Source organism: Alternaria metachromatica (assembly GCF_023757995.1).
Source record: "Alternaria metachromatica strain BMP 0045 chromosome Unknown scaffold_13, whole genome shotgun sequence".
In the NCBI taxonomy this organism is placed as follows: domain Eukaryota; kingdom Fungi; phylum Ascomycota; class Dothideomycetes; order Pleosporales; family Pleosporaceae; genus Alternaria; species Alternaria metachromatica.
Window position 1 is genome coordinate 1 of NW_026055504.1, and position 267,993 is coordinate 267,993.

The following is a 267,993-nucleotide window of genomic DNA, read 5'->3' on the forward strand; positions in this document are numbered from 1 at the left end:
TTATTATATACTAATTTAATAAAATATAATAAGTATATTTAGTAGAACCTTAATAGATAGAATAGCTAGTAAGATATTAGTATATATTAACTTTAAAAAATCTAGAGATTAGTTAGCTCTAGAGTTTGCTAGAGTGCTAGAAGGCTAGAGTGCTAGAGCGCTAGGGCGCTAGGGCGCTAGGGCGTCTGTGCGCGGCCTGTGCGCGCGCTAGGTTAGTGCCTTAGCAGATTAGTTAAGAATTGTTCCTAGAACAATTCTTTTAAAACAACAACAACACTACTCTACTACACTACCTACACTACTAACTAAGCTACTAAATCTTACGCCACCTACTACGCTAAATTATAGCCTACTAAGTTATAGATATGCTTCGCGGCAATGTATAAAACGTTCTAGAATTATTTATTAATTAATTCTAATAAATTTTAGCCCGCGTTTAAGTAATTCCTGCAGCTTAACTAGCTGCTGTTTAGTTACCTAGCCTTTACTATAAATACGCAAGGTTAGCCTATTGTCTATATAGATTAGCTGTACTATATAATTAACATTAGTAGTAGCCTTTGCGGGGTACAAATTGTTCCTTAATTGTTTTCTAAACAATTCTAACTATTCTTTTAGAGGAAGTTTACTAGCCGCGCCTCCCTTAGAAACTACCTACTCGCTACCTATAGATTAATTATAGCTATAGCTAGACAGGTTAGTATACTCTCTAACTAGCTAATTTAGCTTGAATTAGGTAAGTTTAAATTATTTTTTAATCGTTTCTAAATTAATTCCGCTTAGTTTTCTATACTTAGATTATAGCTAACTACAACACAATTGCTAACCTCTCTCCCTCTATCGCTAAAGAGGATTTAGATTAATTCTTAAACGATTTAGACAAAGAAGAAGAAGAAGAAGAAGAAGATAAGAAAGAAGAAGAAGAGCAGAAACAAGAAGATAAGAGCGCTATCCTTAGCTAAGAGGAAGAAGAGAAGAAGGATAATAGCCCTTCTTAGAATGCTATTTAGCTTAATAAAGATTAAACTTAGGTAAATTATTTCTTAAACGTTTCTAGATCGTTTCTAACTAATATAGCTTAATTACGACCTTATAATAGATTGCATCTAGAACTATTTCTCTAACCTAGATAATAAATTCAACCTCTCTTACTAAGAGTACAACGTAGAAGGCCTTAACGCTAAAAACCTAGAGGGTAAGCTTTATTTAAATTATTTCTTAAACGTTTCTTAATTAATTCTAATAAAATTTAGACTGTACTTTCTTCTACAATAAGTTCGCTGTATATACTTCTTAGCGGTTCTTCCGCAACCTTTCTAGAGAGACCTCTAAGCCTAAGAGCCTAGCTACTTCTTCTAAGTCTAATAGTAATAAGAATTAAAACTGTAGTGGGATTGTTTATAGAACAATTAAGAAACAATTCAAGAATAAATAGATGTACAAAATAAATTTAATAAAACTATAACTTTAATTATATTCTCTACAAGTTTTAAAAAGTAGGGGTATTGTAACACTATTAATAAAGGCAATAAGCTATATTTTAGTAAGTAAAATATATATTAATTAAAGTTTAAATAGCAAAAAGAGGCTTACATTTAAATCTTCTGCTTTAGCAGAATTTACATAGCGAAGGCTTGTTATTTTTAAGTAGTAGGCGGTAAACTAATTAGAAATTAATTTTACTCTTTTTCTATTTTTTTTGCTTGTTTAAAGATGCAAAGCGTAGCACCTCTAACAAGAGTTTAGTAGAGGGGGTAGCTAGTTAGGCAGCAGGTTAAATTAGCTCTAGATTAATTAGAGAATAATTCTGAAGTTTATTTTAAATCTACTCCTTAGCAATAGTATCCTCTTCTACTACTCTAGAGTTGTTGTAGCGCTTTATTACCTCTTAAAAGAAGTAATAGGTAGCGTAGTGCGTCTATAGAGGCATTGCGCTAGCAGGATTTAGCATAATAGAGTACTAGAGGTAGGTTTTGCAAATGTATTTAACAAGGTTTAATCTTCTCTTATAGCGCTACTAGGATTAGTTTAGAATTAATCTACAAAGAGTTCTAGGCGACTATTAGACTTACACTACAGAGACTTAAGAAGCTTTTATTATACTTCGCGTAATAGAAGAGTTCTCTATAGAAGACAATATATCTTCTCTCTAAGTTCTTAAGGTTAAACTCTGTAAAGCTACGTAGGAGTATAGTAAGAGCAGCATATTAGGCATACGCAGGCTAGAACAGTTAGCGATTAATTTAGAATTAGTTAGGCAGAGACAAACCTTATTAGAAAGAACTCTGCTCGCTATGTTTAATGTAGGAAAGATAGAATTAGAGAGTAAGGCAGGTTTTAGTAGATTTTATCTAGCGCTAAAAACTCTTTAATTATGCTAACTATTCTAAGACTAGTCTAGTTTCCTCTTAACTAGTTCTAGATTAATTTACGCTAGAGGCGAACCTACAGCTCTCTTTCTTAGAGCTCTAACTTAGCCTTCTTAGTTTAGATTTAAAGCAACCTCCTTTCTTATTAAAGTTTTGCTCTTTTACGCTCTCTTTTAAGCTCGCGCTCCTCTTCTTCTAAGTCTACATCTAGGTTAGAGCGTTCTCTGCGTAGATTAGTTCTAAATTAATCTAGGAACAGTTACACTTACAGAGCTAGCGATAAATTAGCCCTAAAAGAGGATAAAGCTAAAGGTAATAACTAGAATATCTGTGTACGCGAGCGCCGCGCTACTAGCTAGAAGCTTAGGCGCTAGCGAGGTCGCTATCTTAATAGCCTAGGTAATTTAAGTAATTTAAGAATATTATCTTTCTCTTTATTCTCTTTCTCTTGTTTCTTGCGCTCTAAATAGTTTAGAATTAATCTATACATAGATAACTAAACACTTACTCTTTTCTCGCCTTGTGTTATTATAAAAGCAGCTACTTAGGCTTAAATTTTGCCTTAATTTGTGCCTAACACTATGCTTTTCGCAGATCTTGTATTTCTACATGTCTTATAGGTCTATCTATATAGCGCTGTGTAAAATTAGTTATAAAACAATTTAGGACTAATTTAATATATAGTCTAATGCTAACTAGAAGCTTGTGTCTTAGGCTAGTGCGATAGCTCTTTACATATGCTTGTTCTGCAGCATTTATGTAGAATTCTAGTATATTCTAGGTAGCTCTAGACATACTGCTATAGTGTATATTTAATCCTATAGTAATAACAGAGTTCTTCTTGTTTTTCGCCTATTCTTTAGCTGCAGGTGTTAGAGCATTTTCTTAGAACAGTTTAGAAACGTTCTAGAATTAATTCGGACTACTTACTAATAAGCAGATTACACAACTTAAAATACTTAGTCTAGCTTACTACAGTAAGTAGCGCCTTTATTCTACTCTACAAAGAATCTTTAATATATAGTATACTAGAACAAGCCTTGTTAATAGTGCGAAGAAAGTAAATAATGCAGAATCTCACACAGTAGCTAAGGTAGTACTTCTAGTCTCTATTAAGCTAGTTAAGACTAGCAAGGTACCTTCTAAATCCTAAGCTAAAATAAGCGTAGATTAATCGTAAATTAATTTAACTTACTAGCTATCTACTTAGTGTCTATATTAATAGTGATACTATAGAAACTACGTGCGTAGAGATGCTGCTATCGTACTAGCTAACCTAAACGCTTCTTAATAGTCTAGAAGAAGGCAGTAAATACCTTTTAGTATATCTTAGAGGACTTAGCGTTAGTAGTAAGGCGCCTAAATGTAATAACTGCGTAGATTAGTTGTAGATCAATTTAGAAGCGATTCGCATACTCTTTTTGTAGCCCTTTAGCATAGTAGTAAAAAGAATTTCTCTCTAACTATCGCGGTAGCGCTTAAAAGACATGTCTACCTAGAAGGTCTCTTGTTTTATAAGCAGTTTAGCTTACTTATCCTACACTTAGATAATAATATAGCCTCTACTAGCTAGTAAGATTTAGCGGATGTATACCTGCGTAGATTAATTTAGAAACGTTTAGGAAACATTTTAGATAGCGCTTATAGTAGTAGAGTTAGAATAGTTTACTCTTCTCTTAAAAAGAACCCCCTCTAGGCTAGCGCCTAGAGAAAATGTAATTAACCTTTAGGTAGTAGCTATTCTTGCAAGGCGGTCTTTGTTTGCCTAAGCAGTATAGAGTTTCTTAATTAATAAAACTCTACGCTGCCTTAAGTAGAAGGCGAACTAGTTAGACTATAAAAAGGTAGCTAGAACAGTTTAGAAACGATTTAGGATTAATATCTACGAAATAGCTTATATCTTATAGTGTTTAGCATTAATATTAATTAGAATATACAAACTATATTCTTAACTAATTCTATGTCTAGCTACTAAGGTAGAGGGGGTATATGCTAGTGTATACTAGTTAAAACTACTACAAAGTATAGAACCCGCTCAAAATATAGGGGGATAATAATATTAATTACTATATTATAGTCTTGTAGAACAAGTTTGCCTTAACTCTAGGCATAGTTAGTACCTAAAACAGTTTAGAATTAATCTAGAAACATTCTTTAAGAACTTACTACAGTCTTTTAGGCGCGAGATTTAGAGCTTAACTACATTATAGTTCTTATAAGAGCTCTCTGCCCTACTATCTAGAAGAGCTTATAGGTAGGCAATATTAATTCTTAGCGGTACTCTCTAGATATAGTGCTCTATATTACCTAGAGCGCGATTGCTATAGGTAATAAACTAAGAGGCAGGCCCTGTTACTTGCTAGAATTAGTTAGGAATTGTTCTAGAAACAGTTTAACTATACATACTATTAATTCTACCTAAAACAACTCTAGACTACAGGAACTCTCTCTATTAGTACAAATACTATCTCTAAACTAACGCTAAAGCTTATTAAAGCAGCTTCTAGCCTTTCTTCTCTCTTTATTCTGCTTAATTTAGCCTATAGACGTCTTTATCTGCCTAAGTATCTTATATAGGCCTTTATCTACCTGTAAGTAGGTAAAATTCTGTAATTAATTCTAAATGTATTTGTACGTCTTAACACTAGAGTACTTAAAAACCTATCTTAAGGTAGTTAAATTTAAAAAGAGGCTAAAAGTCTTCTTCTTCTCTACCTTGCTAGCTCTGCAGTATTAAAACTACTTATACTAGATTAGTTCTAAATTAATCTAGAAACGGTCCGCGCAGGCTACTTACACTTTTAGCATCTTATAATACTCTCTTAACTAAAGGATATTGCCTATTTACTTTTAAAACTTAAATAATATAGGCATAGCCTCTAGAGTCTGTACTAGAGTATTAGAGTAGATGTATAGTATACTTAACAACTCTAGCCTCTAAGAGAGGCGCGCTGCTATTCCTAGAAGTAAGTTAAACTGTGCTCTAGTTTAAATAAGTCTAGAATTGTTCTAGAATCGATTTAACTACACACCTTAACCTAGTCTTTAACACTGCTATTATTACCCTTACTAAGGCTAGATAAATACAGGTTAAATCTCTTATAGATATCTAGGTCTAATGCGTTAAGGTTAAGAAATTTAGGCTTAGCGTTAAATATAGGCGAAGAAGGCTCTATATTACAATATAGGTGCAATCTAGTCTAAATTAATTTAGAATAAATCTAAGAATTGTTTAAATTAAAAATTTTATTACTAAGTGCGCTAATTCTCTTAGGTAGCATAACGCTAGTATACTATGTTTCGAAAATTACCTGTTTGCGTTAGCGCATGCTATGTCTTGGCGCGCTCTTGGTCAGATAGACTGTATGCACCCAAAAAGGGGCGTCGAAACGGATGACGAAACGCTTAAAGCGGAGCCCGTTGCGTCGGCTTCGTTGCCAAGCATCCCGCGCAAGACACAACCAAACAAGGGGCCACCGTTTCGCAGCCCGATGCAGCCACAGCCGCATACTAGAACGCAAATAAGGTTGAGGGAAGTTTGACACTGGCGGCTCTGATTGCTTGCGTGTGTGCGAAGCTTGTCGGGCCAAGATCATCGGGTGGAAGCTCGAAGCTGTCTCAACAATGCCAGAACCCTCGCCCAAGCTCCACTCTGGTGTTTGACTCTGCTTCGGCCAAGGCTAAGCCTTAGGCAAAAAGCCTATCTCGACTTATCGTCATTCCTCAAAAAGCGCCGAGTCCCCACGTGCGTTCCAGAAGCCTGCCCGTATAGTTGATGCCGCCGCAAGGTGAGCGCGTACAAGCCTGGAGGTTGCTTGTAGAGGGTGGGAACTGATTGAGGGCCTGCGAACTTTGACTCCGGCTTGTCTTCGTTGTGAGTGGATTACACGCACTGCGTCGCGTCCGGTGGGTCTGTAATGATGAGTTGCTCTCTGGGCGTGGGCGGTGCACTCAACGTCTTTTCAAATCCGACCTGAGTCGACCAATCGGGCCGTGATCCAGTGTTCATGGCAGTGCTGAGTATGTCGGTGCGTCGATGATACGCAGAGCCCAAAGGCGATGCAAATTGTGAATGATCGGAGACAAGGAAGGAACAAGGGCATGTGAAGATGGCCAACGGGGCAAGAGCTGCCGGATGATGATGATCTACACCTGGGCCTGAGGCTGAACGCTAAAAAGCGGGCTGCGCCGTGCACTGCCAAGGACCATCGTTGGGCTTTTCACATGTCAACATCGCTTTGATCACAAAATGCACTCCGTCGCTCGCTCGCGGGCGGACAGGACGGCGCGTCGCGGAGCACTGCGGAAGAGACAAGAGTTCGCCAAGCAGATGCATGTGTGTCGTCACTGGTTGTAGAGAAATTACGCCAGCCCCTTATCTGGCAGCGTTTAAAGGCGTTGTATACTGATTGCTTTTCAGGCACTTATGCTGTAGAGGCACGGTTTCATGCAGAGAGGTGCTTCTTGGTGTGGTTGGCCTTCGCATGTGCTGCAGAATCCTCTCATTGAAGTAACGCCGCTGAGGTCTCGGGTTGAAAAGAAAACGCCCGAGATCACCCGAATCGCCGTGGTAATACGATGTCATCGCCTTCCCGACGATGCCCATGTGTAAAAAATCTTATCGTGTCAAGATGGATCGTGCAGCAGTATCCTTCCCTGTGCCCAACGAGCCTTGTCGCCTCGTATCTTTGGAAGCCGCTGGGCGAGGTCCACATGGCGACCTTGGCTTCGAAAGACAAAACAGGCATAAATGAAGAATGTGGATACTTCATGTTAGTATTAAAGTGTAGCGGTTACCTATACCATGCCTCCCCCGTTGTCTGTGATATGTCGTGGCGTATAATGGTACGATTGTCTGGCTGACTTCGCCTTCTCTAATCTTCTAGATTTTACTGGCTTCTTTCAGTACCTCGCGCGTAAGTACCTCACCTTTCTTCCTCACTTCACTGAGCCTGCCCATCTTCAATAACCTCCCTATCATCTCCTCGTCTCCGTGGTGGCTGTTGTGCTCGAATTCAGGCTCTTCGCCATATGCTACTCGGGCCGCATCGACTAGTATTCTTGCTGTCATGCCAAATACTCTGAACGTGGTGAGGCTGTCGATTGCGCTAGGCTCTGGGCGAGGGTCATCTCCATCAGGTAAAGTTTGATGCGAAGAAGGTTCTGGTGTGGATGGCGGAGAGGACCGCGCGGAATTACGTAGGAGTGTCGGAGATGGAGGGGGTCGTGGCATGTAGAAATTGTGCATTCGCCAGCGTGACTCGTGCCAGTCTGTCCAAGAGCCTCGATACCATTTCTCGGGTCTACCGTCTTTCTGCACCGGTGGCGGGCCTTCACCCTCCCACCCTTTGCGCAGGAAGTTGTGAAACGGCGCCGTGAAGACCGCTGCTACTTCCCTAGGGTCGAGTCGCGGCATGAGCCTTTCTTCTACGGAGAGACTGTTCGTGTCCGAGGAAGCGGGCACGTCGGAGGATGTCTCTGCCGGACGCAGAAAGGCTACGCAGGGACGCACTCCGAGTTCGGTCTTTGCGAGATTCGCAGGGAGTTCGCAAAGGTGCTCCACGGTAAATCCTCGCAGCTTCTCCTCATTCATGGGCAGCCCAATCTCTTCGTCCGCTTCGCGTCGTGCGACGTCCCACGGCGACTCGTCGAGTGTATCTGCTTTGCCTGAACCGTGTCAGCATGCACGTCCAATCCAACTCCCATGTGTGATGCAGTACCTCCGGGCAGCGCAGCCTGTCCAGCATAGTTGCGTAACTGCGCGCTGCGCATCGTGAGGACCACCTTGAGCTCGCCATGCCGGTCCGGAAAGAGCAATATTAAGACAGCCGCGCGTCTCGTAAGGGGGCAGTTATACCATTGCGTTGGCGGAGGGGAATACGTTCGGAGGCGGTCCAAGGCGCGCTGTTGGGCGTATTAGCAAGATGAAGGCCTGCTGCGGAGCGCAATCGTATAGAGTACTTACAACAGATCTTTGGGAAAGCGCCATTGTCGCAATAGCTTTGCTTTGGGCGAGCCATGCTGTCGGTCTCATGGGATGCGCGTGCGTCGGGAGCGTGAAGCTCAGTGGGGTCGTGGACCGAGGTTATCGATAGGCGGCATGCAGGAGCCTCGTGGCAGCCCCAGAATCTCCCGCGCCTTAAATAGATGCCGTGTGGAGATCGTCACGTCAGCCATTAGTCGACGTGGACAGTAGTCACATCACTCGGTTGTATGGCGAAGAGCAAGTTAAGTAACTTTCATGCAATTGAATAGCATCTCTATATGAAAGGAAACTCCCGATCGTTATCATCGACATGCGTGGCCATGGTGAAGTGCTACATATCCCACCGCGTGAGCATGCGTTGACGACGTGCAGCAGATCCCCGAGGACATAGGAAAGTAGCATGAAATTGCAAAACAGGACCCATCCGTCAACTACGCACCGTAAGTCTATCATATGCAGACATTCTTTTAGGGAAATCATTTCGCACATGAGAGACCAACGCCAAGATGCCGCGATGTATAGACGATTACTCGTCCAACCTCGAACCACTTTTGAACCGGACCAAACAGAGAGCACCCCTGGCCGTGCAGGCGTACTCGTATTAGAAGACCACCGCCTCTATCCAATGCACCACCGAAGCGTTAGTGGGCAGAGTGAGGCGGCGATGAGAAGATAGCAGAGCACCACTTCTTAGATGAGGTCTGTCGAGCACGTTAGTAATCAGGCCTGAGGTACGGGGATACAATGAACACTTACCAGCCACGTTCATGGGCATCTCCTCGATCTGTGTGCTGTAGAACTGCTCGATTTCGCGCATCATGCGGACATCGTCGGCGGTGACGAAGTTGATGGCAACACCCTTGCGTCCGAAACGTCCACCACGACCGATGCGGTGGATGTAGTTCTCGCGGTTGGCGGGCAAGTCGTAGTTGATGACCAGGGAGACCTGCTGGACATCGATACCACGGGCCAGAAGGTCAGTGGCGATGAGGACACGGGAAGATCCGGAACGGAACTCTTTCATGATAACATCACGCTGGGCCTGGTCCATGTCACCGTGCATGGCCGAGACAGTGAAGTCACGGGCAGTGAGCTTGTCGGTGAGCCAGTCGACCTTCCTGCGGGTGTTGCAGAAGATGACGGCTTGGGTAATGGTGACGGTCTCGTACAAGTCAGACAGAGTGTCGAGCTTCCAGTCCTCCTTCTCGACGGCAATGTAGAACTGCTTGATACCTTCAAGGGTAAGCTCGTCCTTCTTGACAAGGATACGGACGGGGTCGCGCATGAACTTGGTGGTGACCTCGAGGACGTCCTGGGGCATAGTGGCGGAGAGAAGGACGACCTGGGTGGACTGGGGGAGCAGCTGGAAGATGTCGTAGATCTGCTCGGTGAAACCGCGAGACAACATCTCGTCGGCCTCGTCGAGGACGAACATCTTCATGTGGTCGGTCTTCAGGACACGACGCTGGATCATGTCGTGGACACGGCCGGGAGTACCGACAACGACCTGGGGGCCGTCCTGGAGGGCCTTCATGTCGTCACGGACGCTGGTACCACCAATGCAGGCGTGGCACTGGACGTCCATGAAGTCACCGATGGCGACAACGACCTTCTGGATCTGCTGAGCGAGCTCGCGGGTGGGGGCGAGGATGAGCGCCTGGCAGGCCTTGACGTTGGAGTCGATCTTCTGGAGGGTCGAGATGGAGAAGGTAGCCGTCTTACCGGTACCGGACTGGGCCTGGGCGATGACATCGTTGCCTAAAATATGTCAGTCGCTTGTTGGGTTGTGCGGTGGTGGGGGTGGGCAAACGTACCCTTGATGACGGGCATGATGGCGCGCTGCTGGATAGCAGAGGGGCGCTCGAAACCGTAGGCGTAGACTCCACGGAGGAGCTCAGCCTTCAGGTTCATGTTGTCGAAGGAGTCGGTGATCTCATCGTAGTTGGACTCGATCTGGCCTGCGCGTGGGTTAGCCTGGGCTCGCAGAAATGTTTGCAGGTGAGGCTATCGTCGCCGCCGCCCTCGCACTGCGGGGCGCGCAGTTTCGAGGAGCGGCGGGACAGCACTCGGGGCACAACTCACCCTCGGGCACGTCCTCAAGACCTTTGTCAGCCATGATTGCGACTGGAAGGAGCGACTACTGGTGCGGGACCGTAGTCGAAGTGTTGCTCGTGGCGGGGTTAAAGCGGAGGATCCTCTGGATGCCGCCGCGTGTGTAAAAGTTGTGTAGTAAAAGCTAGATACCAGATCCTCTGCAAGAGAATCAAATGGGTATCTAGGGTAGTGTGTGTATTGGTTGTGTGGTGGATTTGGTGATGGAGGGACAGAGAAGGTGGGCGCTTTTTGGCTTAAGAGGTCGGCCACAAAAAATCTCAGCAGTGTGCTAGTGCCAAAAGCACGCTAGTTCAAATGCGCCCACGGCTCCCACCTTAGGTCCGCCTTCACTTCCACTGGCTCGCTCCAGTGTCAGCCTATGACTCTGTTCATTGTCCCTTGGTTTGCCTCCTAGACCACTTGCAGCCGCGAAAACGTCTGCGCTGAGCAAACACCAAGCATCGTGCCCGGTCCATCTTTGACATGGCGCCCGGCATCCTGGACCACCCCGGCATTGCCACTGTCGAATCACGACCTTCGAAAAGAGTCAAGACTTCTGTGGCGACTGAAGTTGAGAGCGACGACGATGATGTGGCGGTGGCGGCAATCGCAGTCCCCTCGCATCCTCTGCGTATCAAGCCGGCCGGCAATGCGTATACTGCGTCCGAGAATATCAAATCGAGATGCGGACTGTTCGCCAGCTTACCCGATGAGCTACTGAGCCACATCTTTGAGTCATTCGAAGCTGACGTTCTGATACGCTTGGGGAGTACATGCCGCGCTTTGTATGCCTTTACGAGGTTGGACGAATTATGGCGGGCTTTGTTCGTAAGGTGAGTACCACGGTTGCTATACACAACATATTGCATTTCCCATCTTTTTCGTATACAGTCATCCCTAAGTTTCCAGTCATCGTCCAGTCATGTAATCGGTCAGGCGGTGTATGTGAAGGAAGGCGTTCCTTGTAAACTCTCTTGGATCGGTATGACTGTGCCTGCACGCCTGACCGCGCCTCGGCAGTGGAGGTGCAGGAGACGAGATCATCTTAGGGCGTTCTAAATTTCCCCGGAACCGAGTGGTAGATTGTTACTCAAGTCGATTATGCGTAAGTTCGTGGTATATACGAAACTGCATTTTCCCAACGGAATAGAGCGTTGCTTCTGCTTTATACCTGGCTCAACATGCATAACTCGTTTGCTTGCGTTGAAAATACCAGACAATCACACTTTTTCCAATCGAATGCTAACAATCAAACAGCTCCCCAGCTGAAGACTTTGAGTGGCGTGGGACCTGGCGAGCAACCTATCTGAAGATCCCAAGAGAGCACGTCACTTCAATATCATGCACCAACCTCTTCTCAGACACTCTTTACCGACCATTTCAGTGCGCCCACACAGAACTAAACTCCTACGCGGTCAAAATCCCGAAACACAATGAGATAGCCCGACTATCAGATCTGACTTACGAAGAGTACGCCGAAACCTGGGTGGACAAGCCCTTTGTGCTCACTACACCTGTCAAGCAATGGCCTGTATACGGTACCTGGACGCCAGAGTACCTCCTTGAGAAATTCCCAGAAACCAAATTCCGCGCGGAAGCAGTAGACTGGCCCATGAAGAAGTACATGTCCTACATGCACGACAACGCCGACGAGTCACCCCTGTACCTCTTCGATCGCGCATTCGCCGAGAAGACCGGTGTAGACATAACAGCGGCACCACATTCCAAAGAAGCCGCATACTGGAGCCCAACATGTTTCGGTGACGATCTCTTCAGTGTCCTAGGTGAACACCGACCGGACTGCCGATGGATGATCATGGGTCCCAAGCGCAGCGGCTCTACGTTCCACAAAGATCCAAACGCAACTTCGGCATGGAACGCAATCTTGACAGGCAGCAAGTACTGGCTCATGTTCCCCGCCGGCCCAGGCATCGAACCTCCACCCGGTGTCATCGTTAGCGACGATCAATCCGAGATCACCTCTCCGCTCAGCATCGCAGAATACATGCTCACTTTCCATGAACTCGCCCGCCAAACGCCCGGCTGCAAAGAAGGCATTTGCTACGCTGGTGAAGTCCTCTACGTACCGTCCGGCTGGTTCCACCTAGTGCTCAATCTTGAAGACAGCCTCGCTTTGACGCAGAACTTTGTACCCCGCAAGAAATTGCCTGATGTACTAGGTTTCCTGCGTGACCAGCGCGGCGAAGTAAGCGGGTTCAAGGAAGATGTCTGTGATCGCGCCTATGAGCTTTTCGTAGAGCGACTCCAGGAACAGCATCCCGAGTTGCTGGAGGAGGGCCTCGCGGAGTTGGAAAGGAAGGGGAAGAAGGGAAAGGGCAAGTGGGAGCAGCTGACGAAGGGAGACGAGGAGGAAGAAGTCGGAGGGTTTAGCTTTGGCTTTGGTGGGGATGACGATGATGCTGACATCCCATGAGCGTTGCCGTGATCGTTGTAACAGCAATTCCGCATTTTGCTCGCATGCACATAGTGTTCAACAGTTTCACAACTAGAAGAATCGGGTTTTAATCATAACATTCATACATTGCTGTGCGCAAGCTATCTCTCGTGGGTATCATCTAATCGTTAAGTCGTATCATACATCGTAACCGCAGTGTCATATCTCAGTCTCCCCGTTCTACACCAGCTCACTTTGCGTGGTTGATGATCTCAGCGTACATGTCCTCAGGTATCTTGCCGGCGAAGCTCATAGCCACGGCGACGATCTTCTGAGCGTTAAGACCAGGCAGGTTACGTAGGATCGTGTTGGGGCTATGAATACGTCAGTCTTGCTTCGGATATGTGTGTAGATTGTACTCACCTTGGGCTATTCAAGATGTCCCCTCGGATCAGAACCAACTGAGCCACAATGCACAGAATGTTCAGATGTGGTCCGTATGCGAAAAGGAAGTCCCAGAGCTGTAGCACCTCCGGTAACGGGGGTGTGCATGCGCACATGGTGAGTACGGATGCGAAAGCGTAGATCTTGGCTTCCATGTGGTGTGCCATGAGATGGCCATACAGCTTAGGGTCGACCACCTCTAGCACCCTATCCACCAACGCGAGACCTTTGTGCACTCCCTCCATCGATCCTCTCACATAGCCCGGACACTCGTATGTAATGAGCCGTTCGAAGCCCGTGAAAGCCTCGACTTCACTCCTCGCCGCGTACAAGAATGGTCCACAGAGCACATTCATGCCCTGCACGTAACCAATCTGCTCCGCATCGTTCGTAGTCGACGCCTCTGTACGCGTACCCGCAGTGAGGGAATGCCGCGACATCATCGAGGTATCTGGGCTGCCGCCGAACTCGGATAGTGTTGGTGGGGACTGCCAGCCATTGACGCGTGCTTCGTGCGCATCGTTCAGCCTCCACGCGACGGCGTTGAGCACACGCGTAATGCTGTTCTGAGTGACGCGTCGTCGGAAGAGGGGATCTCCCTGGAAGGTGCGGAAGGTGTCGTTCTGGATTTTGGCGTGCGCGGGAGAGGCGCCTTGACGGACAAGATCGAGGTATACGTCGGTGCGAAGAGGAGGCGCGTTGAGTAGGATGAGCCAGATGTAGATGCGCAGCTCGGACTGGACCGGTAGAAATTAGTATACGGAATTCATTGAGCGATTCTAGATTGCGCCCATGCGCAGTATGATCGCATGGGGTAGTGTGGAGAACATACCATGCCCTCGCTGTTGGCGGGAATGCCTTCGGTCAAGATTGTGTAGCGCAATTCTTGGAGACCCTCCTCTGGATTACTCGCAGAGGCTCCTTTGAGCAGCAGCATATCCAGATTCGTCATTTTGGTGAATTGGCTATGAAGGGGTTGGATTCGCTCACTATTCGAAACTCTGGTTGGGGTCTCCGCATGGCGGTCTGCACTGACGCCTTGGCGCTGGACCTAGGAATTGTCCCGCGTCATCCGAAGACGTTCACTCCACTATCCTCATCACTTCGTCTACCTTTTGTAGTGATTCCTTAATTCCTAGTTTATTGAGTGTCGGGAACCAATTTTTTGTGGAAGCTACTTGTACTACTTCATCTCACACTTCTCATCCACAGCCTTGGGGAAACGGGTGACGACGATCTGTGAACAACCACAGTAATGTCTAACCAATCCACTGCGCTTCCATCTTACTTATATCGGCAGCGACTGCCAACATGTTGTTGCCACCAGAAGCCGAATACAGCCGCAGCGAATACAAGCGCGACACCAAATACATTGCCGGATACCTTCTGAAGACCTCCAAGAAATGCGGCTTTGTACCAACGTCTTCCAATAACTCTTACACTTATGAGGTTCACGAACGTGACTTTGAGCCAATGGCTCAATGTATCGTGGATAATTCCCAAAAGATATCCATACCATCGTTCATACCCACAATCTTGGTTCGGGCTATCCGATTTCGGCGTGAGGTGACGGCCTGGTATCGACTCAAAAGTTGCGCGGATCAGCAGCATGACGCTTTCATTTCGCGCCTTCAAAGGACACTAAACATCTTGCGGCCTCGTATACACAAGTCTAGAGATGGGGAAGCAAACGGAAAGTCCACTGCATCGAAAATGACAGCACTAGAGCAAGGCTTTACAAAGCTCAAATTGCACCACACGACCGAAGATGCCGAAGATCATGAGGAGGCTGCCGAGGAAAATACCGGACAACCCGTGGTCGTAGAAGACCTACCTTCTGTTCCATCAGTTGAGATCAGCGTGGAGGATGCAAATCTGGAAGAAAACTTCTTCCTAGACATCAAAACTTTCTTGAAAGAGATGCAGTCTATTCGGAAATATGTCTTGGCGCGCTGGTCTGGCAAGTCTGATCTTATGACTAAAGCCTTCGTTACCAACATAGCGATCGACATCGTGCGACAGAAGGAACGCGAGTTCGACGAAAGTCTTTCCCGTCCGCCTCAATACCCAGCGGATAAATTTCCTGTATGGTGTCTGCCTGCTTTACTCCTTTATCAAGAGGTCGACTCGGAGGCACTCGATACAAAGCAGCCACTCGAAGGATTTGTCCGGCCTTCTCGCATGGCGGTCCCTTCTACTGTTATGGGCCCACATTCCTCTCTTTGCTTCTACCCTGTGTACAACGGTCTCAAAATGCTCCTCTACGACGTTCAACGTGCTCCAAAGCGACCAACAGCAGCTGTTTTGGTTCACAATCTCAGAGAGAAGTACAAAGATCTGTGCATGCATCCACATATGATTAATGCGTTGGATATAGCTTCAACGCTTTACGTCCTGGAGGACACGTCGACAGTCTTACGTCGCTTCGCGGAAGATGGATTGACACAGGGTATTCGACACATGTTCAAAGGAGGAGGAATTCCCTTTTGGGTTACCTTTGCTATGCAGATCCAAAACGATATCAACGATTTTCCCCAGCCTCCCATGGTAGACCCGCTCAACGAGTTGCGACGAGAATTAACGAAGACCTCCATCATCATCCAGGAGATCAGGACGCATCCTAGCACGCTTGTCGATCTCCTTAGGGACGAACACTTCGATTACTTTGAAAAGATCGTGAAGCAGCTCAAAGTGCTGTTCTTCCATGACGGAGTTGGCGAACTACTGCTTAAAGCCCTGACAAGTTTGCCGGAACAAGATTTATCTCGCCCGCTCGTTGTTTACGTCACGAGTAGAGACCTGTTCTGGCAAGACCAACACCTGAGATGTGGCGTTATCATACACGTGCTAAGGTCACTCGTGCGCCGATTCGCCATTGGTCATGACGCCGAGTATAGCCATGTACTCAGTGTTGCTCATCTGTATAACATATGTCACAATCTGTTTCCTGATGCCCCGCACTTCCCTGATCTGGAGTTCTTCATTCAGCGACAGGATACGGAACGGTTCTTCTACGGAAAAGCACCGCAGAATATTACAGAGGCTCAAAGACAGCTCAAGCTTACTCTGTACGGTTGCACTGAGGCGATCAAGGGCAAGTCAGACCGTACGATCGGCAAAATTGGCGGACGCCTGATGCTAAGCAGTTGTATCCGTATTCCCTCCCACATTGACTCTTTGCTAGAGAATCGGTTTCATACCCATGATAGTCCGATAAGCGTCGAGGAAGCTGATGAATCGACTCGCCGTCTATTGAATAGTTTTGGCGATAAGAGGCAGGAAAACGAGCGGATACGGCTTTTCAACTGGCCAGTCGATGCAGTCGGCCCTGAAGGCAACACATACCACAGGCTATATTTCCACAAATTTGACAATACGTGGGATCCTGTCGCAGTACTACGGTCGGTGATGCTATGGTTCGAGGCGGATGCTGTCAATCTCAACTTCTGCACGCCAAAGCTGGTCCTTCTCTGCAGCGACATCCTCTCGGAAATTCTCGACATGTTCCGGAACGACCCCGCCTTCAAGAAAGCGTTTTGGAACGACATGGTTGACCCAGCCTCCCTAGCACCATCGGTAGCGCTCCGGATTCTGACCCTTACCGCCGACGAAGCTGGAACACGTAAAAAACGGCCAGATGACCCACCGATGAGGATGGATCAGCTACGCGAAGTCTACAACATTATGCAAAAACACTACTTGCGCCCCGTTAGGACCATACCAGGCGAGAAGACGTGGGCGGGCGATGTCTGTATCGCGAATCTAGTCAACACAGAAAAAGAGGCCAATATCGGCGAATATTGGGGTCCAGTGAACTTTTTCCACGGCAAAGACATTTTCACACATCCTGAACGTGACAGGATTGATCCGGATAGACATCGTCCCGAGGGGCCCGCTGCCGCTTCGAACCTGTACAAGAATTGGGACTTTGGTGGAAACAAAGATGAAAGTAGGATGTTCAACGCTATCTCCAGGTTTCGTGGCAGAGGGCCGGGATGGAGCAGAACTATCGTGAGCAGAGCTATGGAGGGGGCTGCTGATCGCCTTGTATAAGCGCGTTGAACAAGTCCCTTGTTCAAAGGCGGCGGCCAGTGACAAGTCGTAGGACCATCACCAAGCACACATGTTTCGATTATTTCAGTATTGCCTTTCCCACATGGGCTATATGCTCACATCAGCGGAAATGGAGTAGAAGTGTATTCAGAAGAGAGTATTCTCGAAATGATCTCGCTATATAAGGAATGTCGTGTCGTCATGATATGTATCCCACCTGCCTCTAGAACGCCTTGAAAAATTATGTACAAATAGAAAAGCAACGCCTAAAACCTTCAACCCTCTTCTATCTTCTCCTGGTGGACGATGTCGATGTCTTCTTGTCATCCCTCCTCGTACTTGTACTTGTCGCCTTTGGCGCTGAAGTTATCGTCGGAGGGGAAGAAGCAACTCCAGCCGCAGCTATAGACGGTGGTGTAGAACTTGTCTGTAACGTCGTAGAGGAAGCAGCGTCTGTAGCAGACGAGGAAGATGAAGAAGAAGAAGAAGAAGAAGAAGAAGAAGAAGCTGGTCGAGTGCTAGTGACTAGCGTGCTTGGTCCCTTGCCTCCATTGGCCCAGTATTCCACAAGCGCCTGCTCAACCTTCTCAGGTTCAATGTAAGCCTCTAGAGCCTCCAGCTCAGCGCACTTCTCATCGATGTGCTTGTCGTCGTAGTCATTGATGTCTTTGGAGCGGTACTTCTCCTCCATCGGGTCGATGAACTTGGTTGTCTCGGGGTAGCCGAAGTTGGCAAGGCTGGTGACGTTGAAAGCAGCCATCATGTCGTGGTCCTCGTGGATGAGGTTGTGGCAGTGGAACATGTATACACCATCGTATGGGGCGTAGCGGGCGATGACGGTAACCTTCTCGTTTGTGCCAAGCAAGACGACGTCCTTCAAAGCTTCTCGTTCGTAGGGAAGAACGCTTCGTTTGCCTCCGGTGCGGCTCAGGATCTGGAAGTCGACGAGATGGATGTGAACGGGATGGCTCCAGCCGCCGGATGAGTTCTCAAGCTCCCAGACTTCGACAGCACCGCGTTGAGGTTTTGCGAGGATGCGGTTGTTGACGTCGGCGAAAGTGACGCCGTTGACGGTCCATTCTCCGCCGGTGCGTCCAAATTTGAAGCTCCTGTCGATGCCACTCTTCTTGGGTGGGAAAGGTACTGTACGCAGAGAGCCTGGGAGAGCGCCGTTACCGGCGGTGCTGGAGACGGAAGAACCGACGACAAATCGCATAACCTTGTCAGTGCTGTTGTAGTCCTCGTCTGCTTGTACGTCGCGAGCATTCTTCATCGTTACATTCTTTCCGGCATATGCGCTGAAGTCAACGACGATCTCCCAACGTTCAGCCATTGAGATCTCAAGGTTGTCGGTCGGCACAGGCTTGGACATGAGACCAGTGTCTGCGGCGATGACATTGAATGGAACTTTCTTGGCGGAAGGGTCCTCAAGAGTGAGCTTGAAGGCACGGCTGATGGCTGTGTTGAGCACCCTGAAGCGGTACTTGCGTGGCTCCACCTTCATGTAAGGCCATGGTTGGCCGTTGACGTGAATGACATCGCCCCAGAGGGAAACGGTCTCGCTTGCCGGATCAAAGAGCGTGCCGTCACTGTTGTACTGCTTTGAGGCCAGTGCCAGAGGAACATCGTATGAGCCTGAGGGAAGTTTTAATTCATCCTCAGCAGGGTCATGGAGAATGTAGAAGCCCGCTTGTCCAAAGTAGGCGTTCTCCGCAGTGTGATGAATGGCATGGTCGTGGTACCACAAAGTTCGCGCACTCTGCTTGTTGGGGTAGTCTAGAATTATTAGCATTTATGTAGAACATTGCCAGTGACAGCCGGTACTAACAGTAGTCTTTGTATTGTCCGTTCTTGGTAGTGTCCTCGGCCCACCCATCGAAAGGTGCTCGGCTGTAGGAACCATGAAGATGCACCGAAAGGTCCTTGGGGCCGTGGTTCTTGAATCGAACAATGGCTTCACGACCTTTGGTCATGCGGAAAGTAGGACCAGGTGATACTCCATCGTATCCAACAAGGTTGGCAGGCTTAAGCCCAGGGTATACTTGTTGTGTGAATGGTTTCACATCGACCTCATAGAAGTCAATCTCATTCCCTGTCGTCTTGTTTTTGTAGGTGTACGAAACGGCCTTATCCTGGGGGATAGGAAGCGGGTTCTGGAAAATCTGCTTGTAGACTGGGCTGAGCCACTCGTCGTCGCCAGCAAGTGCTTGTGATGCCAAGAGGGCTGTGACTCCAATGGAAAAATAGTTCTTCATGGCGTAGTGAAGGCGGATGAAGATCAGGAGATGAGCAGATATGAGTGAATCGGGCTGATGCTCTGTTGTACACTGGCGTCTTGGAACACTTTATACATCCCCATCTCATGGTATACAGGAGCTAAAAGATCTCGAATACGCCTACTTCATGATATCCGGCCAGACCCCCGTTCTCACCATCCCTCATCGTGGCAAGTGTACTCCCACAAGAATGGGATGTGAAGTCTAGGGCCGGCAGGAGACGCCATTCGGCGTTCTCGCTACTGTTGCCTGAGTGTGTCGATATTTACCATATCGTAGTCTGCTTCAAGCCACTGCCTGGAAAGGCCGAGAATATGGGATCCATGCCTAGACATGGCTTGAGAGGCTTGGTATGAGCAAGAGCTAGGCGATGAGCGAAAGCTGATGAGTCTTGGCGACCAGTAGGATGACTAGCCCATGCTGATGGAACAACATGAGAGACTACTCCATTTACAAGTGCGGGATGAATTCGATCAGTATCTCCGAATGGTGCATATGAGTAGGTGATGCTGAACTCAATCTTGACTCATCTGAATCTTCTCGACCACGATAACCCCAGGTCTTCCCTGCTCTTCTCCACGACCGCGTGACGGATACCAGTAGGCGGAGTGCACAACGAACGAGTTGCAGAGTCTGTTTCGGGAAGACCGACAGTCTCAACTCGGAAAGGTGTAGTCAGGAAAGTCCTCGTTTACGGATGGCGCTCTACATGCCTAGACAACGGCTGGGTACGAGCGGTCAACACGATTCAGGCCCTCCATGAAAACTTTCGTAGCAGTCTCGCCCTGCTAGGGCTGAACATTGTTGCCAGCGTGAGAGCTGTGAAGCGCTAATTGCTAGTGCATCGTGGTACGCGAGAGACCGGTCAACTTGGCCAGGCTTGTTTAGGAGTCCCGTCGATCCAGGAATAGCAGTTCCGCGCCCGGGGGACTGCTTGCCAGTGTGCCGGTGCTGGTGTGTGTGTGTGTTCATCGCAAGCGGAGAAGGTTGAATGGAGGCTGCGGAAAGGGAGGTCTGGACTGTGACCAAGCTGCGATCGGCGCTAAGCTAGCGCCCGTCGGCCTTGGCGTGGAGATCGCTCAGCCTGTCATTCGAAGTCCTCCAAGCCACCACGCCTCTCCACAGCTTAACCTCAGCTACCCCGTAATGCAGCATCAGCGCGGAATTCATGCATGCCGAATGCACGGCTCGTGTCTTTCCTGTTCATTACACAGCTTCACCATTGGTCAAGTCGTACCATCACGTGTACGAGCTTCAAATCCCCTCCCGTCACAATCCGCCAAAACGACTGTGTCGCCGAACTGGAGTTGACCCAAGAAACAAAACAAAAGGCATCTCATTCTGTCGATAGCCTTGCGCACAATATCGAGCCTCAACACTGGATGCAGTGTTCTTACTATCACGTCCACGTAGGACCGCGCAGCGATGATTGTATGGAACAGCTGTCGCACCACGCCGGGATCAGAACATGGTGGAACGAGAATACCCCCACTCTGGCCCGATCGCGGACTAACAGTAGCAAGATCATGCAATTGCTATATCAAAGTGGAGTCTGTCCTTCACACCTACTTCGCAATTGATTCCGAGCTGAGCTCGACCATGACACAGCGTCGGAAAATATCTAGCATGGGAAAATTCCCGCTAATTCGACATCCATCCGCTTACCCCTGCGAGACCACCCCGCGACGGCACTTGAACACGCGAGAAGGGTGATACTAAATCGGGGGCCCTGTTCACCAGCAGACCCCTGTCAGCAGTATCGCCTCTGATGTCTCTCCACGCCTTCGTACAAACCGCTGTCAACTTTCCAATAGACTCGTGGCATGCAAATGTTGACACTGCATGGGAAAATTCCACGTCGTCTCTGCTACCATCGTGTTGCTTCGCTGTCTTCACAATGGCGCCGCCATTTTCTCAAGTCCGATAAGCTGAGGCTGTCAGTGTGCAGTAGCGAAGGACTAGATGGGACTTCTGCGGCACTTTTCCATTCTGGTCTCACCGATGCTGTTCGAGAATATCGCCTCGTTCAATAATGGCTTGCAGATTGCCAAGTCCGCTCAGCAAGACGCGAAAGCTTGGCCTCTGCTAGACCCATGGAAATACGACGAGCCTCAGCTGTGGCTCCCGCTGCTACTGCAATGTCGTGTCCGGTGACCTGGTAAGCCGTCGTTTCTACCGCGTTGCTCTACCTCGGCCCTGTGGCAGGCAACAGTCGGAGTCCGTTTTCGTATACTTCGCCTACTTGCGGACGAACGATATCATGACAATGAGTTTACTGTCTGTTCACATGTCAGACCTTTGCTCTCGAGAACTTGAGAGGAACGCCGTCGCGAGACTAGAATACCTTTCCAGGCCTGCCCGCACATACGTTATTTGCAAACTTTTCAGCGCTCAGCCGTGTCTTCGCTCATCCAGAACCGAAAGCTTGTTTCTATCGCACGACTAACGTAAAGAATCACCCAGCGGAAGCCTCGGTTGGAGCTTAAGAAGGTCATTGATGCGTACCAAGTACCCTAGCGATAGCTTGTCATGGTTTGTTGAGGTGAGATCTCACGATGTACTCATCATTGCTATGCATGTCGACTACGTGCTATCAATCACTACGAATGCCTATGATGCGTTCCAGATCTTTCGAGAAGACCCCCAATTAGGCTTTCTGACAACTCTGTCGAGGTCGGCGAGACTGTGTCTGGGTAGCTCTGCAATCGAACATGACCAATCGCCACCACATTCCTGATAGCGCGCACCCAAGACCTTTCCCGCGGTCATGAACACGACGCCACGATGTGCGGGAGGAAGCGGATTCCGCCATTGCTTTTGCGATGCCTCGCTAGTCTTGCCCGTTTCCATTCCGCCAAGGAGCCGACATAAGAGAAAACACTCTATGCGATGAGTCAAGATTCCAAAGCCGTTTGTTGTTCTCACCGACCAGAGGACGTCCGCAGAATCAACTCCTTGGGATCTTGCGTTGTCCAGAACCTTTTCATTGCCGAGCTGTCATCGAAGTCCTTGTACGTTACACGCACACTAGGAAGCTTCCGTTCCATAGTTTTGGTGAAGTTGACTCTGGATTCCTCGATATATTCGCTCTCATACCGGGTTGGCTCAACCTCTTCAGCTTCCTCGTCGTCTTCGTTATCAGAATCCGCAAAGAACCCCGTAGCGGACAATAGTAGATCCACATGCGTTAGATTCTCGAAAGCACGGAGCGTGGGACGGTATTCACCCGTTTCGTCATCCACATCATCGTCAGTCCCCGGATCTACTATCTGGGCTAGCATGTATAGATCCGAAGGATCGACGCCAATCTGTATGGAGTGTACGAGGCGAATCTTGTGCTTTGGTCCTTCACTATATATTATGTCCCAAAAGAAGGATTCGTAGTCTCGCAGGCAGATGAAAGACCAGGTAAGGAATGGACCCGCCAGACTGATAGCTTCGGTATAGATTTGTCGGCATACGGTAAGGACGCTGAATGGCGAGTATCGGGAAACCTTGCAAGCGGGTTTTGCAGTTCCCGTAAAGGTAAAGGTCCATATGAGATCGCGCAGTTCGCGGGGTAGACGCAGTAGAGACGATTGAAGCGCATTGCGCTCAACGCTACTTGGTGTCAGTATGTGATACCTTGACGCTGGGCATAACGAGACTAACGCGGACTTTTGCCAATGAGTCTTTGGCGTGACATCAAAGACTCCATTCTCTGTCTTTGACAAGGCTGTATGAGATTCTGATATCGGCGACATGTTGCAGGACCCTGGGCAGACTTCAGTGTTGGGTGTGGAAAGGGAGATTGATGGAGGCATCGGGATTGTGCTCACGGCGGTGTGTAGCTCCGTTGATGCGGGGTGATATCACCCCTCATGACCGACGCTCAGGAATCCACGGGCTCACAACACAACTAAATTTCACGTCCTACCTCCTGCGCGCCTTGTATATCGACCGTCTGTGGTATCTACGACACTAAATGAAGACAGCCGGTAGCTATGTTGCAAAGCGTCATTATCTGGCATAACGTAACATCAAAGCTATCGCAATGATACCGTATACCAAAGTACCATCTCAATGATCTGCTCGAAGGGCCAGACCGCAGTCTGAGTCAAAGGCGCACTCTACATATTCATTTGGCATAACGCACACATTGGAAATTTGTGAAGCATACCTACCTAGGTACATCCTCCATCAGCATCTCAGCCCACCTGGGCACCCAATGTGACCCAGACAACAAAGGCCTTCTCAATCAACCCATAAAGACCTCCCCCTCCCAAACCCCAAAATCAATCCTCCCAGTCCCCACCTTGCCCCTCTCCTGCTCAACCCACCCTTCCACCAACATAACAGCATGCCCCCTAACCAACGTCTCCCCCTCCTCATCAACCAACAAAAGCAGCACCATCCACTCCCCCCTCCCATCCTTCCCAATCAACGGATGAGCCTCCGGCTGCGCCTCCACCCCCGCCCATTTATACAACGACGAGTACGGCTTCAGAGCCGGCGGAACAACAGCCTTGAAGCGAGCAAGGAGAGAGTCGTGAAGAGCCCGCGGCACAAATGGAACAACCAAATTCACAGCAACAAGCACAGATTTCGGCGCTGCGCCCATTCGCGAAGTGAGATGCTTTGGTAGACGTTGAAACGGCATCTCATCTTCCCTTCCCAACCCCCCTACTTCTTCGTACACAGCAAATTCCGCGTCCACGATATCAAACACCATCTTCTCCTCCCCTTCCTCTTCTTCTTCCAGAAACCCCACGCCCACCTCTCCCTCCTCCAACTTCCTGCTCTTTTCCAGGTTCAGTCTTCGACTGACACCCATGTATGGTTCCGTCTTTAGAAACGTAATATCATCCATCAGGCACGTGTAGAAGTATTTAGGCATCGCGCCCTTGCTGTCTTCTCCTTCTTCTTCTTTCTTGTCGTGCGCATGCGTATACCCATCATCGCCCTCCGGCGCAACGAACCGCAAGTCTTGTGTGACGTGACCGGAACCCGTGTCGGGTATATTGAGCATATCTCTGAAATGGAGTTTGGTCCAGCGGAGGAAAGTGGTGGCATTGGCTGGGATGGGGTCGTGGAGGCGGGGGTGTACGAGGAGGAGGCCTGGTTTGGGGCGAGCTTGGGGAGCTGGTGAGGGGTTTCGGGATGGGAGGGTCATGATTGTGAGTCTTTGGATGCTTGCGATCTGAGATTGCGGGAGAAAAAAGACGCTGTTAGTCGGGTCTTTATATGTATGTCGAGTTCCTGTTCCTTTTATGTTGCGCCCGCCGTTCGTGTATCCTCGGACGGTAAGCGCGGAGTTCCGAAGCTGCAGCTGCATGAATATCCTGACTGCATACCGAACCTTGACTTCTTCCCGAAGGAGTAACCTGAGCTGCTGCTTGGCTCCCGAGATGTGCAGCTCGGCTAGGAACGAGGTCTGAAGGTGCATGTCACCAGCGGGGTCAATGTAGGTTGCGAGACGACGCACTGCACGCACAACCATCCAACCCATGCGCAGAGACTATACAATTCAAATATTTGATTCGTTTCAAAGAAACTAAGTAGATAGATGTGCACGTCTCGATCGACAAGGCCCTATTCTTACAACGCGGAATTTGACATCGCGCTTCCTCCCCCATAGTCTCAATCCTCTGTTGTCCCGTTCCCATTCTCCCAGCTTGACAACACGCTCCAATCTCAGGTATACCGCCAGAAATAAAAGCAAGCAAGCAAGCAAGCACCGTAACTCCTGTCATCCTGATGCTGATGCCCACCGCAATGGTAAACGCCAATACCCCAGGCGTTCAAGAAACAATATGAGCGTCCAACCATGACGCGAGCGAGTCCAACCATTTGTATCCAGGATCTGCCCTGTCCAAGTCGTCGGATGCCTAATGCGTCGGTTGCCGAGGTAAATGTAGGAAGATTGTACACTTTTCAATCTCGACATCCTCTTTCTTTGCAGTGCCACTCTCGGGCTGAACCTTGCGCTCCTTCTCCGCGACGATCTCAACCTCGATACGATTGACGCCAGCTACGAGTTTCGCTTCGAACAGTGGCTCGCCCTTCTTCTTGCCACCCTCGTAGCTGGGACTTGGGCTTGTGCCGTTGATGCCTGCTGTGACAGGAACACGATTTGCTTCGAGTGTCTTATTGCCATTCACGGTGACGAAGAGGCGGTACATCCGGCTTGTAAGCGCGATAGGGACCTTGGGTACAACTTGGATGTAAGAGTTGGATGGTGCGACCACCATCGTGGCACTGTACATGGTTTTTTGTTTGTTCGCCAGGATGCTCGTAGACCATGGCTTCGACGGGTTAAGCGCTGGGTGGGTGTTGAGTGTAATTTTGGGTATTAGTGCCTCGTCGACGCCTGCGTTTGTTAATGGAAGATCTCTTGAATCAGGATTGCTTCACTTACTCTTGAGTGGCACCTTTCTGAAACTGTCTACGCGGGCTATTGGTGGAGGCGCGTAGTAAGTTGGCGTTTGGAATGAGGGAACGTGATTTCCATTCTGCAGCCCAATACCGTTCGGATGTGGACTGCCGCTTGCCTGGCGAGACACACTCTGTGGAGGGGCCATGCTTGGATGTGGAGTCTGCGCTGGGACGCTGAGTCGGGCAGCCTGGCTGTCCGGTGCGGTGCTGGCTGGCCTGATGGCACTCAGGGCAGGGGATTGGACGTCTTGCTTGACACCGTTGACGGCGGGCGGGGATCCTGCAGTTTTGTTCTGGGCGGCAGAGAGTGGCGCAATCGACGAAGCACCACCTCTCGGTCCAGTGAACGGATTGGCAGGTGCTGTTGGCGTCGCGGCTTTCCCAGGTGGGGCTTGAGATAATCGGTTGCCCACGCTATCGAGAACATGTCGTTGTTGTCGCTGAAGGGCGTCGTTGTCAACAATGACGCCAGGCGTCGCAGAATCGCGAGCACTTGGAGTGTTACGGTCTGATCCCGGGCTCGGCTTCAACTTCAGCTTGAGCTGCTGTTTTGGAGCCGCCGCGGCGCTGGACATGTTAAGCTTCAGCTTCGGTTGCGTTGGCTCGCTAACTTTGGATCTGGCTTCTTCGAGTTTCTTGTTGAAGATTTCCTACGCCGGTCAGTACTCAGGTATGAGAGCGTGCAGACAGTATACGTACTTCAAGCTCGAGCGAGAGGTTGTAGATGTCGCTACCATCTTCGTTGTAGATACGGGCATTCTTCCAAATCAGACTGAAGGCTTCTTCGAAAGCGTCCCAGCTCTTGAACAATGTATGGCCTGTCGGAGCCTCGCGTCCCACTACTCCGCGAACCTTCTTCTGTATGGCGGCCAGCGACATGGGGTCTTTGATCAGCTGGTAGTAGTCCTTCAAGCTGCGCGACGGGAGGTTCTGGAAGGGCAGGAATATCTGCAGTCCTTGGCTGAAGGGCGTTAGCTGGCTGGTATTAGAGCACGGAGCACGCAACTTACTCTTCATAATCAAGGATCTCCCTCACAATCTGCTCCTGTGCCTGCTGGAATGTCTTGCCTGCATAATCAGCACTATCATCGTCCTCTTCCAGCGCAGCAGACGCCGACTGTCGCAACTTTGACGGTGCTGGTGTAGCCGACGCCGCGATGGCGGCCGCGCGTCGAGGGCGGTCGGCTGTATCTTGCGTGGCAGGTGTATGTGCGTGGGCGGTTCTTGGGGTCGAGGTAACGCGGGGGGAAGGTTTCGACGGGGTGGAGTTGTCTTCGCCTGGGATCGGGGTGGCTGTTGCGACATAGTTGCCGTCACGGTAGGCGGGATTGTGCTTGACCATCCAGTTGGAAGCGGTCTTGCGTAGACGCTCGGCATCTTGGTATATGACGGAGTTCTTGTCGTTGAAGGCCTTTGCGTTGTTGACCAGTCGTTTGCAGTCGCTCTCGACTTGAGCTAGGGACGTGTACTCGCCGTTGTTGAGTTTGTTCTCGATGGTATCAATAGCAACGGGCAGTTTCGTGAATTCGTAGTAGTCGGGCACCTCGGCCTGCATGCAATTGTCAGTGGACCTGGTGTATAGAGGGAGCGCAACGGGGACATACCTTGTCGGGGAGAGTGAGGAAGTGGACGGCGATGGGGCGTCCGCTGCAAGTTGTCAGTGGGGGTTCCTACGTCGGCACACTGGGGAGTATGGAAGCTGCCAGTGCGACAGGCGTAAGGAGGGCGTCACGTACGTCTTGTCCTTGGCCTGCTTCAAGCTGTCGAGGAACTTCAAGCCTGCCGTCGTGGTCGACTCGACCGTCTCTGATCGCGAATTGGGCGTCTCGGCCTGCACGGAAGCGGTCTCCTGTCAGCATTGATCTCATTGTTATCTGATCCAATTCCTGCCATGGCTGAGTGCATCGCCGGCGCGCGCGTGGTGTTGAGAGATTGATGAGGGGCCGACGGGGTGATGGCCTGGTCCTCGAACCCCCCAGGTGTCGCGCTGCTGGACTAAGGAGCATCCCGCAACGCGCCCATCACGCCTCGTCCATCTCCAGGACACGCCCGACGATGCATCGCCCACCACCACAGCCTGCACGTACCGTCCCTTTTTGTCGCTTCGCAGGGCGCCCGTCGTGGTCGCCTGCTGCAGCACTCGCGGCTTTGCGCTTGGCCGCGCTCTCCATTTCCGGTTGATTCGTGATCGCGTAGTCGGACTGAGTGGTTTGCCGAGCGAGTCGAGGCTTGTAGGGATCGTGGCGGCGGTGCAGTGAAATGCGCGTTCCGTCGTCAACCCGGTGGACGCGCCGCAGTGTTCAATCTAGGCTTCCCAGTTTTGCCAAGCCCCCGCGCACGGTCCGCTTGCATCACCAGATGCGTCCTCCACCACACCATGGCCACGGCAAATAGTAAACACTTGGACTTGCAGCATCACGCTTCAAACAATGTAATTCAGCCAATCAACTGTTTCTAGGTAGTGGGGCCTGGTCGCTATCTTCCAGGGGTATACTTGGGAAACGAGACCTCCGCTAATACTGCAGCAAACTCAACATGTTTGTAGGATCACGCCAGAAACAAGGAAAGTCGTCCAGAACTTCTCTCACTTCTGCACCGGCTCCGACGCCTTCTTCTCGAACTCTGCTCGCGCCTCCGCTTCCTTCATCTCGCGCACCTTGGCTAGCACAACTTCCCGGAAGATTGCGCCCTTTGCGATTCTGCTTAGGCGTCCAGGTCCCTTGCCTGTGTCTGCATTCTCCTTGGTTGCCAGACTCTTGTCCTCGGAATGCGATGCAATGGCCTCGCCGGCAGCCTCGCGCGCGTTGGCGGGCACGTCTGCCTCGCCTGGTACATCCTCTTCCTCGTCTTCTTGCATCTTGAGCGCTTCGATGCGGTTGGCAAGCTTGACGAGCTCGATGCCGCGCTTGAGACGGGCCTTTGCCGCGTACGCCTTGATCTCTGGCACCAAGTTGTGGTCGGTAGCAGTGCTTCCGCTGAGCCACACGTGTTTGAGGGCAGCCTAGTATTGTTAGTGCATTCCAACAGACCCTGACTGCTTCATCGTACTTCACTGGTTGGTCGCTTGTCTGGGTTGGGCTCTAGCAGCTTCTTGATGAACTCCTTGGCCTCCGGGCTCACTTCCTTCCAGTAGCGCTCGTGGAAGATGACGCGACCGTTCTTGCATTCCTCAATCAGGTCCGCAAGGTTCTCTGACCGGAACGGCGAGTATCCGCACAGCAGTGTGTATGTGATGACGCCCATGGACCACATGTCAACGGGCTTTCCGTGACCCTTCTTGAGCATGACCTCAGGAGCAGCGTATCCGAATGAGCCAGCCATGGTGGTCAGGACTTCGCTCTTCGAGTCGAGCATCTTGGCGATACCGAAATCCGCAAGTACGAGGGAGGAGTTCGCGTCGCGTGTGAGGTACAACAGGTTCTCTGGCTTGAGATCTATTCGGAATTAGCTGCTGTAGTCGCATCCGATCCGAGGCGGAGAATATACCTCTGTGAACGACATTGTTCTTGTGGAGGTAGTTGACTGCATCGAGTACTTGTCGGATTGTCTCAGCGGCGTCCTTTTCTGTGAACTTGCCCTTCTCGCAAATGCGATCGAAGAGCTCTCCACCCGTCGCCAATTGGGTTACAATGTAGTACTTGTCCTGGCAGGTGTCAGCTCCACAGTCCCACAGAAGGGACCCGTATCGCGCGTACCCTTGACTCGAACCAATCGTGGAACTTGACAATGTGAGGGTGCTTCATGCGCTGCAGCATCTCCAACTCATCGTACACCATCTGCTCGTTGCCGCGCACATTCTTCTTCAAGATGATCTTGACAGCGACCTTGCCCTCGGGGCAGTCAGCTTCTCTGACGATACCGTAGGTTCCGGCGCCGAGTGTCTTTCCGAAGCGGTATCGTGATCTGTGAATGGCATGTTCAGTACACGTCGGGGCGCAGGGCAGCAGGGTACAGACTTGCGATCATAGCTGTCGGGCTGGCCGTGCAGCTTGTTGAGCATGTTTGTCACTAGACCAGCAGTCAGTCCTGGATATGGCAATGCGCACCGCAGGGAGGGAAGTACAACTCATGATGGGCGAGCTGGTAAGCAGTTATACGACTGCCGCGAGCGTCGTCTCAGGCTGAGGGTGAGATTTGGGGTGCCTATCAGGCGCGTTCAGCTGGTGGTGGGGTGGGTGAGGGGTAAGAAACAACAGTTAGGTAGCAATGCTGTCTTAGGAGCAAAGGGCAAGGCTGCAAAGGAAAGTCGTGAAAAGGAGGCACGGAATTGGACCGGGTCAGCAACAAAGGTCGAGCGTCTTGGAAGGCTTGCTGGAGTAGTACCTAGCCTGGCTGTGGGGCAGGCGCATTCGATGTTCGTGTCCGCCTCGCGGCCTCCAGGGTTTGAGCCTTTGAGGCGCAGCGCCAGCGGATGGCTCAAAACCTAGCAGCAGCCCTCAACGCTTTCTCCATGCCATATTTGTCAGGCTCAATTGAACAGGTCGATGCTACCACGTACTATCAGATGAGTGGGCGGACATTGCGTACACGTTCTGTTGCAGTATACACGCGTCGGGCAGGCTCAACAGGGACTGTCATCTTGACTCGCGAAGCATAGACATCTCTCTGCTCGCAGCTTCTTAATCATATCCTTAAGAGCCGAACAGTTAATCTCTCTTCTGGTACGAAAGAGGCCGTACTTTTCGTATATTCCCTAATGGTCTGCTCTAGTATGCCGACACCAACGGCCGCTAGACAATGCACAGTTGCATTCGCAGTATGACTCTACTATAGCTTGGAGACGCGACCATTTCAATGCTCTCAGAATGCACGCGCCACAGCAGGTAGGGCCCAGTTCATGCCAAGAAGGAACCGCTCGTTTGGTCCCGCAGTCGCAACGCGCGCAGGTTTGCATGTGGAATTCCTACGTCATGCCCTCCCGTCTACATAATCTGGGCCTTGATCGACAAACACCCACCATACCACGCACATCACTTCTTTATTCTGCCAAATCTCCTCTGTAGCAGCACTACACACCAATTTCCTCACAAACTCTCACACACAAACGAGCAACCGCACAGTCTCCACTATGGCTATCGGCATCTTCACCATCCTCGCTGGCTTGATCGCCTTGGCCGCCGGCTACTTCTACTTCTTCGGTATCTCCCCGGAGATGAAGCGCAAGATGGAGAAGCAAGCCCTCCAGACCATGGGCGAGAACAAGATGTCCTACATGGCCAAGGGTGAGTCTTTCCATACTCACAAACACCATGCCGCAAACACTAACACCTCGCAGACCAAATCAACAAAATCCCCACCTCCGACCAAGAAGACGTCAAGAACCTCAAGCAGGGAATCAGCAACCTCGCGGGCGGCGCCATGCAGAATCCCATTGGAGAGCAAGCTGGTGAAAGCGCTGATAGACTCACATCTCCGCTCACCGGTCGCTAATGCCTCTTCTTTTGTACAGTCCGAGCGGCGACCCAAGTCTGGGATCAGACCAAGGACGTATCGAAGAAGATCTCGGACCGGTTCCACTAGGAGGTGGTGAAGGCGTGTCTGAGGGCATTGCTCGAATGCCTTCGGGGATGGGTTATCGTATCCAAGGAGACGATTCAGAGAGACGTCCGGAAGAAAGCGGAGTAGCGACACGACAGCAGAAGGCGAATGTTGGACATACCCTCGGTAGGCGTTTGGTGGTTCCTTTGTGGCTCCTCTCACGGTAGCCTTCTCCTTGTGTACCGTCCCGGCAGGTTTGCGCCGTACTCTCACGACCGTCATGGCTCTCATAACGGCCTCCCATATCCCTAATGAAATCTTTTCCCCGTCGTCTTGAAAGACTTGTTCCAATTCCTCATCATCCAAGTTGTACCCCACCACTCCACACCAGCCACGCGACCCCCTCCCAGCCCAGAACAATCCCCCAGAACACAGCCTGAAACCTCACCTTCCTCGTCTTATGCTGGAAATAGTGCATGCCCGCCAATGCTCCCGGCCACCCTCCGACTATCGCCAGTGTATGCAACGTCACTTCTTTGACCCTCCACTCCAGATTCCGCGCCTGCATCTTATCGTAGCCATAGAAGAGGAACGTCACTCCGCTGATGAAGCCGGCGTAGATGAGCGAGTGTACGGGTAGCGCCGCGATGGTGTAGAGGCGGATGAGCGTGACGGTGGGTAGGATGAGCGACGCGGTACCGCAGATGGTCGCGATGGTCAAGGGTCGGTGACGGGGACGCGCGCGTGGTGGCATTTTCACGATGGTCGGTGGTGGCGTGAGAGAACCCGGGGACTCGGGCGCATCGTGAGCGGGGAAATAGCAATATTGGCGACGTGCTGGGTGAGTGATGGGCGAACGCGAGCGAAGCTTTGCCGATGCTCTGTCGATCTCCCGGGCCGTTGGCAGTTTGGTGCTTGGACGGAAGAGGTATAGTTCTACCGGAGGGCTAGCGTGAGGTGGTCAATTCGGCTGCGGCTCTTCATCAGCAGCCTCCAAGGTTTGCCGTTGGTATACACAGCCTCACATGCATGGGGGTACATTGCACGATCCAGGAGGAGATGTAGGTTCAGCTATCGTTGCTCTGGACAGTATCACCACCCCCGAGGTACTACAAATGATCTGGAGAAGCCGCTCTACCCTACTTCATCCCTCCATCAACGCGAGATGAACCACAAGAAGGCTCTTTGGCATTTTACGCGTAGAGCTGGCGACGGGCCGGCGCCTGAAGTCCAGACTCTGCTTCAACTTTGATGTCGTACGGCCCGTATTTCCGACCGTCATACGTATGCACCCAATATCGCTTGGAACCCTCTGATGAGACACCCGTCTCTGCCGGGACTTCCACCACGTACCTCCTAGTATCCCACAAGGCACTGATCGACTTGGCATGTTCCCAATTGCTGCTCAGAAATTCCGCCTATTCCGCATCCTCGTCCTCGTCCTCGTCCGCAGACGGCGAATCACTGTCCCTATCAAGGATATCTCCGTACGATGGAGCGTCAGTGCCTTCGTTTGCTGGCAGGGACTCAAACGGTCCATCACCCAGCGCGGCCGTTCGCTTGACATCTTCTTCGGAGTTCCCCTTTCTTCCCAGTCCTTCTGCCTCATCTGTCGTACAAAGAGTGAACTGCCTGTTCAGGTTCTCGATATCTTCCAATACGTGTCTGTATTGGTTGTTTGAGTCTGACTCATCGAACCAGGCCGTCTTCTCGAGCTTTTCCTCAAACGCCAAAAGACTGTCCGCATCAAGGAATTCTCGGTGCTGTCATCCGGTCAGTACATCTCTTCCAGCACCGGCATAAACGCAATCCTTGCTGCGAACTTACCAGCTCGAATCCCTGGCCATCTTTGCCATAAGCCTCTCTGCCATAGGAGTTGGGTGTCTGAGTTGAATAAGTAAGTTTTCCAGGGACGCATTCTGGCAAGAGTAAGATTTGGAACTTACTGCACTCAACGGCGTAGCAAGTTTCCTGAGCATATCATCATATCCGAGGTATACCGCTGCTTCTTTATCGAGTTCGCATCTTTCCAAGCAAAACATCGCGATATTCCACTCGGCCTCGGTTTCTTGGGAGAGAGGGCTAACGCATTTCTTCGCACACTACGTGTCGTCAGACTTCATATGCTGCTGAGATCTACTCTCAAATCATACATCGGTACCGGCTTTGCTTTCGGATACGGGGCCACTGGGCTGGGCTTTCGTAATTTCAATGTCGGAAGTTTGCTGTGGGTCGGGTGCCTGTGCAGTGACTGCAATAGCAGTGCACGAGACAACACCCAGGATATTGGTGAGGAGCTTCATGTTGAGGGAGATGAATTTTAAAAGTTCGCGGCTGGCTGGCTAGTTAAATAGATTTGGACCCTTTTGAAGTGCCAGTGTGAGATCGCTTCATTGCGGAGACCGTTGAGGGGGTATAGTCCCTGAACCCTTGAGTGATGCCTTGATCCATTGAACTCCAAACCCTATCCAATGAGCCATCATCAAAACGCTCAACATCTCGAAGACGCGCGTCTTAAATCAGCGATCAGACAATGACCATGTGCCAGAGAAGAAAAATGTATGGAGTAGAGTGAGTGTTCTGGGCTTAGACACCTCTGTGGTTGGTTGTACGCTCGTCATCGTCCTTGCACTCTGGTGGGTGGGTGAACGTATTCGATTATTAAAGCCGCTGAACGCCTCGTTAGAAGACTACAGTATGCATGCACCTCAGTACACCAAACCATTCGATCGCAACGCAAACCACGCCCCTCTCAACACCCCAAACGCTTCAAATGCTCCGGCAGATCCATAACATCCCGCGGACGCTCCTTCATAAACTCATCCGCCACGCGCTCACAGTCCTTCGCCTGCAGCACAAACATCGCCCGCCACGTCTCAGTAGGCTGCTCAGCATACTACACCATCGTCAGCACACCCAAGTCCACAACCCCACCGACGGAATCGCTCAGACGTTTATCCTAGTCCCACTCACGTTCGGATCTTCTTTGCATGCCTTCAAGCAGCGGATGTAATTCCAATCCCCTTTTCCACCTCGGCGAGCCTTGTACTTGAGCGTGTCCATGCAGTAGTTGTAGCACTAGGTTTTGTTAGGCGATTTTTTCATGCAGGGGGGGGGATTTAGTGTTCTTGACTTACTTGTTTGAGGGGTGTTGTGGGTTCGAGATCTGCGAGAGGGATTGTGTCGGGGTTTTGACGCAGCTGGGATTCGGATAGGTGGACGGAGGCGGTGGCGGCGGCGGCGGCGCATAGGGCTAGGCGGAGGATGTTGATGCTGAGCTTCATGGTGGCGTGGATGGTATGTTGAATGTAGGAGCTGAGGAGTCTTAAGTTGGGTGTTGGAAGTATTTTATACGATTGTGTGAGGTATGCGGAATGGTTTTGCGGTTTGCGAACCCACGGTTGATAATTCGGTACTACCAGAATCACACACATCTAATACCCTGTCCACGTATTGCTGCAATATGACCACTTATTTTGGGGTACGGGAAGGTAAAATCAAGAGGATACATTGCTGCCATGTACGAAGCTCGTCATGGCAACGCTCTAACAAAGCTGCAACCTCCCTTCATCCTCACGCATGACCGGCACGCCCGACACCCTTCGAAGCCCTCATGGCCTACTAATAGGACCTTGATAAAACTTCCTTAGCACCTTCTCCTCCTCATCCATAATCCTCCTCTGGATCTTATTCCTCAAGATCTCAATCTGACGATCATACTCCCACCGCGGCGTATCTGCACCCCTCATACCAATGAACCTCGCAAACATCCTCATCTTGATCTTTAACCGTTCCAGCTCACCTAGTTTACAATTTTCGGGTAAGGTATCGCTGGCGTCTAAGAAGGGTTGTTGCCAGTTCATTGTCTGGGGATATTGGTTTGTGAGGTCTGTTGAATGTGTTTGGGAATAGTAGGCGGCTAGCGCGTCGAGTTGCGCTTCGGTGAGGAGGAAAAGATCGAGCATTGTAGAGGGGAACTCAGGTGCTGGTATCCCTGTCTCCACGTGCACTATGGGAGCGATGGTGAGGCGCATTTCGGCGATTTTATTTGCGAGGGCTAGGTTGCGGTTCCATGGTGACATCTTTCTTGCTATTCGCCTTTGCACAATGCTCGATGTAGGACTTATTGCTTTGTTGATTCCGTTTGTATCGCTCATGCGTCGGTTAGGCATATGTTCGTTTGCTAAAGAGATTCTGGTCGGGCAAGGGCTTGCTGAATGAAGAAAGTTTGCTGCGGGAGGACGTGTGCGACGATATTTGGTATGAACCAGCCGGGAGTGTGTAGCATGCAGGGTTGAGGGGTCGCCGTAGTATATAAAGGCGACACGAACGGGCGTGGCGGCTGTCGGAAGAATGGGTTTTGTTGGAGCTTTGCTCTTTGTTAAGACACCGCCGCTCAAGACTTGCTCTTCTGACTCCCAGTATCTCGTGAAGAGTAGAACCTTTGTCTTTCTTCTGTCACGTGTCCATTGTCTCCGTGTGGATGATGGAAGGCTGCTACTGCACAATGTTGCGCATCCATGGTAGTGATGGTAGTGCTTGATGAAGGCGGGGGCTGATCACCCTTGTTAAGGATGCGGTGGCGTGTTGGCTGACATTGTGATGCGTTGGCAAATCTTTCACGATCTGAACGCCGCTGTACAGCTCCGTTTCAGACACGACCAGCGGTGAATTTGTCAACCTCTTCGTTTTCGAAAACTGTGGGTGGGGTTAGATAATGGAAATGAAGGCCTTGGATGCGTCAGGTATCTGAAGGCAGATAGCGTTAATGGAAGGAGGCCTCAAGCGTCGAGAATGGCTTGGAGAGACACATCGTTCTCAGCGCCACCAACTGGCTCGGTATTTTTCCAGAACTTGCTCAAGTGCCTTGCTCCACTGTGAAGGAGTCAGTACATCCTCGGAGTCTTGAGACATTGTCTTACCTGTCGCATAAAATGGTGACGATGCGATGCCCAGGGCCAAGTGTCTTTGCAAGTTTCGTGGCAGCGACGCCTTCAATAAGTCAGTGCCGTCTGCTGTTGAACGCTTCACAACTTACAGTTTACAGCACTAGAGCTTCCAACAAAGATTCCATCGTGCTCAACCAACCAGCGCGCCATGGAAATTGCTTGGTCGTCGTTAACCCTGATGGCATCGTCGATCAGCTCCCTACCAACGTCGAAGTTGTGAGTCACTCTATTGATGCCGATCCCTTCAACGATCGTGTCCACTTGGTGTCGCCGCCGCGTTCCTTCTCTTTCCTTGGGATCGAACATAACACCGTACTTGACGCGGTTGAACAAGCCGCTGCCAGGGGGATCCGCAAGGACGACCCTGATGTCGGGTAATTTGGACTTCAGGAACAACGCTACTCCAGAGATAGTTCCTCCGGTGCCAGCGCCGCTAACGAAAGCATCCACACGACGCCCAGTTTGCTCATAGATCTCAGGTCCCGTGCCAGTGTAGTGTGCGCGCCAGTTGGCTTCCGTTTCGAACTGATCGGCGAACAGTCCTCTCCCCGGCTTTTCGAAACTTGCAGTGTGCTCTTCTGCTCGCGATCGTGCGAGGTTGACAAATTGTTTCTGATCCACGATAGGCGCCGGGCGCACTCTTTCTACTTCAGCACCAAGCTTCAGCAGGAGATCTGACTTCTCGATTGCCATGTCGTTTGGCATGCAGCTTCGCTTGTCAGCCAACACACCTCTGAGTCAGATGACGACGTACATGTGTGCTTTGTAGCCTCTTGCTCTGCAGATAGCGGCTAATGATATGCCAGTGCTCCCCACAGTGCCTTCGTAGATGGTGTCACCAGAATGTGGGATCAAAAGACCCTTCTCTTCAGCCTGGTATGAGAATCAGCAAACATAAATGATATAAACGGGAGGCGGAGTAGAGTCTTCTCTTACCATCTCGATGATGCTTAGAGCGACTCTGTCTTTTGGACTGTTGCCGGCTCCGTTGAGAAACTGTTGCTCACGTTAGCTAACGTTGAGCCAAATTCATGTACGTTCTCTACCTCAGCTTTCGCAAGTATGTCACATCCCGTGAATTCCGAAAGTGACTTGATTTTGATGAGGGGCGTGTCGCCTATGCATCCTTCGATGCCTTCCTTGATGCTGACTGCGCCGTGTCCACCACCGAATTCTAGTAAGCTCTTTTTCAACGTTTCCAGATCATTAATTTTTGCGAGTTGCGATAGCCATTTTTGCTGCTGTGTGAGAAGCTGATTTGCGTCATCAGTCCCTTCTATCAACCTTTTCTTATTGTATGCAGTCGTCAGAGCAATCCCCAACAGGAAAGCGCCCAAGAAATAATACTTGGAGCGATCCGACATTTTGGAAAGTACAGGAGTTGTGGCGTGCAGTTTGCAGAGTTGACGCGATCGGAGTTGGTGGTATCCCCGTCTTGGCGCGGCTGCCCGCAAAGCTCACCACGTGCATTCGCGCGGAAGACCACAGCCACCACTGCTGTCGCAACGCATTCGTGACAGTTGTCCCTGGCGCCAATGGACTCGCCGCTCGCCACGCAACTCTTCCGCCAGCTGTTCTCGCATCGAGCGTCGCAATGTCTTGCCCGCGGAGCTCGACCAGCGCTCGCAGGCGCCCGCATACCACACCACCAAAGACGAGGCAAGGCCACACGGTTGGGTGAGGGAGAAACGAAGCGCGAGAGCAGATGGACGCCGAGGAAGAATGCATTTCCGCACGAGAGGACGGAAGAGTTTGAGAGATACCCAATGGTCACAGCGGACATGCTGCGGAGTAGGAGAGAAAGACCGCGCAGAGTCAAGATGTTGTTGCGCGACTTTATAGAAGGTTGGGAATCTTGCCTGTGGTGTAGTACTATACTGATGGATTCAAAGACAGCTTGTACAACCCCAATTACGGCTACTTCTCCAAGCAAGTCGTCATCTTCTCTCCGGGCGATCCATTCGACTTCAACTCCATGGGCTCTGAGCACGAGTTCTTCCAGCAGCTGCGGCACCGCTATACTGCCTTCGAAGACGATCTCGATTACCAAGAACCGAATGACCTACGCCAGCTCTGGCATACGCCGACCGAACTCTTCTCGCCCTACTACGGAGAAGCAATCGCGCGCTATCTCGTCGAGGACTACAAGTACAATTTCTACCCATACCATGATTTGAACATATACGAAATGGGCGCGGGTAACGGTACAATGATGTTGAACATTCTCGACTTCATACGGGATGTGCACCCAGACGTGTACGAGCGCACCAAGTTCAAGATCATCGAAATTTCCAGTCAACTGGCCGACCTGCAACAGAAGGGTCTAGGACACTCAGCATATGCGCGAGGTCACTCTGACAAAGTGGAAATCATAAATCGCAGTGTTTTTGACTGGAACATATACGTCTCCTCACCCTGCTACTTCCTCGCATTGGAAGTCTTCGACAACTTCGCGCACGATGCCCTAAAGTACGACTTCGAAACAGGCCTCCCATATCAATCCCACGTCGTCATAGATCCTCGTGGAGAGCTCTTCGAATACTACTCGCGCACCATAGACCCCCTCGTTACCCAATTCCTCGAGCGCAGACACGCTGCCTGTACCACATACCCACATCCGCTGCAAGGCTCGCGACTCATGAACAACCTGAAGAGCTTGGTACCGTTCCGCTCTAATATGAGCATGCCGGAGTACATCCCTACGCGGCTGATGCAGTTCTTCTACATGCTGTACGAGAAGTTTCCAAACCACAAGTTGATTAGCAGCGACTTCCACAAGCTGGGCGATGCGGTCGAGGGTATCAATGCGCCTGTTGTGCAAACGAGGTATAAGAGGCAGATGATTCCCGTCTCGACACCTCTTGTGAGTTCATTCCTGTTTTGTTACAAGGCAGCCACTAATACATCCCAGGTGCACCAAGGCTACTTTGACATACTCTTCCCCACTGACTTCGAAGTCATGGAACCAATGTACACGTCGATAACCGGACGCTTCGCACGAACATACCTACACGAAGATTTCATGGCCGGCAGAGCAGACATTGCGGAGACAACGACGAAGAATGGTGACAACCCCTTGCTGAGCTGGTACAAGAACGCCAGTGTCATGATTACGGTATAGATCAGAGCCATACGGTCCTCTCACGGTCATCATGTAGGAGAACAATATGAAGATGCCAACATGCATTAGCAGCTACTCAGGCTCCTGTCCCTTCCATGTCTCCTTGACAGCGCTTACATCCATCTCACATATCCCAGCATGTCTCAATATCGCATGCGCCTTCTTCACGACCGGCGCATCGATCATCTTGCCATCCAATGTCCAGGCCCCTCGTCCAGCTTTGCTCGCCTTCTCATCCGCTATGACTACCCTTGTCGCCCACTCGAGTTCCTTCTCCCCAGGGCTGAACGCTTTATGACACACGGCGACTTGACTCGGGTGTATGCATTGCTTGCCGTTAAACCCCAGCCCTTTGCCATTCAAACACTCTTCCTCCAGTGTCTTGAGGCCCTGCTCGCCCTTGTAGCTCGTACATACCAAGTCAATAGTACTAGGAAGTCTGGCAGCCCTCGCCGCCGTCGCAATCGCACTCCTTGCATACAAAAACTCCATGAGCGAGGGTGTACGTGTGAGACTCATATCCTTTGCAAAGTCCTCTGCCGCAAAAACAAGCCCCGAAATATACGGCGAAGCAGCGCAAATCTCACTCAGATTCTGGATCGCCTTTGCGCTCTCTATCAGCGCTATTATGCGCACAGGCTCCCTCTTCCCTTGTGTCCCTGCACTAGGATGGCGGTCGGGCGAGAGATGCCGTATCACGTCCGTGACGAAATGCAGGTCTGCAGCGCTTTCGCACTTGGGCAGCATGATGGCATCGAGGTGCTCGCCTTTGAGCACTTCCGTCAGGTCATCCAGCGCGAGGCCTGTGTCTACGCTGTTTATCCTTACGCACATCTCTTTTATGCCGGCGGGTCGGGGCTTGTTGAGGATGGAGCGGAGGTTGGAGCGCGCTTCGGGCTTCATGTGCGGGGCGACGCTGTCTTCAAGGTCGTAGGTTACGTTGTCGGCGGTCATGGCGAAGGACTTTTCGAGCATGCGCTTGGAGGAGGAGGGTACTGTGGGGGGTGTCAGTATGGTACTGGTGAAACTGCTTGTATGGTAAGTGGATGGAATGGTGATGGTATACCGTACATGCACGCCCTCCGTATAATTGGCGCCACCATGCTGCTTCGGAACGGACTGAATTACTTCCTCCGAGATATCTGCCTCGAGCACAGAAGTATACAAACCTCAATGGCAGAAAGTCATATAGCCGTTACACACCTCGGACACTCTCGCTAGCCTATGACGTGCGGGGAAGTCGCAGCTCCACCAAAGCTCCCCCCAAACGCCGATCGCCGACGCGTCCCTGAGAAAGCCACGTGAAGCTGATCTTCACACGTCTCGGACTGTTTTCCCCAGCACCACGCACACCCCGACGGCACCAGAAACCATGGAGAACGCACAACAAGAGCCGGCGCCTGGTTCGCTGAGCTGGAGACTAAGCAGTCATCCCATCACGCTGCTTACCTTCCTCGCCTTTCGCATCTGTATGTTATCCCAACCTGCAAGCTACCAGCACCACAGGCATACATCCCCAGTATAATACCTTCACAGCTAACCCTCTCCCCCAGCCTCCCTACTAGTCTACCTCCTCGGCCTCCGCCTCCTCACCGCAAACTTCGTCATGATCTTCATCATCACCATCCTGCTCCTCGCAATGGACTTCTACTACCTCAAGAACATTGCTGGCCGTCGCCTCGTCGGCCTCCGCTGGTGGAATGAAGTCGACGCCAACACGGGAGACGGGCGCTGGGTGTTTGAGAGTCTGGATCCGGAAACGGGGCGCCAGATCAATGCGACGGATAAGCGCTTCTTTTGGCTCGCGCTGTATGCGCAGCCTGTTTTGTGGGTGCTGCTGGCGATTGTCGCGCTCGTCAGCTTGGAGTTTATTTGGTTGACGCTGGTTGGTATGTGGTGACCTTCTCTTTCGAGGTGATTCAGAAAGAGACATGTGCTAACGTTTTGGTCTCAGTTATCGCGCTCGTCCTTACCATCACGAATACCCTCGCCTTCTCCCGATGCGACAAGTTCAGCCAAGCGACGGGCTTCGCCTCAAACGCCATGTACGGTTCGGGTCTCGCGAGGAATCTGGCTGGCGGCATGATCTCTGGGCTGTTCAGGCGGTGATACACGGACGTTTTGGTGTTTACGCGGATCTCTCGTTTCTCTTGCCGGGCTGTGTTGTAACAAAAGTAGGAGAGTCTTGTACGACTAGGCATATGGTCTATTACTTGGAGTCTACACAGGGCGTCTATGATACCCTATATCGATTTATCAAATCGAGTTGAATGTTCTACGGAGCTATGATCTAGGAAGTTGTGCTGGCTCAATAGCCTCTCTCGCGGTTCACCTCGTTGATCAATTTGCCATTGCTTCGATTCCGCTTTATGTTCTCGACCAACAACTGGAACGCGCGGTCGGCGTATGCATCTGACGCTCCACTGCAGTGCGGTGTGATCAGCACATTTGGTGCATCCCACAGCGGATCATCCTTAGGCAGTGGTTCAGGGTCAGTAACGTCAAGGGCAGCACCACTGATATGTTCCTTCTCCAGAGCAGTGATGAGAGCCTTCTGGTCGATGATTTGCCCCCGCGCGATGTTCGCGATGTAGGTGCCCTTTGGATTGGACTTGTGCAGGAGCTCGAATTCCTCGGTAGAGAGGAGATGCGTTGTCGCTTTTCTAGTTCATGCGTTAGTGAAAAATGATCGATCCGTCTCTCAGTACATGACGTGGGCAGGTTACTCACGTTAGCGGTACAGCAACCACTAATAGGTCAATTTCCTGCTTCAAGAACTCGTGCACATCTTCTTTGCTAGTTCCGCTGTACCACGCGCTGGGAATACTGCCATCGGGATCACCAGTTCCAGGGACGATGTACCCGTTGTCGTGCTTGGACTCTGGGGTTTTGCGTGGTGAGGCTGTGTAGGCTATCACGTCCATGCCCATGGCCTTTGCTACGTGAGCGACTGCCGTGGATTAGCATAGCTCTCATATGCAGCAAGTATGCTAGCAAAAGTTGCGTCTCTCCGTCTCTTCGAAGTTGATTACACATACCTTGTCGACCAATGCTACCGTACCCCAATATACCCACTCTCTTTCCCACCCGATCACTAACACTTAACCCCACCTTCTGGTCCCAAACCCTGTTCTTTTGGTTGTCATAAAGCTTAGTGTAGCTATGACTGTGCACCAAATTCATCATGATGACCCATTCGGCAATCTGCGGGCCATGAACGCCATTGGCAGAGCATAGCGGGATCTTAGAGTCAGTGTAGATTGGGTGGCTGGAAACGTGGTTTGTGCCTGCAGAGAAGAATTGGATGAGCTTGGTGTTTGGAATGGACGATGCGGATTCCGGGAGCCAGGATAGCGTCGCAATATAGGTTGCGCGCTTGATGTCGTCTGGGATGATATTAGCCACGTTGTGTAACGGGTGTAATCGCGGGAAGCATGGAAGCTCTGCAGCTGCAGATGGGTTGTGCTTGTTGGACGACTGGTAACGCGCGGGCCCGTCATCTCGGTTTCGACGTCTTCTTCAAAACAACCAATACTGTGGAAGTGTGTGTGTGTCTACTGCCAACTAACCTTCAGGTGCGTCCATCTCCGACTTGCCACTGTCCCACTTGACTTGGAAGTACTTCACTTCCACATCGTCAAAAGCTTCTCTGAGAACTTTCAAGCCACGCTCGCATAGCTCTTGAGGCCAGTGCAATGCGCATAGCACAAGCTCCTTCTCTTTCGATGCATTTCGAGACGGTAAATCTGGACCACCTCCCATCGCGACCATGCTAGCTTGCAGACGAGTACCGGGTGTGGACTGTGGGTCTAAGGAAGAGCTGTACAGTACGATGTGCGAATTGATCGTGTTGGCGATGGCGGGAGTCGGAAGTCTTACCTCGTTGCTTGGTAATGACAATGGAAGTGGGGATGGAGTCGGTACGTATACCTAGGTACGCTACATGGTGGGGTATCGCCTTCCTTACCCTTCGCCCTGACCCTTGAAGTCATGACGTTGTTTAGATCCTTAAAATCTAGAACACGCACACTTTTTTTGTGCCATATGTTGCGACTCCGTTACTTAACTTTGCCAATAACGCTTTCTGGGGAAGTATGAGTAAGAGTTAGGCAGGCTCCAAGATCTGTGCCTGGTGTTATGGGAGACATGGCTTATGTGAACAATGTGTTTGTGACATCAGCGCCTGTGTTTAAAGCTCATCTTGTGCGACGTTAAATTTAAGCTGGTTCTAAGAGTTTTAGCCACACTCTGCTATGCAATACTAGGTAATCTCGGTCTGGGATTCAGGATGTAGTGGAGTCGCCAGCCAGCAGTGGAAGCTGTCACACCACCACGCTGATTGCACCGACTGACATCCGCTCTTCTTAGGTATCTATGCACTATCGAATGTTCATCACTGACCTGCGAGAGGGCTTCCTGGATTTAAGAGCGAACAGCGCAGTAGAGATGTGCAACATCGCAGGTCGATTTCGTTGAGTTAGTGCACGTCAGCTGTCAAGGCATACACTACATATTCCAGTGCTCATAGTAGCATGGTCATGTCGAGACATGTATTGTTCCAAGCCTGCGATGATTAGAAAGCATACTTGATGTGGGTGCTATCGGCCTTGTTTGTGTGTAGCAGGCTCGAGGGCGACTGGAAAGAGCCTTCATTACATGAACGTGGAGCTGCACGACTATCACGCCGAACTGTACGAAGGGAGAGCCTGATGCTGTAGGCGACGCGGATAATAACAAATCTTTCCGCCGCGGACCGGTCCACTTCTCTTATTCAGGCGCACATGGAAAACGGCGCATGGTCGCAGAGTCTGTCAGGAGCCCTGCGTACATCTATCGCACGCAAGCTGAAACTGAGTCGACTTTCATGCCTCGTGTGGGGCCTCAACGTCCGACTTCGAAGCCGCTCCCACAATCCATGCCTTCGTCGACAACTCTTCTATCGGACCGTCCACGACGCACCACGTAAGGCTATAAGTGCCGAAATTATTATGTCTGACAAGTCAATACATCCCGCAGATACCGACTTCGCTATCGCGTCCAGCATTTCCCCCCAGGGCACATCAGCCCTCAATCTCGGTTGCTCTTACGGCCTGCTGAGCCGAGCCGTTGGATAAATCCTGCCTCGAGAACGCGCGGGCCACGCAACACCCATGTCACGTCAGGCCAACCGCTCTGCGGCCCAGATACCTGTTCCTGCAGCTCGAGCCGAGCACGCGTTCATGCCTGCTCCTAAAGAGGCGTTTCGCTATACCGATAAAAACAAGGGGCCGCTGTCAAGATGCGCCCGTGTACCCACACGTGGAAGGGGGACCTTCTCTTTCCATAACGTTCCTCCGTCATGTCAGTCGCGTGTCTTCCCGGGGAACGATGTTCTGGAAACTGGGGCCTTTTGTTGAGGAGGATGTGCAAAGGGAAGGAGTAGTGCAGATCCATTCCCACCATGCAATGTGAATGTGACCTGATTCCCTTGCTCCTGCAGCCGCGGAAGTGGAAACAATTCTTTTTGAAAGGTGGAGTCGAAAGACTGCATCGCATTGATGGGTTCTGGTCGCTGCTGCTGGGCGGAGAGAGGTGCGGAGTACGGAGGTGTCAGGAATCCCTCTGAAAATGGTATAGCGACCCAATGGCATGGTGAAGAATGGGGCGTAAGCACGGCATAACGCTCATTCGCTGTTATCGAGTAAAGTTCGCAAAATCCCGCGTGCGCATGTCATTACACGAACGACTAGTCAAAGTCTGTCTTCAACACGACGTCGCTGATGGAACCGAGCAAGGGATCCATTATCAGGGAGGAAAGGATGTGCCTCCCATTACCACGTTTTCTGACCTGTTTCTTTTTGCTCGGCGACGTCTTCCCTGACCCTGCCAAGATCGACATATCATATGCTTCGAATTTACCCATATTACCGGTACAAGCCAGGTCCCGGCCCGTTCAAAAGCGATCGCACAACGGCATTGGACGTTCAGCCGATCCATGCGGCAGCGGACGGGTGGAGGTACGCGAGTAGAAGTAAGGTTTTCAATGCGTTCGGCTCTTAATTTACGTATTTTATTGTAGGATAGCTATACTGGCTATATATGTGAGCTATGGTAGAGCTACTACCAAGAGAAGCGGGTCTTAAGTTCGCGTGGAAGGCAAGCGTGGGAGCCGACGAGCTTGTGGCTTCGTGCGATGCTGAATCCGGTACATGCGAATGATCGACTCAGTACAAGGGCGAGAAGATCGCCTGCAATGATGATACAGGGAATGATGAGTTGCACCGAGTTCCATTCCGTGCAACGAACGAACATGTAAGAATACAGTAAGAAACGACCCGGAGAAAGGAACTTCCACGGCCTTGGCCAGGCGACAAGACTGTTGCTGTTGCAGTGACAGACTGTCATCTGCATACACCCCCATGTATTCTTTCATACAAGGCGACGTGTGTTGGGGCGGGTGTAGTGATGCCCAACCCCTCGTTCGTCTTTGGCGATGGATCAGCGATAGAGTGTGTGAGAGTTTTTGAACTCTATACAAGCAGTACACTTGGTCAGAGATGCCAAGCCAATGGTCTGACATGTAGTTCATAGACCAAAAGGGAATGGCGTCACTCATTGACATGAGAATGGCTGCGTTGAGGCTGATCCGTATCATGGTCTCGCGCAAAGACCGCGTATTCTCTGTCGCGACCCATGGCCATATGCTGGTGCATGGCCAAGTATGCTAGTCTCGCGACTGCAACTCGCTGAACCGGGAATCTCGATCCGGCTCGCGAGTGGTGACGGGTAAATCAGACGGTTGATTCCATGCCCACAGCATGATCATCCCAGATTCAGCACTAATATGATGTGATGGAGTGTAGCGAAGGAAAATTGTTGTATTCATGCTCAGATCTTAGATTCGTAGTCTGGAGGATGCAGTCCGAGTCCTCCTCTTGCCATGGATGATCTAGGATCCCAGTCGACATGGGTAGCCGCCCGTGATTGGGGTCTTGGAGTCGAAAAGCTCAGTGTCGGGCTCTTGTAGTCGCGCTGAGTTTCTTTGTGGAAATGATCCGGGGTGTCCGATCGCTCGTTTCCCATAGCGTAGCTAGCAAGTCCAGGAGTACCATAGTATGCATCTGCTGTCGATTTCGGCTCGAAGTTCTTCATTTCGAAATGGCGTACATCTTCCTGGGGATTCCTGGCGTCCAAGGATACGAATTCGCGGTTCTTGCTGAACTTGCTTCTGATCAAATCTCGCCAGCCGACCACCATGCTCCATCGGCTAAGCAGGAAGAACACTTGAAGACCGGCAATGGACAGCATCATCAAGATTGCTGTCACTGTAGATTGGTCGACAGCGAGAGATTGGCCGAGTGCATAACATGGCTCTGGGCCTTCGTCGGCGTGTGTTACCAGACAAAAGACATACGGAAGGAATTTGTCGAGGTCCTCAGTGGCGTGCGATGTTACGGAGTTCAGCCAGATGAAAACGATAGAGAAGAAGATGACGTCCACGAGGATGAAGACCACGATTGTTATGCCGCGCCACTGCAGGTATAGGACTTTGCGAACACGCCGGTAAACAGCTCGTGCAGATCGGTTCCGTATGCTGGTCGTGTAAGAGGGGAGGCCAGCGCTGCTTTGTGTTTCGGTCTTGTCGTCGCTGAACATGTTCTGAAGATACACCTTGATACAGTATACGAAGCTGATAACGATGTTAGTAATGTCGTCTCATTGTCCACCCGAGTGACTTACGTTGCGACCTGAATAACCATAGCTGCACCTGCAATGGCCAACAAGGGACCCCAAAAGTCCTTCATTGAGTGCTCGGCATTGACGTGGCAGACGTCACCGAATCTGAACGAGACTCCAGTGATCGTGATAGTGATGGTGAAGAAAGTGGCCGCAACTGACCAACCCAGACCTTGCGCCCAGTAGAAGAACTTTTGTCCTGGCGTGACGTCCCAGCAGATTTGAAGATGCATCGAGAGAGCGCGAATGAAGATCCAAACTGCCATCGACATACCTCCCGAGATGAGGAAAGCACCGGAGAAAGCACACGTCAGACTTGAGTACATATCGTTTGGGGTGATCTCATCGTAGCACTGCTCTGGTTGAGCACCAAAGGGTATTACGAAGCCAAGCTAAAGTCGATCAGCAGATACAGGCTGGGTAGGCTGAGTTCAGACTTACTGCCATGAGAATTGCGGCTATGATGAGACAATAGCTGAGATAATGTCGACGAGTCTTTTCGGCCGGCAAGACCAAGTAAGTGATGAGCAGGATGACCAGACAGATGAGACCAGCCACATTGAGCGCTTCAGCTGCGCGATAGGCGGTATTGAAACCTAGAAAAGATTAGGAACGTGAATCTCGATGTGGGCTTTCCAGGTACCTACTTTCTGGGTACAGGAAGTCTGTCAGAGGACAGGGCAAGCAGCAGATAATTTCACTGCCTGGTGTGACTGGCGCACAAAACCTTCCAGCAAGAACTATGAATGTCAGCAACTGTATAAAAGCTGAATTAGAGCACTTACAGCCGTCGAATCCAAATTTCGACACATCATAGAAAGGCGGCGGGCATTGTCCCCGCAGCAGTGTAGTGTTGGCCATGTCGAATATTCTTACTCTTCTCACCAAACGAACCGAAGCGTTCAGTTAATATGCAGCATGAGAGTCCTTCCAGCGGTGATCCCCACTCTTGTCCGAAGTGCGATGTAACAGGGTTATAGGCAGTACGTGGACCCTACCGGCAAGACTGTCTCTGAGCTTCAGTCAAGCGCGGACGTGGGCTGGTATAGGATGGCTTCTTGGAAGACAATGCCGTGTAGATGAAACTGGTGACAGTATAGGCAGTGTCAGGCGGAACGGATGTCGCAGATGAGAAAACGAAACGATTGTGGAGTGAGTTGGTTGCCGTTAGCTCGAACGCGGAGAGTCTAAAGAGTGAATAAGGTTTTGGTCGGATTAAGGGCGCGTAGGGCCGAGCAGATGCAAAAAGAACGACGGGACGTTTTGGCAGAAGTAAGAAAAGCCGTCACGGCATGAGAGCGAAGCCGCAGTGATGCAGGAAGACGGCCTGGTCTTGAATGTGGCTCCTGGTTGGGCGGCCTGGGGGTAGGTCAAGTGGGTGCGGCGATCCAAAAGGGAACGGACCATCTTCACCCCTGCAGGTACACTTCTCCCCTGGTTTAGCGCGGCCTCACCCCCAGAAGCTTAGTGGCCAAGACATGCGAGGACGGCTAGGATTCGTAGCAGAGGGCGGGTCTGCAGACATGGATTACGGTTGGGTTCAGGAACAGGGCTCGCATGCGCAAGGACACTGGCTCGAAGGAGCCGAAGGCAGCACGGTCAGCTCGCATGTCTTTTCCCAGCTCGTGCATCGTGATTCGCGACATTGGACAAAGGGCTTCCCACACCGAAGCGCGACAGCATCCAAGACGGCATCCACGGGCGTCTAGCAAAGATCTTTGCGGCGTAGTAGCTCGCAGAGGTTGAGATTAAAAATCCCCCCTTCCAACAGGATCCTTTTGTGGAGAGGCCCAAATCATCGGTTCTGGTGGTGTTGCGATGGAGTCGAGACTCGACAGGCTGCCTGCAGGATTGGCTTTCCAGCCACCACGGATCTGCGAGATTGCTGCTGACTGAACGCCCAGCACTGATGCTATCGCGAGCCTTCTCGTACAGAACTGTCTGGCGCGTCCAATTGACTATCGGCAACGACCCTCCGAGAACCGTTGAGGAAATCAATAGCTCGCTACAAGTGGTCCCGGGTCATCGTTCACAATCCCTAGCGGTTCATCACTGACGTCCAGTGGCGGGAAGCCCAACTGCTCCTCGATCCACTTGGTCACCATGAAGAGTGGCCATCGATCGAGGTCTCCTGCTGTGGACCTGTGAACTATTCAGCTTGCTTGTGCCTGCTCTGCCGGTTGGAGTAAGCAAAAAACGCGCGGGAAGCACGAACTGTCCCATAAATCTCCGGTCTGACACCTGCGATGAGAGCCTCGATCGTAAGCTGCACCAACCAGGCTCCGGTGAGCACTGGGTGGCGTAGTCAGCTCTGCAACGTCCGGCGGTTTCGAGCACTCTTTCCCGCGTTAGCGCCGCTTGGTGGGGTTCCCCAACAAACGCGTGCCGACGCGTAAAAACTTCTCGTTGTTTTGATCGGGTCACGATACTGACTCGATTAGGACAGGCTTCGTCATTGTGATGCTGCGCCGCTGACTTGCTTGTGGACACGAGTTTGTGTTGTCCGAACGTTGGATGAGGTCTGTCCACGGGTGGCAGGTCGGCACGTGTCCTGACCCTGTCTACCTAGGTAGGTATGACGCACGAACCGACCAACCCAACTCGTTCCCAAACCATCTATGGATGTCTCAAGTATAGCATTCTCTCGCAGTGACCTGCTCTTGATGCACCCTCATCGCGCGATGATTTCTGGCCTTTTCGACTGGCTTGTGGGAAGGGCGCTATGCCTCAGAAACAGTGTGGTCCGTCTGAGGTAGCGAGACGGAGAACGCGCATTAGCCCTGCACTGTGCCTGCAGAAGCCCCTTCGCCTTCTTAGGCATCGTTCGGGCTGGAGACGCACAAAACTCTGATTGGCGGACATTTCAGCAGACTTCTTCTTGGTACATGTTGGCCCGTACTCACGAACCACCGCTTGAAAGGCAAGATGAACCCGAGCCGCTGTCGTCGTTCGTGCCGTTGGATTCGTGGGGAAGTGAGGAGCTGGAGCAAGTTCAAACGGTTCGGTCGTCTTGGTTCCGCCACTCTATATGTGCCTAGGCTCATGAAACCCGCGTGGGAGTATCTATCCCAACATACTAATCATTAGCCTTCTGCCCTGCAAGGAGACCGTCGTCGCCCGAAGTCACCAACTGCCTGGTTCAGACTACTCTGTCTCGTATAACCCAAAGACCTGGCTTGCCACGTCTGATCTACCGCGAGCTACTCATCCCATGGTTCTGCAGTACGCTAAAAGACGCTACAATCACTTCACACCATCCGCAGCCTGCACGAGCGACTACCTGCGACCCAAATAGAACCCGAAGAACGCCTCGTTTGTGGGTCAGTATGCGTAGAGGCGGTAAACCGTCGCGATTGGGGAGCTGGTCCGAACTAGAACGTCACAATCCTTCGAAGCATCTGAGAGTAGTCGGCCCGTAGTTAGATCAGTACATGTGTCTCGGCCCTGGACATATTGTGACTACACGTCTACACTTCGGTAGGTTACATAACAAGACGCCCTTGAACTGCGTACTCTGATACTCGTATCACGGCCTGCCAGGCCTGCGGCTGATGTCTCAGAATCACTCGGCAGGCGGAGTAATCGTTCTCCGCATGAATCAAGGAACGTACCCTGAGAGCGGCAGCCTTACCAGCCGTGTTTCCAAGCACTCGATGCCAGCATGCAAAGGATAAAATATGATTGGCATCCGTTAGGCGTTATCGATGTCCGCACACAACTGTGATAACCTTCCCACCTCATACAAGGGAAAACCTGAACACCCTAGAGCCTACGTTGACGTACCGCTACCTACTTTGCATGTTTTTATCCTGATGTAGGCTCCAGGGTGTTCAGCTTTTCTCTTGTATGAGGTGTTCCGGAAAAGGCATATCAACAGGCGACTACTATGACCCAGGAACAAGACGGCATTGAGCCGTCGATATCTCATCTCGATAATACGATCAGCTCGCCATAAGTACGCCATACCTCCAAGCGACGCACGAACCCATGTTTACTATGCATTACCTCCAGCCCTATAAGCTCGCGTCGATGAACCCGTCAAGCCTTATCGCCATATGCGATCCTTTATACCTAGGTAGACAGCAATCCATCGACATACTAGCTAAATCTATGAGTGAGATGTAGGTCATCCCGCTTCTCCCTCCACATTACGACCCTTCGAACTTGGACCCCAAGAAGCCGTCTTGCAATGCAACCCTCGATGTGGTGGCGGGTATGGCGTTTATCAACGGGCGTGGCTGTCGTTTTGGGATCGATGTCCGGCCGGGGATGTTGGGACTTCGAGCCACGAGCCGCATTGCCGTCGCTTATGCTTACGATGTAGTTATAATGAACGTATGCTATTGCTTGACAACTACATGATGGCTTTGGGAACGTAATCATCTGGCATTCAGCTATCAGTAACTGGGATAGGTCCAGCAGTGGCGAGTGGCAGAGGTTTACTCGACATTTTAGTACGTAAAATGCTGCTGGCGTCAGATCCTTCGTACCATCCACCTACGCTACCAATTCCTTGGGTGAGCGCATCCACGGGAAGTTCACTAGGATGAGAAGCCAATCGATAGAAAAGTATCAGGGTGTGGAAATATCGGTGTGCTGAAGTGACCTCCCGTGCTGCCGAAAAAGCAAGTCTTGGCCCACTGTAAGGGTCTCGACGTTCCGGGACGGCACGCCTCGTTGATGCTATTGGTAATTTTGACGCTGCCGGATGTCATTGGGTCCCTCGGAGCATTTTCGAGAGGAAAAGCAAGAGTGCCCTGTGATCTAGCTCGTGTGAGAACGTCGACCTTTTATCGAGTACGACGACCTTTGGTAATGCCAATCGTGTGGTTATTGTCACTGGCATTCTGCAATGGCAAACTTCGCAAGATTTTGCAAAAAAGGTTACATCTACATTCATCAACAGATATGAAAAGTAGGTAACATTGTGTACATTGCGTTCCCTCTGACACCTACAAACCCCCAAGAAGCAAACGACGCTTTAGAGCTTTTTGATCTGCTTTACATCGACTACAGTGCGAAATCTACCACCTCGTTTATCAAGTACATCCAAATATACAAAGAGAACGGTTTTCAGACTCATACATAGCCCAACGTTTCTCCAGTTCCCCAGATTCTTGTCACATTGACTCGGACATGCGTGGGCAGCTTGCCACTTGTGAGAAGGCATACATTGCAGTCGCTTCCAGGAAATTCCAGCATACCAATCGATGGCCGTAAAGCAAAGCCTTAAATATTTGCCAAAACGAGCCACGGAGAGATTCCAAAAGTGTGGTGATACAAGATGAAGCCAGAAGAGTCGTTACTCGCAAACAGATCGGATGCGAACACGCTGCATTTCTAGCGTCGAACAGAACCAGAAGTCGGAAGTAAAGGAGGAGAATGGGTCGTGGAGACGTCGATGGTCGTTAGATAGAGCGGGCAGGGTTCTTCAGTAGCCCTTTCCAGTCCCACCCATGATACGGTCCTTGGTAGACTTCTGCTTGGACTCCTTGGGCTTGTATACGGCATTGGATTCATTCGCAGCGATCTCAGCTTCGAGCTTCTGCTGAGCCTCGTGGAGTTTGCGTTGGCGACTAGCCTCCCACTGCTCAATATCCGCCTGGGTGAGTGTGATGGTGGTGGGTGTGCGTCGGAGCATAGCGATGATGTTGGGTCGTGGGTTGAGAATGTGGGAAAATATGCGGATGCGCTGGAAGTAGCACGGAACAGATCCGTATAAAAGACTGTGTTTGAAGGACAGGCTGACGGAAGTGGTGATGTGTGTTTGTTGTTGATGTTACCCTGGTGTTGAGTGATGCGCCGTTGGGGCAGACTGCAGTTGAGGTGGGATGTAACAGTGTGATTTAAAAGAATGACTACAGTTTGTGTATAGAAGTTCAAAGGAGTGGCGACCGAAGAATCGGGTTGCAGGTGGTGTAGATGAGTTGCGATGAAAGGGTTGAGGATGTGGCGGAACTCGAGTAAATGATACGCGAACGCGACGGAAAACACGTGTTTCTCAAAACAAAGAGCGCTTTGACTAAGACCGGATGACTTGAGTCCAGTGAAAGCGACGAGGAACTGTCAAGGCGTAGTCTGTTGGCGGAGTGAAGAGCGGAGCACGTGGTGCGGAGGACCAGCGGGCAAGATCCCTGTCTGCCAAGACATCGCGATCTTGAACTTTTGGAGTTTGGAGTGACGGTGCCGAATGCAGCCATCCACACAGCATGGCCCAGCGACACATGTGCCCTTCAATGGGCGCCTTGAGGCGCTCATTAGCAGCAGACGTATCAACACTGCCCAAGTACTCAGCGAGGGCACTCCACAGCACCGCGAAGAGACTGGAAGAGCAACCCAGCGACGCAGCATCTCCAGCCCACCGTACGCCTTGAAGACGCTCAATGGCCCTGTCAAGTCAATGCTGATACATTTTCAGCGCCAAATACCCGCAAAGCCCGGCAAGCGACGGCTCTCAAGCAAATCACGTCGCTCCAAAACCGCCGCATCCAGCCCGGCGCACTCGCACGAGGCTCTTTCCCCAGCGGCCAAACGGCACGACGAAGTCCGGGCTCGCCTTCTCCTCAAGCCAACAAGGAAGGCTTCATCCCCGAAAACAAAGCCCCCGCCGATGCGCAGCCAGACGCGAACCCCCGCTTCGCCCGCAACACAGCGCGCCCAACGACGACCCGCGGCTCCACCCCACCCCAGGGCCAGATGGTCCGCGCCCCCTCTACCCTGCGTATAACCCGCGAAAAGGTTGATGGCCCTGCTCGCGGGCCTGGTGGTCCACGAGGACCCAACCTCCGTGGGCCCAATCTACGTGGCCGCGAAGGCGGTAGACCAGGACCAGGTGGAAAAGGCCGTGCTGGTGCGGCAGGTAACAAGGGCGCCGGAGGAGGCCCTAAGAAGCGCGAGAGGAAAGCCGGCGGCGACGAAAGGATGGGCACTAAGCTCGCCGACATCAGGCTTGGCGATACTGTCTCGGATAGCATGAAGCAGCAGCTCCTGCGCCTGCAAAGGAAGGAGTGGGATCGCGTGGCTTATGAGCCCAAGTACGCCAAGGGCAGTTTTGCGGCCAACGAGCTGATATACGCTGGACGGGAGCTGTTCAAGGGCGAGGCGCCACCAGTCAAGATTTGGGGACCTTTGGAGAGGAGGATTGGCGTTGTAGGCATGTTTGGAGCCGAGGCAACGCTGAAGGTCCGCAGGGTGCTTGATGGAGATGCGGAGCCGTTTGGGCAGGAGACACTTGAGGAGGAAGGACCAATCGAGGTCAGTGGTGCAGAGAAGAAGCAGGCTGTTGTACAATAAAGGGCCATGGATATCTGTATTGTAGCTGTACATCTACGGACACCAAAAATACATGATAGCATACCATGCGATTGTCATTTTCGTGGCATGGCATCGATTTACATGTTGTGCAGCATATTTACGTTGCTCTGACGGGCGTGATGTGTCTCGCAGGATCATTCCGCCGGCTTCCCCCTATCAGGTAACTCAATGCGACTGGGTCCCGATACCTACTTGGATGCCCATACGACCTTGTACTTGAACTGGGTGGGGAAGCTCCTGTCCGTGATGAGCAGCTCCTCTCCCTCTTCCACCAGGTCGACCATCTTCTTCTCTAAATTGGGTCGGGTCTGTTCTTCGAGACCTGCGAGCTGCATGTAGAGTGACTTCTCGCCTGTACGAATGGAAGGCTTCTTGAGTTGACTGGGTAGGTCAGTATACTGTAGACAGAGTTGGGAATATGAGATCAGGACTGGGGTACATACGCTTCTGGTCGCTCTGCCAGTCCCTCAATGAACTCCTGCAGCGTGATACCGGGAAGAATTTGGAGAGGACGAGCAATGTTACCAGCGCCACAGACGGGACAGTCATCTTTCTTCTGGTGCTCAAATGTATATGTGTAGACGGAGTCATCGCCAGTATACATCATGTAGTTGTCTGTACCGGGGAAACCCATGAAAGGAGCCGTGTTTGTCGCCACCTTAAACGCTTCGTTGCAGCAACTGGCTGCTACAATAGCGTTCGTACTCGCGATGGCCGGAATAATGTTCTTAACAACACCTTGCGTCATGCTGTAAGTAACACCTTCGATGTTGAACTCTCTGGCACGAGCGGAAGCCTTGTTGAAAAGCCAGGTGATGTGCTCCGGGTCGTCGGTGTCGAGAGTTATATCTTTGCGCTCCTCGTCCCAGGCAATGATATGCGCCCATTCGATACAATGTTGCGGTTGACGTGGAATAGTAGCAAGTGTGCAAAGAGGGACTGCCGCGCGAGGAGCGTGCATATCCAGTTGGCACTCGATGCATGAGGTCATGGTTGGGAAGATGACACGTGCTTGGCCCTTGAAACCCTCTGTTCCTCCGTCGATTAACGGCTTCATCGAGTCCGGGTCATTCTCATCCACCATTCCTACGAGAGTTGCGTTGATCCATCGTCTCGCTTCGATAGAATCCAGGCCGCATACGATTAGTCCGAATTGCATGTAGTAGCTCTCGTCCTTGTCCTGGATTTTGCCACAGTAGGGAGTGATTTTGACGCCTTTGACACGCTTCTCGACGAAAGCGGCAGCTGTTTCGGCCTTATATTTTCCTACATCCGAGGCGCGGAATAGGAATTGTCGGTTCAGGTTACTGACGTCAATGGTATCCATATCGATAACGTGAATGTCTTTGAATCCTGACAGGGCAAGATTCTTGAGGATTTCGCAACCTAGACCACCAGCTCCGCTAAAAATGAGTTAGTAAAGGTGCGACATGAGAGGCGGTCGTGCATTGCCATCGTATTGATGCAAACGTACATCACACTGCATATGGTTAGCTATGACTTCTTGCGCTGCGGAAACGTGATTTTCCTACAGAACTTTGAGATTACTCAGATACTCGATAACTTGTTCGCCGGCCATGAAAGCTTCATCATCTGTGAATGGGCCCTTGCGAGTAAGGAAGTTGTCCAGGTACTTCCTATTGCATGCTATCAGTCAAGAGCTATGACCTTTCTCATTATCCAGCTTACCATCTCGGTCGCGGGCTGCTTGTCGATGCCGCACTCATGTTGTCGATGCTGACAGCCATCCTGTAGAAATGTGTGGAGAATAATTGTTGGCAGAGTCAAGGGCAGCAAACGGTGGTTGTAGGCATCAGAGCGTAGACGGTCTGCCAAGGCGCTAGTATGTGGGCCCTCGCATGGGGAAGGAAACACCGATTGGGTAAGGTCCACTGAGCGTCTGCCTTTCGCATTGATCACGAACAGAGCAGGAACAACGACTCGCATTTCCGTTGGATTGGTGTGGGTATACACGCCTGAATACCTGTTCTAAACGCCATGGCCGACTTTCTCACGGCCGTATCCACCAGGAAAGTCAAAAAGGAAGAACCTCTCATTCAGCAAGTCAAGAGCTTGAGCATACAAGAAGATGTAGTTTCCATCAACTCCACAGAATCAGCCCTCCAGGCACTCAAGAACCAACCCAGCCGCAACACCCTCAATGCCGTTTTGAGCTATCTTACTACAGAAGGGTTCAGCCTCCTACTACCAGAACCACTCAACGCAAGCATCGCGCATCAACTCATCAACGACACCATTCCGAACTACTGGAGAACGATCAAGAACGCCGATGAAGTTTCGAAGCTCCAAAAGATACTCCGAAACCCAACATGTCTTGGACATCTTAACACGAGGCTTCGTTCGCTTGTTCAGGACAGTCACCAAAAGAAGGCACCCGGTGAAGCGAGAAACACATCTGAGCACATTGCGGATGCACTCCAAGTCTTAAGTCTGGTATTAAGCCGCGATGAAACATCCCATCTCGTGTTGCAAGACGTTTTAGCGTTTGGGAAAACCCCAACACAAAGAAAACTCATCTGGAGAGAGTACATCACGCAGGTCGCCTCCGGTCGACTACTATCAATGGCAGCGGAGGCTGAAGATGTGCTCAAGAAGAGTGATGAGGCCCATCAAGACGCAAACTGGGTCGCGGATGGCAAGCAGTATGCAGCGTGGCTGGGACGCAACATCGCCGTCTCGCTGGAGCGCAACTCAAATAACGAGGAGTATCTTGCCGCCATTGTTGAGTTATGTTCGAAATCGCTAGGATTGGGTTACACCGGTACGTTAAAACTCTGTCGAGGTCTGTTGCTACATTCTGACAATACAGATCATATCGTGAGCGCCCTTGTTTTGACATTGATTGGTAGCGGGGCCATTGAGCGCCTGACCAATCTTTTGTCCCAAATGAAAACGTTCGAGCAACGGAAGTATCTCAACGCTGTAGTCGCATTCGTGGCCAAGAACTATTTTCCTACGGAAACTATTAGTAAAGACGACGCCCCTGTTGCAACCTCTGTCACCATATCATCTGCCGCCGCTCTCTTTCACATGCTCATCAAGGACAATGAAGTCCTAACAGAGCAGCTCGTGACATCACTTACGCGGTCAACGGTTCCTGCGCTTAATGACTCGCTATCAGCCAGGCGGAGTGTTCTGGCTGCTTTGGCCAAAGACGAGGGTCCGTGATCATCATACGCTCATTGATAGTCAAGACTGACAATGTTTAGAGAAGCTATATACTCTCCTCGAGGGTCTTATAAAGATGTTTGGCGATTCAGTATACATCAGGCACACGCCTGTGCTACAGCAAGAAGGTATTCCGTATTTACACTCTATCGCTATACCTCACTAATCTACTCTAGCTCTTTCACAGACCTTAGCCATATGCAGTGGCTATGTAAAGCGTTCCCAGCCCATGTTTCTCACCATGATGGCAAAGTCAACCCATTACGTCAATGGCATGTCAAATCGCATAGGAGCGGCATCTACCAGGGCTCGCTTTCTAGGCATCGCAGTTGGTGTTGCTATCTCGAAGATGGTGGACAAACCAGAACTTCAGCTTAAATTCGAGTTGGAGGGTAGTGAGGCAGAAGAAGCAAGCTGGTATCAACGCCTTACTGAAGTCGACGATAAGATTGGAGAAGTCACGAATCTTGCGACTAAACAGGATACCGTGGCGAAAACGAAGAGAATCCATTCAAAGCCCAAGCCGCCTCCCAAAGTATCCAAAGCTTCTGGAATTATCGAGATACAAGGCCCAAGGGTTGTGGAAGTCTTGTCCGACTCGGAGGATGAGGATGCAGATCTGATGGTGTACGAAAAGCCAGACTCCGATCCAGAAGACGATACAGACGACGCAACGGCTATAAATCGTAACAAGCCCACCGCGCCGGTCTACATCCGAGACCTGATAGCAGGGCTGCGTGATCAAGAAAACTACGATCGCCACGAACTCGCCTTAGCCACAGCAGCATCATTGATTCGCCGAAAAGCGAACTTTGGTACTGAAGTCATCGATCATCTCGAAGAACTAGCCACCTTACTTACGGGATTGCAAGACAACTCGGAGCTTGAAGGTTTCGCGCAGCAACGGCAACAAGCCTTGATTGCTGTTCTTCTCGCGAAACCGGCGCAGATGGCACAATGGTTCGCTCGATCTTTCTTCTCGGGTGATTACAGTCTACAGCAACGCATCGCCATGCTCACGACTCTCGGCCTCGGGGCGCGTGAGTTGGCGGGCATGAAGGACACGTCGACCGACGATTTGGTGCCTGCAAAGCCGGATTTTCCTAGCAAACAGCTTCCGCCACACCTTCACAAGATGTACGCCGAGGAGAACAAGGCGCCTACAGTAGCTAAGATCTCAAGCAGCATGGTGCGTGAGATGCTATCGCCTATGGCTAGTCAAGCAGCCGATCAGCTCAGTGGCCCCAACATCCTCAAAGTCCGAACATTCTCTTCGCGCATGGAAGTCGAAAACAAGCGACATAAGCCCATACCTAACGCGCTTGCGCAAATTGTGGCAGATAACTTCTTCTTCCCACTCACGGGCCGTTGGTGGCTGCAGATCCGCGCGAATAGCGACTCGATATATGCGTCTACTCACCTTCTCCCACCCTTTCTGCAGACTCTGTCGTTGTTGATCAACGCGTCGGGCCCAAATACGCTCGCGTTGCCGCAGATGACGCGCGAGTATTGGGATCTGCTACTGTCGGTGCGCGGGCTGGCGAGTAAGGACAAGAATATCCTGAACGCGGTTTTATTCGGCTTTCTGATGTTGTTGGAGACGAACGAGAACAAGGAGCGAGTGGCTACGGAGCAAGGCAAGGAGCTTATGGAGACGCAGGCATGGGTGAGGATGGTATTCGAGGGTCTAGGGGCGGGGAGCGAGGAGGACGAGAGGGTGCGCGTGTTGGCTGCTGGCGTGGTGGTTCGTTGCCAGGAGGTGATTGAAAAATATCAGAGGAGGCTGGCGGGCGAACTGATGAATTATTAGCGCGTGGGTAAAGATGGTCAAATGCTAGCTGTGAGCTGCGATTCTGAGCGACCGACGAGGTGAAACCTGAAAATTACAAAATTTCAGCCAGACTGCTACCTGGGCTCAGGATGGTGACCGAACGTTATATACACGTAGGGTAGAAAGATACATCGTCTTGGGAACTTTTGACTTGACGCGATACAATACCGTGTATGCAGTAAAGCGATGCGAAATTCTTCTTCCTCAAGACACTGCGTAAAGCAGTATGATCGATGAAAAAGCAACACAGATGTGTGACCAGCAAAAATTGCCCCGCCGAGATTCCCGAAGGAAGCTCGTGAGAGCCCAGTACCGCGTTGTGCAATGCAGACCAGGCGCTCAGATTAACCCAATCTTTGAGCTGAGTAATCGCAAGAAGGTCTAAGGTTGTTAGCAGGTGTACTTCGTAAACATAGGGGGGTGGTTGGGGAATACGAACAAGTATTCAGAGCTTGGGAGGGACGGGGGCAGCGCAGTATAAGTAGCTAGATGGCCTTGGCACGCTAGAGGTCACGTGAAAGAGCACAGACGCTTCAAAGAGCTTTATGGACGCTTTATCCTCGCTTAACGGTTAGACTCCGGGCGCTGGGTGGGCCGCCGTCCGAGCTGTGAAGTTCTCTCACCTTGATCTTCTTCACTGCTTGTCATTGCATGCCATGACAGGCATGTTCCAGAGAAAAGTAAGTCCAGAGCTCTCATTTCATACACATCCTTTCCTATGATGATCCAAAACAACCTTAGAACCGTTGCGAATGACGCCCTCGGGCGGTTGACTTCACCATACCCTTTACTGAACCACTCTCTATTGCAACATGTTACGAAGCATTGTTAGCGACCTGTAGCTAACAAGACAAAGGAACCATGAGCCGCCCAGTCCTCAGCTTTCTCCGCCCATACCTTCACCAGGCTAGTCGCTCCGTTAAACCGGAACATGCTCGAGCGTACCTCGCTATTCAGCGGCGCTTTGCTCAGAGCCTAGCCGCCGATGCATACACCGGCCCGCATGACGTCGAGAAGCAGAAGCGCCTGGAGCATTTGGGCAAGGTAAAGCCGTTGGGCGATTACCACCCCAGGTTGGTTCACTCTGCGGATGCTCAGAACTTGTCGATACGCGACTTCAACGCCAAGTACGATGGCATCCAGGAGACGAAGGAGGACCTCGTGTCTGTGTTTGGTAGGGTGCACCACCCATGAGCATCAGTCTGGTTCTGACAATGTCAGGAAGGGTGCGCTCAGTGCGGCTGCTCGGCTCCAAGTTGATGTTCCTCGATATCGAACGCGACACCCAGCGATTGCAGGTCATGGTGGAGCTCAAGAAGCTCACGTCGCAAGATGACTTAGATGAGAGCTTCAAGAGTTTCAAGAAGGTCGCCAGAATTGGCGATTGGGTGTGTAAGTAGATAAATCATTTAGCTTCAGATCAGACTCTGATTCCGCATAGCTATCAAAGGCAACCCTACGAAGACATCTACTGGACAACTCTCTGTCCTTGCTCTTGATGTACCTCAAATCCTTGCGCCATGCCTTCACCACCTCCCAGAGAGGATTGACGATGCCGAGACACTTGCCCGACGACCCCACATCCACGCGCTCACGAGCGACGAGCCTGGCGATGTTCTTCGATTGCGAGCGCTGATCTACGACTACGTGCGCACATACTTTATACAAAGTGGGTTTCTGGAAGTGGAGACTCCCATGTTCGACGTCAACGCTGGAGGTGCCATTGCGCGACCCTTCGAGACTGTCGCAAATGAAGTGTCCAACACCCCTGTACGGCTTAGGATAGCACCTGAGCTCAATCTCAAGCGGCTGATTGTTGGAGGACAAGACAAGATCTTCGAGATCGGACGCGCCTTCAGAAACGAGGGTGTCGACAATACGCATAACCCAGAGTTCTCGACTTGCGAGTTCTACGAAGTTGGCGCGACACTACCCACTGTCGTCGCCAGGACAGAGCAACTGGTACATGGACTCCATACTGCGATCGAGTCGCTAAGGCCGACGTACTTCCCTACCCTAGCGGCGCCGGAAGACATCGACTTCGCACAGCCCTTCGCTCGGCTTCCCTTCATATCCACCATCGAGCAAGCCTGCAGTCGCAAGCTGCCTGATCTGTTAGCACCGAACGCTTCCAAGGAGCTGCTTCAGCTGTTTGACGACCTGGAACTCCCCGTTCCGCCCAACCCCACACTTCCACGTCTTCTCGACACTCTTGCTGAGATATACATCGAGCCGCTCTGCAAGAATCCCACTTTCATCACGCAGCATCCTGAAGCGCTCTCTCCACTCTCAAAGTCGTATCTTGACGAGGCTACTGGACAACGCGTTGCATCTCGCGTGGAACTGTTTATCCATGGCCGCGAATACGTCAACGCATACGAAGAGGAAAATTCTCCGTTTGAACAGCGTCGCAAGTTCATGCAGCAGCGTGGTTTCCATCCTGACGGTGAAGGCGCTATTGACGAAAGTTATCTCGAGGCGCTGGAGTGGGGTATGCCTCCCACTGGTGGCTGGGGTTGTGGGTTGGATAGGTTGGTGATGCTGTTCGCCAGTAAGAAGAGGATAGCAGACGTGCTGCCTTTCGGTACATTGCGAAACGTTGTTAGCATTTCCAAGACGAAGTGAAGTGCTTCGCTCTTCAATAGAGGAACCATTCGTGCAGCTCTCTCCCACCACTGAGATGACAGGAACCGTGACGCTTGCCGCCTGCCGCTTACATTCTGCTATGCTCTTCTTGGTACACTGTGCAAAGTGATGTGAATCTGTATCAGTACATTGCAATGTATTTGATATAATGTTGCTCTTTTGATGCAAGACGAATCGTCCAGCTTCGCAGTTTTGGGGCCTGGTACGCTTAGACCCGAACATAGGGCACACGCCCACCCACGCGTACCCACAATCGCACATCGTCCCCCGCTACTCAATGATGCAGTGGATGCAGGAAACACCCAAGGGTCGTGTCGTTTTGCTCCATCGTTACAGTGGATGAGGGACGCCCTCAAGTATAGCCAGCCGCCGTCAGCATGGCTTGAGGCGTTGTTTCAGGCGCCCAGCAGCCCGCGGCTGCAGTCAACAGGCACCCGCTCCTTCACACGCTCGCCCTTTCCGCTTGCATCACAAACATCGCGTAGTCTGCTTCTTACTAAGACATACTCTGTTTCTGTCGATCATTCTCATTGAGATCTTCCCCAAAGGTTCCCGTTTTCTGGGGTAATGCGCGTTGCGCATAGCGCGTACTGTACAACAACGCCCCGTGTTGATTAACATGTTTTGGGATGGGGCGAAATCTTGCAGATCTTCCTATACTTGAAGACGTCAGCCCTACTCCCTACTGCGCTGCTCATCCCAAGACGTCAGCTTAGCAGGAAATACCATGTCGTCGCCGATTCCTAATCCCCAGTGGCAGGGCTGGGAGACACATCGGCGCGAGCAGTCGCCGCCGCAACAGCCAGCGTACCCATACAACCGATACTCGCAGGCCTCTTCGCCCAACCACTCATACTATGGACATTATGCACCTGCCCCAGGATCATATATACAACCACACTACAGCGAAAATGCGCCAGTACCTTTTATCGCAGAGCTACCAGCGCCTTTGCCTCCAGCTCCACCAACTACGACGTCTGAGGAGCAGTTGAAGCAAGATGAGCTGCTCGCGCATAAGATGCAGCATTTGGAGGTGGAAGGGGTTCGAAAGAGATCGCTTAGTGCAGTAAGCCAACATGAACGCCCTGCCAGTATGATGCCGCCCAGCTCCCTGCGTCTGTCACCACTCCTACATCAACAGCGATCGGCGCAAGCTTTGCGGTTACATTCAAAAAGCGTTTCATCCTTCGTCGACCAGAGACCAGTAAGCATGGCGCCAGTGACCACCCAGCTTGCGCCTCTACCTCTGGCTCATCAACGCTCTGCACAATCGCTTCGACCTCATTCGAGAAGTGTCGGAGCGGCCGCCGGACCATGGAGTCCTGGATCGTTCGAACAAGCGCGAGATCCAAATCTATTCAGCACCTTACCAGAAGTGGTAATAGAGCAGCATCCGGATAAAGATCTCGAGTCACCGCTTGAGAATTTACCAATTCCAGTCTTGCTGGATCAACAGCCCACGGAACGGCTACAACAGCCTATTAGACGCCCATCAGTCGCACTAGAATCAATGTCGTTGCCAGGGTATCTCGAGCAGTACCGCCAAGCACCGTATCCGCCTCAGTGGAACCTTCCACCCGTTGTTTCTACACTGCATGCTTACCAGGAAAGCAAACGGTCATCCGGGTCCAGCTGGCTGGACACGCCAGAGTCGTGTGCATGGCGAACAATACGCCCCTCTGAACATGCACGTAATCCTGTCCCACCGGCGTTTACATTCAAATTCAAAAGCACGACTGGCAGCTTCCGTAGTCCCAAATTCTCGTGGACAATGACATGCCCCGAGGAGCCGACAGAGTCAGGAAAGAAGGTACCGAAATCACAGCAGACCGCATGGTCTTACGAATTAAAGCTGGACCCCAGGACGAATCTACGAAAGTCGGAAGTTTTACTCCAAGGTGGCCCAAACGCAAGATCCATTCTGACAACTTACGTGCATGCGCTCAATTACGACTCACTGCGCTTCATCGGTCCGGACGGACGTGCATATATGTGGGTTACAAGCACCAAGGTTTCCTCTATCCACGGTTCACGCTACGACACGCTGAGACATGCGCTCTTCGCCGCGATAGGGAACAATCCTGATCCGCTGTATGGTGGTATCGTGGCAGATCACTGCTTCTGGGATGGCCATGTCGATGCAAGCGGAGGTTATGCCCCTGATGAATCTGTCTACATACGTCAGACGACTGTGGACCCGGCACTTGTCGTAGCAACGTTACAAGTGATGAAAGAATGGGAAAAGCATACACTCAGACAAGAGAAAAGGAAGAACTACAAAGCCTTTTCTGCAGCTGAAGAAGAAGCCCGGAGATGTGAACTTGGAGCCTCCAGCTATTGGCAAACGTGAGAGGTCTTACAACACCAAGCGCGCAAAGTTGAGTCTAACTCATCAACACCTGGCATCAAATTGGTGGAGATTCGCTAAGAAGTTACCGCGACGCGTCAGTGTGGGAAGACTTTGCTAGCCGTATGCTTGGCTCCAGCCATGTTTTGCATTTGATCTGCGCTGGCGTGTAAATACCTCGTGCCGCTTGTTGAGCGTTGTGCGACTATGGCTGCCCCAAACTGGAAGCTGCACCAGGACGTGGAAGGACACACTAGCACTACCGTATCTACTCTACTACATGACAAGATAACCACAAACCCCGCTGGGGACGGTTCGAATGAGCGGCTCGATGCGCTCGTTCGTGTTGTTGTCTTTGCCGAGAGCTTCTATATCAAAATTGGCATTGCGGATGCGGAGCCCTCCGGCCGAAAGGCGACCGTCAAGGCTGGTTTTCGAGCATGAATATCGATTGCGCATCGAAATATGTTTAACTTGCTTGTATCCATACGTCGGTTTGTCGTCCGCACCAAGATAGCTAAGAGTTTCGCAAAACAATGTTGTAGTACTAATAACAACGACCCTGGTATTTCACACTGCACTTTTGAAGACTACACAACGTACATCCTCAACGGAAGTATACGAGATCCTCCTATGTCTACGTCTAGTCCTTTATCACTCTGAGACGCGAGAGTTTGCTCAGCCCCTGGACGCCATCAGCACCCTTGCGCCCAGATTACTATCCTGCAACTGATTCCGGTGATCAGTGAAAGCAGGAGCTCGAATTTAGTTCCGCGTCGATATCCTGTTGTATAAGTCAGATCCCATACTATGAGTTCTTCGGCTACGCCTCAAGATGTACGAGCCTCTGGTAGACGGCTAACTCCTCCTCGGTTCGAAGAATTTGAACTGCCTTCGACCTTTGAGTCACTTACACCTTTGCCTCGATTTTCCTCTGCATCCGTCATAGAGGAAACAGAGAATGGAAACGCCTACCTGGATGTCTTTGCAGAAGTTACCGACGCTGACGAAGTCTTTGCCGAGCAGTGGGAATCTGTAGCAACCGGGCAGTCTACAACGCCTCTGCTGAAGCGCATCGGTTCCTTCGATTTCGTTACAGGAGGAGTCAATGAGTCATCATCGATACCAAAGACCCGGACAATGTCGACTATCACTACATTGGAGCCAGTCGAAGAGGACAAGCAGCCGGCCTGCGCTTCTTTCTGCAGGGCTCCTGCGTATGTGGAGCTGCTCTTCGATGCAGAGACTCCTTATGCCAGCGACGAAGATCTAGCCAACCGCAGTATGTTTACTACTGGCTCTTTACTTGAGATAGCGACGTATCCGCTGATACATCGTCAGGAACGTTTGCTGGCTCCAGATCTGCTCGATACCAGTGATCTAAAACTTCAACCGTCCCTGGCGATGCATGAACTACACGATGATGGATCACTTGCGTTGGACCCCGACGCCGCCCCGGTTTTTCCAGAAGATCGATATACCACTCCTGAGCTCACATGTAGCCGTCCAGGTCGGTCTTTGACACACCCATCCCTGTCGGCCACGGAGGGAGACGTAGCTACTCAGGAGCGCTGGCAACTCGAGCACGACCCCGTCCTCCGATATGCTACTAATGATCTATTTCTTCCGGGACGAGATTCTCTTCGTAACATCACCACCTGCTCTTTAATTGTCGAATACGACCGCGATATCGAAGACCTCTATCGCGCAACTGCTTGCTTCCTTGGCGATTGCCATGATGGCGAGTGTACCTGTTTAGACAACAAGAGAGGTACTCGCTGTGTGCCAGGAGAAAATTTCGTTCTCGCTGACAAGTATGATGACTTCGATCTATCGTTGAGGTATCCCACGGCAAAAGACATTTTTGAGCTCATAGACGAGCTTGTTGATGTGGACATGTTCGACATGGAAGAAGGCTCTGGAAACAGCACGAAAGAATCACAGGTCCTTCTAGACACTTCCTTTACCACTTCACCAGATATGGACGCCTCTGTCGCATGCGGCCCGCTGCTGTACTCACCCACTTTGGACGATGTCTCAGATTTCTGTGACAGCGACGATGTCTCAGAGACATCGGAGACAAACGACAAACCAGGTTTGTCACCACCTCGGTACTCTGAAATAGCATATGTCGATGCTGAAACGCACAAATGCGTCGCGTATACCGCTTTGAACCAATTATTATCGATGCAAGAAGACCGACCGCGTCCGGTGATTCACCGAGACATCCCCAGTGATGAGGATTACGACTCAGCTGAGCTGAAGGAACACAGCTGTCTCAATCTAGAAGATCAAGGCCGCAAGTCCCGGCTATCGCTACGAGATGACCCTTGTCCGAGCAGATTCTGGTCTGACTTCACATCAGGTATTGGCCAACCACCAGCACCGCCACAGCCCAATCTTCAAAGCCAATCAGCTGTGCGCCAACAGTGTCTACCGTTTGGGCTGTACTCCAGCAATGTGTCTCACCGCCAACGTCGCTTTCCACGGCTGACACTTGCTACTCAGCTCGTGCCTGCATCTGAGCCTTTGTCCACGGTCGACGAGGAACAGCTGTCTTGGCCCAGCCCGTCTTCCTCAGAGGACTCTATCGGCTTTGCTGATTACCGGAGGTTTGCGAAACCCCTTGAGGAGCGCCAACAAGGGTTCTCAGATGACGAAGACGAAGAAGGAGGGACCTACGTTGAACATGGCTTAGAGGCGCCAACGATGCCGAGCTTACCTCCACACCTGACATGCGAGGATATGTTCACTGATGTTGTTTGGGACAGCGCACCCGATCTCACACTCACTCAGCCTCATTGCGAACCACATGCAGCAGCTACAATAACGTCGCGTATACCTTCAGCCCCACTTCTCGAAGCGTTCGAGACTGAAGTTCATAATCGTCTCACGTTCATCTTCAGCTGCATGAACGATGGACGCTATGATGAGCTCCCAGTTTTGTGCAATGACCTTCACTGGACCTTGTGCGCTCTCGCGCATGATTATCCAGCTATGGCAGTATTGGACAGCCTAGGAGCAGCTGTAGAGATCCTAGCTGAGCGGATAATAGCCTCGACGCCTGCTTCGTAACTTGACGCCCTAGAGCGTACGTTGACCTTAGATTACTTACTTTGCATATTTTAATCTTAATGTAAGCAGCAGACCTGCTAGGAGTTTCCTTGAACGAGATGGATGCGGACGACAGACAGAATGAAGCTGATGTAGGTGCTAAGAGTAGCTGATCTGAGCGCCGCCCACCTTTAGTGAATCTTATCAAGTCAACCGTTACTGCCTCCTTTGTGATCAATAAGGACTGCAAAGTTGGAGAAGTATCTGTGCCCCGTGTATTCGGCATGCTGCAACGGTAGTGACTGTTCTCCGAAATTAGCGAGTATGCTGTAGCCTCAGGCTGTTGCTTCTGCCTCTTGCGGGGACACCGGACCCGTCGTCATCGCTACCAGCCCAAGTCCTGATAGTGCCAAGCTGCCAAACCAAGCCCTGTACTGAGCCCAACATGCGTTAATCTCACAGCTTCGCTGCACCTGGAGATAATAGTGCAGGTTTTACAATGCCTTTATCGCATTCCTGCTCTAGTGTGGTGACAGTCTGGCTGTAGTTCCCTCGTGGGAGCTGGGTACTAACGGCCTGTTGCTGTGCGCTGGACAGTATCGAGACCTGGATCTAGAGCGATAGCCTAGTGTGGCTGGACCGCCATCCGATGCTAATAATGGCACTCTTCGGTGGAATGACCATGCTGATGCTCGTATCAGCAAAATATCGCATGACAGTGCGCTGAGTTGACAATGATCACGACATTTTACCCACGCCATGACGAAAACTGCGTCAGACCATATTCCTCTTGCGAACTCGGTGAAGGTACGCTGGTATGAACATCCGGTTTGAGCTTGTGATCAGCAGGAAGTTCTCTTCCAACTTCGGTATGGATACAGATGGCTGTCTGGGTGAATCCGCTGTTTCGCCAAAATATTATTGCGAATTTGCATTCGTTGAGATGAAGCTAGTCCTTCAAGCCATAAGACGAAGTCAAACGTAAATGACAGCGGCCGTGTTTGCGAACGGCTTATACGGCATCGCTGAGGCGCCAGACAAGATCCGCCGGTGCATTCGAATGTTCTGGTAACAGAAGTACCGAAATCTTGATCGTGCTCCCAGCTCAATCAAGGGACAACCGAAAACTCTGGGGCCTACATTGACGCCAGATTTTCCGATTCGTTCGTTTTAGCATAGTGTAGTCTGCAGATCTGTGCAGGGTTTTGTTGTCTGAGGTACTCTGCTTGCTATGATCTGTGAGAAGCTTGAGAGAATAAGCTTCCACCAGATTCAACAAAGAGCGGAGGCAAGTCGAGTTGTGGGCACAATCAGCACTACTTCGATGTGTGATGCATGTGGCTGATATGCTATATAGCCGAGCTTTCCTAATAGCCCGGTATATTCCTGGAGGTAGTGATCCTAGTGGCTGTCGTTTGGAAAATACGAGTAGCGTGGTGGAGGGGGGAGGCATTCGCCCAACCCAACGCTTGCATCTCGTGTCAGTGCGCACACGGCTCTACTCGCGCAGAGTACTGCAGGTTCAGTCACATAGCTTCCTGGGACGCGGCATAGAACGTTTTCTGCCGCATTCGCCAGTGGGCATGACGGACGATGCTCATATGCATAGAGACTTGGGTCAGCGGTGCAACGTTCATGCCAGGTCGGACGCCACAGACCATCAGCGCATCCATGGATTGCTTGTTCTTCGCGTAGGTAACCCTGGAGGGTAAAGCCGACATCTCGTAACTGCAAGTCAGCATATGTGGCGTCGCTGGCGATGGAGTAAGGAAGTATTGACTGCGCAATGAGGAAAGGCGATAATACAATACTCATCCGAATCACCGAGGGTCTGTTATCAAAGACCCGATTAGGTATAGCCTCCACGGTGGCTGGTAGTAGACATCTGGAAAATTCAGGCTCCGGCTCGTGGGTCGCCCGAGGCTACGGCCCTGGTGGATCTTCAGGAACGTGGCCGGCTATCTTTGGGAGCGGAACGTGGGTAGTGTAGCAACACCGGCAGTGTCTCCGAATGCGCGAAGGTCGCGAACGGCTGTTGTTGAGGTCTGACGGACGATGGGCTGGACTGAGATGAGGGTGATGCGATACGCGCTCCGGGTGCCGTGAGTGGATGACAACCGCGCGCTAGTCCGGAAACGGCCAAAGCGTGGTGCAAATATAGCCCACAACGGTCGCTCATCCCGGCAGCGCCGGCATCACTGTGCGGTAGGGCTGTGCCTCTACTCGCTCAACCCCTGCGGTTTTTTTCGCTGATGCTACTGTCGGGCTGCTCACGCTATCGACAGCTCGTACGTAGAGCGGAGCCCTTCACATGGCGAGATGTTACTTCGTGTTGACAAAGTGGAGACGGCATCGACGTCAGCCATCATGGAAGCGTATAGACTCTGGGGACTACGGTATATAACTTTCGTGCCATCTCAACTATCATACTCATCCACCAACCATCACCTTCGCTTTCATACAGTTTTCCTACACCAACACTCGCTACGGTGTACTCACAAAAGTCTTCTAATACTTAATACCATCTCGACAACTTCCGGATCAATCACCTAGGATTCAAATCAGCAATACCATCAAGATGCGTTACTCTTACGTTGCTGCTACCCTCGTCGGCTCGGCCTTGGCCATGCCTCAATACGGCTACTCAGCGGTTGTCCCCACTGGATACCAGCCTGCACCAACTTCTTCAAAGCCGTATGAAGCAGCATCCACTCCCAGTGCTTACCACGCCTCGACTCCCTCTTCCAAGCCGTACGAAGCGTCCACACCCAGCAGTGAGGTTCACTACCCAGCCAGCACACCGGTCTACGAGGCATCCACTCCTGCCGCAAGCTCATCGGTATACCATGCTTCGACTCCAGTCTACAGCGCGTCTGTCCCCGCCTACAGCGCCTCCAAGCCCGCTGAGAGTTCGTCGGTCTACCACGCCTCCACCCCTGTCTACAGCGCGTCTACTCCCATTTACAGCGCTTCCAAGCCAGCTGAGAGCTCGTCGGTGTACCACGCCTCCACCCCGGTCTACAGCGCGTCGACTCCTGCAGTGAGCTCGTCCGCATACCACGCCTCCACTCCGGTCTACAGCGCTTCTGTCCCCGTCTACAGTGCTTCCAAGCCTGCCGAGAGCTCCCCGGTCTACCACGCTTCAACTCCCATCTACAGTGCCTCCAAGCCTGTCTACAGCGCATCTCACCCAGCCTACAGTGCTTCCACCCCCGTCTACCACGCTTCTTCCTACGGCACTGGTTACGTCAAGCCTACTCCTAAGCCTTCATCGGCTGTTGAGTACCCCCACGGCGACGTTACGACCACGCTCACCTCCACCCACACAGCTTGGGTGCCATGCAGCACCTCTGTTGGCCACGGAGAGCACTCCAGCGTCATCTACTCAACCTACTTGACCCCAACCTACAACACTGTCACTGTGACATCGACCATCCACGGCTCGAAGCCCACATCTGACATGCCCGTTTACCCTGCTGAGACTCCTTCGGCCCACCAGCCCACTTACCCTGCTGGAACTCCTGAAGCTCCTAAGCCCACGTACCCAGCTGGTACCCCCGAGGCTCCCAAGCCATCCCACCCAGCCGAGACTCACCCCGCTGGAACTCCTGAGGCTCCCAAGCCAACCTACCCAGCAGGCACCCCCGATGCCCCCAAGCCCACATACCCCGCTGAGACTCACCCCGCTGGAACTCCCGAGGCCCCTAAGCCAACCTACGCTGTCGGTGTCCCTCCCGCTCCTCAGTGCCCTGCCCAGGTCACTGTCACCAAGACTGAGCACGTAGTCGAGACCAAGACCGTCACTGTCGGTGGAGCTTACACTCCCGGCCCAGCCCCTTCTGCCTACCCCGAGGGTATGAAGCCATCCACTCCTGCGGAGCACTACTCGGAGGCCCCTAAGCCATCAGAGTCCGGAAAGCCATACCCAGTCGGCCCCAAGCCTTCAGCTTCCACCAAGCCCTACCCTGTTGGTCCCAAGCCTTCTTCTGAGGTAAAGCCTCCCTACCCTTCCTCCGGTAGCTCGATCCACTACAGTGCTTCGTCCGCGCCTTACCCAATCCACACTCCCTCCTCCTCCAAGGCCTACCCCACCGCGTACCCTACCGCTTCGTCATCCACTAAGGAGTACCCGGCTGCCACCCCCTCTTCCTCCAAGGGCTACCCAGTTGCCACTCCCTCTTCTTCCACCAAGGAGTACCCAGCTGCTACCCCCTCCTCGTCCACTAAGGAGTACCCCGCTGCCACCCCTTCAAGCTCGGCGGCTCACTACCCCGTGAACACTCCTTCGTCCTCGAAGGTGACCCCCCAGCCCACCGGCTACGTCGCCTACCCCCACTACTAAGCTACTCAGGTAGCTTGAGCAGTTTCTCTTCACTTATCAAGCAAAGATTTTGGGCGGCATAGGTGTTTTGACGGCAAAACAATTGCTGTAGCTCTTCTGTCTTGGAGCCTTCATTCCCTCGCCTTGTATAGCTCCAGCGTTTTAGTTCTGCTTTATCATGGGTTTCACGCGTTTGGGTTCTCCTCTTCAACTGTTTATATTGAACGAACAACTGGTATAGAATGGTTATGACGGGTACGAGTTTAGTAGTAGTAGACAGAAATTATGACCAACTTTTGTCACTCCTTCAAAAGTACTTGCTCATCTTTCCTCGTGAACACGCAGTGGCTTCGAAGCATGTGCGACACCAACAAACAGCTCTAGCACCCAATGACGTCAGCAAAACTACTCACACAATATTTCTCAGATACCAGCACTGGCTGGCGCAAAAGAGCCAACAACGCGCTTATGCACGTACGATCAATCTATGCAACCCCGTACTCGTGTTACCAGCGACGTTGCCGCATTCGGCAGTCTTCCCGCGCAATCGATAGTCTATCTCGTATCAGTGCACGCGAACATTTCTTTCACATCGTCAACCCACGAACATGCATCGTGAAATTGCGCATGATGGCTTTCATCAAATCCTGCGATAAGACACTGCGGGTGACTCCGTATTTCTGGATATGAGACGAATGACCGACATTTGGCACCGACATGCTCAAAACTTGCTCATCCAAGCAAGCTTTCATGTTGAGAGACTTGTTGGGCTAGTCGATGGAGCGGGATGACTGCATGCGATGGCCTGGATGGGCACTGTTCTTTGTCATCGGCTGTCGCAAAGGCTTGTATGTGCTAGGGTGTAGCGAATACTCGCTGAAGTTTGTCGGCTGGACGGCAAGTCTAGACAGACTCAACAAGTTTACTAGTAAGAAACACACTAGGAGACGGCTTTATTTCATATCTTCTTCAGCGATCAAGATAGGCAGAAGGATCGAGGGTTGTAAGTAGAATACTTTTGTAGAGTAATGGCTTACGGCAGACATCAGAGAAGATGGCGCACTAAACGCCGTCGAGCGCGATAAGCGTTTGAGATGACTGGTAGAAGGGAGATTCAGTTGCTTTGCGGCATTGGACTACACTTCTGGTCAGTCATCCTTTTACTCATCTCCGTTCTTTCCGTCTCTTGCAAACTCTATATCAATGACACTGATGATGCTTACAAGCTCCTACCATATAATAGAGATAAAAGTTTCAGGGGGAGGTCTCCCACAAACTGCAATCAACGGTAACTCGGGTCGATGCCCTTTCGTGTCTTCGGTCCTAGACATGTAAAAGAGCTAGCCGTATCATCGAAATAGTAGTGCGTAAGCCCATCAGGATGCAACCAGTTGTGGTTTCGTTATACCGAGCGTGAGATGCTACGTCCAAGAAACAAACCAGAAAACTCGGCTTGCACAATAATCCTGGGGGGAACAAAGCCTTGACGTCCTGGATCATGGCGCGAAGACAGGTAAAGTTGATGGGCGAAGACTGATTCGATTGAGGAATCATTCCTATGACCGGGTCCATGTCATCATATCGTCGCTCCGAGATGAAGATAACCCAGTGCATTCGTTGACACAGATACAAAAGTAGTTGTGACTTGACTGTCTGAATGTCGCAAGGCTGAGTGAGGTCGTGAGGATGGAATGAGGCAACGAGGGCCTTCCATGTCGCCCGTGCGTCATCGCCACGATTTCCCCAGCCTCCACTAGCGCCCTTTCGTCGCATCTGTATCGACATTCGACGCGCCAGATGTCGCCCTGAAGTGCGCAAATCCGGCGCGTCCATCTAGCGCAACCGCAGAATCAGCGCGAACATATCACGACACACTCCAAACATGGACGATCCGTCTTCACAACTCCACCTCGAGATTCGCGACGCCGTCGTTCGCGCGCTCGCAACGCGCCGGCCCATCCTCCACCACCTGAACGCCGATTCGTCTTGGCTGCTTCAGATACCGCGCCCAGCAAACGCCGTCAAACACGGGAGCCGGGTATACTACAATGTCTTGATAGATCCGTGGTTCGTCGGTGGGCAGAGCGATGTCGCGAAATGGTTCAGTCAGCAATTCCACGCGACGGAGAGCGCCGTGAAGAGCATTGCCGAAGTAGAGGAGTTAGCACGACAAGTGGAAATAATGGCTGGAGGACTGCGACTAGGCAGGGGAAGAAGCAAAAAGAGGAAGGTGGAAGAGGTGGATGAGGAGAGTTATGTGGACTGTGTGGCTGTTAGCCACGACTTCACCGACCATTGCCATAAGGAGACGCTTTTAGAGGTTCATCGTGATGTGCCTGTGCTCGCGACAGAGGTATGTTCTCATACGGCATGATCAAAGGTAATTTGAGCTGACGAGTACCGCAGCAAGCCGCCAACCTCATATCCTCTTGGAACCACTTCCGCACAGTAATAACAACACCCACCTTCGCCGACCACTCCGACTGGCACGACTACAGTCTCTCGCCACTCCCCTCATGGCTCAGCATATCGCGACTCACAGCGTCCGGAGACTCTCTCTACCTCCACTCCGCGCTCCTAATAACCTTCGCCACGCATCCCTTCCTGTCGACAGCGACGCCTAAGAAGCGTCTCTCTACACTCAGTATAAATGGCGACGGAGCGGAAGAACTATCGTCTAACATCAACGGCGAGGAAGCGGAATGTGTAATTTACACACCACATGGCATCCCTCACGAAGCCCTCAGCCCCATCGCCACAGCCGACCCACCACTACATACCCTCGCTTTCCTACACGGCCTCCACGATGTCTCTATATCCTCTGCCCAGCAACTCAACCTTGGCGCAAAGAACGGCATCCTCGCACAACGCATACTTCGAGCAAAGTACTGGGTCGCAACACATGACGAGGTGAAGAAAGGAGGAGGCCTGATAAGTTGGTTCCTCCGCCGAAAGGTGTGGACAGTGGAAGACGCATTGAAAGAGGCCAGAGCACAAGATGGGGATGTCTTTGAGGATGTGCACTTTCAGGGTATGAAGAATGGAGAGAGTAGGGTTTTGGAGTAATAAGCACCGTTTCTTTGGAGGGAAGGCGAAGATTGGCTGTAAGTAATTTGTTTTGGTCCCGAGTATATACCCAATTTCGCGAAGCAGGGCCGAATCAAAGGCATTTTCCAGATCATCGACGTATGCAACACACTCGCAGTACTCTTCCACGTCAACCTAGAGAAAAGCTAAACTGGTCTGCAGCCTACGTTTTTGTGGTTACAGCCTACATCAACATGAAAACATGCAAAGTAGGAGATCTAACGTCGATGTAGGCTCTAGGCCTGTCCGGTTCTCTTCTTGTTTGAGGTGCTTCCACTGGCTGAGGGCGTAATCACTACCGTGGGCTCAGATCAAAGTTGCTTCGCACAAGCCCGCAAGCTGGCCCCGGATCCTCTGCCTCCACTTCCCCTTTCGCTATTTTCTCTTCGAGAATTCTTCGTTCCTCGTTAAATCGATCTTTCTCTGCCACACGCTCGTTCTTAGTGCTTGGAGGTGGTAAAACACCAGGGAGTGGATTGAACCATTGTCTAGAGAAGTCATCAGCTTATTGCCACGTCATACCGCCAACACTTACTCCTTTGGCGTATTCCTGCCATCCACGCCACGGAAGCGGTCTTCGGTCGCCTGACTCCAGTCGTGTCGATCAAGGTACGCCTTTAATAGGAACGGTGACATGGGCTGTGCATCATAGACCTCTATACCAGTTGGCTCGTCATCCGGTCCTGGCATCCAACGAAGGGTCCTGCAGATGCCGTCACAGCCTATTTGGCGGAAGCACTTGAGATCTGCTGGGCGCTTCATCGTTGCGGAGAACTCGGCGAGCGCAGCTCTGGCCTTGGACGGGTTGGTAGAGCCCGCTTCGTGGACGCCGGTCTTCTATGGATGGGGTTAGCTCTGCCTGTGGTGAGAATCTGCTTGATTGGCGTACGCTCTCTTCAGGTGACGATGAACCTTGTACCTGCGGGGGTGAATGAGGTTGTGGTGCAGACATGCTGGTATGTAAGATTATCGATGCTGTTGAACGCAGAGATGAGGGGCGTTGCTGTGCATGTATGTATTATAGCCTGCGTGAACAACGGTAATCAGGCTAATGCCAGTGTAATACTGAGCTTAGAAGAAGTTCTAGGCTGCGAGTTGAAGCTATTGCGGCACAGGCGCACAAATGAGGGGAATGTATTGGCTTTATGTGGGCAGTGCTTACTTTCTTGCTGAGTATGACGTATATGGCAGTACGGGTAAACTACCTTGTGCATGTTTGCATCAAGTAGCTACCTGATCGCGATGAGACAAAGCCATACAAGTATTTGCAAGTTTGCTGGCACACAGACACGAAGATACACTACCTGCACCATACTACTTAGCCATCCTTCCTTGCTCATCTCGCCTCTTCACTCCCGCAATGAAGCTCTCAGTTGTGATGTACACCAGCGCGACTTTCCTCTTCTCAACAGCCACGCAAGAACAAGTGAGTGCATCTAGAAACACCCACTCATCATGCGTATACTCTTGTACTGAAGCAAACGCTGTAGTCTCTCCGCGAAGTACTCCGATCTCTCAATACCGAAACAAACGGTATGACCATGCTAGGACAAGACGGAGTCCTTCGAAGGCTCAACCCTGCTCATGACACTGTCATGGACTACGTTCAACTCTCGCCACGACACCTAGCCGAGTACGTCGCAAAGTACCCACCCGAGGCACGTGAAATGTGGGCGGGCATCGATGGACGCGCAGTTACGTCTGACGCACAGCTGTGGGCTGTCCCGAGCGACGTCATGCCCCGAGACCCAAGCGCCTTGGTTACTGTACCGCATGCCAGTTCGCTGTTGAAGAAGCAGGAGAACAACTGCCGAATGTGGACCTGTACAGAGGACGATGAGTGCAAGGCTGAACACCCCGGATGCAATTCATGCGATGAATACTATGAGTGTGTTGGGGGATCAGGAAGTTGTTCCAGGCTCGTCAGGTGCGATGATACTTTGCCGCCTAGCATCGAGTGAGCAGCTGAATCTGTTACTCAAAACGATGGTATTGACCTGTTTAAAAAAAAATCATACACCTGTCAGAGGATGCACGTGAACGTTTAAATATACCCAGGTACCTAGGTAGTGTTTGGAAGATAGCGCGACTAATGCGCAAATGCATATTAAGGAAGAAGGCTCATAGTATACTACATGAAGATCAAGATCCCATTTTTCCATCCATCGTCGCTTCGCATAAAAGAAAACAAATCAAGAGGGGCTCCTTGCCACCAACGCCATTACTATGCAATGCTCATCTCTCTGTGATGATGTTCCAACAAGCCCGAAGTAAAGGGGGAATGAAGAAGGTAGTCGCTGGGGGAAAAACAAACAATGTCGCCAATCTTGTGGGAATATATAGGTACACGTGTATGGAGGTGTCAACGGAAACAGGGGTAAGGTGAACAAACAAATGCAAACAAAGTGATCGAATCCGTGGATGCAGGTGATGAGCTAGACGCTCAACCCCACGGTTCGTAGAATGGGTATGAATGTCGACATGGACAAGGTCGCTTACTGCGATTTAGGTACACACTCTGTGTACTTCGCTGCGAGTTCCTGTGCGATCTCAGGCGTCTTGACTGCGTAAAGAACAGACTGGAGTCCGCCTTCCTTGGCAGGCTTGGTCGCCATGACCATCTTCTTGCTACCGCCAGTGACGGTGGCAGGCAGCGCAGGTAGGATCTGGTAGTTGACTGGGGTGGCACCGCTGGGGATGCGCACTCGCACAGAGCATTTGCCCGTCTGTTTGTCCTTGAGGATCCAGAGCGGGCCCTTTGCTATGTTCGTCCAGCCCTTCTCTCCCTCCTGGTGTTTGGCGAGTACGACTTCAGTGTGGAAGACAATGTCGTAAGTGTTGAGCTCATCCTCAGTCAACTTGGTCAAGTCAATCTGTTCTTGCTTGCCGCCCTCTTCGTCATCTTCTGCTGCAGACGCGGCACTGGTATCGCCAGCTTCAGAGAGAGGCGTGTTTGCGCGCGAAGAGAATACAGACGAGGTCACAGAGTTACCACCGGATGGAGCGAAAAGCGAAGATCCACCTGTGGACGGGGCGAAATTGAAGATCGAGCTGGGTGGTGGTTTCGCCGGCGTTGTGGAGAACTCGCCAGCACCAGGCGTAGCAGGCTGGAAGTTAAATTTAGGTGCAGTGTCCTTCTTCTCAGTAGCAGGAGCTCCGCCAAACTTGATCGGAGTACCCGCCTTGAAAGTCTGATCGCCGGCAAACGTGTCGGTCTTCGGCGGCGCGGTCTTGGATGCAGCACCGAAATCGAAGAACTGGAAAGGTTTGTTGGAAGGAGTTGAAGTACCGTTACTCTGTCCAAACAGAGAAGAGGCGCCACTGTTCTCCTTCTCTGCCTCGGAATCATTATCCCTGGTGATCCTTGAGAACAAGCTGCCCTTGGAACTTGACTCCTGCTGATTGTGCTGTTGGGTATCTTCGGATTCGGTCTCCGATGCATCGACCGAGCGCTTCGGAGGCGAAGGCGGCTCTGCTGACCCAGCATTGTCTTGTTGTTGGTCGTCGTCATCCGACTCTTCCTGGTTGCTGGAAGAAGGACCTGATAGGTGGCCGAAGATATTGGGGGATGATGCTTGCGACGTGGAGGCGTTGAAAACCGATTGACTGCCTGTAGACGGCGCCGGGCTGGGAGCTTTGGGAGTGGAAACTCCGCTCTTAGGCTTCAAAAGTCCAGTGAACGGGTTCTCCTTGGGTGAAGTACTTCCAGAAGTACTACCAGGTAACACGAATTTGGTCGAGGCAGCAATCTCCTTCTCCTTGGCGAGACGGTCAGCCTCAGCCTTGTCGTACCTGGCAGACCACTCCTCCTTGGTCTCATCATCTGAGTCGTAGTCCTCATCCATAGCCTTCCTCTTGCGTTCTGCGGCGAGTTCCTCGTAAGTCTTCGCGGTCTTAGTGAACTGAGCCATAAAGCCGCCTGCCGGAGCACTGCCGAAGTTTGGCTTGAAACCAGCAGAACCTGATGTACTGGTGGAGGAAGCACCGAAGCTTGGCTTGAAGCCAGACGAGGCTGCCGAAGTTTCTGCACCGTTAGTGGTGGGAACTGAGGGCTTGAAACCGAAACCGGGAGTCGATGCAGCTGGCTGCGAGGGCTCGGTGGCGGACTTTTCAGCTGTCTTTGGGGCGAACAGGCTTGTCGATGACGCTGGCGCAGGTGTAGAGGGCTTGTTTCCGATCGCCTTGGCAAACATGTTTGATGTCGCCGTGGCTGGGGCACTGAGCTTCGGTGTAGAAGCCGAGAGCTGCGGAGTCGGACCAGCAGATGCTTCCGTCGCACGAGCTCGCTTGGAAGGGGATGGATCGCGGACTTCGTGGCTGTCATCGTTGACCTTGCGCTTCGTGGACAAGCTTGATTCATTGCCGGTGATACCTCGTCCGGCTGCACGTTGCTTCTTCACGTTGTCGATCTTCTTCTTAATGTCGACCGCATGCTGGTAGTGCCAAAGCGACACGCTTGACCAGTCTGCCGTGGGAGGAAGGTTGCTCAGCTGTTGTCGGTACTTTTCGTTCAACATTTGCAGTTGAGCAGTCAGATCAGATATCTGCTTCAGTAGGCCATCGCTGCTCTGCGCGCGAACGGCACCTGGAACAGCCCAGTCTTTGGGAACGTGCACCTTGGGAACCTTGGGCATCTCAGATGCCTGCGATTCTCCCCTCGACTCGGAGGTAGTACTGTTGAAGATCGATGTGGCCGGCGCAGGGGAGGGTTGCGAGGGTTCCTTCGAAGCGCTGAACAAGTTGGGACGATCTGTCGAAGGTTTGGGCAAAGAGGCAAAGGGGTTGGAAGCCTCAGGTGCAGCCTTGGGTGTTTCTGATGCCGATGTCGATGCAGGGGGGAAGCTTGACTGTGGCTTTTTGAACAAATTGTTGGAATTGTTGCTCTCGGGCTGGAACGTTTGGGAGAAGAGGCCAGAGCTGGTTTTGGGTTGAGCAGCAGTGAAAATGCCCCCTTGAGACTTCTCCACGTCGGTTGTCTTCGCTGGCTGTGGTGTGCTGAACGGCTGGAATAGACTTGACTTTGGCGCTTCGGGAGCCTTCACTGTTGCTGCGCCCGCATCCTTGTTGGCACCAAATATGCTGAAACCTGAACTGCTTCCTGTAGTGGTAGGTGTGTCGGCTGGCTTGGGAAGTGCCGCGAACGGGTTGGACTTGGGGGTATCGGCAGAAAGGCTGCTGCCAGACTCTTCAGGCTTCTTGAGGCTGCTGAACAGGTTCGTTGGTGCAGCTGCTCCAGAAGACGTGTTCTCGGCGGTCGGGAGGTTTGCGAACGGATTGCTGGACGGAGCAGAACCAAAGAGGTTTGTTGGAGGGGCGCTTGACGTCGTGCTGTTAGACTTCTGCGCATTCGCGCCGAAGTTGAATAGATTCGACGCAGGAGCGGTGGCCGTAGCATTTGGCGTGCCTTGCGCGCTCGTACCCAAGCCTCCAAAGAAGTTGTTCTGCTTGGGCGTTTCCGAGGTACCCTCCGTCTTCTGTTCGTTGGAACCGAAACCACCAAACATGTTGTTTTGGGGCGCAGCCGCCTGCTTGGAGGCATCTTCCTTCTGCGCATTGGCACCAAAGCCGCCGAACGTGCTTGGTTGTGAAGGCGCCGTAGACTGTGTTGAGTTGCCAAATCCGCTGAAGATACCGCTCGTCGCCGGCGTACTCGCGGTGTTCGAGGCTGTGGTCGTTGCGGCGCCGAACGTGAAGGGTGTGGATGCGGGAGCGGCGGTGCTCGTAGCGTTTGGGGCGCCGCTGGTGGTGCCAAACATGCCACCGGGGGCAGCATTCGATGTGCCAAACATACCACCTGAGGTCGCAGCGCTAGATGTACCAAACATTCCGCCGGAAGAAGCGGCGGTGGATGTACCGAACATACCTCCTGATGATGGTGCAGCGCTCGACGTTCCAAACATGCCTCCAGTAGGCGCAGCGCTGGACGACCCAAACATACCGCCTGTGGGAGCTGAACTGGTAGTACCGAACATACCGCCTGATGAGGCTGCGCTTGTGGTGTTGTTCTGGCCTAGGCCGCCAAACGGATTACTTTGCGCCTGGTCGTTGTTGCCGAACATGGACGATCCCCCAAATGCGGGCGCAGGCGTGCTGCCATTGGTCGCGGGTCCCGAGTTGGCCGTCGCGAATGGGTTTGCACCTCCAGCTGTGAAGTTGAAGCCCGCAGACGAGGGCGGTGTAGGGTTGAAGCCTGTGCCTTGGTTGCTTCCTCCGAACGCTGGAAAAGACGAGGCAGCGAAGTTGTTGCTCGGGGCAGCGGACTGCGCGGGTGGGAAGCTGTTGGTCGCGCCGCCGCCGAAGGCATTGCCGCCACCGAAGCCGTTCGCGCCGTTGCTCGCGGGGGCGGGTGTTGAGGCGCCGAAGCCGAAGGCGTTTTGTTGTGGTGCGCCAAAGTTCGCGCTCTGTGATAGACCCTGGTGAGCGCGTGCGTTAGCAAAGGCCTGCATCCTGCGTTGCAACTCGCGTCGCCCTTTCGGGGTGTGGCGGCTGGTCGACATGCTTGCGCAGCCGTCGAGGGTGCGGTGGGGAGTGTGGTGTTGTGGTTGGGGTACTCACGGAGGTGGCGCCTGCTGGTCGTCGGGCTTTCGCGGTCTTGATTCTGGGGGACAAAGAGTCAGCACGCGACGGACAAAGCGCATCGTGACTAGAGAGGTCTGGGATAGACTCCAACGATGACTGGTGAAGGTGACTTACTTGCGGGCTGCCAGCTGTGCTGCCGTCGCCTTCTGGGGCACATCCGCGACTTCATCGCGATCGTCGTAGGGGTTTTCGGGCCTCCCCTGGTCAAAAATGTTGCCCCGCTTATTGGACGACATGGTCGCGATCACTCGAGGAGTCTGAAAGTGATGGATGCGGTCGGTGGCTGGTTGGGATGGTTATAACTCCATGGGACGCGCGTGGTGGATGAAGATGGTGCTGAGATGTTTTTGATGTTGGTAGGGAAGTTGCGACCCGTGCTCGACGTCAGGGTGGGCCTTGTCCATTGCCCAGCAACGCCGGGACTTTCTCTCACCCTGACAGCAAACTAGCCCTGCCAGAGAATAGCAACACCGCATACAAAGGACTGACTATGCGCTTCTACTTCCATGTGCATATTCGCAAACTTTTACCACTACTACATGTTCTCTCACTCACATCCAACGCCTCTTGTCGGGTAAAGCCACAACCTGCCTTGCAGCACTATCGAATACAAATTTTTCGATGAGCCTAAACCAATTCAGATGCTGACTACTCTCGAGCACATTCGTCATCTTCTCGATGCTCGAAACGCGTCCAATATTGTGGCACCGCGTTGAATGTTAGCGCATCGCGTTGTGACACAACTAAGAAAAGAAGGTTGTCAAGAATGCATTACACGCAGCATTTTGACATGAACTCGTTAGTTCATAAGGCGTCTTTCCTCGTGATCGTATCCTACATGGTGATGTCTTTCCAATGTGATACATCGTTGATGGCGGAACGCGTGCTGGATCCCGATATGCGTAGCGTGAAGATTCCAAGGTTTCAAGGTGCATGCTGTGGTGCAAGACCGGCCAGAGGAATCACAGTTCTTGTCCGTATGGGTGTTGTCATACATACTTGACTCTCAAAATCGAGGAATGGTGCACGAATGGTATCGCTTGAAAGTTTTAGAGAGGAGATGGTTGGGCAAGAGTGAGGGGTAAAAGATGTGTTTCATCCCAGCGTGTTTCAGGCGGGCCGCGGTGAACAGCGCGCACGTGAGGAGGTACTCGAGGGCTTTTGTGGGCCAGGCCTTCTCTCGTCACATGCATACTGCGTTGATAACAGCCTTGAATGTCTGATGTGGCTTGGGCTAGGACAAGGATTGGTACTGCGGGGTAAGAGTATCGTGAGATATCAGCCAATTCCACGATGGGCGGAGCACTTGCATGGCTGAGTCGTGCGGGCTATGAGAATCTAGGTCAGCTTCAGCTTTGCAGCATCTCCGCGCCTCGAATCGACTCGTGGCCTCTAGTGATGAAGTGCTGTGCGTTCTGAGCTGCTGTGCCACTAGATTGCGCGGTGTTGATGCGCGACGGGGCATACGGGGCGGGGCGAAAGAGGAGCGAGATGGAGGTAGCGGTACGGAAAGCGCTGAGGCATATCGTCGGACGGCACGGTAGCACTCTATTCCGTGGCTCACGAGCGGTGAGGCTCTCCCAGCCAGTCATATTGCTATCTCGTTCCAAGCAGGCGGCGATTCCGCTTCAGCCGGTCTCCTCTCCTAGGTGTACCTCCACCATCCTGCATCTACTAGACAAGACGCTCACAGCAGCGAGCGCATATAAGCACCCAGGCCCCTAAACGCCGTGGGCGTCTGCGTCTCGAGGTGATGCTCCTCTTATCACCCCCGGCAACATAAATCTCTCACCTACTCTCCCACCGCCTAGCCGTCTAGGCGCTTAGAGCTGGGGCCGGCTGCCTTGATCTGAGCGTTCGCAGCTAGTCGGACCAGTCCACGGGTTCCAGCAACCAAGGAACCAAGGAACCAAGGAAGCGTCTGTCGGCTAGAGAGGAAACCGCCGTCTTGTCTACGCCATCGCTACCCCGGATCCCGCGCACGAGTTGACACCTTCGTTTCGTCACCATTTTGTGGGCGCTTGACAGCCGCGGAACCATCGGAAGATTGCCGCCAGTCCTGGTCCTGACGTTGGCTTGGTGATATGCTATTGCGTGCAACAACCACCTGCGCCGATCTCTCCTGGTCTACTTACAGCGTACTTTGACATGCGCCGATAACACGCGCGAGCACTCACTCCGCCCACAATGTCCAACCGGCATGCGCGTCTCCATAAACGAGGCTACTCAGCCTCTGCTGTTTCCAGTCCGCGCCCTCTGAGCCCCGTTGCTGACTACGACGTCGTTACCTTTAACCGTTCAGACACGCCCAAGGTCTACGAAGAGTCTTGGATAGAGACACAACGCCCCATGCCGTCTGCGACTTCCTCCCACCAGCTCAAGATCAAGCCTTACCTGCGCAAGCTCTCGTCCAAGGAGACCAGCGGGCTCGATCTATCACGCCCTGCTGCCGAGAACGACCTCACCGGTCTGGGTATATCAGAATATGGCGCCCACTCACGGTCCATATCCGATGTTTCTTTTTCGCCCGTCAACGGCCGCCACAGACACAATCGCTCCACCTCCAACACCTCGCAGTTCTCCTCGTCGTCTGGTCTGCAGCGGCCGACGCCACTGCCTGCCATCCGCCAGACTCCGCAGCCGTACACACCGCCAATAGCCCACTCGTCGCCGCCATCAATTCTCGGGAGCGAGCACGAGGGCGATGATATCATGTCGGACGACGAGTTCCGCTTGAGACAAAACGCGTATGAACCCGCGCGCAGATCCGGTTCCATCTCCTCGGCACAGGGAACATCCCTACGCATCCACACCAACAACTCGTCCACCCGCCTCGCTGGCAGCTACTCCCAGTCGTCCGTCTCGCTCACCTCTCCGATTGCCCAACCCAGGGCGCGTGGTGACACGCTCAAGTCCATCGACACCACCTCGCCCAGTTCGCGTACCTCCTTCGATCAGACCTACCGCTTTATCCGCGGCGGTCGTGACTCCCCCGTAGACCCCGCCTCGAGAGCTGCCTCCATTCGTGCTGCGCGACAGAAGTTCGAGGAGGAGCAGCGAGCCAAGGAGCGAAAGTACGAAAAGGTGGCACACAAGCAGCAGGAACGCGACTACCGCAAGCAGCAGAAGAAGGAGGATCACCAACGTCGCAAGTCAGAGACGCTCGACCGATCAGAGATAAACCGCACGCGTACTGTGTCCACCGACTATGAGAAGACGCCACGACCCTCGATAGCCGGACGCCCTTCAGTGGGTGGACGCCAATATTCAGACCACCGTGAGGCGCACTCCAACTCGCTGCCAAAGCTTGTGGCAACCGTCGACCCCGAGAAAGCAGCCGTCTTTTCCTCTACGCCCAAAGTCACCAAAAGCCGAGCCGCGAAGGGTACGTGGCAGCGTTTCGTAATCTGGCTCAAGACTCGACTGCTGCGCATGTCTGGAAAGTAGGCCGCATGCACCGCCACAGACACGCGCAGCGGATGTAGACAGCCTAGCCGCGTAAGCAGTCGCCTTGGGTGCCACCCCACTACCTCTAACCCCGATGCCCTACACACCCCTCTCACTTGGCCCGACACTTGAGCAGATTGGTTTTGCATCTCATCCTTATACCCCATTCTTTCTTGCATATATTCTTTCGTGTTTTTAGCATGGCGTTTGGTTTGGGATCACGGCCTTTTTCATGATATATGCTCCTCCCATGCTTATGCTATACATCTTGCAAGCATCTTCAGAGACTTAGCATTCTTCCTTTAGGCGCATTGGTAGAGACCTGCTTTGTTTACTTGCTTTTCATCATATCTTACACACTCATCACTTGGACATGCACTGGCGTTGGATACGCTCTGGGTACCTCTCTCAAGGCCGGCACCATGTGTCTGGCGGCGTTGCGAGAATTTGGGTACGGCGACTGGGTTTGCTTTCGGTATAACACGCTCTGGTATCGGCCATCGAGCTTCTCAAATGCATTCTATCCTTATCGAATCTTCGTTGACTACATTTGACCTCGGGATGCTTGCTTTTGTTCGGATGTCGTAATTTGACAGACTTACACGTGATGACGCATCTTTTCTGACAGATCCCGATGTCGTGATATCTGCCAGTAATTGCTCAGTATGAGACTACGCATGAACGCTTCTCCACAACCACATAGAATGCTCATCACTGGTTGCGACATGCATAGAGAACTCTTGGCGGTCTCTTAAGTCCGGGATTTACCCGCGCAGCATCATCGTTCAACTCACATGCAAAGCTTTCCCCGCTTTTGTCGCATCGACGCCTACGACATGAATCACCGTCAATTGTAGTCGCAATGCCGCTACGAAGCCTACCACGAGGCTCATTCGCCGTAAGAGGCGCAACGGGAGGAGCGCTATGGCGGACATGCGGAGCTGGTGCGGGAGTCGGAAGAATAACACAGAGGCGATGGGCGAGCGAAAGAAAACCGATGGGCAGAGAGGACGAAAAGCCATTCTACCTGCAACTCAATGAGAGTATCTACGAGCGTGTACAGAAAGAGAAGGCCGAGCAGATCCAGATCCAGTCATTACAGCAAAGAACGGCAAGAGGACAATTCTTTGCGACAGTATTTGGTACCAACCGTTCATACACCCCAGTTGTCGCGTATACTAATAGTTGAGTAGCATGTCTTATGACCGCAAGCATCGGCTACTACTATGGCCAGATGATGCCTCCAATCGCAGACACGAGTTCGACCGCACCACTCGAGACCTTCAATCCTCCCAAGCACAATATCTCAGAGGCGAACATGGAAGCAGCCTGGACAGATTTCCGCGATATTGTCGGAAAGGAGAATCTCACACTGGATCCCAACGACCTAGAGTCGCACAGCGGATCATCGTGGTCTTCGCATCCCTCCCAGCCAGGCGATGTGCCATTCTGCGTCGTGAAGCCAGGCAGCACACAAGAAGTTAGTGCGATCATGAAGGTCTGCCATGAACGCAAAATACCAGTCACTCCGTACAGCGGAGGTACAAGCTTAGAGGGTCACTTCGCAGCAACAAAGGGTGGCATATGCATCGACTTCAGTCGCATGGATAAGATCATAAAGCTCCACAAGGGCGACATGGATGTTGTCGTTCAACCAGCAGTGGGCTGGGAACTTCTAAACGAAGAGCTGTCAAAAGAAGGTCTCTTCTTCCCTCCCGACCCAGGTCCAGGGGCAATGATCGGCGGCATGGTCGGGACAGGGTGCTCCGGTACCAACGCATACCGTTATGGCACAATGAAGGACTGGGTCGTGTCGCTCACCGTAGTCCTGGCTGATGGAACTGTCATCAAGACGCGACAACGGCCGCGAAAGTCTTCCGCTGGATACGATCTTACGCGCATGTTCATTGGTAGCGAAGGCACGTTAGGTCTCGTCACAGAAGCCACGCTGAAAGTCATTGTAAAGCCACAGCACACCAGTGTAGCCGTATGCGCTTTCCCATCCATCCGCGCAGCAGCAGATTGCGTCTTCAAAGTCGTTGGCGCTGGCGTACCTATTGCTGCCATTGAGATCCTCGATGATGTTCAGATGCAATGTATCAACGACGCGGGACAGACTTCCAAGACCTGGAAGAATGCCCCCACCCTCTTCTTCAAGTTCGCCGGCACACAGAGCTCCGTCAAGGAACAAATTAGCCAGGTGCAAGGTCTTGCCAAGAAGACCGGATCTGTAAGCTTCGAGTTCGCCAAGTCCGAACAAGAGAAGGAGGACCTATGGCAAGCGCGGAAGGAAGCACTCTGGAGCGTTATGGCCAAGGGCGAGGGCAACCCAGACATGGCTGTCTGGACCACCGACGTCGCCGTCCCGATATCCAAGCTGCCACAAATCATCGAAGAGACCAAGGAGAAGATTCGACAGAGTGGACTACTCGCCAGTATCGTAGGACATGTTGGAGACGGAAACTTCCACTGTAAGTTCATGCGTGCATCCTCATCTTAGGACTCTTTCGCTTACATATCATTCCAGCCATCATCCTCTACAACCGTAACCAGGACTTCGACAAAGCCTCCCACCTCGTCCACGAAATGGTCAAGCGCGCTATCGAACTCGAAGGTACAGCCACAGGTGAACATGGCGTCGGCCTCGTCAAGAGAGACTACCTACCACACGAAGTGGGCCAAACTACTGTGGACGCAATGAGGCAGCTCAAGAAGGCATTCGATCCTCTTTGCTTGCTCAACTGCGACAAGGTTGTTCGGGCGACACTACCCAAGCAGGGTGAAGTCGCGGAGTGGTAAGGCACGCAGTCATGTACGGATACTCTGTGGGAACATAGTTCTTGAGAGGTTTGCATACTCCGCTGTGTATGCGATTATGTATTACTACTTCTTCTCCAGCCTCAGTCATGTGCTTTCTCATACTTGCACACTAAACAAACATCCCATACACCCAATACCCAGGGTTCCTCCACGCTCCATTAAGCCACATTTTCCCCTCTTCATGCTTCCAACCCAGTTTCTTGAAGCCAAGTTTCTCCAGTACTTTTACGCTACCAGGATTACCCTCGTCTACTGCTGCTTCGATGTACGTCTTCCCTTTTTGTGGCTCGGTTCCGTCGTTGTCTTCTTGAGCGCCCGAGAATGAGGAAGATGAAGACACGAAAGCAGTATATGCGTGCAGCAACGCGTGACCGGCTTCCGTCGCATATCCCTTTCCCCACGCTGACGGAAACAAGGCGTAACCCAGCACCCTCACATTGGTCGATGTGGATGTCTGTGAGATTGGAAGAGAAGGACCGCTAGGTTGAAGACGTAGGCTTACGCTGCCTATATGCTTCCCCAGCCCAGTGTCATCGTCGCTAGTAGAGGCTGAGTTTGATGTGTCGGCTTTGACAAATACAGCATAAAACATGCTATCAAGTTCAGGCGCCAATTGCTCTTTCATCCACTCGTAGCTTTCGGGCAGGGAATGCGTGGGCCCGTGCAGACTCCATGCTGTGGCGTCGGGATTCGACCAGTTTTCGTGGAAGATACGGACGTGTGTAGAGGAAGGGGACGAGGTGTCTGTTAGGCGGAGAAGCGTTAGGCGGTGGGTGTGGATGAGTGCTTCCATGGCTTGAGAGGCTCGGATTGAGATAGCCCTGGAGGTGTGTTTGATCGAAAATCTTGGGAACAGTGGAAAGGCTTATGGAGGCTGATGTACTTGTAGCGGAATAAATACATGTCAGATGAAAGGAGTAACGTCAAGGATGTATGAGTCAATGGTGCTTAGTCTTGATGATGAAGCTTTTCGTGTGGATATGGAAGGCACGAATGACGTTGGCTCTAACGACGTCTCGCATAGTCGCCCACCGCGTTCGAGGAAAGACTAAACACCCTGCAGTCTACATTAGTGTTCACATAGAAGTTAGCAAAGTCGAACGCAATGTAGACTTCTAGGCTGTTTACATCCATTATCCCCCATAGGTAGATGTTCATCCTTTTCATTAGATGGCATGCGCCTACATTGGCAGCCTGCCAGTATTTGGAAATTCGTTCGCATGGTTTGCGAGAAGAATGTTGAGCTTGTGAGACGATCCGGTGGCTACCTATCAAACTGTAGTCACGTGAAGACGCGTCGACTAGCGCGCTTTCCCAGCGGCAGCTCACTTCCAAGGTTCCCTTCTTCGCCTCTTCACTTGAACACAGCAGGATCAAATTTCGCGACAAATTCCGTTCAACAAATAGTCATGCCTTGATACGTCCCTTCTAGTTATCTCCTCGCCCTTGCCAAAAAGATGACATCCAAGGATTACGCGACAACCTCGGTCATCAGGCTCTTTGGCCACACTGGCTTATCGACACCATTTCCTCGCGTCCCTACATTATATCCCAACTCCACCTTCCCTTGTGGGTATTGGATAATGGGCTTGACTCCCTTTACGTCTTTGCCGATCGCGCCCGCGTGTCGCATCTCGAAGAAATCGGGTTTGAAGAGCACGGATCCTGAGTTCTCGAATAGCATCTTCATGTAGCGCGGCAACGTATACTGCATGTTGTGGTAATGGCGGAATACTTGGCGGCCATTGCGTGTCCAGACATCTTCCCAGACATCTGTAGGGTAGGTGCCGACGCTGTTTACCAACCATTGGGAGTAGTAGTTCAAGGCAATCTGTAGAAGTTAGTGTCCACAACGCTACCGAACGGTGGAGCTGACTTACATCGACTTTGTAGGAGCCGCCTTCAGTACCCCTTCGAATTATTGCGTTCAAGACGGCGATGACGCCAGAAGTACCAGTGCAGAAGTCGCTGTTGGGGAAAACTGGTGTCACAGGCTCGTCATTGCCCATGGCTCGTCCAAACTCCATCGATACGCCACAGCACGCGTCAGAGATTTGTTGCCACCCGCTGCGATACGACCAGGGACCATACCAGCCATAGCAGTTCTCCCGCACAACAATGAGACCTCGCTCTCGATCTTTCGTCAGGTCGAGTAGGCCCTCAGGAGAGAAACCATATTTTTCCAACACGCCAGGCCGATAGCCTTGTACGACGACGTCGGCTTCTCGGACTAAAGCGCGCAGCTTCTCTCTATCCTCTTCATTCCGGAAATCTAGATGCGAGTTCCACTTTCCCCAGCTGAGATCGACGTGTAGCATGGACATGTCAGTAACGTGCTCAGCTGTTACTCGCATCACCGAAGCACCCAGTTCGGCAAGGCCTCGGGTTAGAGCTGGAGCAGCAATTACGCGGGTCAGGTCGACGACTTTGAGACCTGCGAGTGGCCTCTTTACACCTGTCTCCGAACTATTTGGCCACCAACACGCTGGCTGTTTCTGGTTCTTGACGTCGTGAATCTCGTAGAGGCCTACATGGGCGTTCGCTTTTCCATGTTCGCTATTCTTGAACTCCTCGGTTGTCCAGCAGATGGTACCAGCTTGCTTGTAGACGTCCGATGCCAACCTTTGCATCTCGTCAGATTCAATGCTTGCTAGCTTCTCTTCGTACGGTTTCCATGGATCCTCCGACTCAGCCAAGTCCATATCATGCGGTAACCCAACACTCTCTTGTGTGGGTTCAGGGTTCATGGAGCCATGTAAATGGAAGTACCTTCCATCTTCGCACCGGTAGATGTTCGTAGCCGCCACGCGATACGGAGTCCTACTAGTATCATGCAGATCGCAGTTCTTGAAATATCTGTTGTATGCGTCTGATCCACTCGCGAATGGTTTGGTCAAGAACTCGATGTGTTCGCCATCGGGATCGATGACGTTCAATAGGATCGACATGAAGAAGAGTTGCGCATGGTCGCTTCACCGACACGCGTTAGCTACTCAATGGCTACAACTCGTAACAACAGAAGCACCTTATACAAGAAAAAAACTAAACAGGCCTGCAGCCTACATTAACGCTAGGTCACCTATCTTGTAGGTTTCCATGCTAATGTAGGCTGCAGGCCTGTTCGGTTTTTTCTTGATTAACGTGGAAGCTCGGATATTTCAACTTACGTATCTATGACAGCTTCTTGGGGTTCCAGTCCATATTTCTGCTTCAGAAGGACGTTGATCATGGCGGCTTCCAGCCCCTTGAGTGCCGAGATGCTTTCGGCGAAGCGCCAGTTGATGGGTATACTGGGCTTATCGCTGCCTTTGAACTGGACTGTCTTTGCGCATTCTGCGATGTCGATGGGTAATGTTGGAGCAATGAGGGGATTGCTTAATATGCCCTTTTCGAAGATGTGTTGGGTTTCGCGGGGGACAGAGTAGTCCTTGTGGCTACCATTCGTGCCGTTCGTATGACCGTTCGTCATAGTATTTGACATTTCTAATAGTTGTAGAGCCTTGACTTCGACTTGAGAGAACTGAGAGTGTGGCTTCGAGACGCGGGTAGCATGAGCTTTATCGTTTGTGCTGTCCGAAACACGTCCCACTCGACCCCATTAGCTACTTGGTCGCCTTGTAACATGGTGCCAGCAACGCCAATCGGCGCATCAGCTCCATCGTCCTAGTTGTCACCGGTCTTACTCAAGCACTGCCGATCATGGTAGATGGACGGCAATTCGTTTTCGGCCCTCGGGCGAGTAAGTCGACTAGCTCAATCTACCCGACAAGGTGGGGTATCACCCCGCAATCTGGATACACGTTACGCAAGAAGAGGATCAGGTCTGTTGAAATAGCAGTCTGATGTGGAGGTGTTCGTGATTGGAAGTTTGGTGGGATGATTTAAGTTGCGGCTGTATCGCGATAATGCAACTCTGCTTTACGCGCATGCGCATGCGTTAGCGATCTAATCCCAGAATACACATAATATCTCACCACAAGCCCTTTGTCGACTGTCATCTTTGAAGCAGTAGCTATGGCATCGTCAGACTACAGCACGAGATGGACAGCGCAGCGCGGAAGCCGTCCAGTGAGGATAGCAAACTGCTCAGGCTACAAAGGTGATACCAGCCTTACCTATGTCATACCAGTCTGACGAATGCAAGGGGATCCCGGATATCACATGCTCTACCAAGCAGAGCTAGGAGATGTAGACTTTATTACAGGAGACTATCTTGCCGAAGTCAACATCGCGGAAAATGCCCAGGCACATGCAGCGGGCAAGCATCCTGGATGGGAGAAAACAGCTTGGGATGGCATCGAGCAGACGATCGACCTGTTGAATGAGAAGAGGATCAAAGTCGTTATCAATGGTGGTGCGCACAATCCGAAGGGGTTGGCAGAGAAGGTGCATGAACTCGTGAGTCTCGTCTCATCGATGTAGTCGCTACATGGTCTAGTTAATTGACAGACGAGCAGGTCTTAAGCAAAGGATATGATCTGAAGGTTGCGTATGTGTCTGGTGACAACCTAATGGACGAAATGAAGGATATCAAAGAGAAAGGTTTACCGCCGCATCTAGATTCTGACAACAGCGAGGTAACGGTCGCGGATCACACGCTCGACGTCCTGAAAAGCGACAAACCAATCGTCAGTGCGAACGTCTACCTCGGCGCCCGCGAAATCGTCAAAGGTCTCGAAGAAGGCGCAGACATTATCATCGCGGGTCGCGTTGCGGACGCCAGCCCTGTAATCGGTGCTGCATGGTACTGGTACTCGTGGCGTGACACCGACTTCGACGCACTTGCAGGAGCCCTTATTGCGGGTCATCTCATCGAATGCAGTGGCTATGTAACAGGCTCGAATTTCGCGGGTTTCTACGAGTATCCGCTGGATGACCTGTACGACATCACTTTCGGCATCGCAGAGGTCGAAAAGGACGGAACATGTGTGATCACGAAGCACGAAGCTAGGAAGGGTTTTGTCACAGAAGACACTGTCAAATGTCAGTTTCTATATGAGCTTCAGGGCAACGTGTACCTGAATAGCGATGTCAAGGCTATCTTGGATGAGGTTCAGGTCAAATCTGGAGGCAAGAACAGGTACGCTCGAATCTCCTTCACTTAAATGTCATGCTGGTAGGAGCAATCTCGCTAACGATCAGAAAGAGTTCGTCTGTGGGGCGTCAAAGGCAAACCACCCCCACCCACCACGAAGCTCGCAATCTTCTATCATGCAGGTTACCAATCCGAGATTGTCGTCAACGCAACCGGGTATGCCACGGCTGAGAAATTCGATCTCTGGGAACGCATGATCAAGTTTGGCCTGAAGCAGAAAGGCATACTGGACAGATTCGACATCTTGGAATTCCAGCGCATAGGCATGCCGGAGGCCGACCCGAAGAGCCAGCTCAGAAGTACATCGTATTGTCGAATCTTCGCGGAGAGCGGCGATCCAAACGTGAACCTGGGTCTAGCGAGTCTACTGGCAGACTTTGCGATGCAGCACTACTCTGGCTTCCATAGTACGATGGACCATCGTACGGCGATACCGAAACCGTACTTGAGCTTCTATCCAGCGATTTGGCCGCAAAGCAAGCTAAAGACGGCGATCAATCTTCTCGAAGCTGGCGAGACAAGGACGTTGACGACCACGCCGCCAGCGCTGTCGGAAGAGATTGGGAGGCGCGAAAGCTATGAAACTGCGAGTCCCGTGGATCTTCGTTCTTTTGGCCCAATGACGCGTGCGCGGCTGGGAGACATCGTGCTCGCCCGCTCAGGCGACAAAGGTGGAAACGCAAACATTGGCTTCTTTATACCCACAAGCCTACCTTCCTCCTACCCACAGTCATCACCCCTGTATGCCGAAAGCTGGGACTGGCTCCGCAGCTTCCTCACCATGCCCAAACTCAAGGATATGTTCGGGAAGAGCTGGAACGACAGCTTTTTCATGGAAAGGGTGGAGTTCGAAGGTATCATGGCGGTACATTTCGTGGTTTATGGGGTGTTAGGCAGAGGCGTTAGCGGAAGTAGCAGGCTGGATGCGTTCGCGAAAGGTGAGTAATTGCCGATGTACGAACTGCATGTGAGACAAACACTGACTTCGTACACCGATCTTTAGGTATGGGCGATTGGTTGAGAGATGTGGAAGTCGAGGTCCCCGTGAAGTTCATAGAAGGAAGGGTCCGCGGCAAGGCTGTGGCTGGAAGGTATGCGAGGGATGCGTGACTGAACAGTCTGGTTGCCAGACTTCCATCGCGTTGAAATCGCGCGTTTGTTGGAGCGCGACACGGGCATCATTGATTGTGGCCGGGGTTTAGGCTTCAAGGACCCTGCCAAGCCACCAACGATGACGTAGACGGGTAGGTGACAATCAACCCGGGGTTTGTTGCGCGTGCACAGCCACAACCGGCCACCTTCGCTACATCATCATTCAAGTGCGCCCGCTTTCCTAGTATGTGACTCAACAATACTACACACCCCTGATCAGCATTTTCTCGACTACCTTCTACTTATACCACAAATTAGGGTAGGGCATTTTTCGGCATTGCTCTGAGTTTCCAGCCCCACCATGTTCAAGAAGTTCAAGGACAAGATAAAGGGCGACGACAGCTCTTCAAGGCCGTCATATGGGACAGATCAACACAACCTGCATTCAAACAACCCTTACTACAGCTCACCCCAAGACCAACAGCATAATATAGCGCCGACGGAGAAGTATCAAGCACCGCCTGGCCCGCCGCCGAACCAAGCTTCATCCTCGTCTGGGTACTCCGCTCCACCAGGTCCTCCACCGAGCCACGGGTCGTCTTCTTATACTGCTCCTCCAGGGCCTCCACCTAAACAAGAGTTTTCAGGTTACGCACCCCCAGCAGGACCACCTCCTTCGTATCCACAGCAACCCCCTCCTAGCTGGGATCCTCCGCCATACCACGACTGGACAGTCGTACCTGACACTTCGCTTCTACCTCCACCACCGTCGATGGGCTACGATAGTTCTCCCACTGCTAATGCATCTACTGAAGATGGCGATCGTGCCTTGGCTTGGACCAACATGAATCCTTTGTGGCCACCGCAGAACTTGCAGCCTAGCACTCATGCTGCGATCCAGAATGGGCAGCTTGCTCTGCTGAAAGCGCCATCCTACCTGGGAGACTTACTCCCTCAACCTCAAGCAGGCCACTGGCGTTGTCGCACCCACGCGAACTGCAGGGATTCGAGTATCCTTACAAATTTACCCATGTACAGCGTGTTTTGGGACTCACCGCTCAACACACAACGCTCCAAGACTGTCTACTTTGAACTCAAAGTCCTTGGAATTGGTCGCGGTGGCTTCTCCTTCTCGGAAGCAGACGCCGGCATCGCGATAGGCTTCGTTGCGCCGCCTTATCCTACGTTCCGTCTCCCAGGCTGGGAACGTGCCAGTCTTGGAGTGCATGGAGATGATGGAAGAAAGTACGTTAACGATGCATGGGGTGGTATCGACTTCACCTCGGCTTTCAAGCCCGGTGATACTGTGGGTATTGGTATTACCTTCTCGGTTCCGCGCAACCCACCATCATACGAGCAGTCGCAACAGGGAAGGATGTTAGATATCGACGTGTTTTTCACGCGTAATGGAGTAAAGGAAGGTGGCTGGGATGGCAACGAGGAGCTCGACGTACGAAGCGAGGGGGGCAACACTGGTTTGAGGGGCGAGTGCGACCTATTTCCGGCGATTGGCGTGTTTGGCGGTGTGGATTTCGATGTCTTCTTTCATCCATCGCAGTGGCTTTACCGCCCATACTGAAATTACCTGGGTACTTGATCAAGGCTCTCAGGTAAAGGCAGTATGTCATTTGCGGTGAGATAGACGTCATGCGACCTCATTCATATGCCGTACGACTAATGCTAGTATATCTTCTAAGCTCATAGCTCGCTTGCTGAGCTCTCTATTTCCTTCTGGGGGTACATTCTCTAATTATAATCCATTCCTGATATCGCTCCGATACTCTTCAATCTACAGCCGCTCGCCATGTCCTCAACTACACCATACACACCTCAGGACTTTGGCTATCCGTTGATGCTCGAAGACTACATCCCGGTCCCTCCTCTACCCACTGCTGTTGTAGATCATTGCGCTTCCTGTCGTACTCCTGGTGCGAAGAAGATATGTGGCCAGTGCAAGAACATGCTCTACTGCTCGCCAGCCTGTCAAGAACGCGACTGGCTCTCCAGCCACAAGCTCGCCTGCAAGCCCTACGCCAAAGCCATCAAACAACCCATTGGCAAAAACATGCGGCGCGTTTTACACTTCCCCGCCAATTCAGCCAAACCTATCTTCTCCGTTCTGGCGTTCGACGAGGAAGGTACGGTAAGCGGCCTTGACTACCATTTCCCCGGTGTGCCGGCCCAGGAGATCAAGAAACTATCATTCCACAACCGCTACTTTCCGTATTTCATCCAGATCAATTACGACATGAATGTGAAGGGAGAGCGTGCACTCTTCGAGAACAAGAGCCTTGGACTGCCGTTTCGCGGTCCAGTCGTCGTCTTGGCGTATGACCTGGACATTGCGCTTAGTGGTCCAGCGTTGAACGCTGATGCCTCGATCATGCGGCCATTGATGGAGTACGTTGAGCTGTTGCGAGAGTACGATGGACCGAAGTTCGTGGAGGTGAGTTGTTGAGGGAGCACGTTAGACCGATGTCGCTAATTGTGCTTTGCAGCAGCCGCAGCAGAGGTATACAGAGGCAGAGTTGGACATTATTATGGGCTCGGCATCTTCGTCTGGTGAAGAAAGGGCATGAGCTAGTGTGGATGGAGACGAACAAGTCAGAACTTAAGTATAGGAGAAAAAGAGCTTTACTGGAAAAGTAACTGCGGACCTTTCATTGGGTTGTCCTCTTGTTCTCTGGCATATTGAAACTTCCAGATTATCACTTATGGAAAAGGTAGCTACAATTCGAAGCTATGCTATGCCGCCACGCCAACCTAGGAAAAAGCGGAACACCCTACAGTCTATGTTAACGGCGTGTCACCTACTTTGCACGCTTTTGACTTGATGTAGTCTGCAGAACTGTTCAGTTTTGCCTTTGAACGAGATGCCGCAATGCCCATTACTATACTGCTCATTCCTCATAGATGCTTCAAGATAAGCTCTACCTCTGCATCTGCCGCCTCCAAGATGTGCTTCGGCTCATGGTCTGGTCTCCAAGCTAAGCTATAGGCCCTCTTCGCTTCAAGTGTGCATCTGTGTCTGGTGTCAATATCTGGTCCATGCTTGTGAGCATACAAGTAGACTCACTTCCCACCCAGCTGAACTGCAACAAGATCTTTAGGGCAAGCCAAGGCCTGTGCCATCTTATCTAGCGCTGCTTCATCCGCTATCTTAACTTCCGGGCTGTCGATGATACCACGGTTCGCAAGCGCTTTCGCCATTGCGGCATATATGTCGTACCAGGCCACACTTCCGGAGGAAGCAAGATAGTACCCATTCTCGCCATATTCTGGATTCTCGTCGCGTAGAATACTCTTCAGCAATTCCACGTACAGTTTCGAGTTGTCGTCGATATGACATACGGGCCAAGTCTGAGTATATCGTCAGTATGCGAGTGGTTGGCTTGATGACGATTCAATAACACCTACCCAGCCTTCCGGGTTGACATCGTACACGGCGCCGGCCCCCTTCGCGGCTTTGACCACAGCTGTGGTTTGGATCGAGATTTTGTTACCAAAACCTTTGCCTTCACCGTATACGATACATGGGATGAAGATATAGCTGCGAACCCCATGTTCCTCCGCTGTTTCGATGATGACATTGTTCGTGTTCGTCGCCTGAGGTCATTTGAGTAAGAGAGATTGACCTTGAGCCGCGTGCATGTAGTTGCCTCATACCTGCGTTAAGAGTTGATGAGGAGCCTTGGAGCTCTTTTGTAATTTGTACAGACCAGCATCTGTATCGGGAAGTGGTCGATCGATAGGCATCCCCGCATGTTCGCTGAAGATCTTTGCGCCACTGGTGTGCAAATAGTGGACTTCGCGTCCAGTTTGCTTCTTGACTTCTGCGAGGGCTTTTATCATGGGAACCTGCATATCGGAGTTCATAGCGTCAACGAGGAAGAATATGACGGATATCTGCGCATCGACGATGCTCTTGATCACACTCTCTTCATCTTGTAAATTGAGAGTGAGAGGGCGCGCGCCATACTTCTTCACCGCTTCCGCTTGGTCTGGAGATCTGACGAGAGCATATATGTCTTTGTGCTCTGGAAGTTCGTCGTTGTGCAGTGCCGCAAGCAGCGAGCCACCGAGATACCCAGAGGCTCCCGTGATAAGGACAGACATTGTGGAAAGTGAGGCTCAGTATGAATGTGTAACCGATAGAGTTTTGTTCTTACATGAAAATGTGTTTTGTATCTCAGGCCTATATCAAGTGGTGCTAGAGATCAATCGTGACATGCTTTGTAATGTCTGGTTGGGCGATTGAGCGAGTAACCACTCAACGGCTATCTCGACGAAATGACGTAACGCTTACAAACCGCCAGTGGAGCAGAACTAACCCTGGAAACACCAAACGTCGACAGTTGTAATATTCGAAAAGAGGAGAAATTCTTGTTGGCCGACAGCAGTAGGCTCTCATCAATCTTACAGTTTGATTCGTAACACGGTAGCAGAGCAATGCAGTACACAGGTATCCCTGCATATACAACCAGCGATTGGCATCTCTGTTGCATCCGGTGAAGAGTGCGGCGAGGTGAGTCAGACACGCTTGGTTCGGACAGACATGATACGAGCGAGTGGGTTGCAGTACTGGAGTAGTATCGGGCGTGAATGCGATGGGCAGCGACGAGCATCTAGCTGCATCCGGCGAGGCTGCAAACACGGCGGATACAGCGCCCCCTGTTCTGCCATGTTGAAAAGACGGTGATCGGTCGATGAAGAAAAAGGATCACCCGCTTGTGGCGTCGTAATGCCTGTGGAGGAGAAGGTTTGCTCCGCCAAACAGCGGCTGTCTTGCTGCTGCGCGAGGTCTGAATCTCGTTTGCTCCCATACAGCGTGTCTCGGGGGACGTAGATGTACAGGGTTGGTACGAGGGCATGCAGATGGGTTCAAAGGGCATGTGGCCCGGGGCGAGGCGATGGGAATCTCGGCAGATCGGCATGTGCGAGGGGAGGTATGAGATGCATCTTCGATTGTGCCCCGTGCCCACATGCAATCGACGCCAGTACTGGCCGAAGAAGCACCGCCGCAGCCAAAACCGAAGCATCGCATGGGAATAAGATAACCGGGGCCTGACCGCGTCAGTCTGCGCAAACGTCGATTCCTTTTGAGGATGCTGCAGCCACTTTGTATCTCCCTCGCGACTGCCACTTCTGCGCCGGCAGCTACATGCAGATGCTCACCCCTCCCCCAGACGAAGACGGCTTCGGCGCTCCTCCCATGAACCCCGACGATGAATGCGCATACGATGATTGGACCGCGGCGCTACCTCAGACCGACCATATCGCCTTCTTCCGCACCACGGACTGGTCGCGCAGCCGCCTGGGGCCACTGAGCACGTGGAGCCCGACGCTGCGCATGTTCGCAAGTTATGTACTGGCCGATTCGCGCGGAGCCTGCCTCTGGTGGGGAGAGGACATCTCCAACCTCACTGCCATATACAACGAGGCCTATGCTCCCTTGGCCGGGGGCGCTCACCCCAACCTCATGGGCTCCCTCTTCCAGGATGGCTTTCCCGATCTCTGGCCGTCCATCAGCCAGTACTTCATACAGGCCAAGCGGACAGGCACTGGGGTCAATTATAGCTCGGCCATGCCCACGGTTGTCGAGCGCAAAGGCTACCAAGAGGAGGCCTTCTTCTCTGGCGGTTTTGTTCCAGTAGGCATGCCAGGCGCTATCGAGGGCTTCATGAATACAACGTGAGTTACGTGTAGTAACCAAGCTAGAAAACGCGTTTCCCAGTGACCTATTTCCAATACACAGCTGACCCAACTAGCTACGAGGTAACAAGCCAGAAGCTCGCAGACCGCCGTACCACCTGCCTGAATACGCTCGCCTCCGTGCCCTCACAATGTGTCGACGCAGTCTGCTCTCACATTCTCACCACGCTCGAAGCCAACGCCAACGATGTGCCCATGTCCATGCTCTATCGAATGGACTCAACCCCAGGCTCGAACCAGTTGATACTCCATGGCCAATTTGGTTTCCCCGAGGGGCACGACCTTCTTGTCCAGACAGCCACTATAGACAGTGAGCAAGGACTAATACCAGATCTGCGACGGGCTGGCACAGACACTATGGTTATCGAGCATGACGAACGATTTCTCGCTACCTCGTGGAGAGGTTGGAGCGCGCCTTCCAAGAAGATTGTCGTAATGCCCATCATGAGTGGAACACGCCTTTTCGGCTACCTCGTCTTCGGCACCAATCCATTTCGCCCCCACGACGATATATGCACGCAATTTATCCGGGACCTAGGTCGCATGGTGTCAAGTATCATATCTTCTGCCGTTGACAATGAATCCACCAAGAAGCGTCAAGAGCAGCTCGAGACTGATCTGGCTTTCAGTGATCTCAAGCTACGCCATCTGATTGATCACGCGTCTGTTGGCATGTGCCATGTATCTCTTGACGGTAATATGCTCTGGGCCAACGATCACTACTATGAGCTAGCTGGGAAATCTCCTTCGGAACATGCCATCGGTCTTGCCTTTCTTGACGCATATCACGAGGATGATCGGTTAAAAGCTGATGATGTTTGGGAGCGTCTGATTAGAGGCGCCGACCACGTCACAGCCGACTTGCGCATGAAGCGCATGTACACGCCTCCTACTGGGGATCCCGAGCCCGCCCAGATCCAGGTTCTGGCCTTCCCGTACCGCGACGAGCATGGAAGCGTGAGAAGCGTAATGGCTTGTACGACTGACATTAGCAGGCTGTGCTGGGCGCAGACCTTCCAGGCTCGATTAGCCGCCGAAGCAAGAGAAGCAAAAAGACAGCAGGAAGCCTTCATTGACGTAGTTTCACACGAGATGCGGAACCCATTGAGCGCCATTGTACATTGCGCAGATGCGATTGCCAACGCGGTTGTCGAGTGCCAGACGCAGCTCGCCGATATACCTGTACCGTGTCTCGATACTCTCAATGACAACATACAAAGCGCAAACGTCATCATGCAATGTGCAAATCATCAGAAGCGTATTATCGACGATGTACTTACTTTGAGTAAGCTCGACTCCATGCTCTTGTCCATCACGCCCGTCGCAGTCAAACCCGCAAAGCTCGTGGAATCCATCGTCAACATCTTCCAAGCTGAGATGAAGACGCACAACATCTCTTACAGTGTCACACCTGACACGTCGTTCTTGAGTCTAGGCATTGACCACCTTCATCTGGATCCGTCCCGCGTGACACAAGTCTTCATCAATCTACTGACGAATGCCATCAAGTTCGTCAAACCATCGAAAGAGCCAGCCCTCTCCATCCGCTATGGCGCCAGCACCTCAGATCCCCGCGAACTCTTTCCGGAAGACATGTTCTGGGCTACTGAGGGCAAGCAAGACGGGGATGTTACAAGCAATCCAGATTGGGGTACTGGTGAAGAAATCTATCTTGCGTTCACCGTCAAGGACTCGGGAATTGGCTTGCAAGAGAAGGAAATTCACAAAATATTCGAGCGCTTCCGCCAAGCGAACGTGAAGACGCATGTCAAATACGGCGGCAGTGGGCTGGGTCTATTCATCTCAAAGGAGCTTACTGAGAAGCAAGGCGGCGAAATAGGCGTCTCATCCGTTCAGGGCCAAGGTTCGACTTTTGGATTCTACGTCAAGACGCGAAGAGTAGAATGGAAGCCCAGGACCCTCAAAGAGATGTTTCAACAAACCGGCAATGAGGAAGCGGCAATGCGCCAACTCCACGTACTGTTGGTGGAAGACAACATTATAAACCAGCAAGTGCTCGGCAAACAACTTAAGAAAGCAGGATGCCACGTCTCCGTCGCAAACCATGGCCTGGAGGCGCTCGAGATACTGGAGAGAGAAACGTTTGACATCGTGTTGATGGATCTGGAGATGCCGGTACTTGACGGGCTTGGCGCGATGCGCGAGATACGGAAAAGGGAGGAAGAGCAGGGGGTGCTTTCTTCTGCACGGTTGCCTGTGATTGCTGTCACGGCGAACGTTCGGAAAGAGCAGATTGATACTGCTATTGCTGCTGGAGCAGTAAGTATATGATGACCGTCGAAAGCGTTTCTAGGCTAACAGGCTGTCCAGGATCGCATCATGCAGAAGCCATTCAAAGCGGCCGACTTGGTGTTGATGATGAAGTCCTTGATGCCACAACTGGCACCTTTATCCATCGACCCGCCGACACCGGGCCTCGGCCTTCGATCTAATGCATTGGTGCCTTGAAATGAACTTCTTTGGCACTTTGCTTAATTCATTGGACATCTCAATCGTCGAGTCTAGAAGTCTCTACATTGTCTCGTGTCCCACCTCGAAGCGGTCCCTGGAGTACCTGATTTGAAGCTGCGGGAAGGACGAGAATCATGTGTTCTTGTTGTGTAGTCCGAAGCTGTGCACCAACTTCTGTGCATATCACATTGCTGTCGGGATAGGCACTCGGCGTCTGGTAGCACGCATGCGGAATGATGGAGTTCTAAACCAGTCACAAAAGTTTTCTACGAAACATCACCAGCCAGTCTAAGTCTAGCTGCATTGCGTATCACAAGATGGTGCTTGACGCCGGAAGACTACGTCTCATCGGCAACCGAGCAGTGCGGTGTGCAAGGACAGGCGAAGGAAGATGGGTTTATTGGAGAGCGGTAGGGTTGATGCACGAAGCACGAAAATAGTGAACCCTGTTAGGGATATGGTCTTTTGAACCCTTTATTCTCTCGAGGAAAATGAATATCTTGCAACATGCTTCCATCTTGATCCAATTTCAAAGACTCATCGCCGTGCCGTGGACGCAGATGGAGACGTGCCGGCTCAGATCATGACATACTCAACCACCCAAAGTGCAACTCAAAGTGGTGGCAATCGGATCGTTACAAGACGAGCGCGAGCACAAGAAGATCTTGACGATGAGGCCGGGTTCGGCGGTGATTATCCAGAAAGTCTTGCTTCTAGCTGTCGTATACCATCTAGAATTGATACTAACAGGCATAGACTAACCCCGTCATAGACTCATGACGCCAGCGTCGCCAATACCCGTCGTGTAAGAATTAGATCGAAAGTCTTGGCCACTACATTTGTTTCTGGCCGAGCCGTGAGAACGGCCCTTTTCACATGCTGTCTTTGGAACATAGATATGCCAAGACACGAGATCGACCGACGATCCAAAGTTGAGATGTGCGGGACGGGACCTGCAGTAAATAGCGGAGAATAACAAGGCCGAGATTGATGTTTTGATGCGCCGGCCCGGCTTCTTGTTTGTGGTGATGCCTGGTGATAACAAACATTAATTGTAATTGTGAGTATGCCGATCGCTGAGTGGCTGACGCACTTTGGTAAACCACCAGGAGAATACACTGGCCAGGCTATCGCTAAAGGAAAATGACAAAGCTCAGGAGGAACGAGCAAGGGTGCAGAGTTCATGCTGCTGTATGAACCCCCACAGATCTTTGGGCAACAACCTAAATCCTCAACGCGGCGATTTGACGAGGACGCTGCTGCAGATTCCGGAGGTTGAGACGTATATTGTGGCGATAGAGGCTATAGAACCGGTGGATAGGAGCTATCCGGAAAGATCTCGGTAGTGTTTGTATACATTGCATGGTGTTGTTGTTTGAGGATGGCGTAGCGGCTGGCCTTAGTTGGATTCCTAAAGAACCGGTGTCCCGTATGCGTCAGGCTACGCCATCCCTCCCAGCATGAAGCCCGTAGCAGGTGCCACACGTGGCTGTTATTTGCGAGAAGCACAGGCACGCGTCTGAGCCCATTCACCGCTCGCTCCGCTCCGGCAACTACGTATGGGTCGGGAGATGCCGCATGTCCGAGTGCTTCATGCGTCTGTCTGTGCGATGAGGGGGAGATGCTAGAGTGGCTTGGCGCAAGGACGCGTACAACTCTGCTTTGTACACTGAAGCTCTTTCTCTTGGTGCATGAAAGCGATAAGGTGGTGGTCGTGTGTCGGCGGGCGCGTCGCTTTGTTGGAGAGGAAGGCGTTGGCCCGAGCGCCAGAGATCGTCCGGAACGGAGTGTGGGGACTCATCCCATGTTCAAAGACTTTGCGACCCGCGGGTAACCCACGCAATGCATGATAGCCAGTTCGGAGGGTGCCAATTGCGCGCTCGTTATCCGCGCTTCAGTCGGCTCGAGAAGCTTGTCGCGGTAGCTGCATTACATCTGCAAACCTGAAACACCGTCTTTTGCTGTCTGCACACCGGGTTAGCCTAAGCCCCGGACTCTCAGCCTTCAAAACCACACTTACGCACTCCTGAGCAGCAAACAAGCTCGCGCTGACGTCCGTCAATTCTTGTCTTTCATCGCTCAAAGACTATGCCGTGCGCCTGTGCAGGGGCAGAAAGGTTGTTATCTGCAGAGAGGCCATAAATGGCGAACAGCAAGTGAGTAATCAATAGCTTTTCGAAGCGGGTGGGGAAGCTGCCGCCAACGTCCAGAGCTGGCCGCCTGCACAAGCTCACCGGACCTCAACTAACGGACTCCAGATTCGAATACGTGCGCGGGTTCGAGCAGCCCGACAATCTAATTCCCAACACCTGGATTGTAGTACGGATAGACGGACGTGGCTTTTCCAAGTACGCTCACCAATTCTCTCTCCCTCACTTGCGCCGTGGCAAACTTTCTTGGTCCGGGATATGCAGGTACCCGTCACCATGTTGCATGAACGGAATTGCTGCCCCAGGCCAACATCTCGGCTATTGTACACCAACAAGGGCCATTGTTAACAACGCGCGAACAGGTTCACGTCCAAATATGAGTTCCTCAAGCCAAACGACAAGAATGGCCTCGATGTCATGAATGCTGCGGCTGTAGCGGTCATGAAGGAACTGCCCGACCTTGTCCTTGCATTTGGCAACAGCGACGAATACAGGTATGTTGCATTCTTTTATTCGAGCACGTTGTGTTTGAGATTGATTATGCCTCCATCGAGCTGCCCAATGTTCCCAGCGCGGTATACACAGGGGTGGGGCAGCATGTTTCGGGGCGGCTTAGCTGACGTGGGTCGCAGTTTCGTCTTTCACAAGGACTGCGCCTTATTCGAACGACGAGCCAGGTACGGGAATCCTCCTATTGGTGCAACTTTATCACCTCCGGTGGTCATTCGTCTAGAACTGATCCCCGTTTAGCAAACTGACTACGACGATTGTCTCGACTTTCACTGCTTACTATGTGTATTCTTGGTCAACATACTTTCCGGATAAGCCACTCACAGCACCCCTACCGACATTCGATGGGCGTGCGGTTTTATACCCAAGCGATATCAACCTTCGACACTATATGAGCTGGCGGCAAGCCGATTGTAAGTATTTTGATGCATCACCTTCTTCCTGCCGTTTCTTGTTAGACAGGATCTTTTGCTTGCTCTTGGTGTCGGTCGTAGAGTGGCTCTGACCATCGTGCAGGTCATATCAACAATCTCTACAACACCACTTTCTGGACCCTTGTTCAGCAGGGTGGCATGGGAGCGCGAGAAGCAGAGCAAAGACTCAAAGGCACAGTGTCATCCGACAAGAACGAGATCTTGTTCAAGGAGTTCGGAATCAACTACAACAACGAACCAGAGTGCTTCAAGAAAGGCACGGTGCTGTACAGAGATGTAAGAGATGCTTCAGCACCATCAGCATTCACGTCCACGTATCTAACCGTGGCAGTTTTTCCCTACACCACCGACCGAGGCATTGTCGTCACCCGTGCTGTCGGACTTCCCAACGCCACCAATCGCTCAGCCAACACCAAAGCGAGCGTCCAATCACCGGGCATCACAGTCTATTGAGAGGTCTATCCCCTATCTGCCGGACAAAAAAGAGATGATGGAGAATCCAGGCCTATGCAGACGTCCAACCTTTCTCTCCACAACATCGACGCCATCACCGCCGCCATCGCCACCTACGATTTCGAGATCAGCATTCCCCAACCCACTCAGGTCCAATCCGATTGGCTCCGATGGTGAGGGTAACATGCCAGGTTCGTCCATGCCGCTCTCCCCGCCAACGACTGCCACCTGGAACAACAATGGCTCCTTGAACGGCAAGCAACATCTACCATCGTTGACGCCTTTGCCGCTGTCCCCACCAATATTGAAGCCAAGCAGCAAGCCTCCGATGTCATTGAGCCAACCGAATCCGACAACACGTACCAACTTCTCCCCAGTGACACCGCAGGGCGATTTTCCCGCAGATTTTCCTATAGCAGGCTACCGCCACCATGCCACTGCAGCGGCCAGCCATGGATTCTCCCACTCAGCTTCTGCTTCTTTGACACATTCATACCCACCTCAAGTGAAGCCTTCGCGTGCCAAACAACGATCGCCGAGCCAGCCTTCTCTGCCTTCATATTTTGCATCATCTAGCACAACTGCAGTGAAGCCCCCGTCTATACCACTGCGAATATCCAGCATTCCTGCCAACAGCAAGCCGCGGAAACTGTCTTTACCGGTCCATCGATCAACGTCAACACTCAAAGCTACGAGAGATACTTTGGATGAGAAGGAGAGCATCGTTAGCCCCCGAGATGCGACATCGACGCCGCCCCGCAAAGTCAGCCCGCCGATTCAAAAGAACAAGGCTCTACCCAGTCCGCCAATGAGCGCAGAAGAGGAGATGCGCACGCGAGAGAAGGTCAAAGGAAACAGCCCACGGCAAGACTGGAGCAAGTACGCCATCGACGGCACTGAGTCACCTCAGCGAAGGCCGAGCGACTCAGACAACAGAGCGGGTCAAGGCTGGGGCACCCAAGACAACATCTCCCACCCAGGTATTGCAGAACTCCACGCCTTTTCCACACCCACACAGTCTGCGCCCACATCAGCAACCTTACCATACCCTCATTCAGGCCCCGATCTCCACACCCTAATCTCCTCAACATCCGCTGCAGGACCAAGTTCCCAAGCCTTTCCCACCAGTCGCCCGTCCACCAGCAGTCGCAACAAAGACAGCAGCACACACAAACCCTCCAAGTCCAACTCTTCAAAGGCCAGGCCGGATAAAGGCAAACAACCACAGTCGGAAACGAATGGTAAGGCTGCAGCTACTGCGCCTCAACAGGCGAATGAAGGATGGCCCGTACCCATGAGTCGTACGCAGAGGGATAAAGATAAGAAAAAGCGGAGTAAGGCGACGGTGCTGATGGAGCACGTGGATATCATCAAGGATGACTTTTGGGAGAAGAGGCCCTGGATTCTGAGTGGGAAGACGGGCTGAGTTAGCGGGGCGAGGTGATTTGTTGACAAACTTCTGCTTTTGGTAGGTTTTTGTCTTGTCGATGGGCTTGGTGGGTTTTCTTTCCCTTCTCCACTGACGATGACGATTTTTACGATGGGGTTGTTTGTGTGTATTGGTGGAACGAAGCAGTGTATAATAGCGGGGATGAGACGATGGTGAAATGTAAGATGTGGATGCTGTTCATGTTGTTTATTTGAGTGATCGAATAATATTCGTCTGTAACAACATCGCGATATTGATATAATACAGTATTCCGCACGTACGTCATGCGCCTAGAAATCCTAACTCCACAACGTTGCGCTTCCCGGTCAATTCTCTGCTCCGGTGCTCTTGTTGTGGCCCTTGTCTTGCATTCAGACCGCGTTCCCTGGGGTAGTCGTCAGCGGCCCCTACAGACTTGGGGATCACTCCTGATGATTATGCCCGGCTCATTGAAGATGGATCGGCAGCATATAGCCCCTCGAGCCAGGATCCTTTTACTTCTGCTCTCCGGACAGCTCCCGCACAGCTCCCACATGCGCTTCACGGGTCGATCGGCCCTGAAAAGGCTGCGAGCATCCTGCGCCGACCCTGAGAGTGGTGTGATCGTCTACTGTTCTCTCCATCTACACCATTGTATCTTCGTGCTTATTGCGCCTTCTTGCTCTTCTTCTCCTTCTTATCTGACTTCGATTTCTTCTCCTTGATCACTTCGACCGGCTTGGGAGCGCGCGTTTCTGTCTTCTTCTGGATGCGACGGAGGACGTACTGCTCCAGTGTCTGGCCCTTTGCTTTCGCGCGTGTCTCGTAGTCGGCCTTTTCTTCGGGTTTCAGCTTCGCAAGCTTCTTCGTTACGGCCTTCAGGTCTTTGCCCGTGACTGCCGCCGGACTTTGTTCATTCTTCAATTCGACCGCGTCGCTCTTCGCCTTTTTGCTAACCGAAGCGTCTCCCTCGTCTCGCTTGCGCTTCTTCTTCTTCTTGTCGGATTTCTCCTTGGTAGGCGCGGGCGTTTCGGTGTCGGATGCGGATGTGGGAGGCGTGCTTGCGCCGGAAGCGGGATTCGATGCGTCTGTTGTAGTCGCTGAGGATTCTCCAATCGTACCTCCAATCATCTCGCCCTTTACGAAGAAGCCATAGAGACCTCCGCGATAGATGCCTTGGGTGCGGATCTGGTCAAGCGTGCTCTGAGCGGGGAATTAGCTTTTTGATCGCGCGCAGTGGTGCGTGACTGCATACATCCTTGCCTGTACCAATGCTCTGCAGACTCTGGTCGAATGCGCGCAACCACCACTGGTCGTCTGTCGTATGCGCCGCCTTCTTCTTGCCGAGTCCTAGCTGGTCGTTCTTGTGCGCGATGAGAAGCGGCTTCTTGATGCCGCGGCCGGTCTGGTCGAGCGAGTGACCTGAGCCCTGCCAGCCTTGCTTGCGCAGATAAGCCTCGGCGTTCATGGCGGCGGAGGTGAAGGACTGATCCCCAACTTCGCGTCTGGAAATTTTGGTGGGGAAGTCTTGGCTAGCGCGACCGTCCAGAGCGGACCCCCGGCCGTTCATTCCCTGCCTACCTTCCTCCTCACTTCAAATAGCCCCAATCTTGGGTGGGCTGGTATTGGGGCCGTTCGTCCTTGTGTTTCTGTCGGAATGGCATTAGATTTTGCGTGATGAGGAGATTGTAGGGAATTGAGACAACACACACGACTGCTGCATCTGAGATAGGCGGCATCGACGTTACAACGTAAAGTATCAACAATACCTGAGTTGAGTTCAATCGGCTCTTTCCCATAATGCCGCTCGCTCTTCACTTTCGACCCCATTGGGTTGTAGGGCCCCACGCCCCTTCCTGACTCTCGCCCTCGCTATCTGCGTGAGCAAGTCTTTCACTCTGGTCTCGCTTCCTTTGCCTGCAATGCACTCTCACTTCGACTGATCTTGCTTCACCTTCGGCTCGACTACCTGCTACCTCTAAGTGCACAACTTACAACATCCTACTTAACCGTTATGGCTACTTTGAAGTCTACCCACTTCCTCTGGCTGCTGGCTTCAACAGTTAGTGCCGCTGTGCTTCACAGCAGGTCCGCGCCCTACTATGCAGGTATCCAGTTCGCTGCGGATAGACAGTTGTCAATTTCCGTCTTCAGTGATCTCCACTTCGGTGAGCGTAAGCCATCACATCTCTCTACGTCGTATGAACCTGGATTCATCATATACTAACCACTTGAAGCTGAGTCTCAGCGCGGCCGGCCATTCGCAGACCTCAAAACAATCGGTGTCATGAACTCAGTCCTCGACAACGAACAGCCCGACTTCGTCGTCCTCAACGGCGATCTCCTCTCCTGTGAGTGGGTGGCCCCTCAAGACGCAAATCCGTTGATCGATCAGGTCGTGGCTCCACTCGTCGCCCGCAACCTGCCTTTCGGCGCAACATTTGGCAATCATGATGCTTCCAAGACTTGCAGCACTAGTGCCATGTCCGAACACATGTGGTCGGACGTCAAGGGCAACAATGGCAAGAAACTCTCTTTCACGACGCAGTCTGTGTCTGGCGATATCAATCAAGTTGGCTGGAGCAACTATTTCGTCCCGGTGTACAGCTCTACGGATGCTTCTGATCTGAAGATGCTGTTGTGGTTTTTTGACAGCAAAGGAGGCATGAAGTATCAACCCACTGGTGATGATGTCGGTGTTCCGAACTGGGTCGACGAGAAGGTATGAGACCCTTGTTACTGATTTCACAACGTACTGATTCTTGCAGGTTGTCGGATGGTTCCGCAATACCAATAACGCCCTTCGCCAGCAATATGGCCGCGCGGTTCCTAGCATGGCTTTCGTGCATATTCCGATACACGCCGCAGATTCTTTTCAACATAACGGGCGTTCCAAAACAGCCAACCCGGGCATCAACGAGGAGAGTGTAGGAAACCAGGGCGACATTTGCGATCATACTGGGAACAACTGCAAGTACAGTGGAGCCGACATTCCCTTCATGAAGGCGCTCGTAGAGACGGAAAACCTCATGGCCGTTTTCTCGGGTCACGACCATGGTGTAGACTGGTGCATGAAATGGGCCAAAGACCTCCCTGGCAACTCTCCTAGCAACGGCAACGGGCTGAACATCTGCTTCAATCGTCACTCAGGCTACGGTGGCTACACTGATTGGACCCGGGGCGCGCGTCAGATCGTCGTCAAGGAGGATATGCTGGATGCGAAGGTGGTCGACACGTGGATCCGTATGGAGAACGGTAAGATTTCGGGACAGGTGTCGCTCAACTCTACTTTCGGTACCGATCAATATCCAGTGGTGGACAGGTCGAAGACCTCATAGCCTGAGCTAAAGCGACCGAGTCTGCAGCACCCATGAGACGTTGGACGCATATGGCCTCTGTCTATCTCGCGTTATGTGCTATATTGCACACTGTGCAACTTTTGGAAAAGTATGATATCTATCATCCTAGTTGATAGCTCAATTCAACATGACTTAAATTGAACGCCAGCAAATTCACGTCATGCTTGATGTGGGCCGAGTGTCTGCGCTCGTCAGGGACGGCGAAGGGGTATCGGCCCCACTTACGCGCTCCACGGGAACCGGCCCATGACATCATCGGCATTCTCACAAAACACCAAACACTACAGCTAGGTCTCCCGGGCGCATCCGCACAGTCTCGCCAGCGGAGCAAGCGTTTCAGGCGGGGCCTCCTAGCGCCTGCTAAGCATGGCGAAGCATTTTCGGCCGTTGCTCTTCGCGATCGCTGTATCGCTTTCATCACCCTGAGGCGTGGTCCTACCGCGTCCGTTTTGTTACGCGCTTTTTCTTCTAAGATACCCTCGATCACCCTTCACACCACCGCTTGCCATCGACCATGTCTTTCCTTGAGCGTCAAAAGACGCGCATCACGGGTGACGAAGATGACGCCCGTCGACACAGCATCCTCAATCCCTCGTCCTCGGGCAAGATACCCAACGCGAAGAAACCACGCACGAGACCGCCGGCATCGATACGCGATCATCTCCCTTACCCGAACTCGACCCTCTCTCCCACTTCAGGACCATACTCTATAGGCAGCATGGAGATAGAAGTTCCCGTCGAACACCCTCGTCCGATCTCCAACATCAAGCGCAAGGGCCGGCACCTTCTGCAGTTGGAGACTGTTTTGTTTACACTATATTACCCAGCCTCGTTTGGGAGTGGTAACGGGAACGCCCCAGGAGGAGAGAAGAAATGGAGTCGCGAGACATGGCTTCCAAGGCCGCGCATGGAGACGGCGAAGGGTTATGCGCGGTTTGCTGGCATACCGAGCCCTATAAGCATCGGCGTCTTTGGCGCGACTACCATGCTCACCAAATTGCGCGGTTTTAGGAACGCCCCTCCTGCGACCCATTGGCCTCCGGAAGGCAACATGAAGAAAGACGGGTATGAGATCAAGAACCAGCAGGGTAGTCCGCCCGAGGGCATGAACGATGAGCCCATGTTCCCACTGTTGATGTTTAGTCATGGTCTTGGTGGCTCTAGAACCGCATACAGCAGCCTATGCTCTGAATTCGCGAGCTACGGCTTCGTCGTGTGCGCGGTGGAGCATAGGGACGGGAGTGGACCGCGGACTTTCATTAATCACAAGAAGCGAGGGAAGCGGAGAAAGGATGCCCAAGGAGGAGGGAAAGCGAACCATACGGATTGCGACGGAGACGCAGAAGACGACAAAGACTTTGCCAAGTTCCAGCATCTGGATCACACTGACGAAGAAATTGCGCAAGGTTATCACTATGTCGTGCGTAGTGTGAGGTTCTGTAATACAGGTACTATTAGGCTGACTATAGCAGGACTACATCTTCCCCAAAGATAACCCGATGGACACCGCACCGAACAATGAGCACGGCGTCGACGGCGAACTGCGCAGCGCACAGATAGAGCTGCGCCTTTGCGAGCTCGAGGAAGCATACCGTGTACTCAAGATGATATCTGACGGCGATGGAGAGGAAATCGCACGACAGAATCTCCGTGGCGAAGGCTACGTTGGAGGCTCTTCCAGAGGTCTGGGCGGAATCGATTGGGCACAATGGAAACATCGTTTTCACGTAGATAAAATGACAGTGGCTGGTCATAGTTTCGGAGCAGCAACAGTGGTAGAAGTGCTCAGGCACACCGAAAGATTTACTAATGTGCAAGCGGGGATAATCTACGATATCTGGGGGTGACTATATCTTTCTCCCCATCGTTACATTGGAACTAACACATTTGTAGCGCGCCTGTAAAGCCACCTGTGGAAGACCCGAAGCACCGAATACACCTCCCCCTGCTGGGAATCGCCAGTGAAGCGTTCATGTATTGGCAGAAAAACTGGGATGCGTCCATGTCCCTGATGAAGGAGGCCAGCGAGCATGGTGCCCCTGCGTATCTTCTTACGGTCCGAGGATCCGTTCACATCAACCAAAGCGACTTCTCGATCTTGTATAAGCATGTCTCATCGTTGTTCATGAAGGCCACCGTCCATCCGCAAAGAGCTATTGATCTCAACGTCAGCACCAGCCTCGAGTTCCTCCGCTTGGTCACGCCCGACTCGGGAGGCGGAAAGTCCATCATTAATCGATGTATGACAGATGAGAAGATTCTGGACACGCCTCTTATGGAAGACATGCCCAACGACCACCGACCGAACGACCAGTGGATAGCTGCCCGACTACGAGTTGACAATGAGTTCAGGAAACGGTTAGCTGCTGGTCTGCAAAGAAAGTTTAAGCGCAACTTTCAAGGCGGTATGGGCACTGGATACACGACTTCTGATGAGATGTGGTGTTTCCATAAACCTTCAGAGGAGGATCTGCAAACATGGATCAAGGCAGAAGACAGAGGAGAAAAGCGCATAGATGAGGATCGTGCTATTTTGTCGGCGGAGGAATCTCGGACTAGTCATCATGCGGCTGCCGATGCGCCTAGATCTGCAAGCCCCTCCCGGAGAGAGGCAGACAGAAGCGAAAGACCGGTACGGGAACATGAGGCGGAGGTAAAGGATGCAAACAGTCAGCAAACAGGGCATGGGGTTCGAGATAGATATGATGATGCGGAGAAGAACACTAGTGGGGAGTCTGGGGGTGGGCACGCAGCGGCCGCTGCAGAGCAGGGCGAAGATGAACAATCGAACAACTGGTTGGGCGTCGTGCCGAAGCTTAGACACGGTCCAGGGCAAGCATCAGCATAGATATACAACGTTAGATTATGTGATCATACACAAGCTCTAAATATCCTTGACCGGGCTAGTGCATTGGTACCTGAGACGCATGGAAGTCGTGATTGTGACATCGTCAACTTGTAAGTTGGACAGTCTCGTTCACTCGTTCATTAAAACATTGACGTCATGATCTGTATATTCTAGGATCTACGTTGTTCCCGGTGCCGCGTCGCCCGTATGCCGTATTGACTTGGCTGAAGCTACCCAAGGAAGCGCCTGCCCAGGTATCGCGCCCTGAAGCGTAAAGGGGGCCGTTTGATTTACCAAGCTAGAGAGGTTTAAACAGCTTATATAATCAAGCGCTGACAAGAAACCAGCTGACAATGAAGCGAGGGAAAAATTTATAACCGCCAGCCCTGCAGACTGCTGACAGGAGTCACCTTGGTTGTCACGTGCAGCTCTTGGCATGCGGCACTTGCCGTTCCGGGAAATTTGTTGTTCAGTAATCATGCTGCCAAAGCCTCCCGAACTGCACCAGAGCTACAAGACGCACAACGAAACAATTGGTCACACCCAGCTACTAAGGTCCGACGACCTCGGTCTCAAACATCTCACCATCAAGAATGTCTAGGATAGGGTTGCGAGTTATAAATTTGCACGCAAATGAACCCACGTAGATGGGACCACAACGCCTGCAAACCTATGGTCATGAACCCACCCGCCCACGCACTCGTCCGCCTCTTCGCCCTACAGACAGCAGGAACTAGCCGCATCCTGTGCGGAGACGCGCATTAGCCCCGTGTAACAGCGGACCCTTGATCGATCTCGAACCTTGTGAGCTGTAGCGGCCGTTCACTGAATCGGCGCCGGAGCATCTTTTGCTTTTCCATACCTACCGTCTGGCTTGCGTCAGGTTGAACTAGTTCTGGATGCAATCTACATGTACACAACGTCTTCCCGCTATTTTTACGCGAACCAAATTACTCCATTAAGAATCTGTACGAAGCGTTTGCGATTTTCCTTACAAGTGAACGATAGCGGTGTTTCAAGAGTCGGAACGGAGTGATTAGTAGTCCGTGGAGACCGACTTCGGTTCAGCATCCTTTCGCCTTTCGTAGTCAGTCTCGCTATTGGTTCCACCGAACTCCTTCGGTGACATACCTCCGGACCTTACTCTGTTCGATCAGCGGTATCAGAAGCGAAAACCAGAATCATGACGAGCTCAGAATCAGAACAGGCGCAGACATCACGGAAGCGCTCACGCAGGAGGGACAGCGGCGATGACGGTGGTGCTGGAGGAAAGAAGGCTAGGGGCCGTCCACGGGTAGACACACAGGACGCCACGGCTGCAGATGTGAGTGGAGACGCAACGTCCTTTTTGTTCTATCTACCCGATTCGTCGTTGTCAACTCTTGGAGCGGGAGGGTAAACGGGACATGCGCACCTGTCCTGATCGAAGAAGCTGTCAAGTCGTTGATGTGTTCTCCAGCTCGACCCACTGTGAGCTCCTCATCGTCATCCCCACCTCCTGTGAACGACGCTGATGAGCCTGCCGTGCTCCAGATGACACTACCCAGCATGAAGCTCCTCGCGATCCGATCTCAGCATTCATGTCGAATGTACTGACAGGTGTACCAGAGACGAAGAACTCAAATCCGGCTTGCGCAGCGTGCATATCGGCAGCGGAAGGAAACCACCATCGCGTCGTTGAAGAGTCAAAGCACACAGCTCCACTCGATTATCGAGCAGATGAACAAGGCCTTTCTAAAGCTAAACGAGTCCACCGTCAAGTCAGGTCTGTTACAGCTGAATCCGAGTTTGGCCCAGGAGTTCAAGCTGGTAACGGAGACGTTCGCGAGCTTGACAAAGACAGCCAACGAGGGCCAGTACGAGGGAGACGAAGATGGTGAACACGGCGAACACGGGATTGAAGGGAATGGTGCACCAAAGCTAGCCGAACCGGAGCCTGAAGTGCAGCACATTGGATGGGGATACTCCGCAGTTCCGAAACCAGCCGCTGAGAAGCGTCCGCAGCCACAATTGTCGACACCGGATAGCTACCTCGCCCACATCAGTGCTGCATATGGCAATGTAGACTCCCGTAGAAGCGATCTGGTGGGTTGCCGTCAGTTTGGAGCTGGTTCGGTCTTCGACCAGTCGCACCGATCTTCGCAGCCTCCAGCAGACCCATCACCATCGCATACTTCATCCCAACCGACGCAGCTGCCTTTCGGGCTTGTAGACCTTCTGAGTCAGCACCAAGCACCGTATGGAACAACAAACCTACACACGTACTCCGTCCGTGTACCGACGCCTGAAGCGACACCGCCATCGAACAGACTGCCCACGCCGCCTCTATCGAAAATATCGTCGAAGACGCTCCCTCCGGTCACAACGTACAGTTTCCAAGAAACAACATTTGCGAGACGATTGTCGAGGGCGGCGCTTGAGGCGGGGTTTCATTTGCTTAGCAACGCCCAAGCTCGCCCTACGGTACGTTTTCAGCTAGTCGATGTAGGAATTGTTTCTGTGGCTTCACTGCCTTTTCTCCTGAGTAGTGATACAAGGCTAATCATGGCAGCTAGGCAATCAACCGTGTCTTCAAGCTTTCTCTACCTCATGAGACCCTCGATCAAATACGAAGCCGCTTCCGAACTATCATGGCCCGTGGCATTGACGAAGACCTGGATTGGTGGGAGTCGCCATTCCTCCATCTCGGTGGTGCAGGAACTCATTATCCGCGACGGGACGCTGCCGGCAACGTAAAGTCTGTCAGAAACGGATGGAACGTACGGCAAATTGGGCCAACAGAGAACAAGGTGCTCATAATAGAGAATACAGAAGACGGTAGGAGTGAAGAGCTACGCGGCGTGGACCTCCGTGGATACGAGGGGGAATGGTTCGATTGTTACGACGTACAGGGCTACTTGGAAGAAAGATACTCGTGCAAGCTCGACCCGAAGAGCTCGTTCGCCGAGTGTGTTATCGACGTTGACGACGAAGAACTGTCCAGAACCCCGAATAGTACACTGCGGCAACGGCCACACAACGCGACGAGTCTGCCTCCTCTTCACCAGAACTCCGCCAACGGATCGGCAGCTCCGTCAACCACCTCGACAAATCCGCCAAACAACTCTTACAACATCGCGGATAGTGGATCTTATGGGCTAGACCTGTCTTTTGGGAACACCGGTGAATACCCTAGGCTTGTCAACTACGAAATCTCATATGATCAGACCCTGGGTTTGGATCTCGCACCTGGGTATGATTATGGGTTTTCGCATACACCCGCCTTTAACATGGACAACATAGATCTGGGCATGAACATGATGAGCGATGTAGCGGCAGCTCTACCAGTGGTGAGGCAGAAACGGAAGAAGACTGCCTGGCTAGACGTTTCGAAGCTGATTGATGGTGAGTGTACACATTTACGAGAGGTCAACAGTTGGCTGACAATCACAACAGAGATCATTATACATGGCGTGTGTCTCGGGCGATCACCGGGGTATAGGCGCAAGGACGTTGATGCAGCGGTACAAAAGGCTTTGGTGCATGACCATTAGCCGGTAGCGATTGCGAGGAGCATGCCGAGATACCCAGGTGCGATTCGAGTGCAGTGGCGGGAGTTTTGCTTCTTATGGGATGCAGTTGGCTGTTTGAGGTACAATTGATGAACTGACGACGCTTGTACCAACATTTGAATCGATTCGTATGTATATTGATCATGAGCACTACTATATTTCGAATCTGCCAGAACGTTGCATCGCGTACTTTGGATGTTGAGCTGTGAGCGTGGTCACGTGTGGCGCTAGAGTAGCGTTAGGCGCTAAGGAACCGGCGCCCTCAATGATTGCCGGGACGCCGCTCACTATCACTCATACACCCACGACCCCGAAAGCTGAGGGCACCCGAACACGTCGTACAAAGCCTTCCGTCTGGGCTAGCGATATCCGTAGAACTTCCTTGACCGCGCAGAAGCTTCCTCAAGCGCGCACCTCTCTGCAGCCTCAAGCGCTGACGTCGCCTGCCTGGCTTGCCTGCCTATTCCTCAATCCTCTGCACGCGAGCAACCATCACAAGCCGTCGCGCAGCTATCACAGAGCTCGCATCGTATACTAGATAGCTCAGACCATATCAAACACTCGCGATCATGTCGAACTCGGTCGTGGTTAGTATCCCCAAGGCGCGCATGCGAGCGGTGGAAGGGTAAAGGCAGGCTTGCTAACAGCAACCACCAGGGCGGCGTGTACCAGCAGATCATCGAGAAGGTGATCCAGACCTCGCAGAATGACTTCGAGGAGTCGGGCGTCGATCATAGCACGCTCGACGAGATGAAGCAGGTATGTTGCAACCTGGCCTCCATCTCTGCCAGCGCGCCTTCCTTTTCTTTGTCGCAGCACATCTGCGACTGCCGTCACACCGCTTTTTACATCTCTCACTTTTCTTGTCAATTCATTTCTCGCATCGGTTTCGCTGGCTGCGGCGATCGCGCGGTGACCGCCTGGCTTGGGTGATGGGCGGCTGGAAGCGGGGCGGAGTTGCCGGTCGGTCTGGCAGCTCCGGGGGCGCCTCAGTATTTGAGATGCCTTCTTATAGCCCCTGCACAGCTCCCCCACCCGCCAAGACCAACGCATCATTTCCCAACAAGGCATAGTCTGTCATGTGACGGCTGTTCTCACATCAAGTTTTGTTGCAGTTGTGCTGAGCATATACTGACTATCGCTAGGGCTGGCAAGAGAGGCTATCCGCTCTCAAGATTGCTCACTTCCCATGGGACCCTGCTCCTGAGCCTGTTCGTCAGCCGCCTACGGTACCGTCCAACGTAAAGGTTGACAATGATATGCCTTCCGTGTCCGGACCTCAGGAGGCTCTCAACTTCCCCAACGTGCCCGTGAAGCAAGAAGGAGGATACCAGCCACCAGTTGCTAACTACCCTCCTGCTCAGACTGCGAACAACGGCTACGGCGGTACTTATGATCAAAACCAGCAGCTCGCGCACCAGCGTGCAGCTGCTCTGGTACAGCAGCGAGTGCAACAGCAAGGACATGTGCAGCAGAACTTTCCCAATCTGGCGCAACAGGGCCATCTGCCTCAAATGCCTATGCAGAACCAGCAACAGCAGCAACAGCAACGCATGATGGCGCAACAGCAGCAGCAACAACAACAGCAGCAGCATCAACGGCCTCCACAACAACAGCAGCAGGGAATGCCACAGCAGCGTCCCCCACCGCAAAATCACATGTACACCTCACAGACTGATGGTTCGGGTGATGCTATGGCTGACTGGGAGGCCTTGAAGGCCGCACGCGCTGCTGATGCAGTAGAGCGCATGGCGGCGGACGACTTCATGCGTTCTCGCGTTGATGCCATGGCTATGCGTCAGGACAGTGGTCTCATGGTACCGCTCGATTCGATGCCAAAGGGCAGAAAGCGCAAGGCGGCTGTGCGTGTCCTGCAGGCCGAAGACGCAGAGGCCTCGTCAAGCGCACCGGTTCCTGCGCGCTTCGACGGTGACGACGACGTGAAGCCAGAAGAAGATCCGGATGACGCCATTAATTCTGATCTAGATGACTCCGAGGACGAACTTGGGGATGGCGATAACAGCGACGATGAAATGGTCGACTATATGCTATGCACCTACGACAAGGTCCAGCGCGTGAAGAACAAGTGGAAGTGCACGCTCAAGGACGGCATCTTGACCACGAACAAGAAGGAGTAAGTTGGGTGTTGAGACTTTGAAGAGATTTCACTAACAGTATGGAAGATACCTGTTCCACAAAGCAAATGGTGAATTCGAATGGTGAACATTCGCCACCCATTGCTAATGCCCGTGGTAGCTGAACTCGAGTTCTAAGTCGCTCCGTGCAGCGCACGAACCCCATTCGATCGAGACGCGAGTCTAGCACGCCTGATACACGACTCACCAAGCTCGATACCCCCTTCGCGACGATAAAGCGGCTCGGTACGAACATCGATAACGGGCATCAGATTGGATACTATGGCCTGGCGCGAGACTCGAGAAAGAAGAAAACAAGAAAGAAGCTGATTCCCATGACGCATTACATAGAACTATGGACAGGACGACTGGGCGTCCGGAGTACTCCTAGTTTACGCTATCCAGATTGATTTTGCACTCAGGTCAGGACTAGACGTTTGGCTGACCTCACGTGTCCAAGCACAGGCGTATGGACTCCATGGCGGGTTTATATTTCATCAGGTGGAGTTTTTCAGCTTGAGTAAAAGAAGGAATTGTCGAGTTCGGGGCCATGATCACAGCAATACGTCAGGACTTCTAAGTAAGAGACTGCCAAACAAAGGTTCTTGGTTGCTTCATCACATAAGACATTGTACGATTGTGGATTTCATTTCCTACTCTGTTCGGGTCTGGACAGACTAGCAAATATAAGAATTGGTAAAATCGGCATACGCTGAGCTCAAGCTCCCTGTTCTCTGCCAGTAGTGATGCCTATCGTACTCTCATAGCATATCATCAGCGCCACTCTCGCCATCGCTTCCTGGGCCATTGTGCATCAGGGTCTCGTCAACGTCTGCGCCCTCGGCCTCCTCGTCATCCTCTTCTACCAGCGGGACGAAGCGAAAGTCGACGAAACTCACTTGTCCGCCTGTTGCCCCTCCAGGCCCAGTTTGAGAAGCCGACCCACTACCTTCGACCTCAATCATGAACTGTAGACTCAACACGCCTTGGGTATCTGCTCGTATACTGACTTTAGTCGCAACGTTCATGGCGCGCGCAGCCTTTTGTATCAAGCTAAACTTGTAGGACGAGCGGAGTACGGCTTGTGGATCGCTGAGCTGAAAGGTCTCGAGCAGGTTGGTAGGTTTCTGATCTGCTGCCTCATTGTTCGTGTTGAGGTTCGTGGATGCAGGAGTGCGGTAGGCAGAGGGCTGGGGTTGATTGTTGAACTCGACGCGCGCTGAGCCTAGAGTGCCTGATGACGATAGAGCGAAGAAGGGTTTGCCGCGCACGGTTTTGGCGTACATGGTCAGCTTCTCTGGGCTTGTAGATGATAGCTCTTGCACTGCGTCATACAACCAGCTGCCTCGCATGATGATTTTCAGGGCGAGGGCTTGTCGATCGAAAGGTATTTCGTCTGTGTACTCTGGCTCGTACGTCGTGAGATCGCATTGCGTGCGTATGCTCGCCTCTGTTAAGGTGACGGCCAGTGGAGCGCCGGGGCCATCGTAGCTTATCCGACAGAGGTTGTTCATGCCGCCTAATATGTTGTTTCCAGTGAAGGCTGTGCTGGTGGGATATGCACCATCGCGCGCCCATGGTGGTTTGGAAGTGGAGGGGTCGGTGAGACCGAAGATCTGGAGGGTCTCAAGGAGAGCGGGAAGAGATATCTGAAACGCGGGAGTGGTAGTAGATGCTGGGTCGAGTTCATCGTCGCTGTCGGAGTGTTGTGAGTTCGGCGGTGGGGCGGGCGCGTTGAAGGTGTAGGTTGTGAAGAGAGACTTGTCGAGGAAGGCCGACGCTGTAGTCGTGTCAGAATTGGAATGTGCAAAGTTTTGTTGCGCATAGACGGTACGTACCCTCCATGACGCTCGCCTCGTCCACAGCAAGCTTCATGCCAATGTCGCTGATCTGGACATGAGCCTTGTTGGAGAAGGCGATGCAGCGGAGGAGGAGGTACAATTGTCGCGCAGAGCTCGACACTGCTGTGAGGATCGGGGGCTCTTCTTCGTCCATGGTGCTGTGTTGTGAGTGTGAGGGTACGGGCTATCGCGCAGGTAGATTCGAGAGTCTTGAACTTTTTATTGGTATTCCATAGATTGTACACAGTATGCCCCTAACGCCGGATGGAGAAGTAGGAAACTAGACGTATACGCCGACTGCACAGATCATGTAGACGGCGCCGAAGCTGTTTGCAGTCAGTGGGCGCATGTTGTAGCTGGGTTTCCGAGGCCACGTACCCGAATGCTAATGACGCGGGAACACCGAGAACGGGGAGGTTGATGAAGGAGCGGTCTGTGTGCGCATGAGTAGGGTTCGCTAGAGGGGCGTGGCTATGTCGCGTACTCAAGCCGAAGATGGTAGTCAAGATGAGAGCTGCGCGCCTTGTTAGCAGAGGTCCACTAAGCAGCAGAGCTTCCAACATACAGATGGCCAGCAGCACGAAGCCGACTGTAAACTGCGTGTTCTTTCCGACAGCAGGGCTGAAGGGCGAGGACGCGGCAGCCTCCCAGACGTCTACAAGTGGGCTCGACATGTGTGCAGGCGTGCAATTGGGTTATGTAAGTGTCTCTCTCTCGTGAAGCTGCTTTGGTGGCCTTTCGTGTTCACTCGCAGGTGATCGGCCGTGATTGGTGTGGGGCGACTAGCGCGGGAGGCGCAACTTCCCCGACATTCAGTCAACACCACGCACAGGGCTGAGAGAAGGCGCGACGGCACACAGAAGGCGCCCTACACTGCAACATGGCGGGCGCGACCGACGACAGTAAGTGCGCATACCCTCCTAAGCTTCATGCGTGTCAACAGACGTGCATCGTACCCACAAGCCTGGCATGTCTCCCCGCAACGACATCCCGCAGTTGCGCGACGTGTTGGGCTATCCCACCTCTCCCCCAACTTCACCACTGCTCGCTCCTCCCCCCATACCTCGCCGACACACCCGGCAGTCTTCTTCCAACACACGACTTCGCGAACTACAAGCTAACTCGTCTCGCGCTGAAGCTAAGCGCAAAGCGACGACCGACCCTCCCAACGGCTCTCCCAAGCGCATAAAGCAGGACCCCTCAACACCTTCTGCCGCCGACGATGCCCCCGCGCCTCCCGTGAAACGTATAGTGCCGTTCCCCGAGAAGCCCGCCGTCATAGAAGAGCGCAATGGGGAGATTGAATTCAGAGTGGTCAACAATGATGGGGAGAGGGAGAGCACCATCATCTTGACAGGCTTGAAGTGTATCTTCCAGAAACAGTTGCCCAAGATGCCAAAGGACTACATTGCGCGCCTCGTCTACGACAGGACCCATCTGAGCATAGCCATCGTGAAACATCCCCTCGAGGTGGTAGGGTATGTAAATGCTCTCGTCCCATGTTTGGCCAGACGCTGACAATGCAACGTTCCAGTGGCATAACATACCGTCCCTTCGATAAAGGCCAGTTCGCCGAAATTGTCTTTTGCGCCATCTCCTCGGATCAACAGGTTAAGGGCTACGGTGCCCATCTCATGTCCCATCTCAAAGACTACGTCAAAGCGACCTCGCAGGTCATGCACTTCTTGACCTACGCCGACAACTATGCCATCGGATACTTCAAAAAACAAGGCTTCACCAAGGAGATTACACTGGAAAAGTCAAGATGGATGGGCTACATCAAGGACTACGAAGGCGGCACCATCATGCAGTGTAGCATGGTGCCCAAGATAAGATACTTGGAAAGCGGCAGAATGCTCTTGAAGCAGAAGGAATGCGCAAACGCCAAGATAAGGGCCGTGAGCAAGAGTTACGAAGTCCACGCGCCGCCAGCGCAATGGGCAAAGGGCGAACTGAAAGCCATCGACCCCCTGACTATTCCTGCCATCAAGAACTCCGGCTGGTCACCTGTCATGGACGAACTCGCTCGCGCGCCCCGCCACGGACCCAACTACAATGCCCTTCTCCATCTCCTCAACGACATGCAGAACAACAGCAACGCCTGGCCGTTCCAACAGCCCGTCAATAAGGATGAGGTGCTTGACTATTACGACGTCATCAAAGAGCCCATGGATCTCGCGACCATGGAGGAGAAACACGAAAAGGATCTTTATCCTACCCCCGAGGACTTTATCAGAGATGCCAAGCTCATCTTCGACAATTGCCGCAAGTACAACAATGAAAGCACGCCGTACGCAAAGGCGGCGAATCGTTTGGAAAGATATATGTGGCAGCGAATACGTGACATTCCAGAGTGGTCGGTAAGTATTCAACACTTTCGTGCCTGACACAGTAACATCATGACTAACAAACTATCAGCACCTGGAAGGCGAGTTGACAGGCAAGTAAGAGGCTTGGGGTTCCATCACTCTGATTTCGCCGTGCATAGGGGGCGTTCGTTATGTGGGTTATGGCAACTTGTATTATCATCATCAACGGTATTGTTGTTTAGCGGCATTGGGTACGGTGTAAGGTGCATGGTATGGTAGTATTGGTTGAGGGTTCGGTCGGGCTGATTATACCCTTTGTCGTTACGTATTCGAATCACTTGTTCGTACTCATCTTATGAGAACATGCAGTGTGATACTGGCTCTGCAGCGAACCTGTGGACATGTGGTTGAGCAATCACATGGGGCGCAAAGTGTGATCAAGTGGCATACCGATGTTGGAATATTGATTTATCCATGTGGCCTATTTGCTATGTGAGCAGGCCTTCCCCATTACGTCGAGCACATTCTCAATTCGTCACTATTCACATTACAAAATACGTGACTACTTGTTTGCTCTCCGCATGAGGTTCACATCACGGGTTAGCACGCGGTAGTACCAAGCACACGTTCGCAAGGCTAGGTACGTGGGACCAGATTCTGTGATCAACCTAAACGAAAGCAGGTAGCCGTACGCCAAACCCGTGGAGATGTATGGTGCAATTGCACTATGCTAACATGTCGTGTCCCGCAACCTTATTGTGGCGTCCGTAGCGTTTGATGTACTCAGTTGATGAGGTTTGAATAAGGCTTCGCGGTTTAGCGACGGCGTATGGTGCTCGTCTACGTGACAGCCACGACAGAGAAGCGAGGGAACAAGCTTTGTGGACGGTAAAGAGGCTTGTGCAGTGCGCGCTAAAAAGTATGAGCTGCAGTGGGGTGGACGAAGAGCATGAGGATGCTAAGCTCGTTGGGATAGATAACGCGAGAGAAGCCTAAAGTCGTTCGGAGGCTGCGCTGATCGTGTTTCGAGGAACCGTGATTTGATCAGTGAAGGCACAACATCTCTAGAAGAAAGATGACTTGCCGAAAAGAAAGTGTGCTAAGCGATTCGATTCACAATCCCAATATGAAGCTGTGCACTGGATCTGGGGGCACACCTCCCTGTGGCTGATGTGTATACCTAGATCGGCTCCGACCGTCCCGGCCTGTGCTTCGCAAACATACGATTATAATCGTGATATCGCTATGATTTGCACCTAACACTAGTCGACAGGCCTTACGCAATAGCGCAGATGTATAGGCTCGTGTTTACTTGACGTGGTGTACACACACATCCATTTCACCCGTGTTTCGTCTCGGAAAGTGGAGACTCTCTCCCAGACACTGATAGGAACTGACCGAGATGACGGACAGCACGGATGCAAAAAGTAAGTGGTTCCGGATTGCGAATAAGGTGCTGCATCGACCATAATCCTTCGAATCGAATATATGTAATCAACGAATGGAGGCTCCGCGGATGGCTGTGCCTCTTAGTTGTTAGCATTCCGTGATTGTGCTCTTAGCAGACGCCACGTAAAGGATGATTAGGTACAGTAAATTGTAACCATTCGGTTGGCCTCGGGTGGGGTGGTAAGCCTGACATGGGAGAAGTGCCGACGACTTGGCCTAGTCGGTGCGTAAGACGTTAAGCTGGAGCAACGCGAAGAAGACATTTCCCTATGTGATGAGCAGCGTGATGTAGGAATTCGGGAGGGCTGGCTTCGCAGTCCAGCTCGAAATGATGCCAGCCCACACGATGTGCTACCGCATGGAGCTGGGCCCGCTGCGGGGAAGGGACAAGGCTAGTTCCAAGGCCACCTGCGGATCTTGAACGGCATCCATTACTATGCGTCTGGCGTCCAAAAGCATGTCTGGATCGCTCGGCCAGCCAAGACAGCGGCTATCCAAAGTGTATACACAGGCGAAGTCCGCGACATGATTCGGCGCATATATCTCGATGCGTGCCCTCGTGATAAGAACCCCAGCTTCCCTCAGCTGCAGGACACCACAAGCGCGCTCGATGGTCCAGCGTCCCTAGCGCAGACCTGGTTATCGGAATGATGGTGATAGCGCTGGTCGAGACCGGTTGGTCAGATAGCATTGAGGGACACCAATCCAACACTCGCTGATGGAGGCGCACGCCGTGTGCTACCATGGCGTTCGCGCGTGTCCCGCTGCAGTGTACTGATAGGAGTGGGTTGGTCTGACTCTCCTTGCGTCAGACGGAGTACCCGGTCTGATCTGCATTCCGGAGGGTCCACAAAGACAAAGTACAAGCGAAATTCAGCGACGGTTCGCAGATGCTGTCTTCGCCCCTGCACCTGTGTAATTGCTGCGAGACCCTGGGAATTGCTTCTGCACATGACCCAGGGCAGCGGAAACGTCGACCTCGGGGAAGACGATGGAGGTCGGGTTGTCAAGGCAGAGGTGTTGCTTCGAGAACGCCACGCGAAGCCCAAAACAGAGCCTCAACCGAGGAGGGGCGCATATTCGCCGCCGCTTATCACGGACTGGGCGGGCGTTCCAGCACGTTCATCTCCGTGATTGGCGCTTGGACAGGCTATCAAGGCTGGGGAAAGATAAGAACCTGGTCCGGGTTGCAGAAGCGCGGTAGGTCGGCCGGTACTGGGTCGGGTTGACACAAGAGACAGGCGTGTGAACAGCGAGTAAGCGAGCACCAACATGAGACGGTAGATATTCCAGAAAGCGGAGACGACCGGGAGCCAATGGAACCCTGTGCTACTGTGCTCTAGCCAGTGCAAAAGAGGAAGTTGCCAAGTGACCGTCTGGAGCCCGTTCAACTGTTTGTCTGGGCCAGCGACGGTGCGATCCCTCCACTTTGGTGGTAGCGCGTGCCACGGTGCGAAAATATAATTCCGCGAGGGCCGACCTCGATATGAGAACCAACAGTTCCTCGTCGTTCAACCTCTGTTCAGGAATTGCCCTTGTGCCTATTCGTCGCCATGGCTGATATTCGCGACCAACACAACGGCTCGCCAATGCCCGGTGTCGCCCGCAATGACGACCCGGCGCTAGACATTGCGCGCGAGCACCACCACGAACACGTGCACCACAGCGCGCGTGCGGCCCACCCTGACAACGTTGTCTACACCACCGGAACCACAGACGAGCCGACCAGCAAGTTGTTCCGGCCCAGTGGTCTTGACAGCGCCAGCCAATTCACGCCCATTGGTGTTGACAGCACCAACCTCCACCAGCGCCACCCTGTCAACGAGAAGCATGACATTGAGAAGGCCGGTGGCTACGACTATGAAGTCGAGAAGGCTACGCGCAGCTCTTCTGATCCCGAAATGGAGGCAGAGAAGAAACCCTGGTACTCTTCCTTTGGTGCTTTCTACCGGGCGTTCAGACTGCCTGTCCACATCTTTATTGGAGCGCTCTTCACCGGGTAAGGCGCATTTCAACGTCCATCGTCTCGAGTGCTTCGGGCTAACAGTACCAGATGGTGGATTGCCAGTGTAGTCGTGCACCGCAACGACAAGAACTGGATCATTCCATTCTTGTTCTGGCTGGCCATTATGATTCGCCTGATCACTCTGCACGTTCCGATCACCATCGTCACCAAGCCCATGCACTGGGTCTGGGCCAACACTGGAACGAGAATTGCCAACCTCATCCCGGAGAAGATGCGCATTCCTGCCGCTGCTTGCCTTGCCATCGCTGTCATCATTGTCGGATCATTCGCCAGCGAAGAGAGCGAGGACAACACCCGCGCAAACCGGGCCGTTTCGCTGTTCGGTCTCGCCGTCTTCATCTTCATGTTCTGGGCGACTTCCCGCAACCGCAGCAAGATTGTATGGCATACCGTCATCGTCGGTATGCTCATGCAGTTCATCATCGCGCTGTTCGTTCTCCGTACCAAGGCTGGATACGACATTTTCAACTTCATCTCCGAACTCGCTCGCCTACTCTTGGGTTTCGCCAGGGATGGTGTCGCTTTCTTGACCACACCCGAGATATCTCAGAACACGTACTTCATGTTCAGCGTCATTCCGGCCATCATCTTCTTCGTCTCCTTCGTCCAGCTCTTGTACTACTGGGGCATTCTCCAGTGGTTCATCGGCAAATTCGCCGTCTTCTTCTTCTGGTCTATGCGAGTATCCGGTGCTGAGGCAGTGGTCGCGTCTGCGTCTCCTTTCATCGGTCAGGGTGAATCTGCTATGTTGATCAAGCCCTTCGTTGCTCATCTCACCATGGCCGAGATGCACCAGGTCATGTGCTCTGGATTCGCTACCATTGCCGGTAGTGTTTTGGTTGCCTACATCGGTATGGGCCTTAACCCGCAAGCCCTGATTTCATCTTGCGTCATGAGTATCCCTGCATCGCTTGCTTTCAGTAAGCTGCGATACCCGGAAACTGAGGAGACTCTTACTGCTGGTCGTGTTGTCGTGCCCGACGACGATGAACACAAGGCCGCCAACGCCCTCCACGCCTTTGCCAACGGTGCCTGGCTCGGTCTCAAGATCGCCGGTATGATCGTCTCTACGCTCTTGTGTATTATCGCTCTTCTCAACCTGGTCGACGGTCTGCTCACCTGGTGGGGACGCTACATCAACCTCGACGGCGACTACGACTTGACACTCGAGTTGATCCTCGGTTACCTTTTGTACCCTGTCGCTTTCCTCCTCGGTGTATCGCGTCAAGGCAACGACCTGATTCTTGTCGCTCGTCTCATCGGTATCAAGGTCATCACCAACGAGTTCGTTGCGTTCCAATCGCTCACCGACGAGGACCCCGCGTCCCCCTACCACGACCTGAGCCCACGCTCCCGCCTTATCGCTACCTACGCTCTCTGCGGTTTCGGCAACATTGGTTCCCTGGGTACACAAATCGGTGTGCTCAGTCAGATTAGTCCTGGCCGCAGCGGTGACGTATCGCGTCTCGCAATGTCCGCTCTCATTACAGGTGTTTTCTCCACTCTGTCCAGTGCGACGGTCGCAGGTCTTGTCGTTCTAGACGGATCCAACTTCAGCTCAGGCTCGTAGGCCTAGAGCTGGAAATGTATGAAATGTTGCATTGCTGAGGAGTCGCTGTTTGGTGGTCCTAAAATATTATGTTTAGCCAGTTTTGGTGTACGAGATACCCACAGTAGTACATGGATTTGATGAAGAATCAATACTCTCACTTCATACCTGTCTTTCAAAAGTCCGACCGTGAGACGTGATGATTAGTTTAAACGTGGACACGAGATGGGTTATACACTCCGCCCTTGGACACGAGCTCTACCTTGGCGTCGCCCTTTTACTCACGACATGTTGCCTCAATCCGGTTAGCGTCTGCAAGAACGGCAGTCTCTCGAACATGAACAACACAGCAATCTCGCTTGCGATACGGGACAGCCTGTGCGGCGTATTGGCGACTAAGAATATCGAGGGGATAATGATATCTTCACAGTTTCCCATGCTCAAGCTTTGGGATGGGTCAAGCTGTGATGTTTCGTGACGAAACCAGGACAGCATTGCAACTATGGGGAGGCTTCGTCCTTGCAAAGTAACAACATTCAAAACATTTCGCTATTGCCTGCTCATCGTTTGGAGTAGGATTGGATTTGTTCCTGGTGTTTACACTGCACTTGGGCAGCTGCTCATTGGCACGTGCTTAGGCCAAAACAGAGTTCGTGTACTCAAAGCAACCACGAGCTCTTAGATCAATGTTCGCGTGAGGCTAATTGATACCATCGATCTCCTTACCTCGACCCGCAAGATGCGACGATGCAAGCTCGAGGTTTACGGTGTTGATGTTTGCCCCTGCTCCGCCAAGCCCGAGCTAGCTGTGTCAATGGAACATTTGAAAGACCGCCTGCGATGCCGTGGCCTGATGTCACGCTGCGGAAGACGTTACGGTGCATGCCTGTAGGCTTATTAATTACTAGTCTGCTTAATCTGCCTATTACTCTTGCCTACTTTAGACTTTAACTAAGATGCGTCTTGCTTACTTCTGTACTCTTCTTTAAGATTTGTCTATAAGCATGTTAATAATTATTTTATTAGTAGTAGTAGTATTATTAGCAAGAACTCTCTTATAGAGTTATTTAAGAGTCTTTAGCTCTACGCATATAAAGAGCTTAATAATATTATTAAGAGCGTTATTAGAAATAGAGATAGCAGCAACCTTGCAATAGGTAATTACTTAAAGTAGAAATATATATTTTTAGTTAATAGCGTCTCTATACTTAGTAACTATTACAACTACTTAGTTGTAGACTACTCTAGATCTCTCTAGACCTCTCTAGACTACGCTAGCCTACGCAAGCGTAGGCTCTACTAGCGTAGAAACCTAGAGAAACCCCTTATAAGTAATAGCTCTACCTAGATTACTTAGTAAAGGTTTGCGTTTATATAATTCTATATTAATCTATTCTACTTTTACAATACAAATCTCTACCTATAACTATTAGTAATACTATAAATATAGTTTTGTTACGATTACGTAGCGTAGTAGAAAACGCAGCTTCTTAGGCCTAGTCTAGGCTAGCTAATACTCTATTAGCTCTAACTGCTACTAAAGAGAAATTATAAGCTCTAACACCTACTACAGAAATACTACTAGTTAAGAAGAGAATATTTATTAACAAACTAACACTATTAACTCTCTAGTAAGAACTTAAATAGAAAGAATAGCTTCTATTAGAAGCTAAATAGCGTGTAAAGATTACTACTCTACGCGCCTAACGCGAGGCTCTTAAGGCTACACTTGCCTAGAGTAACCTCTAGACTCTACTACTACCTATACTAATACTAGCTCTAGCTGCGCCTGCTAAGAGTACTCTACACTAGACTAGACTTTTTAAGATTCTACTTCTAAAATCTAACTCTCTAACGCGTTTTAAAGGCAAGAATAGAGTATAACTTAATAGCTAGGCTAGAGCTTATAAACGCTTCTTTAAGAGTAACTCTACCTTAACTAACCTAACTATGTAAGTTAACTTTGTAATTAGATAGCTTAGAAACTACTAACTTAACTATTAGAAAAGAATAGCTAGAGCTGTCGCAGCTAACCTAGAAGCGCTAGTTCTAACCTAGGCTACTCTAAAGATAGCTATGCTAGAGTCTCTTAGCTCTCTCTTTAAACGTAAGTAGATAGCTAGAGAAAAGATTAAGAACGTAAGATAGCGTTATTATACCTCTACTAAGCTTCTTAACTACCTTAAAACATAATAGAAAAAGCTTAATACCTAAGCTACTCTTAATAATACTAATAAGAATTATATCTATAACTTCTACTCTGCTCTTAACCTAAAGATACGTAAATAACTAGACAACATTAAGTAGAAATAGTATAGCCTTATAGCACTAGAGGCTAAAGCTAACTAGTAGTATAGAGCTCTAGAATCTATACTTTAGGTTAGATAAGCCTAGATAGGTATAGACAACACTAGAAGAGACTAGTTACTCTTTAAGCAAATATAGTATAACGCTAACTAGTATAGCCTACCTAGCTAAGAGGTAAAACTACGCGCACTTCTTAAGAGAGAATCTATAACTACTCTAGCAGCCTAAATAAGTACAAAAGATATTAGTTAAGTTAAATACTATAACTACTACTGTAAAGAGCACTATAAGAGGGAGTGTTCTAACTCTACTAGTACCTAAAAGAGAAAAGCGCACCTTTAGGCTATCTAACTCTATAGCCTAAAGAACTTATTATATACTCTAAGAGTCTTATTACTACTATAAGTAGTAAGCGCAAGACTAAGCTAGAGATAGTAGGCTTATCTCTAATTACTATAGAAGGCACTATTCTAGCTAAATCTAGGCCTATCTATATCTAGGCGCTTCTTAATAGCAGCGCTAAGGCTAACTTTATTAGTTAAGCTATAGCTAGCAAAGCTAGATACGTACTATACTAAGATAGTATAACCTAGTTCTATAGTCTTAATAGCTAAGAACTAGCTGTATTAGGCTAGGTAGACGTTAAGTACACTATAACTAATAGCTATAATACTACCTAAAGAGAGTAGAGAGAGTTCTATCTAAGAGACCTTAAAAGATTTAATATAATTCTAGATATACTATAGCTAGAGTAATAGTAACCTACTCTAAACTTTGTCTTAAAATCTATAAGATTTGTAAAGTAGGCTAGATACTATAAGATTACTCTAGAGACCTCTAAATAATTTATAGCTATACTTCTTAATAAAGATAATAATAGCTTTCTACTAGTAGTAGGCTAGGCTAGCCTAGATAATAGTACTCTACTCTATTAGTACTATAGCTTCTAGGTAAAGGCCTTTTCTAAAGAAGACACTACTATTCTAGCTAAACATAGGCTACACAAGATAGTAATTAACCTAGAGAAGAGAAAGAATCTACCTTATAAACTACTCTATAGCCTATTAGTAATAGAGGCAGAGATACTATGTAAATATATTAACAAGAACCTTACTAAGAGATAGATTAGGCGCTCTACCTCTAAGGTAGAAGCGCTAATTCTATTTATAAAGAAGAAGAATAGCTCTCTCTAGTTATATGTAGACTACTATAGCCTTAACGCGATTACTATAAAAAACTACTATCTACTACTACTTATAGAAGAGTCTCTTAATTAACTTAGATCTATATTAATCTACACTAAACTAGACTTATAGAATACTTACTACTATATCTACATTAAGAAGAGAGATAAGTAGAAGATAGCTTTCTGCACTAGGTATAGCTATTTTAAATACACTATAATACTATTTAGCCTTACTAATACCTCTATAGTATTCTAGAATTATATTAACTTAATTCTATTAGACCTACTAGACATCTGCTACATTATATACCTTAATAATATTCTTATCTACTTCTAGAACAAAGAGAAACACGTTAGCTAGGTCTAGAAGGTATTGTCTAGACTTATCTAGTATAGGCTATACGCTAAACTCTCTAAGTGTAACTTCTACACTTAGAGAGTAAGCTACTTAGGCTTTATAGTTACTCTATAGAGAGTAGAGATAGAGACTAACTACGTTAATACTATTTAATTCTAGCCTATACTAGCCTTAGTTAGAGACGTCTAGATCTTTCTAGGCTTTACTAACTACTACTAGCGCTTTATAGAAGAGTTCTCTAGAATAGCTACTTCTCTCTACTAGATTACCTAAAGGCTACCTAAGGTAAGCAAGAGTAGCTACTAGTAATAATAAGAAGAATTACGCCTAATTAAACTAGATTCTAATACTATTAAAGCTTTTAAGATTCTTAAAGAAAGATTTACTATAAGCCTTATTCTAGTCTATTTTAACTCTAGCCTACTCTATAGAGTAGAAACTAACGCTTTAGGCTTTACAATCTCTAGAATTCTAAACTAGTCTAGACTAGAACCTAATAGTAAGAACTTATAGTACCTAATTACGTACTATTTACGCAAGATAACCTCTACTAAGCGTAATTATAATACGCATAACAGAGAACTTCTTATAGTAGTAGAGGCCTTTAAATACTAGAGGTATTACCTTAAGAGTATAGTCTATAACATTACCCTCTATATAGACTACTATAACCTATAAGAGTTTATGTCTACTAAGGTACTATTACGTAGGTAGGCTAGATAGGTAGAATAGCTAGCTGCCTTCTACTTTACTATAGTCTACTACTCTAGGCAGACTAACTCTACTAATAAACTATCTAGACGCCTAGATTATAAGTTAGATAAGAACGTAGCAGGTTTAGCTAGTAGTAATAAGAGGTTACTAGTAGAGCTTTAGCGTAAGCTATAGTTAACTAACGCAGATAGCTCTAAAGAGCGCGCAGTTACTCTAGAAGAGATAAGAAGACTTTAGATTAGAGTAGTTATAGGTATAACTAGAGCTGTTGCTCTAGGTTAACTAATGTTATCTACTAACTAGACTAGGCTACTACACTCTATACGCAACACTATTAGAGAGAGTATACTTAGCAATAAGTACGCAGACCTTACTAAAGAGGCACTATTAATATTAGATAACACTTAACTATAGTAGGCAAACTAATAGAGTATAGAATTAGATAACATACTTCTTTATAAGAGAAGACTCTATATTCTAGAAGTAGCCTATATTAAGGTTCTGTAAGCTTACTATAACAACTTCTTAGTAAGTTACTTTAGGTTTGCTTAAACTCTAGATCTTATATTAAGAGAATTCTAGTAGCTAGAGGTCTAATAGATAGTTAAGAACTACTATTAGTTCTGTATAACCTACGCAAGAATAAAACCTACTAGGCATACTAGGTATAGAGAACTATAGTTGCTACTTATACTAGCTAATATCTAGAAGAACATTGCTATAGACTTTATTACTAAGTTGCCTCTAAGCACTCTAGAAGAGTAAGAGTATAATAGTATACTTATAGTTATATACTACTTCTCTAAGATAGTATACTTTATACTATCTAAGAGTAACCTAGACGCGCTAGAACTAGCTAAAACCTTCTATTAAGAGATTGTGCGCCTCTATAGCCTACTAAAGTTAGTAGTTACTAATAAGAGGGTGCTGTTTACGTTAGCGTACTAAAGCACCTTTACTTAATACCTAGAGACTAGATAACTACTATTAATAGCCTTTTACCTCTAGACTAATAGCTAGACAAAGCGCATAAATTAGGTTCTAGAGTAATACCTTAGAGCCTATATAAACTATAAGTAGAATAACTAGACAACTCTACTAGCTAACGCTAAGTTTGCGTATAATAACTCTAAATACAACTTAACTAGCGTTACTCTATTTAAGCTAGTATATAGCTGCACAATTCTATCTACACTAGAGTTAACTAGCCTAGATCTAACTAAACTATCTAAGCGCGCGCTCTAAGACTAGAAACTACATAAGAAAGTGCGTAAAATAGTATAATAAAACTTAGCAAGAGCCTAAGAGTACTAATAAAAAGCGTATAACAAAAGCTATAAGCCTAAGAAGTTTAAGGTTAGTAATTAAGTTATACTAGATATACGTAATATTTACATAACTAGGCCTAAAAAGAAACTAGACTATAAGTACTAGAGCCCGCTTAAAGTAACAGAACAGATTAGTAAGTAAGCCTACTAACTAGACTTTCTAGAAGATAGTAGAATCTACCTAGTCTTCTATATTAGCTTACTAGAGAACGCTTCTAACACTAGTCTAGTCTAGAGAGACTAAGATCTACTCTATTATATTACTCTATAAGTAGACAATAACGTATATAAAGTAGATAAAATACTTAAGAAGTAAAAGGTAGAAGATTCTTAGATATACTTAGTTAAATAGATAGGCTACCTAGACTCTAATAATTAATAGCTACCTTTAGAAGAGATCTCTCTTAGCGCTATAAGAGCGTTTAAGAAGTTCTAAGAATACTCTAACTAGAGGTAATTATACTAGAGTAAGCCTAGAAAGAGCTAGATAGGTCTAGATTAACCTAGTCTAACATTCTAATAAAGCAGGCTAGAGAACATATTAGATTAAATAAATTAACAAATTTCCTAAGTGTAATAGACTCTAAAATTACTTAAATCTTAATTATAAGTATAAAGAAATTAATAATTATATTTCTAAAGCTAAAGCTAATCTATACTAATCTAGACCTATCTAGGCTAGATAGTAACTAATTACTATACAAAGAATAATAATAGGTAGATTAGAACTAGAAAGGACTCTAAAGGGCCTAACCTAGACTAATCTACACTAGAGTATCTTAGACGCTAAACTCTATAACTAGAAAACGCTAACTAGAACAAAACTACCTAAATTAACCTAGAGATAGCTCTAGATAGACCTAGGCTACGCTAAGTTAGCCTAGAGCAGAGTAGAGTAATTAGCCTAGAAGCTATCTCTAGTAGCCTTAGACAGCTTACTCTTAATTAAGAATAGTAAGTTAACAAAACTCTTAACTTTAGCCTCTAGAGCTAGAACTTTCTTCTTAAGAGAATCTGCGTTCTTTTTCTTCTAGACTAGGTTAGATAGGTCTAGATTAGAATAGAGAGAGGTATACTTACGCGCTTACTAGAAGTCTTAGAAGCCTTATTAGCGTTACTATAAGACTTAGCCTTCTAGGCAACTCTAAGAACCTTAGTATTAAACTAGACATACTTACTAGAGTGCAGAAGCGTATTCTTATTATTAACGTATTAAATAGTGTTTCTACTTAGATTAGTATAGATTAGTATAAATAACTCTAGATTACTTATATAGTAAAGGTAGTAGCCTAGGCCTTAATATTCTGCTTTAGAGATAACTTATCTACAGTAGAAGCGTTTAAAATATTATAGACTAAGGTATTTAAGAGCGCCTAAGAGTATATTCTATAAATCTTTACTTATATTATAATAATACTAAGAACAGCGTACTTAGGCAGCTAGATTAGTCTAGATTAGCCTAGATTATACTAAAATAGTATTACTTACTTAAAAATAATCTTAACTAGACAAGTTATAGAGAATATAGCAAAGAAGAGTTAGAGCTTTTTTCTTACTAATAGTATAAGACGCTATTATAGTAGTTCTACTCTATAGAGTCTAGGTTAGTATAGATTAGTATAGATAGCTCTAGAAAGAAGCACTAACTTATATCTTATAGTTCTTGTCTAGTAGATAGTAGTAGAGCACTAGATTAGTCTACTAGTTATTCTTAATAGTAGTATATAAGATGTTACTACAGCGTATATAACTATTTAGGTTGTATCTAGTCTTAGTAGTTGCGTCTCTTAGTTGCTAGGCTCTAAGTGCCTACATCGCGACTAGATTAGTATAGACAGAACTAGATTAGAATTAAAGATAGCTAGTTATTACTAAAATGCCTTAGGTAGTAAAAGATAAGAATAGATAGCGTAAGATTGCGCTAGATTATAGTTAATAGTATTAGTTAATAGGCTTCTACACTTATTAGTAAAAGAAGAGAAAAGGCAAGGCTAGACTATACTAGGCTAGCCTAGATCTACTCTAATCTAGAGTAGTCTAGACTAATTCTAATATATAGAGATTTTAGAAATACTTACTAAATAATAAGTAGAAGTAAGAAGTCTAGGTAGGTAGCCTAAAAAGAGATTCTCTAATATTAACGCATAGGCTATATTTTAGCCTAGGCTTAGCGCTTACATAATCTTCTAAATTTTTTTAATTCTCTATCTTATATAGAACATACTTCTAGAGAGAAGAAAGACTTTATTACAACTACTTAGTTGTAGACTACTCTAGATCTCTCTAGACTTCTCTAGACTACGCTAGCCTATATAAGCGTAGGCTCTACTAGCGTAGAAACCTAGAGAAACCTTTTATAAGTAATAGCTCTACTTAGATTACTTAGTAGAGGTTTGCGTTTATATAATCCTATGTTAACCTATTCTACTTTTATAGTAACGTAGCTAGAATACTCTCTATTAGAGAAGTTAATAAGCTTAATTAGCTTATATTTGTTAGAGCTAGGTTCTAATAGCGTTGCGTGCGCGCAAAGGTTATATTAGAGCATCTTTAAGTGCTTAGATAGAGATAGGTGCAGAAGAATTAACGCATAAGTATAGAGATTTTATAATTCTATTTTTTCTAGGCATTAGAGCAGCATATAACTATAATAGTGTACTTTAGTTGTTAAGTTAAGATTTTTTTAAGTTCTTATAGTTAAGAAACACTAAAGCCTAAGGCTTACTTCAGACACGTGATGCGATGCCGTGACGCTCGCTCCTTCTCAAAGTCCAAGTATAGGCTGGTCGCACAACACATGCTGAGCCAGATATACAATGCATTAGCAACACGTCGAAGGGAAGGGTATGTTCCGCATAAGAACGCTAGCAGGTGCCATGCCACCTGGGCACACCGTTGCAAGGCAAAATCGGCCTGCCCACCCGCACAGACCGAATGCATTCGATGATCCCCGCTGACGGCGTGATCCCAACGCGATGTGGCATCTGGGGCTGCCAATCCCGCCAGGAAGATAAGAGATGCTGAACAGCCAATGACGCGTCGCGACTGGCAACTAAGCGAGCCAGCTAAGATTGCCGCTGGAAGCTTGACGGAAGAGACGCTGGACAGATGCTTTTTCCGTATTCCAACGGCTTTCCTGCATCTTGCCATCGAGTTTACAATCCTCCGCCTCGGTAGTTTCGACGTTCATGGCTGGGAGGCTGCGAAACCGGCAGCGTTTACCTCTCGCAATGCTGTGCATTCAACGACGCGATATACAGCCGCGCTTTGACGACCGCGAGCAGCTGCCTGAACCCAACGATCTCGAAGCCGTGCAAGCCTGCGATTGGTCGCGGCTTGGCTGTGAGTAAAAGATGCCACACAAGAGTTCGCATCTTATCTACATTGTTCCGCCGCGTTATCGGACCATACCGGGGTTGGAAGATCGTTTCCGCACATGGTGTGCATCCTCCTATTGCCCAACCCCACGAAAGCCTGCAGAACCATGCAGATGTCGTGATGTGATCGTTGTCACCTTTAATAATAATCCGCGAATATGCACGCTAGCCCTACGGTTGGCTATACCTGCCTTACGCGTCCGGCCGATGAACGGTAATGCTCTTGCTTTATCATGGTTAAAGCCCTTTCCTAGAGGTCGTATGCCGGCAGATCATGACCGAAGCTTTCTGCGAAATCTCCCAAGCGAAGCTAAGCAGTAAGGTTAATTACATTCCAACTTCCGGCATCCCTCTGGCACCGCACTTTCCACTTGCCAACTGCTCGTCACCTGAGGTGTCTTTAACTCACCCAGCATGAGTACACCTCCGCCGCTAAGCCAAGGCTTTGGCTATGGCATTGTGATTGGTTTAGGCTTTGCCTTCTCGTAGGTCTTGCGTCTCCCATACATGGGCATTACTAACTCGGCAAAGCTTCGGTATGATCTTGACGACATTCGTGCTGAAGAGATACAACTATGAACTCCAAACCTCTGAGATGTTCTCGACAGCTGGTCGTACAGTAAAATCGGGACTTGTCGCGTCAGCCGTAGTATCATCTTGGACATGGGCGGCAACACTTCTCCAATCGAGCGCAGTCGCCTACCGATATGGAGTATCTGGTCCCTTCTGGTACGCCTCGGGAGCGACTGTGCAGATCATTCTATTTGCTACGATTGCTATCGAGCTGAAACGAAGAGCACCTAATGCACATACCTTCCTTGAGGTTATTTGAGCCAGATACGGTCCAGTCACGCACGTCGTTTTCATGGTCTTTGGTCTCTTTACCAACATTCTTGTCACTTCGATGTTGTTGACTGGAGGCTCCGCTGTTGTGACTTCGGTACGTCAAACGCGGCAAACGATATATCTGTACTGACCTACTCAAGCTCACTGGCATGCCAACTGCTGCTGCTTGCTTCCTGTTACCTGTTGGTGTAGTTCTTTACACCATGTTTGGAGGCATCAAGGCCACTTTCTTGACTGACTACGGTAAGTTACTCTCTTCTACATTTGCAGCAGAAAGTAGCTAAGATGACCTCTAGCACACACTGTTGTCATTCTGATCATTCTCTTGATGTTTGCCTTCACCGCATATGCGACCAACGAGAATCTAGGAAGCCCTGGGAAAGTCTTCGATCTACTGGTACAAGCCGCAACGGATCACCCGGTTGAAGGAAACGCCGGAGGCTCTTACCTAACCATGCGATCGAAAGAAGGTGCAATCTTCTTCGTGATCAACATCGTAGGCAACTTCGGTACTGTGTTCTGCGACAACGGATACTACAACAAAGCCATTGCTGCCAGTCCCGTCGATGCTCTTCCCGGATACATCATTGGTGGTCTGTCCTGGTTCGCGATTCCATGGCTAGCCGCTACCACAATGGGACTCAGTGCTATCGCACTAGAAAACAACCCTGTTTTCCCCGGCTATCCTAACCGCATGGCTGATGCTGACGTGACGGCTGGGCTTGTGTTGCCCACTGCCGCTGTTGCCCTGATGGGTTCGGGAGGAGCGGCTGCAGTTTTGCTTCTCGTCTTCATGGCCGTGACCAGCGCCATGTCTGCTGAGCTGATTGCTGTTTCTTCCATCTTCACTTATGACTTCTACCAGGTAAGCATGGCTCTACTGGTCACGAAAACGGGTTGTTGAGCTGACGAAATATAGACTTATGTCCACCCTAAAGCTACAGGGAAGCAACTCATCTACATGTCTCACACCATGGTTGTCGGCTTTGCTGTCGCAATGGCAGCCTGGAGTACAGGGCTTTACTACATCGGCATCAGTATGGGCTACCTATATCTCCTCATGGGCGTCATAATCTCGTCCGCTGTTCTGCCTGCCACTCTGACGCTGATGTGGTCGAAGATGAACTGGGTCGCAGCAACCTTCACACCACCTCTCGGCTTCGCCTGCTCCCTCATTGCTTGGCTCGTCACTGCCCAGAAAGAGAGCGGCGAACTCACTGTGCTCACTACCGGCGCCAACAACCCTATGCTAGCAGGAAACGTTGTCGCCCTCCTCTCCCCTATCGTCTTCATTCCCGTATTCACCTACGCTTTTGGACCCCAGAATTACGATTGGCAGAGCATGAAGGCTATCCGCAGAGGCGACGACCACGATCTTGCTCTTGCCGCCAACGTCGATCTAGAACAGATCCCCGGTGAACAACGACGAGCTATCGAAGCTGACGAAGAGGAACAAGCCAAATTACTCAAAGCATCGCGTATTGCGCGCTGGCTCACGCTCTTCATGGCGATATCTTTCCTTGTGCTGTGGCCCATGCCCATGTACGGCTCTTCGTATATTTTCAGCAAGAAGTTCTTTACTGGATGGGTTGTTGTGGGCATTTTGTGGATGTTCTGCTCATGCTTCGCAGTAGGGCTATATCCGCTTTGGGAGGGGAGAAAAACAAGTGTAAGGACATTCAAGTCGATATACATGGACATCACGGGGAGGAAGAAGCCGGGTAAGGGGCCGATGGTTGTGGATGGTGAGGGCACGGATACACCACCGGAGGCTATGGATGAGAAGATGGTGGAGAAATGAGTTTTTGTCGGAAAATAGCAAGATTGTCCATCGTTTGTCTACCTAAAGAACACGATCGTAAAGGGCCGTGTAAAGAGACTGAGCAGCCTAGGCATCAGCCCACAAGGCGGTTCCAAGCCACTAGTGCTACAATCGACGTGTTGCGCGAGATTCCTGATAGAGTATACCAAGATGTTTCAAGGCTATTTCCGTCGGCACAATTCGTATTTGCCGGTGTTGACCGAAGTTTCCTAGGATGGGTCTCTGACCATTGGATCTGGTAGCTATGCCTTCCGTGGTCTAGCGTCGATGAGGCTCGGCTTAGCGACCCACGTGGCAATAGCCATCCCACGCAAAAATCACTACCCCTAGATGTACCGGCTGGCCCATTCGCAGTGCCGCATGTCGTCTTGTACATGTCGAGTGTGACGGGTACTACGATTTTAGCATGCAATGTGCAAATCCGACGAAGCAAGCTCATCCTGTGCACCTGCCTTCTCGATCCAAACATAGGCCCACGATGCCAAATGACAGGCGGTGAAAAGATCTAGAAGTCACGACTTTGCCCGAGCGTGAAGCTAAACTAAGTATCGTCAAATTGTCCCTTGCCTTGGCCGATTGATTTTTCTGACTGAACCCTTGTCTCCACGTCTGCTCCAGTTCTTTCCTTCTTCTCTCCACATTCCTTTTCCCTGTGTGCGTTCTTTGGTCTGTTCGTTTGTTAGCGAGGCGTCAGATGAGTGTCAGTCTTACAGGCAGTTGTCTGCCACCATCAAGCAGTTTACCTCCTATCCGTTCGCTACTATCGGCATCGGAAGATCAGATCTTCGCCGCTCTTAAGAACCTACAGACGCTGTACTGTCCTGTACGCCTTCCAACGACTATCTCACACCCGACATCGAAAAGAGAGCACACATCTATCGTCTCACCCCCTGGACCCGCGGATTCCGGTTACGCGTCTCAAGACGAAGGCGAGGATGATGAAAACCAAGTCACAACCGAAGAGGTGACAGCAGCTCTGCGTGCAGACCCATTCGAGCGCACTTTCGCCACCCAATGGCTAAACTCGCTCCTCGCGCGCTCGGAAGAGATGGAGGTCAATGACGATGTACGGGAAAAACTTGTCGATGATGCCGGCTTCATTCTTTCAAGCCTATTCGAGAATGCCGATGAAGAGGAAGAGGCGCTTACACGAGACTTCTGCTTCCCCACATCATCTGGAGATTCAGTTAAGGTCACGCTTAATGATGCGCCACTGTCGAGCACAGATCATACAGCAGTCGGACTTCAGTCCTGGGGTGCCAGCATCATACTCAGTAGCATGATGTGCGCAGAGCCAGAGCACTTTGGACTGACTGAAGACAGTCTTGCAGGGAAGCGGACAATCATCGAGCTTGGTGCAGGCACTGGTCTCGTCAGCTTGGCAGTCGCGAAATTACTTCCTGTGGTCGGCGCTGGACCCGTCAGCATCACGGCGACCGACTATCACCCTGCGGTTCTGAAGAATTGCAACGCAAACATCGAGACGAATTTCCCTTCGAGCTCATACGACACACCACCTGTAGAGACCGCAATACTGGACTGGGCCCAACCTCCCACACACATGAAATCAGCATCAGATCTTCTCATCGCTTCGGACGTGGTCTACGCTCCTGAACATGCCGCCTGGCTACGTGATTGTGCGGCGCATCTCCTGGCTCAGAACGGTGTGTTCTGGCTTATGGTCACAGTGCGCATGACGGGCAAATTTGAGGGCATTCCCGATACTGTTGAAGCCGCTTTCGAACCAGAGCTCTGTCCGAAGAGCGACGGCGGGTTGACATTCACAATTCTGGAAAGAGAGTTTGTAGAAAAAAGACGGGGTATTGGACGAGGTGACGAGAGCGGATATAATCTTTATAGAATTGGATGGGCATAGACCAGAGCGATTTATAGACTAAACAGCGCAAGCGACCTAGCGGGCTTCATCAGTGCCCGTTACGAATTCAACACCCAGATCTAAGACCTTCGCAACGAACTAAGGTGCTCTTGCTTACGCACCAAACACTTCCTTATCCTCTGACACTCAGTAGTCCCCAAATTTGTATCTTGCTCGCGCAAGTTTGTCCGCTTCTGGGTACTTTTCGACGTTGACAGCCACAGTCGCAACACCGAGGGGGATATCAACCGTCCGCAAGATGCCCAATAACCTTATTGCAAACACCCACATCCTGTCGTTGATCTCTAATGCCTTGACTACGAACGGCCCAAGTGGCAGCGCCAGCTCCTCGATTGGTATGAGCACAGCAAGCTTCTCGAGCGTGTCCTCCATATCGTCAAATCTCGCCTGTATTCCAGGAATGATTTTTAATCCAACATCCCAAGCCTCCCTCATATGCTTGAAGTAGGCGCTATGAATCTTTCTCGCCATGAGGAATCTGGCGTTTTTCATGGGATCGGTCGGGTTGTCGAGCCATTCTGCACCGGCTATTTGTGCTTCCGTTTCTACCTGCTTCAATTTGATCTCTGCCAAGTCGATGAGCTTTCGCAGAAAGTTTTGTGTCATGTTCAGCAGTCTTCCAGTATCCTCCATAGGGCCATTAATCAGGTATACAAGAGCAGGATCCGGACAATTTTCGGCGAAGTCTTTCCATGCCCTGCGCTGCGATTGAAAGACCGAGTTGATGCGAGTGAATAGGTATGTCAGCGGGGTAAGAGAAACTTTCAGGACGAGTTTTTCAGTCAGCGAAGGCATGCTGTGGTTGAATGGCCGGTGTTAGTTCTTGGAGGGTCGTGAAGAAACAGATGATGCGTCGAGTTTGCTTCTTGTTTGCATGATCGTAAAGAAAACGGTGAACAAAGCCTGCGGTGTCGCAAAGCCAGAACTTGATACTGTCAAGCACTCGAAGAGATAGATCGCATGTACTAGATGTCATCTCCCCTCTTCCTCTTCCTCTTCCTCTTCCTTCTCCCATCGCCTGCTATATCTTCCACCTCATGTCTTTCTTGGGTGATGCCCGCGAGACGAAAGACATATTTTCCCATTGACTGACCTTCCGTGTACCAAACTCCATTCACCCACCCAGCGCTATACAGCAAGCAATCCATACCGGACTCTACGCCGACTTCCAAGCTTGCCAGTCGTTCAAAATTATGTGATTGGTCCCAGCTCGTGAAAACCTTTGCAAGGCAAGGTGCTCCGTCAGAGTCCAAGTGGCTTACTTGCTCTGTCCTCCAACCATCTGGCTCCGGCTTGATGAAGATGGCAGTTGGCTCTGTGTTCGAAGGTGCTGAAGCTAGCCGCCCCAAACGAAGCTCTTGATCATTGCGAAGAGCTTGGTAGAGTGCAAACATCATGTCTAGTACGTACAGTGTAGACTGCGGTAAATCTGATCGCGACAGATGTTCATAAAAAAACAGTTGTCTGCGCATGTAGCTGGCGAGCTTGCTACCTGGCCATAGTGCTTCCAACTTCTGAATCAGTGCATCCAATGCCGTATGTGCATCCTCGTCGAGCTTCGTACCCCGAAGCACTGGACCTCGGCCTAGATCAGATAGAGCTTCTCGATCCGAATCGGTGAGACGGAGGCTGAGCTGCTCTGCTCGTATTCTTGATCGCTCACGAGGGAATAGTTCGAAAAGCCAGCCTTCCGTCTGAAGACCACGAGACGTGATAGTTGGGGATTTGAGACGACAGTGGTCGACAAAAGTTTGCTGGAATCGCAGATTAGGGACACTAAACTCGTGTTGACATGCCGCGAGATACGATTGTAACGTGTGCTGCATCAGGTTAGTTTCGCAGGGCAGACGCGCACGGTCAGATGGTTCCCATGTCGTACTCTTCAAAATCTCCCCATTCACCAGTATGAGTGCGAGCAGAGCTACAGAGAGGCTGTATTTGTCTGGCTTATTTATCGGAGATCCTTTCCCGATATCTATGCGCTTAGTAAATCTTAGAGCGTTTGCAAGGATAGCGATTCTGTCCTCCTCGTTCTCCAACGAGCGGCTGCAAATATCGTCGAGCACACAATTCGTAGTCGTTCGGTACGCTGAAATCTCGTAGTTGCTTCCGCGCCGATGGTTCTTGTCATCGCCAGTATTACCGCGAACGCCATTGCTCCCGGAACGCAACAGATGGTCTTCCTGTAGCGGTTTGTAGCTCTTGTTGCAGATGTTGTATTGTTTGAGCTTTTTCAGTATGTCGGTATTAGGCCGCCGTTCCTCAGGACGAGCCAAACAAAACATGGTCGCATTTTGTCGGAGATCCTTAAGTTTGATCTTCAAATCCCCAAGGATATCACCAAAGTCATAGCCCCGATCTTTTCGAATACTTGCACCGCACGGTATGAGCAAGGTCATCCTGTTCGAAGCCAAGTGATCTTCTTGGAAGATCCAGCCACGATCCCAGCGAGGGTCGCTAAGAATGCGCTGAATCAGCCTTTGTACTGCTAGAACATTGACTTCGGGTCTCAACTTTGGATTTTCTCTGTTTCTGGGGTCGACGAAAATGCGGCCCTGCAGGAGTTCAGATAGAAGATCAACTTCGTGTTGACGCGTAAGCTTCACGGTGAGTAAGCCAACCGAGACTTTGCTGTCGCCGTAGACTACGTCCATGATCTGAACGCCCAGTTCCTTGTCTTTTGGCCACTTTCTTTCGTCCCCCGCTCTCTGATATATGCATTCCTTGTCGATCCATACTTTGGACACATTGACGCTCTGTGCGAATTGTATTACCCGATCCATGTAGCCATCCGGAAAGTCACTCTTGTGCGGCTTCGCACCCGGTCTCCTGATTCGATAATCGAATACAGGGGTTTCAGGCTCATGTTTGAGCACAGCCCATCTCCATGAGACAGCAATGTATGCGTCTTCGTCGTCTTCTTCACGCTTCGTGATGGGGACTTCGCATGACGGTATCTTTCGCTCGTGGAAATGATCGCGAGTCTTAGCTGATGCGTAGCGGCGGTCTTGTTTCTGCTTCTCTGCCTGTAGATCTGGAACTCCGGAAATATCCAGAAAGCGCAAATTCGCTACCCATTCTTCAGCCTCGCTTCGATCACTTTCGAAATGTTGGACCTCCAATAACTGCTTGCAGAAAGCGGATGGGTCGCCGTTGAAGATGTCGCCGAACGTCTGATGAAGATCATTCTTCATGGTGTGAGTTAATGCTCAAGTCTTGTGGTTGATGTTGAGCGGGCGGAATGATGAGATGAGAGGAGAGCGAGAACGCGTCTCAGATCCCCGCATGAGACGCGTCCACTGTTCCACGTCATCACGTGTTCAGCTTGGCGGCGACGCAATAACGCGCAAACATCCCGACCCCTTCATGCAACAGCATTACTCGAGTCAGATGCAAAAGTCGATGCACCGCAAGCTGCTTGGTCTCGATATCCGCCGCAACTACCTCGCCAGCGTCCAGAACCATTAGGGTCGTAGCAATGGCACTTCGTGGAAACACAGATTGACTGCAATGGTGCGACGAAATGCAACAGAGTAAGCCGCTGCGAATAAGTTCAATTTACTTCCTAGCAACTTGAAGTTGTTGTCCGCTGCTAGGGATCGTTAAACTTTGAAGTAATTTGAGGAAAGAGATGCGAGCCCTGCCGAAGGACTAGGCCACGTGCTCCATCCAAAAGCGGTTATGCCTCGGCATGATCGTTTCAAGGGTCTCGGCCCACTCACTCATTCACATGCTTCCCCAGATTCGCAGCTGCATACATCATCACTGCTGTCACAAGCCTCCGAAGCTCTTATATACCCCAGACTGTTCTGCACTCGCGACTTCGACTCCACAAACCTCTTCCGCCTAGCTACCATCGCAATCAGTCTCTACCTCTATCGAAGCGCATCACCACTCTAGCAACACATCGCCAACATGTCTCTCAAGAACGGTATGCACATGCCGACCCTACCAACCCTCCTATGGAACCTCAGAATAGTGTAACTAACACATGTCTAGACGAATTCCCCGCCTCCGCCGCCTTCGACGAGATCGCGCAAGCCCTTTCCGCTTCCGACGCCGACCGCAAAGAAGCCATCAAGAACGGCAAGGCTATCTTCGCTTTCACACTTAAGAACAAGGCCGGCGCACAAGAAACATGGTACCTTGATCTCAAGGAGACCGGCACGGTCGGCAAGGGTCCTGCTCCGGCGGGCAAGAAGGCTACCGCCACACTGGTGCTGAGCGACGAGGACTTTGGCAAGCTTGCGGCCGGCAACGCGAATGCTCAGAAGCTGTTTATGAGCGGAAAGTTGAAGGTCAAGGGAAACGTTATGAGCGCGACGAAGCTGGAACCTATCTTTAAGAAGGTGCAGAACAAGGCTAAGCTATAGATGCGAGGCTGAAGGCGAATATGTATACCAATTCAAGCGGGTGTTACGCGATACTCGGATTCTGCTTCAATAACCACATTTCTAATGCATGGGTGACCAACAACTAAAAGAATGCGAATCACCACGTTGTCTGCACGTGCTATATACACTGAGCTTTAGACACGGACATGACCTGTAAACAAATGTGCGGACACCTTGCAGGTACGGCAGAATATGAGCACAGCCCTGTAGTTGGTTCATCTTCACGTAGACATCCAAATCACGCTGAACCGATGCGGTGCGCGCAAACATAAGGTGAGGACCAGAAGGAAATATCATTGAAGGATCGTAAGGTCATACTATTCTACTCATACCATCATAACTATGCGCAAACGTGATTTTCGGAGTAGTCGTAAAGGCCGTGGAGACGTTGAGTCGTAAAGAGCGGGAGGAAGCCAAGACAAAGGAAATCAAAAAGAGAGGACATGAGAGGCCGTTATCCGAAACCCAACAACCAGAACGATAAAGACAGAAAGCAGACGCCATAAACCATGCCCGAGGGGTATCAACCGTGACATACCACAGCAAAACTCCCTAGTACCAGACAAGAACCCAGGAAAACAAGCACAGCCACTTCACCTGACCATGACAGGCGAGCTGCCCTTCCAGCTCGAAAGATGCAGGAACCTCTTGCCTCCACCCCAGAAGCTATCTTTCTTACTCGACTGTCGCGGTCTACCCAACCACCTCGACAGCGCATGTTCTCTCCTCTCCTTTCCACTAACTTCCTCGATCGCCTGCTCAACTTCCTCAAGCAACGGGCCCATGACCCGCGGCTCGGCATCAATAGGCGAGAGCATAATGGGAACATCCATGACCTCTTCCTGGTACTGCTTCCATCGATCGCTCCCTGAGATGGTAGTTAGAGGTTCAAGCGCGAGATCCCAGTCGCCCTCGCGCAGCTTAACGTCTTCGAAGTTGAACTCGCGGAGGGAGCGCTTGTGCTTTGTGATGAAGTCGCTGATTTGCGCGGAGTCCATGAGCGCGTTTTCCAGTTCCATGACGCGGAGGCGAGGGAACTTCAGGGGGCGGGGACCATTGGTTTGGCCGCGGAGAGAGGGGTGAGTGGACTCCTCTCGGCTGGGAAGCATGCAAGGTTCACGGTCGAGTGAGAGGGGTGAAGGGCCTCGCTCGCCTTTCCAGCGGAAGAAGACACGCGTTAGGCCGCGCGAGAGTGTGGCGAGGTAGGCGTGCAGGATGCGGAGGTGTTCTAGAGATTGGGCACGGGTGCGCGATGAGCTTGAGTTGAAGGGTATGCTTTCCATGCAGATTGAGAGGCGACGGATTTGACCCCAGCGCTTGGCTGAGGATGGTGTGCTGCCGAAGCCGTGCATTGGGTGGAGGTATAGGAGGCCACCAGGATGGATGGGGTGGAGGGAAAGAGCAGAGAGGCTGTACAATGGAGCGCGCTCAATGGCGATACGGAGAGAGATGAGCGCATAGTCGACTACACCTCGTCGGTGTCGAAGTGAGCCAGTAGATCCCGGACATGAGACCTTGAGATGCGTGAGGTTGATCAGTTCAGAGAAGGCGGCGCAAAAGGCAGGGACATTAGTCGCGGCATGGAACAGTGGTGGGTATTGTTTGATGAGCAAGTCCTGCATCTCCCAGCTGCCATACTTGGGTGCCTTGTCTTTGGCCGGTCCATGTTGCGGTGTCTGCACCTGGGGCTCGTAGATGAACTGCTTCTCTGTGCCAGTGCACGGGTCGATGATGGGTGGCAAGCAGGTCTCTGGGCCATGTGGCATGTGGAAGGTGAAGGTCTTGACGTGACGGCCTATCCTTGATAGTGCCTCAATGCGCGCTGGCTTGGAGAAGGTGGATGTCTTGAAGGTCACGGTCATCTTCTCAAAGAGTCGTGGCGCGGCTTTCGATGAAAAGTCATGGCACACAAGGCGGAAGTTGGATAGGTCTTCGGTTTCCATGTGATCCAGGACGTTATCGCGGCAGGCGTCGTTTAACCAGAAGCGCAAGAAGACTGAGCTTGTGGAGAGGACCAGGTTGCAGATGGAGCCATTGGAACGGATCGCTTCATGACGTTAGGATGAGTGCGCGCGCATTGCGACGGGGTACTTACATCGTCCATCTACTGTCGTCGCAGGTGTCAATGGGATCTCTCCAAACAGTAACTTGGAGCTTGCGCGCGATACTGTTGTCGCAGCGCTGGCATAGCTGTTTTGGCTCTCACCCGAATGTGAGCGCTTCAGTGGCGGTGGCGACGATCGCTGTGAGTACATGTTGCAATGGTCGAGTTGGTCGCATGCAATAGTGTTGGTTCGTAAAAAGGTCGTTTATTCTTCAAGGTATCAATCTCGTGGTAAATCTCAAGTAAATCGTAAAAGTCGTTTCAAACATCCAGCATTCGAAAGAGTAAGAGCGAAACCTCAGGAAACAGAAAATCCGACGGGACCAGCCACGACCTCGTCCCCAGCTGTATTTACCACAGCGCGGTGCATGGTAGCAAAGCGGGGCCCAACGCTACTACACGTGAGCTGCAGGTGTGAGTCAAAGGTCGTTCCCCTAGATGCCAACGAGCCCGCCACCGGATTCCCAACTCTTAACGCAAAGCAGCCGAAGAATTGATCAGAAAACGCGACCATCTCGCGGTGGGTAGACGTGTATATATGGTGTTAGACGCGACGATTCGACCAAGTGGTCGAGTGGGGCTGCAGCCTGGAGCCGGCTTGAAACGTTTCACGCATCCTGACCAACCGGCTCGAAGCATGCACGGGATAGTGTATGCGGCTCTTGCATTAGTCTTGCATCGTGTCTGCATCCGGGTCTTGGAAGCTGTGGCTAAACAGTCACGACTGGCGGTCAGCGATCCCGTCGCGTGCAGGGCTGTTACTCATCCCGTAAGTCAGGCACGACGCGTCTGTTAGTGCGCACAGTGGGCTCTGGACGTTGCTCTGGAGAGTCGCGATTCGAGGACCACAACAACAACAAATGCCGTGCTTGCATTGGTGCCGGCTATGCGCGTCTGTTTTGAAGGTGAAGGCTGTTTTGGACCAAGCTATCGATAGCTAGCCGGAAGGCGCGTCTGTGGCTAAGGCAGTCACTCAGTGTCAACACCATCAGAGTATCGTGACCGCATTGTGTCGCGTCGAATGCACGATGCAGCCTTGGGAGTAGGCGGTAGGTCTTTGTTTGTGGTTTTGGTACATCCGATACCTACAGCGCGTTCGCAATGTTGCTCCCACAGACGCGTCTGCGCAAAGCTCCCAACCACAACAAAGCTAGCGGTCGCAAACATCTACCAGTGGCACACCATGACCGCGTTAATGCCTCACACGCCTCACTTGATGGCTGGTGACAGGCATGGCTTGCATAGTGCCATTCTGCCGCTCTCCACCGATCTGCCGTGTAGCTTCACCGGTCACACGGTATGCCCCGCACCTGAACACATCTATCCAAGACTGCCGTCTAAACGTACAAACGTTTTGAATGATTACATTGAGCTACATAGTGATTTGGTATTACAGCCAACTGTACCGAGAAAAAGATTGCGACATACACCATACTACAATATATACTGTTTCAGATTGCTCCGCCGACAACTACAGAAAACCTATTAGCAAGGGTGATTACTGGGTAGAAAGAGATCAACCTCCGCCATAGAACTGCTGCATGCCCCCACTTCGGTTGCAGCATGCATGCTTCTTAGGCCGTTCGCTGCGGCCCAAAGGTCCTTCTTGGTCGCATGTCGCCCGCCTAGACTCGCTCATTCCCTACCATATCGCCACTTCTCGACGCGTCCAGGGTGCTGATCCGCGGCATATCCCTGTTCCTTGACGTTTACAGAGGAGTTCGTTTCCTCTCAGGTCGTAACCATTGTTGGTGTCTATGGAAGGTCTTGGCTGTGATCCGCGTTGATGTGCCGACAAACACGTAGTGTAATCCTCAGGGTGCACAGCAGCTAGACTTCAGGCTGTAGAAACGAACACAAGCGTACTATACGTCTTCATCGTCTCTTTTCGTCGGAAAACCTGGGCGCGCCTTCGGGTGCAGGAGGGGGCTGGTAACTACCTCTGTACCCGTTGATCGGGGGAAGATCCTGTCCAATCGCGTCCTCGTAGCTCGGCGGCGCATCGTCATAAGCAGGAGCATGCTGGGGCTGTACTGGCTGCCCAAAAGACGCGTTAGATGCGTTGAAACCTCCTTGTGTTGGCGTTGTTGGTGTGTGAGCAGCTGCTTGGGGCGGTGGGGCAAGTGTGGTGGGTTTGTCTGCAGGGAAACCACCTTCCAGGAGTGCTTTGGGTGGCGCGATGCCCGAGTAGACCTTGACTGGTAGTCTGAGGGGTAAGACAATGAGCTGATCTTCACCGTGCTTGTAGCTCCCATAGCCAACGCCAACACGTATCTCCAACTCGTAGAAACGCGCGAGGTTACAGGACGTGAAGGTGGGTGGCACAGTATTGGGTACCGGTTTCCCAGACCAGTACTCGGCATTGATGGGCACTTCCGTATCGAGAGGGTCAGAGGGACTTCCAATTGGAATGGCCATGTTACTGAAAGAGCACAAAATCCAGCTGTTCGACTCTGTCCGTGACACCTCATGCGCGCGTACCTTGGTATACCCTATCAGCTCAATCTGGAGCATCTGCAGATATATGTTCTTTGTGCGCGCGCTGACGTTCTTCACAAGTAGTCTCAGCGGTAAGTCTTGGTTGCTAGTGAGAATGGCAGGATTAGGCAATCGGGCATCAATGGCTATCCGAGGTGGCACACTGCCTGTCGTCGGTGATGGCGGAGCACTTCCTGTCGAGTTCTTTCTATCAAAGAAGCTCATTCGTTTGCCTGCCGCTACGCTGGGAGCATTCTCAAGGAACTCATGTTGTCGCCTCGCATACGCCTCGCCGTCTGTCTTGTCGGGTCTCGGAGGTTCAATCGGAAGGAAATTGAAGTTCGCAATTGCCCTGGGATTCTCCTTGAAGAACTGCGGTCTGTTTACTGTGACCTTGACAAAGTATCGTATCTCTGCCTCGCCCGGAAATCCACCCAGTGTAGGAGGTAGTGTCGCCTTTACGTGTTGTGTCGGTGTCTTCGCGAATTCGGGTATCGCGTTCGAAAAGGAAACGTTGGAGATGGGGTTATTCGTCTGCTGGCATTGCGTATTGAGAGGAAGCTGAGAGGGTTGTTAGCTATATGCGATATGCTGACGTGTATTGCGCGTTGTACCTTGAACTGGAACGGGTACTCAAAGGACCCGGCGTTGATGGTGAAGGCTGCCTTCGGATTCTGGGCGACATCTTCGGGGCGCACATTTGTCGGCCACACCACCTGTGTCTTGTACAGGAACTTGTGGACTTCAAGCACTGGTCGCTGTTTGTCTGGTCTGTTTGGGTGTATGGGTGCCAGCAGTCGCGTCCTGCTTTCGCCCTCTAGCTTCACGATAATGCTGCTAATGTTGGTCGGATTCGGCACCCGCAGATGGACTCTGCCTTGGATGACGTCGAGATTGGTGTAGTGCTCGTGAGGGTTCTCGAGCACTATGTTGACGATCATCTTGAAGGTTCGCGTTCAGGATTAGTGGCCAGTATTTCAATGTTGCTTCCAGGCACCGGGTGGCTAAGTAAACGGGTAGTCGCGAAGCTTGTAGAAGTGAACCGACATGTCAAGGATAAAGGTTGTAGCTGGGGAGCAGACGATCAATTTAGCGCATGAAGTCAGTTGGTGATGCAGCGGCTAAGCCTGGGGAACGCGTGTCATGTTGTGGGAGTGTTTGCGATGCGGGCTGGGCATCTCCAGAACGGATGCCCGCGGGGTTCCTTCTGCCTGACCAGGGTCCGTCCCCAACGTCATAACCCAACGCGAAGGCTTTTCAACGCAACAATCACCCCAACCACTCTTTTGCACGGCTTCTGCGGCAACGCTCAAGGTTGTACCCTGAAGAGAGTATCTTTTTGCGTATTTACTTAAACTTTGAGTGTACATATTCGGCATGCCATGTGCCCATTTCGGACAATGTGCCGGGCACAGCCACAGCCATAGCCGCACTTCCGGGCTGAAGCTGACCCCTGTCTTACATGAGCATCGCGTCGTGTGACTGGGCGCAACGCTTCCTCAGCTGAGGCTCATTAATCAATAGCCTTCTCTCAAAGGGCGGAGCTGAATTCCACGACGACGCACAAGCTTGCTCAGACGTCAGATACAGGAGGACCAGAACGCATCCACAATTGCGACTTGTTGCTGTGCATCTGGCAGGTTCACAGATCTTCTTTGGCCAGCATATCTGTGATCTGTGTCAGTGATCTGTCACGAAAAGTTTGGACCAGAGCTGCTGACCGCATATGTCAAGATAGAATGCAATGGCATTGAAGCTACATCATGGTCAGCTCAAGTCCAGCAGTCGTTGTGAGCGTTGCTTCCATACTTGCGCTTGCTGCCCGTAAGCTCCCAAAAGAACCACTTCAGCCGGTTCGTCCAGTTGATCAGGTCGAGATGGCTTACACCAATCAAGGTGCCTTTGTAGTCGCCCCACCGACTCGACTCGACGCTATCAACGTGGTTAGTTGTCATTAAGCGTACCAAACGCCAGCCGTCCACGCACCTGACCAGGCCATCGTTGATGCCCTCCTTTGCCTTGACGATACTGTGGGAAGGCGCAAAGACGGACCATCGAGTGGGTTCGAGAGATGCGCCATATGAGTAGTACTTGACATCAGGTATGTCTGGCGTCTTGGGATTAAAGTTATTTTTCATGTACTCTTGCGTGAGTTGGGAGAAGGCGCCAGTCTCAAGACCAAAGTACTCCATAACACTGTAGACGCGTTTGATTCTGCGTGCTAGAAATAGTTCAGTAGAAGCATTCAAGAGGTATCACTGACGTACGACCGATCGTCTCGAACATGTAATCTGCAAAAGCAGAACCCCTGTGTGGAGTGGCTATGGTGGTCAAAGAGAGAATCTTGAAGTCAGTCGGCCGGAGCTGGCTGATCATGTATCGTGAGTCGAGACCCCTACGTGTATTTAGTAACTGCACTGCGTGGGTGTAGGCACTGATTACCCCTAAGTAGAGGTCAGTCACTCATTATTGTATCATGTCAATGTGTCAATACCATGCTATGCCTATGAATTGTTAGTGGTCTGCGATGCAGCATCTCATTGGGTCAATTCAGCTCACGCGATAATGTTGACCTGCTTTCCCTTCGCTTTGAGCGCAATGCTCTCCGCCAGTTTCGCAGAGCGCGCCTCGATACTGCCACTGGCTGGGACCGCAGCCACGATAACCTCGATGCCCTTGTGCGCCAGCGCATCTGTGATGCCACGCCAGTATTGTATGCCAGGTATGAACTGTCCTGCGAGCCGTAGTTCGTCGAAGCCTAGCAAACCGTGTGCAAGAACTATGGTGTGTTTCTGGAAGGGTCAGGGGTGCGATGTGCGAAGGACGAAAGCACATACAGGTGCATCTACTTTTCGTTAGCTATTTCCAGAAGTTGAGTTTGATAGTGGCATGGGCATACCATATTTCTCGCGCATTACGGCAAACTCATCTACAATCTCGCGACCAAAGTCGGAGATGCGCGGGTCTTCTTTGCGACATTGCGAGCTGCTAAATTGGCGTGTCGCATTTATTGGTGAGAGTGTACATGATATGATTCTGTATACAGGCGAGCGAATGGTCGCTCGAGCACAGATTCGTATCATTGGGTGCAGCGCATTGTATTGCAGTTTGGGGACGCGTTGATGCTCGAGCGATAAAGTTCCACAGCAGTGACGTAGGCCCTCGGGAAGCTAGGACGAACGTGGGCCAGGGTCCACAACGAGTAGAGAGGTGCAGCAACAACGGAAGATATAAGCATTTCGTCTGCTATTCATACCTGCGAGGTTCAGAACACAGTACAGATGCATACTTCTAGGACGTCACCAATGCAGTTATATGCGATATACAAGAGTATCGGGTTGGTGACCTTGGAAGACTGGAATGTATTTCACGATAGACATCAACTCGACTATTAAGCCTAGAAGAAAAAGGCATGTTGAACTGTAATACATTCACCAAACTCGCAGCATATCGTCTATTCTTGGTATGTTCGAGGCCGATAGATCGACCTTGACTGTCTTGGGCCCGTCAAAGATCATGTACAAGGAGCGCTCTTCTTCATATGTCTCCTCAACAGTATCGCAGTAGTCTGAATCCACGCTTCGTCCTATCCCCCGTGTTGGTGCTCTAGTCCTGCTTGCCCGGTGGCTTGGGGTGCGCGTTTACGACGGCCTCGATGAGCTGGTCGACGACCTTGCCGCCAGACTTGTTGCCAATCTCGTCAATCTCCTTGACCTTGGCATCTGTATCCTTCTTCGCGTCCTCTTCAGCCTTCTGGTTGCCTGAGCTGTGCTGCGCCCTAGTTAGTCTCCCATCTTCGTTACGCGTATAGTAGGTCGTCTCGGCCAACGCACCTTCTTCTCGAACTCCTGGTATTCGGACTCCTTCTCTTTCCTGTAGTCCTCGATTTCCTTCTGTGCTTCGTTTCGGGCGTCCTTTACTCGCTTCGTACGGTCTGGGTCGGTTAGAGAGTTGATGCGGCTGGGTACGTCGGGCGTTGTTTACATTCTCTTGCTGGTGACCGGTTAGCGACTACCCGAACAGACAAGCTTGTGTGCTGAAATACCTTGCTGGACAATCTTTTGAGCTTCGCGCTCGGCCTAGGTGCAGTGTGAGCTATGCGGAGGTTGTAGTGGGTTGCGCTGCCTTACATCGAGCAGGGTCTGGATTCCCGCGGAGTTTTGGGCGGACTGCAGCTGTCAGTGTTCGCTCCGGTATCCTGCTATTGATGTCCTCACCATCTTGAGTGCTGATTTGCGGGGGTGTTGGTTGTCACAGGGTAGAGTTGCGGAGAGGCACGATACAGCCGTAGACTTGGCGGAAGGAGCTCCAAGGCCCGAGCTCCCACCCGCAGAGAACCCGCTCCAACTTTACACAAGGCCTCGTCCCCAACTTCGCCTCTACTCCACGGTCCCCGCCATGTCTCGAGCGTCGCAGATCACACTGGCGACTACCTGCGTCACCGCAATCGGTACCGTAGCATTTGTGCACTGGTCGCAGAGGAACGACAAAGCCGTGAGTACTGCGGAACGGACATGGTCAAGGAAATATCTAACTTATATCAGGCAATGCATATGGGCGTCATCCGGGACTTCGAACAGCAACGAGTTAAGCGCGAACGACAGGCCGACTTCGAGATGCAGAGAGAACTCGAGCAGGAATACAGGAAATACCAGACAGTGTCGGATGGAGGCCCCGCTGAACCACCACCGCAAGCACGATGATGGCCCGAGTAGACCATGTCTGCTGCGCAAAGCCCGGCGACTGATAGGCATAGCGCCACATCAGCCTTGCTGCCCGCAGATACGGTCACAAAGTACCAGGCCTACCAAGTGCCCTGGCTGCGCCACCGTAGAACCCAGACCAAGGGACCGGCGTATACATAGCCCTACGACTATCGGTGGCTTATCAACGGCTCGAGATGCGGAAACTCCATTCGCATGTGCAGTAACAACATGTAGGGTCACGCGAACAAATCAACATTCATATCGTGGAAACTGTTCACAATGAGGACCAGGTCCTCGACGGACAACAACAGCTTTACTGAAGAAGCAGGCCAATGTAGGAACGGAGTATGTGGTGCGGCCATTATCCAAGTATCACGAAGCATCGTTTACCGTTTAGGCGCCCTGCACCATAGTATGATGATATTCCGTCAGAACTGCCAAGCCTTCTACTCCGGTCCTGTCGTCAATCCTGCTACGATGCTGCCCATTGTCAATATAGGGTTGTGCCAACAAAGCACCATGCGCTTCGAGATCCATACATGCAAGACACAACATTCATTGTTATTGTTCGCGCACATTGATGCGTGCAGTCCCACACACCCAAGATTGCGTTCTTGGCGCTCGTTGTTTCCGCGCCGTACGCCCAGAGCACATTTGCGCACCAATGACGAGGTTCCATGGTAGTGATTCATAGCGATTGCAATGCCTCCCGCTAACAAACCACATCGAGGCGCAATCGGATATTCGGCAGAGCTTGCTCTCTGGTTTGTTGGTCATCCAGTCTGTGATGCGTTTGGCCACACTTCTGGTTCGGGAGGCTCGTTTAGTGCCTCGGCAGATCAGCATCGATGAGGTCATATACCCTGAGTAATTCGATGCACTTGATCGATTTGCACGTCATGAATATTCTACAGTGAAGACTTTCAGGGAGAGACTCAGGTTGTGGTCGAGAGTGAGAAGGTATCCAAATTGTGTCAGGCATTTGTGCAACATTGCGCCCATTCGAGCAGATCAACGGCGCTTTTACGGCGTATACCAACGGGCGCCCAAAGAAATCGCATGCTTCAGCCACAAAAATCCATAGGATTTAGCCTATAGCATGGTCAGATCGGGAACAACTGGTCAGGCACCCAACTGCCTGCTAGATTATGGCGTTGAGCTTGGCTGGTATGGTGGCGGGTCGCAACCGACTAAGCTTTACCCTTTGCCCCAGGCTTTCTTTGATGACGCAGGGCTGTGCAACCCATGTCTCCCGCCAGCACAACATTAAAGACCCACGCTTGCCTCTTCACAAAGCAGTACATTGATCCTACCCTATACCTAGCAAATCCGCTACACAATCACACTGCAAACATCTCACGTTTTGCTTTCTCATACCACACTACTATTACACCCCTGTAACTTTATCGGTATTACCTCGACCCGAGATCTGGTGTCGCAAATTACATCCGCGATTCTCCTGTATCACCGTCACACATCAACATCATCATGAAGTTCTCACAGATCCTCACCGGCCTTGTTGCCGCACAAGCAATCAGCGCCGCCTCGATACCCGAATCCAACGCGCTCAACGTCCTCGAAGAGCGACGAGTTGTTCCTCCCTCCGAGATTGTCTCACCAGACCACACACTAGAGCGTCGCAAGGGAGGCGGTGGCCGTGGAGGTGGTGGCGGGGGCGGTGGCAGTCGCTCGGGTGGAGGAAGCAGCGGTGGCGGCTCTTCAGGACGTACATCACCCTCCTCCAACGCTGGTGGCCTATCCTCCGCTGGATCAGGTCGACCACGCACTTTCGGCGGTGGACAATTCTATGGCGGCGGTGCTCGAACACCCTACACCGCTGGTTCGAGAACGCCCAAGGGACTCGTCGCCGCTCCTCTGATTGGAGTAGCCCTCGTAGTGGCCATCATGCCCGGCCTGTGGCTCCACAGCGCCTACCCTTACTATTACAACAACCCCTACCGATTTTACAACCAGTCCGCGACCAACGACGATGACGACAACGACAATGACCGGCGCGCACTGTGGACACGCCAAACGCAGGGCCGCAATGAGACTCTTCCCGTGGTATGCTTGTGCGAAGAGGAATTTGTCTGTGGATGCGACGAGAACGACGACCAGCAATACCTCAACGATCTTGTCGGTAACGGCAGCTATGCCGCACTCAACAAGACCCTCGTCACAGTTTCTGATGTCAATGGCACCAGGTCTCTTGTTCTAAATGGTACCCTTGAGAAAGGCACCACTGCGCCTGGTGGCACTGACGAAAGCGGAGCTATGAACTTGAGTGCCGGAAAGTACGTCGGATACTACGCCGTTGGCATGATGGTGTTGGCTGGAGTCTTGATGTAAGACCAAGCAACGCTCGACTTCGTGGATGGGAGATGTATAATATGACGACGTTACGACTATTTTAGAAGAACACCGGGGGCGTTTGAAGGAATTTTTCTTTGTTCAGCGGGATTCTTGTCTGTATAGGACATCTGATCCCGCCAGGCTTGGTGGAAGATATGGATATACCCCCAAGTCGATTGTTCTGGCTTTTTCTGCTCTGAGGACCTTTATACGTATCATTCAATAATAGACCCTCTCATTCCCAACTATAACTTTGCATATTGTCGGGATATACTGTAAGAAACAAGTGAATCTCCACCGTGACTTGTCGTAAGCTCTGTAAGCTGCTAGCCCTGTCATGATTTCTTCGTGTCGCCTCGGGCAACGAACGATGTTGGATCGCTCGTCCTGCGTGCAATGATTCCGGTCAAAACAGTGACGCCTTGCTACTGACTCATAGGCCATTGTGACTTCGTGGAACCAGCACGCGGAGGAGCAACCGAAGATTTGGAGATAAAGAAGGCGGTGTATACCATGTATAGAATGATGCAAGTGGGATATCGTATCCAATGCTATCCAAAGAACATACGAACAGCAACCGGATATATCTTCGCCCTGTTTCCGGTGAGTGATAACTAGGCAGTGCCGACATCGTTACAGGTCCCGAGACACTCGCCTGGTACCGTATCTGCGGGAACGATGGGCGAGATGGTGCGTGGGGTATTCGAGCGCGCATGTAAGTCAGCTGACGCGGGGTCTAAGCGGTGAAGTGGCACATTGTACAATTGCTACTTAGGAGCATATGAAGCGATAGTTTGCCTAGACATGCGGTTCTCGCTTGTCGTACGGGCACATCCGTGGAGCGCGATAGGCCTGCGAAGCGCGGGTATATATCGGTGGTAAGGCTGCTCTGTCAGCTTGGTGGCGTTCACAATATAGCATCTTGGTTCTTTGGCTAACCTATTCCATGAATGCTGCTGCATTCCCTACATACCAATCGTGATGCCTCGGCAGGTCATCGTGACTCTACTAGCGTTGCGTTGCTCAAGGAAAGGGATCCGGCGCAGCGCCTCGCACAAAGGTGTCACTCTATTTTGGTTGGTACCTAAAGGTAGATGTCATTACGTGCGCTGGTCGCAGGTACGGTCGGACCTGCGTTTGCTGCCCGCAGTCATTTTACGGTGTCACCTCTTCCCTTCGCTAGCCGAGTTGTGTTCGCAACCTTCATCGGATATCCCAGAGGTGAAGTCAGACAAAGTTGTCTGTACAGTTGCGAGCACACAGTGACTTGAGCGGACCGAATGAAATAAGACAAGCACGATTGCATCATGCTCGTCTCTTGGTGGACCAGTTGTAGGGTTGGGGGCCGAAAGTTCTGATGACTGCTGCGGACCTACATTTTCGTTTACTGAAACAAGTAACTATGGCATGGGGCCGGTGTGGCACGCACACTTTCCAAAGCGCTTGCGGCCATGCAAAGGGTGATGGTCGTCAAGGTTATTGGAGATGCGACCGGTAACCGCAAATGAAAACGAAAGTGGTGCTGCATCCGACATACTGACCGCCACCACGTGTTCCCAGGAAACGGGAGGGTGCATAGGGCTGCATGATTGTCGAACGTTGCAGGTCAGCCTCGAGCCGTGTGACAAGCCAGTGGCAGGGTCTTCAGCCCTAACAGGGGATCCGACGCAATACTGGACCAACCAGAGCATAGTTGTTGGGCAGACGGGAGTGTTTCGATATGATAATGACGCGATGGAAGCTCTTGAAGCTACCCGCATCTGATTGTATCAGCGGTGTACTCAAACACTTGACGTAGGTAAAGGAACTTTGCATGCTCGACAGATGCAGAAAGTTACTCAGTCATGGAATGTGACCAATGAAAGAAGCGGATATGCATCTGTTTTCGAATCGTCGACGTAGCTCTGGCGTCGGCCCATAGGTCGCCAGGCAGCACTCAGCTGGTCAGCCTGAAGCTCCAGGCAGTCCCGCCCATGGACTTCAATGGGAAGTTGGTGAAGACCGTTAGCTTGCGCAGCCATGTAAAGTAATCGGCTTTGCGATTGAGTAAACCTGGTTCATTGGAGTGTGGTGGATGGAAAAGGGCGGAAGCACCAAGAATACTTTGTACTGCTAATTGCCCCGCAACGGAGACTTCCACGTTCATTGGAGCGCAAGGACGCGCACGTGCCTCATCCTACCCCAGCTTCGACATCCGCGTCGTCGGCCAGCCCACGCACTCTTCTTCTCACTTTAAACCTTTTGCTCGGTAGCACCTCCGACCCACGCGACAGGCGCCACTGCCCAAACGATACTTCTCCAGCGAAACCGCCGTGGTCCGCGAAGAGGCCCGAACCTGAGTAATCTACGTCAGAAATGACACTGCCCTCCTTGCCTACCAACAGATCGATCGCTATATCAGGGAACGTGGCTGGGACTAAGCGGGCTGTCAGATACGATTAGAGTCACGCAGCTATCGTGACACCCACCTCGTACACTACGTACCGATTTGAACATGAACTCTTGTGCGGTATCGTGGCACGTTCACATGGTCCGCGCGCTACAGGGGTTTTGCAGCCCCGGTTAGCTTCTACTGCGCTTCCACACCCTGTACAGCTCTGCTTTGCTGCGCGCCCCGTTCAAGCCTCTACTGATGTGCTCAGCGACCCGGCAAGATTAAGTGGTCTTGGCCACTGACCAATTAGAACATGGGACGCACCATGCACAACAGCTGAAGAGCCTCCAAGAAGCGAACTACCAACCCCTGCTGGATGTCAAGACCAAACCTTTTTCCCTACCGTCAACAAGCTAACGGCCACGATGGCTGTGTTAGTTGCCTCTGGGAATCCCATCTTAGCAGCGTCCGGCTGACTGTGCACTCATCCCTACACTTGGTCCCCGTTGCCTGACGGAGCTGCGGGTAGTCAACGATGCCTACCGGGTGACCCACACTGGCCTATGCGTCCGAGTTGACTTCACGCCTATCGCTATATATGCTACCGCTTGCCACGTCGAGTCAGGATTCATCACTACAAGTCTCAGTTCACTCTTGTCAACACATCTTCTTTTGTACCATATCGTTGGCATTCACGCTATCCAGATCTTCAATTTCTCCGGGCTACTTCACATTTGGGCACTGATATACCCAACCACACACTTCTCGACATGTGCTATCAAGTCATTGAGCGCTATTCGGTCTGCCGGTGCCTATACTACAAACACGCAATCGATCCATGCGCCGCCCATGGTCAACGAGGACATGGGATCCAAGAGAAGACAGTTCTCGTAGGCTACGCCTGCAGCTCTCATAGCCACCATCGACCTCAAGCCTACCATGCCGGTGTTCTCCCAGATTCCGGCTATGGTAGCGGCGGTTTTTCTCCGGCATACCTACGATGAATGCATGAGTTTGTATGCCCACAACTCACATTCAGCTGCGAAGACGGGCTATCATTCCATCGCTAGGCCGTTTGCTCACTTCAACACACAACTATCTTCTCGAGCTGGTTACTCAGTGCTGTATCTTCAGCCACTTTACGTTCGCATCATTTCACACTTTCGACGATACACGCATTACCATGGAGTTTAAGAGGGTTTGGATCGACATGATGGGTTACACGCATGGAACACGGAAATGAAGGAGGAATTGGCGTTTTTCCTTTGGGTCCGCACAGTAACATCACGAGGATATGGGAGTCATCATAAGAACTAGCGTGTTGCGCATGCTTTGGACAACACCAACTGCTTCGGTCTTTGTCACATCAGTAGCAGCATCGAATGTTCACCTCGTGTGGTATTCTTACTTGCAGTTTCTACTTCAATCGTAGCGATAACCTTCAATGTCATTGTGCTATTTTTACGAGCACATTTGAGTCTGCCTTGTGCAAGGCATCACCCCAATGAAGCCCACTATTCCTAGACGGAGAAATTCGCCCCGTTCGGCCCCGATACTTGACTTGAGTCAACACGAGGACTCGTTGTATGTAGTCGTAATGATTCAGGTCTACGTGATAAAATGAAGCATCGTAGCGTGTTCGCAAGTGCATACAGAGTTCAGTGAGACGTCATCTTCGCCAAGCAGACCCACCTTTGGCGGCCCATGCACGTGCCACTTCAAGGGTCACCGCCATCTCCATGAGCAGAACGAAGAGTATACACCTAAAGCTCGCCTTATCCGTCGGTGTAGAAACCGTTACTCCCCACCCCACACTTCAGTCGTCGTATCACAAATCTGTAGTCTATCTAGATCGCGACCACGCCCCGGTGGTGCTTGCAGGACGACTCACACCCCGGCCGCTTCCGACGTCGCCGGTGAACGACATTCGGCATTCTCAAGTCTCGGCGAGTCGGATCATTGCGCCACAGTCCATCGGAATCCCTACATACCGTTGGTGCCGTGAAGGCGATGCACCTCGTCATGACCCACGAAGGCCGTTGCTTCCGCTGCAAGCTCACGAATCCACCCTGTAACGGACCACGCGTAGGCTAGGCGCAGGGCGAAGGGGTCACATTGCCATAGCCAACGGTACCGCGACTGCCGCTGGATAGACTCAAGTCTCCCATCCTCGTATCCGTGGGTTGAGGCTTGCGTGGCAACTCTACAGTCATAGCTTGAAAGCTAGGCATCCATTGCTTCTCACCACCGGTTGGCTGGATTTCCTCGACGCCTTCACCTGCTCGCCTTGCTCTCAACATGTCAATGTTATATTCTTGTGCGGCATCCAATATTTCCGGCATGCTAGTGCTGCTAGTTGGGGTCGAGGAAGCCCATTCTCCAGATTCGAGCCAACATGGTATCATATCTCTAAAGCTTCCTAGTGCTCCGCCTATCAGCTTGCCCAGCTTCATAGACCCAGATGTTTCTCATGAGCTAAAATTTCAAGCCAGGTTGCATTACCCCTTAGGCGCGTTTGGCGCAACCCTTCCCCTGTTGGTCATCTCCAACAATCGACCTTGGACCGTTGTACACTGAATCGGGTATAAGATGCGTCCTAGCCGAGAGGCTCCCGAACGGACGCTGCCGAGACATCGATTCAGCCTTGTGGACTGCTCGCGAGAATGCTGGATGGTCGGCTGTTGATCCACTGCGGCAAGACGGGTCGTGGATCCATTGCCATCCCGAATCTACCGTCACCAACACGCTGGTGTCACGAAAGACCCCTGCATTAGCTCAAAGTCTACAGAACCTGTCACAATTGGAAAGTCGATGTTGTACATTTTATTGGAGATGAGCCTAATACCTCAAGTTGCATTGGCACTGCTTGTTTTGCCTTATCTGGTCATGAGGCATCCTAATGTTCTCATTCGTCCAGGTTGGCTCTGATACTCATAGACCTACTCACCATCGCACTGTTCTGGAAGTCCAGACAATTATTACGCCCACTTTCACCGACCAGCAAGTACTCAGCCCCCAGCTCTGCATACTTTAGGGCCTTCCAGCATCAAACAAGTATCATACCCCAGATGATCAAAGGATCAAACGTGCCGACTGGCTTCATCAACCCATTGAAAAGATATTGGTAACCTCGGCATTCACACCGCGCACCAATCACATTCTTCAAACCCAATCGCCTTGGCACCAAATCCCGCCTTACGTGAGCCTGCCCCTACAAGCGCTGCACTAGCGTACACTGGCCCTTATTCGCATACCCACCAACCACTTCATGCCCCACTTTAATCAGTCACTGCCTCCACATGAGCCTCTTCTGGGAAACCCATGATAAGGCTTAGTGGGCGTTTCCATCGTGGCGAGCGGGATCCGGCCAGGGGCAAACGCTCTCGCGTAGTACCGATTCTAAGCCAGCGGCGCAGTCGCATGGAGGCTGATTATGGGGCTGGAGCATCTTGCTAGGAATGCAGGCGGCCTTGCAGCAAGGCGTGGTCATGTGTTATTGAGGGACCAAGCGACGATTCATTCGTTAGGTGGCAATACTCGTAATATATGGACCCAATACCAATTGGTGTATTCTTCTGGGATACCACTCTTCTCAATGGCAGTCAGCATTTTTCCCGCAATCTCTTGTTCTCTCCGTTTAGCTGCGCTCCAGAACTGAGCCAAGGTGCTATAGCAGCGCATCCAATCGAAGCTTGCCCAAAGCAGCGTCTTTCATGACCCATCTACTACATCCGAGTCACCTCATTCCAGGACGATTGTCTCGAACTTCGGCGACGCTTCAACCCATCTCTTCAGATAAACCCTTCCAATGCCCAGTCTCCGGTATATGACGTCGCCGTCTTCTTGAACTGGAACCGGCGCAACTACCATTACATACAACTCGGGTATGTACTTCAAATCGTGAATAGGATTGCCGTCGATGCCAGAATAGCTCAATCCTTCCCAGTGCTTGACAAATGCCCTTGCTTTCTCGGTCTGTTCCTGCCCACGAATAATCATATCATAGGGAGACACTTGTTCTTGGCAAAGGCTGGGTGTATCGAAATTCGCGTGTCTGGGACACTCTACCAGATGCGCTTCCGGTTCTAAATCGATGGCCCCGTTTGATGAGCACATACATCCAAAGAACTCGCTGAGCGACGAGCTGTCAGATGGCGAATCGAAGCACGGCATTACTGGCGGGGAATTATGGCTCTCAGGGTCTACTGAGAGTGCAATCAGGTCTACTTCACAATGGTCTACCTTTCGGTTTTCATTGCTGTCGACAAGACCTTCATCGAGCTCTATGGCACCTGCAACTAGACCATTGCTGCGAATTAGGATCGTGGCGTTTTCTGGATGTACCCAAGACCGAAGTGCGTTCCTTCTCATTCGGCTCCTTCGGTCCAGCGTGAAGGGAGCCTTTTGTGTATGGACTATGATGTGTCTGGTGATGTCTTTGAAATTACCACGAACGCTTTCAAAAAGTTCATCTGCTTTATACTCGCGAAAAGCATCTTCCCAGTATCCAGGGAGATCGTCGTCAGACCACCTCTCCTCGAGCCGTTTCTCGTACTCCGTACTTGAACAGTCGATCTTGAGATAGGATGGTGGTTTTGAGCGCACGCAGCCAGCCAGCCATGCAAGTGCGGCTACAGCGTGATCGTTTCCCTCTCTTCTAACTTGGCATGTTCGCTTTGGTGGTCCAATGACGACTTTCACCACCCTGTCTTCTGCATAGACGAACCTGCCCCAGTAAGCAAGGCTGTACGAATAGCAATACTTCTGGTAGAGCTCTATGGGTCCTCCAACCGATGTCCAAGACCATGTGGGTATGGTATTCTCTTGTTCCTGGGTTCTTGGTTCAATCCTCGACCCTCGTCGTCGCCACAGAATACTGCGATCGAAGTCGTCAATTGGCACTCCGTACGTTGTTCTATTACCATGGGTCGCATAGAGTATTCCCGAGAATCCGCGCAGTCTATCTGATGAGTGCGTGAGCGACTTGGCCGTGTATGTCTCCAATGCATCGAAGGAATTTTGTAGTCGATCATATGTGGATTGGTGTACCGCGGGTGCTTCAGTGTAAACATCAAGCGAGCCGGGTTCCGATCTGTGGCCAACGAAAAGTCCATGCTCGGTGAAGAACATCATGGTCGTTGACGACAGGTACTCCTGAAATGTCCAAGCACGACTATTCCATGTAGTCTTGCGTAAGACTTGTTTGAGATCTGGTGCGGTTTTCACCAGCTGGAGGCGACTGTGGAACTTCAGTTGTTTTTGCTCTAACCTCGCGCGGCTCACCCCCAGCAACCCATGTGCTGCATTGGAACCTGCAGCTGCAACAATTGTCAAGGCTGCTTGGTGGTATAGACTTGCCATCTGATCTAACTGAATTGCTTCCGCGTACAATTCATCTTGTATTATGCAAAGTCGGTCTATCCATAGGAATCGATGCTCCAGCTGTTTGCATACTGTGATAGCATCTGATATTGTCGAGGGTAGGTCAATTCTATCCAGGCTACCGGGGATTTCAAGGTCGCGCAGATTGGTGCGCAAGGTCCGAAAATCGTTCGCAGAGTCTGGTCCCCATACATACGACACGGCAACGAACTCGGCTTCTCGAGGTAGATGTACGATGCACGCATCCACAACATCTACCACGCGAACTTCTTGGAGTGGTTGTCGTAGGAGCAATCCTCCAGGGCTGTCCTCTGATGATCTCAGTAATGGCAGGCTTCCGAACCAAGTTCGGTGTTGGCTCCAGTCAATATAGGGATGAAGACGCGACATTAGTGCTTTGGTGTTCTTCTCTGGGTGAGAAAATGACGATACCCCTGCCTCAAAAAAGGCTCGATCGATAGGTCGGTCTGTTGTGTCAACTATATATTCGTGGTCGCCCGCAAAAGGCTTTTCTTTGCCATCAAAACTGACGCGGAACATGTAGAGATTGCAGCGCATGAGTCCGTCGACACTGTGACTACGAAGTGCGAATTTGACGCTGTCGACATCCTGGAGGTGCAATATCTCTCCGTGTCCTCTACCAAACTCTTCGGCTGCTGAGATGACGGAGTAGCAGAAGTCGCAGTGTCCCAGACTTTTGTAACAATGCTCGAGATTCCCGTTCCATGTTATTTGGCCACGGCATGTGAGCAAATGCCAGATACGGAAGTGACGACAGGCCTCGCACAGGCGTAACGAGGGATCCAGCTCCGTATTGTCACATTTTGGACAGGGCTCATGGAGAAAAATTGAAGCGTCGTCCCATCGAAAACAGCCTTCAATATCCATGCCTTTTGTCTTTAGGCGAATCCCATTCAACTGACATTTTTGACAACTGGCATCGTTATCAGTGGCTTCCATAATGGTGTGCGCAAGGGCGAAGATCAGGTTTCAGACGATGGGTCTTAGAAATGGAAAGACCGATGGGGTAAGTGGATTACAAAGAGGCGGCGTTGTTGTGTTGGTAACAGAGCGGGCCGAGAGAGGTAATGAAGATGATGGTGTCGCGTCAGAGCGGTGGTCTGCCCAGGTGAACCTGTTGAGCTAGGCAGTTACCCCTCAACGAACGTGGGGAAGCTGCGACAACTGGGCCTGACGAGGTCACGGTGCACCCTGCCGCTTGATATGCTTCGAAGTCACTCAGAGTGCATATCTGAAAAGCGATGTATCTTTCCGCGCACGAGCGCATGCGGATCCGTAGATTTAGTAAACTATAGACTACATGAGCGTGCATTGGCACGATGAGAACATCTAGCGTGTTCTCTGGGTGGCTTGTTAAGCCATTGTCGTAAGGTGCAGGCAGTTGCCTCGTTATCCCCCCAGCATAAAACCCATGGGCAGCTCCCATACCAGCAGCAATAATACCCGTCATAATATCCCAAAGAGCGGAAGCCAGCCTCTGAACGCGAGGCCAGTTGTAGTTGATAGAACAAGATAAGAAAGAAGATTCGTAATCATAATATGCACAGAAGAAAGAGGTTGAAAAGGCGCATCGGCACACTGCGATAGAAGATGCAAGGATGCAGGTGTCGATGACGGAACAATGGTATCCAGGAAGGTAGTGAGGCACTTAGGAGCGGATGACGACACCCTGGCGGCGGGTGGTCTTCTCCTCGTACACGTACTCGTCCTCGGAGGAGCAGTCAGATGAGTCATCAGAGTATCCGCAGCGAGCACCACCGCAGTCGAGCTTGACGCGGTCACCAGCGCGGGTGATTCCGTAGCGTTCGCATGTGCAGCATGAGCTACCAGAGCTGACACTGGACGGGCTGGAGCTGTTGGTGGAGCGGCTGGTGAGCGAGGGAACGTCGGAGCCCTCGTCGGAGTCGTAGTCTGAGTCGTCGGACGACTCCTCGATTTGCTGCTTGGCAAAGCGGCGGTTGAGATCCTCAAGAGTGGTCTTGTCGTACTGGGTGTTGATGACCTGGCGGGTCTCGTGTGGGCGCTGGGGCTTAGGCGCGACGATGCGCTCTGGGCTGAGGCCACGGCCCTTGGGGATGGTGGCGGTCGAGACGCGGCGGGACTTGCGGTCTGAGCTGGAGGTGGTTGTCTTGGAGCTCGACTTGGCAGCGGGGATGTCGATGATGTTGAGCTTGCGGCCAGTGGTGGGTTCGGTGGTGTGGTCCTTAGCGGGGTCGTGCGAGACGTGGTAGCCGTCGATGATGTACTGGGCAGATGTTAGCTTCTAGTTCACCATGCAGTGCTAGAGGAGAGACATACGTAGTACCAGTAGCGCTGTCCCTGCTTCAAGGTTTGTCCTTGGAACTTGAAGCATCCGACCCAGCCTCCGGACTTCTTGGGGTCCTTGGAGAGCGGGAGCTGACCCTGGTAGCCGTCCCAGGAGCCGAGCAAGTGCACGGTCTTGCAGTTGGAGGAAGTGCGGAGAGTGAAGTTAAGCTGGATAGCGGCCATTGTGATGTTGTTTCGTTCTTTCTGTTGTAAAGATTGGTATTATGATGTAATCGTTTCTTTCGAATTCGTCCGATGCCAAACTAATGGATAGACGCCAAGATTGCTGAAGAAGCTGTGTGTTGAGAGTTTCGTAAAGGTTTGCGAGTATTGCGTTGTCGTTGTGAGTTTGAAAGTTCGTTTCGAGCAAGTAGAACTGTGTATTACGTGAAAGTGGACCGGCCACAAAGAATTGGATTATTGTAAAAGGGTGGGTATAAAGGTCGACGGTGAGGTAGTGGGAATTAAATGGCACCAGGCCTGGAGAGTAGAGAGGGAGAAGGGGAGGGGTAAAAAGAATAGACAAAAGACGAACACAACAGCTCTGAACTTGACACACTTGCTGAAGAAAAAAAGACGAGATGTGAGCGGCGCCAGGTCTACTTATCTATAGACACAGCATCGCACAGCTGCTGAGCGACCATTGGGCGTTAGCGAGGGGCTGGCAGGCCGGCACATTGCACTACGCCAACTATGGGCCAGGTCTCGCTGCACCCGGTAGCGATTGATTACCTGCGCTGCGTAGACACGCCATGTTCGCAGGGTGTAAGCTGGTAGCGGGTGTGGAGAGCAGTCTATCGAATGTACGGCGAGCGCTTGATGGTGAAGCGGGAGTGGTGGGCGGGCTTGACGTGTGTAGCCGGGCGTCTTGCTTCTGCGCCCTCATTCGCCAACGCGGGCGGGGAATACATAAGTGGGCCGTCACGTAGCGCACGGGCTTGGGGTGAAAACACCACACCAATGAGCAGCAGAGAACAGGTGAGCCATGTGATGCCGGGATGTGCAAGGTGCAGATAATCGCCTGTCACACTGCATAACAGTGCATTTTCGACGGGGGAACTGTGGCTCGAGGGCTGACGACAGATGCAGAGAAATTTGCTTTCCAAGGCTGCTACCTTGATCGCGCTGCAGCTATCCTCCCTGCCGCATAGAGACCTATTTACAGCCATTCTGCATCCGCTTCTCGGCCTCTGCCCAATCACTGGAGCTGTGCTCATATCATCCATCACCTAATGTCCCGAATCAGGACAATGGGCGGCTAATAAACTTAGTGGCTTGCAACGCCGTCCAACCACAACACCACATCACCAACCTCAGGAATGCTGGAGGCGGAGCGAGCGATTTCTACGGCCACACTGCGGTCACAATGTGCGCCATGTGGAGGAAAACCGGTGTCTCTCGTGATGATGTGCAGAGGTGCATGTGAAGACTAGAGATTGAACGAGTGCAGAGTTGTCAGGAGGAATGATGGGCGGGCGGGAGGATTCAGGTACGCGAAGCGACCGCGGACGATAACATTATCGATGCCCGACTATGAGCACTTCCACCAAGGCATGTCACTGCGTCGGATACGCAGCCCCTTGGGCACACAAGAAGCAGGGAAGATGCTGTGTTGCTGCTGTGCCATGGCCCATTCGCACGATGAGGTAGGTCATTTCTCATGGACGTCCTTCAAAATCAAGACCGTTCACAGTCGCGCATTGACCGAACCTGTGCGAGTTCATGAGTGGGCCTGGCGAGATTTGATAGTCCAGCCGAGGAGGGCCTCAGGATACGCGCCGTTACCCAGTGCATGAGGGCCACAAACGCACTGGCATCTATGACCTACCCAATAGAGGAGAGCATGGGTCACGCCCATCATTCACTCCACCGACCGACTCCTCAACATGCAAGCCTCGCATATAACTGGAAGCCAGTTGATGGCATGATCTTGCATGACCAGCCGCCGATGCAGCCTCGAGTCGCTATCAAGTCCTAGTTCACGGTGCCATCGTGAGGATCGCACATGCTCCAACCTAGTCTAGCAGCCTAGAAGATTTGCCAGCTCCTCTGGCGTCAAGGTGCTTTTTCTCCTCTTTGGCCTCCCACTGATTCGTGTCTTGACAGGAGATCTAGGTGCCCGCTTCTTAGGGTTTTCGTCGGACACTTCGGTGCTTTCGTCCGTCTTCTTGGTGGAGATGTCTCCGTCGGTTACAGCGGCTGCTTCCGCGGCCTCTCGTAACTTGTCTTGGACCGACAGCTTCGGCGATCGCTCGTCGGGATGGGCACGTGGGCTCGACAAGCGCTTCTTGGTCTGTCGTAGATTGTCAGATCTGTTGAGGGATGGGTGTGGTGCTGATGGGCTGGAGATTGTGGAGGGAGTAGAGGGAAAGATGTCACAACGTACATGGCGTGGTCTGTCTTGACTCGTTGGTCTTGAGGCTCGTTCTTCAGAACGAGGTGGTTTGGCTGCAGAGGTTGGCCGACTAGCCTTCTCTGCATCGACTAGATCTATCCCAGACGTGTCTGCGTTCTCCCCGTCCACCTGAGATGGCGTGTTCGGGATAGACGCTGAGAAGGCGACTTTGCGGGGCGATCGACTAGGCGACTTGTTGCCGTTGGTCTCCCTCAGCGCTGGCTGGCTGGGTTGCAACTTGATGCTGAAGACATCGGGCCCAGTTGTCTTGTCTGGTCTCGCGTGTGGCTTGGGTGAGGGCAGGTAGACGGCCTCCTCTTGCTCTTCTGTATTGTCCACGTCTTCTTCTAAGGCTGAGCTTGCAGCTTCCTCGGCCTCGCTTTCTTCATCGATCACGGAGAATCCTTCCCTGTCGACTGTCTCGAACCCTTCGCCAAATCCTAGTCCCATCCTCAGCTCCTCGAGATTGATGGTGTCGCCATTGGTCATGCGCTTTCGCCAGGAGTCCATGAGGAGGAACGACTCGCGCAGCCGAGCCTCCATCTTCTCCCAGCCCGCCCGCAGCCTGTGTATCTCCTCCTCGCGCATCTCGACCTCGTCCACTGCTACAAAGTTTGGATTTGTGAGGAGGTTCTTCAGGTTGTCCAAGACCGTGTCCATGTCGTCGGCGAGAGTCTCGTAGTCGGTAGGCAGCGTGTGCAGCATGTCCTGTTGCGTGTCGTCTTGCTCGTCGCCCGCGACCGAGGCGTCGTCTGCGTCTTGTTTGCGATTGACTTCGGGCATGCCTTGTAGCTCTCGCAGTGTCACCAGGGCGCTCCGCACGAGGCCGATGAGGTTGTCGTTCTCGTCGCTCAAGCTCTGACTCAGCTGCGTCAAGAACTCGGTCGTCTCCTGCTTCAGGCTGTATTCGGGGTCGTCGACATTGGGCGATTCGTCGCGCGCATGGCCAGTAGCGGCGCCCAAGCCCGTGCTGCCGGGGTTGATGGTGATGCTTGCGCCGACGAGGCCCGTCTTGTTGCCGCGCTGCTGGCTCGTCAGGTGGCTCTTGAGCCGTGCAATCTCCTTGTCGCGCTTGCGCACGTCGTTGGTGCAGCTGGTGCGCACTTGGTCGACCGTCGTCTTGAGGCGCTGCATCTCGGCGCGCAGCTTCCGCGCCGACGACTCGGCCGTGTGCAGGGCTTTGCGCGCCGACTGCTCTTGCGCCTGGGCGAGCGAGAGCTGTCGCGAGAGGTCGGCATTGCGGTTGTGCTGCTTCTCGAGGGCGGCCGTCTGGCGCGTCGACTCGGCGCGCAGGCTTCGCAGCGTGTCGGCGCTGGATTCGCGGTATTCCTGGTCGCGCTATCTGCTCATTAGGACCCTCTCCACCAGAACGTAAACGTGCATGTGCCTACATCGCGCTTCAATATCAGGTCGTGCACCAGGTTGATGATCTGGGCCATGGTGGCCTCTTTTCCCCCTTCTCCCCTCGACGGATGCGCGAACTCAATGGGCGTGCCATTGCGCAACAACCCCCGCGCAAGCAGCAGGTTGTTGATGTACGTCGACGCCGTCTTGAGATTGTACGAGTCCATGGTGAGTGCAGCCGTCGTAGTCGGCTACCGGCGGCGTCGTCGGATGTGGCGGCGTTGTGAGCTTGTCGGCCACTGTTTGTTTATCCCTGGGTTCCGATGCCCAGGTAGGAGGTAGAAGGAGCAACCGAACAAGCACGGACCTACGCGTTCCGATCCTTCCGCCACGACTCCATGCAATGTCGACGTGATACGACGACGTCCACCTTCAGCTAGCCCGTCACAGCCGTGCATGCAGCCTCTTCGTGTCCTTCTCGCATCATCACCATCGTTGCATCCGCCTGCACCCGGCTTCACCTCCACTCGCGCTTCAGCAATTATCGTGATTACAAGCGACATACATATACTTCTCTAGCGTATCTGTGCGTGCCTCTCGTTTCGCATGGCCCAGAAGTTTAATGCCACAGACGTGTTTTTCCCCTGAGGTCGGACTCGGACTCGGTCCCACCATCAGCGCACCCCACCATGACCGTCGATGACAATTATACGCACTGCTTGTCTGACAAACCTTCGGGTTCCGAGACTGCCAGTCCTGCAATTCGGCACTCAAGTACCGTTTCCAATACTGGGCTCGCCTTATCCTATCCAGGCTAAATACCCATTCCAGCAAACCATATAGTTTTACGACGGTGTGCGTCGATTCCCCTCAAATGTCGGGCCCATTGCCGTAAGCTTCGCAGGGACTCACACATGATCTGCACTCAATTCCTTATTTCATGCGTCGCCATTGGAGGGGGTTTGCCGTATTTTACGATTCTTCCACGCGACCTGCCCTAGCCATGGTTCTCCCCAGCTTGTGTACATGTGCTGCTCTCTGCATGGCTGCCATGGCGTCCGGAACCGAGACCGGGGACAGCTAAACCTAACGTCGAAGAAGCCCACATTGTAGTACTTAAGGCACATCGCTCATCAAGAGGTGGTCTGTAGGCTGCGTTCGTTCTTCTGCGCTTTCGTCCATCTTTCGCTCGTTCCTTACACTCATTCACTTCCAGACATGGACAAGTTCACCTCTCTCGCTCTTGCGACTCTCCTGTTAGGAGCCCAATCCGCCTTTGGTATTCCCACAGAGGCCACTACCAAAGCGTGTAACGAAATCAACAATGCTCTTCCAGGAAAAGTCCTCACTCCGGGGCTTCTCAAGCTCGAATACGCACATGAGACGCAGCAATACTGGGCTACCAATCTCCGCGAAGTCGATCCTGCATGCATCGTTCAACCAGACTCTGCCCAAGATGTGTCCATTGCTATCAAGATATTGAACAAGTACCCGACTGTCAAGCTTGCTACACGGAGCGGAGGTCACGATCCAAACAAGCAACATGCTGCGGTCCAAGACGGTGTTCTCATCGCCATGACCAATCTAGTCGGAGCGACGTACGACGCAGCAGAGGATGTTGCATACGTCCGACCCGGTGGCGAATGGAACGACGTCATTGGCGACCTCGAGAAGAGCGGCGTGGCAATCGCTGGAGGACGACTCGGTCTCGTCGGTGTCGCTGGTCTGCTGCTGGGTGGAGGTCTTTCATTCCTCGGTGCTCAAGAGGGTCTTGCAGCCGATGTCAGTTTTTCGCTATATGCAAAGGGCAGCTATGCTAACAAGCGATAGAACATCATCGAATGGGAGACTGTTATGGCGAACGGGTCTGTCGTCAACGTCAACGCCGCAAAGCATCCCGACCTTGCGCAAGCTATGCGTGGTTCCGGTAGCCAGTTCGGTATTGTCACCCAGTTCAAGACTAAAGTCCATCACATGGGCGACGTCTGGGGTGGCTCGTGTGTCTTCGACGACTCAAAATCCGACGCACTATACGCTGCTTTGCACAACTTCATGGCACACGGTGCCGAAGACCCCAAGGCGGCCATCATTCTTACGGACCTCGTAGTCGCAGCTGGAATCAAGACGAAAATTCTCTTTTCCTTTTACGACAACCCTAAGCCACCTACATCGGGTCCATTTGCCGATTTCTTCAAGATCGTTAACCCTTTGTGTCTACCCAAGACACAAAAGTACTCTGAGCTAGTAAGTCTATAATCTAACTTCAATGTGCCGTACAAGAACTAACAATTCCCAGCTGAAGGCAAACGGCGAGCCAGTCCGACTCTTGAACGCCCGCGCATTCTTCCGTACTTACACTGTCCCATACATTGCATCCCGGCCTCAGATGTACAAGGAGATTCGCGACAAGCTTGCTGAACTCACTGGTATCTTCCTCAACACCCTACCTGTCGTTCGCGCTATCCAGTTCAGCGTTGACTTCCAACCTCTTCCATCCCGCTTTGGAAAGATGTCCGAGTCCAAGGGCGGAAACGCCATGGGACTTTCGTCCTCCGACCCTGACCGCATCATCCTAATTTACCAAGGAGCGTGGAACTTGCCCACAGACGACGCTCTTGCGTTTGGCATCGCCAGGGAATTGACGGCTTGGTTGGACAAGGTCGTGCCTCAATGGATAGCAGAAGCGGGTATGCCAAGCGACATGTACATGCCATTGTTCATCAACGATGCCATGTGGGACCAGCCAGTTTTCCAGAGCTACAAAGATTACAACAAGTTTAAGGCATTGCAGAAGAGTGTTGACCCGAAGGGCTTGTGGAGCACCAGGGCCGGTGGCTTTAAGTATTAGGCCCTTGACGCCAACGTCATTATTATCCAGTACATACAATAATGTGTATTTTAAATATGATCATGTCAATTGCATCTTTCGCACGCTTGCTGCCGTTAGTCAGTCGCATCCTGGGAGCAGAATAGGAAGGTGTTCTTGAAGCAGCGGGGCCACTATACTGAAAGCGGGGTAGTAGTACCCGGGTGTCTGACTCCATCACTACCAGTATGACTGTCTTGCATACACGTCGACTACAAAAGCTCCTTCATCTTCTTGTCTCGCCGCAAATTTCGTATCTACTACCAACGCATGATGGCTCAAACACTCCAGTTCACCAGCTACGAGCATGAAGATGCCTGGGACGTGAATTGGCTGCGGGTGGATGACACCCATGAACTTTACTATCAACAGTTTGGCAAGAAAGACGGAAAGCCTGGTAAAAGTGCCAGCCATGTTGTCCAACTTTCCTGATAGTTAACGCTTTATAGTCATCTACCTCCATGGTGGGCCTGGCGGGAACTGCTCCAAAACCAACACCGTCTTCTTCAACCCCTCTGAATACCGAGTGGTTCTGCTCGACCAGCGAGGCTGTGGTCAATCGCGCCCTAATGCCAGTACAACAGACAACACTACTTGGCATCTCGTCGAAGACATCGAAAAGCTGCGCAAGCATCTGAAGTTTTCCAAATGGCACATGGTCTTTGGTGGCTCCTGGGGATCCACACTCGCTCTAGCATATGCGCAAACACACCCCGATAGTGTAGGTAGTCTAGTCCTGCGCGGCATCTTCACCGTGCGAGACATCGAACTCAAGTGGACCAACCATGCAGGCGGCGCGCAAATGCTGTTTCCCGACCGCTGGGAGGACTTTATCAAGTTTTTACCAGAGGAAGAACGTTCCGATCACATCGGCAACTACCACAAACGCCTCATGTCTTCGGACTCGTCTATCAGTCATCCCGCGGCTGAGGCGTGGAACACGTGGGAGCTATCAATCAGCACCCTGTATCCTGACCCGCACGCGTACAAGAAACTGAAAGAACCAGCCTATCTCCTCGCACATGCTAGGATGGAGATCCACTACTTCATCAACAAAGCATGGATGGAAGACGGGCAGCTGTAAGTCTTGGCTGCACGGAATGCAGATGATTACTGACTTCGTTCTGCAGGCTGAGGAAGGAGAACGTGGACCGGATCCGGAACATTCCGACGACCATCGTGCAGGGCAGGTACGATGTTGTCTGCCCGCCGGTTACAGCGTGGGAGTTGTACAAGCAGTGGCCGGAGAGCAAATTGCACTTCATCGACGACGCTGGGCACAGTGTTATGGAGCCCGGGACGAGAAGGAAGTTGAGTGAAGTGTGCGACGAATACGCGTCTCTGAGCGTCTAGCCCTATGCAGCCGCGGAACCCGTTTTAGGCTAGCGTTATTGTGAGACATCACGATCCGATGAATTTGACGAGAAATTAAGCCGTGCTTGAGCATCGCAGCTTTGGTTTTACGGGCCGTTTATGTGTTGGCTGACTAACGCCAAGACTGCCTGCTAAAGCCCAGAAGACTGCTGGGGCCCGCGCAAACGTCGCACGCAGTACCAGCAGTCTTCATTCTATGTGAGTGACGTAATGGACCATGGCTACGACCGCGCCCATCTCGACCACGACGCCACCCGCAGCTATCGATAACCACGAACGGGTACGCGCATACGAGATCGCCGCGTGAGAATTGCCAGCCGACGTCACATTGCCGATTCCTGTTGCTAATACGGCCCTAGATATCTCTCTGCCGCGTCGTTCCCCTTCCACATCCCAGAAGGACCGCCGTCCGAACCAGTCCCAAGCAGCGACATAACCCTCAACGCCCTCGTCCAGCATGGCGTGCACAAGATGGACTGCGATCGCGCATTCCTTTCGCTCATTGATAATCGAAATCAATTCATATGCGCAGAGATGACGAGGCACCAGTCGCTTTCGAGTGCAGACCCGGCCGAGCCGCTCTTGCTGGGTACTTCCCGAATCGCCCTAGAATGGGGCGTCTGCCCATTCACTATGTGCATCTTCCAGGGCAAACCAGTCCCTATGCCGGAAAGTCCCTATATCATTGCCGACAAGTCGTATTTCTGCATAAAAGACTTTCGCCAGGTTCCCACATTTGCCGAGCGCCCGTTCGTGGCTGGCTACCCGCACATGGTTTCATACCTCGAGATACCGCTGTTTGCAATGTCTGGGCACATATTGGGCAGCTACTGTGTTGTTGACACTAAAGAACGGGACTTTCTGCATCCCAAGTCTCTGAGCACTCTTCGCGAAACTACCTCGGCTATCAGTGCATACCTCGATATGCGACGCGCCGAAGCTTGTAAGTCTCGATCTGCTGAGATGATGCAAGGTCTTCGCCGCTTCGTAGCTTCAGATGACATGGTTCCAAGGTCTGTGGCCCCTGTGCGCCCTGGAGCTCACACAAGCCAATTTGACCTAGATGTTTTTGGCGCCGCCTCGCGAAGAAAACCTGACAAGAAGTTGTCCGACGGTACGAATGCAAGCGTCACCATGTCAGACCATGTCCAGTCATTGCCTGTTTGCGATACATCTGTTATCGTTTCGCCCCAAGATAATGTCTCGAAACGGGTCAAATCTGACTTTGCTACTCAAGTCGACACTCTCTTCATGAGAGCCGCAGATAGTATTGGCGATGCTATGGGTCTGGATGGCCTAGTCTTCTTTGACACTGTTTCAACTGGCGCCCGAAACAAAGGTTGCCAGGTACGAGACATGTCTCCTGACAATACATCTTCGCCAACATGCGATCTCTTTGCGGTACCTCTGTCCTATTACCACAGAGATAACGCCCTCGGAAAGCTGAAATTGCGTCAGTCGCTCATCCAGCGCTTGACTGCCAAGTACCCTCGAGGGCATGTCTTCGCAGTCGATGAACATGGGGTCTTCCAACACGATTGCGATGACGAACTTGACTCTGGTGCGGATGACAGATGGAATGACCTCTTCAGTTTATTGCCAAAGACCCGCTACGTAATATTCCTACCTATGTTTCACTACTCAAGAGAAGCTTGCTACTCTACCTGCCTAGCCTGGGTATCTGACACCGGCAAAACACTTGATACTGGCGATGTCAATTCATTGACAGCTTTCGGTAACTCACTGATGGCTGAGGTCTTTCGCTTAGAAGCATGCGAAAATACACTTTCCAAGTCGGATTTTGTTTCGACCATCAGTCACGAGTTACGAAGTCCCTTGCATGGCATATTGGCCAGCATTGAGCTGATCCAAGAAAACTGCCAGGGATCTGGTTTGATGTCGGAGATCTCCATGATTGAGTCTTGTGCGGTTACTCTTCTCGATACATTTGACCATCTGTTGGAATATTCCAAAGTGAATAGCCGCGCCAGCGTTGGACAAAGAGGCGGAAATGGAGATCCTCGTTCTACCACCCACGTTCATCACGGTGCAGTAGCTGTCGACTTGGCTTCTATGGTCGAAGATGTCATTGGGACTGTTTCCGTAGGTCATGACCATTCTTCGCGCCTCTCTTCTGGACTGAATAAAGAGCGTCAAGATTTGTTGGCTGGATCGCCCGCAACGGCACAAACCGAGCCTGTCGTCGTCACCACACACATTGAAAAGGCCCGTGATTGGACCTTTGTCATTGACAAGGGTGCTTGGAAGCGCATTTTACTTAATGTCGTCAGCAACGCATTGAAGTATACCAAGTCGGGCTACATTCACGTAGGTCTAGCATTTTTGGAGGCTGCCGATGACAGTCAGTCACAAATCAGTCTTTCTGTGACCGACACGGGTGTAGGCATGAGTGAGGATTTCCTCAAGTACCATCTCTTTACACCCTTCACTCAGGAGAATCTACTAAGTCCAGGAACTGGGCTAGGTTTGAGCTTAGTGAAGAGCATCGTGGAGTCACTACACGGAACTATATCAGTCTCCAGTCGTTTGGGCAAGGGAACGAAGATCATCATCAACATTCCGGCTAGTCAAACGACGCAGAGACCAAATGCGCCACGTGGCGAGAACGTCTCATCTCACGAATGCTTACGCGGAAAGGCAATCGGTATGCTCAGTCTCTCTCTACCCGAAGAGCAAGGCAAAGAATTTGCAATCTCTATCGATTCTCCTCCCGAAGCGCTGGAGCGGGCCGTCCAAAATATCTGCGAGGATCGCTTCGGCATGAGGTTCACCCCTGTTTCCACAGACACACTTCAAGTTCTGGATGTACTCCTCATCGATCACCATGCCCTCTCTTCGACACCCACGTACGACTTGAAAACTTTGTTCCCTACGTATACGGGAGGGACTTACCCGGTCATGGTCGACCTGCGCAATATTAAAGGCGCACCTCCCGAATCTGGCACTAGCAAGCCCATGCACACAGTACTAGTCACTGCAAACTCGCTCGGACCTGCACTCATCTCGGCCATGAAGGATGCCACTGCCAAGGAGATGGCAAACCCGGCGCCGTCCATAGAAGTGAGAAGCAGACCTGACATGGAGCCAACAGAGCAATTAGAACATGCCGACACAATCCAAGAGCCAGACCCACAAACCAAAGTACTTCCACACCGCAGCTCATCGTTGCAGCGTGTGACACTAGCCGACGCCGCCACAAGTCCTGCTCTACAAGCACCATTGCCAACACAACCATCTACCCCGCTTACAAGCAGCCCAACATGCCGATTTCGTCGTCTGCTATTGGTAGACGATAACCCCATAAATCTAAAAATGCTTTGCGCCTTTGCAAAACGCCTCGGCGTACCATATTCCAGTGCCACCGACGGCGCAGAAGCGGTGCGTCTCTATCAAACAGCCACTGAGCAAGGGGACGCAAAAGCAAACTATGACTGCATTTTCATGGACATCAGCATGCCAGTCATGGATGGCTTCCAGGCCGTATCAAAGATTCGTGGAATCGAACACGGTTTGATGGAAAAAGGCATACCAAGACAGTCCGATGACGCTGCGAGACATGGTCTAGATGGTACTCTAGAGGATGAGAGAGGTACCCGGGCGTACATCTTCGCATTAACGGGTCTTGGTAGCGAGAAAGCGCGAAAGCAAGCGAAGAATAGCGGTTTTGACGAGTTCCTTCTCAAGCCAGTGAGGTTCAAAGACGTCCTACCGTTGTTGGCACGTCTGCCGACTGCATGAGGGCTATGGGTCATCTGTCGCATTGAATGCAGACTTCGTTATGGGGGCGTTGGTTTCATTTAGTCTATGTAATATGCTGGCGTTCAGATTCTGGGGAAGCTCTACTCAGAGCTTATGGATGTAATAACGATCTTGGGGATGAGGCTTCCGGTAGCACTGCTTGCTCAACATACGAACAATTTCAAAACAGTGACAGCATCCTGAGTGTACGCTACTCACTGACGGTTGTCTTGGTTAGCCTTCATCATGTCTGTCAGTGTTTGCTTCTCCATGTCTTATAGCAAGGCGCTTGTAAGTCGGTTCAACCCCTCCGACGGCAATGAGAGGAGCTACGAAAGCCCGCTCTGTAGTTGCAAAGAACGAAAAAGTAAAGAAACACGGACAGGAGGCTGAAAGTAGAAGGTGCCGTTCTGCTTGGAGGACTAGGAGCTTAGCCTCGACCAAACATCTATAATGGTAGATGCTGTCATGCGGAGGCGCCTCACGACTTCGTGACGCCTGAGGGATAGAGAGCTGGATCGCATTCTTGTTGGCGGAGCTCGATATTGAGGTGACGTTGTGGCGCCGTCACATGGATGAGGACTGTCTCGTCTATGGTCTTTGCTTGACGTTTGTTGGTGCGTTAATGATGGGGTTGGAGTCTGAGCGCCTAGTTGAGGACTACCCAGGCATGTTATATGCACACGCACTTGTAATTGAGGTTCATGGCGAGTCTTCTACTCACTGCTGTACGTAGCCGTAGTCTGTCTGGAGGTCTGTAGAAGTACGGCCGACTTCACAAAAGACTGGCTCGTACATGAAAGAAGCCAGTAAGAATCAAACAGCGTATTGAGCCCGACTCGGTACAACATCAAAGTGAGTGCTGCCCAGTGGCGTCAGGATGTGGAGTTTAGCGTTCTGTGCCAAAGCCTTTCGCCTAGGCACGCGCAAGTTACATGGCAGTGCAGACAGTACGGAACACCCGGCATCGTGCTTTCTACTGGTGTAAATTGCCAACGTGCTTTTTCGTTTTCGTTGCTTTGTTCATGGAGGCTATTTAGGAGTTTGGTAGCTTACAGGGTTGGTCACAACGGTCGCGAGTGAATACCCGCAGCAAATGCGCCTCTGCAATTAGTTGGTGGTTAAGCACAAGCTGGCATCACATCAAGTACGCCGGCAATATACCGGTGGTTTTTGCGGCTAATGGTGTTGGCCTAAGGTACGATCTCACTAAACTTTGAGCTGACGTAGCTATCTGGGAAGGATCGGCCGATTTATACCTATCTGGACATTCACTCTTAATACCATGTCTCTCATTTCCTAATCGACATGTGTTGAGTATTCCGGTCGCTACAAATCAGCAGAAATTGTGCAGCGAAGTCGCCGAAGTTGAGCTACCATGAGAGCACAGGAGCTAGCTCCTCGCCAAAGTATAGGAGCTGTCTGTACGGCTAGTGTCGGCGAGCGTCCGCGACTCAGCGGGCTCGGCATTATTCCGAGCCCTGACTTGGACAAAAGAAACAACAACACATCAGCCGGACCCTTTGTGTTGCTTTTGGCGGACCGCGCCACGCAGCGAACATGTCGCATTTCCCTTTTCCAGGTAGTCACCTGCATGCCGTTGTACATTATGAGACTAGATTGCCATCTACACGAGGGGCAACAAAGGCCTCCACGTGACTTGGCATTGGTTGCGGCCGCTCCGGACACGGAAAAAGCAGATCTGCATAAGGCTCGGCGACCCTACTTCGTTGCTGGGATTTCTGACTGGACGATCGTAGGTGCCTGCTTTTGCATGTTCGGGCGGCTGCATCATCGCACTGATGTTCGACGGCTACGCCCGCAGAAGGATCGCCGACCCGTAGATACCGCTACTACACTACACCCTTTCCAGTGGGGCGCCGCTTGCCAACAAAGAGCTACTAACTGAACAACCTCAGCTGAACTCGGGCACGTCGACAAGAAGCCTTGTTCACAGAAGGTAGCGATCTACTATGCTACTGCAAGGCTAATCTTGGCGCGGTGAAGCGATCGGGGTAGTCTGAGCTCACCCTACAAGTTGGGAAGTGACTTGAGCCCCTTAGCCCTGAGATCGGTTAGTGCTCTCTACCCAATACGGCGTCTCTTGATTCACTGGGAGTAAATTGTTGATCATGTATTAGACGAGAGTAGTGGGAATCGATGATCGCAATGCCATGTGCAGATTCAGCCGCAAAAGCCCCACTCGGCGATGGATTATGGCAGATCTCTCTGCCAGAGACGAGTTTGGTAGACCCTGTCGATAATCACTGTGAGGTAACATCAACCACAATACTGAGAGCAGAGTGGTTACCGACGATAGTTGAAAGCTGCTTCAATATGATGCGATAAAACATGTCAACTCATGCCATACTCCGATCAATGATCTTTTAGGATCAACGTCCAAGAACGTTTTGTCAACTGATTCAGAGGCCTACATGCAAACATCTGCGTGTGTTCGGTCAAGGCAAAGTGGGTTGTAGTGCATAGCCTCACCTGTCATTGAACTTTGTTCTTTCGATAGTAGCGTACGCTACACCACCCACCTTCTGGGTTATGGGCTTGATTGGCATTTCAACGCGGTGTCCAGGAGGATCAGCGAACCTAGTTGTCGTTCAGGACTACGGGAGGCATTTGCTCTGTTGACTCGAGCTTGGCTACATCGCACGTCGGGTATAAAGACACCGCAGTCTCCCATGAAAAGAAGGTATCGCACACCTTCATCTGCAATCATCACTCCTCACTTCTACCATCTACCACCAACAACCGCTTTCACAGCTTCTTCCCACCGCAATCATGGTCTCATTCCGCAACTTCTTCACCGCCGCCTTGGCCTTCTCCGTGCCCATCTCCGCTGCAATCACGCCTGCTGAGGTTGTCACCAACATTAAATCTATTACGACGAAGAGCATGGCGCTTCAGGCGCCGGCCAAAAGCGTCACCATTATCAGTGGACAACTGCTCCTCGTCGGTCAGGGACCATTCCCCGAGATCATTAGGGGCTTCGCAGACATTGTAACTACCGCCACCACCGCCATCGCTCAGATGCAGGGCATGCCCAAAGAGCCCGCAGGCGCTTCTACTGATGCCGTCTTCGAAGCCTTCCGCGAAGTGAGTACCATCTGTTCCACAGATATTCATGTTGCTTACGACGAGAAACAGTTTGTCCGAGTTCATCAAGCGCTGCTCAACATCCTCATTGGCAAGGCCGGTTTGTTCAGTACTGTCCCTTTCGTCGGTGCGCCCGTTGCGGCTGTACTCAGGCAGATCGAGAAGGTCGTTGATGTAAGTCTTTCTTCTCTTGTAGTTTTCACGCCCAGCGCCCGCTCCGATACTATCTGTTGAACTCGAACGTAATTCCTTGAGTCTGCTCGCTAACAGCCTTTCGCAGACGATTGCCTTCATGTTGATTGATACCTTCGAGGCCCGCGCCGCAGACTTCAAGGATGAAGCAGGTGCCCTTTCCGGAACTCTTACTGTTTGCATCAACCAGTACCAAGGCATTGCCACCGGTATCACCAAGAGGAACCTCAGGTTCGCGCGCCGCGAGATGGTTGCTGCTGCTTAGATAGGCTTTCAGCCCAAAGATCACCAGGCGGAAAGCTCTCGGAGCTGAACGATGTCTGTGGATGGAGTGGGGGAGGAGTGTCGAGGACGATGGGCAGTATTTGTAAAACCTTAGAAGGTCTCAGGACAGTCATTACCACATGATTGGCCATGTTTCTGTTTGACAGCTGCGCTTTACGGTCGATTGCATAGTTAATGTAAAGTCACTTTCGTCCAAGAGTCTACCATCACGATATGAGTGTTTTGCATCTATTCCTTGCCTCTGCGCATAAGTCGTAGGAATTAATCACTAGCGCTCTTCTAACACCTCTCATCTCGGGTACATCTCTCTATGTTTATTACTCAGCAAGCGTCAGTGCACTTGCGGGACATCTGGCTGCTGACGTCGATAGAAGCGCCGGGAGACGGGTGGACACATCCTTCGGGCCATGGGTCCTTGAAGAGAAGCCAGCGAAACAAGCACCGATAAACAAACTTTTCATATCTAGTCTCTGTGATGAAGTAGATTATGGGTGGAATGCCTGCTCAAGTGCAACTGAAGAAAGAGCGACACTCTCTTCCGGCCTAGCGCGGTGACATCATCCCTTCCGCTCTCCTTGGCTGCTCCTTCCCTCTTCATTCCTCTGTACATTCACCCAAAGAACACAATGTGTTTCTCTAGGTTCAGTCGTATTCTTTCAATACATGCTCACGTACTACTGTTACTAGTGCGCGGCTAACAGACAGATTTGAGAGCGTAGGCTACATTCTCGTGACCGCAGCTCGTAGAGCGACTCCATAATAGTCGACAATATTCACTGGAGGTCTGACTAAATCGCGGAGTCGTCTTTTGCGCACGGACAGGCTTTATCGCCTACATAGACAGCGGCAGCTTTTGACCTCGGGACCACAACAATTCTGGCTCTCTACGTTCGGTCAACATAAACCCATCCCTCAACCTAGCATCATTTGACTGACCCTCTGGAGACCATATAGGGCAACCGTTCTGATCAGACCACCAGCGAAAAGACAAAATGGACTTGATCGAGCTTCCAGTAGAGCTCCTCAGCCGAGTATGTCGCTTCCTCGGACGAGCGTCGGGTACCAACAACAACAAGTATTCATACAAGAACAGAGACTTTGGATCGCTGCGATCGACATGCAAAGCCATCTACGCTAGGACTGAGTTCGACGCAAGCATTCGGTACGGCCTCCAGGAATGCCGCTTGTATCTCGAGCCGTCGTCGCTTGCTCTCTTCCTACACTTGTCCCGTATCCCCGCCTTCCGCAATCGAATGCTGCGCATAACTGTATGCCCGCTCAAAAAACCCAAGACGATAAGCGACTACGAATGGTATCTGCTACATGAGGACGAGTACAGCTTTGTGAGGTCTAGTGAAGCCGCCCATATGCTCGCCCAATGTTTCCGACAACATCAAGACGCGGAGTCTTTCATGGAGCTAGAGCTACCCTTTGGGACTCATATTGTCAGTGAACAGACAACTGTGTTGCGAGCACTGCAGCTGTCGCAGTTTCCAGAGAAGGTCGCCTATGTCTACCTCTGGCTGGAGAACTCTCAGAAGCCCGGATGGGGGCTGTTTGCAGACTCGTTGTCGGAATTTCGACCTTGGATCAAGAAAGCTGTCTTCTTAACACCAAATGCATACGGCAAAGATGTTGCGAAGAGTCGCGAAGTTGGAGCTCACATCAAGAATGTGCGCCCGGTCCATCCCGATGTATTAGAAGTTGTTGCTGCCACTACTGACGTTGAACGCCTACAACTCCTAGGATGCAACGGAGTTCCAGAGCTTCGGATATGCCATGGCTGCGAAAGTCTATTCTCTACACACATGATGGCCCGCTCGTACGAGCATTTGCAGTCACTAGAGCTTTCCGATCTGTACCTAAGTGGTAGCCGACTCCGAGGATTTCTCAAGCGCGCCGAGAAATTGGTGTGGTTCGAGGCAACGGAAGCGACCTTAACGGACGGATCATGGAAGTCGATATACCAGAGATTGAGGAAGCTACCGCTCTGGCATGTCTACCTTGGTCGAAATTACCAGAAACATGGGCCTCTCACACCAGCCGTGCTTCCCCACGCTTGCCGTGACGGCCACGCAAATAAGGGCAGGAAAGGAGCCTACCATGACAATATCAACGTGCTACTCAATGCTTTGATAACGCACTTTCACGTTTGTCGCGTGCACAGAGAACAGGGGTATCGTGGTCCGACATACTTCGAGGTCTGCTTCTTTGATATTCCGGGGTTGTTCAGAGATGTTTACAAGAGCGACATACAGAAGTATGCTGTAGAGGTAGAAGGGAACTGAAACATCAGAGGCAACATCCATGACAGCTTGTGGTTGGGGTAGCGAGACCACCCTGTTGAGTAAAACGCTCAACACGAGATCTGTGAACTGCAGAGCAAAGTGCCGCCTGGTTTCAGCTGTCCATTATGTCACTGGCATGTGATGACGCGGCAATGTTGATACATTTGATACATTTGATCTCACTGGGGTTGAACCGTTACTTCATAATACATACATGGATCAGTCGTTGAGACCTGATCAGACCACTTTTACACAACACCGTACTCATGCTTTCATCTCAGTACCAGCACCTCAAACTCCCCAACCGAAACAAGGCTCTTCTTACTTGCTAATATCATCGCCCCAGACCTGCTTGGCAATCTCTACACTCAGCTTGACCTTAGCCCATTGCTCCTCCTCCGTCAACTCGTTACCCTCAGCTGTGGAGCTGAATCCACACTGGTGGCTCACGCAAAGCTGATCGAGACCCTTGGGGGCGATCTTAGCCGCCTCATGTAGCCTCTTGATGATCTCCTCCTTGTCATCCAGGGTGTTCTTCTTGCTGCTCATGACACCGAGCACAACGACCTTATGCTCTGGCAGATGGCGTAGCGGGGAGAAGTCACCAGATCGTGCATCGTCGTACTCGAGGAAGTAGGCATCAACATTGAGCTCCTTGAAGAGGACTTCAGAGACGGGCTCGTAGCCGCCAGAGGCGAACCACTTGGAGCGGTAGTTGCCACGGCAGAGGTGGATGCCGATCTTCATGTCTGCAGGTCGCTTCTCGATGGCCTTGTTAATAAGCTCGGCGTATTTGCGGGGGAGGGTGCTGAGGTCTTCGTTGCGTTCTTGCTCGGCGGCCTTGCGCATGTCGGGGTCGCACAGGTAGGCCAGGTTGGTGTCGTCGAGTTGGACGAAGCAGCAGCCAGCCTTGTACAGGCTGTCTAGCTCCTCCTGATATACGCGCGCGAGGTCCTCGAAGAAGACATCGAGGTCGGGGTATGCGGAGATGTCAATCGAGGCGCGTCCACCACGGAAATGCACCATTGTTGGCGATGGGATGGCAACTTTTGTGCTCGCCTTGCCGCCATTTTCTTTGATCGCTTGCTCAAGAAACTGGAAGTCCTTGACCTGAATAGCCTCGGGGTGGGCCAGCTTTCCCTTTACGACCAGCGTTGGTGGCGAGAAGCCATCCTTGTGCCTGATGTTCCCCACTTGACCCTTCTCCTCGATACCTTCGACGTGCTTGAGGAAGTCGAGATGGAAGTATGCGCGGCGGAACTCGCCGTCGGTTATGGATCGGAGACCGCTCTCTATTTGCTTCTTTGCGACGTGTTTGATGTGTTCGTCTTCGACATTGCGGAGCTCGTCGGCGGTGATCTCACCGTTGGCTGCCTTTGTACGCGCTTCGAGGACGGCTTTGGGGCGTAGGAAGGAGCCGACGTGGTCGGCCCGATATACACCAGTGGGAAGAGGCATTGTGTCTAGTTCTGTACGACGGTTAGCATGCTGTGCCACTATCGCGGCATCAACACTTACATGAGATGTTGTGGTTTTTGCTATGCGATAGTTTGTCCGTCAGACACAATGATGCTGTAGTTTGGCTAGAGGCTTAGCAATAAGATGACGAGACGGGACGCATCTGCCGAAAATTCGTACACGGCCTCGTCGGTTCTCCATCGCATAACGACCCGTCCACGTCTAATCATGAAGCTAGTGGGCCACGGCAGTTACAATTTTGGGGCTAAGACCCTGAATTGGGGGCGCCGAGGAATAGCGGGCGCGGGCAACTTGCTCCGAAGGGAAGTCACACCGCCGGCGAAGGCTCGTAGAAAACATCAAACGCAGGCAAAGACCCTGTGTACATGAGACGCTCGCCATGGGAAACTTATCCCGTGGTAATGAGTAGTGCCGGTGGCTGTCAGCTCTGCAGCTTCTGGACCTGGAGGGGTTTGCATGACGTTCGGCGGGGTAACCTCACCAAACTCCAGTTCGCGACACCACACTCGGATTCACGGACCGTGCACATACCCAAGGGTCAAAAGTAGATGAAATTGGGTATATTGAAAGATGTACGATGAAGCAAGATAGAGGGGGTTACATGTGGCCGATAACCATACGAACGGTCGACCAAGCAACGACACATACCTCGTGGTGTCACTTATGCAGCCTTCACAAGCTTCGCTTCAAGTAGCTCGCCAAATGAGCCTTCCCACAAGCCCTCATTCTCGTCATCCTCTTCCATGAGGAGAGCGTCGGCCGCGTTGTAGATGCGATTGCCCTTGCTGTCAAACTTCTTCTCCCTCTTTGGGAGATCGCGCAAAGCAATCTTGAGCTGGATCGTACCCGCGCCAGGACCCGAGTCGCCTTCTTGTTCTACAGTAGCTGTCTTGTATCCGCTAATCTCGGGTGTAACAGTGACGGGATTCACAGTAAAGAATTTGCAGGCGATGACAGCACCAGACTTCATGTCGGACGACGTGAGATCTGGCAGGGTGCTCATGTCTTCTGGAAGTTGTGGCAGATCAGACTGCGCAGCCATTGCAAGATCTTGACGCAGCTGGTCCTCGACGGCTGCGTTGATGGACTCAGAGTCGGGGTTCGTTGTGGGAGCATCGTCGTAGTCTAAGATGATATTCTCTTCCTCCTCCTCCTCTTCTACTGGCGTTGCCTCCTGCTGCACAATACTCCGCCTCTTTTGCTTCTTTTTCTTAGCTTTGTCATGCATAAGCTTGCTGGCGGGGTCCCAGTGCTGCTGAAACGGGAAGGGCGGAGCGCTGAGCTCAAAGTCCTCTTCCCAGCATTCAAACGCCGAGAGGTTGATTCGGGTTTTCCAGAAATCGGGGTTTGACCACTCTTCAGGCTCAGGTGTCGGTGCCTTCGCTTTTGTCTTCCGAACAGGCCCAGCCTGTCGCGCAAGTATCCGACCGATGGCGCGGGTGTCTGGTCGCAGTCTTCTGGAGGTAGGCTCTTTCTTCGCCGGTGGCTCTTCTTCCACTAGGGTAGTAGTGGCTTGCTCAACGACCGGAGCCGTTGGCTGTATGGCCTCGTCCGCTGGTGCCGTCGCTTCTGTGCTTTCTCCGAACCTCGCCATCAGGTCCCGTTTCCTTCGCTCCAGCTCTGTTGTGTCTTCCGCGACCTCCTCTGCCGGCTCATCTTCGTCTAATCGTTTTCTCTTGCCTTGGGATTTGGCAAAAGGTTGTGTGTGTCGAGGTTGTTCCTCATCCAGACCATACCTGCCGTCTTCGTAGGCGGCCAGGTCGCTGAACGTAGCGGTTTCGGGAAGCTTGCCCGACGCCTTGAGACTACGCAGACGATTAGCTCTTGTACGTCGCGAGTTCCTCAGCTTTGTAGCTTTGAGTCCATCTCCGGGGGGTACATGCGTTGTGGCTGCTTTGGTCTTGCGACCGTCTTTGGAAGACAAGACATCGGGCGGGGAGCTTGCGTCGCTATCGTCGGGGTCGGAGTCGGAATCGCTCGAGGTGTCTGTCTCTGAATCTGAATCCGAGGTATCTGAAGCGCTAGACGACGCGTCCGACTTTGCCTTTGCCGTTGCGTCTGCGTCTGCGTCTGCGTCTGAATCTGAGTCTGAGTCTGAGTCTGAGTCGTCTGAAGAGGACGCCTCCTCCTCTGCTTCTTCGGGTGCAAAGTCATCATCATCTTCCTCGCTGTCGTCCGAATCATCAATTTCGGGCTGCTCGAACTGCACCGACTTGACTGCCCGTTGCGCCGTTGATGCTTTATTTCCCGACCCTTTGTGACCGCTCAGCGTCGCAACATCGTCGCGCGCTTCGGATGGTTCTCCATGCTCTGTAAGAAGGCCCACAGCTTCAGTATCGTCGTCCGACTGCCCATCGTCCAGTCGGCGTCGTTTGCGCGGAGGTATGCGAACAGCAGGTCGATTTGGTTGGCGCAGGTAGGGTCGACCGAAGGGAACGCCATCGACGAGATGTTGGCCTCCGTCTGATATTTGATCCCGGCCGGTGAGGGTGCGCGCGCGTACTTCGGCAGTCATGAGTGGGCGGATGCTGGGAGGCTGTTAGCAGATGTTAGTGTAGAGATTTAGGAATCACATACGAAACATGGTCGTCTTCTTTGAGCGCATTCGTGACGGGCATAAAGTGCAGGCACTCGAAGCCGCCCACCTCGACGACATAGTGCTCCAGGCCCCAGTGCTCGGCCTCTAGCGGGATAATGTGGTTGACATCCTCAAGCAGACGCGTAATGGTGTATGCCTGTGTGCTGTTCGTCTCAGGTACGCTCCAGAGTATGTTGGCGGCAGGCAGGCCATTCCGCTGGACCGTCAGTCGAAGCCTCATGATGGCGTGTTGAGGCGCATGTGTTCGCGCGTGAAATGCCATGGTCGCGAACTTTTGGAAGGAGCTAGGGCGATGACGATCCCTGCTTTCGAGGCTAGCCCCATTTGCTTAGTCCCTTCTCCACTTCTCAGATTCACCAGCATGTCACTGCAAACAGCAGGTGTATTACCACCCGCACATGACGCAATCCTCGATTTTGATCTGAGCTATATATCACTAATCTAGGACTACAAGTTCGACATAGTCAATTGCTGTCCGTTCCAGTTCAGAGTTCACAAACTGCAACGATGCCCATGATGCCCATCAGTACGCTCAAAGGTTCCTGGAAGCGTCTTCTCGACGACGAACGTCTGCGCCGATCTTCCCAAGTCCTTTCCGTTATCGACGATCATGTCTGCATCTTCGGTGGTGAAGTGAAGCCAAGGGAGCCGCTGGATGATAAAGTCGATATTGTCTCGCTCAAGTCTGGTAGTACTTCCCCTCATTGTAGTAGGCCATCAAGGTACGGCACTAACGACGCCACAGATGCAAAACGTTTGGAAACGAAGGGTGTCTCTTCGGCGCCCACTCCAAGGGTTGGAAGTGCATCAGCTGTACTGAATGGGAAAATGTACCTTTTCTCTGGTCGGGGTGGCATCGACATGGCTCCAATAGAGGAAGATGGCGCAGTGCGGTGCTTCGACCCCTCAAGCTCAGCCTGGTCCAAGATCATGCCTGCTGATTCATCTGCCCCATATCCGCCAGCTCGCAGTTATCACTGCTCTACTAGCGATGGCAAAGATACCTTCTTCCTCCATGCTGGATGTCCCGCAAGTGGCCGTCTCTCAGATCTGTGGATGTTCAACATCAACGAGCGTGCATGGAAACAAGCCCCCGACGCTCCGGCGCCACATCGAGGAGGAACTTCTATCGCTTACAGTGGTGGCAAGCTTTACAGGATGAATGGTTTTGATGGAACCACGGAGCAGGGTGGTAGTATCGACGTCTTCGACCTTGCCAACAATACTTGGTCAACTGATACATTCAAAGCGGATGGCAACGATGGACCTGAAGCTCGCAGTGTTTGTGTTCTACTGCCAGTCAAGCTGGCTCGAAAAGACAAGCTCCTTACTCTCTTCGGTGAACATGACCCTTCATCGCTCGGTCATGCCGGTGCAGGTAAGATGTTGAAAGACGTCTGGATCTATGACATCAGCGAGAAGTGGTGGACGCAACTACATCCCGATGGCAGCGATGGTACTCCTGACCCCCGTGGTTGGTTTGATGCTGATGTGGTCAAGGCTGAGAGCGGCAACGACAGCATCATTATTCATGGTGGGCTTGGCGAGAATAACGAGCGTCTGACCGACATGTGGCAACTTGCCTTCTAGACATGTACATGATACAGAATGGATACCTCTCACTGCGTTTGCGGTCACAGATTCTTTTACCGCTTTGATTTGGTCATCAGTCGTGAATTGCTCATTGTAGCACCTACGCCCGAGTACCCAAACCGCAGCTCAGCGATCATGCAACTACGTTCAGCTAGAAACATTGTGATACCTGGATTGATTTTCATCCATGGCTCTTGAGTCCAAGGCCCCAGCTGGTGATCGCGTGTCTGCAAGTCTGGGTAGTGCCTTCCGTGCCTATGCTCACACCGGGGAAGGAGCCTTTGTTTGGGAAATACCAAAACATAAGAACGCGGCAATTGCGATAGCATACCAGCTTCACATGAGGTAGAATATGCTACTGGTATAGAAGCCATCTGGATGCATGTTGCTGCTGCTGCTGCTGCCATGAACAAACGCCATCGGGTCAGTACGGGCTCCATGGGTTTCCGAGGAAAAATAGTCGAATGTTTGAATGTATCCAGAAAGCATTGTCGCTGGTTTATTGCTGCGGAACGAAACCTCAGGGTTGTGATGAGGAGACTGAGTTCGGCTCTGTAGATGTGAAGAAGCCACCCGAGCTTTGGAACTGGAAGTTGCGCAGTCGCACCTTCCCGATAGTGCGACCGCCAAAGTAGGCATCTCAACGTATTCGGTTCCAAATAACCCGGTGCTCACAATACATGAGCGATTTCCCCAAGACCTTTGTCTAATCTGGTTTCTAGTCGGGATGTGGAGGAGAGTGCAGAGTACTCCCCGTGGTATCTATTCTGCTCGTCTGGGCTAATACACAAATGCTGTTGCATAAAATGACGCCCTTTACCTAGAATGGAGCTTTGGATACTTGTAGACGCGTGACACGGAAATTTTGTCGATGCAATCACAGTGGGCAGGATGCATCTAGCAATGGCTCAGATGGTTGGTGAGTTCGAGAATCTTGATTCTCCTAGTTGTTCCCCGGCTTTCTGTAGAACAGTCAGATCATCTGACGATAGAAGAACCTGTATACTTTTAGTGTTGACATGGTGGGATGGTGGTGCTTCTTCATCGGATGCAGTTCGTGTCAAGGACGCGTTTACCTCGGCTATACGACTTTGATGTCTGCACATCAATCTCAGTCACCCAACAACGCGGTTGACGGTTTCATTTTCCAACCGCGAAATGGCCAGTATATGCCGAACGCAAACGATGTGAAGTCTCCAGAATCCCTTCAATGTTCGTACGAGCATGCTAGACTCCGCTCCACATCCCGCTCCCGCCATCCGCCCTTCTCCGCGCGTCATCGCTTCCCCGCACAGCGAACCTTCGGACGAGCCTAAACATGTAGCAAATCGCGCGAAATGTGTCGCGGAAGCTATAAGAGCACATCGCGATTAGACTGCTGTTGTATCTGTGACTGAGGTTGTCAAAATGCATTCCGAAGTTCTTGCTTTCGCAGCTGTCGTAGCACTTGTCGCGCGCGTCCTCTTTCCGTTCTTCAAAAATGTATCTTCACCATTACGAAATGTACCTGGACCAGCCTCAACGCGGTTTACAGACCTGTGGTATCTTTGGAGAGTGAGAAGAGGAGGCTTTGAACAGGATAACATTGAGCTGCATCGAAAGCATGGTGAGTTGGACCCTGCCGGCCTGTTCCTGATCTGTCCCGATACCATACTTACACTACTACCACAGGCGAAATAGTCCGCTACGGTCCGAATCGATATTCCCTCTCCTCTCCCGATGCTCAGAAAACTGTCTACGGGCATGGCGCCAAATTTCCAAAGTCTTCGTGGTACGCAACCTGGCAGAACCCGTCACCCTCGCAGTGGTCCCTCTTCGCCGACCAATCTATACCAAGACACAGCGAGAACCGGAGGCAGTATCAAAGCGCATACACCATGTCATCGCTCGTCAGCTACGAGCCGTACGTCGACGAGTGCACAGACCTATTCAGCCAGCGCCTCCAGGAGGTAGCGAGTGCGGGTGCGTATGCCGACATGGGGCATTGGCTGCAATGTTATGCCTTCGATGTTATTGGATTGATCACATACTCGAAGCGACTGGGCTTTTTGGATAGGGGTGAGGACATTCGTGGCGTGATCGCGGCTCTCGAAGATCACCTGTGGTACGCTACCTTTACGGGCATCTTCTCCTGGCTGCACAAATATCTCTTTCCCATACGAAATTGGCTGGCTGGTCCGACAGGCACTGGGAGGGCGTATGTAATGAAGTTCACGCAAGAGCGCATTGCAGAACACGAGAAGGAGGAGACCAAAGCCATTCCTGTCGATGGCATGGAGGAAGGCAAGACGAGCATGGACTTCCTTTCCAAATTCTTCAAGAAGAACGCAGATGACCCCAAGGCGTTTACAATGTACCATCTCAGCATGGGCTGCGTGTCGAACATGGTCGCTGGTTCAGATACTACAGCTATCAGTCTCTCCGCAATCCTGTACTACCTACTCAAGTTCCCGCAAACATTCGAGACTCTGCGTCAAGAGATCGACGAGCGGAAACGCGAAGGCAGGATTGGCCACTACATCACATTCAAGGAAAGCCAGGAAATGCCGTATCTTCAAGCCGTCATGAAGGAGGCGCTGCGAATGCATCCAGCTACTGGCCTACCACTCGAGCGCGTGGTACCCGCTGGAGGAGCGAGTATATGTGATCAGTTCTTTCCCGAGGGCGTAAGTTGCCGTGCATGCCAAATCGCGCTCTCTAGGCTGACTGCTTGTGTAGACTATTGTCGGAATCAACTCCTGGGTGGCTCACCGCAACACATCTGTTTTCGGCACTGACGCAGACGTGTTCAGACCTGAGCGCTGGCTCAGCTCCGATAAGGAAAAGCTTAGTCTCATGGACCGCAACTGGATGCCGGTAAGTCGTAGCACCCGAATGTCACCTTGCTCGGCTTCTGCCGACCGCTGTGTCGTCGTTTCCACAAACATAACGCCACTCGTTCACCATTGCCTCTTTCGCCATCTCAGCCAGCCTCACCAAATCCTTCATCTCTTTTCTCTCACGATGGACAGCGGCTAACAAAAGTGGCAACAGTTTGGTCTAGGCTCACGAACGTGCATCGGAAGACACATTTCGCACTTGGAAATGTCCAAGCTAATCCCCATGCTGGTGCGCGACTTTGATTTTTCGCTCGCCCCCCACCTGCAGGCTGCAGATTGGGAAACGACGAATTACTGGTTCGTCAAGCCGAGGGATTTCCAAGTCAAGGTCATGGCAAGGCGACAGGGTCTCTGATATTGAGGAACGTATCGCAGCAGCGACGGTCCGTCGGGTAGCTGAGTACCCGGTTCTGGGTGCGACTGTGATTGTCGGTTGCTATACTTGGAATGACAGATAGAGTAGTTGAGCAATCGAGGACGAGATTGACATGGTAACGTGCAGTAGCGGAGTGGAACTGCAAGGTATCATAGGCCCGATGTGAGCTGGCAGATAACAGCCCAATCGCAAAGTAAAAAGTACTTACCCTGTTGCTGCAACTGCTAGGGCTAGCGAGCATCGCAATGCATAGACGAAGTATTGTATATTGTGAGAAGCCCTGGTGGCGCTCCGAGTTGCAATCTACACCTTCTGGAATACCGTGGCGCCCAGCCGAAGCCTCCGCGGATTGTGCCGTCCCACGTTGTCCTCAGCCCGCCTCATCATGGGTTCTGGCTTGCAGTATGCAAGGCGATGGAGCAGACAAGTTGCCACCGGTAAATCCCTCGCGTGGCTGCCTAGCAAGGCTGTTGCCGCGGTTGATGAGCGACAAGAAAAAACCTGAAAGTAGGGAGATTGGTGTTGGAGACCAGAGTGGATGATGCCTTGATTGTAAGCACACCATGATGTTGGAATATGCACGAGAGATGAGAGGGTGTTGGCTAGTCGCTGCCCCTCCTCTGCGGTATGTAGTCCAAGTAGGCAACCCCTCTTGCATCATACCTGAGATGAACCATGGGTGAATCTCGGTACCCTAGCCACGCCCCTGATCCCACGCCTGCGGACTTGGAAGTTCGGAAAAGCAAACAAAACCTCCTGCGGTGACTGAAACGGCCAACCCCAGAAGGTCCCAAAAAAGTAAACACCCTCCCAGTTGCCAACTTACCTGGGTACCGGCCTGCCAACTGTGGGACAAGTGGGACGAGACAATCAAAATCGGGATGATGCGGCGCAGTTCGTGCGCTCCCGTGTACAGATAAGCGGAAGCGCCTCCGCCGGTGAGCCCCTGCAGCAACTTAAACAGGTGGGAGTCGTGCTCGCGCCCAAGGTCTCTGATTCGCCGGCATTAGCGTTGCGACTACTGCATTTGGATTAGGAGACTGAGTCGCTGGCTAAGTCGTGTGGAGATTAGTGCGAATGTTCAACAGAAAGTTTATCGCGCTTTGGCATCGACACCGTACGTGATTTTCTCAGGGGTGCGATGCATAGCTGCGCAAAGGCGAGAACGGGCGATGGACATGGAGATGCGCGGGGGTGCATTGTCTGCGTGTTCGCTGGGTCAGGGAAGGAAGGTGAGACACGAGTGCTGACGTGACATGCAAGTGATGGACGCGAAGCTGCGAGTGTCTTCGATGCGAGGCTGGAGTGGATGCTTCGCGAGGCTTGTGGGACCATGATTGCGGATACGAGATGCGTCGTACATACGCCGATTATGCACGACGGTGAATTCAGTTATGTCGTGTCGCTGGAGGCCTGTCGCTAGGCTGTCAACTTCCGCTGCACGTAAGCTGCATGGGAATGGTCTGATTCATAGAAGCGATTGGTGAGAAAAAAATCTATTAGATACTACAGTATTGTTTTGTCCTTATCTGTAAAATGTACGATGCGGACGTTTGATGCCCAAGACGCCTCGGCGCCTCTACCATGCCAGGGAGGAAAAGAAATGGGAAACGTTCATCTAATGTGCCCTTGTGCCCTGACTGACGTTGTGAAAAAGAAATGTGATACGTCCGTGATCGTGAACCCGGGTTATAGTGTGAAGTGGACCCGTGGGGTTATCTGATAGAAAAAGGAAGGAGCGTTCGGCAGTCAGACGCTGGTGGTCTAGCACTTGCCGGCCTGCCACATCTTGACAGACTTGACAGTCATGCCGCGCTCGGTGCCTTCGCCCCAGGTTGGGAGCCAGTCATCCTTAGCTATTGCAGAGTTAGCATAGTGATCATAGTGTTGCGAAGTGAGTGTGAACATACCATTCCAGAAGTCGCGGACGGCAAAGTCACTGCCATCAACCCAGGGCTTGTTACCCTCGCCGTCAAAGAACCATCCGTTTTGCGCACCGACGGCGACGTTGAGAATGAGGTAGAACTTCTCGTCGAAAGGCGCGTTCTTACCGCCTTGCTTCCAGGGGTCTTCGAAGAGAGTGCCGTTGCTGGTGGTCAGACCGTTGAAGCCACCCTTGTTCCACAGCTTGTTCTTCTCATTGAACTTGAAGTACATGACCTGCTTGAGACGGCTGTCGAGGTACAACATCAGGTAGTTCTCTGTCCATTCCATACCGAATGTGTGCCAGCTGGAAGCGAAGTCTGTGCGGCGGAAGAAGGCAGTACCGTGGGTGTTGATGTAGCCATCGTGCTTGTAGTCGGGACCCCAGTGAAGCGTAGAGGAAACGAAGTCACGACCCTCAGGGTACTTGTACGAGTTACCGCGGAACTCAGCAATGTCGATTTCTCCACTGCGAGGCCATTCACCGTACTTGTCCTCTTCGGGCATCATCCAGATGGCGGGCCAGAGCCAGTCACCCTTGGCTGTCTTTGCCACAACCTCGACGCGACCGTACTTGATCGACTTCTTTCCCTTGGTGGTCATGCGTGCGGATCGAACAGGAGGAATGATAGTTCCAGTGGTCGAGTTGGAGCGGATACCGCAAGACTTGTAGTCGCTGGATGTGCAAGAGCCGTCACCGTCTGCCTTGGTGATGTTCAGTGTGTAGCCATTGACGATCTGCTCCTCGGTAATGCTGGTCGATTCGGTGGTGAGGGTTGGGACAATGTGAAGACCTTCTGCGTCGACGAAGCTGTTCTTGGGGTCGTTGGTAGTCCAGTCAAACTCTCCGTTTCCGTAGCCGCCAGTCTGGATCTCGTAGCCCCAGTTGGCGGGGTCAATCTTCTCAAAGTTGTCTTCCATGATAAGACATTGCTCAGGTATTTGGGCCTCTTGCACACCAGTGTACATGATGTATCCACTGACACAGAAGCCGATGATGATGAAGCCAAGGGTGATCCAGTTGCCGACCTTGGTCTTCTTCATCCTTGGGTCGTCGACCCATGGCTGCTCACGCCTAACATGGAAATTAGATACAAGTTGACAGCGGGTGGAATGGGTAGTACATACTCTCCGCGTAGCCTGTAGCTTCTGAAGGGTCGCGGTTGTTTCCGTATTTCGGAAGCGCTGATCTGGCTTCCATATATAGGACCGAATGACAGGTTGGAAGGGTTTCTGGGAATGTATGCTCCCTGGTTAGAGGACTCGGGACGCATCCTTTGTGACATGCCGGCAGGAAGGTCTGGGACATCTTGGGAGTGGGCCTGAGGCGGTGCGTCCTCCTCAGGGCTGGCCTTCTTGTTGCGCTTGAAGAAGGAAGGCATCGTCGTACTGTAGAATGAGAATATCAAAAACGGAATCGAAATGCCAAAGTATTAGCGATGGGCAAGGTAGTTTATTGCCGTATGCGACCTCGTCTAAGGAGATTAGAAGAGTACACAAAACGACGCAGGGGACGTTGTTGGGAGCTGAAGTATCGATACCACAAGCCGAGCGAGCGCCGCGCTGAGTATGCGGCACCGATAAATCGATAGTAGCCTCAAGCGGCGTCGGAAAGAGCGAGGTTCACGGATTCCAAAAGCCTAGATTTAGAACATTCAACAGGCTCTAGGCGTATCTGCCGTTCTCGACGTGATGGCTTCTGCAAGTGCAAGGGGCGGGCAGTGCCCATGGCAGTTTCATCCCAGTCGCTTGTTACGGTCTTGGAAATAGTGCACAGTAGCGTGGCTGTTTCTAGCGTTCGTTTAGACGCAGGTACGTCAGGAAAGATGAGATAGGCGCAGAACTAGTGTGACAGCCTTGCAGTCAACGTGCCAGGGGGTAAAGCCACACACCGCTAAGGATACGGAAGGATTTGACCGGCCGGTGCTAGGCTTGTGCTTGAGGCTTGACGTTGGAGAGTTGACTTGGATCTCGGGCGCCACGGCACATCAATCCATGGTTCATGTTTTGTCTAGCGCCCGGTCGATCGCTTTTCAAAACCCGCGCGATCTACACTTGGGTTTTCCACGCTTGTACCCAGAAAAGTGTGGACCTGTAGATACGCCTCCGTAGCCCTTGATGCAGCCGTCTATGCATTGGCGGGTCAGCCTAGACGCGGCTTGCCAGTATGCAAGCTTCTGATGTTGTATTCTCCCCTCCGTATCTGCACGTTGGTGGCTAAATCCTGCACCTCGGCTTGCTGACCAGAAGCTGTTGATTGACTTATCGGCGAGCCGGCTAAACACACTAACCACGACGGGTGTCGCATATCTAGTAGCTCCGCTGCTGCAATGGAACTCTGTTGACTAGCAACTGTGCTGACTCGGATTAACCCAGCTGAGCATCGCGTCATGCAAAGTTAAAGAGTTGAGGCAGAAAATCTGTGACGTGTGGCTGATGGTGGCGAGCTGCTTTGTGTGTTGTTCGACATGTAGACGGGGGTACAGGATCAATAGAGGCGGAACAAAGTCCTAATCTTAACCACGGGAGAGTCAGCAAGGGTGCTTATCAAGGGCAACATGCAGTAAGCTGCGCATTGATCATTGGCTTGTTTGCGACGTGGGATTCATCCGCTCCCGGAACGTGGGCATCCTGTAAAAGCAATTTGCAGGGTCTTGTCCCCCTTCTGAGGATGTGTACCGCTCGCCCAGAGGTTGTCGGGATGGCGCACGCGTGGGCCAGGACCTCATCTTGGCTTGCAGGACGTCACTGTATTTGCGGCGTAGGGTGCCGGCAAGACTGAGCGGTCCAGCGCTCCAGATGCCCGGTTCGGCGCTGAGCTAGGCGGCCAGCTGTCTCCACTTCCGACCTGACTCTTAATCGCAACGTAGGAGGCTGGCTGGACAGGTCCGCTACGTGACGCCGAGGAGCTGACCGAACGTCGAGAAAAGTAAATTCTCCTCCGGCGGAACGTCAAAAAGTGGTGGCGCACGCCCAGGATAGCAGCGGCCAGGCTAAACCGTTCCACTTAGCTCAGGCACAAGCGTGGGCGTGCAAGGTACCCGAATGCGACAAACAATTGCACATCCCCTTTTGCTTCAGATCTCGATGATGACCCATAGCTTGATGGCGTTGCACCGGCGAAACATATGTTCGTCGATGCTAGTAAGGGAGCCACTGTCCCAACATTGAGGACCACCATGGCCCAGCGGACGGGAGAGCGACCGGGGCGTGCGCTGGCGAAATAATCGATAGATGGAAGGATTGCTAGGTGCAGCTGGCGGTCTGCGCTGCCGCCGATTCTGGATGGTGGTGAATGCGAGATAGCGTTTGTGACAGACGCAGTGACCTTAATCGGGACATTCGCGTAGCAGGTCTTGTTGAGACTCGAACGTGCTAGACAAGGGGTCTGCCGAACATTCGATAGTGTGTAGCATGAGTGTATCTTTGACCTGGTCGCTAAGGATTGTGGCGGGGCCCTGTTTCGCGTAGTCGGAGAGAATTGTGTAGACACTACCAACTGTGCCGCGTTGATAACCTCTGCTCTTCGACCGCTTCCGTTCTCTTTCCAGTCTCTACACACTCGCGCTTTACTGATCTTCGCAGGGCTCCTTGCCCATTCCCTCGTTTCTTGGCTCCGACCACAGCACCTGTCTTTAACAGACTCGTCTGCTCCTTACAATCGCTTACTATCCCTACCGCTCCTCTTAATTCTTTTGACATCCCCTCGGCATGTCTTCCGCCACACCTTCCCATGATGGGGACAGGCCCTTCATCCCCTCCAGCAGGCAATCGTTCAGTGGCAGTGTCAATGACTCCTCCCGCTACTCCGTACCCCAGACACCGACGAGTCGTCCGGCCCTGTCGCGGCCGTTGACCATGAAGATTGACGAAGACTCAAGATACCGTGCCGTGAGTACAAACAACTTCAGGCTTGCACAACAATGTCTAACACCACATAGATCATCAAGCACCTTTACGCTAAGGCATGCTCCATGCGATGGATGACATCCAGTGCCCTGACACCTGGCTCCTGCGAAGGTGTCTTGATCCGAAAGGGTCAAGGAGAATATGTCACAGAACCCGTCGCGGCCAACAAGGACCTTCTCTCGGCAGTAAAGAGGATCAACCCTGGTGTCGCCCTCACCATGAGCACCGATGGTACCCAGGCCATCTTTGATGTCCTCGAGCCCTTCGAGACGGAGTTGATGTTCCAGAACGGCTCCCAGATCCAGATCTTCGAGTCAATGGCAGAGGTCGCTACCTCGAGTACCATCCGCAAGTTCCAATACGCAGCTCTTATCCGCCAGGAGAGGCTCCTCCTTGTATGGCACGATGATCTCGGTGCGATCCTTTCCCAGGCGATGGAGATCGAATCAAGGATCCTGGCCTTGGTTTGGGGTACATCAAAGAACCCCTTCAGTGGTTTCGACAGCGCCATCCAGTCCAGTGCCAACTCCACCCTTGGAGGATCAACCGTCGACTTCGCTATCGACAGCAAGAAGGACGATGTTGAGGTCAATGCTGAGGAGGTTGATGGTGACCTCGAGAAGGCCGAAGGTCCTAAGGAGTCGCTCGCACGTCCTCTCATCTTCACAAGTTCCATCTTCGTCGGTCTTGCCATGGTTTTGATCATCGTCCTCGTCATCGGTCTCGGAAACAAGGCCATCATTCTCCAGACTATGACCGATCACTTCTACCCCCGTATCCTTCTCGTCCTAACCGAGCCACTGTGGATCGCCCTTGGTCTCTTCTTCGTCGTTGTCGTCCTGGGTAACATCTTCGAGGTGTTCGGACCCGTCACTGGTGTCAAGTCTAACAGCCGCTTCCACTCCGCCGTCAAGCCCAACCTTGCCCAGGCACGCGCCATGGGATTCACGCCGTCGACCATCACCATCCAGATGCCCATCTACACCGAGTCCCTTGAGGGTGTCGTCAAGCCCACCGTCGCCAGTTTGCAAGCCGCCATCTCCTACTACGAGTCCCGTGGTGGAACTGCACGCATCTTCATCAACGATGATGGTATGGCCGTCCGATCGGCTGAGGATAACGAGAAGTTCCTGCGATTCTACGAGAACAACAACATTGGATGGGTCTCGCGCCCCAAGCACAACCACGAAGGCTTCGTTCGCCGCGGAAAGTTCAAGAAGGCCTCCAACATGAACTTCGCTCTCAACACCTCCAACAAGGTCGAGGATGTACTTCAAAGCATGGTCGACAACCGTTTCGACAAGGCTGATGGTGATGCTTCGATCTCCGAGGAGGAGGAGCTCGCTCTCTATCACGAGGCTCTCGAACAGGTTCTCACCGCGGACCCCCGCGCGAAGGCTGGCGGTAACATCCGTATGGGTGAAATCATTCTCATTGTCGACTCTGATACCATCGTTCCTGAAGACTGCCTCATGTACGGTGCCGCCGAAATGTACCTGTCGCCCGAAGTCGCCATTGTTCAGCACGCTACTGGTGTCATGCAAGTCTCTTGGGATTACTTCGAGAACGGTATCACCTATTTCACTAACCTTGTCTACACCGCCATTCGCTTCTCAGTCGGTAGCGGTGAAGTCGCACCCTTCGTCGGTCACAACGCTTTCTTGCGATGGCAAGCTGTCCAGTCCGTCGGCAACCCTCCGGAAGATGACGGCTACGTCTGCTTCTGGTCCGAGAGCCACGTGTCCGAGGATTTCGATATCGCGCTTCGTCTCCAGATCAAGGGTAACATTGTCCGCTTGGCTAGTTACCACGGTCGTGGTTTCAAGGAGGGTGTGTCTCTTTCTATCTTCGACGAGTTGGACCGATGGGAGAAGTACGCGTACGGTTGCAACGAACTGGTCTTCAACCCTGTGCACACCTGGTTGTGGAAGTCCCCCTTCACCAAGCTCTTCCGCACCTTCATCTTCTCCAACATCCAGCTGTCGTCCAAGATCTCCATCTGCGGTTACATCTTCTCCTACTACGCTCTCGGATCGGCCGTTCCCCTCGGTTGCCTCAACTACTTCCTGGTCGGATGGCTCAACGGTGATCTCGACAAGTACTATGTCGAATCGTGGAAGATCTTCATCGTTCTGCTCATCGTGTTCAACGGAATGTCCAACGTCTGCTTCGCCATCATGCGCTACCGTATCGGTGAGGCCAGTCTACTGGGTGCCTTCTTCGAGAACCTCAAGTGGATGCCCTTCTTCATGATCTTCTTCGGTGGTGTCTCGTTCCACATCCTCCTCGCCATTTGCTCGCACATGTTCTGTATCGACATGAGCTGGGGTGCCACAGCCAAGGAAAAGGACAACTCCAACTTCTTCGCCGAGCTGCCCAAGATCTGGAAGCGCTTCAAGTGGATGTACATGATCATGATCCTCATGATCGGAGGTATGATCTACCTCGGATGCTTCGCTCCCCACGGCTGGGAGATTACCGGTCTGACTGCCGTTCTGCCGTAAGTACCCTCCTACTCTGATATCATTGACATCTCGCTAACAATACCTAGTTGGGCCGTAACGGTCATCATGCACTGCCTGTTGCCCATCGTACTGAACCCGTCATTGACGGTCTTCAACTACTAGTTGGGTCATGACTGGATGTATTTTCTTTTGTTCGATTCACCTGTCGCGGCGTTGGGAATTGGAAGCCAGTTGGCACCATGGATCGGGATACATAGAGCGGGTCATCGCATCATGGAGGGCACCATTCCCTTGTCGGCGTTGGTTCTAGAGTTGTATGACCTACTTTACAGGTTAATTTCTAATCTCGTTACAAAAATGACAGTTCTTCCACGTACACATGCTCACCGCTTGATGACTATATTCCCAGTGACATGCATGGCGGTGCCGCATCGGTTCCGTATGCCTTCCCGGCGTTAGGGTCGTGTGAGAGGCGATGGCGATGAGATGGAAGGAGTTGCGGAGGTGTGGTGTTACCTGGGGGCGTGATGGCAGCTGTGTGCTCTTCATACGGCAGTCGCGGGCGGGCTGGCGGTGGAAAGCGTAACACGGCGCAACTTGGACCGCGCACCAGGCCATCAAGCCACAACTCACTACCGTCACCACATGGTCATTCCTAGCCATTCACAACACCACATAACCGAACAGATTTCAGCCCATCGCGAAACCCCAATCAGCATGAAGTCGATCGCCTCGACACAGCTGCTCTCTGACCGGGGTTCCCGTCGCGGCTTGCGCTTTCCTACCTGGCCAGTTGAGGCAGCACCATTCAGATGATAGCACACCACACCTCGCCATGGATCTAGATGCCACGGTCGGTGTGCAAATCGACGATATGTGCAGTCTCTTCAGCGACGGCGTTTTCTGCCGCGCCCGTCTCAGCGCACTTGGGTCAGAATGAGAGTACTACAGCAATGCCAACGACATCTGAAGGGATATCCGCATGATGCGACTATGGTAATGAACAGATAGTAAATAAGCCGATGCATCATACATCGGTACGGGTTATACATTATGAGTTGTGGAGACGGCGGTTTTGTAGAGATCTACCTGATGCGACACAGATTCTGTCATGGCCCGGTGCGTTTACAAGGTAGCCGCCTGGGGCTACATGCCAGCTGAGGATGCACGGCAATTTCCTGCAGTAGGAAGCGGACATCCAATGACACGCGTGACTTTGGTATCGCGCACGTTAGGGCAAGGGCGAGGTTTGCGCGAAACGAGGGATACGCGTGTTTGACGGGTGTAAGAGGTAGTTTGGTCGAACAGCGCTCACCGGCGATCTGTTGGGCGTGTGGGTAGGCTGTGGCCCCTCTACGTCAGCTGTGGTGGGGTAAGCTCAAGCAAGACCAGCCACTGAAACATGCCACTAGCAACATTCACATAGACACCGGTGTACACAACGCACCCCTCTCTCCTCGACCTACAATCTCTCCCTAGACTCTTCCGTGCATATCAACAAGAGTATACGAAATCACGAGCACGATGCCGCAAATCAGCGACATCTGGCTGCCATGCCTCATCGTAATGGTGTTGTGGGCGCGCCCCACGGCAGCTTTCGGTGCGGGCAACATTGCAAGCCTGAGCGCCATTGAGGGACAGAACTGGCGCCATGGAGATATCGAGGATACCCTACTCACCCTGCTTATCAGCGGCCAGACGGGCAAGAAGTTCAGCAAGATGGATGTCAAGCGTGTCTACTTTGGCAACTGGCTACGCGACTACTCCCAGGCCGTCGATGTCGGCACTGTCAAGATGGTCTCTGCAGAGGCTATCCGCATCCTCCTCTGGGTGCTCGGCTTCATGAGCTTCGGCTACGGAACCAAGGAGTTCGAGGTCACCCGCGACCGCCTTGGTTGCTACAGACCTGAAGAGCACATTGACAACCCCAAGGTCAGTACACCGCTTTATTGCTCAAGTCCTGATACTGACTACCCAGGACTACGCCGACAACCTCGATGCCCGCGACTACGACCGCCGCCTGCGAGGCCCCGTTGACGAGAGACGCGAGCTCAGCGTCGACGAGCGAACCGGCCTGAAGAACTACATCGCTTCCGAAGACTTGGGTATCACAACATCGGCTGGTATGGTCCGCGACCTGCTTCGGCGTTGCATCGACCTGGGACGCCGCTCGCGAGGAAAGGGACCCGACTTCTACGAAGCACTGAGACTTCTCGGTACAGCGACACACTGTCTGGAAGACTACTCTGCCCACTCCAACTATGTCGAGCTTGCCCTGATTGAACTCGAAGAAGAAAACCGGGACATCTTCCCCCACGTAGGCAGGAACGCCCTGTTCGATGTCCGCGCCGCTGGAAAGCAGGTATACCCCATCATCACAGGCACATTCGGTGGCGTCGACTTTTTGCACTCGGTCTGCGGTGAGATTACCGACAAGGCTACACAGTCCGAGCTGCAGGAACTTGAAGGCGCAATTGCCAATGCCGACAGGAATGAGAACAAGAGCAAGATCCAAGAGCTCCTTGCTAAGCTCCCAGACGGCATCTTTGGTGGCAAAGACGAAGCTGGTAAGGCCGAGGAGCTTGCCGACAACTCCAACGCTGCTGCGATGGGCAACATCCAGATCACCCCTAAGGAGCCTGAGGCATTTACTGAGCAGATTGGAGAGCTAGTCAAGCAGATCTACCCCATCATGGAGTTCCACGATGAAATCATGCAGTCCATCACCGAATTCATTGAGAAGATCCCAATTCTGCCAGATCTGATCGAGGAGGTCCAGAGCCAGGTCACTATCTTCGTCTTCAGTCTTCTTGCTCCCTACGTTCTGCCCATTCTTAGCCAAGTCAAGTCTGAGCTTGAGACGGGATCCAGCGAAGTCATTGCAAGCTCTCGTGAGAAGCAACACATCGTCTTCAATGACGATGACTGTACCGACCCGACCCACAGCATGCTTTCCAAGGATCATTTCTCCAACGTGCTCAACGAGCCTGCTGGTCGCGTAGCATCTGCCGTGCTGAGCTGGGCTGTTCCGCAAGTCGTCCAGTGCTGGGACGGTGATGCCGACCCTGAGGAAACCATTGACCGCATCATCAAGGGCGTGTTCCACCACCCTGCGGTTGCTGCGGCAGAGAGAAACCATGGAGGACGGGGTGATCGCGGGGTCCAGGAATGCCACCAAATCATGTTTGACACGGTTGGAAAGTGGTGGAGCTCCAAGGACAGGCGCGCACAGGAGGAGTTCCGTGATCAGCTCAGTCGGGACGGCGTACAGAACCTCCGCAACCACAAGGAGAACGTGCACGACAAGGGCCATGGTTGTGGCAAACCTCTGGGTATGGCCAACAACTTCGGCTCTTCCGGCGGACAAGGTGGTGTCAACCCACAGATCCAGCAGGCCTCTGACCATGTTGGCAAGCTCGCAGGCGAAGCCGTTGGTGGTGGCGCCCTAGGCGGCCTTGTCGGTGGTCTTGTTGGCGGCATCGGCGGCTCTCTGCTTGGTGACGCTTTTGGTGGAAAGGAAAAGAAGAGCCACAAGGAGGAGAGCTACGGTCAAGACGGCTCTTACACTCAATCCTACTCGGAGACTGGTCATCACCAGGCATCTTCGTATGGCGACAACGATCGCTATGGCCGCGCCGAGTACGAGCAGACACAATACCCGAGTGGTGGGCGTCGCGAGGAGTACTCTCGTCAGGAACGGGACGACCGTGGCGGATCCTACAGCTACGAACAGCGTGTCGAGACTTCGAGCTACAGCAACACCGGTGGATATGAGCGTCGCGAGGAGCGTCGCGTCCAGCATGGCGATCAATGGCGCTCTGAAGAGACACGCGAAGGGATCGATCGGTCTGGAGAATACTACTCCGAGGAGAGAGAGTAAGCGAAATCCTCAATTCATGACGATGATAGGCTAACGATTGTGCAGACGACGTGGTAAGTCCAAGAAACACTCCGATGACGACGATTCGAACGATTCGGGCGGCGAAGATTCATACGAGAAGCGGATGAAGAAGGAGCGCAAGAAGCGTGAGAAGGAGGAGAAGAAGCGCCATAAGCACAAGAAACATGGCAGCGGCGATGAGGATTCGGATGATGCTGACAAGCGTCGATCAGGATCTGGTGAACACAGGCGTCGCTCTCGCTCCCGTGAGCATGAACACCGTCGCAAGAAGAGCGGCAGTCGTTCTCCCCAGCGCCAGTCCGGAGGATACTCGCAAGGCTACGGCCAAGAGCAGCGCTACGGCGAGCAGTCAGGCTACGGTCGTGAAGAGCCATCCAGGTACGGACGCCAGGAGTACGGCGGAGATGCTGGAGGCTACGGCCGTCAGCAACCGCAGTATGGTGCTGACTCTTATAGCACTGGCGGATACGGTCGTCAAGAGGAGTCTGGATATGGCCGTCGCCAGGAAGAGTCGAGCTACGGTCGTCAAGAGTACGTTGGCGAATCTTCTTACCGGGGCTACGGTACTAATCCTTACAGATCCAGCGGATACGGTCGTTCGGAGGGCCTCGAATACGGTGGTGAGCGTCCTGATCAATCTTACGGCGCCTCTGGTGTCCCCGGTGGTTTCGGTGAAGAGACTCAAGGCTATGGCCGCCGCCGTGACGATGAAGATGAATACGGCCAGCGAAGGCAGGAATATGGCTCCGGTGGTTATGGTGAGGAGGGGTATGGAAGGCGTTACTAGACATGACGTCTTTTCCGCGGGGTCTTAACGTGGCTTGGGGTTGCTGGGCCGTGTCCGGAGCACCATGATGACTATGCTGTAGTACCTGCATGAACCGCTCAACTCAGCCGATAGACTCACCAACATGAACATCATCGTGGCTGACATCACCAATACGCTTAGTTATACAGTGGCATCTACAGTGAACCGTTTGATTATGCGCATGAACTATGCTATCCTCGTATAGAGTGAACGGGCCTCCTTATGGATGGGAACTGGAATGCAGATGGTGATATGTGCAAATGGGCTTTGCACCCTGCAAGAGTACATGCGTTATAACTTTCAAGAGTATCAAGCAGTCCAGATATCGGGGTCGGGAAGGGGAAAGCAGCATTCCACTTCATCCCTATCAGTGACACTCTCATGATGTGCCATAGCAACGCTTGAGTAAAGAAGGAGACCGTGCGAAAGGAAAGATATGTTTGGTCGGAAACAAGACGTAAAGTTGATTCGTGGGTATCTACCACTGTTTCCGGATGAGTAAGGAAACACGTGCGTGCAGATGATGTACTGCGAATGGAGAGGGTGCGGATGAGAAGTGGATCCGACACAGGTGAGCGTTGCGGCGGAGAAAACGCGCTAGTGCCGAGCTGGGACCAGCCGGATTCCCAATGTTCAGCGACTCGTAAAGACGCGACAAGTCGACCAATTTCGCTTCGCTGTACTCGCCTTTCTTCTGCTTCTGCTTGCGTCGCATCGCGCATCATGACGAGCATCGACGACCTCTTCAAAAGCGCAAACGGTTCGGCAAAGCGCAAGTTCGAGAACCCAAACGAAGCCGACCCGACCCAATCGTACAAATCTGCAAAGCTGGACGCAGATGGCGATGTCAAAGCCCCAGCGCAAGCCTCGGTAGCCGACGAAGATGACGACGACGAGGCTGGCCCCTCGTTACCGCCCGACTTCGAGGACGGGCCCGGCGACGACGACGAAGGACGCTTCTTTGGCGATGGCCTGGATGAGAATGCGCGGGACGCCATGGAGTACATCGATGCGCAAGACGGCGATGGAGCTATAGGCGAAGAGAAATACGACGTGCCGTGGGTGCGCAAGCTGGCGCTCAACTTTGAGAAGAAGGTCAACAAGAACGCATCGCTGCGCGCAAAGTACGAGGACGACCCCACCAAGTTTATGGAGTCGGAAGGCGATCTGGACGAAGGCATAAAGGCGCTCAGCATACTGTCCGAGCACCCGGAGCTATACGAAGAGTTTGCGAAAAGCACAGCGGCGTCCAAGCTGGTGGAACTACTGGCGCATGAGAACACAGACATCGCAATCGCAGCGATCGAGATGGTCTCGGAGCTCACAGACGAGGACGTTGGAGGGGAGCAAGAACAATGGGATGCGCTCGTCACCGCCTTCATGGAGGCCGACCTGCTCAGCCTGCTCGTATCCAACTTCTCCCGCTTCGATGAGACCGACGAAGCCGACGCATCGGGCGTCTACAACTCCCTCAGCGTCATCGAGAACCTCCTATCACAACCCACATACACAGACATAATAGGGAGGGAGACGGCTCTGCTAAAGTGGCTGCTGGACAGGATACAGAAGCCCGAGAAACCCACAACACAGAATAAACAATACGCCTCCGAGATCCTCTCCATCCTCACACAATCCTCGCGACCGAACCGAAACCACGTAGCCGACGCGAACGGCGTCGAAATCTTCCTCACAAACCTCGCGCCGTACCGAAGAGACGACCCAGAAAAGGACAGCAACGAGGAGGAATACATGGAGAACCTGTTCAACTGCCTCTCGTCAGTGACAGAAGAGGCTCTCGGAAAAGCCAAATTCCTAGAAGCAGAAGGTGTAGAGCTCTGTCTCCTCTTCGTTCGAGACGGCAAGACCAGCAAGAGCCGCGCCCTGAAAGTACTAGACCACGCCTGCGGCTACGCAGAAGAAACAACAACACCACAAACCAACGGCAACACAAGCGCAAAAGGCAAAGAAGCCGCAGCAGAAGTCCCCGAAGCCACAAACAGCGCCACAGCCGTTTGCACCAAACTCGTCGACAGCCGCGGCCTGAAACCTCTCTTTAGCACCTTTTCCAAAACGAAAAAGTCCCACGACCCCCAGCAAACCGAACATATACTCGGCATCTTCGCCTCTCTCCTACGCTCCTTACCGGGTAACTCCGATACCCGTTTCCGCCTCCTAGCCAAGTTCCTCGAGAAGGACTACGACAAGATACACAAACTGGTTGAATTGCGCAGAGGCTACGTTACCCGGTTATCTGCTTTCGATAGCAAGTTGGCAGAGAAGAAGAGGGCGTTGCGGATAAGCGGGAAGGATGAGCTCGAGGCTTTTGAGCTGGAAAATATTCCAGACCGGTTGAGTGAGGGGCTGTATTGTCTGGAGAGGATCGATGCTGTGTTGGCCTGGTTGGTTGCTGAGGACGGGGGTGCCAAGGTGGCTATTGAGAAGGCGCTGGCAGAGAGGGATGAAGGATTGGGAGACGTCAAGAGGACGTTGCAGGCGCAGCTTGATGGCGTGATGGCTGTTGAGCCAGCTGAGAGGGAAATGTTGGAGACGCTTGTGGGGTTTTTGGTGTAGATATATTACGGAAGCAAATGCCATGAGCAAACGCACGGGATGAATAATATGTGGTATTCAAATATGACGTTTCCATGCGAAGCCCTAGGGAGGCACCTACCGAGACCTGAAGACTTGAAAGATATCCATGCAAATGCATCACTGTCGCCACGCTTTTCTGCTTCTCAACCAATGCATATACGCGGAAGCTCCCCATAACAATATATATCTTTCATTTCACCCGTGCTCTAACCCTCCGCCTCAATCTCATAAGCATTGGACTTGTGTTTAGGCTCAAATTTGAAGTTAGGGTGAGCAGGGCCCAAGAACATCTCACTGCAAACACGTTAGCCAAAATACCTTCCCACGTCGTAAGTAGAACATACCTGAGCTTGATCCAGTCCGTGTAGTGCTCGCTAGCCATCAACGTCTCCAGGTCATTCCTACCCCTGAACCTCGGCGGGCGATCCTGGATGTTCGGGGGCAAGTGTTCCAATAGACCAACTGGCACATAGCGATGCGCAAAGCTCAGCCATTCGAGGAGGAAACGACGAGTCGTGCCGATGCCCATCTCATCAGAACCCCAAGTCTGCAGACCGTACTTGGTAAACTTCTCAATGTAGGAAAGGCGCTCTGACGCGGACTTGTCGAGGTACTGGCCCTTTTCAATCTCTTCGAAGAGCCAGGGTTTGATAAGGGCACCACGACCGACCATGACGGTATCAACCTTGGCGTTTTCAAGATGGTTGTAGTAGTCCTCGTGCGAGTAGCAGTCGCCGTTGCCGACAAAGTAGACATGGCCGCCGTTTGCGAGGTCACGGGGATCAGCTTCGGCGGCGGTGTCCGTTTTGGCCGCCTGTTCTTTACGGAGTCGGTTGATGAGGGCGGAGCATTCGGCGATGTAGGACCAGTCTGCGCTTCGAGAGTATCGCTGTTGCTTACTCCTGCCGTGGAGGGTAATGGCTGCGATACCCGAGAGGCCCTTTCCAGACTCTACGGCTTCGTGGCCGCCAAGTACGAGGCGCTTAATGAGCTTTTGCGCGGTCGGGTGGTTGTCCTTAGTACCCATGCGGATCTTGACGGTGATGGGGACCTCCTTGGATACATAGGTCATTCCACGGAGGATACTCTCCAGTTTTGCCTCGCTATCGAGTAGTGCGGAACCACTTCCCTTCTCACAGACGAGGTTGATGGGGCATCCGCAGTTGAGATCGATAGCGCGCAGCTTCGGGCAGTATTCAGTCAGTACTTCAACCGTCTTGGTGGCCAGCCATGGCTTGTTCGCCGCGATTTGTGCGCCGAACTTGAGATCAGTCGAGTTGTCGTAGCCCTGGACAACAGTGTTCTTGCCCAAGAACTTTGGAGGGGTTACCTCAGATTCGTGGGCTTTGAGAAGTGGCCATTCGCCCTTGTCACCTTGGATCAATGGCATACCCATGGCCATCTCACTCCAAGTCACTTGGCAGCCAAAATCCACGCAGAGCCGGCGGTACGGCATGTTGCCTTGAGTGGTGAGGGGTGCGAGCATTGGTGTCTCGGGTCCGTAGTAGAGCCTGCGCTTCTCTGACGGCCTGAAGGGCGCCTCGACAAACTCCGCTCTGCGCGCCTCCTTCTCCTCCTTGAGAACGTCCATGTCCATCTGAGCTGCATCGAACATTTCTCTTTCGTTGCGAGCATTGGTCTCGATCCATTGCAGGTACTGGTCAGAGCGCGGGGTTCCAATCTTCCGTCTCGATAAACCAATCTTGATATCCTTTGGCACGATGTTGACCACTTCAGCCTCTGCTTCGTCGTCGAAGCTGGAGAACTTGGATTTCCGGTCGGCATCTTCTTTCAGGACTAATTCTTTCCGGCCGTCTTCTAGTGTGCGCTCTTCGGAATGGCTACCGACGAATCGACACTTCCAGCCGAAGTGGCAGAATCCCTTGACGGCATAGACTGGACATTGGCCATCGAAGGTAGTAAGATCTTCTCGTCGGCCGTCCTTCAGGTACTTGCGGATATCGTGTTCGAACTTGCACTTCTCGCCAAACGGACACTCCTTGGGTGAGAATTCATTGTAGGCTGCGCGAGTACCACAGAGCGGTATCTTGTCGCGCGAGCTGCCGAAAGTGCGGCTGGTGTTTTGGCCCTTTTGCTTTTTGTCTTTCTTGTTGTTCTTGCCCTTTCTGGGGCCATCGCGAGCATCAGTCTTTGGTAGGCCTTCAGATTTGTGCTCAGCATCGGCGCCCTCAGCTGCATCGTCGTCAATGACTCTGTCCTTGGTGGCGGCCTTGTTGTTATCCAGTCGTATCAGGAATCTGATGTTCTTAGCATGCGAATTACTTCAAGCGGGTGGCGCATGTACTCTGCCTTGATGGGTGCGACACCCTTGACTCGCTTCACAGAAGTATCCGCATCCTCAATGTCTTGACTGCTAGTCCTGTTCCTCTTCTTGGGGCTCGCAGGTGGTTCGGACTGCACATCGACTGTACCATTGCCGCCATTGATGCCATTGGAGACAGCACCGTCTGGGGCCGAATGGTCGGGCTCGAGCTTGGTTCCTTCACCTGTCGTCATCGTATGCAAGAAAGGTGGCCAGGCTGAGAATAGGCGTGCGTGGTTGGCGTTGCTGCTCAAAAGAGAAAAGCACTCGCTCAAATTGTGAGGGCGAATGCGGCTAGAAGAGGCTAGACCGGCGGCCCATGCGCTAGTGAGCAAGTTGGGAAAGCTGCGATCATACGTCACAGCCAGGCACTTGCGGCTCCCCTACATCACATCGCGTTTCCCGTTCCCACTTTCACATCAACCCTCCTGCAATCCTTTCCGGCCCTCCGCACGATTCTCATCTTCCTGCTGGTCCTTTGCACGCACACGCAAGCCAGCTCCTCCCAGATCCATTGTTGATCCAGCTCAACCCCGCTCCCACACAAACACACACACACCAGACAATAATACCACGTAGCCATCATGACGCTCTACTACAGTCTGGTAAGCAGCCCCTCTCCTTGCAGGAAAGCAGCGATCGAGAGAGATGCCAATGGTGTCGTCTCGTCACTGCTCGCGTGCTCGCCTACGCGCCTTACGTTACAACCGCGTATGTGGCCTTTGTGCTAACTCTTCATCTTCTAGGTCTTCCTCCTCCTGGTGACGGAGATGCTCATCTTCTGCGCCCTCATCGTCCCTCTGCCCTTCACATGGCGCCGCAAGCTCTTCACCTTCATTTCGGAGAGCCCTATAATAGCAAAGCTGCAATATGGCATGAAGGTATGGGAGTCACTGTATCCACGTGGAGGACCCGTCTGACATGCGTAGATTACGTTCATCTTCATCCTGATCCTGTTCATTGACAGTGTCAACCGCGTATACCGCGTGCAGATTGAGCTCTCTGGCTCAGACGACCAGGGCCGTGGATCGTAAGTTAAAGCATCCCACCTACAAAGTGCTGTACTAACGACACAAGAAGCGTTGCTGCTGGAGGCATCGAGCGCATGGAGGTCCAGGCCCGCAAGTTCTACTCGCAGCGCAACATGTACCTTTGCGGTTTCACCCTCTTCCTGTCACTCATCCTCAACCGTACCTACGTCATGATCCTCGATGTTCTCCGTCTCGAGGAGGAGGTCAAGACCCTCAAGGGCGACCCCAGCACCAAGAAGGGCTCTTCGCTGAAGAACGTTGGTGGTGCTGGCGAGGTTGGAGCTCTCAAGGAGGAGCTTGCTGCCAAGGACCGCGACATGGCCAACCTGAAGAAGCAGGTTGAGAACATGCAGAAGGAGTACAACCGCATGGGCGACCAGGTCTCTGGCAAGCAGTAGACGCGTACGAATGGCTTCGAACGGACACGGAATGCAGGCTACGGCTATCCTGTAGGACGGCAGGCGCACGCCCGGGAGAGGTCGTCACTACAATTATACTTTCAAAGTTGAAGTTCCAAGGGCTCCATGCTGGTGGATGCCACGCATATGACTATTTTATCTTTGTCCTCTGGGTGTTGCGGTGTGGTAACTAGTTTTGAGGGGGAAGGAGAGCTACAGTGCTGACGTAACTTTCGCATATGGCTCAGCAGCAATAGACAGTAAACACGATTGAAGTCATATGCTCTTTGATCAGTATCGGACCTTGTTCGGAAAGCTTCTTCTGTTGTTGCTTACGTTGGGACCTTCGGACGTCTTGGACCTCGGGAGCTTGCGCGATGACAAAACACCCCAACTAGTAGCATGTGAAAGCTAGCGCAGTGCTTCAGGTATCCCGAGCACTTGAGGCTTATCAAGATTCCGCATAAAGGCAGTGGAGGAGCATACAAGCGTTTACCAGTGTTACCAAAGGCCCAATTGCATATCGCTTCAGCTTCACTTGCCATTGGTTCCGTGCAGCCACAGCCAAGATGTCGGGAAGCAGCCAGACATCCCCGCGCTTCTTCAATTATCCGCGCCCCAAACCTCACGACGCGCCATACAAGGCCCCGCCGCCCGGAAAGAACCCCGTAGTCAAGGGCGCCTTGCTGCACTATCTTTCCAACCTGTTAGTCAATCCACCATTCTTTTGTCACCAAGCTAACAGCTCCAGAGTCGCGACTGTACCGCTAGTCCCTGGCATCCTGTGGAGCAATGCTGGCTTCAGCTCCTTGCGAGAATGCAGGCAACTCGACGGCATCGACCCGCGCTATGATCCCACCGTAATCCCGCTGCCTGAATCCGACGATGCTCCCCTCAACTACACCGACAAATCCAACTTTCGCGCATCGTACCCGCACACGTCCTCCAATCGATTCTACTCGATCAAAGACTTCCACGATGCCTACTCGAGCGGCACACTCACACCGACCGACGTAGTAGAATACCTGCTGCCCCTCATACGCAGAGATGTTGCACAGCGCTCGCCCTATTCGACAGCCTTCATGGACAGCAAAGTAGACATGGTTAGACAAGCTGCTGAAGCCTCCACGCAACGGTACAAGCAGGGGCAGCCATTGGGTATACTGGATGGCGTGCCGTTCGGAGTCAAGGACGACCTTAAGGTCACGGGATACAAGCATTATGTCGGCACCACTTACGACTACAGCCATGGAGGAAATAAGGAAACGAGCTGGTGTGCGAAGATGCTTGAGAAGGAAGGCGCGGTCTTGGTCGGCACGCTGACTATGCATGAGATGGGAATGGGTGAGTGGAAGCGTCGGTTCTGTGTTTTCATGGAAGATACTGACTGGTCTAGATACCACAAACAACAACCCTAACTGGGGCACACCGCGGAACCCATACAACAGTTCATACTACCCAGGAGGCTCATCGGGAGGCGCTGCGTCTGCAGTAGGGCATGGCCTCATACCCTTTGCTATTGGATCAGATGGAGGCGGCTCAGTCCGAATTCCTAGCAACTACTGTGGTCTATATGGTCTGAAGCCATCGCACTCCCGTGTCTCCGTCGCGCCCATGCCAGACGCCGGGAAATCCGTCACCGTTCGCGGGCCCCTCGCGAGCAACATGTCAGATCTCGAGATCGCATACCGCGTCCTTGCACAGCCCGACCCATCAACATACCCCTCATCAGAATTCAACCCACCCAAGAAGCACACTGGGCCTCGAAACAAAGTACTAGGTGTATACAAAGCCTGGATCGACCGCGCAGACCCTTCAGTACAGGAGGCCTGTCAATCAGCCCTGTGGTACTTTGAGTCGGAACTGGGATACCAAATTGTCGATATCAGCATCCCGCTGCTGACAGAGGGTCAAGTGGCCCACGCAATGACTATCATGGCCGAAGGCGCAGCAGGACACAGGACGTCCATCTACGACCTCACGCCCGCCAACAGGATTCTCATGAGTGTGGCGAAACAGACCCCAGCAACTGACTTTCTGCTTGCCCAGCGTCTGCGCAACGTTCTCATGGAACATCTTGCCGACCTTTTCCGCAAACATCCTGGCCTCATCATCGTCACGCCCACGACGCCAAACGCGGGCTGGCCTATTGATGAAGCTGAACTTTCACATGGGGTGACGAACGGCAACATGCAAATCAGGAACATGGAGTATGTGTGGTTAGCGAACTTCACAGGAATCCCCTGCATACAATTCCCTATTGCATATATGGATGGCGTAAAGGGCACTGGCAAGGTCCCGATCGGGCTGAGTGGGAACGGAGAGTGGGGAAGTGAAGATGCGCTGATTGAGTTTGGGTTTGATGGAGAGCAGTGGCTGCTTAATGGATATAAGGGTGGGAAGGTCATGCCAGAAGGATGGGTGGATGTCATGAAAGCTTAGGAGAGTGTGAATAAACACCGGTTCTGACGGTACTCTATCTCACTGATCCAAGGAATTGTTGTGATTATCTCACTGCCCCCAGTAGCCGGTGTTGATGCTTGGTATACTAGAATATGGGCGTGAATTCACACTACCCTGATGCCTAGCAGTCAAGAAGTCTGGTGGACGAAAGGATCAAGAAGATTTTCAAGTTCGCGATATGGTCAACCGATATCTTGCCGCAGCCTATGTGTGAAAATTCCGGCTTCGGTGCGGGTGTAGCATCCAAGGCATCGACGATGTGGCATACTCCATTACCACTTTTTACATCAGTCAAAGGTAGGTACAAGTCTCCAATGCCCGGATCGGAGGGAAATGACTCGGACCATGCATATACAGCATCGTGGATCAGACGATGACCAGACAAGCTCATGTGCGGACACGTACACCTAGTAACCACACTTCATCTGCAACAACCCGTTGGCGACTGCAGGAGACTGTGTCAACTGCGGGTCAGTAGCGCCTTCCTCAGATCTACAGAAGAGGAAGTCGACGAGACCAAAGTAGAAAGTTTCGAGAGCTCCATGGAAGCATACGTGTTCAGCTCCGCAAGCACAGTACCGAGATTGACATGAATGCCGGCGCATGTGAGCGGTTGTTATCGTGGTATTTGCGTGTCGTCGGAGTACCAGGGCAAGAAGGGGAAGTCGTGATGCAAGGCTGATAAAGATCGTCGGCGAGTTCCCCTCACCGCACCGATACCGAAGATGAACAACAACAACAATACAACGTGCCCACCGAGCGCGATGGCCTGCCCTTGGCTTGAGCTCATGAGCTTGTCAATCCCAATATTATCGATAGCAACTAGCACTCCCACCCATCTCGCTTGCTAAGTTGATGCCGCGGAACCCTCTCCCCAAGCGCAGGGCGGCCAATTTCGCCCCCACGAATCATAATATCCGCACCTTAATCTCCCATTTCCCTCAGAGGGTTCCGCACCAATCATGGCATGCAAGACGCTGCGGACCAACACCCGAGTCGAGCATGGTAGAGAGTTTCAAGATTTATTCCCATAACCTTCCTCCACCTTGCACTTGCCTTGCGTCCTTCCTTCCGGTAACAACTCGGCAAGTGCGATGGATGCACATGTGAGCCTTCCCACGGCAGAGCAGAGTGGAGTGCACCTGCATTACCGCAGCGTGGGCTTAGCGCACAAGTCAGACACATGAGATCTGTGACACGACGTTGCAACGGCGAATCGCACACTAGAGGCTTGTGTATGATTGATGATTGCATCGCGTGGGCGCCCACGCGCTAAAGCGGAACGTAGGCAAGCAAGCGAGAGGCGCAAGAGAAGAAAAAAACAGCATGAGTCGTTAGATTTGCGCGTGATGGAATAGAGTTCTTTGGTGCTTTAGTTCATCGTGGGCATTCCGATCGCTTTCGCTTGGATGCAAGCGGAGAGAAACAAGAAAGCGTCAAAGTAGGAACAACGGAGAGCGGAGACGGGCGTGCGCTACCAGCGAGGTGGGTGTTGTCTGCGTGGTTTTCTTAGTTCAGTCAAGCTTAGTGTGGCGGCTGTCAGTTTTCCTTGTCTTGCGTGCTTTGGGTTGGAGCATGGTCCGACAAAGAGAGGGGCAGCGGTGCGGGTCTGCTCGAACAGTTTTTCTTGCGTTGCGGCAGCCTTGTCATGTTCCTTCGTGGAGCCTTGGACGGGTCATCTGCTACGCAACTCACCGTATCTGGCATGGGCATGCAGGGTCCTGCCTGTTTCGATGCTAGATTGGGCATACATGCACTGGCACACATGCAGTCATGGAGTTGTCATCTACATTGGAAGATGATGATGGCAATGTTGGGCGGCAGGAACAAAACGGTTGTGCGACGGTTCTGTGCATGAATAACCATTGTGCTTATTCGCTCGTGCAAACCATGTTACTTCTAATTTTCTCTCAAATAAGATGAAGCCTTACATAGCGCCGAGTATCAGACAAAGCACCGATACTTCAGCTATAGGCTGGAAGAGGTTGATTCAACTCTTCCATTGGTAGCAAAAACAAAGGGGGCTTGGGTACCGTACAGAATCCTGCCATGGTATAGAATGGAAACAAACAGGAACTCCTATAACACCGTAGTCGCCATGGCCCCGTAAAGTGGTCGGGTGAAAGTGTAAAGTTATTGTAATGTAAAACCCAATGGTCAAGGGCGCAATGTGCCGTGGTATAATCGCAAAATCGAGTGCGACAACACTGAGCCAGCGGTGCCGAGTTCAAATGGTTGTCGGAAGGGTGGTAAGACAGAAGCTGTATGCTGAATCGAAGTGTAATGACGAACGCCGGTTCCCCAATCCTGTGCCGCTATGCAGATGCTCATAAACGCGGTATCAACGTGCGTGTTTCGTGTATTGGAAGGAGGTGGTGATGATCAGTATGTGAGACAGTAGACCATCATGATTGCGTGGTAGTAGGGGTTCGAGAGCCGAGTGGCGTCCATGATGAGTCGGGGCCTGGGAGGAATGCCGACGTAGTGGAGGCTCACAGCGCCTGTGGGTACGAGTACGAGGACTGATTGTTATTTGATAACCCTGCCCTTGCCCTTGACTTTGGACGCTTTGCCAGCGCCCGTGGAGGTGAGCTTGCTGGTCTGCATCAGCTCGCCAATATATCTGCGAGCCGTTAGCCACTCGTCACAATGGAGATGCGGGAGGTACGTACGATTGGAGAAACTTGTTGCCGCCCTCGAGCTTCTCGTGTTCGTTCTTGACGACTTCGACGCGGTCGACAATCTGCATGAGGCTGGCTTGGAGGGCTTTTGCTTGTCTAGCGAAACGGTTAGTCTGGTAAGGGCTGGGACGAAAGTCAAAAACGCGCACACAAACGAGAGAGGTAGCACAGTGGGCGACAGCGACACCGAGGGGGGTCGCAGCGTTGCATGCCACGGGCGTGGAGATGCAGGGTTGAGTTACTTACTCTATCAGAGCTTGGCGAGCATCCTGGCCCATCTTCTCAATCTCTTCGCTACTCCGGCGAGGGCTCATGGTGCGCGCATCGCCGTCGTCGTACTCCTCCTCTTCCTCCTTCATCTCGACGTTGGGGCTGTCGCGGGGTATTATGATGGTGCCGCTCGACTTTCTGCTCCCTAGCCTGGGCCGGGCCTGTAGTGTGGGGTCGTTCTTCATCTCCTGGTCGCTGATGGAAGAGTTGGAGGAGGAAGTCGACATGTCGTCGGGGTAGGAGGGGCGGCGGTCGTCTTGCGTTGAAGTAGACGGGTAGGAGGTGATGGAAATGTGCGGGTTCATGGCACGAGACAGTATAGTGCGGCTCTCAGAGTGTAGGTTAGGGATGGAGCCAGGTGGGCGAGCGTCGGCAAGAGTATGCCGTGGGTGGATTCAGGCCAAGATAAAGCCACACGGTTGATGTGGAAGGATGTTAGAGTGGGTGGGCCCCTGTCCGCGCTAAGCCAGATAATGCTTCAGGGTCTCCCGAGACGAGGATCCCTGCGCGCGGGCGTCGAATGTGCACGCAGCGAGCGCTCCTAGCAGAGCTCGGGGTGGCGGCGGCGGCAGCAGGCAATAGCGCTCTCGTATGGCTACCAGCGGCGTGTACTCACGAGACGACTGTGACTGTGTTTTGTTGTCGACACGCAGGCAAGGTTTGCGTTGCTGATCGGCAAGGGCAAAAGCACCCACCAGAGGCGCGGATGATTAGAAGCGGTCAATTAGCGCTGCGATGGCCGAACAGCTATTGCCAGGCCTGCGAGAGGGCAACTGGGGCGTGTTGGCGAATGTGGTGCGGGCAGTGGATGAGCGCAGCGTGGACCGTGTTGTCGGCGTGATTCAGGGCGTGCGCGCGGGCGAGGGGGTTGAAGACGTCGCTGCGGCGCTGCGACTGCAGAGGTCATGATGAAGGCCGAAAGCGGTGCATGACGTCGCCGGCCGCTGTGAGACATGGGAGAGCTGATCACTTGCCCCATTCCGCCACGTCCCACCGCACACTGAGCACGGCTGCGCGTTGCGGGCGGCTGACATCACTGAACACTGCCGTGGGTTCCGTCAACCGCCAATGGCGTCGTCGCTGACGTCTCTGCGCGTGTGCTGGGCGCGGCGACGACGGTGCCTGCGTCCAACGTTGAAAGTCACGATGCGAGCGGGCAGCCTCATCGCTGCGTGCACCCAGACAGCAGTGCATCACCACCACGCTGTCTCCGCCCACACTACCTAGGTATTGTACCCACAGCGCACAGCGACGCGTTACAGACCGACTGACTGCGGGTCATGCTGTCCATGCGCACATCACCAGCCGCTCGTGTTGGGCGTGGTTGCTGATCCCTCTTTGTGAGCCATCCGTTTCGTCGAGCTTGCGCACCAGAAATATATAAGATCGGCTAAGGGGACCCTGCGGCGGCGGCGTTGGCCTGCCATTTTGGCTTGCATGGTATTTTGTAGATTGCCGTTGCCACCAATCCTCGCCCGTTGGCACCACCAGCACGCACACAGCCAGCGCCCGGCACACACAAAAGCCCTTTTCGAGCCTCGTCTCCAGCCCCTCACACTCCCTCGCGAGCGCCAGAGACCCCTAGATCTCGTGTGCGTTGACTCCGCACTATGCCACGACCAATGACGAAATTCTCGTTTGATCAGCACGTCACCCTGGCCGCTGAGCAACCGCTCACGGTGCTTCTATTCGACCTTTGCGCGCCGGGCCAAGAGCTTCTTTTCGTGCAATATGACAGCCGTGATTCTGTCATAAGTGCATGGAACATTTCCCGCCTCCGCCGCGACTCTGTCGCACTTTGTCCAATCCGTACTTCTCCTGCATTGGACAACGGCGATCTCCAGGATCATGACGTTGGACGTTCCAACGTGAGAAAACATATTCGTCTGAGTGGCCTACCGCTTCCCCATTATCAATAAGTTGTTTCAGCGCGCATAGCTCCACCTCGCCGGTACGATCCGCATCTCGCTAGGTTGCGACTTGCGCTGGGTGAGCTTTCTGAAGCATCCAAAGGTCACCGCTGTTCTGCCTCGCGACGATCCTTCGGGAACACGGCTGCTTGGGGCAAGACTGAGGAACGAGTGTCATTTTCCCGCGGGTATTCGAGTAGGACCGGCTGATGCCGGCCTTGCAACTACTATCTTTGCTTTATTCGGTCCGGCCTTGCGCAGCATGCTTCACCACGCGTCTACATACCTTGCCAGCGTGCCACTGCTGTTTTCAGTCGGCGACGATCCGCACGGGGTTTCAAGGCGACACACATGCTCTGTAACGTGAGAGCGACAGGCCGACGCGCCTGCAAGACATCATGACAATTAACATTTCTGCGCGACTCGCATGGGAGTGTGACTGCATCACACTGTCCTTCCACTGGGATACCGTTTGCTTTGCTTTGCTTTGACTTCCTTCTGCAAAACTTTCTACTCCAACGTCTCCAACATCTCCGACATCTCCAACTCAACAAAACGGTCACCACAGCTCGCTTATTTCACTCAATCAATCGGTTTGCATGCTACTAGCACTCTTCCCGTTGTCTCTGCATCATCGCTGGTCCGGCAATTCGCTGTAGGGTGTCCACTTTTCGTTCTTCGGTGGTTCTCCAGCAGATGGTACCTGAGTCATGCTCATGATGTCCAGGGTCCACCTGGTACACGCAACCAATACACTTGTATCGGTCCGACACCTCACTTGATATTTCAGAACAAGGCGACATCAATCACGACACTTCGATCATGGAAGGCTGCCGAACCCAGTAATCAATCGCTGCCGAACCAAGTCACAACATGCCGCTGTTGCGCCGGCGTGCGAGCAATTGTGGAGCTGCGGTTTATATGTCCGGTAGGGCTGCATTCGGAGACAGTGCGGCGATTTGTGTTGCAGAGTGACGCCGCTGGGATGTGGTGATGTAACTCGCAAAGGACGCCTGGTATGCATCACGGGGCATGAAGAGCTGGACGCGAGACACCGATAAATTCGCCGATGGTGGATTCCGACAACCACGCGTCCCTATAACATACGATATATACCTATTAGACCTGGCCTCTGGAAGAAACAGTATCCAGATGCCTCTGTGCACTGGACGAAAACTGCCTTCAACTCCGGTGTGCGAGGTCTATATATATCTACTTTGGAAACGCCAATTTCCCTTCACTGGATATAAAAGGTGACCGTCATTCGAAGAGACAGTCATCAGACACGGTGTAGGTAGATCATTGAACACACCGACACCAGAGATATGTATGCAGCGCTGCCATATCGATTAGCAGTCTTTCCCCACTTGATTCGGATGTGGCAGTTCCAGACCAGACAGTTGGGGATTCCCCGGATCCCCTGCGGCCACAAACATAGTTTTCTGAAGATCATCGTTGCCCATCTCCGTGGCCGAGGAGTCAAGACCATATCAGAACTTAATGAGGCAACTAAAGCGCGGACGCGAGGTCCCGACAAACTCTTTAGATTCTCTTATTGATCGCCATTTATCAACGATCTTCGGAGAACATTGGTCTGAGAAATCGGCGATCGATCTGCAGTTGCGTGAATGTAGTTGACCGCAATCTCCAGATAAGGGTTCGTGGAGACAATCCGGTGTCGAGGCATTTAGCCTCACCCTCATCTAGCCTTCCCGCCTCATATCAAGCCCTGAAGGTGCATCAACCATATAAATGCGATTTAAGGTCAGGAACAATCAGTTGCCATGCGTCCCAGCTGTTCGCAGCTATGCTGTTGTACACGACGGCGCATGCATTCATCTTTTTTGTATCCTATGCGTGATGAGTCAAAACATGACCATGATGCACGAAGAACAGTTCGTCCGCAGTACACATTTCTCAACTCTCGAGCGTGAGCGGAATGCGAAACACCCATGTGGGCGATATGGTCCAGGATACCGTGTTGGACAGCCCTCGGCATTGCGTCACTGCCAACTCCAACTCCTGGCCCAAGCTCAAGCTGTCTCTTAACAATCTGGACGCGAAAACTCCAGTGTAGCGACAGCGACGTGTAGTGAAGCGGTGATTTGTTTGCAGAACGTCCATCGCACCTACCTCATTAGACCTGGACTTTGCACGTTGCTGAGTAAGAGCTCGCAGCTACCCCACCATGCACGGCATCCTCGAGCTCTCGCTGCAGCTCCTCAACTCGTTTAGCCCGGCCAATCTCGGTGCGTACGCCTCACCCACTAGCCACCGACTGTTGCTGTGGCTTAAATTAACAGTCACTAATTATGAACAGGTCGATCTGGGGCTCAAGTACCTCTTCAAGGCGAACAGGATGTGAAGTGTCGGTACTCCCTAATCTTACTGGTTAGGCCAGCAGATTGAAGCAGCAACTAACACTCGCACAGCAATACCAACAAAGTCATCTGTTCCAGACTACTTTGTCACGGACGATGGACACTTCCAAGGTCCTACCAAGACGGGCGCTGCACCGTTCATGGCGCAGACAAACCTAGCACCTTTTGCCGGCGTGTCATACATTCCAAACACGCCTCTGGAAACACAAATCCCCATTGCTGGCAATGCGGAAAACAAGAACATATTCCAAAGTATGGCAAACATCAGCCCTTACTTTCCTAATCCTCGAGGCTTCGGAGTAAACGAGTACTCTATACCGCCTGGCACCAACGTAACATGGCTCAACATGGTCCATCGCCATGGAAGTCGGTACCCCGAAGTCAGTGGTGAAGCTGCAGAGCGGACTTTAGGGAAGAAGCTCACGGACGCGGCTGGCAAGTTCACAGGTCACGGATCCCTTTCGTTCCTCAATGATTGGCAGTTCCTACTGGGTGCTGAGATCCTCGTTCCCAATGGCAAGCAAGAGCTGTTCACTTCTGGTACTCTGCACTACTACCAGTATGGCCACTTGTATCCCAACAATGGAAGCAAGGTTATCGTCCGGAGTACAACCCAACGACGCATGACTGAATCGGCGGAGTATTTCCTTGCGGGCTTTTTCGGTCTAGGCTGGGCGCAAAACGCGACGCTTGAGCTGGCTATTGAGGCGCCTGGCTTCAACAATACGCTTGCTGGCTACAAGCAGTGCAACCATTCGAGTTGGACGACGGCGCGACAAGGGCTCATGGAATGGATCGGCGTGTATCTTCACGATGCCCATCAGAGGTTCAGAAGCAACATCACCGGTGACCTTGACTGGACAATCACCGATACGTACAACGCTCAAGCTTTGTGTTCGTACGAGACAATTTCGCTTGGCTTCTCTCACTGGTGCGGCCTGTTTACCTACGAGGAGTGGGAAGGCTACGAGTACGCCCTGGATCTCTCATTCCAGGCAGGCACAGGATTTGGCTCTTCAGTCGGTCGTGCTATTGGAATCGGTAAGGATTGACGATGCCTCTTCTACCTCACTATACTAATACTGCACAGGCTACGTGGAGGAAGTCCTCGCCCGCATGCAGCACCACGTTATCACCTCCCCTTCTGCCCAAATCAACGTAACCCTTGACAATAACACGGTCACCTTTCCCATCGATCAGAACCTCAACCTGGACTTTAGCCACGATGCCGGCATCATCAGTATTCTCGTCGCATTCGGCATCACGCAGTTCAGCGAGGTACTTCCCACAACCCACATCAAGACGCCCCGCGAATTCATCCTCTCGCATCTCCAACCGTTCGCTGGTCGTCTCGACATCGAAGTCATCAAAGCACCTGCGCCCGTCAACCCTAACCGGACGGACGAGAAGATATATCTTGACGGGCCGCCGACGAGCTACGTTCATTTCATTCTCAACCAGAGGACTATTCCACTGGGTCGTAGTCACAAGGAATGTGGTGATAGAGACGACGGATGGTGCGAGATGGAGACATTCCTGAAGGTCCAGCAAAAGCAGATTGAGCTTGCGGATTACGACTTCGCTTGCTTTGGAGAGTACGACGATCCGACGTACGGAGAGGTCACAGACGGAAGGCCACTGAGATAGGCGCTGGGATGCCATTGAGAATGGGAGCGGGATAATGATTTGGATACGTCGCGATGACAAGATCTTTGTTGCTAATGAATTTACGTCAATGAAGGTTCATCGTTGAGGTATTCTATTCGCGACTTCGCTATGCTGGTAACCATATGTTTCGGCAAGGTCTTGTTCGCTCTTGCAGTTGCCGATAGCACAGCAACAAGTCCCCGACTTATTATCATTCTTGCTCAGTATCCAAAAGGTCCCGAATCATAATCAAGATCGTCATCCGAGTCGTCCATCGCATCCCAGACACCAACGTAACGCACATAGTTGGGCAATCCTTTGCACCTCAATTTGTTGCCTGGAAATCAGAGCTCCAAAACACCCTCACCCAAGAACATGAGTTGACAATCAAAGGCAGCCTCTTCAACAGTGCCATAGGCAAACGTGCCAGCTGGGTCTTGTGACGCGAACTGCGGAGGGCTCCTGATGTCCATCCAAAACCCGTCTTCCGGTTCGTCCATGAGATCGAGCTTGACTCCAATTTCTTTATCACCTTTAGGCAACAGTGGCTCTAAGTATTGCCTACCGATTTTCAGGCTTCCGGCTTCCCAGTCTTCGATGTTATTTCTCCTTTCCCACCACTGGTCTGGATTCTGAGCATATATGTCCAAATGTTGAGAAGAGTAAAGCGTATAGTTGCCGCTGATATCTCCCAGAGGTATCTTCTCGCCATTTTGTAGTCTTTCCTTGAGAGCTTGTGCTTGATCTTCGAAACGAGTTGCTTTGGTCTTGTGTTCTGCAGCAACTTCTTGATGATATACGTAGTCATCCTCTTCGTCGTCCATTTCTGTTTCTCCGTCTTCGCACTCTTCTTCATTGTTTACAACCGGCACCTCTTTGAGAGTATGTAAGCTTTCATTTCAACAAAAGTCGTGGCATCATACCAGTATGTAGGCCAAACCCTCTCGCACCGTCGTGACTATGCCACGTCGCCATACCGAAACGGAACAAAGCTCTTCTGGTTTGAACACTCCAGGGAGAGGATTACGGTTCGATTCTTCGCCTATGCAGGTCTATGCGCAGATGGAAGAAGGAGATTCGTTGGTGGAGAAAGATAATCTGTGATGCTCAAGGTCGGGTTGAGGGTCGCGCCGAGACGCGTTGCATTGTTTTTGGTCTACCAAGAGTAGTGCATTGGGTTCGGCCCGACGCCACGTCGTCATCACACGTCGAATTCACTATCAGAGATCCTCGCACTGCAAAACCAGAAGGATATATTACAAAGTCGTAGATGGCAAGGTTGAAGTGTATACAGATTCAGAGATCGCATGCTTTCTCATTCTCCATCTTCGTTATCGTCCTCATCGTCGCTCTCGTCAAAGCTCCCAGAATCAGAGTCTTCCAAGTCAACGGGCATTCCAAACGCCGCCAGCATATTCGACGGGTGCGTATGCCTGGTATACTTGCAATTCCGCCACTCGTCATCAAATTCCTCGGCTGCGCGCTTCACAGCTTTCCGATCTTGGACCAGAATCCCAGCAAAGTAGATACCATCCATGTGCAACTCCAAGTAGCCATCTCCGAGAAACCTGATTTCGACGTAGATCTGGTCTTCTTCACCCTCATCGAAGAGCTGGACGCTTTCGGGAAGCGTGGATGTATATTTCGGTTTGTTGAACGTGGTCGCATGGGCGTCTACAGGCCCACCCCAGATCTCGAGTTGCATGCCCATATCACCAGCGTAGGGACCGAAATCTTCGACGATAAGGTGCTTTCCAAACTCGATGCTTCCGACACCGTCGGTCCAGTCGTTATCTTCGAGGTCTTGGCCCTCCTTGCCTGCATATTCTTCCACCCATTGCGCGGAGTAGAGATGCCACTTTCCGCGTATGTCACCTACTTTGCGCTCTGTGTCCCCAAGCTTTTCGGCGGCGGCCTTGACCTTTTCTTCTTCTTTAGCTTGATCTGCTTTCACTTCTTCGAGCAGCGCTTCGGGGTCTTCTTCGTCGGTGTCCTCTGCGCCTGAGCTCTCAGCTTCCGATTCTGTTCCCAGTTCCACTTCGCTGTTCTCCTCTTTTCGGCTCTGTTCCTGCGCTAGTGGAATCGGTTAGAGCGTCACAATAAGCTAGCTGGAGGCGTCCATGAACTCACCTGTATTCGCGCTGGGTTGTGTAGCAGGCATATTGATATTGATTCGTGACGTGGCCTCCGCTACAATAGAGATGCATGTGTTATGGAGAGGAAGTGTTTACATTTAAGGTTTCTAGAAAAGCCATTGTGACGTAGCTGCGGAGATCTTCCCGACTGGGGTGTTCGCGCTACGGCAGGAACGCCTGACGCGACGACGCGTTGCCCCATCTCCTCGCCCCAGCTTTGCGTCCAACACGGCGCTATGGCGCCCCCTCGCTCATGCTTGGAATCAAATGTCGCTTCCATCACCAGCGATCCTTCGACAGCTTTATGAGCTTTCGCATGTGAAACGAATGCCAGGCGGCTTCGCTCCCCAGGTCATCTAAACGAAAAGAAAGCAGACCTTGGAAGGCGCACCGGATCCCCAGAAACCGGTCAATACCGCGCGCCCGTACTCATCATGTCTAGGGGTATACAAGCGTCTCAAGCAGTTCCCAGAATGCTCACCCGACCCAAGTAGTCTCAAACCCTAGTGTTTTCCTGAAGGTCGAATCCTTAGTTTCGTAGCGGCAATCACGACCTTGAGCTTCGCACACCCTCGCACACCACAGCCAAGTGCAGTGGTCTACCTCACTTTGGTCTCTCCACTTCGCGCCAACATTTCCATCTTCAGCTTCTCCAGGTCCAAGTGCGGAGCAACCTTGTTCGCCCACCAAAGCGCCACCCAGCCTCTGCTCGTCTCCTTCAGCTTATCCGCCAACATCTGCTCCTGCTCTTGTTCTGCTGAATCCTCATCGTACTGCTTCTCCATATCCTCGCGCGACATGCTAAGGAAGCTAGTATTCACTTTTTCGCTGAAAGCCTCCGATGCCCATGCGCCAGGTGTGTAGGCTGGAGTTGTACGATGGAACTTAGGTCGCGGGCGATGGTTTTCGGCAAGTGTGTGGTCGGCGTGGGGTAGCACGACTGCAGTGCGAGAGAGCGGCTGGAAGGGCGAAGGGTTGACGACATAATGGTGCTCGGGTGATATAGTCACCGAATCTGTTGTGCGGACCCGTTTAGGCGATGGTGAGGCGGATTGGCTGCCTGGGATGGTGCGAGTGCGTAGGCGCTTGAGGATCGATTTTGGGACCGCGGAGTTATGCTCGGATGCCAGCGGGGTCGCAGTTATTGCTGTAGCTGCGGGATGTGCGTCTAAACTTTCTTTCGATTCCGGTTCTGGTGCTGAGATCCACTGAGACTCCGGTGGCTGACTGCGCAAAGCTTCCACTAACGGATCCAATCCAGTTGATTCCGGCATCGTGAGCACCTGCTGGGGTTCGTTCAATCCTGTTGCGGACACGGATGATGTTGACTCGTCTCTCCACTCTTCTTCCATCTCTTTCTCGATCACCTTCCTCAACCATACCATCAATAAACGCGCACCCTCCTTCTCCAACTCGGTCGGCTCTCCCTCTTCTGCACCGTCAACGTATCTTAGACCCGGCACTCTACCCAGCAAGACCTTCTTGTAGTTCCAAATATTGAGCGCTTCTCTCAGCTTGGTCAGGTCCTGGACTGGCACACTTGTGTCGTTGAGTAAGTCTTCGAACAACTCCACAGTATTGGTTAGTGCAATTTTTGCCCTGCGCCAGTTCCTTCTGACGGCCTTGTGGCCAGGGCTCGCATGGTCGCCTTTCCCGCCTTCTTTGGACTGGAAAAGACCACCGCGCATGTCAAACTGTTGCTGTACAGCCTCGATCTCTCGGGTTTGTGAAATTATCATGCATGATGGGCAGAGCTGCGGCGATGGGAGCCTGGAAGTAAGAGTGGTCGGTACGGGATGTGCGCATGTGCTTAGAACAGGCGTGGCAGGGTTGAATCGTACCATCTTGGAGGAGCCGTGGGTGTTGAGCGTCGGGGTTTAGTGGACGAGTTGCTGTATGCGACAGTTTGCTGCGGCTCTGCGTGAGCAAGGGTCACCTGTGTCTGTGCGTTAATGTCCTTCTCGTCTCAGATAGGAGAAGCGAGTTGAGGTCCAGGCTGCCACAATATGACGTAATAGTGGAGTTTCAAGTGAATAACCACGGTACTGCGATGACCTGTAAACGACGAGTCACTCACAACCCCTATAATGCCAATGAGATAACGATGGTAAGCCCCCTTCTAACGAAGGGCCCCAAAGAAAGAGGTGTGAAGTAGAGTAGCAGAGCTATCGCATGGCTTGTTAAGATGGATAGAAGCTGGGTCCATCAGCATGGTAACCAAATTCGGCCGGCCTTCACGGAGACGCACCTCATATGAGCGTAAACTGAACATACGCGCTGAAGTCGACGTTATTATCAAAGCGCAAGTCTGCAAGTTCTTACGACAATGTAGTCTTACCAGTCATTCGTTTTCGTACTTCGTTGACGGGGATGGGCATTTGATCCTCAAGCGTACATGATATCGGGTGGTAATGCCAGGTACTGATGGAACCGGCAGAAAGTGAAGTCGGTAGTTACCACACGAAACCGCCCGACTTCAGAGCGCCGCTTTCCATATTTCTTTCTGGAAACGTCCGATGTGTATGAGACAACTAAGGAAAGAATAGGAGTGCTTGACCAGCCAATCCGAGAGGTAGCCAGCTTATGACGCAATGCATCCTTTCAGTCACCGTAATGGCATTCTGTCTAATTATACCCCCTACTTGAAGTTCGCAGGCTGTCCATCTGAAACACATGCACGCATTCACAAGGGTAAGGCCAAAGTACATGCTCCCAAGACGTGCCGACGGAATAAGCAAGACTGTTGGTGGAAAGGTTCGGCGACTTGTGATGGCAATACAGATAGGAGACCAAAAAGAAGCAAAGAAACAGTCTAACGGTGATGTCATGGATTATATTGCGAGGTTTAGCATGCCGACAGAGCCGAGTGAGGGAGGTCGATATATAATGGGAAGAGATGCCCACTTGGCGAGGCTGAGACCGAAATGTCGCAGTACGTCCACCCTAGCATTCTAACGACGTACAAGCTCTTCCAGTACATATCTTGAGAATCCACTCACTATCCAGTTTGGAGACATGAACGCAGGTCTTGTACCAGACGTCGCAACAGGTACGCCACGTGCCAGCTGCGCAATACGATGTACACGCGCTTGCCTTGCCAAAAAGTCTGGTCAGTCCATCATGGCTCCTCACACGCGCTCCAAGACGAGTCGGCACTTTACCAGCAAAAGCATCGGAATCATTCACAGATTGGTCCGGACCAAATGACCGTGCAGTCCGTTCTCCATCGGCATGATCTATCTTCCGCACAGCTGAGGCACGTGGCGCGGTACGGCTCTCCCGTGGCTGCCACGATGTTCCACACATGGCCGGACATTACTCGTTCATGGAAAAGTAAAGGCCATTCGGCAGTGCAATTGAATGACACCATATGGGCGACGAGACAGTTGGAGTCTTGCTTGTAGAGAAGAGGTCTCGAGGTGGGGGGTGCCATGCAGGCAATACGCTAGTCAAGGCCGCGGCAAAAACGAGGCTGGGATCACGCCACGAAGAGAGCCGTTGCATGAGCACCAACACATACGCCACGAATACTGCATCGCATCGTCCATCACCGACCCGGAATCTTTTGAATCGCAGCAATGTGCATTGCTGACAGTCAGTGATAGAGTCGAGAGGACAGTTTTGCGTGGTGTGGACGTGATCGTCGTACCGCAATCTTCGCATCCATGGACGATCGTTTAGATGAGGGGCCGCATGAGAACCGTGGTACTGCTCCGGGTCCTCACAGGGGGACTGTTGTACAAATAGATTCTGCGACGCCTCAAGCAATAGCAGTACAGAACAGCATGTCGATTTCCTCATGGCTGTCGTCATTGACGCAGCATGGATCCAAGCCACCAGTTATGCTCAAAGCTAGAAGCTCGGATGCATTCATCATCGGGACTGTGTCTTTGGCCGTCTTTACAGTAAGTCCTCAATGCGGGTGTAGCTAGGTGCAGAACAAGAGCTGATTCAAGAAGGACATGTTTCTGTACGGCGTCATTGTACCCGTCATCCCATTCGCAATACGTTCGCGTAGTCATGTCGAGGAAGACCAAGTTCAGTACTGGGTCTCGGTACTGGTTGCCGTATATGGCGCCGCTCTTCTTGCATTCTCGCCCATATGCGGATGGCTTGCGGACCGCGGGTCGACGCGTCGCTTTCCGCTTCTGATGGGCTTGTTCGTTCTCTTAGGAGCTACAATCCTGCTGAACCTTGGTAACTCGACTGGAGCTTTGATTGTCGGAAGGCTCCTGCAGGGGGCTTCGGCAGCTGTGGTATGGGTCGTTGGCCTGGCCTTGTTGGCTGATACGGTTCCCCAGGAACGACTCGCAACTGCTGCTGGGTGGCTGACCATAGGCATGTCTATCGGAATGCTCATATCGCCTCTACTCGGTGGCATAGTCTATGACAAGGCTGGTTATAATGCCGTCTTCGGCATGTGCTATGCATTAGTCGGCTTGGATGTGATCCTCAGACTGTTGCTCGTGGAGAAGAAGGTGGCTGCGAGATGGGACGCAACGGTCATGGGACGCTCATCTGGCGAGGGAGACGCATCCTCAGAGGACAAAGAATTAGGCTCCATCGCCATCGCAAGTCGAAGCGACAGCTTAGGTCTTACCAGGACGACAACTCAGCGAGACGCGGCGTCTGCTGAAGCGCAACAAGAAAGTCCGCTTCGGCAACGTGTGCGCGATCGCCTTCCTCCAGTGCTTTCACTCTTGTATTCCCGACGCTTGCTTGCTTCGCTATTCTGTGCGCTCATTCAAGCAACATTGTTGACGGCCTTCGACTCTGTCCTCGCGATCCACGCCGCCAACACATTCAACTGGTCCTCGACAGGCGCTGCGCTTCTTTTCCTTCCGATCGTCATACCGAGTTTCCTCTCGCCGTTGTGGGGCTGGTTGAGTGACACATATGGAGGGCGCTATGTGGTTGTCGTGGGCTTTCTTGGGGGTTGCCCTCCCCTCGTCTGCCTCCGGTTTGTCGATGAGAACACAATGAAGGACAAGGTGCTGCTATGCGCGTTACTGGCGGTCACGGGGCTTTTTGTGGGCATGACGTTCGCGCCGGTCATGGCAGAGGTATCGGCTGTCGCTGAGGCCAAGGAAAGAAAGATGATCGCAGATGGACGCCCAGGATTCGGCAAAGGCGGTGCATTTGCGCAGGCTTACGCACTATACAACTCCGCGTTCGCTGCCGGCTGCATGGCGGGACCTCTGTTGGCCGGGTTTCTTGCGGAGGACAGCGGCTGGGGGACTATGGCGGGCGTCTTAGGCGCGCTGTCTGCTGTCACTGCCATCCCGGGTTTTCTCTGGCTAGGTGGATGGGTGCTAGCAAAGAACTAGGCACGGTCGATAGAATAGTGTCTCCGAACATCGGCCGCATACACAGACATCTAGTCGGTTGCACTCTGCATGTTGTGAGTCGTGATACATGGCGTCATTGCCTCGGCTTCGTCCCCACTGCCGTTGTTGCCCGACGCCTGGACCCTGCAACTGGCCGGGAGGCGCCACGCCACACCTTGATCGCACTCTCCCTCCTGTCTTCCACCACACGTCCATCTCCGCTCGCCACCGCCTGCATCGCTACATCGGCATCTCGCTGTCAAGCGCCTCATTGGGTCTTCGAAACAGGGTTCCATTTCATATGTGGCGATAGCATTTGCTCCTGCATCATCTCCGGCGCTCACCCCAATCTATCACTGCACATCCAGGTCCAATCGCCACTTCACCCGGGAGATGCATGCTGCGTGCAATCAAACCCCTTTTACAACTCTCTTTCCAAGATTTGCACCGCCAGTGCAGTTGCAGCAACAGAGTTCATTGGCCTCCGAAAACTAATGAGGGCCTTATACAATGCCATCACTACGTCATGCACCGAGAAGTAGACATAGGAGGCGCGGAGCAAACACCGCAACCCCGCTTGACAACAGGTTCCCTCTGACGGCCTGGAACAACGCATGGAGATAGGCGAGCGTGTTGCGATTCCCCTTCGACGATGTAATAGGTTGTCAAAAGATTAGTCTGCAGATCTGGGGTCAGATGGTCCATGCCACGCATCTTAGGTTCCAAGATCGTCAGGAACAGCCTCTCTGAGTACTAACACACGGTACTAACTTTACTCCGAACGCTTTAGGCTCGCATCCCACAGGCCGCTTGGTGCGTTAGAAGGGGTCCAACTTGATCAGGTGTTTCAGATTCAAGCAACTACCCACACCGCTACAAATCTCACCATGGCTGATGATCACTCCACGGCAAATTTTTCTACTTCAGGCTTCTCCACGGCAGTCACATTTCATGTGCGAGTATGCACTACAAGACGTCTAGTTTAGAATGCTCATCGCTACCAGAATCTGAGTGCGATGTAGGTCGTTCATTCGTGTAAACGCGTCACATGCGCCTCGGCGTGCTGAGCAAACCCGCCTCCTGACCGCGTCGTCATCCATGTAGCTTTCTGTCCCGATCCGCGTCTCCGGGGGAAGACGTTCACTACAATCCCCCAGATTGCGTTTCTAGTTAGATCGAAGGGTCCAACACCAATCACAACCCAGGAGTCCCGTGGGCTTACCAACTTAGATGCCCAGTTCGGACTAGAGGATATCCGTCACATGGCCATAACACAGCAGTCGCGACTCCATCGAGTTCGCTGCCTCCAGGAAAGCGCGCAAACTCCACCTTGGCCGCATCCACAGTGTTCGCTCGGCAACTTGTTAAATGCACTCACTTGGTCCCATCTACAGACATACCATCACATCTTATTTGGATTGAGCGCCACCGCATCTTCAGAGCTCGTACTGCTACCCTTGATTTCCAACAATACTACCCGACAACATGATTATCAGTCGTGCACTTACTGCGTTATCGCTATGCGCCGCCGCGATTGCAGCTCCAACGTAAGTCACGCGGACGATGCGGAAGAGAACGTCTTTCCTTTTCCGGCGATAGAGCAGTCACTTCCGCATTCGACACTCCTTTCGTCCCAACGCACATATGACGCAACCGCTAACCCATCTAAAGAGAGAAGCGCGGTGTCGACTTCAAGTGGGGGTCTGACAAGATTCGTGGTGTTAACATTGGTGGATGGTTGGTCTTGGAACCGTACGTATTCCCGAGAGTCTTCGTCACCAATCGCCACCCAGTTGTGTTGCTAACTATCTCTACGCAGTTGGATTACGCCTTCTATCTTTGATGGAGCGAACCAAGGCCGTCCGCAGAGGGACATCGTTGACGAATACACATTGGGCGAGAAGCTTGGTAGAGATGCGGCGGGAAGTATCCTACGCAAGCACTGGGACTCGTTCGTATCATGGCACGACTTCAACAAGATCAAGCAGTCAGGCTTCAATGTCGTTCGTATCCCCATCGGGTTCTGGGCATACGACACTTTTGGTACACCTTACGTCAGCGGTGCGAGTGTCTACATCGACGCTGCCATCGACTGGTCTCGAAGTCTAGGGCTGAAGATCATCATCGACCTCCATGGTGCACCAGGCTCTCAAAACGGATTCGACAACTCCGGCCAACGAATGGACTACCCTGGATGGCAACGTGGCGACACCGTAAAGCAGACTGTCCAAGTTCTACGGACAATCTCGCAAAAGTATGCTCGAACAGAGTATCAGGACGTCGTTGTCGGTATCCAACTGCTCAACGAGCCCGCGTTGTACACTGGCATCAGCGAAGACGTGACCAGGCAGTTCTATCGCGATGGCTACGGTCAGGTTCGTGAGGTTTCCGACACCCCAGTCATCATTCACGACGGGTTCAAGCCTCCGAACACGTGGAACGCCTTCCTCACTCCTTCGGATGCGAACGCGGTGAACGTCGCGGTTGACCACCACGAATATCAAGTGTTTGACAGCAATCTCCTCCGCATGTCACCCGCGGACCACGCACGCTACGCTTGCAGTAACTCTCAGACTATCGGCGGTGCGGACAAATGGACGTTTGTTGGCGAGTGGACATCGGCTATGACGTGAGCAGTCCGCATTCTTACAGTTTACAAGACGTCTACTAACGTGTACTAGGGATTGCGCAAAGTACCTCAACGGCTTCGACCGTGGCGCCCGCTACGATGGAACCCTCCCAGGCAGCTCCAGGATTGGATCTTGCGATTGGCAAAACGACCTATCACGGTGGTCAGCCTCCTACAAGGACGACAGCCGACGTTACATTGAAGCCCAGATCGCCGCTTTCGAGAGCAAGACTCAGGGCTGGTTCTGGTGGAACTTCAAGACGGAGGGTGCGGCTGAATGGGATGCATTCCGACTTATCGACGCTGGCGTCTTTCCGGCAATTAGAAACGGGCAGGTGGAGTATAAGTTCGCTCGTATTTGTTAGGAGCGGAATGGGACGGTGACTTATCAACCTCCGGGTAATTGGGGTGACACCTAGAGTCCTGGATAGACGGGGGCATCTACACGAGTAAGGTAACGCACGTTGTTCAGTTGATTGATGGGCTATATACCAGAATACTACGTTTGCGCGCATTCGGAGCTCAGATGTTCTGCACCGTGACAAAAGCAAGTCGCGCGAACCACGGGGATATGCGATCGCGTGACGTCCGCCAACCGTTGCACCGCTTCCGACCGGTATGACCTCCCAGCTGGAGAACTTATCGCCAGCCGCCAACGGAACACATTATGCGACAGCGCACAACGACGCCGCCAATAGTTCGCTATCTCTCCACAAAAAGCACGTTGTCGGCTCCAGTTCTTCCCCAGATTCCCAGCCAAAGGGCGCCGCTTGCGAACCTAGAACCAGGAATCCCACACACAATCTGCTGATCGGCGTCAAAAATGCGACCGAGAAGTCTTGGATAGTGTTCATTCTGACCGTATATTACGATAAGATCTGCAGGCCAAGCTTAGTGGCTGAACAAGCGGAGCGCGCATGTTTGCTATATTGTAGCACGGTGCGGGGAAAAGTCTTGGTGAGATCCTGTGCCAATACCACGCCAAGCAGTTGATTGGAACATGCGTGTGAACATACCATGCCACCCATCATGCATTCAAAAGGAAAGCGCATGCCCTCTGCATGCCGGCACGTTCTACCTGTTGACCTTTTCGAGAGAGACGCTCGAAAGTTTCAGCCAAAATGGACACAAAACGCCAACCCGTAGTCGAGCCGACAGACGAGAAGCCCACGATCGTGGCGCACTTGGAAGACAAGAGTGAGCTTGGTCCGGATAAGCATGCTGGTGCTGTGGACTACACCGGCGCAGAGGCGAAGACAGACCCAGAAGAGATTGCGCTCGTCAGGAAGATTGACTGGAGATTGATGGTACGTATTGCGAATACAGACGTAGGAAAACTGCTAATGTGATCGTAGCCAACACTATGCGTCATGTACTTCCTCAATTACGTTGATCGCAATGCCATCGCTCAAGCGCGGCTGAACAATCTGGAAGAGGATTTAGGAATGTCTGGCGTCCAGTTCAACACTTGTGTTAGCATGTTAGTATTACACGGAAACTCGCTCATACTCGAGGAGCAATAGTGACGGACAGGCTAACCTTCTTGCAGTCTCTTCGTGGGATATGTGCTTATGCAAATTCCGAGTAACATGCTTATTACTAGGATTCGTCCCGGTATCTACATGAGCAGTTGGATGTTCATCTGGGCCATCGTATCAGCTTGCACAGCGCTGGTTCAGAACTTCGGCGGACTGGTCGCATGCCGATTCTTCCTGGGTATTACTGAGGCACCCTTCTACCCTGGAGCCACGTACATGCTCTCGATCTTCTACACCAGGAAGGAAGTTGCGACACGTATCGCGTTGCTATACTGTGCGCAGATTCTGGCCACAGGCTTCAGTGGATTGATCGCAGCCGGAGTGTTCCAACTGGATGGCGCCCGAGGCATCTCAGGCTGGCGTTGGCTATTTATCATGAAAGTTCACCTTCTATTGCCTGAATATACATATCGCTAATGTATTAATAGCGAAGGAGCCGTAACCGCATTGGTCGCCATCTGGGGTTTCTTCATGCTTCCCAACACCCCACTTACCACGAGCTGGCTTAACCCACGCGAGCGCGAACTCGCCCATGCACGTATGGAGCGTGACCGAGTCGGCGATTCCACCGAGCCTGTCAGCATGATGGAGGGACTTAGGCAAGCGTGCCGCGACAAGAGGACGTGGCTGTTCTGTCTCATGCAGAACTTCCATCTCAGTGCTTGCTCGTTCAACTCTTTCTTCCCAACGTGAGTACATTCTAATACTCACGAGAAATCTCGCTGACGATGATGGTAGTGTCATCAAGACCCTCGGTTTCAACACAACGATTACTCTTCTACTGACCTGCCCTCCCTTCCTGCTTGCCGGCGCGGCAGGTATCGCTACAGGCTGGAGTTCAGGACGTATGCATGAGCGCACCTGGCATATCACTGGTGGACTACTAGTCGCCATTGTCGGATTCGTCATCGCTGCCAGCACGATGAACACAGCGGGTCGATACGTTGCCTGCTTCATCTTCCCCATGGGCGCGTATTCCGTCAACTCCGTCATCATCGGTTGGGCATCTTCGACCCTCAGTCAGACTAAAGAGAAGAAAGCTGTCGTTTTGGCAATGACAAACGTCGGAGGCCAGATCGGATACATCTACGGCGCTTACCTCTGGCCGGACACCGACAAGCCTCGATACGGAATCGGATTCGGTGCATCTGCTGGATTCGCGCTGTTGTCGATCGCTTGTGCCTGGGCGATTCGCGTGATGCTCATCAAGGAGAACCAGAGGCTTAAGGCGTCGACGAATGAGCGTGTTAACTTGTACGGATACTAGGCGGGTAGCTGAATTTGAGGGGAAGTCACAGACCGGACGTTGGCTTGCATTTGATGAGACGGTTTGGCATATCGCAGAGTATGTTATAGGCCAATATCTACGAACATTTGGGGAGAGCTACATACTTCGCTGTGCCACTCATCTCTTCAAATGAAAATGAACCATGTTGTTTTTTCCTCGTCGCTAGCTGATGTTTCATTAACTCGAGTCCCCAGGTGACAAGGAAGTGGAACAAAATTGCAGGCTGTCGGGGATGTCGCAGTTATGCCCTAGATGGTGCTTAATGCTGAACCAAATTCTAGAGCACATACCGCCCTAATCAGCCGTTAAGCAGTTGCAGCGTTCGCATCTCGCCCTGCAGTCCGTAAAACTGGGATGGCCATACAAGTGATCCATTCCCCATTATTCCACGTGACGCGCTACAGAAGGAAAACCTGATCCCCAAGCCGTGATCAATGCATCCAAGTGAAGCAGAGGCTACCGGTCAGACGAAAGAACTGTCTGAATGGCCGACAATGCTCCTCGCAGCAGGAAGACTTGAACGTAACGCCTCCATAAATATGACGTGGGCCTTTTTCTCAATCTCCCCACTGTATGTGCCTGCAAAATTCCGTTTCTTGTCAAGGAAGTCATCCCAGATAACGCGAATATCGAGGTTGGCGATCCCTGCGAGGTTTGCAAGTGCTCCAACCCCAGCTGGAAGCGGTGAACATTGAAGCAGATACATCCAATCTTCAGAGCGAGTCACTCTAACCCGTATGGCTCGTTCTGGGTCTCTTCGCCAGCAGTCGATGATGTCAAGACTGAGATCCAGTTTCTTGAGCGAAGGAAGCGTAATGGGTAGCAGCTGTATACCTCCTGCAATGTCGTTCCTGATCCGCATAACAATAAAGAGCTCTTCATAGGTCGTCATCGCTCCCAGTCGTGTGAAGTAATCAGAATAGGGCATCAGTATGGACGGGCTCACCATTTGTAGATGCTCGAAGCTTGTGGACTGAGTCGCCGGATTGATGAGACCATACACGGTGACCCGAGGCAGATAGGCATGCTTGATTTGCTGTCGAACTTCCATTGGGACCGAATTTCGGAAAGCACGGAGAAGGTATCGATGTGGCTGTGTATCGCTGCTGAAGGTCCACCGAAACGTTGATCCTGTAAGATACTCCACGGCCTGATGATACGCCTTGGCTGAGTACTGGTCCTTCAATTTCGTGAGGAGGTCGACAGCTGGTGCATGAAGCTGGCCTTCGTTATCGTGCAAAAGCCTGATCTGAATGTCGCTACTGTTGTCGCTCGCTGCCCATTTGAAGATTATCTGCTTGATCTCGAGTGGTAAGAGCTCGTCAAATGCCTTTGCGAATGACATATCCTTGGGAGACATGTCGGTGATTGAGTTGTGCTTGTGGTGAGCCGACTGAGCGTACTGTTGTTGAATACCGGAATTCGAGTCGAATTCTTTTCCTGATCGTGTGGTAGCCATAGGCTCGGTGGGGTGGTAGAAAAAGAACAAAAGCCCTGGAGTGTCTGGGTGTGGCCCAAGGAGTGGAATTGCAAAGCCTCGTTGGGCTAGCAGATTTCCTATCTAGGTATTGTTGTATCAAGCTCTACTCTCCCCTTCACTAGTCACCCTCACCATGTCACCTCACTTGACGTAGGTGAGCATCTAATCGCGTGAGGAACGACTGCCCACGGCGACGATAGTGAAACGCGACATTGTAATAAAGTATTTCCCTCGATTACGTGTACGAACCCACAAGCCTACGAAGACTAATAATATCCGTCGTTGTCGAAATGTTGTTTGTTTGAGATGCGTTCACTTCACGTATCGGGTGGGTAACACTGTTGCTGTAGGCACGCGACGCGCTCTCGAAAGCGCAGGAGCCTGGCGATGACGAAACCTGGCCCCACTTTCACCGCGGGGCAGACTCGGCCGCGCAGCATCTCCAAACCAGCACAGCAAATGTCGGTAGTAACGCCGTTAAGGTCTCTCAAAAATGATCTAGAACGCGGTTTGATGGCGTCGCGCGTATGCAGGCAGCGCCACAGGTGAGTCAGGCAAGATGTAGCTTCCAAGCTTAAACCCGTCTCGGGTTTAACGCCCACACTAGCAACGCGGGTGGTCACCAGTCTTTTGTAGGATGAGATCTTTTCCGTGCTTTTCCGTTTCTCTTCATCTTTTCTTTTCGACATCTATAAGCAGTTGACGTTGAGTTTGCCTTCTTACGAAACGTCAACTCGCGTTCTCTGATCCAACACGCGGCACAGTCCAACATTGCCACCATGGCTCCGACGGCGATATCGCGGATCGCTGGATTTCTCGGCATCACATCACTCAACGCGACTGGACGAGATGCATACATCATCATCACACTGCGATCGTTGAGAATGTTCACGGCCGGCATTCCGTCGCTGATTCTCGCCCTCTTCTTCTCCTCGCTCAAATTTCCGGATTCGAGGATTGGGGTCTTCATGACATTGACATTGCTCGGAGATGTCCTATTGTCATTGCTGCTTACTCTCGTGGCGGACAAAATAGGCAGGAGAAAGATTCTGTTCATGGGCAGTGTGATGATGGCTTGTTCAGGCGTCGCATTTGCGCTGTCGGAGAACTTTTTCATTCTTTTGGTTGCGGCGGTGTTCGGCATCATTTCTGTCACCGGTGCTGACTGTGGTCCTTTTAGGGCTGTCGAGGAGAGCATGTTGAGTGGCCTAACGGACGAGACAACAAGAAGCGATGTACTCTCGTGGTATGTCACAGCGACAACATTGGCAGGGGCCATTGGCGCAGAAGTCGCAGGGAGAACGGTAAATGCTCTCGAGAAGAGCAGCGGTAATGTGACCAAGGCATACCATGCCCTGTTCTGGGGCTATGCAGCCTTCGGAGTGCTTGGGAGCATCCTTTGTCTGGGTTTGAGTAGCAGATGCGAGGCTGCAGGTGAGAAGCGGGCGGAGATGCAAGAGCGAGGACGTGGTGGGGACCATGGCGAAGAGGAAGAAGTGCTACTGGAGGCGATGACACCCAGCACCACGGACGGTTTCGACCAAGACCGCGAGCACGTAGGAAGACCAGCGGGTGTCAGGAATCCGCCATCGCAAAAGAAAGCAAGCTACTTTAGTCAGATCTCGCAGAGTACACGATCCGTCATGTACAAGCTCTGGATCCTCTTAGCTGTTGACAGTCTAGCAGACGGCATGACGCCTTACTCCTTGATGAACTATTACGTCGACCAAAAGTTCCACGTCTCGAAGTCAACGCTTGGGGATATCACCTCGGCTTCGCAGTTTCTCTGTGCAGTTGGGGCTATCTTCGCCGGACCATTGGCCAAACGCATAGGTCTCATCAACACCATGGTCTTCACTCACCTCCCATCATCGATCGCCAGCGGCTTCATCCCATTACCGTCAAAAGTCGGTTGGACAGTAGGCCTACTGCTATTCCGAGCTTCTCTCAATAGCATGGATCAAGCACCGCGTACAGCTTTCATTGCAGCAGTCGTGAAGCCTGAAGAGCGTACGGGTGTCATGGGCATCACTAGTATGCTGCGCACGTTGGCTATGAGCGTCGGGCCATCAATCACAGGCTTCCTCTCCGGTAGCGATAACTTCTGGGTGGCCTTCGTGGCTACGAGTATCTGTAGGATCACCTACGATATTGGATTATGGATGTTGTTCGTAAACGTCAAGGTAGAGAAGGACGTTGGGAGAGAAGACGATAGGGATAGCGTCGATGATGATGCTTGGAATGGATTGCTCAGCGACACAGAAAGTGACATCAGTAGCGAGGGGAGAAAGAGCAAGGATATTGATCGCGAAAGTAGGGTATAACCCAAAGATTGTATTGAGTGAGGTGTTGTTTTGCTTATCGAAGCATGATCACCATCGCCTTTCAAACTAGCATGCAGCCTTCTCTGCTCCAAGCATTGTGCTATCCCGATTATCAGTAAACAATTTGACCTTTACCGCTCTTGCCTGTCTCTTCTGAGCTGGCAAACTATCTTTAGTACCGAACCTCTCCTTAGTATGATGATCCAAGCCGTGTAATAACGGCACAAGCGCACTGCTTTTCCACACTTGCGTACCAGACGTATGCGTCATCGTCATCGTCGCGAGCAAGAAGACCAGAGTGGCCACGACAGCCGCGATCGGTAAGACAGCAAAACCCCACCGGATGTGGACATAGGACTCTACCGTTATCGACTTGCCGTTCGTATCCACAGCGCCATTGAAGCCGCGAAAAGCGGTTGTCATAGATACGGCCAAGTCGCTCATAAGCATATTGAGTCCGTCGGCGTACTCGTAGTAGTTCCAGTAGAACGCTGTGACAATATCCGTGTCGAAGAAAGTCTCGCCTGATGAGATACCAACTGTGAGATTGACAACTACAGCACGGTCTGGGTCTGTGACGCTTCGGGTGAAATCGCTAGTTGTACGGGTGGCGGAACCGTTGGTAAAGATTGCACTAAACCATCCGCGTATGCTCAAAAGCGCTTCCATGCCGAGCAAGTACGCAGTGTCATCGGACTTGCCAGTGATGTAAACACCATAGTCGGCGGCAGGATCGGGGGAGCTCATGTCGATGACAGTGTGGTTGAGAACAGAGTGCGTGACATTCTCTTGGTGCGTACCGTTTGTGACCGATGCGGACAGCGTATTTGCACATGCTTGCAGGCTGCATTGTGACGCCCAAGGGTTCAGAGCGTTGGGTGTATCTTGAAGCTCTGTACCCATGAAGATGAGTCGGATTATCGTGGAGTGGGGCATGTCGCCATACGCCGACGGGATGAAGGATGTCATACTGAATACATCGGAGCTCGTGTTGACTAAAAAACAGTGTAAGCAATAAGTACCCGCCAATCTGTAGTTTGCACATGTGAAACTTACGATGAGCTCCTTGTGGTACTTGCCATCCGCATGAGGACATGTTTGGCGATGCGCCCAATTCAGCTGGACAATAGCGCGTCATGAGCGGAGTGATGTCTGTGCACTCATGGCAAACAGCGAGCGTCTCGAAGGGTTCCCAGGTGCAAGTACCACTCTGGCACTTGAATGGTAGTGACGCAGCAGGTCTATTGTTCTCCGCGAACAAGCCGTTGTAGACTGCGGCTTTAAGTGGGAGAATTGGCACGAAACCCGCTAGAAACCTACGTCAACGAATGATATCGAAATGCGCTTGATGGGACTTACTCGTGCTGGTGTTACCCGGTAACGCAGGGGTGAAGTTGAGGGCTCTAGGCATGATGGCGCCAAAGTCACTTTCCACGTTACGAATTTTGTAAGTTGCGATCTGCTGCGCGAAAGGTCCAAGGGCGAGACCTATGACAGCGACGATAGCGCCGAAAGACCCGAGAAATCTGATCGAGCATTCGTCAGTCATCTGTCAACCATGTCTTGAGCTGAGAAATGTACCCTCCTCTGGCAGTCGCCAGCAGTTTGATAGAGCCCCACGAACCACGACTAGCGTCATCGAAGGCCTCCATGTCAGACAATGGAGCCGATGTCTGCTTGAAACGGATCCATTTCGCCTGCGATAGTCCACTCGACAGGCAAACCGACATTGCAGCGTTTGCAAAAGTAGCCAACAGGGCAATGAGAGCGTTCAAAGTTATGCTATAAGGCCAGTCTGGCAATGCGTGTCCATTGTATTTGGCTACCACGCCGACAATAGCGGCGACAGCACCCAGCCCGATTGCGACAGCCATGATCTCGAAGGCCCAAGACCGCGCACGGGACGCGCCAGCCTTGCTGTCAGACTTTGTGCTACATACCTCTGACGACGTCACAGCCGTGCTGTTGGTAGACGAACTCCAATGCGTTACATGCTTCTTGATAGAAGGTGATTTAACAGTCGAACGTGGACTCGTGGGGCTGAAATCGAAGTCTCGTATCTCTTCATAGTTTTGCAGGGTGGACGAAGGCGGAGTGTAGTCCTCGTTGACCGGCGTCACTTCCACGTTGTGCTGTAATTTGGGTAGTTGCTGGTACGCCATCGCGAGGCTGAGGCTGAGGCTGAAGCATATAGTACCCGAAGATGAGCCCTAATCGCAGTGTTTCACAATGCGGCGAAATGCTCAGGTCTGAGTAACCTAGATATCTATGGATATATAAGGGATTTCCGCTTTGGTCAGCCGCTGTATAGTGCCGCTCCTCCCAAGCGTGATAAGCACAGACAGCCCGCTATCAAGAAATGGTAAGCTTATGCCGCCATGCCCACGTTTGGGGTTCAGCTCATACAGCGCCACATCGATGCAGCTTTGTGGTGCAGGCGTACTGGTTCTTATTCGCCAGTCATGCTGCAAAGATTACCTGCCATATGCGAGGCCCTTGTATTAGGCACTGATTGTCTTGGAAACAATGGAGGATGTTGGCGATAAGCAAGGTGGCGGCGCAGTATGTTCATGGCAGATCGGCCATGAGTACCTCGTGGAGCAAGCGTAGTAGATGATCGGCAAGACCATGCAGAAGCTCTAGATTGCATTCACCTCTCGGTATCCATACTCCGAGCCTGATCCGCATCATTGGCAAGCATCCTCACTATATATAGAGAAGCTACTGCGATGCCCGCACTTTCCGCCCCATCCTCGGTCGACATAGCTTCATCCGGCGTTTGCAATCTTGGCAAGATATGCCTGCAGAGATGCGCTAGAGCACCATTTGATGGTACATGGTATGCGAACAGGTCTTATCGCGCGGGGCTCGCGCAATGTCTAGGAAGGATTGCCGTGCATATCGTGGTGGAAAGGGCCTCCCTGGTGGCTGTCGAGAGGTGGGGCCGAACACCACCTGGACACTTGAGCCGGCTTGGCGCAGACATAAGATCAGCATCAACAGACAACCCATTCTGCACTTTTGTCGATGTATGCCACTATACAGAACAGGCTAAGCCGCACAGATTCCAGTGTGGGGTGTGGACGCAGAGCGACAGGGTGGCATTGCCGTGGACAGAGGTATGGTTGCTTCGTCAAAGCATGGCGAATGCTCAGAAGTCTTCGTCTTCGTCATCGAAGTCGTCCTCGGCTAAGGTGGCCGCGGCGTTCGTAGCATCCAGGTAGGCTTTGATATGCGCGATGGTTTGCTTCTGAGCCTTCCACCTTATCAGGTTCTGGCTCTCGCGATCCACGACTTCCTTGGACCAAGTCATCGGATTGGGATCAACGTCATGATCGATTTCCATACGACCTAGGCTTAGATTTGGTAACCCGAGCAAGCTCTCCTGCCATTTCTTGAATTGCTCGTCGACCTCCGCCACTTCCGTGTGCATTGTAGCTCTTTCCTCTTTCATTGTGTACAATGCATCTCGTTCCCGAGATGACATTGAAGCTTCTCTTCGCAAGAGCATGAGGGTTTGAGCGGCATTGCGCTCGGCAAGTTCCACATCTTCGTAGTCCCGGATAACTGTCATCGAAGAGTATTTGCCCCATAATGGGGTCATGTTGTCCATCTTCCAAATGTCTCTACCGTGCTTATTGTTACGTGGATTCAACTTCGAACGATAGCGCTTACGTCGCATGTCTCGAAGGCCGTCCTCTAGATGGCTGTATGTAAATTCGTCTTCCTCGGTGTCTTTGAGTAACAGGTTCAGAGCTCGTTCTTCTCGAAAGACATTCTTCAGCATACGCTTCCAATTCGTAACCCGGACAATGATGGTGTCTTCGTCTTCGCGCTCCGCCAGTTCAATATCCACGTCTTGCTCGTCTGCCACGCCAAAATCCACAACCGTTGGGCCTACTTTGACACACCAACGTAGCTGCCCGTGCACTGAAGATGGCTTTCGTAAATCAAGACATTGTACGGTATGGTGCCACCACGGATTGTCGGCTTCAATCTCGCCGACACTGCGGACAAACGTGTCATACCATGACTCCTTGATGCGAAAGTACGCATTTTGTGGATCCCATACGGCTTGGCTGCCCACGCGCTCGTCTAGACGTTCGAAAGTCGCGTGGACAAATGCCAAGTCCCAGTAATCCGGCGCATTGAGTTGCTCCATGAGTTGACCTTCATTCGGTCCGAGATAGCCGATCAACTCCACACGTTGGATGTGATAATAAAGCACAGACGTGTCGATCACGTCTTTGAAGGCTTTGCATACGAGCCGGTGGTCCAAGATGTCCGCTGGGTCGGCGTTGTCAAGGACGGTCAAAACGACTTCGGCAGGTAGAGTCGGTAGCTGAGATGGGGATGCTTTCTGGCTTGCTGCAAGGCTGCTCAAAAGTAACTCGTGATCTCTGCCCTTCTCTGGTGGCTGAAATGTAGCTGGAAGATTGGACGGATCGCTCTCGTTGTCTTCTTCATCGTCGTCGTCGTCCAGGACCACACGACGCACTCTTTTGTGTGTTGTTGTGGGTGAAACGTCGTCAGATCCCGAATCGGAGTCGTCCACAACTAGCGGTCGTTTGCGAGGAGATATTTGAGGAGCTCCAACACTCTCCTTCTCGCTCTCGGACTCCTCACGAACAATCCGGCGATTCTGGGGGCTGACCATCTCGCATGTGACTTGCGTTGGCAGGGAAGGCAGGGTGAATGACGATGTGCACGAGTTAGATGCAAACGGTATTGGGATGATGTATTTCCAGTGGAACTGAGGTCAGTGGTGATAACACGTTGGTGTTGATGCAAACAGGAGAGCACAAAGAGCGAGGTGGGCCAGCCCGAAGCCGGCGGGGACTGCTGCAGGAACCCGGGGGGTCCATCCAATCACGCACCGAACTGCCGGTGGTGACCGACCCCAGCGTCATCACTTTCCTTGTTTCTCCAGTGTCTGCGCGTTTGAGTTGTAGCGCTGGTCCATTCGCACTCGTCTCGTAATAATCCGGTAGCAATGATTTTGGGGCGTACTTTGGCTGGGTGTATAATGACGACGCCAATTTGGCGGCGGGAGTGATCGTGTTCCGTCTCCGTCTTCAACGTGACTGTTCAGCACATTTTACGTGTTCGTCGTGCTCAAAATAGCGTACGCTGTTCCAGATATCGCGAACACGACTGGAGTTTGGCGATTAAAGGAATTGGGGTTCGGCGCTTTTGCTGGCAGGGCGCTGTATCCGCTTGCTTCTGTGACTACACGCGCCGATCGTCGCTGGGACACCACATGATCGCGGGTATACGCAGAGCTTTAGCACTAAGACACATGAATGTTCGCGTCGTGCTCATTCATCATACATAGTGGCATTAGGATAGCGCGTTGGCATTGATTAACCTCTTCCCAAACCTAAAGGGCTCTAATAAACGCTGCAGTAGAGAGCAGACCAAAGTGTGCTAGAACAACAATGGTATTGTCTTATCTACAAGGCCCGTGTAAATTTCTAGCGCGCTCAGCATTCAAGACCATAAGATTTCTTGACCTTCACCGAGACGACAAGCCACAGCAGAGATTTTTGATCCTTATCCAATTGCATACGCACCGAAGCAATGGATCAGGCCCCGCTCTTCATATCCTTTATGAGTCTCTCGAGAACTGTGTCGGTAAATGCCCAAACAGTTGAGCTGTATTGCGCTCCCCAAGCGTATCCAGTATACCACATATTTCTATATCCCTGCAGGGCATATAAGTCTTGAACAAAACCCGCTCGAAACCGCTCAGCAGACCGCGGCCACCAAGGGCGGCTATGATCCGAAAGCGCTTCAAATTCCGCTTCGCAATCCGCGGGGATAGTTCCAGCATCCTGTATTCCTTTGACGCTTTCCAAGACTATGTTTGTGAAGGCGTCCGGAGATATCGTATAGTTGGCGCCGAAGACGACTCGGAAGAGACCTTGGCCTGAAGGCCCTGTCGAGTCTAGACGCAGACTGTATGGCCAGTCTTTGATCGCAAGCTGGTCAGCCGGTACCGCTGCCGAAGGCAAATACGTGATGGAGTAGTTTTCTGGTAAGCAAGGCGCCTTCAGAATCCCTACGAAGTTGGCCTCTTCGATCCAGTTTGAGAAGGCAGCCGTTTCCTTGTTGTTGAGATGAAAAGAAGCCAGATTTTCCAGGCTCGGGCCTGCGGTATACAGAATACGACGTGCCTTGATGATGTAGCTGGTATCGCCCTGCTTTATTAATAGCCTCACCCCGTTCTTGGTTCGCTTCACATCCTGAACGTTGCTCGATAATAGTACGTCCGGCCTAAGGAGCTCGAGCGCGCGTTCGTAGAGGACAACGTTATTGCCAACAGGTCTGAAAAGTGTGCCGCTCAATAGACCTAAGAATAGTAAGCTAAGACCCCCAGCCAAAGAGAGTCTCAATTTGTGAACAAGCCTGCAATATCGACTAACCTTCCGTAAGTGAGGCCCCAAAAGCCTGTAAGACGGTGAGCGTCAAAAGATTGCGAATGCCTCCATAGCCCACACCAGATATTACGACTATCCGTGGAACGGCGGCTTCCAACTGATGGAGCTTAGCAAAATCACCGAATGGTGTAAGAAGATCTTCAGGGATATCTGCTGGAGATGGAAATTGCCAGAGGCCGGGTTCCAATATATCTCTGTATTTCGACGTGATCGCAAGCCATCGCTGCAATGCTTCGTTGGTTGCATTTGCACTCGGGGCGCTGTAGTCCTCCAGTTCCTCACCCGTCTCGACGTCGATATTGAGTGCCGTCAACCTCTGATTAGTGGGTATCACCGTATCAATCCCAAAGCGTGTAAAGAAATCGATAGCCGGTCCGTAAGGTATGTAGCTTTGGACTCCGTAATCAATCGAAATGTTTGTTTCGGGAACATGGTAGGTGCTAGTGTGACCACCCAGATTTGGTCTGGGCTCGATGAGCACTATGCTCGTGTTTAGGTCTTCGCGAAGTCGAACGGCGGCGTACGTCCCCGATGCGCCTCCGCCGATGATTGCAACATCTCTGATCAGCTCGATATGATTTGGGGTAATTTTGCCCTCGGCAGTTGCCAACGTGACGTACGAATACAGGGAGCGCACCAATATATTGATCAATCGAGTCATGGCGAGGATGGGGTGATAGGTAGCAGACTCAAGGAAGGCTCAAGGTAGGCCTTAAGTATGACCTGACGCACTGTATGCAGCAGACGTCTTACCGGCTTCATCAATATTGCTAGTTGAGTGCACAAGGAAAGCCGCCGGAACAGCCGGGGTCGAGTACGGAGTGGCTGTAGACGAAGCTCATAGGACATCCAGCACAAGGTGGGAGCTTCCAGTCATCGGTGGCGCCTGCGAGATGTATGGCCATGCACCTGGGCAGCTGAAAGGCCTTTCCGAGGAAGCGTGGTTTAAGTGTCGTTGGAAGATAGACGCATTAACGCATCCTCGCAGTGAAAATTTCAGGCGCGGCGATCGACCTGTTTCTCAGAGCTTGCTTCACACCTCGGCCAGGCGCAAGGCCGCCGTGAGTGAGAAGAGTTGGGATGCGGAAGCAGCAGTGGAGACACCCCCGGGCCCCGGAAGGCTTTCTTGGCACGCTAAAGCCACTCAAGTTACCTAGGTAGGTAGCGCTGACGCCGACGCGCTGCTGCCCCAGTAACACGCCAACTTCAATCTTGGCACGCGTTGCGACAAGTCAACTTCCTTCATTTACGAGGCATGCCTGCATCTAACATGCATGAGTAATACATTCACGTGACCGATCCAACAGCTCAGTGCGCCTTGCGAGGAGCTATTCACAGCCAACGCTTTCGATCCCGCGTGTCGTGCCACGGAAGCTGTCCTCAGATCAGTGGAAACCACCATCCACAGCACAATCTCGCGACAAAATGGGAAACCTACCGACTTAGCACATACCTTGCGTAACGGCTCATTAAGGCCGTTCGATTCGGCTCACCTTTTTCTCTTACGAAGGGGATCGAGTGACCGACATTTCCGAGTACACGTGCGGGTGACTACATCGGGTCACAGTTGTTGTAATACCATCGCGACCTTTTTGGCTGATATCACAGATATTTCCGAAGGCTCCCGAGTGCGATGTTCCCATTGCTGATAATTGTCAACCTGGCGATGTTACTACGCATGCATTGACCTCTTCTTCCTGCAACAGATTTGCGTTCATTTGTTGACTATTCGGTCTTGTTTGCGACGATACGATGGGACTTGCGATCGCAAAGAAAAGGTATCACTGTCACTTTATTGTCGGGCACGGCCCTTGCTGGAGAGCAGCAGTGTGACTACATGGCGGGCCTGGTCAAGTTTACCGTCTTCGTCAACTGTTCCGGTGAGCAGCAATAGGGACCTGCTCGAGCTATAAAAGCTTCCTGGTATTGCGGTAAGAACCGTTGACTGCATAGGACAAAGACTCGTTATCCAGGCTTCTCACATCTTCGGGCACTTTGCGACAGTACTGATAATGTCTTCTTTTAAGATCATAGCTGGTTTGCTGGTCTTGACGATGTCGCCCTCCGCCATTTCGGTCTTCGTATCTCCAATTGCTGTCACGTCTACTCTTTCCGAGACCATTACAGTGTCTAACTCTATATCCTGGTCAAATGCCTCTACCGCGAGCTCATTCACGGACCCTACACACGCGATGGAGAATCCCTCCATCGCTAACACAACCCTGACTTCAACAAAGAGCCACAAAACAATCACCGAGACGTTCCCCTTGGAACAGGCCACCTCGACTACTCCATCAGGGTCGCCACAATGGACAAATGCTACTGCATCTGGCTACGTCAACACTAGCACCATCATTGAACATGCAAGCAGGAGCTCTGTGTCTTCAGTATATTCCAGGACCGAAACATTAAGCCTCGTATCTTCGCCACCGGCTGTTACAGATACCAGCACGTTGAATCCCAATCTGTCCAACACGCCTAGCTTGGAAACGCTCTTGACGACTAGAACCACACAACAAGAAACATTCGGTTCATCGTCTACCGAATCAGTGGTGCCCTCAGGAAGTCTGAACTCTACTACACTTGATGAGCACTCCTCTTCGGCTTCGTGGACGTCGCATGCTGGCGAGTCCGCGATATCCACGACACCCGCCACGCCCCGAATTACCATGACATCGATGCAAAACCCAATCGCACCTATCGTCTCATACACTATCGGTGGTCAGGTCTTCTCTACGATCATTACAGCTCCATTCGCAGCACCAACGCTAGTGATGATTACGACTGTGACCCTGGGGCAGACTGCAGTTCTGCAGTTGCTCTCCGGGGGCGCAATAGTCACACCTATCCCGATACACATTTCAAATGCACCTACTATGCCGACGTTGAACCCCACTGGCTTCGAGATATCCTCTGCATTAACGATGGTGTCACTGCGGTGGATGGGTGTGGCGCTAGCCGTGCAAGACTGGAGCCAGAGTAGTACGGATCCAGCAAAGCAAACAGTGGTTGCAGAGGGTGTTAGCATGTTCATGGAAGAGATGGGTTCGCTCATGGGTCGAACATCCCCAAACGAGGAGGATGACCACGACAGTCATGACAAGAAAGATGGCTCATGCACACGGTCTAGCAGTGGGCTTCCGTTCATTGGGGATATCTTCAAAACGATTTCGTGCGTTGTTGGCATGGCGTCAGACATTAGTCACACGTTTGGTATGTTGATCAAGGGGGCAATGGACGTTCATACAGCAATTTCGACATCCGCTGCCCAGATGGCGGCCATTGTTGATGTGATCAAGTTTATGGCGAATCCATCCTTGAACACACCACCAGTCACACCACCACTTTCGCTTCCTTCTACAAGCAATGGGCCACATGCTACTGAGTCTGCACACGCATCCACCTCAATGCCGCTATCAAACTCTGAAATCTCGACTGATACTTCTCGTTCCAGCACTTCGGTATCATCTAGTGTCTCCAGCTCCATGGCTTGTGCTGTGTCAACTTCAGTTATCGGCGCTTTTCCAGGGGAATCGTATGCTAGGAAGCCCTTCTGTCCTCAATTTCAGCCATGCGGTGTTTCCTGTAAAGCATGCCTCCAGGATATCTATGTAGAGAGTAAGGAAGGATCTGGCGGAGGTATAGCCGATGTCGCATACAACATGTCGGGTACCCTCGACTCAGCGATTTCGGCACAGCTCGATGGTCCGGAGAGTACTACGAAAGAAGGCATTAACGCTTTTATGCGTTCCAGATTTGCTGATGCAAAGCATGCATTGGAAACAAATAACGAAGAGCGAGTCTTCGTTCCCCATGGCCACATGGGCACGGAGATTGGGAAAGGCGTTCCGTCTGCGCTATTTCGCAAATACGACCACGCAAAAATGGTGCTGGGCTTGGTAAATCTGTACGGATGCACGTCTGTGTTGGTCGTGTCAAAAACTGCAATATGGTGGTCCCATTTTTGGGAGCTTCCTGGCTTTCTAGCCTTGTATGATGAGGACTCCCCGAGCGATGGATGGTACAACACCTGGGATGAACCATTAGAGGATGAGGAAGAAGGCAACCCGAGTATCTTTCGAACCTACGTGCTCGACGTTTTGGAGTCAACGAAGAGCTGCTCTATGGACGAGGAGCCCAAGAGCTTTTTAAGTCTGGCATGCCACGTCGACAAAGCCTTCGCGAAAGGCGAAGAGCCGCGAGTCATCGTTATCACCCCTAGGTCTTTACACGGTTCGGAGCTAGCGTACCCGAATCATATCAACGCCATCCGAAGCGTCCTGAGAGACAGCGTTTTCAAAGACGTTAGTGAATATGATGATAACCATGTGGTAATTGTGGCTTATGATCGCGGAATGGGTGAGGATCCAAACGCGAACCCACCCCATGAAGGAGGCGATCCAGAAAAGTATTCGTGGCTGGATGGCAAATTCATGCTACAGTTCGATCCACAGCATGAGCCAGACAGGGCTGCATTGGAGTTATGGGCCGAACAGAGTTCGCAGCCCGTTTTCTCTACTCAATGGTCATTCTCACAGACTGTGAGCATCACAACTACACCGAGCAACGTTTATACAACAGACTCGTCTTCTTTCACAACGATCGCGACTCCACTAGCTTCAGGTGTACCGAGACCCGGTATCAGTGGGATCCCAGGGTGCGCCTACGTGATTGCACAGAATGGACAACGCTGTGTCGAGGATTATTGCAACTGCGGAGGTACCGTGGCCCCCTTGTTGACCATGACCGTAGGCAGTACCCTGGAACTCAACTGCGAATACTCAACTCAGCCAAGCTGGAACCGCTGTCCAGGCGACCCAACGGCGTCGCCAAAGTCTACGTCTGCATCGCCGCTACCATCGCTTACCACACCGTCTCCAACGCCTAGTCCACTTTATGAACAGGGTATTTGCAGGCTGCATATCAAGGAGTGGACTAGAGGGGATGGGTCTGCTGAGTTGAGTCTGGTTGTGTTCGACAACAGCAGCCATGCTCCACTTTCTTACAGTCATTACGAAGCTGTGCGTTTCGGTGATATTGCCGTGATCGAAGGCAGTGAAGCGATATTAGGCTATCCAATTGAGGTCCACTTGGGCAAACTGGCATTGTATGAGAATGTGAATGACTCTCTTGATCTAGTCATCACTCTTGGCGATGTCGCGACCGTGTCCTTCAAAGATCAGGATGCATCGAAGTACCCGCACTGCAATGTTGGAGGGTGGGATCGGGGCGGTATCTTTAATCTCGAAGTGCCCGTAAGTTGGTCGACGAGATCTCGTGCTTGAATTGAATGCGAAAGTGTACTGATTATGTGTAGAATCGTCAAGCAGACTGCTTCTGGGCGTGTTGAGCGGCGGAGTTGATCGATCAGGTGGGGCTCGTAGATCCACGGCGAGTGAGCGCGGAGATCAGGCTCATATAGTCGTAGTCGTAGTTGTAGTCACCGAAGCGGAGTTTATGTTTCGAAGACGATTAATGATGAAGTTTGTGGTAGTGAAGTGTTCCATGACTGAGACGTGGGTGAAGGCGCCAGTCGCGTGCTGTTTCCGGCAATAAGAGTGACAGGGATGGTGGGTGCGGCGAGAAGCCGCGGAAGCCGTCACGACGCGCGGGAGGGCTGCTTGTGTACGTATCTGTCCAGTTGGCAGCCCATCATCGCGCAACTGCGCCTCGCAACCCAGAATTTGTTGCATTCCCCTGCATTGTTTCCCAGCCATTTCTACGCTTTCACAGCAACGTTTGCGCGCCGGTTACGCCTACGCCACCACGGCGCATCGACTGTTTCAGACTGCCAAGCGTCATCGGGGCTGCCATTGCATAGCTTCGAGGCTGTGATTGTTCCCGCCGCCAGCTGTTCTTTCGCTTTGCGCATTCACCAGACCCCATCACACACGTTTACGCTCGCCTCTATGCAACCATGAAATACAACAAGGGCCTCCTGCTGCCCGCCCTGCTGGCACTAGCATCCACCGCCGCCGCGAAGAAAGAGGATCCGCTCGTTGCGGTGACGCCATTCAAGAATGACCTTGTCAACCTCATGTACTTTGACGATTCCGGCGTCGCCTTACTCCAGGAACTCGAGACGGGGAGCATCTGGCGGTCGCAAGATGCTGGCAAGGGCTGGGGCAAGATTGACGAGTTGCGCGGACTGGGCATAATCAAGAGTCCGTATGACAACAAGGTCGCGCTGGTCCTGGGCGAGAAGAAGCATTGGATCACGTACGACCGGGGGGACAACTGGGACAGCTTTGAGACGGAGCTTCCGCCGTCGCCGCAAGTACCCGTCAACTGGCATGCGCAGGACAACAAGAAGATCATGATCCACGAGATTGAGAACTGCTTCACTGCGCCGTGTCTTGGACGAGTATGTGTTCTATACGCTTTGTAGCAATTCAGCGACTGACCCAAACCAGACATACTACACAACCGACGGCTTCAAGTCAGAGCCCAAGGTCCTCGTCGACGACCGCCGCATGTGCCAGTGGGCCAAGGGCGCCGAGCGCTTCCTCGAAGGCAAGGACAAGCACGACGACCGGATACTGTGCATCACAAGAGGCAAATACTCGGACAGATCAAAGGACTTCAGGCTCCTGATATCCGACGAGTGAGTGGCGACCTGCTAGAACCGCAGGCAACAGCTAACAGGCGCAGCTACTTCAAGAACGAGGAGGAGCCCGTCATGTCCTCCGGCCGGACCGTCCAGGGCATGGCTAACATGGCTGCTGTCAAGGGCTACATCGTCGCCGCCGCCAAAGCCGAGCACTCGAGCGAGCTCGCCCTCTACGTAACCCAGGACACCGAGACATGGCACCATGCCCAGTTTGGCGACCACAAGATTGAGGAAAACGCATACACCATCCTCGAATCAACCAACTACAGCATACAGGTCGATGTCACGACTTCCAAGTTCGTCGACATGGGCAATCTCTACACAAGCAATTCAAACGGAACCCACTTCACCAAAAATGTCGAACACACGAACCGCAACGAGGGTGGCTACGTCGATTTCGAGAAGATCGCCAACATACAGGGTGTCGTTCTGGTCAATACTGTGGATAACTGGAAGGAGGTAGAAAGGTCAGGCCGGGGCAAGAAGCTCAAGTCGCGCATCAGTTTCGATGACGGCAGGTCGTTCGAGAAGCTCACAGTCAAGGGCAAGGACACGGAGTTGCATCTGCACTCTGTAACCAACCTGCACAACAGCGGGAGAGTCTTTTCGAGCCCAGCACCTGGTATTGTCATGGGTGTTGGAAACACTGGAGAGTACCTGGGCAAGTACACCGACGGCGATCTTTACGTCTCCGACGATGCGGGTCTCACTTGGGAGCTGGCACTTGAGGAGGCGCACAAGTACGAGTTCGGCGACCAGGGCTCCGTTCTAGTAGCCGTATTTGACGAGGGCGACACCGACGAGATCAGGTACTCATTCAAGCACGGACGAAAGGATACCTGGCAGAAGATCAAGCTTGACTACAAGATCCGCGCACGCGAACTCACGACCCTACCTGACTCGACGAGCTTGAAGTTCATGCTGTACGCATCCAAGAAGAAGAAGGAAGGTGGCGGCCGAGAACATGTCATTATCCACCTTGACTTTACTGATATGATGAAGAAGTGCGGCGACAGCGACTTTGATGACGAATGGTCTGTGCGCAAAGATGCGGACGGTGACCCGAGCTGTGTCATGGGCCACAAGCAGTTGTTCCGCAGGCGCAAGTGGGACGCCGAGTGCTTTGTTGGTGAGGTCTTCAAAGACCCTACACCAAGCTTCAAGCCATGCGATTGTGACATGTACAGGGACTACGAATGCGATTTCGGTTTCACACCCACTGGAGAAGGCAAGGACAAGAAGTGCGAGCCTGACAACACATTCCGCCTACCGAGTGGCGCTTGTGAGGGTGACGCGAAGACATACAAGGGTAAGTCGGGATGGAGGAAGATACCCGGCGACCAATGCAAGGGCGAAACGGACAGAGACAAGGAAGTTGAGCGCGAATGCGACGACGCAGAGAAGCCACCACCGAAGAGTGATAAGATTACCAGCGAGATCACCAGGTTCAAGGGAGGCGAATTCTTGGAGCAATACTACCTCGAGGGTAACACCCAGAGTGACCCTGAGGGTAATGACCGGGACAAGGACGAAACAGTCGTTATGTTGACCGACGAGCGAACGGCTTACATCACTCACGACCATGGAAAGAAGTGGAAGAAGGCCGTCGATGATGAGGTCGTTCGGATCTATCCTCATCAGTACGACAACAACAGGGTCTACTTCCTAACCGCCGGCAAGAAGTTTTACTACTCTACAGATCGTGGACGTCATGACAGCATCCGCTCTCACCAGGCACCCGTTATGCCCAACAAGGAAAGGCTGCAGATCATGCAGTTCCATCCCAAACAGCAGGATTGGATCATCTGGATGGGCGGAAAGAACTGCGACAAGCTTGGTGACAAAGACTGTCATACTGTAGCCTACGTCTCACAGAAGAATGGCGAAGAGGAAAGCTGGGACCCGCTTGTACCTTATGTCAAGAAGTGCGCCTTCGTATGGCGCGAGGCCGGTCGAAGCGTCAAGGAGGAGCAGGTATTCTGCGAGCAACACACAAACGAGGAGATGAGCGCTCCACTTGAACTCATTTCCAGCGAAGACTGGTTCAAGAAGAAGGATGTCAAGTTCAAGTCTGTTGTAGAATTCGCGACCATGTCCGAGTTCATCGTTGTCGCAACAAAAGCCGATGATGGCACCCTCCACCTGGATGCCAGTCTCGACGCCAACACTTTCGCCGATGCCAAGTTCCCTCCCAAATTCTTCGACGTCCACCAGACTGCCTACACAGTTCTCGACAGCTCCACTCATGCAGTCTTCCTCCACGTGACAGTCAACCCAGCACAGGACCAGGAGTACGGCTCTATCATCAAGAGCAACAGCAACGGCACGTCTTACGTGATGAGCCTGAGCGCCGTCAACCGGAACACAGAAGGCTATGTCGATTTTGAGAAGATGCAAGGTCTCGAGGGAGTTGCTGTCGCCAACGTCATTGTCAACGTCGATGAGGTCAACAAGGGATCCAAGAAGAAGAAGCAAAGCCGTATCACACACAACGACGGCGCGGACTGGGAAGCTCTGCAAGCACCCGAGAAGGACTCGGAAGGCAAGGCATATGACTGCGACGTTTCGGATAAGAACAAGTGCGGTCTACACATCCATGGATACACCGAACGCGCCGATGCTCGGGAGATGTACTCTTCCCCGACAGCAGTTGGATTGATGCTTGCCGTCGGTAACGTGGGCTCAGAGCTGACCACCTTTGGCGAAGCCAATACGTTCATGACGACCGACGCAGGCATTACCTGGACAGAAATCAAGAAGGGCACCTACGCCTGGGAGTTTGGCGACCAAGGTTCCGTCATCGTCATTGTCCGCCGTGGAGAAGACACCGATCACGTCTACTACTCGCTTGACAGCGGTGCGAAGTGGAACTTATACCAGTTCTCTGATCACAAGATGCGCGTCGAAGCCATTACCACTGTGCCCAGCGACACTTCTCTGAATTTCCTCCTTTGGGGCAAGGATAGCAAGGAACTTGTTGCTGTAAACCTTGACTTCTCCGGTCTACCAGAATTCAGCAAGCCTTGCGAGCTCGACGAAGAGCATCCCACAAGCGGTGATTATGACCTCTGGACCCCACAGCATCCTCTACAGCAAGAGGAGCCACAATGTCTTTTCGGCCACGTAGCGCAATACCACCGCAAAAAGAGGGACGCCAAATGCAAGAACGGCCAGCGTATCGACAAGATGCACAAGATTGCCCGAAACTGCTCCTGCACCAGACGGGACTTTGAATGGTAACACCCACTTCTCACTTTTAACAGGCGACATAAGTTAACATTCAACAGTGCATACAACTACGAACGCGATGCGAGCGGCGACTGCAAGCCTGTTGCCGGTCTTGAACTCCCTGAAGCCTCAGCCGTATGCAAAGACAAGAACGTGAAAGAGTACTACACGGACGTCCGATTCCGCAAGATCCCCCTCTCTACCTGCGAAGGCGGCCGAGAGCTCGACAAGACGGGTGACGTGCAGCCCTGCCCTGGCTTCGAAGAGGACTTCCAGAAGAAGCACGGCATCGGTGGCTTCTCGCTTTTCTTGGCTATCGTCCTTCCTTTTGCTGCCGCAGGTGGTATCGGATATTATGTGTGGAAGCACTGGGACGGTAAGTTCGGTCGCATTCGCCTCGGCGATGGCAACGGAGGTGGAGCGTTCGACTCGGACCAACCATGGGTCAAGTATCCCATCGTCGCTGTATCAGGCCTTGTGGCTGTCGTGAGTGCGCTACCCCTGCTTGTGGGCAGTGTGTGGCGATGGGCGGCTGGCAGAATGGGTGGCGGAGGTGGCTATGGAGGATACGGCCGGACGTATACTTCTAGAAGCAGTTTTGCGCGTGGCAGGGGTGACTACGCGGTTGTCGATCCCGACGAAGGAGAGCTGCTGGGCGATGAGAGTGACGAGGAGGTATAGAGGTCCTGTTATTAGATGATTAAGATGGACATGGGAGACTTGGTATTGGTCATGGTCATGGTTATGCTAGTTGGTTGAAACGATGGGTTTGGGGAGGTGCAGGGTACGATAGGATCGAGTTTGTACATTCTTTGTATCAATCGAGCTGTTTGATGGCTATGTAAATGTAACGCGATATTCTCTTTCTGAATGGACTACGCATGTTGCAGTGCCGACTGAAGACTGTGCATAGCCTCCTGCACAGGCAGAACTGCATACCCTGCTTTGGCGGGTTCACGGGTGGCTAAAGCTTATCGCTTTCGCGTCTGTCAAGATGCTGTGCGTCATGAAGGGAGTTTAGTGTGCATCGCGTAGAATTCTCTACCCCAGCCGTTGGGCAGATAGAGTAACGGTGCGGTCTTCCGTGGTGCATCGACAATCTAAAGTCCGACATAGAGCGACCCCAACCACGACCATGCTGCTCCACAGTAAAGATCGGAAAATTTGACATTCCCTACCAGTGTTCGCCATAACTCCACATGGTTTCTGCATCGTTGGCTGAGGTAGATTGGATCCTGTAGATCTCCATCTAGTGGCGCGATGGAAACTTCCCCATCCATCTCCAAGCGAGGGATTGGTAGTGTGGTTTCAAGCGCCGCGCCTAATCCCGACTTGTGTGGCCATGATTCGAAGACCAAGCCACGATGCGGCGCACATAGATTGAGGGTCTCAGTGGTCGTCGTCCTGCGACCAGGGCATCCAAACCAATCTGCTGGGCCTTGCTGGACGTGAAGCGCAATTGTTGTCGGTGGGCCAAAAGTAGGCCGCGGATCAAACATTGTCATCTTGTTTGTTTCTGACAGCTTTATGCCTCTTTCTTTGACAGGTGAGACTGCTCTTTACAGGTCATGGTTGTTTATGCCGCAGTTCTTGTTGTTCAGGCTGAAGTGGTCTTGTAATTGGTGGTGCGCGGGTGGTGTTTCTTATGCGTGCTATATCTGACATCTCGAAACAGACCCTCGGGTGGTACGAGTCGAGGACGAAACGTTGGGGAACTGGACGCTGTGTTCAAGGCACTACGGCAAGGGCGCACGTCGTGAAGACGCTTCTGCCAGTACTCGGGGGGTGTGGCTACTGCATGGAACGTAGTTATGCACACAGACGCGGTACAATGTGCAGCGTGAAGATTCGTCTGTCCCCAGTCACCGGGTGTGTAACGCCATCAGTTCGTACGAGTCCCCTTAATAAACATTGAAACGCCCCATTCGGATATGTGGCTCTGGGTGTTTAGTTTCCGGATGGTGGACGGCTTGACACATTGCGGAGAGAGACCATTGTGTCGCGTCAAACTATGCACTCTCGACGGTGGCGACTGGATGCAGAGAGAGGAAAAGCCGTTGCGGTGCCGAGTGGCTCAGGCATTGACGCGTTCATAGGACGCCACGGCTCTGCTGGCGGTCGTGCATGATCTTTGGACACGCAGACGGGCCCCTTGGCCGTGCGGACTGTTGTCTGGATTTTCTTGCGTTGAGTGCAGGTTCATGCATCATGTGGGGATTGGCCCTGGGCGCTTGCCTGGTTTGGGCTGTGACGCAGGCCCACGCTGTTTCAGAAGCGGACAGCCAATCAAGCTCGAGTCGGCTAAGGCTGCTCCTTCCCTCTGTGTCAGTCAAACTACCAACGCGGCAGGGGCGAGTGTTTGCATTCAATTTCCGCATCTCCCATTTCAGCAATCTCGGGAACCGGGGAACGGTATTGTGCGACTCACAACGGATTGGTGCGCCCAAATATATCAATGTTGGCCGTGCAATACAATGTTGGCTATTGGCCAGTCCATCGCTCTACCATGAACAATCTCCCGAGGCGCCCCAATCGTGCGTCTAGGGTCCCTAGGGCCCGCTCTACCCCTGGTTAGCGATTTGATGCAGACCGTCGCGGCTTGGCTACCGGCGCGCAGTAGTGAATTGGGCCTGGTAGCTTGCGGGAACAAGCCCACAGCCAAGCCGTTTCACATGCGGAGGCTCCAACGATGAGCTTGGTGATTATGGCCTGGACACTTGCGAAGCGAGTACATGAGGCCGTCTCGTCCGCCTGGGCAGGTTCCCATCACTCCTTCCCAACGGTCCTGGTCCTTCTTTGCTCCAACAACCCCACATTCGCTTCCATTCATTAGGAGTGCTCTGTCTCTCTCTTCAACACTCACTTTTTTCGTCTCTCACTCACTTTGCTTCCCTTCACCACCCTCCCTTTCTTCTTCTCGCGTGCTGGCACGTCTTGGCCGATACGCCTTCCTCCTCAGACACGTCCTGCCTGATACACGACTCCGTCGCACCTGCACGTTGATGTGAGTACCCTAGCTTTTGCCAACCCAAGGCTGCCGCACATTGTGTGCCTGCCCTACCCCAATCTGCCGTATACCTCGACCCCACACAGCGCTATTATAGCCCTTTTGTGTGCTTGTCTCAAAAGGCGTAGCCCCAACACCGCTTATGTTCACGGTTATAAACCGACAAAGACGGTCGCTGGTCCACCGCTTCACTAGTCGTTTGTTCACAGCAGGCCTGTCACTGACTTGCACCTTGTAGCGTCCCTTCCACATTCATTGCCAGTGACTACCAGGCTCGCCCCACCTTCGTTTCTACTCCTCCAACAACTTTTTACCGGACCGGATCCTTACCGTAATCAACATGAAGTCTTTCTTCGCTATCGCCGCCGGTCTCCTGGCCGCCAGTGCCTCCGTCTTTGCAGCTTCTGGACCCAGCAACCCCGGCTACATCAGCAAATACTCTCTACCCGCGAACCACTCCACGGAGACGAAGGAGTACATCGTCACTTGGTGGCGTAACGACACGGACGCCAGAAAGATTGACGACTATGTGGACCTCCTGCAGCTCAGCAAGACGGACAGTGTTCAGGCTGTATCTTCAGAGGGTGTCAACCCCCAGTGGGCCGTTATCATAATGTGCGCCGAGCACGCCAAGATCTTCGCCGACATGGCAGAGATCAACGTCGTCGAAGAGAAGGCCGACGTTAAGTCCTTTGCGGAACAACAAGGCGCTCCCTGGGGTCTGCAGCGAGTCTCGAGCGCAGCCGGCGCTAAGGGATCCCCTCAGGACCAAGATTTTGTCTACTCTTTCGACGATTCAGCTCTCGGTGCCGGAGTCGATATCTATGTCATTGACACTGGTGTGCGCACTTCCCACGCTGTGTTCACCGGACGCGCTTCTGAAGGTTTCACCGCTACTGGTTCTTTCGTTGACGGTGATGGTCACGGCACTCACGTTGCTGGTACCGCCGGTGGCGCTAAGTTCGGTGTTGCTCAAGGCGCCAACATCATCGAAGTCAAGGTTCTTGGAGACGACGGCTCTGGTGCGTCTTCTGACACCATCAAGGGTATGGACTGGGTCATTGCCAACCACAACAAGCGCAAGGCACAGCCAGGCTTCGTCGGCTCCATCATGAGCATGTCCTGGGGTCTTCAGGGTACCGCCAACTCAGTCGATGAGATTATCCAAGGTGCTTCAGACGCTGGCATTCACGTTTCAGTTGCCGCTGGTAACGACGGTGTTGACGCTTGCGGCAGCACTCCTGCTCACCTTGGTGGCAAGAACTCCAACGTCGTCACTGTCGGCTCCGTCAACATCGACAACGAGATCTCTACCTTCTCCAACATCGGTCAGTGCGTAGACATCTACGCTCCCGGTGAGCAGATTCTCAGCTCATGGGCCACTGGCGACGCTGTCATCAACTTCCTCTCTGGTACCTCCATGGCTTGCCCTCACGTCACTGGTGTCATGGCCACTCTCATGACCAAAGATGTTGCTGGACTTGGTCAGAACCCTGCTGCGCTCAAGGCCAAGCTCCTCGAGACTGCCCGCCAGGGTGACGTCAAGGGTAACACTGCAGGAAGCGCAAACCTACTCCTCAGCAACGGTGTTGATGGCAACGTTGCCAGGCGTCTTACCAAGAACTATGTCGTGCCAGACCACAGCGGTCTGAACGGTAGCCCAGCTGCCCGCGCCGCCGCTGCTGTCATCGCTAAGGACATCACCCTCGACAAGCGCTTCCAGCTTCACTCCCGGGAAGCCAAGCTTCGATTCTAGAGCAAGCAAGAGAGCATCACATGAGAGCATAGCGATTGCATGATACCCCTCATCGTTGGTACTTCTTGAGAAAAGTTACCGCGGCATTTCTGTCTCATCTTTGGGCTCTTCTAGCTGCCCCATAATAATCCAATGTACCTGCTTCAGCACGGACTGGTCTGTTTTTTTGTCATCAAGTGGGGAGTGTGTCGGATCTTAATTTCGCTGTCAATACTTTTATTCATCGCATTGACCGGCTGGGGTGAAGAAGGGCATTGGGTATTGGCTGTGTACGAAGTGATCCTGCTATGAACGATCTCATGCGCAGCCGCACCGGTGGGCTTCTAGCAGTATGTACTACATAGACGAATCTAGTCATTGTACATACCAACTTTTGCAGCTTTCCCAACTTTGCATCTGACAAATCTGTGAAGAATAGCGCATGTGGCTGTGACTACCATGATCTAACATAGTACTTCGCGCTCATCGCGCGGACAACGACAAGCGCACTTTAGCATTACAAGGCGAACTCGTGTAGATGCCTGTAGACATTGACTCCACAGCCATCTGAAGCATCTATGCACCGCCACTCTGCCAAGCTGGCGGAAAGCGTTACAGGCTGCAGATAAAATACTCGCCTACCAGGCCGCCTGCCTGACATCCCCGATGCTGGACGTTGATCATACGGCAGATTCTGATAGTGTCTTGGCCAAGTCAGTGCGGTAAATGCAAGCGATGTTGGTCCATGCGGCTGTGTGCAACCTTGCGGTCAATCAGACAGTCGCTTACTTAGAGACTCGAAAGACGGGAGCGAACGTGGCCCAGACAATTCTGAAGTTTTTCTGGAAGCATATAGAGAGCGCTCTGAAACATCAGTGACCAGCAAAATCGGGTCGAGATCGAGCGACTTCTAGATCAGGCCCAGGGGGTCTCAAAGTGGACTAGCGCATCATTTGAAGGCGGGCGGTACCCACCTCTCGCAACTCCTTGTGACTCCATCCAACCTGTCTACAACATCACAGTCTAGATTTGAACACAACCATAGATGTCTCAGCTCTGAATAGAGATTGAGTCACTCCTCCGTTCCGTATTCCGTATCAACATGCCATGTCGATGGATTGACTTTCTCCCGATCTCGCGACGTCACAACGGCCCGGAATGGTTGTGGAGTCCTGCCCACTTCGACTGCGCTTCTGTCGCAACTCGACTGTTCATGCGGCAAGTAGGTCTCTCATGTAAATTATCACGCCTACCCGTAATATGGTCCTCGGAGACCTTGAACATGACACAGCTGCGCCTGGGTGTACATGCACGTTAGCGCCGACATCGCGCTTGCAGTCTTCTAGGCGCCGAAGTTCCTCAAAACACCATGCCAAGCATCCCCGGACAACGTGGAGAGCTAAGAATGGCGCACTAGTTTCGAGCTCGGGTCTCAACGCCCAGTGTGTCGAGATCCAGGCGCCAGGAACACCATTCGTCGTTTCCTCGATATCCGTTATTCGTTGCACCGCTCGCCAAGCATCGTAGATCAACTGTGCCACCTTCAGGTTGAGCGTTGAAGATGCTTTACTGCGCTTTGTAGCAGACTTCATATTATTAAAGAGATGATGTTTCCCGCTGTATAGAATTCCGATCAAGCACATCTACTCGTAATCTTCATTAGCGATTGTTAACCAGCCATGTCTTTTGAGCTAGATTCGCGCTATGTTAAGACAGGTGCATGGTAGGTGTCTCGATTGTAGCGCTTCGTGTCACCTCTCGATAGTTACTGACAGGACACTATAGGACAAATGTGGACGGCGGGCCCATTCTAGGAAGAACAATCACAACCGATACTCAGACCGGCAACCTCGTAGTTGCCTTACTAGCTATACTTTCAACACTCGGTAAGATAGTCAGTTCAACTACCGAATTCAGGTTCTGATCGTGACAGGTACCGCACACCTGTGGCATCTGATCGCTTTCGCGATCCATCAAATCCGAGCCAATGGCCAGGAAGCAGATCCACTCTTCAGACAGCAGCAAGCGTTACTGCGAACGCTCCCAACACCCAGCTCTGTAGTTGCGGAAGCACTAAAGCTATGGTGGGCTTGGAGAAGAAAAGCAGACCGACCGTTCCTTCGATCAGTGTTCTTGGTACTCATTGCAGTTGTTTTCACGACTATGACAATCGCAGCCTCAGTATTCTCCTCGCTCATAGTCGATACTGGAGCTATTGAGGTACTGGTCGACTCCCCCTTCTGTGGAAGCACGAACCTCATCGGAACGGCATGGCGGACACATGCGAACGAACTCAATATAATTGCTCCAGCGTATACACAGGATTGTTACAGTAACGGATCACTTCCTGTGACGTGTAACGTCTTCACGAAGCCCAACGTCCCACTCACAGTCGAAAATGTGCCTTGCCCATTCAACGATACCATGTGCGATACCGAGGACTCTGTTAGTGTCGATTCTGGCCTGGTCGACGTAGGCAAAGCCTTCGGTTTAAACTTGCCCCCCAAGGATCGCGTTACCTTTCGAAAGAAGATCGAATGCACTGTCTTACCGGTTGATGGATACTATGATGTCATTGACCTGAAATACATGCCCATGTGGAAACCGGACTTCCGAGAGATATTCCCAGGCGAGCAAGTTGCAGCTATCTTCTATGGACCCACGCCCCCACTTGATACTGGCGAGAGCTTCCTTGCCTACCTGGTCGCGTCCAACGTTAGTGGCAATCCAAAAGTTCCACGGTAAGCCACCGCAACAACACGCCAAGTATACTGTTTACTAACTCATCTATCAAAGAGGCGGCATATTCTATGCCGGACCAAACAACACAGTCCTTCCTACCTGGTTTCCGAAGGAAAGCTTTTACCCTTTGAGTGCTGAAGGGCCAGAAGGCGATGTGTTCTGGAAGCCTTTCTTGCCCAACTCTCTAGAGTTCGGGGAACCTGTCGACGATCCTCTTTACTCAGCACACAAAGAAGTGAAGAAGATTGACGCAGCAAACGACAAACCATTCTCGCAATATTTAGCGGATCATCCAATCAAGGGTGTGGGGTGTACGCAGCATGTGAGTCAATCATTGAGAGTCAGGTGGAAGCGAATGCTAACCATCACCCAGCTTCAATATTGCCATGCTAGAGATGGTCAAGAAGACTGGTGTACCCCGTTCGAAGGTGTTCCCTATCACACGTTCCGCGATTTCGATTTTCCCGAAGCGAACAGTGTGCAACGAGCGGTGCTGCAAGTGATCGTTAAAGCGGTCTGGTTACATGCTACCGTCAACATCATGTCGTGTAAAGTAACCACCATGATGTCTAGAGGAGATTTCGACATTCCATCTGTACCCAATGGTTTCTGGAAACAGGAAGTATTGGGATGGGAACAAGAGGTCTGGGCGGCCATGCAAATCCAGGTCTCACAGCATGCGAGTGGACCTCAATTCGGCGACCCGTTCAAAGACGACGTCTTTCTCAAACCAGAGACAGAAGGCGAAAAAGCTCTTTGTGGAGCTCAGAAGATGAGAAAGTCAGGTGGATTTGTGTAAGTTCCTCACTTGCTTCTGCAGGACCTGAGACTCCTGCTAACTCATATCAGCAACATCAACGTCTTCGGTTTATCATTCATCATAGCCTTCTCCGTCCTCGTCGCGATCATCGACATCACACTCCTCAAGTTCCTCGTCTACCTCACCCGCTTTCGCCGCGCACTCGGTCCTCGCATCGCACGCTGGACACAAGATGGAGTATGGCAGTTGCAACGCCGAGCCTACGAGGGCGAAGGTCACCGGAATTGGACTGATCTGGAGAGCGAAATCCCGCTCATGGAGAAGGGTCATAAGCTCAAGGATCTACCGATCATGTGGCGGCCTGGCAAGAGTCCGATGATGGCGCAGACGTCTTCGTTCGCTTCAACGAATTCGATAGTATCGGCGCAGCAGTCGGTAAGCGAGTTAGCGGCGGAGGATGTAGAGACCGTGCCGGTCGTCACTGAGCCGCGGAGGGGCTGGTTTAGCTTTGCGCGACGTTGATACTTGTGATTTGGGTGCAAGCGCCCGAGGTTTATCATGACTTCATGATCCAATTTAACATCTTCTAGCTAATTCCTCAAAGATACTTCTCCCCAACCTTCGGTTTAGTTACAGGTTTCGATGAAAGTGAACAATGCTTTTCCCCTTCAAACATGTTACCCTCCGTGACGCCCCACTGAACAGGTCGCAAGTGAGGATCGACGTCGTCTGGTGGTGGATGACATGCCGCACTCATGACTAGACTACAGGATGCCGCGAAGGGTATTCGAATCCTCATCTGTCTTCGCCCTATCCACGCCACAGATCCTACAAGGGCGTAAAAGCAAAGAATCAAAGTTATGAAGCTTATTGCCGAGAACCCAATTGCGGACTGAGAATCTTCTTGCATGATCTTTCCCTCCCGGTCATAAGCGTCGATACGGACAATAAAGATGCTCTGGGATAAGAGCCAATGTAAACCACCGCTCACTGCAGCTAGAGGAAGTGACCAGCGATATGGCAGCTGGAGAATGTACTTCTCGCGTTGATCCCCGACGGGACGAGTCACGCGTAGGCCTTTGCGCGAGACTGCCAGGTTATTCCACTCCGCAGCTCCAGCCATAGCGGTACATTCGCTATTAATCGCGAGATAAAAGTAGGACAGCACCAGTTGGGCGATGTTGGCAAGCCACGCGTTCAGGAGTGTGGCCTGGGCGGACGTTTCAGTTTTGCGG

At 51.9% G+C, this 267,993-nt stretch overlaps 89 protein-coding genes across 89 annotated transcripts; 47 read left to right on the forward strand and 42 right to left on the reverse strand.

The window, feature by feature from the left end:
• Positions 1 to 7,251: 7,251 nt before the first annotated feature.
• Positions 7,252 to 8,403, reverse strand: J4E83_006032 (uncharacterized protein; the record flags this gene model as incomplete). Its single annotated transcript, XM_049332947.1, has 3 exons — positions 7,252 to 8,036; positions 8,090 to 8,273; positions 8,335 to 8,403. The coding sequence occupies 3 exons, from the start codon at positions 8,401 to 8,403 to the stop codon at positions 7,252 to 7,254; spliced, it is 1,038 nt and encodes a 345-aa protein (XP_049187637.1).
• A 642-nt stretch (positions 8,404 to 9,045) lies between these two features.
• On the reverse strand, positions 9,046 to 10,471 carry TIF1 (translation initiation factor eIF4A; the record flags this gene model as incomplete). The annotated part of the gene is made up of 4 exons (XM_049332948.1): positions 9,046 to 9,056; positions 9,112 to 10,113; positions 10,170 to 10,313; positions 10,438 to 10,471. The coding sequence occupies 4 exons, from the start codon at positions 10,469 to 10,471 to the stop codon at positions 9,046 to 9,048; spliced, it is 1,191 nt and encodes a 396-aa protein (XP_049187638.1).
• A 461-nt stretch (positions 10,472 to 10,932) lies between these two features.
• J4E83_006034 (uncharacterized protein) lies at positions 10,933 to 12,883 on the forward strand (the record flags this gene model as incomplete). Its single annotated transcript, XM_049332949.1, has 2 exons — positions 10,933 to 11,282; positions 11,707 to 12,883. 2 exons carry the CDS (start codon positions 10,933 to 10,935, stop codon positions 12,881 to 12,883), a joined length of 1,527 nt encoding a protein of 508 aa, XP_049187639.1.
• A 211-nt stretch (positions 12,884 to 13,094) lies between these two features.
• Positions 13,095 to 14,240, reverse strand: J4E83_006035 (uncharacterized protein; the record flags this gene model as incomplete). Its single annotated transcript, XM_049332950.1, has 3 exons — positions 13,095 to 13,218; positions 13,268 to 14,025; positions 14,121 to 14,240. 3 exons carry the CDS (start codon positions 14,238 to 14,240, stop codon positions 13,095 to 13,097), a joined length of 1,002 nt encoding a protein of 333 aa, XP_049187640.1.
• Positions 14,241 to 15,001: 761 nt separating this feature from the next.
• J4E83_006036 (uncharacterized protein) lies at positions 15,002 to 17,341 on the forward strand (the record flags this gene model as incomplete). Its single annotated transcript, XM_049332951.1, has 1 exon — positions 15,002 to 17,341. The coding sequence occupies one exon, from the start codon at positions 15,002 to 15,004 to the stop codon at positions 17,339 to 17,341; it is 2,340 nt and encodes a 779-aa protein (XP_049187641.1).
• Positions 17,342 to 17,627: 286 nt separating this feature from the next.
• J4E83_006037 (uncharacterized protein) lies at positions 17,628 to 19,596 on the reverse strand (the record flags this gene model as incomplete). The annotated part of the gene is made up of 2 exons (XM_049332952.1): positions 17,628 to 19,117; positions 19,170 to 19,596. 2 exons carry the CDS (start codon positions 19,594 to 19,596, stop codon positions 17,628 to 17,630), a joined length of 1,917 nt encoding a protein of 638 aa, XP_049187642.1.
• A 2,942-nt stretch (positions 19,597 to 22,538) lies between these two features.
• J4E83_006038 (uncharacterized protein) lies at positions 22,539 to 23,360 on the reverse strand (the record flags this gene model as incomplete). The annotated part of the gene is made up of 2 exons (XM_049332953.1): positions 22,539 to 23,217; positions 23,269 to 23,360. The coding sequence occupies 2 exons, from the start codon at positions 23,358 to 23,360 to the stop codon at positions 22,539 to 22,541; spliced, it is 771 nt and encodes a 256-aa protein (XP_049187643.1).
• A 2,124-nt stretch (positions 23,361 to 25,484) lies between these two features.
• J4E83_006039 (uncharacterized protein) lies at positions 25,485 to 28,202 on the reverse strand (the record flags this gene model as incomplete). The annotated part of the gene is made up of 7 exons (XM_049332954.1): positions 25,485 to 25,966; positions 26,015 to 26,681; positions 26,731 to 26,992; positions 27,042 to 27,580; positions 27,636 to 27,678; positions 27,768 to 27,862; positions 28,119 to 28,202. The coding sequence occupies 7 exons, from the start codon at positions 28,200 to 28,202 to the stop codon at positions 25,485 to 25,487; spliced, it is 2,172 nt and encodes a 723-aa protein (XP_049187644.1).
• Positions 28,203 to 28,615: 413 nt separating this feature from the next.
• On the reverse strand, positions 28,616 to 30,101 carry J4E83_006040 (uncharacterized protein; the record flags this gene model as incomplete). The annotated part of the gene is made up of 6 exons (XM_049332955.1): positions 28,616 to 29,032; positions 29,080 to 29,465; positions 29,518 to 29,674; positions 29,727 to 29,934; positions 29,988 to 30,039; positions 30,095 to 30,101. The coding sequence occupies 6 exons, from the start codon at positions 30,099 to 30,101 to the stop codon at positions 28,616 to 28,618; spliced, it is 1,227 nt and encodes a 408-aa protein (XP_049187645.1).
• A 998-nt stretch (positions 30,102 to 31,099) lies between these two features.
• J4E83_006041 (uncharacterized protein) lies at positions 31,100 to 31,461 on the forward strand (the record flags this gene model as incomplete). The annotated part of the gene is made up of 2 exons (XM_049332956.1): positions 31,100 to 31,253; positions 31,307 to 31,461. 2 exons carry the CDS (start codon positions 31,100 to 31,102, stop codon positions 31,459 to 31,461), a joined length of 309 nt encoding a protein of 102 aa, XP_049187646.1.
• Positions 31,462 to 31,867: 406 nt separating this feature from the next.
• J4E83_006042 (uncharacterized protein) lies at positions 31,868 to 32,263 on the reverse strand (the record flags this gene model as incomplete). Its single annotated transcript, XM_049332957.1, has 1 exon — positions 31,868 to 32,263. The coding sequence occupies one exon, from the start codon at positions 32,261 to 32,263 to the stop codon at positions 31,868 to 31,870; it is 396 nt and encodes a 131-aa protein (XP_049187647.1).
• A 664-nt stretch (positions 32,264 to 32,927) lies between these two features.
• J4E83_006043 (uncharacterized protein) lies at positions 32,928 to 33,812 on the reverse strand (the record flags this gene model as incomplete). The annotated part of the gene is made up of 4 exons (XM_049332958.1): positions 32,928 to 33,272; positions 33,337 to 33,393; positions 33,456 to 33,611; positions 33,663 to 33,812. The coding sequence occupies 4 exons, from the start codon at positions 33,810 to 33,812 to the stop codon at positions 32,928 to 32,930; spliced, it is 708 nt and encodes a 235-aa protein (XP_049187648.1).
• A 643-nt stretch (positions 33,813 to 34,455) lies between these two features.
• On the reverse strand, positions 34,456 to 34,793 carry J4E83_006044 (uncharacterized protein; the record flags this gene model as incomplete). Its single annotated transcript, XM_049332959.1, has 2 exons — positions 34,456 to 34,587; positions 34,647 to 34,793. 2 exons carry the CDS (start codon positions 34,791 to 34,793, stop codon positions 34,456 to 34,458), a joined length of 279 nt encoding a protein of 92 aa, XP_049187649.1.
• A 327-nt stretch (positions 34,794 to 35,120) lies between these two features.
• J4E83_006045 (uncharacterized protein) lies at positions 35,121 to 35,666 on the reverse strand (the record flags this gene model as incomplete). Its single annotated transcript, XM_049332960.1, has 1 exon — positions 35,121 to 35,666. One exon carries the CDS (start codon positions 35,664 to 35,666, stop codon positions 35,121 to 35,123), a length of 546 nt encoding a protein of 181 aa, XP_049187650.1.
• Positions 35,667 to 36,290: 624 nt separating this feature from the next.
• J4E83_006046 (uncharacterized protein) lies at positions 36,291 to 37,822 on the reverse strand (the record flags this gene model as incomplete). Its single annotated transcript, XM_049332961.1, has 6 exons — positions 36,291 to 36,384; positions 36,432 to 36,501; positions 36,548 to 37,167; positions 37,213 to 37,331; positions 37,395 to 37,454; positions 37,505 to 37,822. The coding sequence occupies 6 exons, from the start codon at positions 37,820 to 37,822 to the stop codon at positions 36,291 to 36,293; spliced, it is 1,281 nt and encodes a 426-aa protein (XP_049187651.1).
• Positions 37,823 to 37,993: 171 nt separating this feature from the next.
• On the forward strand, positions 37,994 to 39,579 carry J4E83_006047 (uncharacterized protein; the record flags this gene model as incomplete). Its single annotated transcript, XM_049332962.1, has 3 exons — positions 37,994 to 38,303; positions 38,351 to 39,321; positions 39,370 to 39,579. 3 exons carry the CDS (start codon positions 37,994 to 37,996, stop codon positions 39,577 to 39,579), a joined length of 1,491 nt encoding a protein of 496 aa, XP_049187652.1.
• A 72-nt stretch (positions 39,580 to 39,651) lies between these two features.
• J4E83_006048 (uncharacterized protein) lies at positions 39,652 to 40,682 on the reverse strand (the record flags this gene model as incomplete). Its single annotated transcript, XM_049332963.1, has 2 exons — positions 39,652 to 40,574; positions 40,646 to 40,682. 2 exons carry the CDS (start codon positions 40,680 to 40,682, stop codon positions 39,652 to 39,654), a joined length of 960 nt encoding a protein of 319 aa, XP_049187653.1.
• A 269-nt stretch (positions 40,683 to 40,951) lies between these two features.
• On the forward strand, positions 40,952 to 41,688 carry TVP23 (Golgi apparatus membrane protein tvp23; the record flags this gene model as incomplete). The annotated part of the gene is made up of 3 exons (XM_049332964.1): positions 40,952 to 41,048; positions 41,133 to 41,468; positions 41,534 to 41,688. 3 exons carry the CDS (start codon positions 40,952 to 40,954, stop codon positions 41,686 to 41,688), a joined length of 588 nt encoding a protein of 195 aa, XP_049187654.1.
• Positions 41,689 to 41,887: 199 nt separating this feature from the next.
• On the reverse strand, positions 41,888 to 43,350 carry J4E83_006050 (uncharacterized protein; the record flags this gene model as incomplete). Its single annotated transcript, XM_049332965.1, has 4 exons — positions 41,888 to 42,242; positions 42,310 to 42,529; positions 42,618 to 42,965; positions 43,149 to 43,350. 4 exons carry the CDS (start codon positions 43,348 to 43,350, stop codon positions 41,888 to 41,890), a joined length of 1,125 nt encoding a protein of 374 aa, XP_049187655.1.
• Positions 43,351 to 46,446: 3,096 nt separating this feature from the next.
• On the reverse strand, positions 46,447 to 48,156 carry J4E83_006051 (uncharacterized protein; the record flags this gene model as incomplete). Its single annotated transcript, XM_049332966.1, has 5 exons — positions 46,447 to 47,248; positions 47,299 to 47,687; positions 47,737 to 47,891; positions 47,943 to 48,035; positions 48,081 to 48,156. The coding sequence occupies 5 exons, from the start codon at positions 48,154 to 48,156 to the stop codon at positions 46,447 to 46,449; spliced, it is 1,515 nt and encodes a 504-aa protein (XP_049187656.1).
• Positions 48,157 to 52,726: 4,570 nt separating this feature from the next.
• On the reverse strand, positions 52,727 to 52,936 carry J4E83_006052 (uncharacterized protein; the record flags this gene model as incomplete). The annotated part of the gene is made up of 1 exon (XM_049332967.1): positions 52,727 to 52,936. One exon carries the CDS (start codon positions 52,934 to 52,936, stop codon positions 52,727 to 52,729), a length of 210 nt encoding a protein of 69 aa, XP_049187657.1.
• A 595-nt stretch (positions 52,937 to 53,531) lies between these two features.
• On the forward strand, positions 53,532 to 54,588 carry J4E83_006053 (uncharacterized protein; the record flags this gene model as incomplete). The annotated part of the gene is made up of 2 exons (XM_049332968.1): positions 53,532 to 53,658; positions 53,714 to 54,588. The coding sequence occupies 2 exons, from the start codon at positions 53,532 to 53,534 to the stop codon at positions 54,586 to 54,588; spliced, it is 1,002 nt and encodes a 333-aa protein (XP_049187658.1).
• Positions 54,589 to 54,797: 209 nt separating this feature from the next.
• On the reverse strand, positions 54,798 to 56,357 carry J4E83_006054 (uncharacterized protein; the record flags this gene model as incomplete). Its single annotated transcript, XM_049332969.1, has 5 exons — positions 54,798 to 54,990; positions 55,053 to 56,012; positions 56,084 to 56,089; positions 56,142 to 56,246; positions 56,299 to 56,357. The coding sequence occupies 5 exons, from the start codon at positions 56,355 to 56,357 to the stop codon at positions 54,798 to 54,800; spliced, it is 1,323 nt and encodes a 440-aa protein (XP_049187659.1).
• Positions 56,358 to 56,607: 250 nt separating this feature from the next.
• Positions 56,608 to 59,608, forward strand: J4E83_006055 (uncharacterized protein; the record flags this gene model as incomplete). The annotated part of the gene is made up of 4 exons (XM_049332970.1): positions 56,608 to 57,391; positions 57,440 to 57,790; positions 57,840 to 57,926; positions 57,975 to 59,608. The coding sequence occupies 4 exons, from the start codon at positions 56,608 to 56,610 to the stop codon at positions 59,606 to 59,608; spliced, it is 2,856 nt and encodes a 951-aa protein (XP_049187660.1).
• Positions 59,609 to 60,490: 882 nt separating this feature from the next.
• Positions 60,491 to 62,254, forward strand: J4E83_006056 (uncharacterized protein; the record flags this gene model as incomplete). The annotated part of the gene is made up of 3 exons (XM_049332971.1): positions 60,491 to 60,803; positions 60,851 to 61,021; positions 61,071 to 62,254. The coding sequence occupies 3 exons, from the start codon at positions 60,491 to 60,493 to the stop codon at positions 62,252 to 62,254; spliced, it is 1,668 nt and encodes a 555-aa protein (XP_049187661.1).
• A 3,178-nt stretch (positions 62,255 to 65,432) lies between these two features.
• J4E83_006057 (uncharacterized protein) lies at positions 65,433 to 66,001 on the forward strand (the record flags this gene model as incomplete). Its single annotated transcript, XM_049332972.1, has 2 exons — positions 65,433 to 65,904; positions 65,964 to 66,001. 2 exons carry the CDS (start codon positions 65,433 to 65,435, stop codon positions 65,999 to 66,001), a joined length of 510 nt encoding a protein of 169 aa, XP_049187662.1.
• A 4,253-nt stretch (positions 66,002 to 70,254) lies between these two features.
• J4E83_006058 (uncharacterized protein) lies at positions 70,255 to 72,018 on the forward strand (the record flags this gene model as incomplete). Its single annotated transcript, XM_049332973.1, has 1 exon — positions 70,255 to 72,018. One exon carries the CDS (start codon positions 70,255 to 70,257, stop codon positions 72,016 to 72,018), a length of 1,764 nt encoding a protein of 587 aa, XP_049187663.1.
• Positions 72,019 to 73,879: 1,861 nt separating this feature from the next.
• Positions 73,880 to 75,063, forward strand: J4E83_006059 (uncharacterized protein; the record flags this gene model as incomplete). The annotated part of the gene is made up of 2 exons (XM_049332974.1): positions 73,880 to 74,350; positions 74,404 to 75,063. 2 exons carry the CDS (start codon positions 73,880 to 73,882, stop codon positions 75,061 to 75,063), a joined length of 1,131 nt encoding a protein of 376 aa, XP_049187664.1.
• Positions 75,064 to 75,615: 552 nt separating this feature from the next.
• Positions 75,616 to 76,036, reverse strand: J4E83_006060 (uncharacterized protein; the record flags this gene model as incomplete). The annotated part of the gene is made up of 2 exons (XM_049332975.1): positions 75,616 to 75,921; positions 75,974 to 76,036. 2 exons carry the CDS (start codon positions 76,034 to 76,036, stop codon positions 75,616 to 75,618), a joined length of 369 nt encoding a protein of 122 aa, XP_049187665.1.
• Positions 76,037 to 77,579: 1,543 nt separating this feature from the next.
• J4E83_006061 (uncharacterized protein) lies at positions 77,580 to 81,722 on the reverse strand (the record flags this gene model as incomplete). Its single annotated transcript, XM_049332976.1, has 2 exons — positions 77,580 to 81,497; positions 81,714 to 81,722. The coding sequence occupies 2 exons, from the start codon at positions 81,720 to 81,722 to the stop codon at positions 77,580 to 77,582; spliced, it is 3,927 nt and encodes a 1,308-aa protein (XP_049187666.1).
• A 2,128-nt stretch (positions 81,723 to 83,850) lies between these two features.
• Positions 83,851 to 85,110, forward strand: J4E83_006062 (uncharacterized protein; the record flags this gene model as incomplete). Its single annotated transcript, XM_049332977.1, has 1 exon — positions 83,851 to 85,110. The coding sequence occupies one exon, from the start codon at positions 83,851 to 83,853 to the stop codon at positions 85,108 to 85,110; it is 1,260 nt and encodes a 419-aa protein (XP_049187667.1).
• Positions 85,111 to 86,107: 997 nt separating this feature from the next.
• J4E83_006063 (uncharacterized protein) lies at positions 86,108 to 87,909 on the forward strand (the record flags this gene model as incomplete). The annotated part of the gene is made up of 3 exons (XM_049332978.1): positions 86,108 to 86,252; positions 86,304 to 87,581; positions 87,638 to 87,909. The coding sequence occupies 3 exons, from the start codon at positions 86,108 to 86,110 to the stop codon at positions 87,907 to 87,909; spliced, it is 1,695 nt and encodes a 564-aa protein (XP_049187668.1).
• A 1,492-nt stretch (positions 87,910 to 89,401) lies between these two features.
• Positions 89,402 to 91,411, reverse strand: J4E83_006064 (uncharacterized protein; the record flags this gene model as incomplete). Its single annotated transcript, XM_049332979.1, has 3 exons — positions 89,402 to 89,761; positions 89,811 to 90,900; positions 91,098 to 91,411. The coding sequence occupies 3 exons, from the start codon at positions 91,409 to 91,411 to the stop codon at positions 89,402 to 89,404; spliced, it is 1,764 nt and encodes a 587-aa protein (XP_049187669.1).
• A 680-nt stretch (positions 91,412 to 92,091) lies between these two features.
• On the forward strand, positions 92,092 to 93,971 carry J4E83_006065 (uncharacterized protein; the record flags this gene model as incomplete). The annotated part of the gene is made up of 3 exons (XM_049332980.1): positions 92,092 to 92,328; positions 92,388 to 93,010; positions 93,077 to 93,971. 3 exons carry the CDS (start codon positions 92,092 to 92,094, stop codon positions 93,969 to 93,971), a joined length of 1,755 nt encoding a protein of 584 aa, XP_049187670.1.
• Positions 93,972 to 94,478: 507 nt separating this feature from the next.
• On the forward strand, positions 94,479 to 95,696 carry J4E83_006066 (uncharacterized protein; the record flags this gene model as incomplete). The annotated part of the gene is made up of 1 exon (XM_049332981.1): positions 94,479 to 95,696. One exon carries the CDS (start codon positions 94,479 to 94,481, stop codon positions 95,694 to 95,696), a length of 1,218 nt encoding a protein of 405 aa, XP_049187671.1.
• Positions 95,697 to 95,921: 225 nt separating this feature from the next.
• Positions 95,922 to 96,696, forward strand: J4E83_006067 (uncharacterized protein; the record flags this gene model as incomplete). The annotated part of the gene is made up of 2 exons (XM_049332982.1): positions 95,922 to 96,563; positions 96,616 to 96,696. 2 exons carry the CDS (start codon positions 95,922 to 95,924, stop codon positions 96,694 to 96,696), a joined length of 723 nt encoding a protein of 240 aa, XP_049187672.1.
• Positions 96,697 to 97,189: 493 nt separating this feature from the next.
• J4E83_006068 (uncharacterized protein) lies at positions 97,190 to 98,233 on the reverse strand (the record flags this gene model as incomplete). The annotated part of the gene is made up of 3 exons (XM_049332983.1): positions 97,190 to 97,477; positions 97,535 to 97,723; positions 97,784 to 98,233. 3 exons carry the CDS (start codon positions 98,231 to 98,233, stop codon positions 97,190 to 97,192), a joined length of 927 nt encoding a protein of 308 aa, XP_049187673.1.
• Positions 98,234 to 99,278: 1,045 nt separating this feature from the next.
• On the forward strand, positions 99,279 to 102,298 carry J4E83_006069 (uncharacterized protein; the record flags this gene model as incomplete). The annotated part of the gene is made up of 3 exons (XM_049332984.1): positions 99,279 to 99,808; positions 99,886 to 102,109; positions 102,161 to 102,298. The coding sequence occupies 3 exons, from the start codon at positions 99,279 to 99,281 to the stop codon at positions 102,296 to 102,298; spliced, it is 2,892 nt and encodes a 963-aa protein (XP_049187674.1).
• Positions 102,299 to 104,868: 2,570 nt separating this feature from the next.
• Positions 104,869 to 107,274, forward strand: J4E83_006070 (uncharacterized protein; the record flags this gene model as incomplete). The annotated part of the gene is made up of 4 exons (XM_049332985.1): positions 104,869 to 104,945; positions 105,100 to 105,128; positions 105,478 to 105,671; positions 106,441 to 107,274. The coding sequence occupies 4 exons, from the start codon at positions 104,869 to 104,871 to the stop codon at positions 107,272 to 107,274; spliced, it is 1,134 nt and encodes a 377-aa protein (XP_049187675.1).
• A 648-nt stretch (positions 107,275 to 107,922) lies between these two features.
• J4E83_006071 (uncharacterized protein) lies at positions 107,923 to 108,724 on the reverse strand (the record flags this gene model as incomplete). Its single annotated transcript, XM_049332986.1, has 2 exons — positions 107,923 to 108,459; positions 108,512 to 108,724. 2 exons carry the CDS (start codon positions 108,722 to 108,724, stop codon positions 107,923 to 107,925), a joined length of 750 nt encoding a protein of 249 aa, XP_049187676.1.
• Positions 108,725 to 109,270: 546 nt separating this feature from the next.
• On the forward strand, positions 109,271 to 110,594 carry J4E83_006072 (uncharacterized protein; the record flags this gene model as incomplete). The annotated part of the gene is made up of 3 exons (XM_049332987.1): positions 109,271 to 109,430; positions 109,494 to 109,978; positions 110,025 to 110,594. 3 exons carry the CDS (start codon positions 109,271 to 109,273, stop codon positions 110,592 to 110,594), a joined length of 1,215 nt encoding a protein of 404 aa, XP_049187677.1.
• A 535-nt stretch (positions 110,595 to 111,129) lies between these two features.
• J4E83_006073 (uncharacterized protein) lies at positions 111,130 to 113,463 on the forward strand (the record flags this gene model as incomplete). Its single annotated transcript, XM_049332988.1, has 3 exons — positions 111,130 to 112,035; positions 112,088 to 112,458; positions 112,509 to 113,463. 3 exons carry the CDS (start codon positions 111,130 to 111,132, stop codon positions 113,461 to 113,463), a joined length of 2,232 nt encoding a protein of 743 aa, XP_049187678.1.
• A 1,183-nt stretch (positions 113,464 to 114,646) lies between these two features.
• On the forward strand, positions 114,647 to 115,883 carry J4E83_006074 (uncharacterized protein; the record flags this gene model as incomplete). Its single annotated transcript, XM_049332989.1, has 3 exons — positions 114,647 to 114,787; positions 115,063 to 115,475; positions 115,754 to 115,883. The coding sequence occupies 3 exons, from the start codon at positions 114,647 to 114,649 to the stop codon at positions 115,881 to 115,883; spliced, it is 684 nt and encodes a 227-aa protein (XP_049187679.1).
• A 210-nt stretch (positions 115,884 to 116,093) lies between these two features.
• J4E83_006075 (uncharacterized protein) lies at positions 116,094 to 119,152 on the forward strand (the record flags this gene model as incomplete). Its single annotated transcript, XM_049332990.1, has 4 exons — positions 116,094 to 116,847; positions 116,899 to 116,915; positions 117,672 to 117,773; positions 118,160 to 119,152. The coding sequence occupies 4 exons, from the start codon at positions 116,094 to 116,096 to the stop codon at positions 119,150 to 119,152; spliced, it is 1,866 nt and encodes a 621-aa protein (XP_049187680.1).
• Positions 119,153 to 119,910: 758 nt separating this feature from the next.
• J4E83_006076 (uncharacterized protein) lies at positions 119,911 to 121,144 on the reverse strand (the record flags this gene model as incomplete). Its single annotated transcript, XM_049332991.1, has 2 exons — positions 119,911 to 120,929; positions 120,988 to 121,144. 2 exons carry the CDS (start codon positions 121,142 to 121,144, stop codon positions 119,911 to 119,913), a joined length of 1,176 nt encoding a protein of 391 aa, XP_049187681.1.
• A 726-nt stretch (positions 121,145 to 121,870) lies between these two features.
• GCN5 (histone acetyltransferase) lies at positions 121,871 to 123,438 on the forward strand (the record flags this gene model as incomplete). The annotated part of the gene is made up of 4 exons (XM_049332992.1): positions 121,871 to 121,892; positions 122,129 to 122,468; positions 122,525 to 123,350; positions 123,409 to 123,438. 4 exons carry the CDS (start codon positions 121,871 to 121,873, stop codon positions 123,436 to 123,438), a joined length of 1,218 nt encoding a protein of 405 aa, XP_049187682.1.
• Positions 123,439 to 126,337: 2,899 nt separating this feature from the next.
• Positions 126,338 to 128,344, forward strand: J4E83_006078 (uncharacterized protein; the record flags this gene model as incomplete). The annotated part of the gene is made up of 2 exons (XM_049332993.1): positions 126,338 to 126,747; positions 126,802 to 128,344. The coding sequence occupies 2 exons, from the start codon at positions 126,338 to 126,340 to the stop codon at positions 128,342 to 128,344; spliced, it is 1,953 nt and encodes a 650-aa protein (XP_049187683.1).
• Positions 128,345 to 138,642: 10,298 nt separating this feature from the next.
• J4E83_006079 (uncharacterized protein) lies at positions 138,643 to 140,240 on the forward strand (the record flags this gene model as incomplete). Its single annotated transcript, XM_049332994.1, has 3 exons — positions 138,643 to 138,682; positions 138,736 to 139,304; positions 139,359 to 140,240. 3 exons carry the CDS (start codon positions 138,643 to 138,645, stop codon positions 140,238 to 140,240), a joined length of 1,491 nt encoding a protein of 496 aa, XP_049187684.1.
• Positions 140,241 to 140,955: 715 nt separating this feature from the next.
• Positions 140,956 to 142,137, forward strand: J4E83_006080 (uncharacterized protein; the record flags this gene model as incomplete). The annotated part of the gene is made up of 1 exon (XM_049332995.1): positions 140,956 to 142,137. The coding sequence occupies one exon, from the start codon at positions 140,956 to 140,958 to the stop codon at positions 142,135 to 142,137; it is 1,182 nt and encodes a 393-aa protein (XP_049187685.1).
• A 147-nt stretch (positions 142,138 to 142,284) lies between these two features.
• Positions 142,285 to 142,953, reverse strand: J4E83_006081 (uncharacterized protein; the record flags this gene model as incomplete). The annotated part of the gene is made up of 1 exon (XM_049332996.1): positions 142,285 to 142,953. One exon carries the CDS (start codon positions 142,951 to 142,953, stop codon positions 142,285 to 142,287), a length of 669 nt encoding a protein of 222 aa, XP_049187686.1.
• A 170-nt stretch (positions 142,954 to 143,123) lies between these two features.
• J4E83_006082 (uncharacterized protein) lies at positions 143,124 to 145,352 on the reverse strand (the record flags this gene model as incomplete). The annotated part of the gene is made up of 1 exon (XM_049332997.1): positions 143,124 to 145,352. The coding sequence occupies one exon, from the start codon at positions 145,350 to 145,352 to the stop codon at positions 143,124 to 143,126; it is 2,229 nt and encodes a 742-aa protein (XP_049187687.1).
• Positions 145,353 to 146,073: 721 nt separating this feature from the next.
• J4E83_006083 (uncharacterized protein) lies at positions 146,074 to 146,531 on the forward strand (the record flags this gene model as incomplete). The annotated part of the gene is made up of 2 exons (XM_049332998.1): positions 146,074 to 146,089; positions 146,158 to 146,531. 2 exons carry the CDS (start codon positions 146,074 to 146,076, stop codon positions 146,529 to 146,531), a joined length of 390 nt encoding a protein of 129 aa, XP_049187688.1.
• A 614-nt stretch (positions 146,532 to 147,145) lies between these two features.
• J4E83_006084 (uncharacterized protein) lies at positions 147,146 to 148,807 on the reverse strand (the record flags this gene model as incomplete). The annotated part of the gene is made up of 2 exons (XM_049332999.1): positions 147,146 to 148,599; positions 148,648 to 148,807. The coding sequence occupies 2 exons, from the start codon at positions 148,805 to 148,807 to the stop codon at positions 147,146 to 147,148; spliced, it is 1,614 nt and encodes a 537-aa protein (XP_049187689.1).
• Positions 148,808 to 150,531: 1,724 nt separating this feature from the next.
• Positions 150,532 to 152,075, reverse strand: J4E83_006085 (uncharacterized protein; the record flags this gene model as incomplete). The annotated part of the gene is made up of 2 exons (XM_049333000.1): positions 150,532 to 151,695; positions 151,749 to 152,075. 2 exons carry the CDS (start codon positions 152,073 to 152,075, stop codon positions 150,532 to 150,534), a joined length of 1,491 nt encoding a protein of 496 aa, XP_049187690.1.
• Positions 152,076 to 152,776: 701 nt separating this feature from the next.
• On the reverse strand, positions 152,777 to 154,217 carry J4E83_006086 (uncharacterized protein; the record flags this gene model as incomplete). Its single annotated transcript, XM_049333001.1, has 8 exons — positions 152,777 to 152,802; positions 152,856 to 152,890; positions 152,944 to 153,066; positions 153,121 to 153,355; positions 153,402 to 153,529; positions 153,694 to 153,913; positions 153,968 to 153,979; positions 154,034 to 154,217. 8 exons carry the CDS (start codon positions 154,215 to 154,217, stop codon positions 152,777 to 152,779), a joined length of 963 nt encoding a protein of 320 aa, XP_049187691.1.
• A 523-nt stretch (positions 154,218 to 154,740) lies between these two features.
• J4E83_006087 (uncharacterized protein) lies at positions 154,741 to 155,354 on the reverse strand (the record flags this gene model as incomplete). Its single annotated transcript, XM_049333002.1, has 5 exons — positions 154,741 to 154,905; positions 154,968 to 155,068; positions 155,180 to 155,213; positions 155,265 to 155,303; positions 155,352 to 155,354. The coding sequence occupies 5 exons, from the start codon at positions 155,352 to 155,354 to the stop codon at positions 154,741 to 154,743; spliced, it is 342 nt and encodes a 113-aa protein (XP_049187692.1).
• A 178-nt stretch (positions 155,355 to 155,532) lies between these two features.
• On the forward strand, positions 155,533 to 155,837 carry J4E83_006088 (uncharacterized protein; the record flags this gene model as incomplete). Its single annotated transcript, XM_049333003.1, has 2 exons — positions 155,533 to 155,628; positions 155,679 to 155,837. The coding sequence occupies 2 exons, from the start codon at positions 155,533 to 155,535 to the stop codon at positions 155,835 to 155,837; spliced, it is 255 nt and encodes an 84-aa protein (XP_049187693.1).
• A 1,491-nt stretch (positions 155,838 to 157,328) lies between these two features.
• J4E83_006089 (uncharacterized protein) lies at positions 157,329 to 158,189 on the forward strand (the record flags this gene model as incomplete). The annotated part of the gene is made up of 1 exon (XM_049333004.1): positions 157,329 to 158,189. The coding sequence occupies one exon, from the start codon at positions 157,329 to 157,331 to the stop codon at positions 158,187 to 158,189; it is 861 nt and encodes a 286-aa protein (XP_049187694.1).
• A 9,428-nt stretch (positions 158,190 to 167,617) lies between these two features.
• J4E83_006090 (uncharacterized protein) lies at positions 167,618 to 168,459 on the reverse strand (the record flags this gene model as incomplete). Its single annotated transcript, XM_049333005.1, has 2 exons — positions 167,618 to 168,214; positions 168,268 to 168,459. The coding sequence occupies 2 exons, from the start codon at positions 168,457 to 168,459 to the stop codon at positions 167,618 to 167,620; spliced, it is 789 nt and encodes a 262-aa protein (XP_049187695.1).
• Positions 168,460 to 170,296: 1,837 nt separating this feature from the next.
• J4E83_006091 (uncharacterized protein) lies at positions 170,297 to 172,242 on the reverse strand (the record flags this gene model as incomplete). The annotated part of the gene is made up of 2 exons (XM_049333006.1): positions 170,297 to 172,009; positions 172,063 to 172,242. The coding sequence occupies 2 exons, from the start codon at positions 172,240 to 172,242 to the stop codon at positions 170,297 to 170,299; spliced, it is 1,893 nt and encodes a 630-aa protein (XP_049187696.1).
• A 991-nt stretch (positions 172,243 to 173,233) lies between these two features.
• On the forward strand, positions 173,234 to 174,863 carry J4E83_006092 (uncharacterized protein; the record flags this gene model as incomplete). The annotated part of the gene is made up of 3 exons (XM_049333007.1): positions 173,234 to 173,797; positions 173,846 to 174,259; positions 174,312 to 174,863. 3 exons carry the CDS (start codon positions 173,234 to 173,236, stop codon positions 174,861 to 174,863), a joined length of 1,530 nt encoding a protein of 509 aa, XP_049187697.1.
• A 291-nt stretch (positions 174,864 to 175,154) lies between these two features.
• Positions 175,155 to 180,014, forward strand: J4E83_006093 (uncharacterized protein; the record flags this gene model as incomplete). The annotated part of the gene is made up of 5 exons (XM_049333008.1): positions 175,155 to 175,278; positions 175,331 to 175,961; positions 176,012 to 176,191; positions 176,379 to 176,453; positions 176,615 to 180,014. 5 exons carry the CDS (start codon positions 175,155 to 175,157, stop codon positions 180,012 to 180,014), a joined length of 4,410 nt encoding a protein of 1,469 aa, XP_049187698.1.
• A 2,793-nt stretch (positions 180,015 to 182,807) lies between these two features.
• On the forward strand, positions 182,808 to 183,579 carry J4E83_006094 (uncharacterized protein; the record flags this gene model as incomplete). Its single annotated transcript, XM_049333009.1, has 2 exons — positions 182,808 to 183,296; positions 183,403 to 183,579. The coding sequence occupies 2 exons, from the start codon at positions 182,808 to 182,810 to the stop codon at positions 183,577 to 183,579; spliced, it is 666 nt and encodes a 221-aa protein (XP_049187699.1).
• A 2,629-nt stretch (positions 183,580 to 186,208) lies between these two features.
• J4E83_006095 (uncharacterized protein) lies at positions 186,209 to 187,345 on the reverse strand (the record flags this gene model as incomplete). The annotated part of the gene is made up of 1 exon (XM_049333010.1): positions 186,209 to 187,345. One exon carries the CDS (start codon positions 187,343 to 187,345, stop codon positions 186,209 to 186,211), a length of 1,137 nt encoding a protein of 378 aa, XP_049187700.1.
• Positions 187,346 to 188,027: 682 nt separating this feature from the next.
• Positions 188,028 to 190,185, reverse strand: J4E83_006096 (uncharacterized protein; the record flags this gene model as incomplete). The annotated part of the gene is made up of 2 exons (XM_049333011.1): positions 188,028 to 189,894; positions 189,944 to 190,185. The coding sequence occupies 2 exons, from the start codon at positions 190,183 to 190,185 to the stop codon at positions 188,028 to 188,030; spliced, it is 2,109 nt and encodes a 702-aa protein (XP_049187701.1).
• A 287-nt stretch (positions 190,186 to 190,472) lies between these two features.
• Positions 190,473 to 191,555, forward strand: J4E83_006097 (uncharacterized protein; the record flags this gene model as incomplete). The annotated part of the gene is made up of 2 exons (XM_049333012.1): positions 190,473 to 190,653; positions 190,711 to 191,555. 2 exons carry the CDS (start codon positions 190,473 to 190,475, stop codon positions 191,553 to 191,555), a joined length of 1,026 nt encoding a protein of 341 aa, XP_049187702.1.
• Positions 191,556 to 193,161: 1,606 nt separating this feature from the next.
• Positions 193,162 to 194,792, forward strand: J4E83_006098 (uncharacterized protein; the record flags this gene model as incomplete). Its single annotated transcript, XM_049333013.1, has 4 exons — positions 193,162 to 193,168; positions 193,230 to 194,224; positions 194,277 to 194,414; positions 194,592 to 194,792. 4 exons carry the CDS (start codon positions 193,162 to 193,164, stop codon positions 194,790 to 194,792), a joined length of 1,341 nt encoding a protein of 446 aa, XP_049187703.1.
• Positions 194,793 to 196,577: 1,785 nt separating this feature from the next.
• J4E83_006099 (uncharacterized protein) lies at positions 196,578 to 198,118 on the reverse strand (the record flags this gene model as incomplete). The annotated part of the gene is made up of 3 exons (XM_049333014.1): positions 196,578 to 196,669; positions 196,724 to 197,811; positions 197,865 to 198,118. The coding sequence occupies 3 exons, from the start codon at positions 198,116 to 198,118 to the stop codon at positions 196,578 to 196,580; spliced, it is 1,434 nt and encodes a 477-aa protein (XP_049187704.1).
• A 2,329-nt stretch (positions 198,119 to 200,447) lies between these two features.
• J4E83_006100 (uncharacterized protein) lies at positions 200,448 to 203,272 on the forward strand (the record flags this gene model as incomplete). Its single annotated transcript, XM_049333015.1, has 3 exons — positions 200,448 to 200,627; positions 200,678 to 203,145; positions 203,197 to 203,272. The coding sequence occupies 3 exons, from the start codon at positions 200,448 to 200,450 to the stop codon at positions 203,270 to 203,272; spliced, it is 2,724 nt and encodes a 907-aa protein (XP_049187705.1).
• A 1,362-nt stretch (positions 203,273 to 204,634) lies between these two features.
• J4E83_006101 (uncharacterized protein) lies at positions 204,635 to 207,798 on the forward strand (the record flags this gene model as incomplete). Its single annotated transcript, XM_049333016.1, has 3 exons — positions 204,635 to 205,042; positions 205,089 to 206,986; positions 207,036 to 207,798. 3 exons carry the CDS (start codon positions 204,635 to 204,637, stop codon positions 207,796 to 207,798), a joined length of 3,069 nt encoding a protein of 1,022 aa, XP_049187706.1.
• A 744-nt stretch (positions 207,799 to 208,542) lies between these two features.
• J4E83_006102 (uncharacterized protein) lies at positions 208,543 to 210,390 on the forward strand (the record flags this gene model as incomplete). Its single annotated transcript, XM_049333017.1, has 1 exon — positions 208,543 to 210,390. One exon carries the CDS (start codon positions 208,543 to 208,545, stop codon positions 210,388 to 210,390), a length of 1,848 nt encoding a protein of 615 aa, XP_049187707.1.
• A 227-nt stretch (positions 210,391 to 210,617) lies between these two features.
• Positions 210,618 to 212,928, reverse strand: DUS3 (tRNA-dihydrouridine synthase 3; the record flags this gene model as incomplete). Its single annotated transcript, XM_049333018.1, has 3 exons — positions 210,618 to 210,705; positions 210,756 to 212,669; positions 212,717 to 212,928. 3 exons carry the CDS (start codon positions 212,926 to 212,928, stop codon positions 210,618 to 210,620), a joined length of 2,214 nt encoding a protein of 737 aa, XP_049187708.1.
• Positions 212,929 to 213,318: 390 nt separating this feature from the next.
• On the forward strand, positions 213,319 to 214,163 carry J4E83_006104 (uncharacterized protein; the record flags this gene model as incomplete). The annotated part of the gene is made up of 4 exons (XM_049333019.1): positions 213,319 to 213,339; positions 213,481 to 213,615; positions 213,664 to 213,764; positions 213,812 to 214,163. 4 exons carry the CDS (start codon positions 213,319 to 213,321, stop codon positions 214,161 to 214,163), a joined length of 609 nt encoding a protein of 202 aa, XP_049187709.1.
• Positions 214,164 to 214,732: 569 nt separating this feature from the next.
• Positions 214,733 to 216,605, forward strand: J4E83_006105 (uncharacterized protein; the record flags this gene model as incomplete). The annotated part of the gene is made up of 3 exons (XM_049333020.1): positions 214,733 to 214,869; positions 214,915 to 215,507; positions 215,560 to 216,605. 3 exons carry the CDS (start codon positions 214,733 to 214,735, stop codon positions 216,603 to 216,605), a joined length of 1,776 nt encoding a protein of 591 aa, XP_049187710.1.
• Positions 216,606 to 219,155: 2,550 nt separating this feature from the next.
• On the reverse strand, positions 219,156 to 219,882 carry J4E83_006106 (uncharacterized protein; the record flags this gene model as incomplete). Its single annotated transcript, XM_049333021.1, has 3 exons — positions 219,156 to 219,249; positions 219,299 to 219,403; positions 219,554 to 219,882. 3 exons carry the CDS (start codon positions 219,880 to 219,882, stop codon positions 219,156 to 219,158), a joined length of 528 nt encoding a protein of 175 aa, XP_049187711.1.
• A 3,793-nt stretch (positions 219,883 to 223,675) lies between these two features.
• Positions 223,676 to 225,515, forward strand: J4E83_006107 (uncharacterized protein; the record flags this gene model as incomplete). Its single annotated transcript, XM_049333022.1, has 4 exons — positions 223,676 to 223,736; positions 223,808 to 223,855; positions 223,920 to 224,909; positions 224,959 to 225,515. 4 exons carry the CDS (start codon positions 223,676 to 223,678, stop codon positions 225,513 to 225,515), a joined length of 1,656 nt encoding a protein of 551 aa, XP_049187712.1.
• Positions 225,516 to 225,859: 344 nt separating this feature from the next.
• J4E83_006108 (uncharacterized protein) lies at positions 225,860 to 226,490 on the reverse strand (the record flags this gene model as incomplete). The annotated part of the gene is made up of 2 exons (XM_049333023.1): positions 225,860 to 226,389; positions 226,439 to 226,490. The coding sequence occupies 2 exons, from the start codon at positions 226,488 to 226,490 to the stop codon at positions 225,860 to 225,862; spliced, it is 582 nt and encodes a 193-aa protein (XP_049187713.1).
• Positions 226,491 to 226,830: 340 nt separating this feature from the next.
• Positions 226,831 to 227,676, reverse strand: J4E83_006109 (uncharacterized protein; the record flags this gene model as incomplete). The annotated part of the gene is made up of 2 exons (XM_049333024.1): positions 226,831 to 227,588; positions 227,646 to 227,676. The coding sequence occupies 2 exons, from the start codon at positions 227,674 to 227,676 to the stop codon at positions 226,831 to 226,833; spliced, it is 789 nt and encodes a 262-aa protein (XP_049187714.1).
• Positions 227,677 to 228,249: 573 nt separating this feature from the next.
• Positions 228,250 to 229,389, reverse strand: J4E83_006110 (uncharacterized protein; the record flags this gene model as incomplete). The annotated part of the gene is made up of 1 exon (XM_049333025.1): positions 228,250 to 229,389. One exon carries the CDS (start codon positions 229,387 to 229,389, stop codon positions 228,250 to 228,252), a length of 1,140 nt encoding a protein of 379 aa, XP_049187715.1.
• A 2,412-nt stretch (positions 229,390 to 231,801) lies between these two features.
• J4E83_006111 (uncharacterized protein) lies at positions 231,802 to 232,977 on the forward strand (the record flags this gene model as incomplete). Its single annotated transcript, XM_049333026.1, has 1 exon — positions 231,802 to 232,977. One exon carries the CDS (start codon positions 231,802 to 231,804, stop codon positions 232,975 to 232,977), a length of 1,176 nt encoding a protein of 391 aa, XP_049187716.1.
• A 1,485-nt stretch (positions 232,978 to 234,462) lies between these two features.
• On the forward strand, positions 234,463 to 235,971 carry J4E83_006112 (uncharacterized protein; the record flags this gene model as incomplete). The annotated part of the gene is made up of 4 exons (XM_049333027.1): positions 234,463 to 234,524; positions 234,649 to 234,729; positions 234,797 to 235,606; positions 235,659 to 235,971. The coding sequence occupies 4 exons, from the start codon at positions 234,463 to 234,465 to the stop codon at positions 235,969 to 235,971; spliced, it is 1,266 nt and encodes a 421-aa protein (XP_049187717.1).
• Positions 235,972 to 236,727: 756 nt separating this feature from the next.
• J4E83_006113 (uncharacterized protein) lies at positions 236,728 to 238,411 on the forward strand (the record flags this gene model as incomplete). The annotated part of the gene is made up of 5 exons (XM_049333028.1): positions 236,728 to 236,913; positions 236,962 to 237,086; positions 237,156 to 237,467; positions 237,573 to 237,833; positions 237,883 to 238,411. 5 exons carry the CDS (start codon positions 236,728 to 236,730, stop codon positions 238,409 to 238,411), a joined length of 1,413 nt encoding a protein of 470 aa, XP_049187718.1.
• A 484-nt stretch (positions 238,412 to 238,895) lies between these two features.
• On the reverse strand, positions 238,896 to 239,891 carry J4E83_006114 (uncharacterized protein; the record flags this gene model as incomplete). The annotated part of the gene is made up of 1 exon (XM_049333029.1): positions 238,896 to 239,891. The coding sequence occupies one exon, from the start codon at positions 239,889 to 239,891 to the stop codon at positions 238,896 to 238,898; it is 996 nt and encodes a 331-aa protein (XP_049187719.1).
• Positions 239,892 to 240,691: 800 nt separating this feature from the next.
• On the forward strand, positions 240,692 to 242,236 carry J4E83_006115 (uncharacterized protein; the record flags this gene model as incomplete). Its single annotated transcript, XM_049333030.1, has 1 exon — positions 240,692 to 242,236. One exon carries the CDS (start codon positions 240,692 to 240,694, stop codon positions 242,234 to 242,236), a length of 1,545 nt encoding a protein of 514 aa, XP_049187720.1.
• Positions 242,237 to 242,302: 66 nt separating this feature from the next.
• On the reverse strand, positions 242,303 to 244,398 carry J4E83_006116 (uncharacterized protein; the record flags this gene model as incomplete). The annotated part of the gene is made up of 4 exons (XM_049333031.1): positions 242,303 to 243,231; positions 243,293 to 243,544; positions 243,596 to 243,762; positions 243,818 to 244,398. 4 exons carry the CDS (start codon positions 244,396 to 244,398, stop codon positions 242,303 to 242,305), a joined length of 1,929 nt encoding a protein of 642 aa, XP_049187721.1.
• Positions 244,399 to 245,387: 989 nt separating this feature from the next.
• On the reverse strand, positions 245,388 to 246,893 carry J4E83_006117 (uncharacterized protein; the record flags this gene model as incomplete). The annotated part of the gene is made up of 1 exon (XM_049333032.1): positions 245,388 to 246,893. The coding sequence occupies one exon, from the start codon at positions 246,891 to 246,893 to the stop codon at positions 245,388 to 245,390; it is 1,506 nt and encodes a 501-aa protein (XP_049187722.1).
• Positions 246,894 to 254,593: 7,700 nt separating this feature from the next.
• VPS10 (vacuolar protein sorting/targeting protein PEP1) lies at positions 254,594 to 259,195 on the forward strand (the record flags this gene model as incomplete). The annotated part of the gene is made up of 4 exons (XM_049333033.1): positions 254,594 to 255,040; positions 255,090 to 255,280; positions 255,328 to 258,522; positions 258,574 to 259,195. The coding sequence occupies 4 exons, from the start codon at positions 254,594 to 254,596 to the stop codon at positions 259,193 to 259,195; spliced, it is 4,455 nt and encodes a 1,484-aa protein (XP_049187723.1).
• A 2,666-nt stretch (positions 259,196 to 261,861) lies between these two features.
• Positions 261,862 to 263,277, forward strand: J4E83_006119 (uncharacterized protein; the record flags this gene model as incomplete). Its single annotated transcript, XM_049333034.1, has 1 exon — positions 261,862 to 263,277. The coding sequence occupies one exon, from the start codon at positions 261,862 to 261,864 to the stop codon at positions 263,275 to 263,277; it is 1,416 nt and encodes a 471-aa protein (XP_049187724.1).
• A 2,142-nt stretch (positions 263,278 to 265,419) lies between these two features.
• J4E83_006120 (uncharacterized protein) lies at positions 265,420 to 267,280 on the forward strand (the record flags this gene model as incomplete). Its single annotated transcript, XM_049333035.1, has 4 exons — positions 265,420 to 265,997; positions 266,053 to 266,309; positions 266,394 to 266,793; positions 266,848 to 267,280. The coding sequence occupies 4 exons, from the start codon at positions 265,420 to 265,422 to the stop codon at positions 267,278 to 267,280; spliced, it is 1,668 nt and encodes a 555-aa protein (XP_049187725.1).
• Between the last annotated feature and the right edge of the window lie 713 nt (positions 267,281 to 267,993).